General features: G+C 41.1%; 14 protein-coding genes across 20 annotated transcripts in view; 7 read left to right on the top strand and 7 right to left on the bottom strand.

Moving 5' to 3' along the window:
• Positions 1 to 3,923, top strand: part of LOC139199025 (voltage-dependent calcium channel gamma-4 subunit-like) — an 8,302-nt gene extending 4,379 nt beyond the window's left edge. The window contains exons 2-4 of the mRNA XM_070828030.1: positions 1,020 to 1,103; positions 2,677 to 2,817; positions 3,364 to 3,923. Of these exons, the coding sequence (XP_070684131.1) occupies positions 1,020 to 1,103; positions 2,677 to 2,817; positions 3,364 to 3,923 (785 nt within the window). The remainder of the gene's footprint in view (positions 1 to 1,019; positions 1,104 to 2,676; positions 2,818 to 3,363) is intronic.
• Positions 3,924 to 13,597: 9,674 nt separating this feature from the next.
• Positions 13,598 to 26,587, top strand: cacng1a (calcium channel, voltage-dependent, gamma subunit 1a). Its single transcript, XM_070828348.1, has 4 exons — positions 13,598 to 14,120; positions 19,968 to 20,042; positions 23,945 to 24,091; positions 24,209 to 26,587. The coding sequence occupies exons 1-4, from the start codon at positions 13,883 to 13,885 to the stop codon at positions 24,439 to 24,441; spliced, it is 693 nt and encodes a 230-aa protein (XP_070684449.1). The 5' UTR covers positions 13,598 to 13,882; the 3' UTR covers positions 24,442 to 26,587.
• A 545-nt stretch (positions 26,588 to 27,132) lies between these two features.
• Positions 27,133 to 83,190, bottom strand: helz (helicase with zinc finger). Of its 4 annotated transcripts, none has more exons than XM_070856161.1 (33): positions 83,148 to 83,190; positions 75,822 to 76,067; positions 75,208 to 75,244; positions 74,673 to 74,797; positions 72,338 to 72,394; positions 71,953 to 72,001; positions 71,644 to 71,719; positions 70,663 to 70,861; positions 69,683 to 69,790; positions 69,376 to 69,517; positions 68,964 to 69,119; positions 68,365 to 68,635; positions 64,824 to 64,950; positions 64,470 to 64,682; positions 62,943 to 63,073; positions 60,120 to 60,299; positions 57,614 to 57,715; positions 55,972 to 56,150; positions 51,265 to 51,383; positions 49,447 to 49,592; positions 48,393 to 48,540; positions 45,502 to 45,685; positions 44,263 to 44,491; positions 42,905 to 43,193; positions 38,314 to 38,359; positions 36,978 to 37,165; positions 35,986 to 36,190; positions 35,742 to 35,824; positions 35,087 to 35,600; positions 33,825 to 34,086; positions 32,817 to 33,603; positions 31,578 to 31,869; positions 27,133 to 31,416 (listed from the first exon to the last, which is right to left on the bottom strand). In XM_070856161.1, the coding sequence occupies exons 2-33, from the start codon at positions 76,047 to 76,049 to the stop codon at positions 31,007 to 31,009; spliced, it is 6,282 nt and encodes a 2,093-aa protein (XP_070712262.1). In that variant the 5' UTR covers positions 76,050 to 76,067; positions 83,148 to 83,190; the 3' UTR covers positions 27,133 to 31,006. The 4 variants fall into 4 exon arrangements, with proteins under 4 accessions (XP_070712262.1, XP_070712260.1, XP_070712261.1 ...); XM_070856159.1 differs by having other exon boundaries at positions 27,133 to 31,419; XM_070856160.1 differs by having other exon boundaries at positions 27,133 to 31,419; positions 35,087 to 35,596; positions 35,738 to 35,824.
• A 3,001-nt stretch (positions 83,191 to 86,191) lies between these two features.
• psmd12 (proteasome 26S subunit, non-ATPase 12) lies at positions 86,192 to 91,662 on the bottom strand. Its single transcript, XM_070856550.1, has 11 exons — positions 91,464 to 91,662; positions 91,027 to 91,086; positions 90,382 to 90,510; positions 90,077 to 90,184; positions 89,531 to 89,635; positions 89,138 to 89,287; positions 88,809 to 88,943; positions 88,437 to 88,549; positions 87,971 to 88,145; positions 87,154 to 87,231; positions 86,192 to 86,796 (listed from the first exon to the last, which is right to left on the bottom strand). Exons 1-11 carry the CDS (start codon positions 91,569 to 91,571, stop codon positions 86,587 to 86,589), a joined length of 1,371 nt encoding a protein of 456 aa, XP_070712651.1. The 5' UTR covers positions 91,572 to 91,662; the 3' UTR covers positions 86,192 to 86,586.
• Positions 91,663 to 100,500: 8,838 nt separating this feature from the next.
• LOC139198696 (cytoplasmic phosphatidylinositol transfer protein 1-like) lies at positions 100,501 to 173,733 on the top strand. The gene is made up of 9 exons (XM_070827620.1): positions 100,501 to 100,735; positions 151,414 to 151,562; positions 154,715 to 154,803; positions 156,138 to 156,145; positions 161,895 to 161,966; positions 166,581 to 166,676; positions 167,373 to 167,528; positions 168,051 to 168,114; positions 169,858 to 173,733. The coding sequence occupies exons 1-9, from the start codon at positions 100,688 to 100,690 to the stop codon at positions 170,208 to 170,210; spliced, it is 1,035 nt and encodes a 344-aa protein (XP_070683721.1). The 5' UTR covers positions 100,501 to 100,687; the 3' UTR covers positions 170,211 to 173,733.
• Positions 173,734 to 174,351: 618 nt separating this feature from the next.
• LOC139199382 (uncharacterized) lies at positions 174,352 to 182,107 on the bottom strand. The gene is made up of 10 exons (XM_070828446.1): positions 182,100 to 182,107; positions 180,386 to 180,509; positions 179,941 to 180,148; positions 179,757 to 179,842; positions 179,543 to 179,636; positions 179,063 to 179,191; positions 176,771 to 176,973; positions 175,068 to 175,367; positions 174,585 to 174,904; positions 174,352 to 174,545 (listed from the first exon to the last, which is right to left on the bottom strand). The coding sequence occupies exons 1-10, from the start codon at positions 182,105 to 182,107 to the stop codon at positions 174,413 to 174,415; spliced, it is 1,605 nt and encodes a 534-aa protein (XP_070684547.1). The 3' UTR covers positions 174,352 to 174,412.
• A 164-nt stretch (positions 182,108 to 182,271) lies between these two features.
• On the bottom strand, positions 182,272 to 193,509 carry LOC139198824 (von Willebrand factor A domain-containing protein 7-like). Its single transcript, XM_070827782.1, has 17 exons — positions 193,309 to 193,509; positions 191,866 to 192,073; positions 191,208 to 191,293; positions 190,983 to 191,076; positions 190,268 to 190,396; positions 189,987 to 190,173; positions 189,509 to 189,678; positions 189,195 to 189,307; positions 188,803 to 188,919; positions 188,451 to 188,654; positions 188,223 to 188,358; positions 187,974 to 188,126; positions 187,713 to 187,805; positions 187,460 to 187,573; positions 186,825 to 186,985; positions 185,488 to 185,811; positions 182,272 to 183,471 (listed from the first exon to the last, which is right to left on the bottom strand). The coding sequence occupies exons 1-17, from the start codon at positions 193,507 to 193,509 to the stop codon at positions 183,028 to 183,030; spliced, it is 2,934 nt and encodes a 977-aa protein (XP_070683883.1). The 3' UTR covers positions 182,272 to 183,027.
• Positions 193,510 to 198,977: 5,468 nt separating this feature from the next.
• LOC139199383 (ecto-ADP-ribosyltransferase 4-like) lies at positions 198,978 to 202,825 on the bottom strand. The gene is made up of 3 exons (XM_070828447.1): positions 202,805 to 202,825; positions 202,310 to 202,454; positions 198,978 to 199,820 (listed from the first exon to the last, which is right to left on the bottom strand). The coding sequence occupies exons 2-3, from the start codon at positions 202,445 to 202,447 to the stop codon at positions 198,978 to 198,980; spliced, it is 981 nt and encodes a 326-aa protein (XP_070684548.1). The 5' UTR covers positions 202,448 to 202,454; positions 202,805 to 202,825.
• A 349-nt stretch (positions 202,826 to 203,174) lies between these two features.
• LOC139199001 (ecto-ADP-ribosyltransferase 4-like) lies at positions 203,175 to 204,940 on the top strand. Of its 2 annotated transcripts, XM_070828004.1 has the most exons (3): positions 203,175 to 203,330; positions 203,581 to 203,720; positions 203,889 to 204,940. In XM_070828004.1, exons 2-3 carry the CDS (start codon positions 203,583 to 203,585, stop codon positions 204,783 to 204,785), a joined length of 1,035 nt encoding a protein of 344 aa, XP_070684105.1. In that variant the 5' UTR covers positions 203,175 to 203,330; positions 203,581 to 203,582; the 3' UTR covers positions 204,786 to 204,940. The 2 variants fall into 2 exon arrangements, with proteins under 2 accessions (XP_070684105.1, XP_070684103.1); XM_070828002.1 differs by having other exon boundaries at positions 203,175 to 203,720.
• A 1,095-nt stretch (positions 204,941 to 206,035) lies between these two features.
• On the top strand, positions 206,036 to 207,394 carry LOC139199280 (NAD(P)(+)--arginine ADP-ribosyltransferase 1-like). The gene is made up of 3 exons (XM_070828328.1): positions 206,036 to 206,121; positions 206,360 to 206,444; positions 206,536 to 207,394. The coding sequence occupies exons 2-3, from the start codon at positions 206,379 to 206,381 to the stop codon at positions 207,295 to 207,297; spliced, it is 828 nt and encodes a 275-aa protein (XP_070684429.1). The 5' UTR covers positions 206,036 to 206,121; positions 206,360 to 206,378; the 3' UTR covers positions 207,298 to 207,394.
• Positions 207,395 to 212,935: 5,541 nt separating this feature from the next.
• On the bottom strand, positions 212,936 to 215,786 carry ftr84 (finTRIM family, member 84). Of its 3 annotated transcripts, none has more exons than XM_070828146.1 (7): positions 215,214 to 215,786; positions 215,006 to 215,101; positions 214,613 to 214,846; positions 214,312 to 214,468; positions 214,159 to 214,215; positions 213,905 to 213,958; positions 212,936 to 213,716 (listed from the first exon to the last, which is right to left on the bottom strand). In XM_070828146.1, the coding sequence occupies exons 1-7, from the start codon at positions 215,784 to 215,786 to the stop codon at positions 213,175 to 213,177; spliced, it is 1,713 nt and encodes a 570-aa protein (XP_070684247.1). In that variant the 3' UTR covers positions 212,936 to 213,174. The 3 variants fall into 3 exon arrangements, with proteins under 3 accessions (XP_070684247.1, XP_070684249.1, XP_070684250.1); XM_070828148.1 differs by having other exon boundaries at positions 214,153 to 214,215; XM_070828149.1 differs by having other exon boundaries at positions 213,905 to 213,948; positions 214,149 to 214,215.
• Positions 215,787 to 218,856: 3,070 nt separating this feature from the next.
• tppp2 (tubulin polymerization-promoting protein family member 2) lies at positions 218,857 to 222,502 on the top strand. The gene is made up of 4 exons (XM_070828041.1): positions 218,857 to 218,958; positions 220,005 to 220,196; positions 220,845 to 220,998; positions 221,730 to 222,502. Exons 2-4 carry the CDS (start codon positions 220,006 to 220,008, stop codon positions 221,919 to 221,921), a joined length of 537 nt encoding a protein of 178 aa, XP_070684142.1. The 5' UTR covers positions 218,857 to 218,958; position 220,005; the 3' UTR covers positions 221,922 to 222,502.
• A 3,108-nt stretch (positions 222,503 to 225,610) lies between these two features.
• Positions 225,611 to 227,433, top strand: LOC139199386 (complement C1q-like protein 4). Its single transcript, XM_070828450.1, has 4 exons — positions 225,611 to 225,704; positions 226,149 to 226,328; positions 226,738 to 226,869; positions 227,135 to 227,433. The coding sequence occupies exons 1-4, from the start codon at positions 225,611 to 225,613 to the stop codon at positions 227,431 to 227,433; spliced, it is 705 nt and encodes a 234-aa protein (XP_070684551.1).
• A 4,753-nt stretch (positions 227,434 to 232,186) lies between these two features.
• On the bottom strand, positions 232,187 to 233,936 carry LOC139199318 (ecto-ADP-ribosyltransferase 5-like). The gene is made up of 3 exons (XM_070828366.1): positions 233,907 to 233,936; positions 233,682 to 233,794; positions 232,187 to 233,100 (listed from the first exon to the last, which is right to left on the bottom strand). Exons 2-3 carry the CDS (start codon positions 233,754 to 233,756, stop codon positions 232,351 to 232,353), a joined length of 825 nt encoding a protein of 274 aa, XP_070684467.1. The 5' UTR covers positions 233,757 to 233,794; positions 233,907 to 233,936; the 3' UTR covers positions 232,187 to 232,350.
• Positions 233,937 to 264,689: the final 30,753 nt, after the last annotated feature.

The following is a 264,689-nucleotide window of genomic DNA, read 5'->3' on the forward strand; positions in this document are numbered from 1 at the left end:
ATATTACGTTTATAAGCCTGACAAATTTGTTTAATGCATTTCACTTCTCACAGATAATTTGCAAAACAGTTTTATGAACTTGCAATCTTCTTCTTCCCTACCTTCTCTGGCACATTGCTTGTGTTTCTTGGTGAGTTACTGCCACCAGTTGTCAAGTAGGCGTATTGTGCACAAGATCCAAACAAAAAGCTGACCAGCTCAAACAACAAAATTGCTCCATAGCACTTTGAGTGGTCAAAACCCTCTCAGGCACTGTTTGGTTTCTGTGGTTGTCAACTGTACAGTATTCCTATGATATCGTGCCTCTGGAAGGAGGATGACCTCACCTTAATATCCAAAGCATGAAATTGCAACATGTAGTTGTGAAACTATTCTTCTGTTGCAAGAATAACAAAAAGCTCATGCTGCTGTTACATGTTCACAGTTTATTTAGAGAATCCAATGTTGATCTCATACAGATGATGCATGCCCATTGGTACATTTGCAGGTGTCTAGCTTAGCTCCGGAGCAACTGACACAGTAGCAAAAGCAGAAATGACAGGATGCAGCAGCAAAATCGGGTGTCAGACTTTTAATTCAAAGTCTAACCTTTCAATATTCATAGTGCTCTAATGTTTTATTCTCTTAAAAGTGGAGGGATTTTCTCAGTGAAAAGCCTTGGTCTTTGAATACAAGGTGCCTGAGGGTTGGACAACTTAAGAACGGCAGATCAACAGCAGCCCATCCTCAAATGTCTCTGACGTGGTTAGAGGTGAAAATAAGACAGTTCAGCACTAGTTTAGATATTCTCTTTCTCTTTTATCTTTTCTATGACTTATTTGTCTCAGGATCATAAAAGCTGCATGTTGATTCGGTGGATGGTCAACATGCTGTTCCTTCTGCCTTAATCGGAGCTCCTCATGTCCAGCTCCATCATAGAAAGACAGTATTTCTCTCTAACTGTTGTCATTTCGTCTCTGCACAGGCTGTTAGTTCCATCAGTCAGATTCACACTAGGTGTGCTTTTGGCTTTTCCGCAGGTATCAACAAAGGGAGCTGTTTTCGGATCAATCATTTTCCAGAGGATAACGACTACGATACAGACAGCTCAGAGTACATCTTACGTAAGTCACTGCAACCCCTTCATCTTCAAACACTTCAACCCTTAATCCTCTTTTTTTCTTCGAGTGGTGATGGAGTTATCACAAGGGTACTTAATGTGTCATGACATCTCTATCCCACCCCCATAAAAGCCTGATGTCATGACAGTAATTGGAGCTATGGAGATGATGAATTGTGTTTTGTGTTGATGAGTAATCGGACTTGTCTCGTACATGACTTTACCCGCATAAGAGCACATCTCACATTTGACCAAGGTAATTTGAGCAGTTAAAAAAACAAGCACTATGGGTAGTCCAGGTTATCACAGCTCCATCGATCTCCCCATTTTGCTCAAGGCTTCAGATCAGCTTCACTCTGCATGTCACATTCGATTTCTAGTTTGATGCTCCCATTTTAAATGTTGTCTGTACTGATGAATTTCAATAAAGTCAAGGAAATTAAATCCTGCACTCACTTTGTTAGTGTCATGGAAAGGCAGGAACGTCTGCTAATCAGACCTCAGTATCTGTGGAAGTATTCATCTGTTGAAACTGAGTTTTCTCTTTTCTTTCACTTCCTTTACTTCCACACTCATGTCAGCCAGGCATGCTGTGCATTGTTATTTTTAGGACACCTTAGGCTACTCAGAGATGCCAACAATTAGCATGAGAGTAGTACCATGGATGAATAGTCGGATACTTGGTATAAAAAGAATTTGGCATAGCTTGCATCTGCAGGATTTAAGGACTCAGAAAACCTGTATGAACTTCATTCTATATTTTATCATCTTTTTGAAAGAACCTTTGTGATAGTCACATAATTCTTATACTGAGGGACAGTGTATTTTTTAAAGGGTGTCCTGTGGAGTTCTCTCCACAACAAATGTTCTGTTTTGCTCATTGAAATGCATTGTGTGAGGTCTATCAAATGTGAGGCCTTGAGGTCTGTCAAATGTGTTGAATACATGTCCTCCCTCAGAAAACATTTGCAATGATGATTTTCTAAGTAGTTTAAATCCTGCATTGATTATATCTATGGTTGTTTGCTAGTAGTCTCCTTCTAACCTGTCTTTGTTGATGCGTTGCTGCACACGTTTGCCATAGTGCCATGCAGTATGAAACCATTGGTGGGAGTGTGCATTGAATCACCTGCCTGAGTGCACTCATGTGTAAACTAAATGGGGGCCCACTCATAGAAAAACAGCTACATAGCACTACCAGAGGCCAAAAACTCCACAGGGAACCTTTAATATATGATTAAAGCAGCTAATATAGTAACTGTATGCACATTTGGAATATTAACTTCATAAGGCGATAATATGTCAGTGTCAATATGTCAAGTGGCCAAAAATATCTGAAAACCTCATAAATGACAATTATAATAGCAATACATGGTGAAAGAATGGGAAAAACTTACTAATTACTAATTACTAATTCTTCTATTATTGATACTCCCAAGACACAAAGTGATTATCTCCTAATGATTACTTCTACAATTAACATTACTTTATTGGCACTATGTCATTATGAATTAATCACATGCTTCATTTGTATTGACAAGAAGGCTCCGCCGTCTCTCCCTATCTTGTATGAACAGGTATTGTGCGTGCATCAAGCCTATTCCCCATTCTCAGCACCATTCTGCTGATGTTTGGTGGCCTGTGTGTCGGGGTTGGCCGTATCTACAGCAGCAAGAACAACATCCTGCTCAGTGCTGGCATCCTGTTTGTGGCGGCAGGTAGGACGAGACTGACAGCGCACTACAGATGAACACACAAACTGGTGCGAAAACAAATAGGCTCTGTGCAGTGCCACAGACAGAAAGAATGAGAACGACATAAGCAGACAAAAGGAGAGAACAGACACGATCCAAGAGGGATTCCTTTTGGTGTCTGTCTCTTTCTTTTATAGTTACAATAGCTTATATTTCAACAAAAATGCAATGCATGCACCTTTGTTTATTGTTTTTACGTTGATATTTTACTGATATCTTACACACTGATATGGCCGCTTCCCTTTCCCTCGAATCCATTTTTTTCTTTCTGAGTGCCAAAGGTTTTTTGTGAATTTACAAAGATGAATGTCAGAAGGTGAAAATCTGAAGGTGTGAATATTCAAGCTCCTTTTTTGTGATACTTCTTTGTTTTATTAAGAGGATTCTACTCAATGCATAAGGAATCGACCTAACTCAGGCATACAGGCGAGATATTTTGTTGCCATGTCGTTTTCTTTCATCTTTCTTTTTGATTCTCTTCATCCTTCTCTCCATCACTTCTCTCTTCAGGCCTGAGCAACATCATCGGCATCATCGTCTACATCTCCAGCAACGCCGGGGATCCCAGTGACAAGAAAGACGAGGACAAGAAGAACCATTACAACTATGGCTGGTCCTTTTACTTCGGCGCCCTCTCCTTCATCGTGGCTGAATCAGTTGGTGTTCTCGCAGTCAACATATATATCGAGAAGAACAAAGAGACACGCTTCCGAGCCCGGCGCGACTTCATCAAAACCACCTCCTCCTCTTCGCCATACTCTCGCATCCCAAGTTACCGCTACCGGAGAAGGCGCTCACGCTCCAGTTCGAGGTCGACTGACCCATCCCGCGAGACCTCCCCCGTGGGGTTGAAGATCAGTGGAGCAAGTGGCGCAGCTGGAGGCGGGCTGGGGATGGGTTTGCCAATGGGAGATATATCCCTGTACGCCCTCAGTAGGGACCCTCTAAAGGGTGGAAGTGGGACTGCAGGGCCCTACAGTCCAGAGAGGGACTCTGGGTTTTTACAAGTCCACAACTGCTTCCAGAAGGATCTGAAAGATGGAGCGAACAGGAGGACCACGCCAGTATGAGGTCAGGAGTTTATTGCTGTGTAAAACAATAAGCTTGATGGAACACATTAGATATTGTACAGTTGATGAGAAAGGACAATTCCTCCCCGGGGCTGTTCAGACAGCAGCGATGCTGAAAGGTCAGAGCTCAAAATTGTTTTCCTTGCGTCCCTCTGTGACAGAAAAGTGCCAATCTGTGTATCATTTAGAGGAAGAGAAAAAAAGTGCGAACGAAGACATTTTGTAGCAATATTTGAAGCGAATTCCATAATCTGACTGGCCTCTACTGTTACAGAAAGGCTGAGAGATGGCTGCTCAAGACTTTGCCTGATAAAATAATTAACGTTTTATAAACTTGATGCTCAATATATTAAAGATTCTGAATATTGAACTTCAGGTAATGATGTTTTCCTTCTTGAATAGCTGTGTAAAGTTTTGGAAATGAACTTCTTTTTATCATTCTAAGAGAAAAATATGTTTGTCTCCAAACTTGTACGCTAAAATTAAGTGATTCATGTGATTGTTTGAGTATCATTGTATTGTGTTTGTTTGTAACCTAACACAACTGGTGCTAACTTAATCTGTACAACTTTGATAGTCTCAAGGCTTCTCAACTGCCATTTAGATAATTTAACTGTATCTCAATAACCTCTCTCAAGCTTGTATGTGAGTCATGTGATAGATATGTGTGTTTTAGTATGTGAAATGTGTGTTGCAGCTCTGAAACACTGCCAGTGTAGTGACATATTCATATTATGAATATGGATTTCTGTAGATATATATCAACAAAAGTGTCAAGGCACACAGTAATGTCAGTACACTCCATTATGCTGTGTGATGTATCATTATTTGTAAAGACTGTCTAGTTTGCTCTCCATTCGCTCAGGGACGACATGTGGAACAAATGAATCTACTTTTAGAGATGTAGAGCTCGAGAGAGAGAGAAAACTCTGTTTAAGTTGTGTTGGTTTTACTTAACTAAGCCAGACAGACTATTTGCAGTGTGTGCGTAAAAGCAGAGGTGAGATCACGCTCTATGTGTTGCTGTTAAGTAACATCACTCTTGTTTCTGCGCGCTGGTTTTTTTGTCTGGTACAGATTCATTTGATCATGCCACAAAAAAACTCCTGTTTAAGTTATTACTGCTTACTGCTCCATATCAATAACATGTTTTTGGAAAATGATCCTGTTGAAGAAATCGACAACAAGAAACAGTTTTGTGTCATGATGTTGTTTTGTGACTTCCTGAATTTAGCAACAGCACTATCGAATGACAGATATTGAAAAACTACACATTTATGGCAGTGGTTGGCTACATCTGTATGCAGATCCAGTTATTATATTTTTTGGTCCAGGTGTTGATGCCCTAAATAATATAATAACAATACAGTACATTGAACAAGATCAACATAACACAGAAAATGAATTTAGTCACATGTAAAAGCAATTGCACTACAGAGCAAAAAAAGAAGACACAAGGGGGGAAGAGGGCAGATGACAGCCATTTTAAAAGCAGCAAGCACATTGTGTTGTGGAGATGGATCATCCAGTAAGATTGCTTTGAATCTGTCTGGAGCGTTCTGTTAACAAACTGAGCCAGGGGTATTCATTGATACAAAAGAGAGGTCACCTAGACACAAATGGACACCTAGGTCAAGTATCTGGGATAGCATGGCCAAGACCTCTGAGCAGAAGGACTGAAGCCAGAAGGTGTGAAAATAATCACCTTTTCAATGTAGACAGCAGAAGTCCTTTGCTGTCATCACAGAATCCCATATGGAAGAGGTTGTGAGTTGTTTGTATGAGCTCCATGAAAAACTTTGTATTGTATTCATCAGGAATTAAAAAAAAGTTGTGGAAAGTATGTTGCTGCATATGCTGTGTCAATTTAACAAACAAGACTTTGTTTGTTAAGAGCTGATATCTATGTAACCGTTGGTACTAATACATGTTTTTGTGAAATTATGTAGGTAGTATATATAAGGTAAACAAATCCTTGGTCAGGACTCTCTACATTCAGACAAATACTTTTTATTTCATCAGAATTAAAGAACAGCTATCCGATACAGTGATTGGGGATCCAAAGTCTTCAAAACACAACTTTCTAATTAAGGTTAACTTTACATTTACACTTGTTTGTGGCTTAATGCAAAATATGAACTGAGAATTTCTCCACAGCATTTGCTTTCCTTCATGGAGGAAGTATTTATCTAATGATGCGGGTTTGATGGGCCTGTTATGCTCTGCTATGAAACTGCGCGACAGACAGTCGGGCAACCGCAGGGTGTTAAAGGAAACCAGCATCAGCCAGCTTAATGCTTGACTGAACTAACAGGCTCCCGAATGCTTCAAAAAGCTCGTCTCCTCCGACAAGAGCTGGAGCAAAGTGGGTGTTGTATGTGTGTGGAGGGCTTGTGGAAGTTCAAATTACTCATTCTTGGGATAGTACATGCTCGACTGGGTTCCCTTGTCAGCTTCATGGTTTGTTTCCCAGTTGAATATTGAAACAGCGGTTGGAATTGGTTTAATTTGGTTGTTGGTTCGTGAATCAGTGTCATGGCGGTTGCCATGAGTATTTAAACACACAGTGCCATGAGAGGCTGTGTAGTCTGTGCACTGCAAGCTATAGTTGTCATTCAAGTCACTGAGGTGGAGAAGGGGCAGACTTGAATTAGAATAGACTTATTTTCATTCTGCATGTGTGTGATGTATGTTTGCTATGCCAAACTGGTCTGATGACCTTGTTTCCCATTCTAGCACTGAATTTGAGCAGTTTTTCTTCACCCCCTCCCCTGTCCACCACCCAGGCTGCTAAGCCCTTTGAATTTGAATGCTATGGACCCTCACTGATATTTTTATCCACAATAAAGCCGCAACCCCCTCCCCGCTCCCTCCTGTTGTGCACCAGAGAAAAATCTCCTCCAATAATTGGGAGTAAAATGGCAGGGTCACCTCTCCATGCAGTCACAGAACCTGCCAACATGGTTGTTAGCGTCCCTACCTTGCTGTGAAGAACGGATGGAATAATGCGGTAAAAGTCAAAACTGTGAATAAACTGTAAACTGTGGTTATGTCTTTGTAAACTGTCCTGATTTGTTGGCATGACAAATGGTTCAGCAGCAGTTCATACCTCGGCCACCTTTATACTAAACCTGACACACCCCATGCCATAGACACAAACTCATTTATTTAAAGAGCATTTAATCAGCTATAATCTTAGTAAGTAAAAGCTCCTCAAGCTCCATTTGAATGTTATAATAAATCACACGATTCCTCTTGTTGGACTAACAATATACATTTATTAAGAAATACAATTGGCAATAGAAATTGGAATATTTGGGAATTTGGGAAAATGAAATCATGTTAAGTAATGACTTAATTTTAAGGCTTTGTAAAGAAACACAGAAATGATCATTTGTGTCATCAGAAATGAAAAATCTATCATATTTATACTCGTTTTTCTTTTCTAAATCTGCAAATGTTTGTTATTGCATCACCAGTTGCATCACATCACATCATATCACATCACCTGGAGTGAGAGGAACACCATACACCACGCTGATCCTTGGAGAGCCATTTTATTCATCTAGATGATGGAATCACTGTTTCATCAGCAGTATGTATTAGTTTAAAATTGTGCCATCTTCATACTATTTATTAGCACTACATGCACACAGAGTCTGTAGGATGAATGTAAAAGCCAGATGTGATTTCCTCCTGGGATCCCATCTCCACAGGCTCGCTCTTCTCTTTGAAAATTTAAAATGGCTGAGATTTCTCTCAGCAGGGAGGCTTGATTCCACGCTCCCTGTTGATATCTGTGCCATACTGTCGATCCAGGAACCACAGGCATCCATTAAATGACATCTGTCACTGCACTAAGACTGGATCTAGCCATCAGCAGTTGGAGCTTAGCCCTTATCATCTGCTTTGACACATGAAAAATGACAGATAATCATGGTGTATCTAATTATTTTACAACCTCGACAGAAATGTCATTACTCACTGTAAACTTGTGACTGTAATCTAATTACGCCTTTAAACATGCCAGGCACGGATAACTGAGAGACATTTCCTTCCTTAAACATAAACACAGTTAATTTCTAAAATATATTAAAATGATAAAGGCAACTGTAGGCAACATGTTTTGATGTTCAACCACTGCTGTTGAAAGAAAGTTTTTGGTAAAGTGTGTATGATGTGATGGTGACCAGATGTATAAAATATAAAGATTCAAAATGGTAAGTTGGTACAGTCGAGAACTGATGGCCTGTGACACAATTTTTCAGTGTAGTCTTTCAAGTCAAAAGGTCAGAATTTTATCATAATTAACGTTGTACTTGTGAGATTGGGGCCGGGAAATTGATTTGGAATTCTTTCGAGCCATTTTATCTGTAAATGTGCTCCATGAAACCTCCGCCCTCTACGGTCTGCGTGAACTTCTTTCATTGTCTGTTTCAGGTGAGGACTTTTATATTTTGTGTGAAATAACATATATCAATAAGGTATATTATATGGTACTACTGAGCCTGTAAATACAAAGTGTCTTTAATTATTTCCATGAGGTTTGTAATGTATCCTTTGCTCTGAAATAAAAAAAGAGTGAACGGAAATTGAACATCTGCTTGATTTGATTTGGGTGCATATTGTTTGCTCACTATCATTCATCAAGTCCATGATTAGTTTTTAATGATCTACAGTCCCGCGTATGATCGCGTAAGTATGTGTAAAGATTACTTTTACTTTGAATATTGATATGTTTGTCTCATCCCCGTGATAACTGATTAGGCAGGTTTTTTTTGTATTGTAATTGTTTGGTTCTTATCCCAGCAATAAATCTCTAAGAAGAAACTGAAAAACTGAATAAACATGTAATAGTTTTAGCCTTCTGTCTTGTTCATGCACACCCAATCAGTAATTAAAAAAAGAATTTTGTACATTTTCTCTACTGCACTTCAAATTCAAATAAACTGTTATTAAATGAGGTTGTCACGCACCCGCAGCCTCAGTCATGGATTAATAATACACAAGAAAAAAAGCCACATGACCCAGCAACAGGCTGAGGCTTCTCTACATTATGTTACGTCTTCAAAAGAGCCAGAAAACAAAATCCCACAAGCAGCCACCTGCTAATCTCATTTATGAAGATGTGTACGGAAATCACAGAATGTCCCAAATCCTTTACCAAACAAAGTTATTGATCTGAGGAGCCACAATCAGCTTCATTTGATATTGATTCGCGCACTTGAAAGCACTATCGAAATAGGCTTGTAATGTATGCCTCCATAGATTAATTAATTAATGTTGAAATATATGTTTTGTTTGCGTGCAGTGTTCAGAAATTAGATCCCACCAGTATACGAGAGGTTTAGGGCAACTAAGACCAAAGATGATCTAAACCAACAAGCAGTCACGAAGGCCAGTGCAGCCTTGTGTCCTCTGTGATTACAATCAATATGGTTTAGTGATTCAGGTTCTGTCCACACCATTAGTCCACAGGATGAGGTTATTTCCCTCCCCGAGGACTTCCACTTCCACCTACAGCTGCTGTGCGGCTGTCTCACAGGTCAGAGGCTGGAGCGGCCAATGTCCGTGAGGTCAGGGGTTGTTGCTCCTTTGGTAGACATTATGTCAGCATCATCTTTCAAACTAATGGTGAGTTGAGTTAAGAACTGGATAAAGTGTTCAGTATGTATTGTTTATCTGGTAAGTCATCCAGAGCAGCACACACTGTGTGACAGAGACAAGTATAAACACACTTTGTGCAAACACTGAGACTGGAGCACTAAAGGATCGTTAAATGTTATCCCCTGACTCTTGTAGTCACTGTGTCAGAGCTCCTAATGTTTATCATCCAACAACTGATGGTACTCATCAATACTGACTGCAAATACCAATTAAAGGATAATCAATTAACAGCGTTTCTCTGTTAAGGAAAACAAATTATATGTTCTTGAATTTATGTAACATTCAATCTTTTGTTTTCCACATACGATCCCCAACTTGAAGAAATGTAGGGATGTAAAAATTATTGTTTGATACACATTTACTGAGGCTGCAACTAACATATATTCTCATTATTGATTAATCCGTCTCTGACACCTTTCTTACAAGAGAGGGTCAAGCTCACCTGGTCCATATGTTCACTGTCCCTGCATCAATGTCTTTTGGTTTGTTTTACCTTTAGTCTCAATTAATCACTCTTGTTTTATGTAAAATCTCTTGCGTGTACTCCCTTCCTGTGTCATTCCCTGAGCCCGTTTGTGACAAGCCTAATTCAAGCCTGTTTTGGTAAAGGTAAAAATGTAGCCTTAGTGTAACTAATGAGGAATTGTTAACTGTTATTTTTGATGAAATTATTTACATGTTTGAGCCACATGCAATGATTTCAGATTGCTTGTTTTGTCCACCAAACTCAAACGATAATTAATCTAGAAGTGTCGAGTTTGGTACTTACCTTACCCAACTTGAACTCATCACCCGCTCTGTAACACAGCCGCTATAAATCAGGCTTGCGAAGCATTTAGGAGGCATGACTCTTAAAACTAAAATAGATTGCCATGGGAGTAGGACAGATATTTTGATCGTGTACAAAGCAAAGGTTTCATGATGGTGTCTTATATCCCAGTAATAGTTCAAAGGAAGTGAAGAGTTATTCTAACCTCTTCCAAGTCATATTGGCTGAGAGGTAGAAGTCGTTGTCTATCCAGGGTCTATAACACATATAGGGACAGTTGTCATACAGGCTTCCTATGGTAGGTGAGAACACCTGTGCAGATCCGTGTAGCCTGGTAATCCGACCGAATTTGATTTCACATTTCATTTGACTGTATAAATCCCTGAACAAAATCAAATTTGTGAGAGGCGATTCAGAGGTCTGCAGCAAGACTGTGGCAGATGTAGTAAGAACATGCAAACTCAGCCTGTCAGATTTTAAACCAGGACCGTTTTGCTGTGGGGTGACTGTCCTAACCACTGCACCACCGTACCACGCTCTGTAAAACCACAGCCTCCAGTTGTTTTCAGATTTGCAATTTGTCCAATGACCTTCTTTGATGTCAGTTCATCAGCATTAATCGGAAATATGAGCTTTATTTCCACAGTTCTGGTTGTTATTCCAATATGTTATGATTATATTTTACTGGCTGGCCAAATTACATATATATGGTATAGCACAGTGAGTTCAAATAATTTTGAACATTTCTTTCTTTTATTATTTAATCTATCTGTTTGGAAGTGAAAACAAAAGTGAAAAACTGCGGAAATTATCATCCAACTGTCCATTAGATTCGGAGCGCTGCTGCCTGGTTGGATGGATGGATGGATGGATGGATGGATGGATGGATGGATGGATGGATGGATGGATGGATGGATGGATGGATGGATGGTTATAATGGACACTTTAGGTGCATACGCTTTCCACTGTCATGTCAAAATACTGTTGATTCTTTATATAAGTAGGAAAAACTGGACCTGTTTAAAAGTCTGTCTAAATCTAATATAAATATGCTGCAAGTGGAGTCCTCATGTTGCCCCATCCCCTTTGGTAAATGGTGAGTGAAAAGGTATCATTGCCCATAGTGGTCCGAGCTACAAAAATAGGAGAGCAGATGATGTTTAAAATAGTATTGTTATGGGTTCTTATTGTGGATTTGATGAGGGATCTGTGAAGAGAAACTACTATACTATGTTCTAGGTGGGTATAGTTGGTGGCTGATCCCTGAGCTGGAGAAAGACTTAGACTTAGACTTTTCTTTATTTGATCCCCCATAGGGGGAAATTCTCATGTTACAGCAGCAACAATAGTACAGGGAGAGTGGAAAGAAACAATAGTAAAAGAAAAAATAGCAATAGCAAAATAAATATAAATATAAATATAAATATATGGCTGTGAAAGATGACACTAATATATACACAGGGTGTTAGCTTGTTGTGTGCACAGGTTCCCCGTGATTACTCAAGTTCTACTTTGTTGTCACGAGAACTTTTTGACTTTCACTGGCGCCTGTGTTCACGCCGGGGGGAAGTGGGTCATGATTCTCATAAAGAAACTCAAAGTGGGCCAAGGCTTAAAAAAGATAAACAGAGACGTACCACCGTGATTTACTGCAGGGGAGTTATCAAAGGGATTAGCACACCTATTGGGGTTTTCTTATAGTCTAAAGTGTGTCTTATGTCACCTTTTTGTCTCTTTTTTTCCTCCACTTATTTTACAGACCTGTTTCCTTTGTGCAGTAGTACTTTTACAATGACAGTATACAGAGAACATTTTTAAGCATCAAAGAAAAAATCCAAGCTCTTTAAATCTGTGTAACTTTTGGGGATTTTGTTCTATGAAGACTTTGTTGTTTAGTGAATTTTGGCATGTGTTTCTTTCAGCTGGCCACATTTTGGTTACACTGAGACATGTCCAGCACTCCTATGATGTAGCAGGTAGACACATTGTCACCTGTCTAACACATCTTCGGTAAGCACCAGAGTGCGGTCAAAGTGCCACTGAATCAGCAGGTTGAGGGCTTGTTTCTCAACTCACCATTTTACACCAACTGTGAACACTGTGGTCTGCTATTGCCATCACAATCAAAGCTGTTATCTGCTCTGCAAAGAACTTTGTTTGGACAATTGCTGAAGCAGCAGTAGGAGGTAAGAAGGCACAGAACCTTGCAGAAAGATGTGTTATAATAATACCATCACAACACATTTGTATTATCATTACTGATTCCTCTACGCAGTGGGATAACAGTGAAGCAGCAGTGCATTCGAAAGCTGTCACTTTTTTAAAGGTCACCACTGGGCCTGTCTGTAACTTACACGCTACATGCAGCCTCATTTTCACAAAATTTGGTGAACTTAACATAGCATAACACTTGCTCATGTTTTCTTTTTTCGAGGAATAGTTTCTGTTATTTCTAGGGTGACTTACAGTATGTACTCATATTCACTTGTACAGCAAAACACTTTTGCAGAGAAAGAGTGTTTCTAAACAGAAGGAAAAGGGACAGGAGATGAAAGCCTTCTCTGGTTTTAGCACTTAAAGCAACCTCTGAGACATTTACACAAGTGAGCAGAAAAGTTAAAGAAACACAGTAGAGATGACACATTGGTCATCTAAATAAAGAAACACTTAAGATCATTTTAAACTTTATCTGGACTGTATGACATAGCATTTAGTGGGCATCCTGACAGGGATTACAAAAACAGTTCTACTGTGGTGGAGCCTTGCTGATGCTCTTTGTAAACACATCCACTTTCTCTTTATAAATAGTTTACAGAATCAAATCCACACAGAGGCGGTGTTGCAGTGAGGCAGAGAGTGAAGACACAGCCAGTGTGGAGGGATGGAAACTAGAAATAAGGAAAACTATCGTCACAGTGGTCAAACGTCCATTTTGAAAGTTTGGACGTAAATTTGGATGAGAGAAAAGGTTTACGTGAGTCCACTTAATCATAGCATGCCACACATCTCCATCCTCTGGCACTGTAACCGGATAAGCAAACAGCCTGACAACTTGACTCACCAGTCACATTTATAGCACCCCATACCCCCACACCGCAGCAAAAAACACCTACCAACACATGCAGCCCCCACACCCATTGCCCACCATGGCAGACAGTTGGTTTGGTCATCAACTTTCCTGATCTACCTCAACAGCTGTAAGTCTAAACTTGCAGCCCCACAGTTGTACAGCAACTCACAGTGAGAAGGGAAAAGCGACTTGTAACTAGGACAGAGCAGTCTGGCCCCTTTCCCTTCGAACCAGAGGCACAGATTTGCAGCAGCAGAGAGAAGACACTAGTCTTAGACGGAGTGAGAAAAAGAGAAGAGACTTTGTGGGAAGCTTGCTGCAACCACTGAGGGAAGAACCCCCCGGGACACAGACCAGTGTGTCCACATTGCAGAACATCCAGTTTTATAGATTTTTTTTTTGTTGTATCAGGGGAAGAATATTCACTGAGCTGACATCTAACCACCTGGAAACATGCACAAGCGCACAAAGATAAAGATTGCCATCTTCGTGCTGCTGGTGGGTATGGCTTGCATGTTCACAGCGGTGGTGACGGACCACTGGGCAGTGCTCAGCCCGCAGATGGATAAAATCAATGAGACCTGTGAGGCAGCCCACTTTGGCCTGTGGAGGCTGTGCAAGAAGCACATCTACATCAGCTCAGAAAACTACGTGGAGGGGCATGGCTGCGGACCCATCAGCCTGCCTGGAGGTAAGAGAACACTTGAGCAAAAAGCCCTCTGTAACTGGCAGATAAAATTAAATCAAAGCCGAGAGGGATATTTCCCTTTTTGTTTCTGTTGCTGCACCATTTAGACCAAAGGCGTGGTTCTATACTGTATGAATATTGTTTGTCTGTGACTGTGAGGTGCCTCTATGCAATCCAGCCCAGAGCTCTGAGGTATGAAGCTTCTAAGAATAGAGGTAGAGCAGGGTCAGTAGACATATAGACAAGTTTCAATAAACTTCCTTGTGAAACCGAAGAAAGATCCTATTCTGAGAGGCGTGTATGTAAACAGCCTTCCATAATGTAATAAACATTTTCCGACTGTGAGAACATAGTTCATTTCTCATCTGAAACATGCTTGAAGAAAATAACTAGATTAGTCAGTAGTTGACAGATGTCAGTGGTATTGAAATGCCTCGGCCCAGCACATGCATTAGTCCCTGAGCTAAGGCCATGTTTAGGCTATCTTATGCTACTGAGCCTCAGTCAGCTCTGTGATGATCCCCAGTGCCTCTTCCTTGAATACACTAGAGGGTGAGGGTGGAAACAGCATCCAGGAGGACCAGGCCGCATGACAAGGCCTTGAGAGGATGCCTTAGCTATCAGTTAGCTTAGAAGACTTACCCAGATCACAGGATATTTGAGATAGATATTTGACATCAACCTGAGATGGCCAAGCATGAGCCATGGAGTCCCAGCAGGCTGCAGGCGCTCACCGAGCAAACACCATAACAACAGCTGATTCCACTGATGTGGGATGTCCTTTTGTTTAGAGAGGTGTATATAGCGTAGAGCCTGCAGGCAACTGATCCATAAAACATGGGTGCCCGTACCTAATTTATACCCTCTATGGAACATCCTCAGGGAATCCACTGTCCAAATCATCTCTGGGTAAATAAACTGAAATGTCAGTATAGGTTAATCAGAACCATGTAATTGGACACTAGCTAGAAGGACACAATTTGCAGTTATTTATATTTCAATCAACTCCAATTGATTTTTAGTGTAAACCAGCATACAAGTCAACAAATATGAAGAATAAAATTTGCAGAATCTTACTCCCTCTAGAAGTCAACAACAGCTTATTAACTCAACCCAACTGCTTTTCATTAAAAACTGCAATCACCGAATGGGCTCTGTCACAGAATATTGTCTCTATTTCTTTACATTAGTGCCAGATTACACAGCTCTTTGCAGAACACTTCCAAGTAAAATGGGTCCCTGAAGCAATTTAACAGAGTGCTACCCTTCCATTTTTTACTCTACAGCACGTCAGATGGAACAATATTAGAGTTCATTCCTCTTTTTACTCCACTACTTAAGGTACTTCATAGCAATATTCAGTTGTTTGCATGGTTGTTGATTGCCGTGGACCACCCAACAGTACACAAAGTAACGTTAAAATGCTCTTTAAATACACACAGCACAATGATTTAATGTAAGATATAGGGTATAATACAAGGGGCCATTCTACTGCTGATGACAGCAGGATAGGAACATTTTTACTTAAAATGGAGTGTGTTCACACTGTGTGTATTAATACTTGCACTAAAGTAAAGCAGACTATAACTGACTAAAATGGGTACAAACAGTGTTGAGCAGTTGACTTGTGGTGAGTGTCAATTATCTGTAGAACCACGGCAACCCTGCTGGCACGTTATCTGTGACATTCATTATCTGACTGTTGATCATGATCTGTTCACTTAATGTAAATAAGCCTTCAGATTAATGCAATTCATAAAAACTGAAACATACTTCCAAAGTATGTCAGAGCTGATGGTGTCTGTTAGACTTTTGGGAATCCCAGACACTGACTGCACTACAGGGCCAGTCCAACAGCAGATGAAATGCCTGAGGATGGTTCATTGGTGTAGGCATGACAGGAATGTGCTGAATATCAAATCAGCTCTGCCCACTTAGACTTTCAGGGAATTCATCGGATGTATCAGTGGCAACTGTTTCTCTGGTTTCGCTGGTAATTTTTTTTAATTAGCACACACATACTGACATACACACATACTGATCCATAAATACTTGGAAAGGGAGTTCATTATATCACATTACATTACATTATAGTATATGTATTCCAAAGAGCCAGTTGTTTTTCACTAGCCACTTGTTCTTAGCACATGGCCACCGTGGCAGCCTTTATTGAAGGTGCAAGTAAATCTGGTAGATGCTCCATCAGTCTCCAGCGGTTTCTCAAAGCTGTATTTGGACAGGAACGCTTTTGTTTATCATAGCCACACGTCCTCAAAATGGCGTCAACCTCTGATCCAAAGCAGGACTTAAACACTGTGTGGGGAGGTCCTGTTCAAGACACTCATGTGGAAAATATGTGCTGAGTTGCCATTTGAGTCACTGCTGAAAAAAGTGTAGACGATGAGATGAGAAAAACTATTACACAGAGTTGCATTTTATGTTACTTAAGCTCAAAGACATACAGTTTCATCCAAGCCAAAGCTCACGTGAGGGCTATTTTAGTTGGCGCTATACTCTAAAATTAGTTGTCCTGCTTTTTATACTGGCTTTTCAAGATGCTGTGAGCTGTAAATAAGCAACACCCTGCTCACCCTGTTTGATTATAAGAGCTGCAAATGCTCGTTATTTTGTGCTCTAGTGACATTTTCAGTGGCAGTTTCAACGGCCACGGCATACAAAGACAGAAAATGAATATGATGTATCCACCATGATTTCAATTACAGACAAAGTGTGATTTAAAATGTGTGTTTTATTGTGTGTATTATATGTATTATCTATTATGTGAATAATATTGTGCAAACTGCTCAGTAGGCAGTCGTTGTGGTTATAAATATAAGCTACGTAAATGCTCAGCTGTCTTGGGTGGAAGCCACGAGGGTCAAGTGTTCACGCCAAGTGCGGCGTTAATCTGAGTGACGGGACCGCCTGGAAGAGTCAGGCATAGCTCTGTCCCACCAAACTGTTCCCACGAGACCCGCAGCTTCACCTCTCTGTGTAGCACACACACTCAGCCACTCAGATTACTTTACACGCCCTCGGATGGGATGCATAGTCCAAAAAGCAAATGGAACTGCTGGTATTTTGCCTTTATAGGTACTCAAAAGACATACCAATCCAGGGATAGGCATCACATATGGGCAAGGAGAATTGCCAGTGATGTCTTTAATTCTTATATAGACATATGCTTCTCGCCCATATGTGGGTTTATAGCTGAATCGTATGCTCGAATTTAAAGAGCCAAATCAATATCAAAAGTAAAATGTAGAGTCAATATAAATGTGATACCCTTGAAATAATCTATTTTGCACAAGTCATTAAAAAAGTGTGGTAGTAAAACCTGCCACACCCTATAGCAAAAGGCACTAATGTATATACAGTAATTGTAATGTACACTGAGGTTGACCTTGCAACAACATAATTGAAGTTATCTTCACTTGTGTAACGACAGCCAAATACAGCCGACAAAACAACAACATAGGCTCAGATATCTGGGCCAATCTTGGCTCCCACTGCAGACATCAAAGCTATAAAAGGTTCTGCTGTGATGTGACAGTGTGCGGGGACAATGCTTCACTGATGTCCTCACCTGATCTTTGACGATGATGATGATGATGGATTGCCCTTTTAGGAAGAAGAAATACTTGACAGAGCTTGTCAGCAGAGACTAGCAGGATAAAGACCAACAAGTGGTGCAGCACTGTGTCTGTGTGTGTCCGGGTGTGTTTGCCATGTTTCTTCCTATTGAAAAAGTTGTCTGGTGTTAGAGCAAAGTGATAAAGTTCACTAAGGGGTGGATTTGCATTTTCTTAAAAACATGACTATTTGAGGGAAAGTTCAGAGATAGTTTTCAGCTTCCCTTTTGAATGCAAGATATACAGACTCAGATATACAACTAGTTGACGAGTCTCTATCACTCCCACATATGTTCCTTCTACAGTGAAAACAGTGGAGCTTGTTGCTTAGTAACAACAGTTTTTTTTTTCTGATGGACAATCCATGTCCTCATTCATAAAAACATCTTTTTTATATGTGGGCCAACACAAATGACACACAGCTTTAAAAGCTTGTAATTTCAAAAGTGGCTTTGGTAGATTTTGTAAAAATTGCAATGTTGAAAAATATGATTGAGAGATAATGTTTGTGCCTGCCGCATCAAATTACCCATGTTTCCGTTTTGTGCCACCTGACATCCCCTTTAGCTTATTTTCACGGTTTCCAGGGTTTCCAGGGTTTCCAGGGAAGATTATCTACCATCCCAGCATGGGTCATCGAGCTCAAATCGTAAGATGACACCATGCAGAACTACATATTTTCACATGAAAGCATTTCACTGATGTCCCATGGTGAGACTGTATGGAAAAGGAGATTAGGAGCATGCATGTGAGTGGAGACCTCATAGAATAACCAAGATCATTGATGTGCACTTGACTTGGCACGAGATCAAGTTACATAGTGGTCTGGTGCTGCACACATACATTTTCACTCTGTGAAAACAATCATCCATATCTAAGTGTATTTCTTTTTATTGCCAATACACTGAGATGTTAAGTTTGATCCACCTGTCTACACTTGTTCAACGACTTTTCACCACATATGCGTGTTTAAACCCCAACAGGAAGTCTGTAGCATGTGATAAGTCAGAAGTTATCAAAAGGAAACCAGGAAACCAAGTCTGTCTCTGAACTGGAATGATTTTATTTGTTTTATTGCCACTTGGCACAGCATCAAAGAACATTTACTCCACCAAACCACCCCGTGGTCACATAAAGGGCCTGGCTTCATTTGTACAAATCCCCAAGGTTTAACACCTCATCTGCTCGAAAAATTGAATTGGATGTTTGCTGTAACCACTTTCACTTTGACATTCAAAGCACACAAAGCAGACGAGGCTCTGCACAGCATCACACGGCCATTTTAGTGGTAATATTATCCTGATGGTGTCAATCTGTGAGATGCTTTTGGAATAAACAAAGTGAGATTGATCTGAGACCATGTGATGTGTTCAGCAAAAGCATTGTATTCACACAGTTTGTTACAGCACATGGAGTACAGCCAATGGGGCAACAGTCTGTGGGGCAAAGCTTGACGTTCAATGATGTAAGATTTTATTTTGTGAAATAAAAATGAATTCTGAAACGCAGACACAGCAAAAATCCTCCACATAACAGACTGTGGACATCAGCATTGAAAGCAGTTGAAGGCTTCCACTGTGATGCCATTCTAATTAACAAATTAATTATCACACTCATGTTTCTACTATATGACCCTCTCTTGATGGTTTCCTTGCTTTTTATGCATGAAGTGTGTGTTTGCATAGGGTGACATTAAAATGTCATGATATTTCATGAGACAAGGCTGAACGTTTTCTAAAAAATACATAAAGAACAGGTAAATCAAATCCAGTGAGGTTTTAATTATCAAATCATTGTTGTGTGTGAGTTGTGAATTCATAACATATGATAAGAAAAGACTCTGTGTAGCTTTTTTCATACCATATCTACGTGCTCAACATGAACGGCAGACAAACAAAGTCAGCGGCTAGCTGGTCATGGTAGTGGAGTTTATAGAGCCAGATAGTTTCATCAAGAGTTGGTGTAGACCAAAGCAAAGCTAAAATAGAGTGAATGTTTGTTTTAAACTCCAAATAAATGAAAATGTTAATCCGTGTCTGCTTGATGTTAGAGTGGGAAGTAGTTTGCTATCACTACAGATGGTATGATCTTTACAGTATGTCAATATTGTCACAATATATGTTGTGTTTACAGCTTGTTGTGCTGCCCCCAAGTGGCCAAAACATCAGTGAATGCTGGTTTAACTCTGAACTAACTGTTAATTTCTTTCTTTTCACAGAGGAAAACTGCACTTACTTCAGACACTTCACTCCAGGGCAGGATACTGAAATATTTGAATATAAAACACAAAAAGGTAGGTTTCTGTCATTGGCCCTGCGTGGGCGTAACTTTATTTCCATTCTGTCAAAAAATGAAAAAAGAAAATGTAATTCATTTTCTAATCATGTTCCTCGGGACATTAGAGCATCTCGGTCTGTGTGAAGTTGAACATCAAACTGGCGGCATCACAGTTGGCCAAGTGACCTCACGTGCTGCTGCTCCTCTCGCTGCTCTCTGTGGGTTTAGAGTTTCATTCATGTTCCACTTCTGACTGCAGCACAGGCATCATTGTCACAGCAGGTGTATTTGACTCTCAGTGACAAAACCTTTCACAGGACATGAAAAGATCCTGAGCGACAGTCAGATTTTCAGTCTTTTCATAAGCCTTTGTCCAACTAGCTAAAGGTCAATGTGTCGACATAGGTCATAACTGGCAATACTTTATGTCCCTCACCGTCTCCTTGCTTTGTATGTGATATATGTTCATTTCTGTAGTGTGCCTCAGACGTTTTTGTCACATATCATGATGGAAGATTTTGGTGCATATACTGATGCTTTTTGAAAATGTAAGATTTTTCTTGGAGTTTGTTTCCCCTATGATGGTCGTCACTATAGTCTACTCACTGAGCCACAGAATGTGTACTGACGTGAGGCTGACAGTGTTTCATATATGATGCCTTCAGAGGAGTGCGAGACGTGTACTGTACGTACAGAACAGGCACCATTTCATAGCCGTGTGTGTTTGCTCCAACCCCCATTCCCTGCATCTTCCATTCCTTCCATCCACTCTCCAGTGACCCTGTTACAGCTAATGTGTAATGTGTATTAGGGTGCAGAACATGTGGTGAACTGTCAGACTCAATTATTGGGGTGTAAATGTGAATAGCCTTGTGCATGACATCGCACACACTCCCACACCCTAAACTCAGAGATGCTAATGAAAGCATTCGTGGTTACCCCTCCCCCATCCTGCCAAACACACACACACACACACACACACATGTGCAGCATCCCAGTGCTGATGGTTAGCCCTTGAGAGACACACTGCAACTTCTGGAATGATTGCAGCACTGACTTAAGTTCCCTATAGTGTTATTCACTCTTGACTGAGCCATTTGGCTATACCATAATGGCACATAAGGTTGAACGAACATAGTACTGAAGATGTATGTCACCAGAGGCACATCTATTCAGACAGGAGGACTCTTTTCTGTCAGAGGGGGTTCACCAGTAAAAACTAAATGAAGTGTACTCAAAATTTTGCAAGCCGAGAATAGTGAAGGATGCTGTAGGAATGGATCTGGGCTTTTTGAGGTTCTTCGTATCTTTTACAAACATGAGTTGATTATGTAAAATGTCTACATAAACCTGTCTTCCTCCTCAGGGCACAAAGAATATAAAACCTCACAGCCCAAATTCATACCGAGGCCTGACATACAGTTTCACCCCATAGGTTTCTTCCATAGGAATAAATTGCAGTTAAAGGCAAGAAAAAAAGGAATGTGATCATCAATTTTCTGAATTTGATCTATGTAGTTTTTTCCCTTTGTTTATGACTTAAAAACAGTGAAAAAAAATGCACATTTCATTTCTTCTGCTTTTTTGCAGAAAAAAAAAATGTGGTTAATTCTAAATGAATTCTTTACCGGTTTTCACAGAAAAATAACAAAATTATAAAGATTATCCTGGCAAAATCTTTTATCATCTGTTCTTGAGTCATAAACAGGAGACAAAACTTTGAAGATCAGACTTCGATAATAGATCACCAGATTTTTTGTCTCACTTGCATCCTGGGGCTTCTGTACATTTCCATTTAAACCCCTTATATTACCACTTTGTTGTCTGCAGACATGCTCAAAGATTGAATTATGCTGCAGGCACCAGCTGCTTTGACTATACTTAGAAAATCCATCTTTTCTCACCTGAAATAACATGCAAACCAATCAAAATCTTACCTCATTTTTATCCAAGGGGCAGTTTATATTTTTAATCATATCTCACTTCCCAGCTGTTCTTGTTTTAGTTGATTGATCCTCTTTAAATTTTCATCGCTTTATTTATTTCTAAGATTTTATTTTTCTCTAATCTAGGTCTACTATTTTGGCTTTCCATTATTTTTACTTTTTATCGCCATTTTTTAGGCTTCCTATTGTGTTCCTTGGTGTCGAGGATCTTTTGTCCATCCAAGGTTGCATGAATTTAATGGATAGAGGGAGAAACTACATATGCAAATGTCTATAAACACACAAATAATCCCACCAACCAACATGCAAATGAACACCACAGCATACAGCTGCACAGAAAAGTATTAAACCCCCTTTGTAAATTAGGTGTATTGGGAAAATATACAAACTTTCTGATGTGTTCAATGAACAACTCAACCAAGAGCAACTGAAATAGCTCAACACAACTAATATTACAAGGGGGTTCTCCAAATTCAACACAATATAACACTTTTAATGACTAATGCAGTCTCAAATTATATGGCCACATCTATAGTGCTGTATAACACGGTCTCACAGACATGGTGACTCACATAGAAGTCAAACCATGTTCTTCAATAGTGTGACTACAGTGACCATTAACTGCTGGGTTGACCTTAAAATATGTCAATCTCAGGTTTCTGAGAAATCCTTCCAGTGATTAAGCTGTGTGTGACTGAAACACTGGGATCTTTTAAAATCTGTGTTGCCCTTGGTGTTGAGAAAGTTTGGTGTTTCAGACTGAGCTAGCCAACGAGTGCTCAGGGTGCGGCCCATTCTCCCCAGCCAGCAGGAGATGAAGGCTCTTTCCCCCAAAGGAGCGCCTCTCCTCTGGGGATAGTTCACAGGGGAACAGGGGAACAGGGGAACAGGGGAACAGGGGAAGAGGCGAACAGGCGGCAGATCAAAGGCCCTGCATCCTATCCACCTCTCAGAAAACCGCTCAGAAAAACAAGCCAGCCGCTGTTCCTATTACACACACACACACGCACACACACTGTATCTGTAAATGCAAGTGCCAGATTAGATTCAAATAGTTTATTTGTGTGTTGAATGTAAAGATCATTGCTTTCATAGCACAAAGCAATAAAGAATAAATCTAGTCATATTCTACAATTTTCCAATTGCCCACAAATCCTGTATGAAGGCCTTTGATCCTACTGATACTATCACGAACAAAGGCACTCTAGTTTACTCCAACACTCCACCCTGCTGTTGTAAAAAACAGTGTCAAATGTGTATTATTCCCCCGCTGAAAATAGTCCCAGACAAAGGCGCTATTTAAACCTGTTTGAGTAATATTTTCTAAAAACTACAATGCCCATACTATTTTAAGAGATAACTGAAAATCAGCCTGTTGAAAAGCTGTCATGTCAGGCCCTTTAAGCCTTTACTCATACTAAACATTCTCCAAAAACATATATTAATAGCAAATTATTCCACATGCAAACCCAGCTAATCTCTAAAAGATAAAACACTGGCTCAAAATTTAAACCAAGTTAGGGTGTGACTGTCAAACAAACTGAATGTTGTCACCAACTAGTCACACAATGCTTTAATTAAAAAAAAAAGCAACTAGAGCCTTTATTTAAATGACAGTCTAATCTACAGTAGAAATCCCACACTGCTATAACTAAGTTTGAAATGGAAGATTGTAGCTTTTTTTTCTGTTTACACTGTTTTTAAAAGCAGAGAATGTGGTGCGTCTCATGGGCCACTCTAACAGAAAAGTTGACTTGTTTGTATTTATGAATCAAAAGAAATACATCAAATGGTGGATTCAGACCTTGTTTGCCTAATTAGGGAATTCCTAATGGGAGGATCTGTTGACTTACTGAAATATTCACAAAAAAAAATGGAAATGTAATACTGACAATGTGAAATTAAATAATATGATCACAAAGGACATTTACAAACCTCATCATGTCAAAACTTTTGCTCTCTATGTTTCCAGAGTACAACATCTCCGCTGCAGCCATCTCCATCTTCAGTCTAGCCTTCATGATCCTGGGGTCTCTGTGTTTAGCGGGGTCGTGTACCGGTAAAGGCAAAGGACGAGACTACCTCCTCAAACCCGCTGGCATGTTTTTTGCATTTGCAGGTTGGTTCAGTTCACCAAGAAAATACATATATCCCTGCAGCATTAACATTACTGAGGGAAAAAACCTCACTTTGCCTTTATGGTCACATCATGTTTACACATCTGTCTCCATCCCAGGTCTCTGTTCCTTCATCTCACTGGAGGTGATGCGCCAATCAGTCAAACGCATGATCGAGAGCGAGGACACAATCTGGATCGAATACCACTACGCCTGGTCCTTCGCTTGTGCCTGCACTGGCTTTATCCTCCTCTTTCTCACTGGTATAGCCCTCCTGATCCTCTCCATGCCCCAGATGCCCAGGAACCCATGGGAGACTTGCATGGACGCCGAGCCGGATCAAGTGGAGTGATAGATTTATGAATTCAGGATGAGAGCAACTGTGTCTGTTTGTTTCGAGTACAGATGTTAGATTAATTTCAAGAATAAGAGCTGCCTATTCAGGGTAAGGTCATGATGGTATAAAATGGTTTGGGTGTGGATGGACTATAGCCATGATGGGAAATTTACCTCCCTACAATTAAACAGCAACTTGAATATAGGCATTTTGTCAGAAGGTTTGCCTTATCCTGTATATCCACCCAGAGAGTAAAATGTGGCAGTCCTCTCCAGCATGTCTCTAGATAACAGTTCATGTTGGAGGCCAGAGCTCAAATCTGTCCTGAGGCCTAAAAAAACACCATAATTCTCAGTAGTTATGCATAATTTACATTAAGATTTTAGATTAATTTAGATTATGAGAATATAGTGCATACAGTTATGGTCTTACATCTACCGTAGGTGACTTTATGTGACTTTATGCACTGCATTATGTATGATATCTTGTACATATCTGATGTTAGTCTGTTGACTTTTGTATGGGGATCACTCAAGGAATCACTTTCAAGAAATATCAATCAAGTAAGACGAGTCAAGACATGTACTCAAATGATAAGTTGTACATTTCTAAGATTTATGAAGAACCTTTAAGGATGACGAATGTCCCATTAAAATAAGAACCTCGTGAATAAATGACTTAAGCAAAGCAGTAGCACAGAGCAGGTTTGTGTGTGTGTGTGTGTGTGTGTGTGTGTGTGTGTGTGTGTGTGTGTGTGTGTGGCAGGCTGAATACTAAGCACCCACACAGTCTGCAACGCTGATCATGTTGGAAAAGGTTCAGTTCTAGCAGGTGCACATACAAGGCCTTTTACTTTTTGTTGACAGCTTCCAAACAAAACTGATACAAAAAATTCTCTGTTCATTTTCATGTGTCACTGTGACCCATCCAAAATAGCACCTTGTGTTTACCATTTTGTCAGCGTACAACAAATGTAAAGAGATCATAAAAATGGGTTCATGATCATTAACCCCTGTGAGCAGACTGGCTGTTATTAAATCAACCAAATCCCATGAGCATAACAAAGAGAAAATGTTGCAAGGCCAAGTTCACACTGCTTCTATCCAGCTGGGTTTGAGAAACAGAAAAACCTCTATAAGCTGCTAACTTTATATATACTATGCAATGCCATGCGATGCGATGCCATGCCATGCCATGCCATACCATGGTATGCTGATATTTTACTTAAGCAAACAAATTTGAAGCAAACTCAACAAAACTCCATTCAAAATTTTAGAAATAAAAAATACAAAAGTATCAAGATTGAAATACACTTAAGTACCAAAATCAAAAGCAGTGGTTGATCTGCGGTGGGATGATGGGAAACACCATCCCCCTTGTTAGCAAAATGACCAAAACGTGTCTTGCCACTATTGTTGGATTATAATTATGAATAATGAATATGTTAATGTATACATCACTTTAATGTTGCTGCTGGTAAAGTTGGGGTTCATTTTAATTACTCTGTGTGCCGCTGGGTAGCTTGTAAATTTTCCCCGAGGATCAATAAAGTCTCATGTTAACCTATCATAGTACACCCAAATTTATTTGTTGATCATATTTTTTTATAATTGATCTGAATCTGGAAAGTAACTAAAGCTATTACATGAATATAGTGGACTAAAATGTACTGCTGGTGGCGCAGAGGTATAAAGTACGACATGGAAATACTCTGGTAAAGTACCTCAAGTATCTCAGAATAGTGCTGTCGAAACAGACAATAGTTCTTACTTTGCGTGGCATCATGAAATAGCTGCAGTCCTGTGTGCATCGAGGTGAGCAGCTTAGCAGTTAATGTATCTGAATGTTCTGTGTCTGCTGTCTGTGAGAGCTGCAACCATCCATGTTATGAGCTACATTTCTTCTGACTTGACTTTAATGTTTTTTTGACCGACTGTAACTTGTCTGATATGTTTGACTAAGAAACAAGTGAAAAGAAAAAGAAAGAAATCAAACAGGAATACTGATGAGTGGCACTGCTGGTATGAATTTCTATATTGTTTGTCTTTTTCATTGAATATGGCATGCAGTTTAACAAGGTTTTGAATGCAATAGATCATGTGTGTGTTCACGTGCTATATCTTTGTAATGAAAAATAAAGCTTTAGCTTTGGAAAACTTTTGCCAGAGATCGCTTTGTGCTTTTTGTGTTCTTTGCTTTTGTGTACCAAAGACAACGGTGTGAAGACGACTAGATTTTGATGAGAGGTGTGGCGGCCTTCTGGCTCTGCATGTAGCGTGTTGTATCTCCTTTCAGGTCCTGGGACTCTATTAGTCCAACTGGGTGCAGCTGACAGGTCCATCCAAAATGGATTTAGGACTAGCGGTCCCCACTGCTGACATTGTGACCATTGTCTGGATGGACACATTACGCTGCGTATCCACTGAAGAACCAACTGACTCATTGTCCCAATGTTTATGTGTGCTTTTTAATTCAGGTATTCTTTCTCACTGCAAGTGCTGAGAAACCCCAGATGGTAAATTTTGGAGCATTGCTGAGTCTTTAAATGACTCCAGTTACCACTTTAAATACGGCAAATCTCTGCCCCTAGTGATTCCTATAGACAGTGGCCCAGATAATATAGTCAATTTAGGTAGAAAAGCTTCTCTATAGTACTGCAGTGCAACGTAGAGGATGATCAAAAACAAAAGGACAGAACTCGAGCAGTTTCAATAAAAACACTTTAATAGAGAAACAAATAAAAAAGAAAATAAACCTTTGAAACACAGTCTAAATCCTTTATTATAACCACCACCAATTGAAATGAAGAAGAGTAAAACAGATCTATTCATTATTTTGTACCCACGAGGGAGGAACCAATGGGACTGGGAGGCTGGGAGAACATGTGTGCCATTGATTCACTGCAGCGAGGGAAGAACAGAGGAGAGCAAACAGATAACAGGAAGAGATGTGGCATTTCTAGAAGGCTGAACACAGTGCTCTCTACTGGCTGGGCAAAAGGTTGCTCCCTTTCCATGTGCCACGCACACAAGTTGGTTTCACGTTGTTTTCTTAAAAAAGGCAACGCAGACTGTTTTTGAGAAAAGGATTCATAGGGTGATATATGGTGCAATATTGGGTGGCGAAAACCTTTCAAATCCAACTTCGTTACAAGAGTGAAGATCCTTTGTTTCATAGCAAAGATCCCATCAAACTGATTTTGGACACAAAGATTCTTGACAAGACAAAAAAATTTTAAATGATGAAAATTTGTGAATAAAATCCCTTTAAAATGTCTTTGGCGCAATCTCTTCTGCTTTAAAAATAAATAACAGTGTAGTTGAAGAAGCGGTGAAATATTAGTATTGCACAACTTCAGAGATTAGCCAATGACTGCTTTGTGGAAGAATGATTCCCCCGAACAAACATGTCCAAAGCTTCGTAGATTCGACACACACCAGGGAGCAACCTCAGCTTTAGCCCTGCTAGGTAACTGCAGAAAAAAAGAACTTACATGACCATTACATATATTTGATTGACATGTTAGTAAAATATTATAATAGTTTTGTTGATAATGTCACAAGTTATTGTACACATCAAATAATATACCAAAATTTGACTCTGTAGGTTGAACAAAAGCTTTTTTTTTTTCCTTTTTTTTATCCACAAATCAATACAAACTGATAAAAACAGGGAGAAAAACCAGCCAGGTCATCTCAACATGCATGAAAAAAAAAAAAGTCTTCACATTAAAAATAAAAATAAAATCCATGTTGATTGTTGTACAGCTGTGAAGTGGTGAGAAAATGTGACAAATCCAGCAACATATACTTAAAAATATGTATTGTACAGTGAAATAAGTTGTCTTTTACCAGCTGAAACATAAATTCTCCTCTTTGTCAAATCAGCCAGACACCTTCTTAAAAAAAAAAAAAAATTAAATAAAAAAAAAAAATCTAAAAAGTCACAACAAGATGTTGCAACTGCCAACTGGTTTGTTGTTGTCCATTTCTAGAATCATAATTATTTTTTGTGAATTTGCATAATTAAAAAGGGCATACCTCTTCTTTGAACAGCTTCTACAAAATTGAGGCGCTCCCAAAGTTCTTGTTTGTAAATACCTAGAAAATGCATATTTACAAGTGTGTTGTTCTCTGCCATGTCAAAAAATCTGGACCTTTGAATCACAATGTCAAAACTTAAAAATTAAACCATAGCTTCACGAAGCATCTCCGCTGACTGTTCAGAACACATCAGTTATTAGCTGTATTAGCTTTCTGAGGAAGTGACACTTACAAGAGATTTAACAGGGACTAACTGCTGTGTGAAAGCCATGAAACAGCAGGACGACCTCAGTAAAGTTTCACCAATTTGCAGATGGGGCAGTGGTGTTTTAACAACTTGTGAATTACATTTAACAGGACCAAGCACTGGATGACTGTTTCCAGTATTGCTTTACTCACAAAGGGAAAAACCATGGCAGATACAGTGTACAAGCATTTCTTTTATATTCTACCTGCGAGGGGACTTAAATCATCAGGGCGTGTGTGTGTGTTAGCTGTGAAATTCTCGCACATGTAGCTGTGTGGCCTCCGGAAACCAGCAACTCACTAGCTGAACGTGGATGCTCCTGCACTAGGTGTGTTTAAGGTTGTCAGGTCAATTAAATTAAAGGGAGTGAGATCCACCTGCCCTAATGTTAATATACTAATCAGATCAGACTGAAAAGGTGAATAATGTAAATCTCTGAGTGACCAGGAACAACTTCCACGACATTACAAATTCATTCTCATTACGCACAGCCTAAAAACGGAGTCGTTAACAGTCATGCGTCTTTGAACAGCTCGCTATCTATGGTTACCTTCACTAAGTTACTTTTTTTTGGTTAAATCTCAAGCAGAGTTCTGAAAGCGGTGGGGGACGGTTTGCTTTGAATGTCCTGAAATGAGAAAATATAATTTCGGGCAGGAAAATGCTTTTGACTTGTTATGGTCAATGATCAATGCAAAGCAAATATCAGCTTACGAGAGAGATGAGTGACTGCTGTTTATCATTAAGGGTCATATTACTGAGGATTGTCTTGGAAAGAAAATAGTACCAGATATTTGGGTTGACACTATGAAAGGGCATCTGGAAACCAACAGTGAGAACAACAGTATGTTAAAAGCACAGACACCATCACTGATCCCAGTAATACACTTCACGTTATTTGCTACAGCGACCGAGATCAAGGCCATTTCCAATAAGATAAAAACCACAAATGTTTGTATATTGTTAATGTGCATTTTCAAATTTCAGGGTATATATTATAAATCTACAGCTTCAATATACTTCAGATTTAACCAAAAAGCTTAACATTTAGTGTGTTCAAAAACAGTCTAACTGGCAGTGTTGATCACACCCTCAGTTTCAACTTACCCATCATGACAAACCACTCTGACCTGACCACTCTCTTCACTTTCACAAACCCTCAGAGTACTGCAACCTTTCAACGAAAAACAACAACAAAAAAAAAACTCGATGTCCATTAGCGACACAAACACATTTCATATCCCCAGCAGTTGTTGAAACAGTTTCCCAAGTGAAGATTTTGTTGACACAAATAAAAGAGATAAAATAAAATGAGCATCGGCCACAAGCGAAGCGGTTTGAGATAATCTTATCACAGAAAGCGACGTCCGGTGTTCTCTGATCCTTAAAACAAACAAACGAGGAATGACATGGTTGTTGCTATTGTGACATTTTCACACTGTAACTATTGTTGCTGATGGGACATGGGTGAAAAATAAAATGCACAATCAATAATTGTAGTTATTTTTCAGTAAATAATCACATTTACTACTAAATCACTGAGGATGATTCCCAGGTTAAGATGTCTAAGAATTAAGGATCAGAAGCCAACAAACAGAGAAAAAAAAAAAAATTCATAATGCAAATGCTAACATGATACAGGAATTTAAGGACATGTCTGTGGCATACAATTCAGTCTTTTATTTTCTTTATATGTACAGATTAGAGGAAAATTTATCTACTTCTATACACTGTTCCATGTAGTTTCTGTGTCAGTTGACCACTTAGCTTTTGTCCGTTACCACAACTACAGTAGTATGTAACTCAAGACGCAACGTCCACTCAAAACTGAGGAATACAAAATGATAAAAACTTCAACATACTTATTTAGTAACCAACAAAACCAACTTCAATAAGGAAAAATATGCAGGTAGCTAAGTGGTCAACCAAATCTCTCCTTTTTTATTATTATTTTTTTTTTATAACTTTTTTTAGCATTACGTACATATACAAGTGTAGATAATATAAGTATATATTCATATATACATAATGAGTATGTATATATACCAGTAATGCATTCATTATATATACTTATTTTCTTCACAGATATGTGAAACAGGAGAAAAGATGACTGTTACAAATAAAAAGTTAAAATGAAAACAAAATGCAGAAAACAAACCTACTGATAGAAACAAACAATTTGTAAATGCACTTTGCACTATTTTTTGTGTTTTTAGAAACAGTTTTGCCTTTTTTTTTTTTGTTTAGTTTTAAATTTCATCACTTATTCATCGTGTGGGAGAGGTGACACTCATTTAAAATAGGAATAGTACCCATTGCTACCATTTGAACTTCCTATACTCAGCTCTTGTAGGAGGGACAGAGGGTCGCTGTTCTTTTTGACCTGTTCAGGACGAACAGCTCGCGGTTTGGGGGGCGCGCGGAGAGCGCTAGCATAGGACATGGTGGGTGGTTTGCTTAAATTTGGAGGCCCCTGGCTGGCCTCTGTGGGAGCCTGTGGCGGTGGTGGCGGCTGCTGCTGCTGCGGCGGCGGCGGCGGTGGTGGCGGCTGCTGCTGCTGCTGCTGCTGCTTGTTATTAGGCATGAGAGGAGGAAACTGTCCAAGGTGGTGAAGGGAGTTGAGGGAGTGTGGGTGGGCCTGCTGTGCTGCTGTGGCCTCGGCCTTCACCTGCTCCTCCGTCTGACGAAGGGCCTTGGAAGCTGCTGGTCCCAGGGAGAAGACACAAGCAGAGGTTTGGAAAGGTTACTTAGACTTGGACATAACAATAGAAATGGTTGTCCTGCTTTGACTTTAAAACTAACATAACAGCTCTGTGTAAAAGAGCATAACGCCTCACGACAGCGTATTTGGCGACACCTACCCAGAAGGTCTCGGTGCTGGGCGAGTGTGCCGGCTCCGTTACATGGAATGTTCTGAAACGGACCGGGACCCCCACCATTACTGGGCCAGAGGTCGTGTGAGGGGTAACCGTAGGGGGCGTGTGGGTGCTGATGATGCTGTATGTGTGGATGAGGGTGGTCCTGGGGGTCTGATGTACAAGGCTGGGATTGCTGGGACAGGGCATTGTGGGTGTTGGCTGGAGACGATTCATCTGGGTAGCTGGAGGAGATGCGGCGCTGATAGAGAGGCCGGCCTGGACCTCTGGGTTCATACTGTGCAGACAAAGATACATGAGGAAGAGAAAAGAGGGAAAACAAGAAATTGAGTCAGACAGAAATGTGGGCAATATAACCTTAAAAGATAAAAGTGATTTGCAGCCTTTAAGAAGAGGAGTTCACCTTTTCACAGCACAGACTGATTCAGTTACAGAGACAGGGGTGAGGGAAAACCACTGCTGAACAAAGTATTTGTCAAATAACTGTTCTACCCTTGTGTAAACTGCACCATTGCTGTACACACACAACACTTTGATCTTTCCACAATATTGAAGTATGACACAACCAGTCACTTAAGAGCAGGTCTTACTCATCTATCAGATTATACTTACCACTAATAAAAAAAAAAGACTGAGATGATGATATTAATTCTGCATGTCTGTATCTCAGATTTGGGTGACTTCAGCATCTAATTATCCACATTTGCCTGTCAGCACAGATCATTTAAGATTTTGCTGGGAACTTTGAAATCTCTACTTCATGCAACATTTAGGGCTGAATTTTTGAGAAAAGGCTGACTAGGTTAATCACCATATAATGCTTCCAACTGTCCCAGTGCTGAGACAAATTAAACCATCTATGGTATCTGGGACGGCTGATGCCAGACTTCCTTTTCATACCAACAGGTAGACAGGTAGAAAGTGGGAAAGAGTGATAGAACAAGTTCTTTCACTGGTGCACTGTGAAGCGGATATTTGCATGTAAAAATGCAGACGGTCCACACTCACTTTTGCAGTGAATTCTACAAGCGACTTTAAGTATTTGTGGAATACGCTGATGTAGTTGTAGCCTGTATGAAGCCTTTGTCCCTTTAACTCCTCCACTTCAGACATTTTATTCTAGTATACAGAGATTTTAGATAGCATGATAAGGCTCATAGCTCATTTCGTTGATTTATTAAAACACAGATAATAATAATGATGAAAATCTTGGAAAACCCTTACCTCATCTACATTATGAAGGGCTGTGGCTGCTGATGTTCTGGGGGACAGTGGGTGGTAGGACTCCTGGTCTGGACCTTGAACTTGTTGATGTTGTTGCTGCTGCTGCTGCTGCTGTTGTTGTTGTTGTTGTAGTTGCTGCTGCTGTTGTTGTTGTTGTTGTTGCTGCTGCTGCTGTTGTTGTTGTTGTTGTTGTTGCTGTTGTTGTTGCTGTTGCTGCTGCTGCTGCTGCTGTTGTTGTTGTTGTTGTTGCTGCTGCTGGTGCTGATGGTGAAGTTGCATCAGGTGGACTTGCTCCTGCCTGCTGGGGTGAGCCATGATGGGTAGTCCATAAGGAAGGCCGTGGCCCTGGTTCCCCAACAGGTGGTTTTGCTGTGGTGGGCTTACTGATGCAGCTCCACCATGGGGCCACTGGGCTTCTTGCAGAAGGTATTTGACCTGGGAGGGAGGGGGGCTGGCAGAGTGGGCTGGTGGCTGATGTGGGTAGCTACCAGCATTATACAGGGGGTTCACCGGGTGCTGCTGCTGCTGCTGCTGCTGCTGCAGAGCTGAGTTGTTAAGAAGGTTTTCATTAAGGAGATCACGACCTGTGTCATGTGAGTAAGGTCCTGATGGGAAAGGGCCAGCATGATTGGAGGTGGCGGCTAAAGAGGATGAAGGGTCACCTGAGGCACGGGACTGGGACTGGCGGTACTGGAGGAGACGAGATTGAGGTGGGGGCTGCATCTCAGCTGCTTCCCTGGGTTCGGGCTGTTCTTGTGGGGGCATCTCTCTCAAGAGGCCTGGGTACCTAGGAATTGAAAAAGTATTTCTTTTCACTTGAACTTGGCATCATGTTTGTAAGCAACCAACAAAAAGTACACACAACAACATCTCATTTTATCAGGATCCTTCTTAAAACACAATTATTTAGTTTAACTGTAAAACTGTAACATTACTTTAGTATCAAGTTACAAGGCCATTAAAAAACAAAAATTGATACAAACTGGTGAAACTGGTGCTTGGTCTCACCTGGTGAAATGTGGCCCAGTGGAGGCAGAGGGAACAGTTTCGTCCTCCATATTGGCACTAAGGCCCCAACTAGCTGCCCGGAGCAGCTGATGGGGGAAGCGAGCTATGCCTGGCTGAGCGAGGTGTGCGAGCTGTTGGGGTAGAGGGAAGGCGACACTGCCCTGGAGAAAAGGGCCTGCTGCCTCCCCCCACTGGCCCAGCCGGGCTGCCTGCTGCTGCTGCTGCTGGCTCAGGGCCTCGAGAGTCAAGGGACCCTGGAGGTCTGGAGGTGAAACGACAGGATCAGTTTTAGAGTCACTGGTGTTTGTTCTCATGACTAATAGGGTTAATATACAGTACACTGGTACAATTAAGATCTATTTAAACTGATACATTACAAATTAATATCTAGTGAATGTTTGTATAGAAAAAACGACACGCAGAGAATTAACAGCCTATAAAGATGGCATGAGATGGCTTCTTAAACTTCCACAATGGAGTAGTGCCAACCAAATGTTCGTAAATGTCTGTGCTCCTACCTGTTCTGCCATAATACAAATTTTTAAGCAAAGATGTGTGTGCGGGCTGTCTGACTCAGAAAATGGCATCATTCTGACAACGGCAAAGCCTGAGCTGAGCTCGGTGAGCTTTTCATACAGACTGTAGAGCCACTGGCGCTCCCGTTTGTATGTGGGTTGAGTTTGGTGATTTTGAATGACGCTGAATATTTCTTGCTATGTATTGCAGGAAGTCTCCTGATTAGATCATTGGTCATTTGTCTTTCAAATTCTTTCAAAATCCAATAAATAGGTCACCTGTGCGATTTTACGCTTTAGTTTGTGTTTTAGTTCAGTGTTTGGTTCCAGATACTGTTCATTACTCAGCTTGAATCAACTACTTGAATCCTTTGTAAGCCTATTGGCAATATCACAATAGTAGCAATTTAATTCAGCAAGTGATTATATGAGCAGGTGAACATGAAAGTGACAAGGCTGGAGCTACTTTTAAGACTGGGCGAGGCTGCTACTGTGACAGAAAACAAAGGATCTTGCAAAGTAAGTCAGATTAACAGGATATAATCCTTCCATTACTTTGTTCAATTCTTGGATAAACAGCAAAGACTAGAAAATGCTGGTAAAACAACCAGCAGGAGACATAATGCATCTTCCCTCATTTTCCTCTGTTGGAACACTTAATGCTGAAATTTCCGGTGATTCATCGATTAGGGGAACATTTGTAAGAATGAATAGATAAATAAAAAATAAAATTGATGCTACACTCACCCAGACCATCTCCCAGGCTTCCATCCTGTCCATCCTCCCCAAAGCTGTTGACCCTGTTATGCTGTGACAGGCCAGTGTGGTGGGCCCCTGGGTGGCCCATTGGAGTCCTAATGGTGCTACTAATGTCCTCCACCCCTCCAGACTCAGGCCCATCCAAAGTGGGAGACTGGACAGCTCTGTGAGGGGCAATGGGGCCACTGAAGAAGGAAGCGTTGTGACTACCTCCAGTGTAGGCAGGGCTGAGCTGTTGCTGCTGCTGTTGACTCTGTTGGGCCATTCCTGGGTGTTGAGGTTGGCCAACCCGATAAGGAAGCCTGGAGACTGGATACTGTGGGGGGAAGGCTCTTCCACTGGCAGGGTGTGGAGGAAAAGCTTGGTTGGGTGGTGCCAGGTGGTAGTTAACGGGTCTTTGGGCAGTTGAGGGATCTTTTCGATGGAGAAGAGCATTGGGAAATCCAACTAGGCCATCGGACTGAGAGTCTAGACTTCGACTTTGGCCTGTGTCCAAATCTCCCTGGATCCAAAAACATAAACACCAATTCAAAGACCATAAGCAAACACTTAGCAGCTTTGGTAATGTGGGTCTACATAAAATGGACAAGTTACTACTGGTTAAAAACTAGAAAAATAAAACACAGAAATATCAACAACTTGCCTGTTTTTCCTTCATGTCAGCTGTTTTCCTTTCTGGTGTCTGAAGACGGTTCTGCTCTGACTTTGGACATCCTTCTAATTTACCTAAGAAATCAAAACCAAAGACAAACTTATTTCAATATGTTTGGCTATTCTATACAGATAGTTCTTTCTATTTGATTGCATAACATTACTTTAATTTTGGATTTGGGGTGTTTGCTTGATCTGGTAAAGAAAAAAAAAAGAAAAAAGAAATCAAGGCACACCATTTCTGATGGGGTCTGCCTGCTGCTCCTTGTCAGGGCTGGGCTGCCCCATTCCAAGAGGAGAGGGGTGGGCCACTCCACTGTAAGGGATTGGGGAGCCTCGATTCTGGGCTTGCAACAAATTAAAGTTGTAGGCCATGGCTGCCGGGTGGCTCATGATGCGAGGGTCCACAGCAAAGCGATTCTGGTAACCTGGCCAAGGCAACTGAAGAGAATACAAACACAGATTGATAAATTATTGATCAATACACCGTACCAGTAACAGTGAGTATTAACAGTAACATATGAAAACCAAATACCTAAGTGTTCTTCATTTCAATCATGATCACATACGCCTAAACCAGTATGACTTAATGGTCAAATGATAATTGGTTTTATTTGTACTAGAAATTATGCGGAGCTTCACTGTCCATATAATAGGGAATACCACAAAAACAACAGATTTAACGCCGAACTGGGCTAACAGACCAATCTACAGTGATCCTCAATGTATTTAGCTGAAGGAAATGTTATATTGACAAATGATTTCCTATGGTAATAAAAACGAACCACCAGCGAGCAGAATAGCTATTAAAATATTTAAATTGTCCAGTGAGAGCAAACTATGAGATATTATTTTGTTCATTGCTTTGTACAGTACACTAGCTGGTAAATAAAGGCTTTTGTTTCCACAGATAATGGTACAGTATATCAACAATAAATTTGAAGCCGAAACACTAATTTCTTAATCTGATGCTGGTATTTTTGTAGAAGAAAAAAAAAAAACTGATGAACTCATATTGTGAAATGTGTTTTGGCAAAATATGCACCTATTTTACAAGCATTCCTAAACTTTACACGCAATCTTACACTTCTGACATTTTTCGTTCTCTAAAAGAACAATGCGACTGAATCCTTGTAGTAGATGGCATACAGGACTTGTAGCTCTTTGGCTAAGTTTACATGGCCACATATGTCTCTGCGAGGTTTGTTACCAGAAGCAGCACACTTACAGGCAGGGGCATGGACATGACCATGTTTCCACTGTACACCGCTGGAACGTAGAGGATACTGGCGCCTGTGTGAGGATCTATCCTCTGAACAGGACTGGGTGACTTGCCCATGCCAGCTGGTGTGCCACCCAAGGGTGGTGTGAAGGCTCGAATAGGGTTTCCCATCAGCATTGCTGGGTTGGGTTGGACTGCAATGAGAGAAGGCATGATTATACAAGTAAATGCAAATGGTTCTTAACCACTACGTGATGACACGTAACATAAGATACACGCAAGCCGAAAGCATATCCAATTATTTTTAGCTTGGAAACTGTTAGGTAATGCACTGTATTAATCTTGACGTGGGTGGTGGAAAAAATTGATTTGCACAAATTCGATTTTTTTCAGTTTAGGCTAAGGAGGCTGGTGACAATCTGCAGTTGTAAGCAACTGAAACAAACTGATTGTCTTCTCCAAGAAAGCATCAAATTAACAACTACTTGCTGTGTTGTTCAAGGCTGCATCGCTCTGATGGCTTCAATAGCCTCAGGCCTTTATGCATCCATCTGGGCTGTGGCATTAGACTGGCTCATATCAAGCTGTCGAGATGTGTGCTTAGATGTGTGTGTGTGTGTGTGTGTGTGTGTGTGTGTGTGTGTGTAGGAAGATGAAGTAAGAAGAAACAATGGAAACTCTTCTGCTGTTACTCTTGTGTAAAACCTGACCATAATATGCAAAACATATAGGGTTAAGGGCAGAGATACTATGTGGATGGACTATTTCTATACATGCTTGTATGTATAAACATAATAATTTAAACTGTTTCAGAATACTGCTAGAAGGACACTGACCTTAAATGCAGAGTTTATCAACTCTGGATTTTAGTGGATCATACCTTAGTAATCTATACCTTTCTGGGAATCTTTTTTTTCTTTAAATTTCTGTTTAAGGGAAATTAGGTACTGATATTTTTTCTAATCAATGCCACCAGTTGGGTACTGTATTGTGTTTGCACACTATTATTACTACATTACTTACACCTTTTGCCTTCTTCCCTGAAATCCAGGCGGGTGAAATTTTTCAGCAAAATGAGCTGTAATGTATAAATCTAAAAAGGTCCCATGAAATTGCTTTGGAGTCATTTTCTATGGTTCTACCTCTGCATATACCCCAGAGTGCAGGATGAATTACTTCCAAAAAAAATTGAAAGCTAGTGAAGTCTGGACTTCAAACGACAACAGACAGATTTTACCAGGAGGACAAGGTAACAGTAAAGGAAAGGAATTTTTCATAACATGGCACCCTTTAATATTTAGAAATAAACAGGGGTGAACATGGGCAGTAAAGGTATACTCACCATATCCTTCAGGTGGAAGGTGCTCTGTGTGGTTTGTATGTTTCCCCTGCAAGACAAAAGAATCATTTAAAAGTCATGAAGCATGGGAAAGAGTCCATAGAGACCAAATGGAGAAAAAAAAGTTAGCAAGTGGATGAAGGTCGAGTAAATACATTAAGTCTAGCAACTGTTATGCAGTATGAGAACTAGGCATGCAGCAGCTGCAGCATGGTCCTCCGCGTCCTACATCTGTCACAACAGACAGAATCGGTTTCTGCAGGGGGCTTCACAATACCGCTTCCTCAACTGCAAGTGCACGCAGAGAGTTTGAACTGAATACTGATCAGTGTTGACACACATGTATGAATGCAAGTACATTTAAGCACATTTCACATGTGGGGGTGAGTGCACACACAACTCTATACATATATGTGGGCACACACACAGACACACAGACACACACACACAGGGCTCATGAGATCTCCCCTTACGTGAGTTTAGGTGGACCCTATCTGGTATATTATTTATCATTACAGGCAAGCATACACAACAATCTACTCTGAGCTCCTTCATCGGCTGGTTTTGTAGCATGCAGTTTCTCCCAGCTGATTGTGGTGTTAACTGATAGTCATTGACAGTCCTTCCATGAGGGCAGAAATTACTGCCGTCCTCTGTTCCATGTGATCCACTATGTTGCTATGCTGACATAACATAAATGTAAGTAAAGCTGGTATTATTTGCCTTTCATATTACTAAGAAAACATTAATTCTGCTGAATTATTGTCCATAAATCCATAAATTACACTTGTATTTTCATTCTTTAGGCTACTACTACAGCAGTTGCTGGCAGTACGATGACATTTTCAAGTATTTTAACAAGTAGTTGTGAAAAAAGGATGGAAAACAATTAACTTGAACACAGCAACACAATCCAGCAAACACCAACACAGACTGAATATGACAGAGCATAGTCAGACTTGTTTCTAGCAAGGCGGTGTTGCCCATAAACCCAGACAGAACATGTTTCAAAGTAAAGGCAAAGGCCATTTGCTGAGCTAAATGAATCCAATTCTGCAAATTAGACACTTGGAGATACGGCTGGAAATGCAACAACTTAGACAACTAAGTATCCTGAAAGTCAGCCTAACTGTGCTGAAAACACTTTGTGAGACAAAGTCCAAGTGCCAACGAAAATGTAAGTTCAGTCAAATCTGACCGGGGCCTCCTTTCCTGACAGCCCACCACACAGCATAGCCAATGTTTATTGGTCCTTGCTGCACGGCATTTTTGCATACTCGATTCTGATCAATTTATGTCATTCTACAGTCTGTTATTTCTGTATAGTAGATCGTTGCTATGGGTACAATTCTGAGAGCGGATGCAATAAAATCACTTCTAAATCAATACGATCGTTTTTAACTCAGTATTTTGTGTCAAATTGTTGACCGATCTTCAGGATGATTCAAGACCTGCATCACTCTGTCAGGGTTTGTTTTACAATAATGACCGACTTGCTGTACATTATCCCTTACTTAAAATATGGTTATACATGTGAGGCAGCATGTTCCCGAAGTTGAGCTGAGGCGCAGCCAAACTGCAATGTCATAAACAACAATAGAGATATCAAGTCTTTTTGCTCCACTTGTAAAAAGGTCTAATTTAACATGGCATCATAGTGCTGACCTGCAAGACAACCATTTATAAAATGGCCCAAAGAAAAGGTCAGTCTCTGCAGAATGTAATGATTTTTAATAAATACACCAAATGTGCCATTGTGTAATGTGTTTTGGTGTGAGTAGGGGCCTCTATCTAAAATTAACTGAGGTCTGAGATATTATCACAGAGGCAGCTTCGCCTGGCTGCTATTTTAGGGTGCAACATTAATGGAGTAATGCCAGACACACTAGACTGAAAATGGTGCTCATAGTCTGGCACCGTAGTAATTTGATCTAGTCAAAGATGCATTGCAGCAAAATTTCCTTTGCCACTATTCAGCTCATACTTGGCAAAGGCCAACCAGGATGTTGAATATTTTCCCCCATGTGATCAATTTTCTCAAACAGCAGGGGTTTGCTGAGAATGGACAACTGTGCTTTATGGATCTTAGAAATACCAGATGACAGCATACTAGCTGTCATACAAAGGTCTTGGTTGCTTGTAATGCTGCATTATTCACCCGAACTGTTCTTCCAGATGAGCTAAAAGGCAAACAAAAAGAAAAAGGAGAAATGGCTCCAGATTCTCTGTGTACAACTCCTTTGAGTATCAAAGAGCAGCCATAATAGTTTGGTTCTCAATAGCACAATCCATCTGTCTGCAGTTGTGATTTGTTGCACTGTGCTAGGGAATCAATGACAAGAGGTTGTAGGTTTTTGGAGAAAAAAATACAGATACAAGAAAGACTGTAATAGAGAGCCACACTCAAGAATATGTGCTACGAGTAATGAATGATTGTTTTTAAAAAGTGGTAATTGTGCTTGTAAATCCTTTTATCGCAATTAAAATGACACAAATTGTGCTAGAGCTGAACCTACAAAAAGCTTTTTAATGTGAGACATATTTTACCACAAGTGTCACAGTCTTGCATACTTGCACCAAAACACCATCTGTGTTAGAAAACAGCAATTCTGGTAAAATGGATGTCCAACAATGAACATGCTGAATGCTTTGTGTTTAAATTAATGTGTTTTACAGGTAATTGCAGCTAGTGTATCATTATCATCATCACCACTACCATTATTATTATTATTATTATTATCATTATCATTATTAGCAGTAGTAGTAGTGTTGTAGTAGGTAAAATGTCTAAAAATTGTTTTCTTGACCAATTATTTTGTGCAGATATGCTGTGAAACACTACAATGACTTGGACGACTAAACTTGATTATCTGTGACATTCACAAAGTGGGGTATTTATGCATTATTGATCATCAGCAGTGGATGTTGAAAAGTTGCACTAAAGCAACCACATTTGACCCAACGACACAGGTTTCATCAGAAGTTAGGGTGAAATATTTGAAAGTCTGATTTATGAATTAATCTATTACTAAAGTGTATTTTGTATGGATAAATTTGGCAGTAACTTGCCGTGGGTATATCAACCCACGTACAGACGCTCCAAGAAAGGTCTGACCTTTAAATTAACAACATGCCGTATATGCTGAAGGAAACACTATATTAAATACTGCATACAGGTAGTGTTGTGTCTGTGAATGTTGTGCGGTTGTCAGCTACAAAGTATAACTGTGGAGAGAGAGAGAGAGAGAGAGAGAGGAAGTGTGTGTGTTGTGTGTTGTGTGTTGTGTGTGTGTGTGTGTGTCTCTCTAAAGCCGGCTAATGCTGCGGAGCTGCAGCTCATTAGGCCCAGTGGGTGATGGCAGCAGGTTGGCAGCTGTGGTGATTTCGTTAACCTTTACCTCGAGGCAGGCGGGGAGGACAGACACACAGACACATTTCAACCTGAGCTAAACAATCAAACAACACATCCTTCCACAGAACCTGCCATGCTAATTTCCTATCTGTGTTGTTTTACTAGGGCTAAAATGAACGACCATAAATTAATTTCCTGTGGTGAAAATTAAAGTGAATCATTTTAATAGATATGTGCTTTGTGCCCGCATATACAAAGCTTTTATCATTCTTCCCCTCTAAAAACAAGAAGCACTCAGTCTATTCCTGATAATTTGTTTACCATTTCCACAAACTAATAAATGGTTACCTAACGTATTACATTAACACAGGAAAGCCTACAACATTTGAGCTTTTCAAAACATCCTCTACCCCACCTCTTTTCTTGCATTTCTGCCTCCCCACTCTGTCTTTCTAGCTTTCTTCTTTGTCTCTTCACTTCTCTACATGTAAAACTCTAAATTGTTATTTTCAGTATTTCCAGAGGAAAAATACCAGACATATATCCAGTTATGTCACTTGTTGAAAGGATCTGTACAGATCAGTATCAGGATTTTTATTGGCAATATTGAAAATGCCACAGTGCCCTCTCTTATCCTGGGTATCAAAACCTGGTATTAAACGGGAGTAGTGATAAGCTCCAACATTACTGATTCTTTATGGGTACATATTTCTGCGTTTTAACGAGTAAAAAGCCAATACTTTATCAACACATATGTTAAAAAGTATAACCATGTAGAAAAGCGATATATGAATCTGCTCTGCCTGCAGTCTCTCATCCACCGCCGCTGTGTTTTATACAAGCACAGCACGCCAGCTCAGCTAATAGCGAATTGTTACAAACAAGCTAAAACTAAAGCTTTCTCTAAGCTGTTACATTTACTGACCAGGCAAATTCTTGATAACTTAGTTACTAACTGAGACAAACCAGCCCGGGCAGAGGACAGGAGGATACTATTGAGATTATACAGGGACTAAACATGACTGTTGCTTCTCTAGACACATTTAGTTATATCTAATATATAAATAAATCCTAATCCTGTTATGAATTTATTCTTTTTAAGAATAATAGATTTACAAAACAATTACCTAGTAATGAGAAATAGCCAATAAGACTATAAATAAAGAACCAAACTGATAAGGAGTATCAATGAGAATAGAGTAGTATCACAAAATCCAAGCGATATCCATCCCTAGTCCTTACTTTAGGGGGTGACTGCTGCTGTTGCTGCTGCTGTTGCTGTGGACCCTGCTTGTTGGCGGGCTGAGTGTGCTGAGGATGAGGATGATGGTGGGGGTGGAGGGCCTGTGAAGAAGAGTGGTGGCCTTGCATGGGCCTGAGGGCACGGGGGATGAACTCTGGAGCCAGCGGGTTCAGGACGTAGGTCTTCTTGAGCTCCAGGGCCTCCAACTGAGCCTTGATCTGCTCAAAGGTGATACCATGTAGACTCGTGTTTTCGTGGCAGATGGAGACAAAGTGCTCCCAGAATTTTCTGGAAAAAAAGAGGAAACAACAAATAGAGAGATGTTTTACTTCTATTCTCCTTTATCCCTCCTCTCTCCCTCTCTCTCTCCCTCTCTGTGTTTCATGGATCATCTTGTTGATTTTTTCCTGCTGGCAGCGTGACAAATTACTCTTTGGAGGCTGAATATAAAAGATCAAGTCTGTTTAAAACAAACATTGAAAAGGCATGTGTAAAGCAGGTGTAAAGAGAACAGACAAAATTAAAATGAAAATCAGTGAAAAGATGAGGCCCACTAACAGGAAAGAAAATTACAGCTCCAAGGCAAAATAGGAGCTGCAAGAATAAAAGAGTGAAAGGAACAAAGAGCACAATAATGATCTCTCAGCTGATTGACGACACAAAATAATCTTCAGCAAAACTAGATACATATAGTATAATAAATACATGTTTTTAGATGTAAACCATAAATCATTTACATGTGGAGGTATAGGTCTATTGCCTTTCAATGGCACACTGTTCAGGGTATTTGCTGTTTCAATATTATGGTAAAGTTGTAACTGCAGCAGATCCACAACACAAAAAATAGCAAAAATTGAAAAAAAAAAAAATAGATTTAGCCATTAAGCTTTAGTTACAATCTAACTCACTTAAGATATCTTTAACTTTACACTTCCTACAGCGGCTTCACTGACCTTCACTGTGTTCAATTCCTGTCTATGTAGGCCAACATTTGCAAACAACCACACAGCAAAAGACCTGACATGTTAGGACAACTAGCAGAGGCTAAACATACAGTTTCTATGGAGATGGATAGTAGGGAAATGGGTTTGAGAGTGAATGAGCTTAAGAGATTCGAATGGAGGTAAGAGGTGGCAGCCAATGGTATTTCATGTCATCTCATGCCACCCAGTTGATTATAGGATAGCAAAGTGATACATATGGCTAAAATAAGGATCATTAGTGATGTTTGATGTTCCTTTTGGGTGATTTCCTACATTACAAGAATAGTCACTCACTGTAATTGAACAGATTCGTTCATATAAAGCTTGGCTATGTTACAGTATCGAAGGATTTAGTCAAAAATGTCTACATTTACCTGCAGCGCCCAACAGAGCACAGTGCTATGGGGTCACCCACAACTGCAACCAGGGACTGGGCTCTGGTGATGGCCGTGTTGAGCAGCTTGTAGTTGGACAGGAATCCATAGTCAAGGTCCTCTGTTGAGTCCTCAACTAGTTGCTCTTTACGCTTGATGGCCGTCTGCTTGTGCTTGCAGGTATGCCGCGTCCGCACCGTGCTGAGGAACAGCACCCGGAACTGTTTACCTGCAAACATTTTTTATTATGAAGTTTCTGAGTGCATTAAGAGGAGTTACACAAGTAAAACATAGAGCTTTGGGAAGCAAAGACCATCTTATAAACTTTCTGAATGAGTGAAGCAGAAAAGCTAAATAGAAACACTAGAAAAACAGGGGTTGGCTAATCGATTACTTACTTTGACGCAAATGACTCTTATTAAGAAATAAGCTATACAAGTGCAATGAATGAAATCTAAACTCTTGGACAAACTCAATATGTCCATTAATTTCTATGACATTTGATGTCAGTGGAAAGTGAAAACATTTGCATGCTGTTTTCTTAAGCTAATTGTTGTACTTTTTTTTACATGTTACAAATTAAGAGGGGAGCCAACTCACTAGAACCTACTGAATAGAAAAAATTAGGCCTAGTAATTCAATCTTCACACGACTCCAGAGACTGTTGATATAACACATAAACACTACGTGTGTGTGTTAAATTCAAATTCTGTGTGTGCATGTCCACACATTTCATGTCATTAATGAGGAAGTTAATGACCTGGTGAAGGCAGCTGGATTCAATACAAGAAGCATGAAGCATGCATGAGACTGATGCCGACGGGAGATTTGGGGCCAAAACCTCACTTATGTTCCTCTTATAAAGGGACTGGATGGTAGGGAGGACAATATGAACACTAATAACTGAGTGGAAGCTAGTGGAGTCGACTTCACACCCAAAAATGTGAGAGACAAGCTTCATGGAGAAATATTAATGAGACACATTGGGATTTAAAATTTGTTGACTTGTTTGTCTGTAACTGTGTCTTTGATTTCCTTTTTTTATCTAGTTCCTATTTTTTGAAAATTGAATGAACACCATCAAATTAACTGAAAAACCCCAAATACTAAGGCCTTAAGTAAATCAATCGTACATGCAGGTCACCAACAAAGCATTTTAAATTTCAATATATTAGTGTACTGGTACACGTGCAAACCTCCTTACTGAGTGTCAGCATGTTGGCTAATACTTTTTCTCACCTTGGACATTGAGCACCCTTTCCACGCTGACCTCGTGCATCCTTTTCTTTCGGAGCTCAGCACGAATGCGGAACACTTGGTCAGCATATGGAGACACCACTCCAATGCTGCCCTCATCCAGCTTGCCCCAGGCCACTGGCCACTTCTTGCGCAGCTCCTCCACCCGCTCCACAATCTCAAATACCTGTGAGGATGAAGGAGGGCAAATGAGAGATGTGACAACAACGCTCGACTCCATGCTCTCTTCACACTTTCCATACACACACACCTGACTGGAAAAGAATGGTGGGAAGCCAGGGGCAAAGGGATATTTTGCACTGAGGTAATAAGGCAACAGTGGGGGACAAAATATTTGAAGGAGGCTTTAAGTGTTGTTGTTTAAGTTTGGCTCTGAGGCTACATCCACACTAATATGTGAACTCTATCTCCGTGCACATGAGCATTTTACCACCATTTTAGCACTATTCTCTCTCTGTACAAATACAAAACACTGACTACACATATTACATGACCTTTGTAAACCAGTGCCAGTGTAAACAGGAAGCAGATTGTCAACTCTGGTTGGATGCTTGGATAGTAAAGCCAGAGATTGCTTTGCTTGGACTGACGGCAAGGTGGAACCGTTAGTGAAAGCAGTATAGGGAAGGACTGATAAAAACTAATCAGGAGGTGAACCTGGGGATTTGTGTCAGTTTCCAATTGTCTCGGTTTCCGCTCATCCAGACTGAAACAGTTTTCTCAATTAGAACGGAGTCAGCAGCCTTCTTCATTTTAGAGGTTTGAAAATTAGTATTGCTGACGTTAGGCATACATTTTGCAAAAGTTATGAGTTTTACAATGAAAACTCATTATGGTGTAGCATGGGATATCAAAATCCACTGATAACATAGGAAGGTATGGCTTAATGAAAGAGGACGTGTTGTGAAACCACTGAGAGAAAAAGTTTTGGTTTGCTGATAAATAGACTTAATATCACACCTGTACATGATTCTAAAAGACCTGCCAGGCTGGCTCTCTGGGTCGACTAACTGAAACATCTAGAGATTTATAATCTGTGATAGAGTTGAATTGACAAATTGAACCGTATGAGCTTCTGTGCAAGTGATGACTTTGTACCCTATTCAATAGCTTCTTTGAAATTGAACAAATATAACAAAAATAGTACATCAGCTCCACCTAGTTACTAATGTTATCACTTCTATTTAAGAACAAATGTGGCACAATCACACTGTCACTTAATTTCAAGACCTTCCTACGGGGCTTCACAGGGGGTATTTTGAATACCTATTGTTATTTTGTTTTGTGAGCAGTTCCTCAATTCCTGCCCTGCTCAGATCTTCGGCATACCGCCAGAGGCTTTGAACTGTCATGAAAATATTGTCTTCCACTTGAAACTAAGCCCTTCAAAGACACTTGCAGAAAAACAAACAGGCGTGCTTTTTTAAAACATTTTGATTTGGGAAGATTATGATAATGTTGTTAATGGTTTGACATGGGTGCTGTATCAAAGAGACAGGAGGTAATTCACTTGGCATTGCTGACAGTTTGGGAGCAAAATTAAGAAGCATCCATGGTTTAATTGGATGGAACATGTCAGCGGTCAGACAGCAAATGACCACAGCTAAGTGAGTCTAGAGAGGAACTAATCAAAGGTTAGGGCTGTCAGTGAATCATGCATCATGGGTGTCAACTGTAGCTCTTAATTAAGTTTATGGGTTTCATCTTCAATTATGATTATTAAAACAGTGGGTGTTCCAATTTATGTGATGGGGCGAAATAAACAGCGCAGATCAGTCTTCATTCTGCTTTTACTTCAGTCAACAAAAGTCAACTGAATTACAAATTAAAGCCCATTATAATCAAATCCCTGAATTAGTTATATCAAACAGGAGTCTACAGCCGAACAACATTGCTTAATACAGAAGTTATAAAGCTTAAAAAAAAGAATCTATTTCACGCAAATATTCATTAAACTTACTAACCAGCATTAGGAATACGTGGTTGCTGGTGTTTGATTTGAGAAGTTTGAGAGCCCCAATATTTCACAAATCGAGGATGATACTTATTTACATGAAGGCCACCATAGCTTCTCCTAGGGGAGGAGTCAGGTGAGTGGGTTTTCAGTTGGCTGCAATGTGTAACCTCATTGCTAGATGCAAATAAATTCTACATTCTGCACCTTTAATACAGTTGCTGCAATTTGGCCCTTTTCATAACGTTATAGCCTGTGCTTATTTCAAAATAGATATATAGTCCATATATTGCCATCAATTATTTAAACAAAACCAAATCAATGTGCCAGAGCAGCACACGTTAATTTACCTCACATTGATCATGTTTAAGCTTTCGTAGCCTTCCCCTTCCCAGAGAGAGGGAGCACAACTATTTTGTATCATAGTTTAGTTCTTCACATTTAGGAGATCAGTAGTAACCACAGAGGATTGATTGATTTGATTAATTCTTTATAATATTAATGAGTTCACCGGTGCTATGGCACAGGACAGGAAAATGCTGTATTAAAGCAAAACGTGCTAAACTAAGATACTGGTGTTATCTAGCTGTGTTTCCGACTGTTTTACAATGCATGATGCTGGGGGCACAAGGGGGGGCAATGAGCGAGTGGGACGCGTCTCACAACATCTCTGTTTTAAATTGAAATCAGCCAATGTATGATGCTGGTAATTGGATTTTTATCAATTATGATTTTCTATTCATTTATTTCCAAATGTAACATTTACTTTCAAGCATGGTGAGTACAAAACTACCAATGGTGGTTACTTTTCTACCTTGTTTGCCCTCAAAAGATGTGTGTTTGTTTACCTTAGGAGAGCTAGGTAACAATCATACATAACTTCCTATGTGTACATTTGGAATATCATTCTAACCCATACCTCAGCATTGTTGTAGTAGGCAGTGCTATTCTTCTCCTGGACATCTTCTCCTCTGGCTGTGAAGAAGGTCAGAGGGTAGAAGTCCTTATGGGAGGGCTGCTTCCCACTTGCCATTAACTTCCCATCATAAAATAATTCTGATGTGTAGCTGTTGGAAAAAAGAGGAAGAAAGGGTAAGACAAAAGGAAAACAAAAAGAGAAGGAGACAAGTGCAAGATGCAGTATGTCAATGAGAATGGAGTATGTTTGTACAAGAATTTGTCAGAAATAAATTTAGGATTGTGTTTTAGGGCTCAGCAATTCTATGTCCTGTACACCATTTATACACACTCACCTGTAACACAACCTGTCATATTTGAGATTTTGGGAATGTCTGGTATCAAAATTTGAAGTGAAATTTTGTAGGTATGAACAGCCCTTGTCCACAAAGCATGGGTTTGTAATGACAGAGCTGTCAAAAGATCTGTGGTTTGAAGAGTGAATGTGCTGTGTCCAATGACAAAAACAGCATCAGCATGAGAACAAATTCAAATAGATGCTCTAAAAATGTAAAAATGTGCTGCTGTGGGTGTCGGTTTTTTTTATTTGTGTGTGTGTGTGTGTGTGTGTGTGTGTGTGTGTGTGTGTGTGTGTGTGTGTGTGCTCTTCTTTTGCTGCACCACAAAGAAATTCGGCCCAGCAATGCACTGTACTGATTAGTCAAATACAGTAAGTGCAGCTGCATCTGTTAACCTCATAAGTATCAAGATAGAGAAGAAAAGTGGCTTTTAAGAGTATAAATCTTCCATCATGTCTAATGGCCATTTAAAGTGAAGTTCTTAATTCATATTTAATCTTAAACCCGTACAGCCCCTCCTGTTGTTTTGTCAAAGAGCTATAATCAGTCCCACCACCGCCCAAGTGACTCCCATCTTTTCTCTGGACAACTAAAGTTTGTCAGTTATTCCCTTCCTGACCCTTTCGTCCCACCCCCTCTTCTCACACATTTCCTCCACCTCCTCAGCCTCTCCACCCACCACTTTGACACAAGGCAGTGTTGAGGGCTCACACCTACTTGATGATAGCTTCATGGGAGCGGTAGTTCTCGCACAGGAGGATGCGACAGGGGTATTCAGGGGGGTAATGCTCATACAGTCGGTCCAGCAGTGACACATGCAGGTTACGCTCCCGAGCAAACTCGCTGTACACAAACGGACTCAGCTGCAAGTCGAGGGGACACAGAATGAAGAGAGAGAGAGAGAGAGAGAGAGAGAAAAGGCCAGGGACGGAGAGGAGGAGAACAAAGTTAGTTTCAAAGCATGACAAAGGTAGTTTACCATATCTCTCATATCGTTGTTTTTCCTTTCTATAAATCAACTATGAATTTGAATTTGGTAAACTAAATCTGTTTTAAGTCTAACATAGCAGTGTCAAACCATGTACCATACATGGTTTAAGCACATGGCAAATTAGTCAATTACTTTTTTCTACTCTGGTTGAAGTCATGTTAATCAAATGAAATCACATTTAGTGCTTGAAATAAAAAGTCATTTGGCAGTCCATGGCATATTAAGGAGCTTGGCACGTCATGTCTACGGGAATGCCATGTGCTGGCAATCTCATATACTCTCCAAATCTATTTCCCAGACATGCCAGCCACTTTGACTGAATGGTAGAATACAACCCCTTCCTCAACTTGTGTACATCTTAATGCCTAATCTTTAAAAAATTTTTTACAGTTCTTCAGATGAGGTGGAAATGCACATAGGGGTGTATTAGATTTCAGTTTAGTTTCTGAGTTTGAGTCCTTTTGGCTCCATAGTTCCTTGAACGTTTTTTTAAAGGGCAATCAGGAAGACAGGATGTTATCACATCTGGCCTGGTTGCAATTTTGTCTTAAGAAGTGTTCTTGTTTTAAGGAGCTTCAGATACGCAAGTTCTTTCTCCCCTTGTGACTTGCAAGCTCTTCCTTCTGGCGTGTATTCATTTTCACTCCCCTTTGACCATGTGCAACTAACAGCAATCTATCTTAAAGTTTGAATCTTAATTTAAGTGTGACAGTGAAAGAGGATCAGCTAGCTTTAATAAGGCCCCACACAGCCAATAAGAAAACACTCAATAGAGGTCTTAGCCTTCATTGACTATTTAGCTGGCTCCTCCACTGCTGAATGGAGGAGGTAGAGCAGACGTGGGGGTGGGCTGAGAAATATATAAAGGGCAACATCCTTCCTTGTACTACGTTCCGTCCTTGGAGACTAAGCTGCTGTATAGGATAGAAGGGTGGAAGGAGAAAAGCATGAGGCAAAGTGATTGAGAAAGACAGATGTATACACAGGTGGACATTGTGTTTTAAATCTGTTTTTCTTGGCTCGGAGAAATAGCAGAGAGAGAGATCAAGTAATTACAGCAACTATTGCATGGTAGACTCCTGCCTTGTCTTCATCCACTGCAAACTGGTAATCCTATGCACTGTCTAACACCACAAGAGGAGAAAATAAGGCTTTAATTCCCTGTGTTGGCTTCGAAAGCTTGAATGATGTGAGTTTATATTTATGTTATCTTTGGCTGAAGTGGTCTCCCGAACCACAGCTCTACAGTCGCTGCTGTCTGGTCTTTTGTACTTGAAGTAGGGAGGAGTGGAGTCTAATCCACAGCAAAGTGCAAATGGAGTTATTACTTCTACTTGATGTCACAGCTACTTTCTGCAGCTGTTCTTAGTATTCTATTCATTTTAGGGTACAAAGAAAAGTCTTCAAACATGTGAGAGAATGAACTCAAGACCCTATGATGAGTATTCGTATTTATGAATTCAGTAATTCACGAATAAGCTGAACAAGTCAAAATTAAACCATATGTTTTCTAACTGCACTTATTGTTAAACTCTTGTTCTTACCTGCATATGGTCTCCAGCCAGCACGATGCGGGTGTTCTTGCTAGCTAGAGCAAAAGGCATGATGGTTTCACACTCCATGGCCTGGGCCGCTTCATCCAATAGGATATGGGTGAACAACCCTGCCAAAACAGATGGGACACGTCAATTTACTTAACTGTACCTACGCAATATATATTGTTGTACTGCACACTTCATAATCATAAATGGGAACCTTTTTTGTTTTATACCAAACTTTACTGAAGAATATTACAAAAATGCACCAAAAATAGGCCAAAAAGATCTATAACCCATCTCAAGTATTGGAACAGTACAGTATGTGATACTTGGCTGAATCAAAAGTAAAATACAGACACTACAAGCAATATGAGTTTTATAGTGTTTCTTCTAGAATGAATATAATTCAATATATGATTCGGCAATTTTGACATTGATGCTTGAAACAATGGTTCCCATAGTGAACAGATATGACTACGTGAGCTATTTATCATGGACCCACGCTGTGAGTATCTCACTTCATCATAGCTTTTCGTGGTAAAGACAACAGAGCCTCCCTATGATCCAAACTATATCTTCTTAGCAACAATGGTGCTTTCAGGTTCTGTAAGGGAAATGTTAGGGAGCATCTTGGATTCAAATCTATTAAAATCTGTGTCCCCTGTAACCAGCGATATTCTGTGTTGAAATCCAGCAGTAGCAAAACCTCAGAAACCATTTGACAGGGTACTGCTTATATGTACCTTATGCATGGCTAATTATGGTTATGATTTAGAAAGAAATTATTTAGCAATTCATATAGAAAATGTTTCTATGTTGAGTAGAAGTGTCAAAATTAATTACATCAGAGTCCAGAGAAGCTAGGTGAATCAGATGATCCTTACAAATGATCAGACTTTGTAATGTCGACATTTTTACCATTGTTATATTGGCACATTGATGAACTAAAATTTTGTTCATTAAAAGCATTAAAACCCTGTAACTGTCTCTAATGTGCCATCCTCTCAGACACTTTTTCTTCTCCTTCTTTTAACCAGCCCTGCAAACCAAATGCAGGGTTTTGTGGACGTTTGGAAAGGGATTGAACAGTAGCCTAACCCTGATTTAAAAAGCTCAAACGGTGCTCGGCAGTATGAGGGGAGGGGATGAAACGGCATGGCAAATGACTGCTGGAGCGGGGAGCGGGGAAGAGGGAGGCTGAATAACAACCAGCACACAGCCTCTGAAGCCCAAACACCATTTCCACAGGAAAGTATATACAGATATGAAATGTGACAGTTGAAAATAATAAAATAAAGTTGGGGACTGTCAAAAAGTAAACAAACAACAGAAACATGAGCCAGCAAGAAAAGAGGTGGAGCAGTTTGACTTGAGGCAACATTCATTCTGTATCTGCCTGTGAACAAATGCCTGCAAAACATATTGATTTTTCCCCCAACAACTATAAAGCCTCAAACCAGTGTTCTCTCTGAACTGTGTGTGCACCTCACTGAAAGAAATGTTAGCACTGCTCCCCCACTGTGGTGCTGATAAAAAGGCAAACGCTCTGTAATACAATGGCCCATGTTTCTGTGTGCAGATTTGCAGAATGTGCATAATTGGGTTCTATTAGAGCTTATGAAGTGAGAAATGGCCTTTAAGAGATGTAAAGTGACGTACCAAACAAGATCATTTTTTCCACCTGTGCATCTCCTGAGAGCCTGACAAGAACATGGAATAAGATAGGGAATCATTGTTAGATTCCTTTTCCTAATGTTATTATCGCTTCCAAAAGTATGATTTGTCAGATGATAGAGAGAGATTGCTAGATGTCACACTTATTCCAAAGGGGGGAGGGTGCATTATGCATAAAATTATGCACTCCAGTAATATCTGCAGGTTGAATGAACATCCAAAATGAACAGTGACTCACTATGTTAAAAGCAATAAAATATAGGTGGGAAAATCATTTCAAACAATACTGTTAAAGCCTGGTCTGCTCTATTTATTTGTTCCTCGTTTTTTCCATCACTGCATGGAATATTACTTGCTCAACAATGCAGCCAAAGGGACATGAAGTCATGTAGATGTGCTACCCTTTTATCACATAGTGAATTATTGAGGCCGGACACTTTTGTTGACCCCTCCCCTATAAATTGTAGTCAACAGGAGTCCTACTTGCTATTTCACTTCAATCCACATGAATACGCAAGAGAGCCAAATAATGCTCACAAATGATGTACATGGGTCATTACAAATGGGAATGTTTCCCCAGGCAGGGAAGTAGAGATAAGTAGGCAGGCAAGCAGGAGGCAGAGATGGTCTTTGAGTACCAAGTAGACAGAGAGGCAGACATGAAGGAACATTTTTAATGGTTTAATGTCTCACCTGGGGTATGGCTGCATGCCTTGGGGAACCTATCTCTAAACCAGAGGTCCAGATTACATTTATGTAGCTGCTATCGATCACTGGGCTAGTAATGGTGTCTGAATTTGGAAATAACTGTGGTAAAAGAAAGGGGGAAGGAGGGATAATAAGCAGAGGTGAAAGGGATCGGAGGCACTATGTTGCTGAAGTGATTTGGAGGAAAGATAGCTGTTTAATAATAAATGGCAGCTCCTTCACCTCTCACACCCAGTCTCTCACTTTCTCCCTTTCACACAGTCTCTTTCTACCCTTCTCACACTGTAAAAGTCACTTGAAAAATCTGTGATCTGGGAGTGAAAAAGGGCCAATGCAGATAACTCTACCCTGTAAAAGAAGCTAGTAAAGATCAGGTTTGAAAGCTTTGTCAGGGTCTTTTTATGTTGTCATACCCTCACAAAAATAATTTCCCAGCCCTACTCTGAGCAGCAGCAGAGTCTTTAAAATTGTTCTTGGATGTGTTCTGGTACCTGCCAACTTAATTTCAGATAACAATTCCCTTATTGACGCCAGTATGAGCTACAGTCTTGAACCTTTATCAGCAGGCTGCAAGACTCAGTAGCCTCAAAACAGATCAATATTCACCTGAGTCCCAGCACCCATCCGCTAAAAAGGAAAATACAGCATCATCTTTAGAAGTCCAAGTCTCTCCACCACCTTCAAGATGGCTCATTTACAGGAATTCCTTTCTAGGGTGGTAAATCAGAAAAGCTGACAACTTTAATTTCCTTGTGTGCTAAAGAAATATAATCAAATGAATAAATGCGACATTTATTATAGATAGTTGTACTATTGCCCTGCGACTGCCTTATTACAGGGATGCAGTTGATCCTGACCAGCAGCTGGCAGGGTAGTAGACCAACAGTTACACTCTAACTGTCCATATCTCCCTTAGAGCTGAACTTCATTCATGAATATAGAGTTTTCCCTGTGCTTTCGTCAGTTACGACAGAAGCATAAAATCAAGACTGCGACTAGAAAAATTATAAATGAATGACAGTTTTGCAGTTGGTGAGTAAACATCATGAACTGAGTGTGCGACTGCATTTGTTGTTGTTTTTTTACTTATGCGGTCTACAGGCAGTCCACCTAAAGCTGAAAGTACGCTGCGTGCATGACTACCAACAGCAAGCAAAAGAAACTTCATACACAGACACACCAAACTACACGTGGTAAGTTTTCACGTTAGATCCCATACATGAGCAACAAAGAAAGAGTAAAAATCAACAAACCAGGCATATAACAGATAATAGTGTAGCTATCTTTTTATGTGCTTCTCTGCTTTGGGCTGGGAGATTTGTTATCGCTACTTAGTAGACTCGCTGGCTCCCAATGGCCTCGTTTCCTGGCGCTTTTTCATCACCGTCGAACACCAGGAGAGCAGGAGAGATGGAACGTGGGGAGGAGGGCTAATGATGTAAAGTACATTAGAAACAGGCAGATGGTGTTCCCAAGCAACAGACAAAGCCCCCTCTGCTGACACATTAGAGACGGTTATTAGCCTGCAATGACAAACTGGTTTGTTTTCCGTGTCTTTTACACAACTTAAATGAGTTCCATCCGTCTCTAAATGGTGGGCTCCTGCCAACACCGGATATCTGAGTCACTGGGGATGACCAAAGAAGAGGAGACTGAATGCACTGAGCTGTGTCTGCATGTAGTTACAATCTTTTGAAAACCATGTATGTAAATCTACATACTTATATAGAGAAAACTTTAATGTTCAATAGTGTGATATTATAGACCTATATTAATACTACCGTAATTAAATTGTTCACCTGTTGTTGAGAATACTACTTTGGTTATGTATTGATAACAATAATAGTCGACTATCACTGTGTTGGACTATATTGTACTGAAAGGTGTATTTTGTCAACCGAATACACATAGAAGCAGAAATATGAGATTGCACATCAATCCCTCTCTGATACAAAAGAGTTATAAATGATAAGCTTTGCAATATTATTACAGACTTTTAGTCACTGGGGTACTCTGCGTGTGTGATTGATAAAGTATGGGTCTTTTGACAGGCCCTGTAAGCCTTTGTTCATTCTTCAAATGTCCTTTTAGGAATGCAAATGGTGTTCCAATTATCCCTCTCCCTTGATGATATTTAGATGATTCTGACCACTGACACCACAGACATTTAAAGAACCATCTGGTGTAAAATGTTTGATCCACCTGCACCTGCTAATGCACGCCAAGCCTGAACTCCGTGTATCATCAGGTTGAATTGGCAAAGAAAATGAAAGTTGCTGCTGACAATGGTTGTCCACCACAACATTATTTGAAACTTTTGACATGACTCACCGGGCTCCAAGTCAAGCTGGCAGAGGTACTGGGAGGTGCTGAGGGTGACCACCACCACGCGGTGCCTGAGGATGTCCTCCCTTGTGGGCATCTGGAAAGTGACCTGTGTGCCAGAGATGAGACAGTACTGCTGGACCACTGGATGAACTGTCTTCACCCAGCGGTTCCTGAAGTATACCCTGGAGAGAGAGAGAGAGACGAAAGGAGGAACATCAGGAGAGATACAACCCAATGTGTCTGATATTTGACCACCTTTGCATCTTGTTTGGGTGTATAAATCTTTATGATGAATGGAATAAACACTGAGTGCTAGTTTTGATTCACATACATTGTTAAATTCTTTCAATCCATTAGGTCATTGCGTGAAAGAATATTTGATCTGCAAAGCCTCCCAGAACCTGCTTTCTATGTTTCCTACATTTCCCAGAATTACTGTCATTTATTGAAGGTGCAACAGGACTTGTAGCTGCATGGTGCGGTGGTTTTAAAATATTTTTAAAACATATTCTCACATTTACATCTTGTATGCTTTTCTGTTTCACTTCTCACAAGGTAAGCTAGTAAGTATTTAACATTTTAGAGGGACAAGAAAAGCATCAAAAGCATTTCAGTATAATGAAAAGTTTCATTTTAACAAATAATTGCATGAACTATTTTACTAAAAGGTGGACTCTTTCTCCTTCAAGGTGTAAAGAGGAAAAATGTGCTTGGCTTCGTGAGAAGTTCTTACAGATTGCTTTCTGGAGATGTTGGTCAGTCCCTTTCTGTACTGAGGTCCTAAATATTCATAAAAGGTCTTTATTCTTGACTGAGTCCACTTATCCCGAAGGAGACAAGGGAAGATAAGAGAGGTTACTACAGTGATTATGTAGGAAATCACACTGGAATCCATTGAAATCAGACTGCCCACTCTTGTGAGACAAGTCATTTGATTGCCCATATGGTCCCTAGGCTTTTGCACGCACACGCACACACACACGCGCACACACACACACACACGGCCCTGGTTGCTCAAGGCAGACATTGCCTTCCTTCCTGTGTGACCTCTGGGGTTGCCGAAATGTGATTAGAAGTCACTGATGCAGTGTAAGGAAGCTATGTGTATACGTGAGAGTGTGTGTTTGTTGCCTCCAGGTGGAGTTCTAACAGCAGAAGAGTTCTCCAAAGTCTGCAAATGTCTGCCCATCGCTCCTGTGGGGCGAAAACAACCCAGCCACTCAACTATCTCTGTATAATATGGATGTATTATTTGGACTGCAGGCTTTCCAATAATGGTAATCCAGTTGATGTATAGATGAGTGAGTACCACACAGATGCTCTCAGGCTAGAATCATCTCAACCGTCACACACTCTACAGCCACTGAATACAAAAGACGTAACTGAATGGGAGTTAATGTGTAATACCAGCAATTGAGGAAGTAGAATATCTTTTTCGCATTCAAAGTCTGAGCCAAACACTGATACAAAATATGTTCTCTGGTATATCAATTCACTCAACTGACCTGTATAGGTGTAATGTTTCCTTTAGGACACTAATGCATATTTTAACTGTTGTGCACAGTATGCGTGCATACATAAAGCAGATGAAGCATGTTTCTGCCCTTAGCCATCACGGTTTCTTGAAGCAAGTGTGCTTCCATACCTGAGAGGTCTGGCATGTGGATTGCCTGCTTCAACATAAGGATGAAGGTAGTCCTTAATGTAAAGGTCAGCCGCACTGTTGGAGTGAGTGCAGATCAGGACCCTGTAGAGACAAAAGAGAAAAAAATGTCAGACACAAAGCGTGGAACACTGTTGCTGCAATCTTCAGTGGAAGAGATCACAAAACAATGGCACATAGAGGCAAAAGTGTGGACATTTGTTGTCGTTGTTTGGGGTGAACTGACCCTTGACATCCATTTCTTTCTATTTAATTTGTATGACTGGAATATAAATGGTTCTTTCAAATGTCAAGCTGTACTTCAGGGTTTTGATTTTTTATCATAAATGGCTTCTCTTCAGAGACAAAGCATTTGAACGATAAGGTCTATCATCCCATCAATCTATTTCATTTTGCTAAAAGCTTTGAACCAAATATTAATCTCTCATGAGGCTGATCAAAATGAATTCATAAAAAAATGCCCCGTTGCTCAACATACTTACACTTACGTATACATACACGTACATACTATCAAACATAATCTGTAAAGGAAACAAATTATATTTCTATTTATTCCACACCATGTAGATTAACAGTTATAACAGCAAATACAGTCAAAGTCTTCATCATTGCAATCCATCATTGTAACAGTGTGACGAGCAGGCAGCACGAGTCCAGAGGGGTCAGTTCCCCTTGTCTTAGCTTTTAAAATATCTATAATTCATCCTTAAGATGGAATATTAAATGTATTCAGAGTGAAATGAGTAATGAATATTACATTGCTACACATTTTTCAAAGGCCAATTTTTCTTTTACATTATATACAACCCTCTCTCCCTTATTAAAACACAAAATGTTAGCTTCTGTGCAGGGGACACTGTCCGAGGTATTGCATTCATTTTTCATAAAGACAGAGGAGCAATTTATGTACTTGTGCTACATTGCCTTGCTTCTACCACAACATATTGCAGAATTTCCTGGGGGTATCTGCACACAGTGAGGGAGCTAACTAATGATGAAAAATGCCAATGCAGGAAAATCTTGCCATGTTTTCTTGTTACAAAACACTGTGTGGCACACTGAAGTGACATAACTTGATTGACCAGATTATGGTTTGCATGAACATCCATTCCAGCTCAGGAAATGTGTTGATAATCAAACTAACCGTGTGCATGGACCACAAATGAAACAAATTCGTCCGAATGACCAGCACTCTTTGCCCTCAAGTGATGGAACATGAACATTCCTAAGTATACATGCACACAGTACAAGCACGCACGCGCACACACCCTAACCCTATCTCAGTCTTTTCTTCAACTTTTAATGTCAAACCCAAGGCTGTCACTGCCCTGGAGCTACGACCCAAGCCACTGCACAGCCCGGCACCCCCTGCCACCTCGAGCACGCCCTCTGACTGACTTTCCTTGCCATCTGAGGCTTTTTGACTGACGCCAGCTTTATGCACACAGACACACATACACCTGCTCATTGCCACACTCCCTTTGCTTCCCTAAAAACACTCCATCATTTCCGCTAACTAACACAAACGAAAGCACAACAACCGTTAGTGGCCTACAAGTTCAAAGAGGGAAGCTTGTCTGGTATCAAGGTTGTTAATGAATTCCCAAGATGGTGTAATGATTTTCAATATGAGGGCTATAAAAGCAGGAAAAAATGTTTTAGTTGTGTTTAAAACATGGAGGACTGTAGTGCTGCTGAGTTGTATAACATTATACTGAGTAGTGTTGGGTACCAAGCTCAGATACTTTTATGGTACAAACCCAATTGCTTTGATACGAGAGAGTGTGAAAAAAGGCTTTGTCATTCAGTACCAAATTTCATGTCTAAGGAGTAAATCTCCTCACAATCAGTGAGCCAATAAGAAGCTTCCAGCATGCTTGTAACTAGATCTAATAATGCTGGCAGTCTAACATTACTTGTTGTAGAGGCATGCAGGAAAAACCAGATTGTAGCTGCCACTCTGCCACTACCCTGGCCGGATGTGCGCTGGCGAGCGGTGATGCTGAATCAGAGGTTACTGCTGCCTGGTAATGTCTTTGCGGCAGCGTAGTGCCTACATACAAACTGCAAACAGTCTTTCTCCAACACCAATGCAAATGACAAAGCAACATTATTATAAACAGCTTTGAGATACATTACTGTACTGACCAAAATTTTAACATATCCCTGATAATAACAGAACCCCACCCTTTGCCACGCCTTGGATTGGATAAAGACTTTCTTATGATGAGAAACACAAAACAAGTAGGGTGATATACAATATTTGTTTAAAAGTATTATCCCGTTCTTGTAAAAATAGAGAAGATCAATGAATATCAACAAATGGCCAAGAAAAAAAAAGGAGAAATTAAAGAGAAAGGGGGTTTGGGGTTGTAAAGGAGGGTAAGGAACTGCCTCCCAGTAGTTCAGAGGTCAGGTCCTAACAGAGGTCAAAAATTCTACAACAGACCTTTGGAAACAAAAGACAAGAGATAACAAACAAACAGACCTGCTGTGGTCCTGGCGGAGGATGTGCTTGACAGCCTGTGCCAGGGTGAAGGTCTTGCCGGTGCCGTAGGGCCCAATGATGAGGATTGGGGGCAGTTGAATAGTGACGGGTGTGGTGATGGCCAGGATGGCCTCTTTCTGCTTGGCATTCAGACGGGGATCCAGCTGCTCGTCCCACTGCCTGAGGGCGGAGGGAGGACGTGAAAAATTATTAGAGGAAACACAAGACCAACTTTTAATGAACTCACAGAATTAGGTTGTGTTTCGTGTTATCTTACCGCGGCTTTTGGTAAAGAATTTAAACAAAATATTGTCTTACAAACATGTAATAGCTTTTAATATTCTGTTAATCTAATTGACTTCAGAGAAACAGAGCTAATGTGAGAAAGAAAAATTCTTGCACAGAATGACAAGAATTGTATTCACACTACAGACTGAAATTGATTAGGGCTGCTTTGCCAGGGAGAAGGTGTGGCGAGTGGGATATCTGGGAATAAAATGTGAGAGACTGAAAAAGCAAAGATTCTTAAAAGACATGGCATAGGAAGGAAAGGAAGTGCGAGAAAGAAAGGCAATAGGCTGGAGAGAGGGAGGTAGAACAAAATCACATTAATCAGTCACTTAGTCTTTGATATGTACATGTACTATACTTTAACTATACTCGTACTTTGAGGGTCCGTCGCACCTTTGTGGAAACGTTATTCTGTTCTCCTTCATATATGTGATTGTTTGTCATTGTCTCCGTTTTGTCATTGATTAAGGTATAGGTTGGACATAAACAAGTGGTAAGAGCAACTCGAGCGAAAATAATGAATAAGCCAAATTCCCTCTTTTTTTCATCAAACATCCATGGCGACAGGCATGGGTACCTTCCCCAACAACACTGGCAGCACAGAACAGACAAAAACATACTGTGAAGAGGAGCGGTCCATATAAATTAATGTCTGTTCCAACAACACAGATGGGTAGGAGAGAGGAATGCATATGTGCATATTTGATTTCATACACATACTTGTGACAGTGTGAGTAGTGATTGTGTGTGTCTGTTTGTCTACTTGCATCATTGTCTTCATTATGAAGACTGCATCCTCTAATGCTGTGAATCCACCAACACCAATTGATTGTGCTCCAACTGAGACATAGTTGGGGGCAGAGAGACAGCTCCATGTTCCTGTGTGTGTGTGTGTGTGTGTGTGTGTGTGTGTGTGTGTGTGTGTATGTGGCAAAGGTGGCTGGACGAAAAAATCAACCTTGTCTGTTAATATACTGCATTTTTGCATCTAAACTAAGAAAAAAAGACCTTTAAGGTGTCTAATTAGGACACTTTAGCTCTCAACCACGGACCGGAGTAAGAGACATGGCTCCTCATCTATTCCAGTAATGCTACCACAAAAAGTAAAAAAAACTCAACTTTTGAATGCAACTGCGAGCCTATTTACACATTTTGCCACCATACATGTTACTAGTGGTTGCTGCGATACTATAATATACCTACCAAATCTAATGATTTAACAGCTCAAAACAAGAAACTAGGGTATATTGTAAAATAGCCATTCCATGCCCATCTTGCCACCACCTGTTTTTAAGCAGGTATCCATAAAAGTTTTAATCACAGCATTTAATGTCCATTAAACATTTTTAGAGTTTGGAAAGAGTTTCAATGAACTTAGTTTATTGTTAAAATCAAAGACTGTCAGTATCAACAAAACGTCCGTAAACTGCACACTGAACTAGGAAGGTGACACTAGGCAATATGGTTACTCACAATTGTTTAGAAGGAGGTTTTACATGTCACTCCTCTTCTTCTGTTTGTGCCCAATCAGAACCAAAATAATGTGATGTTAATGTTATATAGTGCCTCATCCTATAGACTAACCTTAATCCACAAAAACAAGACGCAATGCTTTTATTCAATGGAATACTTCAAAATATTTTGTGGTGCCATATTTGTCTTAATGTGAAAACCTACAGCTTTACAGCACCACCACTTGGAGTGTATCCTCCTATGCAATAATGTTACCACCATAAAGAAAGTCTGTGCTTAAACTTCCACTAAATTCACTCCCTGGCCCACATTTAATGAAACACCCACACTTATCCAAATTCCAATTAAAACAAAAGTCTACATCAATCATGTTGTGTAGCCTAGATAAAGCAGCAGCCTTGAAAATCACAGGGGATTATATTTGGCTCTAGTCAATAAAGATTACTGCCTCGCTCCCCTTACCTGTCCAACTTCAGAGAGCGATATCTAAAGCTGTAAGCAGCTGCCAGCATTTCAGAATAGCTTCCAAGTCAGCAAGGCGAAGGATGTCTGGTCAACTCTCAAATTGATGTGGTGTCCCCCTATGTCAGGGTATTTGTCAAACTTATATGATGTGCAGGTATTAAGGGAATTTATGTATAATGACTGTGTTTAGGATTAACAGTATTTACTATGCATGAATGTGTGCAAACACCTTCCCTTCCTTTTAAAAAACTACAAATGAAAGTTGTAGCCTTTATTAATCAGATAATTGCCTATCATCACTGTTCATCTGTGATATGAAGGAAGGTTCCCTCCTTCTGCACAGGGCAACGTGAAACACTCTGACATGTGTGCAAAGATTTTTTCCCCTTTGTTTGTTTGCATTTGGCTTTTTCCAGCTTTTAAGGCATTGATGTATCCCAGAGTCCCCATTGAATCAACGAAGAAAGAGAGAGAGAGAGCATACCCGACGGAGGTGAAAACCATAAAATATTGATGGCTTCCTTCAATGCAATTTCTGAATCAACCTTCAACAGTAAAAAGTGTGTGTGATTGTGTACATGATAGAATACACACCTGTTGGGGCTCCATGGGATGGTGGGAACAAGGCCGACATCAGGAAAAAGGATGGTATTATCTTTGATGCGATCCAGAGCATAGTGCATCTCACAGAGTGGCAGTCTGTTCAGCTGGAACTGGAGCTCCACCTGATACAGAGCAGAGGCAACAACACCAAGAGCTTACTGGGCAGCCAGTCCAACAAAAAGTTTGTTCATCCACTCGTCTATCTCCATTCACAGGCAGAGGATATCATGCTATAAGCAATACAATGTAATTCAATCCAATTTTCTCAACCATCCAATCAAGACCACAATATTTCCAGCTGCTCTAAAGCTAAATCAATATTTAATGCAACCCTTGTTTTTTGGAGATGTCCTTGAATGAAGCCCAACTAAAGCAAATGTAATTCAGCAGGCGTGATTTAGAAGGGCATACATAAATACATGTATGCATCCACCTGTCAAAAACACAGAAATGAAAGAGCGTCTAGAAAAATTAGGAATAAAACTTTCATTTTTTTGGCCAATAGCATCGACACAGTGAATCATGCTGGTGTCAACGTGGATGGAGATTTTTCCCAGTGGGAGAGACTGGGACACTGGGCACCAGAAGTGACTCTAGCAATATGTTATACCATGTTTAGTCTAGCCACAGGTGAACAGGTTGAACAGTATTGTACTGGGGAGCTTTGAACCATTTATGTTTCTATTTAATCCCTTGGTTTAAACCAGTTTCATGTAATCACTAAGAGTTTGTTTCCACTGCTGGAGGGCCTCGTCATCATGCAGACACACACAGGCTCCTAACAGGTATACTGTAAAGTATGCAGTGCTATTAGGGAGCAAGTGTGAAAATCAGAAGGAGAGAAGTAAAACAGGGATAAAAAGAAGTGTGAACACAGCAAGGAGGAAAGTGGGAAAGAGAGACAAAGCAAGAAAGAGAAATAAACAACGAATACATGAGCAGGACGGTCTGAGATATGCCAGAGCGTGAAGAGCATGAAACTTCAAGGCTTTGTAGAATATTGTAAGCACTCACAGAGGAGATAGGAAAATGAAATTGTAGCAGGAACAGTGTATGCAAAAGAATAAGAAGATTATGCTCCCACAGTGATAGGATGAGGGTTGTTTTGTTAACTGTTAACACAGCGCCTTGCTTCATCTGCCGACGCTCAGGCTGGAGGGGAAGAATATCAAGCTGAGGCTGCTGAAGGCAGAGTCATTCAGTAGAGGGAGATTTCTCAGAACCTGAGACAATCGGTGTAGGCAATGCATTTAGTCACACAGATGCACAGGTTTTCCTGGAAAGATGGTCCTCTTCTTCCCTGTAACCCTTTGTTAAAATGCTAATCAATAGCTGAACCTTTAACCCTCAAAAGTTTTTCAAGGTCAAAACATCTGGGTGGAAAGAATTGTGATCTGAATGCTGACTAAAATCTCCTGATGTGTGTCAAAATTGCATGTATTTAGAAATCCTATCATATATCATGTCAATATGCTAGTACTATTTAGAACCAGCAGGACACCCTGGTGCAGCCCATACCTGTATTTCTCTGTCAGGCAGTAGTCCCAACTCATCACAGCAGTCCTTGCAGATCCTTAGGAAGATGTAGTCCTTGGTCTTCTCCTCGATCACAGCCTCGTGGACTCGCTCTTTGACCCCAGGAGGCGGCTGGCTGCTGAGCCCCTGACAGTTCAGAGGCAGCAGCAGGACTGAATTTACCTTGGTCATCACTAGCCGTCCAGCCAATGTGTCCTGAGGTGAGAAAAGAAAACTGTTCAGGAGAGCTACCAAGCGGGCAGGCACCTTAGGGCTCCAGGTGCCACACATAAGTAATTACAGTACTTAGGAGTGAAAAGGCAAAGACCAATGCCCCAATGCAACCAATCCATTTACCTCAGAAAGTGTTTCAGTGAGTTTGAAGCGTGCAAAGAGCTGTCCATTCTGGGCATACTTGGCTCCAACAGAAATGCCGGTCAGCATAAAGCTGGTGACTAGCTGGAGGTTCACTTTGATGTTAAACCTGGGGTTGACAAACATGGATATTTGGTTATGCTGTTGCAGACCTCTAGTTTGAGCATATCAATGAATGTCAAAAATGACAGCAATAGCGCTAATGTTTTTGAGGTATTATCGATAAACTAGCACAGTGTTGAGTGTAGTACCAATATCAAAATATGTTCTCTTGTGACTTCATGTGTATCCTTAACAGGCATTTTAACCCTGGAACTATTCTGCTTTCCAGCAGTTCAACCTTTTGCCACAAAACAGAAGCTGGTCTGTACTCTGCTGAGCACTGCTTTAAAATGGATAAGAGAAGTCCTCTTGCATCCCACATGCGCGCCTCAGGCATTTGAGCATTCTCTGAGCTTTGATCAACGACAGTAACCCACTAATGACCTGCATACCATTCACTGTTACTGACAATACATTAAATATCAGCTATACACTGTTTTAGTGAATGCAGATAAGTGATAGATAGTTGATCACTTGGCAGCAGGGCATTACTTGTTAGCATGTTTGTGCATTTGCCACTGTGAAGGCCAGCACAAGCATTTTTCGCAAGATCTGAAGTCAAATAAAACGAAAACAAACAAAACAAAATTGCAAAAAGTAAATGCTTGCTTAGCATTAACTTAGTTTGTAAAACGCCTTACAAATTCTTCAAAATGTAAGGTCACCTAAATTAAACATCACGGTAAGCTAAAAAGCAGCCAAATTATTTTCAATATAATGGTAATTCAGAGAAAACCGATCACTGGCACAAAGCGTATCTATGCACAAACTTAGTGGAAAATTGAAGCACTTTGGGGGAAAAAATATTCACTTCAGTTCCAGATTGCGCCTCTGTTCTCTGCTGGATTTGAAATGATGAAACAGGAAGAAATATTGGTGATAAACTCTGACAGATGATTGACATACGCAGATAAGATAACACATTTTGTATTTAGTTGAAAACCGCTGGTGTTACACAATCAAAGGCACTCTAGAGGTTACTTGTTATGGTTTTGCATCAGCCCTCCGGCAATACTCTCAGAGTGAGAAACATTTAGACAAAAACAGACAGCAAAGCAGTCTTGGTTCTACATGAGTCACTCCATGTTCACTTTAGATAATCAGGTGATGCCTCTTGACCTCCTGATACAAGTGGGACGATGTCACTCTCAATGCAAGAGAAGAGAGAAATCTTGTGTGAGAGAGAGATTTCCTTAAGTTATAGAGTGCATTTAAATGAATGAAGTAAGCTTTTAACAACTTTATGCCATTTGCAGATCCCATGGAGGGAATCCACAGTCAACCGGAAATCTCCTGTTGAAACTCAATCAGCCACGAAAAGTATTAGAGCCTGGCAGAACATAGAATTAATAGGTAGAGAGATTATTCATATGCACATGGGAAAGGCAGCAGATTGCTAAGAACATTTCATACTGCAGGTAACAGAGAGGAATCCATGATTTAATTCCTTACCGAGTCAAATGACAGTGAGTCACTAGACAAGATCAAACTAAGATCAAAGAGGAAAGCTGAGACATTTAAAGTGGGGGGAGGGCCTAGTGCACTGCTGTCACTGAATGTGGGATTAATCATTCACTGTGAATTCACCTGCAATTAGCATTACGCTTAGTTAAACCAGTGGCTGCCCTTTAACAAAAAAAATTGGCATCCATTCTAAGGGAGGGGAGCACTTATTGTCCTCAACTACCTCTCTGGTTCTCTCTCTCTCTCTCTCTCTCGCTCTCTCACAAAGCAGATTTACAATGAAGATCAAGCCTGACACCTTGTGGTAGGTTGAAAACTCACAACACATAGTATTTACACCTCTCAACCCCAGACAAGGGCTGTGTTTCTATGTATGCACTGTAACAATGGCTATTTATTCCAAAGAGTCCGATTACAAATGATTATTATGTAAAACATTTTCACATCATAAATATATTGTAAAACAAAACTGCATCAAAACCATCACCAACTGTTTAGTTGTTGTCCTGCCAAGTAAGGCGAGACTAGTACAACAAGCTTGAAACTATATTCTTGAGGATAATCTTTTTTATTTGTAGCTAAACTACTGACAAGACAGGGGCTCATTATCACCTTCTTGACTATTCATTCAGAAATGCAACTGTATAGTGCAACTTGACTTGCATTTCAATTTTGACAACTTCATTAAAAAGCACCAAGAAAGGCTTGTAAGTGAACCTTGAGTTAAGATATGTCCGTCCGCTCTGTCAGAGTCAGGTTGTACCTAACATTAGTTCTTGCTGTCAACGCTTCAGAGTGGTAAGACAGCAAGGCTAGGGTTTTAAATTAGCATCATATGTAGGACATGTGCAGTTATACATGTATCAGATGTGACCACACACTTATCCCCGTAAAAACGTCTGCGTCACGTTCTGGCTGCGGTCCGGCTTTGCTCCGTCCTCAGCACGGTTGTAAAACCCACCAGGAGTGTTTCAGAAGCATGTCAGGCACAGGGCGTTTTGTCTGGCTGATTAGTTGACTTGCTCAGATTTTATTGATTTGGTCATTTTATTGTGATTTTTGTGCTTCTAATGTGTTCAAACAACTTACGTTTCGTATTTTGTTTGTTTTAAATGTGTTTCTTGTGTGTATTTCCTGCTTTGTTGTGCTGTAGCCTACAGACAGCAACTAAAGTGAAATTGTTTTTCCACATCCAAGACGAACCTCTCGTCGAATGTGGTGTTGAAAACCCCTCTGACCAGTTCATGTCTGGGCTGGTGCCAGCTCCGAAAATAGAACTGGCGTGTACCTTTAGTGGAGTGTAGCACCGAGCCGCCTCTGGGACGCGCCGCGGTGGGTTTTAAAGCATTAACCAGAGTGGGTGCGATCAGCTCTGACAACCACAGCGCAGCTGGAACGCGACACAGATGCCCCCAGTGGATTTTAGCCTTTAGAATTCTTCTTGAGGCACAGTACAATCAATTTTACAATATTGCTAAAAAGGACAAAAACATACTAACATAGTTTTTCAGGGTTGGAACAAATAAGCCCTGACTTGTTTCCGTCAATGGAGAATTAGGATTTGTAGCATGCGGTTTGCAAAAACCATAGGCAAAACAAATCCTACAACGCTGTGATAAATCTTTTATACCACTTTTTACCTCACACTTCCTCACATGAAGGCACTCCAAATCAGAAATTTGCAATATATTCATTATGTTATACAAGGCACATTATGTAAAGCCTGCATTTGTATATATTAATGTTTTAAACATAAAAGTTTAAAACATTGTTTCCTTTGTGTTTTATTTAGTCTATATTATTTTCTAGTTCAATTTTATGTTCAAATATTGCTACTACATTGTTAGTATATGTTTGAAATATCAATCAATGTTGTCAAACTCAGAATCTAAGTACAGTTATGAAAAAAACATTTTTATTATTCCAGAGGAAACCATGAAAACTTATTTATACTTACTTGCTAACTTCCTTGTATTGTGCAATCTCTTCTATGTAGAGTAGATCGTGTAGTCGGGCCTGGTAATTGTCTTTGGTCAGAGTCTTGTCCAGGACTGACTGGGTGAAGAGCTGGTCGGCCGACAGTGGGATCTGATAGCGGGAAAGGAGGCTGCGCTCCAGGTCAGCCATAGTTTCATTAGGAACGAACTCTACGATGGTCTTACAGGAAGAGTCCCAGCGCTTTGCAGTCATCAAAAGCTGCTGCCTGGCTGCCATCAGGTGTTCTAGGTCTGAGAACAAAGGACAAGAGGGTGGTTGAAAACACTGAAGTGCTTATTTACCAATTGTGATCTACGCATAAAATAAGCATCTTCAAAGATTTATTCTACTTCAAACACCATAAAAATAGGGGAAAAAAACACATACGTTTCCGGGCATATTAGAAAACAATCACACGGATGTAAAACTGTGTTTGATACGCAGTATAATAGATGCCTCAATACATAATATTTTCTTTAAAACATTCATGTCCCTTCTCAATATCATTTTATATAGAATAACAAAAAGACCTCTTGATGACGATGATGATGATGATGATGAGGATTGCTTTTAACATACCTTCAATAGAGGCAGCATCCACCATGATCCGTTGCATCAGCACAGGCTCTGAACCAAAGTCAAAGACAACGGTCTGTCTGAAGGTACCGAAGATTTCTGTGCTGAAGCCCACTGCGACCTTGTAGACACAGTGGTCCAGGCCATTGTCTGCTGCCACTGTCAGAACAGCAAAGTTTCATGTAAACACATTTAAATCTACTGTAGACAAAACAAGAGAGAGATGTAACTCCAACATTAGTTCGGATAAAGGGAAACTAAGGAAGAAGACAGACTGCTATTTACACAAATTTAATTTAAATGCTGTTGACCAATGCAAGATAGAGTCATCACTGAATGAAAAACAAAGACAAAAAAGTTAAATCCCCAAATATCCCATTTCTGGTCATGAAATTGGAATATATATATGACATACCTGCTGTCTCCTCTCCTGGAGTCCACTCTTGGCAGCCGTTGGGAACAGCTTGTAGCCGCTCCCCAGCTGACACACCAGTGATTACGAAGTGTGGTCGGTGAGCATCGTAGAGCAAAGCGATGCGGTACAGCTTTCTAGCCGGCTAGTCGGAGAGACGGAGATAGGATAATCATTCACATGATCAAAAGATGATTAGGACCAACTAGCATTGGCATATGTACAGTGCAGAATACTGCCTTATTTTCCCGTTAAACAAAGAATGCATTTGAATAAGTAACCATGCTCGGTATTCAACACTTCATCCTACCTTGCACAACAAGGAGAAGGTCCAGGAGTGGGAGGATTTTTTGGTGGTGACGGTAACAGAGAGGCTGGAGCTGGTTTCTACATTCACTCCTTCTAAATACTCACTTAGCTGGAAAAAACAAAAACAAAGAACACGAGCTTAGACAGAATCTATCACTACATATTTATTCAGAGACCAAAGTTCATCTGTATCACATACTGTGCAGTAATTAAATGATTTAATTTGTAATTAAATGAGACTGTGCTGAATGGGGGGGCAGCATGGTGGTTCTGTGGTTAGCGCAGGTGCCTGACAGCACAGATCCTCTGGCCTGCAGGTTTATGCTTTGAACCTTGAACCTTTCTGTGAGGAGTTTGCATCTGTTCTCTCCAGGTACTATGGCTTCCTCCCCCCCTAAATTGTGAATGTGAGTGTGAATGACTGTCAGTCTCTATGTGTCAGCCCTGTGATTGACTGGTGACCAGTAACCAGTCCAGGGTGTACCCCACCTCTTGCCCAGTGTCAACTGGGATTGTCTCGAGCCACCCCGCGACCCTTAAAGCTAAGCGATATAGACAGTGGATGGATAGATGGATGCGCTGAGTTAGTTTGCTACTACTGTGTGAATATGGTGTAAAATTCAGGTGTCTCCTTACTTTAAGTTATAAAATGACAGTGTGCCAGCAGGTGTGTATCTATATGCAACCTTGACTGGGGAGCAGATAAACTACTGAACTGATATATCTAAAAAATCACTTCTGTGCTGGGGTAGTTTGTGTGTTTGTACAAAAGCTGTTTGCTGAGTGGTACAAGTATGCTGGTACTGCACCTACTATATTTACAAGGAGGGGGTTAGGAAAGTTTGGAGAGGCTTTTAATAAAAAACAACATAGTACCGTACATACGTTTGTGACCTCTTCTAGGGAGTGAACCCTGACCTCGGCAAAGTATTTTGACAGTTTTCTATTCACTGAGTAACTTAGGGGCTTGTATGTGCTCACCACTCTCTCTGGGGAGAGGGAGTTCATCCACTTCTCTATCAGGGTCTCCATGTAGTTCTCGGTGAAGTGTTTGCTCTCCTGTTGCTGCTTGAGGCGGATGAGGCGTGACGCATAGCGCTTCTGCCATTCCATCAGCTCCTCCTGCGAGTGGGCTGACGTACACTGGGCCCCGTACCGACACAGCCCCTGCTCCAAGTACCTTCAGCAAAGACAAACTGTGTGCTGAACTGGTGCTAAAACAAGTAAGCAATTAATCAACTAAACAAATAGTGTGTGACAATTTGAGCTAATACCAAACATTTGCTAATTACAGCTTCCACAGTGTGAGACTTTGCTGCATTGCTTTGTTTCATAGAATGGTAAATTCTGACTGTCAGACAAAATAAGAAAAATGAAGATGAATGTACACATGGATCACTTGTGTCAGGCATTAGTCACAATTATATATTTACAGAAAAAAAAAATGTTATGCCAAAACTGTATTTGTTTTGTTTTTTTAATCCAAAAATTAGGTGTCTCAACATGGCCAGAAATCTTTAGAAATAGCATCTGACACAATCAGGAACAAAATGTCTCTTGCGGACATACAACATTTAATAAAAATCAAAGCTTGACACAGCAGCAGGAGCAGCAAATTACGCTTGTGGCGCTGCAGTGGGACAGATCAGAGGACCATGTCAGACAACTCAAAATCAAAGAAAAACTAAAAATCAGAGAAACTTCACAGGATGAAGTCTAAGGCTCAGCAGATTCATGGGCATCCTTCTATACAAAGATAAAGGATGTCTACTAATGTTTTTACAAGAATTCCTTCAGTGTGAAGAGATGAAATTGAAACTTAAAGCAGTTATATATCAGTCACATAACAACATAATGCCTGTCTTCCACATCTAGAACATTTTTCTTCCACAATATTCTGGATGAGACATAAATTCTCCATTATTCACACCTGTGTGCAAATCCCCAAACAGTGTGCATTACCTTTTACACAGGGTGTACTCCTCACTGCTGGTGACTCCTCGGGGAGGAGGCCGGAACTGCCAGCCATCTTGGACTTCTGTCAATACACACAGCCAAGTGGTCAATACGACACTGACAAACGGCTTCAAAAACATTAGAAGACGGGCTTCGGCCAGCTTGCAACCTGCTGTGCTCCAGCTGCCAACTGGCAGCGTGAAGACTTTCTAAAGATAAATCATGTCTACTGTACTTTAATATATATGGATGCTTGGCACCGAGAACCAACTTGAAAGAAGTATTAAAAACCAGTCATGCAACAGATTTGCTCACCTTCTTCCTGGTCATCTGTGTACTCTGGTGCCATCTCCCTATTTATAGCCTACAGAGACAAAGATTGAGTGGGGTGGGTAGAGTTGGGAGGGAGAAAGATTATTACTATTATGTCAGCTACTAACATAGCCATACAGTACAAGCAGTTGGACCACGGGACTTATTACAGACAAATGAGTAATAAATCCACAACAGCTACAAGCTAGGTAGAGGAGCACAAAATAATTAAGTTAGTGTTGGAATCAGGCCATTAGTCATCTTTACGACCTTCGCCTGCCTGCATTAAATCGTCAACTGTAAAACCAACAAGCACCAAAAGGCCCGAACAAAAGACAGCAGAAAGCACATGAGCAAGGTTTGCAGTCCTGCAACCAGAGGCGCTTACCTCGATTTCTGAGAAGAGCATTTTTAATCTGGTAAGGTCTTTCGCAACAATGCCATTCTATGAACGAGGAGAAAAAAGGATCATTACAACAACGTACTGTAATTAGTGCTTTCAGGACAACATAAAACCCCCACTTTGGAATAAACTGACAGATTTCGCTTGCTGTAATAATGTTTGCCATTTCAAGATATTTAAAGGCAAGACACAAATCAATCACCATCCCAGTATTTAATAGCTACACCACACGAATCTGAATATTTGCGGCTCTGCCGTGAAACTGCTATGCATCAAAAAATGCCCATGCATTATCTAGATAGAGAGACTGCAGTTTATATGTTGCTCTTTCAATTTGTCACTTCAGTGGGTGGATTTCCTGCCACTAACGACACCAGAAATTAATTTACGGTGAAATGCGGTGAATCTTCAGGGTCTCAGTGGTGATTAGGAAGGCATGTTCTGGTTCAGATGCATTTTGTGATTAAAAACGTGCAAAACTGGTGTATTGTTTCTCTAAAAGCTCACGGCTATAATCAAGAAAAGGCCATGATAAAGATGTTCATCTGTCCTCTGACCCTTCTGAACCTGGAGCAAACACTGTTCTAATGCATAGTGTAAGCATGCAAATTCAACTGAATGTTTTTGACTTTTACACTTGTGAATTTTTTTAAGTAACAAGGAATCTCAAATATATATTACTGATCATTTTCTGATCCAACTCCAATGAGCACCCGTGTCAACTTGCAATGCAAATCCCAGCGGAGCTTCTATAGCATGGTTTTTAAATGCACTTATGGGTACACGATTTGTGTCGCCTGATTGCTGTGAAGTACGTTTAGAACACGCTTGAAGTGTGAATGAAGTGTCGCTCACTGATTGAAAAAAAAAAAAAACAAACAAAAAAATCTGTTGGCAGTTGGCTTCATCCTAACAGCTGTGTATCAAATGAAGACACACTTGCAGGATACTACCAGGGGACAGCTAAACTACACTGAGTGAGGTGTGCCAGCACCAACCTCAGCCAAGATGAGGTGTCAAATAAATAGGAAAAAATGGTTTTCTGCCTCGTCTAGTGTTTCCATTTTGATTCTCCCTCCTGTGTGATGTAATGCTTTTGCTGAGCAGTTTTATCTACTTTTAGAATGAAAACATCAAATTTGAGAGTGAGCAAAATTTGAGTCCACGCAAGTTTAGTTTTACAACACCTGGGTCGACATTAAAATACCGGAAAAGGGAAGACAAGAAGAAATTGAGGGCACACTAAGAATGGGAAGCTTAAAATGTATGGAAAAGTATCCGTAAAAAAAGGGGCAGACAGAAGAGCGAATATAATCATCCCAAACTGTCAGAATAATGTTTGTGTGTGTCTCTAAAAGGGACAGAGAGAGAGGGGGAGGGGCAGCCTGCCAAGCAAACAGAATTGTCCCCACTTGCATACAATTTTGGATGACCTTGGGGCCAAGCTCAGCCTTTGAATATGTGCTTGTGACTTTGAGTCAGTGTGTGCTTGTGTGTTGCAGAGGGCAGGAAGAGGTTGCAAACAGGACAGGAGTGGAGTTGGAGGGGGCACCTTGGCAGCAAAAATGGATGGTGACGTATGAAGACAGCAGTTAGGATTAACAAAAGGACGGGGCAAGTCAGACAGGGGGAAAAGTAGAACAACATATAACCTGCAAAGAGTCACCTCCTGTCTGTCTTTAACATCAAGGATGTAACACAAAGTTATAGGTGGGGCACGACACCTCACGTGTTTGTCGACATTAATTTTCATGTGGCCCATTTTCAATCCAGACTTAAGCCTTGTAGAATATCATCCCATCATCGTGTTGGGACTTTTCATCAGTACTAATTTACTCCACTGTTGTGGCACACTTTTTGAATGAGCCTGAAACTGTTTTTAATTTGTTTTTGATAGGCCATATATGTGTGGCCTACATGACAAAAATCACCATAGCTTTGCAAGGACAGGACAAGTATGCACATCTACTGCAAAGGCTCTTCCAAAACTTGATGCTATTATATATATGGCAGTGAGCAACATGATTGTATTTACCATTCAGTAAACTGTATCAGATATTACTCGAACATCCCAGATCACTGTGAATGTCAGACATGTTTATTAATATCTATTTTATTCATTCTATTTATTTATTTAATGTTTAATATCTAAACCCTTCTCATGCCCTGAGAATCTCCTGTGAGCTTTACTGTCTTTTTGGGAAAGAAAACCTGACCTCAGCAGGCATAACAGCTAAGCCATATATGCACTTTAGCATAACACAGACAATGTGTAGGCGGTCTGCGTGCATATACTGTATACATGGTTATTCAGTCATACCATTGGCTCTCCATACAAGGCTTTGGAGAGGATGCTGACCACCTCCTGCAGGCTGCCATCCAACAGCATAGAGCGCAAGCTGGCCTGTAGCGAACCATCTCCCCTGGCCATCTCTTCTGCCAGGACTGGGACAGGATGAAGAATAGAGGGAACAGGTACGCAGGGAATGAATTCAGCACATTCAGTTCGGTGTCTTCCACTATATGTACCAAGTTGTTTTGAAGTCTGCTCTCGAGAACATTGCAGCTTACGATCATGTGAATTCAATGAAAATGTCAACTTCTATGTATCTTATCAGGATGAAAGTCAGTATATTGACTTATATTTATTTCTGACTTGACGTAATTATATTAACCCAAATGCCACAAAGTAAAAAGCTTTGATTCTGGAATAAAATGATCAAAAACATTCTATTTCGTCTGCTTCACTGACCCCAGTGGCATATTTGGTCTGTCGCTGGTTTAAAAAAAAAAAAAAAAAAAAAAAAAACTGTATACAGTATCATCAGATGGTTCCAATTTGAATTCCTACTCACCATGTTTGCAGTCTTCATCTGCTTCATCATAGTTTTTCTGTTGGCAGAGGGAAAAAAAAAGTAGAAAAGCAGAGGCCATAACAAATGGGAATACTGTGTGTTAGAGGGTCAGAGTTTCATGAGTTCCAAGAATGGCTCTTTGCCTCGCAGCGGAGTTCCTCACACTATCATTATGGAACTTAAGTAGTTTCATAATCTTAGGGCTTAAGTAACTGGTGTAATTTTAGTGCTCTGAGAAGATAGCATACCAGTACCATGGAGGAGGAAAGTAGCGTTTATTGTTCTCATTTCCAACCTTTTCTTCATGGCAATTTACCCAGTGATTAGAAGTACAACAGGGGATTTAAAACACAATTATCAGCCTATGTCATTTCAGCGACATGTACTCGTTTAGGGATAGAACAGAATGATTTTCCATTTAATGTCAAAATTCTGACTTTTATAGTTCTCAAAGAAAGGAATCCCTCCCTCACCCTGGCATAACTATGATTGGTATAATGACGCATGGAAAGAATTTAAGGGCCGCAAGGCAAGAGGGGAGGAGAGAAAACAGTGATCATCTCAGAATATAGGTTGCATGCTTGCTCTGTGCTTTTAACAGCCATCATCCTCACCAGCTGTAGGAAGGCCGCAATCCGGTAGAGCAGGACACGGTTGCGGAGGGGTCCGGCGGTGGCGGCAAGGGATGGAGGGCTCGGCGGGACAGGGGCACCGGAAGATTGGGCTTGGGGTGCAAGGACCACAAGGGCGTCCGTGCTGTGGCTGACTGCTGCCTCGTAGTCCCGCCTGGCTAACGATCTGCTGGCTTCTTCACATGACTTCTCCGCTCTCCTGTCCGCCATGACTCAGGGACAAAACGTCTGGATGCCGAAAAAGACAGAAGAGAAGCCATCATATGAGCATCACCTTTTCTGAGAGGGGTTGGGCAGTAGGAGAAAAGCATCCTCATCTTTGTCTATAAGCTGCTGTCACCCCTGATTAAAGTGAGTAAGTTTGCAGTGAGACCTAGTTGATTATATGGTTAAAACCATAAAGGGCACATGTTGGAGTCCAGACCTTCACTTATTTCTAGCATGCAGTGGTGCAAGAAAGTGGCGACACAAAAAATAGTTTTAACTAGTAAGGTAAAAGATATGAACTCTGATACAGAGATGCTGTGTGTTAAAAAACACTGTCTGTCATTTTACCTCCACTTCAGCAATACCACTGGTGAAAAACAAAAAAACATTCTCTCTATTGTTGCTCATACTGAAAATGAAGACACGCTTTCCAAACTCCCTGCTACAGTTCAAGGCTGACACTACTCTCACCGTGGATTACACACCAAAATCTGTGCACTACAGAAACATAACGGCAGCCTACAAGGATTATTCTTCTTTCCACAGGGACTGACATGTAACAGAAAAAGTATTATACTGTTATCATCAATGTTTACATCTAAAACTGGGATATTTACACCTTTTCTCCATTTCTGTATCCATGGCTGTGGGCAGTTTGTATCAAGGCAGTTTGTTTCTTGTTACCTCGAGCATGATAGCTGGCTGTATGGTATGTAGGCTAAGAGTAGATGAGCAAATAGGTCACACTTAACATCATAGTGACTATTTCTACGTATCAGGTTATACAATGTGAGAAAATAAAACCAACAGTACTCCCACACACATCTATCAGTCAAACACATCCTTATTTTTTGCTTTATTTTCCAACTCAACATTGACATGTAATGATTCTTGTTGAAACTTAATTGTGGAATACAATGCGTCATTTTTAAGAACTTTAATGAGTGTATAAGAGACATGTAAATACCTAAAATGCTTTAAGGTTTTCAGACATCTTGGCACAAGCACACTCAGAACAAAACCTTTCATAAATGCTTCACGGTAGAATTGGCAAGAAATTCATAATAACTTATATTTCCCCAAAACAGGGATTAATAAAGCAATTTTTATTATTGCTATTTCCACATTTTTCTGCAGCAGAGAGAGTGTGTAAAATGTTGAGACAAAGGGAGACCAGACAAATAGACAGAGAGCACTCCTCTCTATTTCTACAGTGGCAATATCAAAACATTACAAAGCTGTAATCCTCACAGCCAGAAAATAATACAAATTCACTGATGGACATAAGTCAGTCATTTGTGGAATATGTCAGGGCCATGAAGGGACAACCTGACGCCCTTTCATCCTTGCAAGGGTAAGAAATTACTTGGACCCCACATGCAAAGGAAGTCAAAATGGAAACATTTATGAGATAAATAGTGTAATCATCATTCCAGGGCATTAAAACCAAAGTGTCCAAGTGAGTCAGCGTTCGAGTCAAATAGGAGTTGTTCTTTGAGACCATTAAGGAACAAGATGAGCAGAATCTGCCACACAAAAAATGACTGAATACATGATCAGTTGCTGACTAAATTCTTAATGTGGAAAGGGTCTCCCTCCCTGCTGGACTCATGGAGTACGGGTACTTTGAATTCTGCACTGGTACCCAACAGTATCCTTTTTCCGTACTTAACTTTCTCTGTGATAACACAAATGTAATTTCAGTAGTAAGATATAATTCCAACAACATTTATTTAGAACATTTTTTACACCTCACACAATAAAAACCCTCATTGCAGCAAGCACTGACTGCATCAACATTTTGAAAAGTGGAACAATTGATCTAACGTGAATCAGTACTCGGAAGTTAAGACGTAATTCAGATTGTACAGTTACAAGTACTGGGTTCAGTAACAAACCTTTGTAGTGACTTACTAGTTATCACTTGTGACTACGGCTGGGTTTTTTATTGACTTTTTACAGTATATCACAATGTTTTCAAAGGAAATATAGGATGAGACCATATTGTCTATATTAATATAGCTTTACGTTGCGTTAAAACACATAATCCTATCCTCCTGTAACACTGTGCCAGTATTTGCATCTGTCCTCTCTCTCTCAGCCTCTGTGCAACCCCGCCCCCACTCTCCTCTAACGGCGCCTCAGATGTAGAGTAGTACGAGCAGTAAGCACGTTGCTAACAACAACACTGGCTATCAGAGGGGGTGTGTACCATAGTCAGACTGCGAGGTTTGTGACAGTGAATGAGAGCCAGCTGAGAGAGCCAGGGATGTGTTCAAGTGCAGCGGCGTTTTAAAAAGGGCACAGCTGTTTTCACGCGTTTGAAATATACAGCTGCAGATATTAATAAAATAGTTTGATGGAAAAGTATTTTCTGAGTCCACGCAGGTGCAGCAACGTTTAAACATTTAATTACGCAAATCGCTATTAAACACAGGTGACCTGCCTCTTTCAATAAAAAATAAATACATAAAAGAAACCATGAATTTCATATGACAGAACGTGGCATGGGTGACAACTGCATCACTCTGGCCAACTTCTCTGTGGAAGAGAACAGACAGCAGCTTCTCTTCTGTTTTAATAAACATGCTTGTGACATCTCTCATGTGACTTTGACTTACAACTGAACGCTTTGCTCACTTTGTATAAGAAGATGTGACCCTTTGAGACATATTTCAAAGAATAAAAAATCTGATGTAATTTTTTTCCCTTGCATTTCCTGTAGTCTTTTCTTTGCGTAACATCTCAAAACTTGAACGCCATCCAATGTTATGCTATTAATAACTTACTATCTAAAACCAAGCATGTATGCATATGAGGTATGGGTTTTAGACTGGGACAAAACCAGTAATTTGAAGAATTCATCATGAGTTCTGAAAAACATCCAACTCTTTTCTGGCCTAAAGAAAAGGCGTTTTGTGGGTCAAAGTAAGCAATGTGGATGTCTGCCTATCAACATTGAATGGGGCTCCTCAGAGTGGTTCCTCTCACAATGTTCATCAAAACACATACCCTATCCAACTGGCTCCAAAATCAGCGGTCATGTGAGATGCCCAAAGTACTGTATGAGATATGTGTGTCTATCATCTCAGGCTCCAAACGCCAACAACAGTGGAGTCAACAGTCTGGCCTCATCTGACTGCTTCGACCAAAAGCATTATCAGGACTGATAATCCAGAATATAAGGGCTTTGTTGAGACTAGACACAGTATGGCATGCTGGACAGTACACAGAAGGAAATGGGTAGCCACAGAGCCAAACGGTCAACATCAACTATGTGCCAGTGGGAACAAATGCCAATATACTGAATCTCTACTTTGGACTGTAATTCAGAGCATCCACTCTAGGCACTACACTGCCCCTATGGTTTAGATAATACACTGACGGGACACACTGTATTGGGTATATTATAGGTCAATACCTTGTGTGTCACCTAATGAAATAGACTGGCTGAAATTCTTATTAAGTATGTGGATCCACTCAAATGTGTGTATGTGTCAGTGGTATGATTTCTTAGTGCTTTCCTCTTAAAATGTCTGCTGAGTTTTATGTATCTGACACAATGCACACAATTTAAAAGAATAAATGTGGAGTTTATCCACACTTCACAGGGAGTCATGTCATAACATACATTAAACTACTGTCAAACAATAGAGCTAAGACTGGACTTTTAAAGTCTTTGCTAAAGACACCATACACACATCATTTCCAGCTTAGTGGGTAGTCTATCACAAATTTGGACAATGTCTGCAGAGCCAACAACAGGCCATAATGGACCACCAGCATCCTCTGAAGTACACCCGCTGTCATCTCCTTTAAATTACAATTGTGTGCCTTTTTAAAGAAGTGTGTGTCACTAATAAATTTGCGTCTAAACACGATCATCATAAGTGTAAGAAGGAACAGTCTCTCGTCCTGTGTGGAGGAGGAGGCTGTGTGTGGTTGTGGGTGGTGGTGTAGCTTTTCACCAACACGCAGTCAACAGAGGCAAACCTCCACTGAAAATCAACTCAAAGTCAACAATTGGAACGTGTGGGAATTAGCATCCAATAACCTGAATTACGTCTAAGCCATGAAAGGGCCACCGCTTAACCACTTATTTGGACGTTTACATTTTAGGATGCAAATTAACGGTACCATAGCGATCAAATCACATGCAAAGAAAAACTATATTTGCCTTCTTCATCTGGTCAAGTCCTGAAGCAACCCTCAATAGGTGCACAGAAGAATCTAGCCAACCACACACTGTACACTGTACTCTATGATCTCTGGTTCAAACGTTACTGCAGCAACCCTTGTTGGACGAAGGCTCATATAGCTTGGTCAGATGTTTGTTAACCAAAAATCAGGTTTATCCCAGGTCAATGGATTGATTGAAAGGGGATGAGTCCCCTTTACTAAATACTGAGCCTGAAAATGTGTTAACCTGTAGCTGATGGAGGATAATTATAACTGCATTATGCTGGATAATGCCCACCAGGGTCTCTGGGCCCCAGCTTCATTTCATGAATGCCTAGCCAAGCAACAAAAAAGCAGCAGGGCTACAGCCTGAGAATCTAAACCTCAGTCAGACATTCCAAGAACCAGCATGTCCTCCTTCACGCCAGCCAGCACAGATCGGGAACAGGGATACACCATGACCTGATGGGAACACCAGAGCAACAAATGCTCAACCTTGACCAATAGTCTAGTAACTGTTGGTTTCATCTTTTGGACTGTAGCCCATCTACAGAGATGGCTGAGATCTGATTTTATCATGAAAATACTGCCCCCCAAAAAAGATTATAGTTATTATGTGCAAATATGGCTTGCAAAACAAACTTTTGGCTGCTAATCTAAATTCCACAACAATTAGCTGATGTTGAATTCCCATCCTAGCCCTCACCACAGCCTGAAATTCAGCTTTTGATTATGACTGGCTCAAAAAGAACAGTGAAGCCGTGGCCTGTGGGCAAGTCGTTTGGGAATATTTGTGACAGCTAGTCCTTGAAGGTGAGACATCCGACAGCTACTGTGTGTTAAAGCTGCATCAACAGTATGAAGAAAACATCAAACAGCAGATAATGTCACATCCTGGTAGAAAAGTGGATTTTCATGAAGAAAGAAAAAAAAAAACACATTCATCGGGGGATTTTATGCATCATAACTGACTATGCAAGAAGAGGGGAAACTTTAATTTTGCAATAAAGAACATTAACCCTACAGTTAGCGTTTGAAATAGATAGTTCTTGAATATCCAGCAACAGGCATCTATGCTTGTAACAGCTGCTCCAGCCCAACTGGCAGTGTCTCTCAGCCTGATCTCATCTCTTAGGACCATAACATACGGACAAATTGTCCAGCTCATGTACAGTACATGTTGGATGCACACATAACAAAGACTAAATTTGAAAATTAGTGATGTATAGCATAAATCATAGACTTTAAATTCTTTGATTCCACCCAATATTTTTTGCGCTCCAATCTACTGATGTACTGCTACTTCTATTACTGTACTGCTGATTACACACCTATCTCCATCTCCTCAGACTGACACTACATGAGTCTGTGCAAACTGAGCATGAAAAAAAAAAAAACTGGTGCATTTCCTCAGTAGGTATTTCATGTATAGTACCTGAAAAAATATTACAGCCAGCCATGTTGTACTCCATGATCCCATCGTTTTCCCCAAGAAAAAAAGTGAAGTGCTTGGGGGTTTACTTCCTCTAAAAATTCATATGAGGAACAATACTATGCCTCATGTGTGGGCTATATGACAATGAATGCTCACATGGCAACTAGCCCTAACATTAGAAATAATGTTGCAACATGTGTGGCACCCTTCTGCCACCTATAGCTTCTCTGGAGCTTTTCCACACTGGTGCAGCTCCTGTTCCCACATGACAAGTTTATGTGCATTAAGTGTATTTAGACCAGGATTTACGACACTACAGCCATGATGGCAACTGAGACATACTCTATACTTTACAGCATGAAGGGACAGCATAAAATCATAATAATCCAGTTAGCAGATATATTATGGTGTGTGTGCGCGCATGTGTGCGTGTGTGTGTGTGTGTGTGTGTGTGTTGCGTGCAGAATAAGGGTTGCTTGGGCTGACAGACAGATGGAAAAATGAAATGGAAAATACTGTGGAAACCAAACATGGGACTGATCTTAATGCAGCACTTATTCCAAATGAGAAAAGGTTACTTCAACAGCTAAACACCGTTTAACACTCTGTTTTGTGGGAGCAGTAGGAATAGCTGTTACCTAATGTTAGTGCTTGCAAGCCAGCCACTTCACAGGGACAACAACACCAGTTTGGCGGGATAAAGTGGGTGGATACCTGCCTTGTTTTCAGTGTCCAGTCGTGGGGTCCTACAACAGAGGCTACCGCTTCGTCTGCTGCAGTACAGTGGAGGAGAAAGCTAATTTTTTAGCTGAGGATCGCTGTAAAAAGATCACCGCTTCTGCTTTCATCCTGACACAACGTTATTTGGCTTGACAGTATCGTTAGCAGGAATGTGTAGAAAACACGGCCACAAAACTTGCAAAAATCGCTAAACCCCATTAATAGATATCAAGAGTGCACACGCTAATAAACACGATGCTTGGAAATGACTTGTTTCGCCTTTTCGCTGGTACTTACAGCTGTTGTTTGTCTGGTAAACTTGTCATGACTGTTGCAAGTCAGAGCGATGACGGCAGCGTTACAAAGCCCTGAAAAATGTCCCCTCGGTGTTGGTTAACTTACCGTTCAGGTTTGCACAGGGTAAACAGTGTTGCCACAAACCAGAGTATGCGTAGCTAGCAGTTAGCTCGCTAGCCAAAACACGGCCTTTCTTGGCACCAAACTGGCGAGCTCACAACAAGAATAGCTGGCTGGTTTGTTCATGTTAGCACGCTAGCTAGCTAGGTTCGCCGAAACAAAACGGGTTCGGGCCTGTAATTTTGCCACGGTGTTTAGGCGCATATTATTGATATGACATTGTGCTGTTACACATGCATGAACCCAACGCATTCGTCATTACCCAGATGATTTATGGAGGGGAATCGTGTGAGTGGCTTTGCGATTAAAAAGACAACTGAGAGGGCTGAAAATGGGAAGTCAACACTTACCTAGCTTTACTTTCTACGCCATCTTGGATCCACTTGTCAGACCATCGCAAAGCATAGTGGGATGTACTGATCTGAAGGTTGAGAGGACTGGAGAGTGTGTGTGTGTGTGTGTGTGTGTGTGTGTGTGTGTGTGTGTGTGTGTGTGGCTTCTGATGGCAGGGATCTTCCTTGTCAAAAAGCATTTGTCATAAATGATGTTGATTTTGTTCCTTTCAGTTATGTAACTGGGAAGGAATAAAATTGAAAAACATAAAAAAATATTTTAGGATAAATGAATAAAAACAGAAATAAATCAATAAATAATCAAATAAATAAAAGTGACCTAATTTGTACTTAATAACTTGGTTTGTATAAAAGGCATTTTTTTAAAAAAGCCCAAATGTGACATTTTGCTCTGAACGCACCGTTGCTGCACAGCTACTTTGGCTTATGTTGTCCAGAGAACAAAAGCAATGAGGCAGTATGTCCTGAGGCCAAACCTTGTTTTCAATTCCGTTTCAAAACATACTAAACAACCAAAGGGAGCAATACAATTAAATGTCTTTGCTTTTGCTATCATGGGATTCTCATCCATACCAGCGTATTAAACTCTGTGTGGGGATTTCATCAGCAGTATTTCCATTCATAGGGAACAGCTAAAAAGCCAAAGCACACAGCTTACCAGCTAACAGAGAGTGAGAGAAGTGACAGAATTAAGAATAACTTCAAGACATTTTTTAAGCACCAAGATATTCTAATGATAACTACCTGAAATAGTAAGAGAAAGAAATATCAATACGACTGAAAGAAACTTTATGCCTGCTGTCAATTAAACTAAAATATCTCAGTAAGCATGAATAATACAATGTTGTGTGAGGTACGTGTGTTTGTGGTTAAACACTGTGAGCAATTAGAATTAGTCAAAATGATGAAGATTCAAGTTGTATGTTACACTGACACATAATCATTGTGTGTCAGATGGCCATTTGATTGTGTATGTGTATGAATAACGGAAATAGCAAGTGATGGCAGTTTAAATAGGTTTATCAGTCTGTTACAGTTCAGGAGAGCTTACCGTGAGAATGACGTTCTAACTTTTCTCAGGTAAGCTCCACCATAGGCCTGTTTCACAGCATATCAGGAAAAAGCCAAGGTGCAACTGAAACCACTGACGATTGCTCTGATGCTGTTCCAGAAGTAACACACACCTCACAAACAGCTCTGAAAACCAGGCTCTGAAACTGTCCACCCAATCAGACTACAGGCATCATTCAAGTTGTTGATGTTCAAGCAGTCAAAATGCCCATTCTGAAAAAAAATCTATAAAACCTGAGAAAAATCTATCAGAAGTAATTTTAAACACCTTTCCAGCTAAAAGTATGTGGTGGTGGCTGAGTCCACAAAGCTTATTCATTTTTCATTTTATCATTTTTATAGCAAGAGATGGTGTTGGCATGATTCTAGGAGATTATATGCATTGTTGAGATCTGAAAAGAAATGAAAGAGGTAACAATCTCACCAACAAAACTTGCTGCCTCATGGTCGTGTGCTTCAGCCAACCCATTAGGTTGCAGAGAAAACGTGTTGTCTTCACTTAGAAAGTATCTTTACAGAGGACTAATAGGGAGCTTCATCACACGGTGCATATGACGAAGATGATGCTGAGTGTCAGCAAAGCCATTGAGCTTGTAGTGAACTTTTTTTTCAGTTCAGTCGGCTTTATTAGCATGAATGTTATAGGAACAATGTTGCCAAAGCATAAAACAGTAAGCACAGTTTGCTGCCCAATAAATTGGACAGTATACGATGATATGAACATTAATAATAGTCTCTGTCTCACCCTCACTTGTTCAAAAGTGACCACATAGTCAGTTTTGTTTTTGGTTGCCATGATTTTTGTGTTGTTCTTTTCCATGTTTGAAAAAGAGGTATTCTGCCGTTCCTCTGCCATCCGAGGAACAGGAGGCCACTGTCCTGGTTGTCATCCTGTGAGAGGAAGTGAACAGGGTGGACTCATACAAGTACCTTGGCATCCAAATCAATAAAAAACTGTTCATCACAGTGGTGTGCTGAGGTGGTGGCATCAGGGCTTGGAGCTCAGCTGTCTCAACATGCTGCATGGTGTGAAGGCAGAGGCGGAGAGAGAGAGAGAGATACTGGACAAAATCAAAGCCACCCCTCTTACCCTGTACAAGCAGCTGTGGCACATAGGCAGCTCATTCAGACACCGGATTATCTCATCCATGTGTAAAACAGGGTTCTTCAGGCGCTCATTTGTGCTCATGGCAATCAGACTGTACAACAGCAGTGGAGACCACTGACTATAAGATGGATGCTTCACACACATCTTGTATCTGAAATGAGACTTCATATTTCCACATTTTGTTATGGGAAAACACGTTCACTCAGGCACGGACACATCAAACTAATGATGGAATTTCCTGACTGATCGCTGTCCTCCTCTTCCATGTAATGGTCAAGTGAACGGCTCTATACTGTACTTCCTCTCCCAGCGCATGCTGCTGCCACATTTGCAGATGCTGCTTCTTGCCAGATGATGAATAAGAGGCGCAGTTTGAGCGTGGTAGATCTAGGCCTCACCAGCCAAAAAAACTCCTCCAGCGAAGAAGAGGAAGCATTAGAACATCTGGTGAAAGAGTCTAATATGGTGTTCGAACCATTAGACAAGTGGGGACCTACAGTGGTTCAGGACTATGACAAATACAAGGAAGAACTTTTGCGACAAATGGGCAAAGAAAAATTCTACAGAAAACACAGCAGAGTTTTCAGGACCAGATTTTAGTGTATCTTGAGAATGCCCATTGGAGTTCAATTATTTCTAAGCAAGAATTTTAGTGAAAGTGTGTCCACCCCATACACAACCCCATCCAAACCCCGTCTAAAACTGATCAGAAGAACTATCCTGGTAGACCAGCGATGGCTCTAATGCACTGAGTGACACCACATTAGTACCAGTTCTTCTTCTGCAGTCATATTTACAGCAACTTTAATACTTGTCATATCAGAATGTCTGCCAGGTTAAATACTGTATACATACACCACTGTTATCCAAATGTGAGTTTATTGTTTACACTGCTAAGTATACATTTAAAAGGGTTTTTAAATCAGGTTTTCATACAGCAATAAAGGCCTAACTACTGTGTATAAACCATTAAATATGGTAAACATACTCGGAGACCCAGTTTTTCATGACAGAGGGATGCAGAGAGGGGAGGTGCTCTTGAGTTTATTGGCAATGTTTTACTGGATAGTAAAAAAATGAACAACGTTGGGGTGCTGCTTATGTGCTGCAGATTTTTTTTCTCCAATTATATGACATTGGAATAACCCTGCCTCCACAGTCCGCCATTATACTGTATAGTCAAAAACATTCCCACAGAGGGGAAAAAAGACAAACAAATATGAACCAAAACGCAAAATAATGCACTATGTTTTTGTTTCACTGCAGGTTGTGGATCATCTCCTCCTTGGCAATGAGATGCGTGGTTTTGTTGACCAGAGACATGAGGGAGTTGAGTTTGTGCGACCAGTCGTTGAGCAGGTCGTTGGGGTCTTTAGGCCTCTGGAAGTTGATGATGCCGGCCAGCCGATCGACCTTGGCATAGATGGTCTTGTTTACAACTAGGCTGGAGAGGAACTCCTCGGATTCCTGACAAAGTATTTGAGCAGATGGACATCATTACTTCTTGAAAAACTTTCTTCAGTGAAACCAAACCAGCATCATCAATCGGTAATATACGAGTTACCTTATTATATGTATTTTGGGGATATCTAGATATCCTCTGACTGCTTCAATTACTGCAGATAAATTAGTGATTTCATACATTTGTGATGCACATTTAATTAAATATACTGACTTATATCAGAACTGATCTCTCTCTGTACAACTTGAACTCAAAATGTCGACATTGCTGGAAATACCAGGGCTCATAAATCATTTGATCCAACAGCAAATGTTTCTTTTCTGTTCTGTTAACATGAGCTAATGGGTAAAACTGTTGCTTACGTCGATGGAGAGGTCAAGGAGTCCAGCCATCCTCTTCATTGTGATTCTGGTGTAATATTTGGCCATTATTCTAATGTTCTGGGGGAACAGGGACAATTTCATCAACATACATATCGGCAGTGGAATATTTGCATGCATTATTTAAGGTTATGACAGGGAAGCTACATAAATATACATACTGTATATATAAAATATATTCATGAGTGACATCCAGCCATCCATTACCAAGTCAGCTTAAGTGTTAATATTGCACATAACAGTCCGCCAGTCTAGCCTCCGAATTATCACAGAGCTTCAATATCACCTCCACCATTTTCCTCATGTTGCCTGCATTGGATTTTTTACTGTTCACTGTTACTTAAATTTTATTCAAATCTACTTAAATTGATAAGAATCACTCTTCTAGGTCTTTAAAATAGCAATATTTACTGCATGGTCTTTGCATATATACCAACATCTACAAATGATATGTTGGATAAATCTAACAACAACAACAACAACAACAATAATCTAATTGACACGGTTATACGTTGATTAGCAATCCATGAACCAAATATATAAAAAAAAAAAACACTATTTCATAACATCTAGTGCAACTTTCACGGCCAATACGTGCCACCATAAGATGCTTCTTTATTATTAATTATTGGTATAAATGAGCCAGCCTGGTTTGGGGCAGCTAAAAGGCAGATGAGACGCTGTTAGAAAATGTATGAGAAAATGGCCTCCCTGCTGTCAAGCATCAACAAACTCTCATTAAATCCACATCAATATGTATGCATCATTTCCAAATGAGCAGAGCCTACACTTGACTTACATGCTCCACCACTCTGTTCTTCAGGTCCTTCCACCGTTTCTCCGCCTCTTCTGAGTAAGAGAAGACATCTGTGGCAGGGCTATCAGGGGAGCCCTCTCTCAGCTCCTTCCCATAATCCTCCACCAGGGAGGCCCAGCGCATCAGCTCCATAGTGGTGAACTGTTTCAGAAGGTCCCTGGGAAAGGAGGAGCAATAGAGTGAAAATGCCTGTGTTCACACCTTACAGTGGAGTGGGCACATGGTGTCAGTATATCTGAAAGTTGCTATGATCATTCCCGCAAACACACAACAGCCTCTGCCATCTTGCGTTCCCATTGGAAAAACATGTTGTACAGTTGTTTCTTGATCCATGTAGCCTTTGTTTTCCTCCTGCTATCACACCTCTGCCCATTCACATCAGCACTGTGCTCTTGCGTAATAGGTGCTGTGATTACATGTTATATTCTGAGCACAAAATATGACTTACTTGTATTTAGGGATTTCTTCCAGTTTCTTGTCTGCGCTGATTCTGTGCACGAGGTCTGACTGCTCGTTGTCGTAAGGGGCAAGAATCACGTACAGCACCACACTCTTCAGGGCCTGAAATACAAACACCAGTTACAACATCTTCCAATTACCTTCTCATCAACTAAAAGGAAATCTTTTTATAGGTTAAATAAACCAGTGAGAATGCTACATCTGCTGTGTCCAAAGCTTGTATGCAAAATAACTTTCATGTACAGCAGTGAATTTAAGGGATTTAACAGTTAGCTGTCAAGATCTTCTATGTGCTCTAACTGTATTCTGCATTCATGATGTGTTAAAAATATACTGTTGCCTTGAGAGGAAGTCTGTGTACCTGTTGCCACTTGCTGCTGTCCTCCAAGATGCAAGGGGTGTCATAGATGGCCCGGTAGTGTTTGCAGATAGACAGGTAGGAGCCCTCGTGCTGGTCTACCTGAATCATTAGGTTGTAGTACTTCAGCTTTGACTCCTGATGATTTTGATTACACAAAAAAAAGAAAAGACAGTTAGGCCAACCTATTAAGTTCAGAATGCCACAACAGCTTCCAAAACCGTGCTGTAAGAGCAAACACACAGGCCCGTCATCACGAGTGGTTGTAAAGCCAACTCCAGGAAACAATACAGTATTTCAATGAGGCTCTACTCCAGGCCTCTTTCTCTTACCTCAGTGCCGTCCTCTTGGAAGAATTTTGTGTTTATCTTCTTGCTGATGATCTGGGTGCGAATGTAATCCTTGACAGCAATGCAAAGCCTCATCTGTTCCAAGATGAATTCCACTTTCTCCTTTTTCTCCATGGAGCCGTATGTCTCCACCTGAGCAGGAAAAAAAAAAAAAACAACAACATATATTCTAAGCACTTGCCAAACAGCAGGCCATGAAACTTCTCCATCCAGTTAGTTTGCACATGTTACGAATGTGGGGGCTGACAAATATCAGCATGGCTAAATCTGGCTCCCCTGCCAATTTAATTCTATCAAACCTCTTAAAACATAGATGTGTCCCCATTAGTGTTCACTTTCATCAGAAAAAAAGAATAAAGACAGTCAGTCTCTTACCTGCAGCTCCTGAAGAATGGATGCAGCCTCTTTGACCTCTCCGTTCTGCTCCTTGATATTGGCTAATGTCTTCGTCAGCCTGGCGCGCTCAATCTCTACGTAGATCTGTGAGGAGGACATGTGTAGTGTATCAGCGAGGAGGAAGGGGCTCGTGTATTGAGTGGAATGTTCTACCTGCCATTGCCTTCATATACCTGACTACATTTACATCTGCTCCTCAGAGGAAGCGAACATCTCATGTACATCAGACCCTCACAAATTGCATAAAATCATAGTAAATGTCAGTCTTTCCTTTAATAAATATGCACAAAGGAGGATGCCTCAATGCAATGCCTCAGTTATAAAATATAAAGACTACCTCAGATAAATAAACTATGCCTCTGCCTGATAAGACACAAATCTCTGGGTGCCTATTTCATGATTAAAAATCCCCCCCCCCCAACGTAGGGCGTGCAGTGCTTAATGTGAAAGCTGTTCAAATCTGCACAATTTTCCTTTTGTATCTAGAGTAACGGCTCAGTTACACACAAAAAACACATTCCAGACCTTGCCAGCAGTAACAGTGCGAAGTGTGTCGATGAGTCTCAGCTTGATGGTCAGGTCAGTCATAGCATCCACATACTTGTAACATTCTTGCACCATCTTGGCTACAGCCTGATAAGAGAGAGTAAAACAAAAAAATAGAATCAGGTCTCATCAATAAGAGCTTGACAGAGAATGGACGCAAAGTATTAGTATTTAGTTGCCTGTCTAATTGTAACGCTGGCTAAATTACTTTTGGGCGGAAAAGGTGAATAAGAATATGCTTTGATACAGCTGGTGGAAAAGAGACATCAGGGAAAGTATCTGACCTGTTTCAGCTGACTCCTCCTCTTGGTGAGCAACATGATGTTTTCATTCAGGGCATCCCAGTCTTTGGCTTCATAACACATCTGGACCACAGCCACCAGGATTCTGGAGGTGGACACCATGTCTGATGCCTGAGAGGGGGTTGAAGGCAGATATGTAAAACAAGGACTAAAATATACTCCATCATACACATAAATCAATACATTCATTACACAGCTATTCCATTACATTTGCCCTATTTGTAGATCTTTCATGATGAGGAACCACCCACCTTAATCCAGGGAAACTCTACTATTGTAGGTTGCAATTCATTGACGTTCTAGGAAAACTTGTTTCTATGACATTTTGATTATTTTGGTCCTTTGGTTCGCGACAGGAAAGCAGAGTTACAGACTTTCTTAGGGTGCTGCTTTGGGTGACTGTGTGCCCTTGTTGTTCAGATTTAAGATCATCTACGCTGCTTAGATCAGTTCCAACAGGCACCACAGTTTAAGATCTGCCCTGAAATGGCCATTATTGACCAGATTATGCATCCGTGAGACAGGTTTTGAAATGTTCTGTTTTTTGGAGTCTGCTGAGAAACAGTGCCAAGTTATATCTTAATTCTTCACTGTGTTTATGACATTGACACGAAGGGCTCAACTTACCGTCCTGGTTTGCTTCTCCAGTGACAACATGCTCTCAATGGCCTCTTGCAGCTTTCCCTCCTGCAGCACAAAAACACGGAAGCTTAACGTTAGTTACACTTAACGCTCCTTTTTTTTAGATAACCGACAAACGTCAACTTCAACCATTCGATTAACAAAATATTCCAGACACTTTGCCTGGCTAGCCAGGTAGCGAAATGTGTGGCCAGTGGCAACGCTGTTCGCAAGCTAGCGAGCTTAATAGCAAACACAACCGTGTATGTGAAAATAAAAGTATAACAGAAATGCAGGCATGTTCAAAACGACGTTAATATCTATGCCTATTATATTGGTTATATGAGGTTTCCGGGTGGTGCTAAAGCAAGTGTTAGCTTGGATGCTAACACACTTATGCACCATGACTCAGCCGGCGCTGGCCTCTTTCTCGCTCCGCTTACTTTTGCCATTTTTTCGCACTCCGGGAGACGCTGGTCTACAGTTGCACTGTAGTCGACCTCCATCTTCACAATCCTCCCATCGGATCTTTCAGATCGCTCCTCAGACATCTTTGCGGCGTTCAGGTCAAGATAATGGACGGTGCTTTTCTTTTCTTGAGACCAAACTCAGCCTAGCACTATTTTGCTTGTCAAATGAACGAAACAGGAAGTTAACCAATCAGAGGAGAGACACGAACAGCTGTCCGAGGCGCCTGAAGGACCCAGTGAGGACCCCACGGAAAATTTCAGGCAGGTGTTATGAAAGTCAACTTCTCATTGTGACTCTACGAGACTGTCCGCTTGAATGTGCATTTAAATCAAATACTTCTTGTATCCATAGAGCTACACAAACAAAACCACTGAAAATCACATGACTGCTGTCGTTTTTTAAAAGCTGTGCAATGAGTAAAAACATACACTCGAAAAGTATTCTGTAATGATAATACGGGAATAATAGAGATACAGTATACATTCTTTTATTGAGAGCCCAGGTAATCAAAGTGACCTTTTTTTCTATGGAGAAGAATAATGATATCTACCATAGTTATTTATCAAATGTATGAAATGAATGCCATATAATGTTGACACATTTTACAAATGGCTGGTTGAAGATATTACACAGTTGGAATTAGTTTAAACAAGCAAATTTCTATTTCTTGTCAAAGGCTACAGTTTCATTTGATCTCTAAGTTGTCACAACTGGACTCAATAATGATTGGCACTCCTCCCCAAGGAGCTGCTTTAATTCATTGATTTAGACAGTCGTTTTAATGTGTGAGGAGGTGCTGTCTTAAAATCAGGCGTTTGTAATTTCAGTGCCAAACTCTATATTTAGCTATGATTAGCTGAAATGACAAGAGATACCTTTTTTATACTCCAAGAGGGAAACACTATTCTCCTCTCTATTCACTATGACATAACTGCCATGTTTGCAATCATGTGAAATGACAAAAGTGGAGAAAGGTTTGGATGAATGAAGAGAAACACAAAAGATGGCAACAAAAAAAACTGACAGATTTAAGAGGACTGCATGCACTAACATAGGGGGCTGTGGTACCAGCTAAGGAAAAGGAATTAAAACTACACAGATTTACGTTCCATTTTAATTTAACTTAAGTGATGAAGCGGATGATTATGATGACTAATCGGAGGATGATCTTCATAATATGAGCATGCTTTCTGTCAAACTGATTTGAGAGCTTTCACCTTTGACTCCAGTGGAATCAAAACCCAAATATTGGAGTCACACGGCCATAATCACGGTGATGATGATGACAATAAAAATAGGTTGATGGCAATAATTACACAAACACATTTTCAGTAGCATGCGCTCATAAATCAGATGGTCAGGGTGAATGAAAAACTTTGTGAATGGGCAAAATCACATGAATGGACACAGAGTGCAGTGACCGTAGTCCACCAGTAGGTGTCCCTTTAATATCTGCATTCTGCATCTCTGTCCTCACACAGTTCACTGCTTTGAAAGGCTCCAGTGCCCCCTTAAATGAAGCTAATGTGGGTCAGTGATTTTCCTGCTCGGGGCAGAGAAAGCCCCTAAGCCCTGAGCTAAAATCAGTTTGATCCCTGCGCACGCTCATCATAGACCTTGGAGGCCTGAAAAACTGAAAATGACTCGGATCCGCTGAGAGGACGATCCAATAGTGAACATGAACTCTGAATACAGTGGCATGAAGATATTCCCAGTGCTTTGAGCACACTTTTCAGCCTTCAGGAAGAGATCAGCTGAAGGGACTCATTGAAGCCTTAAAATGATCCCCATCATAATCACCAGTATTATTTTCCTCCATTGGCCAGGGCCAAGATCTAACACTTGTTTGAGAATCTGATTAAGTCTTAATTTACAAGCTCTCTTGATGTAGATGGAGCATCATTACCAGCACAGTTCGTTTTGAGGGAAAATAAAAACTGAATGTTTCCCCTGCTGATGTTTCACCCATTTAAATGAAGTGGTTCTCTGCTAGAAAGTGGGGCAGAGGCAGGCCTATCTGGCTATTTTGGAGCTTAGAGATTTGTATGGTATTATTGGCGCAACGCAGCGGTTTGGACGACATCAGGCTCTAATCTCCTTTTCTAATAAACGCAGACCTTGTTGAATAGTTAGGTCAGCATAAGGTCATGGCTAGTTGGTTCTGAGACACAGCACACATGAAAGCCCCTCACTGTCCCATCAAGACATCTTAGGACATGTCTCGAGACGCCTCCTATCAACATCAAGGCGTGCTGAGGAACGCATTTATCTAAGACGTGTCTCCAACACTTAAAGCCACTTGCAAGATATACATTGGACATAGGACGTCTTTGTAATAGTGATGACGTCCAAAGACCTCGCGGCTGCAGAGGGTTTTTGCTTTTTGTCCCTTTGATGAACTTGTTTACTTGCTACTTTAAAAACCTGCAATGTAGTTCAGCCCTGAAAGAAACGGATCATTGACAGAAAGACAGTATTAAGTGCTGATTTTATCATTAAATGAATTAGAAAAAACGCATGCACGTGCCACACAAATGTCACTTAAAGGCACCGTGTGATGTCAGTGTTTCGAAGCCAAATGCATGAATCCATTTGAATGAATGATTATTTTTCTTATTTCTGTTAACCTTTGCTCTTACTTTTTTTCTTGCAGCTCGCTGTGGTCTGTAATATTCGGCACTTGCTGCATTACTGTGTTAATGAGGACAGTTTTCTTTATGTAAATCCATTGTGAATGTGACTAATTTAATTTATGATGCAAATTTAATGGACACTGCTTGACCATTTAACACAAATGGGGAAACCTTAATGTAGGACTGGTGTGCTGTTCATGGGATTAATCAATCAGGGCTTTAAAGCAGTCTGCCTGATGGAATACATGAAGACACACCCAGAACATCCGCCTTCAATCTCAAAATTAACTCATAACTTATTCATATCATGAATTAACTTATTACTTATTGTCTCTTCCTTTAGAAACGACATACACTTACAAATCAGATTATGGTATTCAATCAAATTTATTAATCATATAGTCTTGTGGATCACCACTAATATTAACAAGGTTACAGAGAATCCTGTAACTCTACTCATATTTTATTTCTGATGGATATTCTATTCATTTAATTACTAAATAATTTCTATGTGTCAAGGCAATAATATATCCCATAATCTAAGTGCATTATGTTGGTGACCCTGCTTCAAGGAGCTGCTCACACATTAGTCTGGGGATTAGATGGAGAGTTTCAGAGGGTTTGCCATTCCGCATGAATATACAGTATTTCTGGAGGAAACGCTGAATGTCTGCTGACAGCGCACAATGCTGTTTGTCAGCATCTTCAACACAGAATTATGAGCGGGAATTTTGCTGAGTTAGACCCAAATATATCACAGGGGTCAGTGAAGCCAGCAGCACAACTCCTACCGTAATTAAAAGTGACTGTTTATCAATGTGTTTACAGTTTACATCGCTTTTGTCAAGACATGCAGGGCTCAAAAGTGTGACCAATTTTATTCATAAGAGTGCTGCCGTCGCAGGTTATCTCGCTTGTCACTCTGCTGGACTTTTAACCACTTTTAAAATGCATGGGAAAATATAAGATAAGACTCGTGTCCGCCTGTGTAAGCTGCTGAAAAGTGAAAAATGTCACAGTTTTCATTTGTCTACTGCTGTATGTAAATCATATCAAAATTCACCTTGAAGTGAATGATTACCAGTGGCAAATGATAGAATTACATACTTGCAGTGCCTCTGTACTCCACACTGCACGGCTTGTTCGGTTTGAAATGGAACACATGACATTAAAGTGCATCTTAAGCCTAAAACCTCCACAACAATTAATCCCTGAATGTTCACCCTACCTATTTTAAAGGACTGGTTATGACGCAAAAGTGGTTACATTTGATATTGCAGATCTTTTGCACTGGATGAGGAGCTGAAGGCTACAGACCAGCAGACACATTTAGCCTACTGTGGCCCTTGTTGTGGCTGTGGAAGGCCTGTGCAGGTTTCATCTGTACTCGCTGCTTGTTTTGAGAGGCTTTCTGAATTTTCTTCACTTGTGTGAAATGCTTAACTGGACTGAGATCAGGTTACTGGCCTGGCTAGAAACATTTCATAGCTGGTACATTAATACTTTGTACGTTTGGGATGCTGAGCTGCTCTAAAACAGGAGGACTACCATATTGAATGTGCACCCAGCACGCATGAAAGCTGAAAGTGAGCACTTTAAGCTCATTTCACATCCAGTGTGCTGGAGTGTGAGTGTCACTGCTGCACTGCCTGCTCTTTGCCTCCACAGCAAGCGCCCTGCCATGAACCCTGCAGCCTATGTGTGTGTGTGTGTGTGTGAGAGAGAGAGTGTGAGAGAGTGTGAGGGTGAGACAGACAGAGGGGCGGGACGGATGCAGGGGGAGAGTGCAGTGCAGCAGTGAACTGATGTTTCCTGGGCTGTGGTTGAGTCAGCCGATGTTTCCACCAAGCAGCGCGTCGTATTTCAGCGGGTCAAGCAGAGAGAGGAGAGGGGGGAGAGGGGGGAGAAGGAGGGGGGGGTAGGGCTGCTGTTAACCGCTCACATTTTCCGATGCCGCTGCAAGCAGCTTTCACACGCAGAAGAAGAAGCGGAGAGCCTCGCTTTTCTTCCGACTCATCGGCTGGTTCCGGACTGTGAAGACAACAGCTTTTGAATGTGTGTGTGTGTGTGTGTGAGTGCTGATGCTCTGAAAAGCACGTATTTCCCTCAGCAGTAATTTAGACATTTACTTCTAGCGCTGTCCAGAGGAGACTTGATTGCAGCCAGCCGACACGAGCCAATTTCACATCCGGTCAAACATTTTTCAAAATATAGGTCGCATTGAGGAATGGCTGAAAAAAAATGATTAACCTATTCAAGCGGAAATACACTTGAATAATTATCATTATGAATAATTATACGCAATAGTTAAAGTGGCATCACTCGCCTGCATATCATTTTACAGATTTCAGACTAGTGAGGCCACTTTGTCATTATTATGTCCCATATAGCTGTGCCTTAAAAGCAGTGTTTAAAAAAAAAATCATTCATTTTATTTTCATGTTTCTAGGCACTAAGGATAATCACATCATAAGATATAAAGACTAATAAGATATACAGGCCAGCGTTTGACTAATTTTATCTTAGCCATAGCGTTATAAATGAGATCATGTAGATCAGATGTGATTGAAATAGAAAGTTCTGTATGCTTGTTTAGTTAAGACGCCTGAGAAGATGTCATTTAGAAACGGATGTGAAATTCATTGAGGTGTCTGATTACAGAAAATGCATTTATATATTTCACCATCTACTCTAGAAATACTCTGCATGAAGTGAGTCCTTTTGTCTCTTGCTCAGTCCTACAAAAAAACATTTCAACAAGGAAAGACTGTTTCCAATAGCAATCATTTATTTCATTTTGCCTGTATCTTGAAACATGACTAAATAAGGGCAGTATAATAAAGAAAAATCACACTTGATTAAAACAATGGCTGGGTTAACCTTATTTACTGCTGAGCTCCAACACGGCACCCTAAATGCCAGCAGTAATCCTGTACTTACATAATACTTTATTTTCCTAATGAGGTTGTTTAGTTTGGCACATTTATCAGTTAGGATCATACATGAGAACAATAGAAACCAAAATCATAAAGCTCCTGAAACTAGGTCTTGACACAGGGCTCCAAAAGCTAATTAAAGCTGCAAGCAGCGTTGGAGGGCCCTCGCACCTCCGTGCACGTCGTGGCGTGCGGCGGCTCCGTCCTGTTGCTGGACTCCGACCCTTCCACGCAATAAAACAGGGATTTTACCAAACAGAACATCAGTGCTTCTCTTCTACAGCTGACTCAATCAGTGAGTTTGTTTATGTCATTGTGTTACTTCGATGCTTTTAATGGTTAGTTTGGATCCAAAGAAATATTTATATAGCACACAACAACACAAACATACTAACCGAATGAGGCAGCAGCAGAGCAGCAGCTTCCTGTGTTCTGTGTGGTAAAATCCCTGTTTTAGTGAATGTAGTCTGGTGTGTGTGCAGAGAGCGATATAACGGCTGTTTGTGGTTAAACCAAAAGGATCTTCCAGGTCTCTCTCTGTAGGGATCCTTTCCATGATGCTGTCACACACTTAGAATAACACTCTGAGCCTGTCAGTGGATCAAACAAGCACTTTTAGTGGACCTACTGTGATCAGGTGCAGTTGGCAGTCGACTGAGGCAAACTGGACCAATTTTTTTTTTTTTTAAAGTTCCACTTTAATGTCTGACTGAGCTGCAGTGAAACGAGAAAAGCTTCAGTGTGACTGCAGGATTAGTTGGTTCTGTCATGAGGAAACCAGCTGGAGGTTCCTGCAGGGAGACTCTGACCCATGTGACGACGTGACACCTCATCGCTTCACACCGTCGCATACTAAGAGCAGAAGATGGGCCGCATGTGTTGTACATCCAGATCACACACCTGAACACAACACAAGCTGATTTGTAACGCTGCAGTAGGAAATATTACATTATAGTTCTGGTTGAAATAACCCATTTTGTCACAACAATATTTATTTGAAGGTTTCCTTTAAAAACAAATGTGTCTGAGTGCTGTTCCCTTTGTGTTTAGATTTTTTTGGGCCTGTAAATGCACCAGTGATAATATCTAATTATATGAAAACACACTTTGTCCGTGACTACTCAATTTAAAAGAAGAGCTGGAGCTGGAGGCAGGACGTGGTTAGCCTAGCTTAGCATAAAAAGTGGAAGCAGGGGGAAATAGCCAGCCTGGATCTGTCCAGAGTTCAAAAACACACCTGTGAACACCTCTAAAACTCATAGACGAAAACACTGTCTGGGTTGAGTGTGAACACAAACAGAAATGTAAAAATAACACAGTGGTTTCAGGGTGAGTTACGTGCTGGAGTGACCTCATCTCACTCTTGGAGAGAAAGCTAAATAGCACATTTCTGAAAATGTTGAACTGTTTCTTCGTGCTACAATTAGACAATTAAATTAAAATGACACATATTATAATATTATAATATTATTTTTATGTGCAACATTAAATCAGATCAGATCAGCTGATACTCAGTAAACAGTCCTTGATTGTATCCCAGTATGATATGAACAGTAAGACACCAGTCTGAAGAGTTCTGAACGATGCTCTACAGAGGAACAACTACACAGGAAATCAATATTTAATTTCTAATTTAAGTTTTTATTTCAAATTATTTCAGATTTTTTGTTTGTTTGCTTTTTGTATGTTGGATAAACCGGAGCACCCGGAGAAAACCAGTTTAAACACAGAGGAACAGATCAGATCCTGACAGACGGATCGCTCCCGTCTGTCAGGACATGAAACTGAACCTCCGTGTCTTGTTTCACGCCGCCTTATTTTTCTGCTTCTTGTTCTTGTACTGGCGGCGGTGTTTCGGTGTTAGAGCTTTCTTGAAGCGCCTCCACAAAGATGGCTGGCCGGTGACTTGGGCCTCCCCCTGTGGGGCGACCTCATCAGGGACCTGGGCCTCTTCAAGTGGGAAAACCTCCTTGTTGACTTGGGTCACCTCCAGTGGGGCGACCTCCTTGTGTATATGTCAATGGTTGCAGGAGTCCTTTGGAGTTTCTGAGAGCTCTGGAAGTGGCTCTGCTATGACTTTTCATATCCGAAACTTTAAAAATGTCCGATTTATTTATTTCCTCATAGAAATGAATGTGAAAAATTTTCAACATTTCCATTTCTTCACCCGACTTCTAGCCCTCACAGCTCCTTCATGCTTTTAGCTAGAAACTCCATTGAAGCTTTAAAACGTTCATCATCTCTCCCTCTTTCAGCACATACCTCTACCTCCTTTGTGCCATTCACCACTTCATCACAGTCTTCTTTTAAAATTTTTTAAACTTTTTCTCATTTTACATGAGTGTGTATGTGGCCGCGCTAGAGTGGGTGACGTCATCGCTAGAGTGTGGAGGAGCGGAAAAATCACATGAAACTTTTGTCTTTAACTCGCTGGTTTGGCCGAACCGTTTCACCCACAGTCACAGTTTATCACTCAAAATGTAGCTTAAGTCTTTGGACACGCAGTCATGTGACTCACAACACACAGAAACGCACGCAGCATGTCCCACGAGCCTCGGAGCGACGGGAGCACCGACCGAACGCCTCATTGACTGCCATGTTAAAGTGACAGAGGAGGGAGAGAGAAACACTTCTCTTGCGCTCATTTCACCAGATAGAGACCTCAGATTACATCTACGTGTTCAGGAGACTCTCTTATGTCCACTGGTCTGCACTTTATGGCTGTGACATGGACTGTTTTCAGTAAAACCTGCATTTTCAGGACAATGCAATAAAAAAAAAAAAAAAATCAGGGCATTATGGAATTTTTCACCACGACTGAATTTTCTGCAAACTTTCATGAGTTTTCATGCATGTTTAGGCCCCCAAAAATGCAATTCATTTGCCTAAAAAAGAAGAAGAAGAAGAATTCCTTGCATTTCAACTATGTTTTCGGCCCCCTGGTCTCCTGGTTTTTATAATTTCACGTATACCGTACACCTCTTGGTTCTTGGGTACTGGCCCGTTTCCTCCCTTGCACATTTTTCCCCCACGCAGTTTGGTGCTCGGGCCCTAATAATGCAGGGCCTGCACTAGTTGATGTGATAACTGACTGGTGCAAATTCACTGACAAATTTGCAATTAATGACAGATCAAAAACAACTGACATGCAAGTTTAAGGGCCGCCTCAGCTGGCAATCCAGCCTTGGATATAGCAACAGACAAAAGGAATACACAACAGGGAAAATAGGGATATCTGGAGTGTATGTTTTTTCCCCCACCAAACACGACAAATTTCAGACTCTTATTTTGAAGGCCCAGATCCTGAGGGTTCCGGTCCCGTCTGGCGCTGTTTGCCGGCAGCTTGACTCCTCCTCAGTGTGATAGGAGGGGACAACCCTGCGCCCAGCTCATTTCTCCCCTCACGTCCCCCACCGGAGAGAGAGAGAGAGAGAGAAAGAGGGAGAGAGTCCTGTGGTTCCGATGAACGAAGTCAGCCGTAAGTCGGGGTGCATTTCCTAACCATCGTCCCACATGCGCTGACACGTCTCCAGATATTACACACAGCCCGTCGGTCGGCGGAGGGAACATTTACTTGGCTGGTTTGACACGTTGCGAGCACGTACGAGAGACACGCGGAGGGGGAAGATGTTGCTGAAGGAGTACAGGATATGCATGCCCCTCACGGTGGAGGAGGTGAGTTTTCTACTCATTCTTAGACGTCTTTACACTTGTTTGTGCCTGTTTTTTTTCTCCCTCCCTCATCTGCAACTGAGGGTCTGCGTTGCTCAGAGAACTGTCTCACTTTAAAGCCGCTGGGTTTGCTGTCCCAGACATGTGGGAGAAACACATTTAACACAGTCCGGATGAACCTGAAGCACCTCACCGAAGAATAGACTGTCCCCTCCTGTCTGTCTCTCTGTCTGTCCGTCTGTCTGTCTGTCTGTCCCTCTTCACCTTCCAAGTCCAACACTTTTGAGCTGCCTTTTTCTGACCAGGCCGGAGTGGATGCGTAACCACCGCTGTTTGTTGGATCGCACAGGAAAAAGGACTTCAGCAGTCCCAGATATAACCTCTGTTAGACTCCACACACACACACACACACACACACACACACACACACACACACACACACACACACACACATACACATACACATACACACACACACACACACTGTGACCTCATGACCCCTTTGAATCAAATAAACATCTGTTAAAGATTTGATCAACTGACTGATAACATGAAATAGTGCCACTGTTGCCACAGTGACCCCAGAGGTCACACTGTAACACCGCCGGGCTTTCAGCACTGTTCCTCACACATCCTCCCTTCCCCTCCCTCTCTCTTTCTCTCTCTCTCTCTCTCACACATGTACAATTACATTTAAATTACATTACATCACATTATAGTTTTTTTTTTTTTTAATACCTAGACTTAAGACACCTGTTCTAAACTCTTCCAGCAACACATCTAAATCACATAATCAGCAGTAAACAGTTGGCACAAAACCATATTTTGTTCGTTCAATATCAACTCTCCACTTCAAAATGCCAGCAAACGTCGTCTAACTCTGTAAAAGCAAAGCGAGCCAAACTCACCACGACATCAGTCTCTGAAAACAGGGGCACAGTCGGTCATGGTCAGCAGGCGATGGCATTGCAAAAACTGCATCACTTGAAATGTTTCGGTTCCACCTGCGTATAAAAGACGATGTGAAATGAAATTATAATTCAGTCTCCTTTACCGCTCTACCGCTTTGGTTGCGTGTTGAATGTGTGCATTTTTGGCTACATATTATTTAAAGGTGAATGGGCCATTTTTACCTTTTATGGGATGCACATTAGAAATAAACAGCGAGTGACAGATGTGCTGCAGTCAAAGCTTTATTAGCTCTGTGTTCTGCATCCACAATAAACAAAACCAATCCAAAACTGCGACTCCTGGCTATGTCTCAGATTCAGGTTGGAATCAGCTTGGAATCAACTATTTTACACAACTTAAATCAGCTATTTCTCAATGTCTCAATGATCTGTTCATTCAAGAATGCTCGCAGAAGTAGAGGCTTTCTACTATGTATGCTTAAGGTTCTGAATATTAGGTTTTCATTTGTGTCGTGCTGTGTGCAAGCATTTGCAGTAAGGCAGGAAAGAGGCAAAACTTTGGGACTGAGTTAGCTTGTATGTCAAGAAAACTGAAGCATTTAAGCAACTAATGCTAATTCACTGCATGTTCTGTGAGAACAACACGAGTTGTGTTAATGGCATGGTCAACCACCGATGGATGTTGTGCTGATTGTGTTGAGTTTTGAAAATGTGATGACAGATTGGAAAAAAAGGATGTTGTATAGCGATTTCTGAAAAAAAAAAAAAAAAAAAGAAAAACCCTTTAAATCCATGCCGTCCTATTTGTACATGATGGCCCTGAGAACGTGCAGAGCAGGGGTCTCTGCACTTGGTCGTGACACATGTGCTGCATTGATTGATACCAGAAAGAAAGGGCCAGTCTGTCTCACGACTCAGTCTAAAATTAGAAACGGGAGATAATTGCTCTCTTGTCTTGGTATGCGTGCCATACAGCATGACAGCACCTTTTTCAATTATCACCCGTTGTCCTTGTTTTCTTACTCATCCCCGTCGCCTGTGCAGTTGTGCTGGTTGTGCGTGGGGGTTGTTGTTGGTTTTCGACGTAGAGCCGAGGGCTGGCAGTCAGGTGGAATAATGGCCTGACTGCAGCGCAGTGTCTCCACTGACATGTTGTCAGTTCAGCTGTTGGGATGAAAACCCCGATGAGATTTGGTCCTCTCTGAAGATGCATCATAAAGCATAAACAAGCAGTGTCTCGGCCAAATAATTTGTTTTTATGGTTTATTTGAATAAAATAATTTTTAGGAAAGGAAGGGACAGATGAATGCAGATAAGAGACTGCTTTTACATATGAATCTCTTTCTGTTATGATGCTCTGGCTATTTGTCTCCACCAACATGTGTAACCTGCAGCGAACAGCATCAAGTTTCTGCCCATTTTAGCCTAAGGGCTCTTAAACTGCTATGGATCGCTTTGGAATGATGTTGAATGCGATGCGTCAGTGCTTTGTGCTGCACATTTACTCAAAAATCTTTCCAAGAGCAGGTTTAAAAAAGAAAAACAAGTTTGTTTTTCCTTCTGGCCATCACGGGGCTGCCAAGGCTGTAATCTCTAAGCAGCGTAAAAGGTGCTTCACCACTGATTCATGCAGATACCTGTGGTCAACAGGGAAATGTCATCTTCTCATGCCAGGGCATGGAGGTCTTCTTCTACGTGTTCTTTAATACCTTTGCTGTGTGTGTGTGACATTGCATGTATACCTTATGTGGGCGTCTGCATTCAGAACTGCGTTCAGTAAATCAATCTTGAGCCTGTAGCCGTGTGTGTGTGTGTGTGTGTTTGAAGCCCAGAGAAATAGCCAGAGCTGTCTTATCACGTCCGTCAAACCTGTGAACAGATGGTTGTTATGAGCAAGAACAGTGTATTTAAATGTTCAATCTGTGATCAAATCTGAACAAAAAGGTTATGTCGGCACCAAAATCCACAATACAGGATTGGGTTCCAATGTCACTCTTAAAGTGACAGGATATTTAGGGGCTAGACAATAACTGAAGTTGTTATACTTACTGATGATAACATTACATACAATGTACTTCTAAAATGGTCTGCCTTACCACCACCTGCTGTATGTAAGCAACTTCCTGTCACTATAAATTGCTACAGGAAAACAGACTTCCCTCACAGTGCAGTCCAAATGTAAACAGCGACGTGCACGGCCAACTCACGATTAAGTTAAACAACCAGTTCTAGCTGCTGATGATTCACCATTCTAGGTGGTGAAGGAATACAATAGAATAAGAAGTTAATCTGTGGGATTATTAAAAAATGGGTGCAGCAGATCACAATTTGAATAACAACCGTAAGCTTTTGCTACTGTACTCATTTAACACTCAAAAAGGTGACTGATGCATTAGTTTTACACATTATAGCAGACAAGAAGGAGAGTGGACATCTATGGCTGCTCGGAGACGCACTGTACTTTGCCTTCAGCTGTATTTTTGCAGAGATAACTTTGGATGAATCCCAGGATGCAGGGCGTCACTGTCCGTTGACAGTCCTAAACTTAGAGAAGAGGCTTCCTCACTGCTCTGTTTGTTCTTATCATGGCTGGGCACATTTAGCCGAGTGTCAAACCCGGTCTCCTAAAAGTTGAGTCAAAGTTTCCTGACCGTTTAAAGAGAGATGAGGAATGGAAGGAAATATGGAAGGGTGGATTGGACGGATGGTGAGCGAGGATAAAGGACTCTGTGCCGACTGCTGGGGGGTTTTGAGGAAGGGCCAGAGGGAGGAAAAGGATGGCGGGCAGGACGGAAAGAGTAGAGGGGAAGAGTGGGGTGGGGTGAGGTGGGGGGGTAATGAGGGAGTTTCTGGGACTTTTTTTTTTCTTTGAAATTCCCCAGGGTCATGCACTGTGTGTGTGTGTGTGTGTGTGTGTGTGTGTGTGTGTGTGTGTGTGTGTGTGTGTGTGTGTGTGTGTGTGTGTGTGTGTGTGTGTGTGTGTGTGTGTGTGTGTGTGTGTGTGTGTGTGTGTGTGTGTGTGTGTGTGTGTGTGTGTGTGTGTGTGCGCACTTAGATTTGGAGTCATAGGGACATGCAAGGTCACGTCTCTCTGTGTATTGTCTCTGGGAAGAGATTACTGTCTGCCGCTTGGCTGTGTTGCGTCATCACAGTGACGCTCACTGATGCAGATGTTGGACCATCTGTCTGTACAGTGTTTATACAAGTTTAACAAACACCATGCACTCTGAAGAAATCATTTAGCAATACCAGAACGCACTAGTTGTTCCATGAGCCTCGACTCTTTTGTCCTCTTAATCATCTCTTGCCTTTCTGGGTTTGTGCCCAGCATGTTAGGCCTCCATTTTCCATTTTCTTCATTTATACTTCAAATAAAGAATTAGAAGTAATGACTTTCTCTCTAAGGAGCCTTTTAGTGAATCCTTAAAAATAATCAATAGTTTCTTTATGTTAAAGGAATAGTTAGACATCTTGCTTAACTTAAAATAAAGACTGGAATCAGGGTAAAAAAAAAACAGATTTTCAGATATCTGCTTCTGAGATTTGTACTCCAACCACAAAACAATTGAGGTGAGTATAACAGCTCACAGATATTTTTATTTTTGGTTGACCTTGCCGGTTATTTTCTTTCTCTTTATGAAAACAATCAGAAAATAATGAAAAATGCACGTCACAATTTCCCAAAAGCCCATTTTGACATATTTAAATTGCTTATTTTCCAGCAGATATTCACATTTAAGAGGCAGATACCAACAAATATTTGGTATATTTGGTTTAAAAAACGACTTAAATTTGTCCCAGTGAAAACTGCAGCGTGATGTCTGTGGATACCATGCATGGACATCATTATAGTGGTAAATACAGGAATTGTTTTGTGTTATTTGGGCGAACTGACCCTTTAAACCCATGCATTTAAAGGTAAAGTGGAAAATTATCTACAAATTTCAAGCCACAGACTGTACATTGGCCATTGCATCATCTAAAATACAGAAAAATGGGCATCCTGTGGTCTAGGTAGGTTTAGAAATGGCAAAAACAATTGGACACATCACACATGGAAACATTTGCTGCTATTACGTAATGATGTTCTTGATATAATAACAAGGGCCAAGATGATTCAGTAGAACCAAAGCAAGAAATTCAGGTTTGGATAAAGTCTATAACTTTGTAGGAGTTCAGTCCATGTGGAGCTTCTGTGTTTAAGTGTTAGTTTCAAGTTCCATCTCAGACATGATTTAGATGTAACTCTAACCAGAAGCACTTAGCCAAGAAATAATCATTTTCCCTCCTCAGTCCCTTGGGGCTGACTCCGCTCTGTTCTTCTCCCGTGAGTGGGGGCCATTCATCAGCCACCGTGCCCATTTTTTTTCCTGGAAAGGATAGAGAAGTGATGCATCACACAAGACACAGACAGATGAGCTCCTTCTCCTGTTCTGTATGTCTGTCTACCATTATGTCTTTCTCCGCTGCAGTAGCTCTCGCTTGTGCCTCGCTGTCTCTGGCTGACATCACCTTTTTCAAACTCACGAGAAAAATGCTGACATCGCCCAACCTTCGGCCGACCTGAGTCACCGTGTGTCTCCTGCTTTCAGAGTCTGTACTCACCATTTCATGTGGAAGGTTTCATCACAACTTTGACTTCACACTCTAATAGCTTCTTCTGCGGGGTGAAAAGAGCAACAGAGAGCTGAGAATTGTGCTCAGACTTACAAAGACAGGGTTAGGTATCGGCTAAATAAGGTTTACACATGGATATTTTCTGTTGAGAACAAAACTGAAATAGAACTTCATCGCAGACCTTCTTCACCTTCTTTTTTTTTTTTTTCTCTCTCCTTTAACTGTGCTGACCCAGAGCTGAATGACATTCGACCTTCGACGTTCGAAGGCTAGTGAAAAAGATGCTGAATTAAGTGAACATCCATGTGTTTTGAGTTTGATGCGGTGAACCCCCTGAGCTGAATGGCTATGTGATTAGAGCGTTGGCGGGAACATCTTTTCTGAGCGTAGGTTGTCAAATGGACAGTAAACCCAAAACTGGAACAATTTTTGACCATTGTGCCAATTATTCAAATCAATGAAATACCTGCAAATTTTAGCAGACCTCAGAACAGCTGGTTAAACCCCAGAATTTGCATAATTATGAACGCGCATGTAGTTTTTGAATGAATGTTAAACAGGTACATGTAAAGCTGGTTTGACTGTGGGATGGATCACTCTATAAATGGGAGGATGTCGGGCTGGCTGCTTGAATGAATGGCCGCATGAATGGCTCGAGGGACACCTGGATTGCTGGCTCACGCTGGCATTTTTCGAGGCATAAGCATCTCTGCAAGTAGCAGTATTGCCAGAATTCATTACAGCGAATAAATATCTTATAATGCAGTGCGCCCTGCATTTGCCAAAAACCACATACAATTTATTCACTTTACTAAATCCTCATTTACGCTCACTCTGCAGTGCAAGTACTGCACCTGCATCTGCGCAGCTGGGGGTGGTGAGATATTAAAACACACACGCCACAGAGACCCATTTGTCTGAAAGCAGCTGGTACACAGAAGTGCAGTCAACACCTGATGTAGTAGTATTGTATTATAGTGGACCAGTGACGTACTGTAACAGGATTAGAACTGCTGTGTCATATTGTACTTTTGCTCACAAGGGATTATCTGTCTTAGATGAACACAGAAGTGTATGTGTTTGTTTATGCAGGTGTCATGTCAACGATCAAGCATGACAATTTGAAGCAATTCATGCAACATGGCTTGATGCATCAAGTGTGTGAAAACATGTAAAACATTTTTTTTTTTTTTTTTATCTGAGAGGAAATTTTCACTGAAGGCAGTAGAAGGTTTCGCCAGCGTTGGCAATGTCTCTTCCCCCTGGCTACTTCATTCATGTTGGAGAGAAAAAAAACTTCTCAGCTATTGCTGGTTTGTTAAAGCCCCCTTTTTAATAAGGGCTCTTTAACAAGATTGGTTGCCATTGTTCAATCCTGGAGCATGTTTCCATGACGCCAGCAGTTAATTTCATGTATCCACAGGCTGCGTGAGCTGAAAGGCAGCGAGAACAAACGTGCTTTAGCTCAGCGAGGACAGCAAGGCTGCTTTCTAGACAAATCTAACTGTGTGTGTGTGTGTGTGTGTGTGTGTGTGTGTGTTTTTTTTCTTAGGCAAGGTAATTAAAGAAGACATTGTCCTAGGGCGGCTGGGTGTTCCTGCATTTAGAATGGATGATGTCATGAAATGTAATAGAAAAAGTTGTGTAATGTGAGACTTTGTTCTTTATTGATCCCCCGTAGGGAAATTCTCCTGTCTTGCCCGTTCACAGAGGAAGGTCAGGGGTTGTGGTCATTTAGGGGGATGTTTGCCAACATGGGGGCTTCACTCTCATAGCACATCAACCAATTCTAAATATGACATTAAAGCTCTCAGGCACACAATGTCCGTATTATTGTTCACAAGCAATGCTACCCATTCATTCAGAATATTGTTTTCTCTCTTTATGGTTAGATCCCTCCCATCCACTCCAGGGTTTATTTAGAAAATGGGGCCTGATAGACGCTGTTTGTTTCTTTGGTGTCATGGGTAAGGTGCAAGGCCTTTTTGCCATCTGGTATACATGACAATGCTGTGATTCAATCAACATCCCATTTACTGCCATTTACTCTTCTAGAGGAAACCATCACGGGGTGTGATGGACCATTATCCACGGATGAGGCCCATTCTCATTTCCTAGATGGCTCTGTGTGCGTTTATGTGTGTGTGTGCGTGTGTGTTGTATCACCAGAAAGGCTGTGTCATAAGACAAAAGCTACATGAGATCGTCATGCCTCTCTGACTGTCACACTATGGAGAGGGGCTGTTTCACTTATCTGTGGAACAAATTCTGTTTGTCTCTCTCTTGTACACTCCCACTCTTTGAGTAGAAGTGTGCTTCTTTCTATTATTTAACAATGACACGCATACACACATCACAGGGGCACATCATCATCGTCTCTATTGTGTAAGCTGTGCAGCATCCTGCACTCAGCAGCAGCATCCACCACTCCAGTCCTGAGATGCTCCGATGAGGCCACTGATGAGCTCACTGTGCTGGTGAAGTGTAACACTGTTTCCTGACATACAGAACGAGAATAAAAGCTGGATGATGGCTTTTTGGGAAAATAACATGAAATGAGAACGAGTCAGGCTTCATTGGGAGTGTTGCTTGATTGTTTCTCCTGAATAAAACATTAATTTGCTAGAGGCGTATGCATTATTATATCACTCTGTCATATTTAGCATATTACTTTAAAAATAACATATCTACTCTGACAGCTCTAGCAGGTATAACCTTATTTGCGACATTAATGGTTCAGGGACATTGGCGTTTGCTCCACTGCAGCAACAATTCACAGAGGCGATAAGAGCCATTCTCAGCAGCCTCACTCTAAAGGCGGCTGCTAAATCTGTAACGTGTAGCTGAAAATAGAGACAAAGCTGCTGATTCTGTAGACCAAAGACACTCTTATTGCTGTTTAATGTGGACGTCTTCACTCAAACTGCTTACTGTTGTTCTCATTTGCTTGAGGAATGGCTGAAACAGCACGCTGAGATTAGGATGAAACGTTAACTTTGCACTTTACTGTTTGTTGGCCATCAACACGGCAGAGGAATTTGAAGGACAGGGCTCATATTTGGTCTTCAGTATAATTGTGAAAGAACCTTTTGCATGAAAGTAATGTTACCCAAATATGTACGAATATGGTAAAGGACTGAGAGGCTGGATGGACAACAAGGGTGACGTAATGGAATTATGTGAGTGATGAAGCTTCAGAGCCTCTTTACAGTACTTGACATTACAAGCATTCATTTGCAGCACTCAGCCAAGCACCCACAGTACAAGTCGATCTGAGCACACTGTTTATCAGAGGAAATGTCACAGGCTGTGGCTGAGCAACTCTGACAGGAGAGGTGACGGGCATTACACGTAGTAGTTTACTTTATAGTCTGCATGTGTTTTCTTTGGTGACGTGTGGACTGATACGTCTGTGCCAATGGCAGCAAGTTGTATTTGTTTTCCCAGGGAAGTAATACAGCGGTAGAAATTATTATGGATAAGTTCATGTTCAACGTTCATGTTTTCTGTGAATAATACGGATAATGTAGACTTGTCTGGGAAAAACAAATCTAATCATATGGGACATTACGTGTACAATTATCATTATTGTGAGGCTTTCCCCCCAGAGGAGACTGACTGTCTGGTTGAGCAGGACACAGCCAATGACACTATAGATTCACACATAGGAGATGATTATTGTGAACAAAATTTTTTCTTATGGCCAGTAAGAACTCAACAGTCCATAGATGTGTTTGTTGAAAGTCATTAATGTGGATCATTGGTATTGTAAATGATACTAATAAATTGACCGATTTAGTTTATTGAACTAAGCTAATTTGCAAAAAGCTAAGTATTAGCTTGTTAACTTGTGAACAGGGAGCGTTTAAACTTGCAAATGTTATCATGCTAACATGCCAAAATGAGCATTCATCTTAATGGCTTAGTGTCAGCATTAAGCTTAGCATAAGTAGGCCACAGCTCAGGCTTAAAACCTAAAGTTTAGACAGATAATAAGTTTATCTAATTTTGACAATGTAAAGCTCAGGCCTCATGATGGCGACCATATGGCTTTTATTATGGTGCTCTCCTCAGGCCAAACTGTACGTTTTGTCCCACTAGTGGTGAGGGTTCAAGATGCGAGGCTGTCTTCATCTCATGTGATATGAGCGTCCGCTTCATAGAGCCGTGGTTGTATAGACTTAGATTAGGCTTAACATGAGACCTCAGTATTGATGGTTGAAGGGATGATTTGAAAATAGTTTTTTCCTATGCTGATAACTAACCTACTATCAGAACTAAGATATTATAAGAGTAATCTCTAGAAGCTGCACCCTATTGTACATTAAGAGATGTTTCTGGTGGTCCACTCTGCCCTTTTAATCAGCATGAACACTTCAGCGTCTCCGCTCTTTTGAAAATACCTTTTAAGGAAGTTGTGGTCTTGGTCTTGTTGTGCGAACCAGCAAAGAGCAGACGAGTCAGGTACGGAGTCAGACATAGAAACAGTATAAAGAATCCGACCAATTTTCAGAATAAAACACCCCATGCAGACTGCCCATCGTACATCCCATCTATATATCAATATCAGTTCATAACTGATGGTACCAGGCCAGATGTAAGCCAGTCAAAGAGTTTTTTTTTTTTTTTTTATGCTACACTCATGTGCTTCCACAGTTCATGAACTGAAGCCTTCTTTTACCATTTACATTCTGTGAATGTGAGCCATCAGCTATGTTGCTTACAGGGTTTGCTGAATGTATGAATGAATGACTGACTGAAATAAGTTAATGTAATAGTAGTGTTACACTGTTGGAGTCACGTTGCTCACAAATGAACTATCTCTAAATTGGGGGGGTTCAGCTCTCCACAAAAACCCCTACACTTCCCAGTGATGGCTTTAACTGGCTCATACACTCAGGCCATCCCATTATTATTTGTCCTGCCTCAACCTAATTTCAGCAGCCCCTTTGTGTTTTATGAATTATTGAACAGTTTCCTGCCAAAAGCAGAGTGGGGTTTTAACACTATAAACAGAGTAAACACATTACTTTACTGTCAGAATAAAGTGTTGGAAATTGCAATACAACAAACATCATAGTAAGTGAATTTGGATTCTAGCTATGAAGCAGAGGAATGGTTTAGAAAGGGGGATTATGAGCACTATTATGATTTCTTTTCTTTTCCTCTGTACGTAGTCCCTGAATGTAATTTTAGTGTTGTATGGCATTAAACACTGTTTATATGTTGCCATAAAGCCTTGTGTGTTTCTCATGTGTTGATGGATCAGCAATCCATCCAAAATTGATACAACTTACTGTCTTCTACTTTCTGACTAATGCTGCCTGAGTGAACACAATGCATCTATCTTTCAGAGCCTCATACTAAGCCAGGTCAGTCTTTCTGAAGTGCTCCAATTTTGATTGCTTAAAATATGATAATATATAATATATGCGGGAAGATTAGCCAGGCCTCCACTCTTGGCTTTTGTTCAAGGTCACCGGTAGATAAAAATGCACCTGACACCACAAAGTGTCATTTTTCATCACTTCCTGTTGGACTGTAATCCTCCTCCCTCTGTGACCTTCGTTTGAAGAGGCTGAGGAGAAGCATTATCACAAGGTCCACATAAACGCACTGTGGTGCTCAAAGCATGATTTAGGCTTGTAATATCTCCATTACTTCAGCAAATGTTGCATTGATAATGCTATCACTTGAGCGTGAAAAAGGCTTCGTGTTTATTTGGCTGTGCTATCAGCAGCCAGCCATGCACTGTATGCTCTGTACACTGATCAGGACTTAGGCGGTACTGTTAACTGTTTGCCTTTATTTCTGATGAGCTTTTACCACTGGAGGCTATGAAGCGTGAGTTGTCATCTGATCAAATTTCTCACCCACTGTAGTTTCACTTGCTTCGTGTGTGTGTATCCATATATGTGTACGTGTTCACAGGCACAGAGCTAGCTGATGTGTTTTTTTACAACCTGTACTTGTACAGTAGCTGCTAGTGCCGGCTTTAACTTCACAGAGAGACTCGGAGACGGTACAAGCGCGTCAAAGGAGGCAGAGCAGATAAACAGAAAAGGAAAAAAGAGCTGCCTTTTCTCCCTCCCTGTCCTGCTAGTCTGTAGAGAGATGAGAAGCAAAGATTTACTCGAGATCTAACATGACAGGATGAGGACAGACAGATGGAGATGGTGAGAGGAGGTTTCGGCGGATGCTTTGTTGTAAAATGCATGCAGATGGAAAGAGGGAGAGAAAGAAAAGAGGTGGAGAGAAGCTTGAGTGGTTGCATGAAATATGAAGAAGGGTTGAAGAGTTGAGAAAGAAGTTATCTATGGTTTAATGCAGCCATTGGTTTCTGAGCAGCTCTGTTACATTGAGTGAGGAGGGATCTGGCTCGCTTACAGATGCATTAAAATTATGTTATGAGTTGCCATTGCAATTCCAACAGCTTTAAGTAATCTTATGAGTATAAATGTATATGTGGGGGTTAGCAGTTCAAATTGCTCGGGCACTTAAATGAAAGCAGATCAGGCTGAAGTTTGCTGTGCCCACGTGTGCCCAAAACACAGTTGGTGGTAGTGATTCATAAGTGCATCTCTTTTGCACTCGCTGTTGGGAAGTTTTGAAAGGGTTGTTTCCACTCGGTGTCAACGATAAGTCTCACGATAAGAATACACTCGCGCACACTGGTCATCATGCTGTTCTGCTATGCCTCCAGCCCACACACAGGTGCAACGCATCTTTGGACCAACTCTCAGTTCAGCCCACACACAGGCACACTTGCGCACACTCACATACACATGCACACAAATTAGACAGGCTATAGATAGCTATATGCTGACACACTTCATTATCATCTCTCGTTTCTATGGCAACCAGTGCCATCCATCCCTACCATTACCCCCATAGAGAGGGAGTGAATTATAGTGATTATAGTGTAAGACCATCTCTAGGATAACTGTCAAATAATGAGGCAGATGATGGAGTCTTACCTTCCTGCGAGCCTCAGATTCAGCACCAAGCTCTTCCCCGTAATGTGTTTCAGCTTACACACAATAACGTGTGGGTAAACAGTGCTGATATTCCAGGTCGTCGAATGTTGGTTGGAGAATTTTTTTGAGTTTACAAGAGAGTAAGAAATTAGAATGGCCCATGCTGATGAAATGTCACTGATGGTCTTTGCTTCTTTTTTTAATTCACCACTTTAACAGACTAAATAGAATACTATGGTGCCACAATGCAGAAAGAAATTAGTGTTTCAGCAATATAGTGATTATGCTTGGTGTAGTTTACAGGGCTCTAAGCTGAAATACATGGGGCACAGACACAAGGTACCATGTAGGTGTGACTTTTTCCTGCGACAAAAACTCTGTGTCTGAAGGTGTGGTTGCATGCAAGCCATGTTTTACAAGGCAATTAAAAGTAGGCTACATTAACTGAATTACTGAGTGAAAACTGGTACTAAATAAATTAACTGCATCCTCTTAACCACAGGATCATGGGCACTCATTGATCTGATTGATCTATTTTAATGTGCAATGTGAAAACATCCATAAGGTTCCTCTGCTGCGCGGCATTGCCTCTGATGGTAGTAGATGTAGTTCCATGTAGTTTTCACCTGTTGGATGGTTGCATAGAGGGGAAAATGTGTTATACGGCGTCCATGAACCCGGTATTTTAGCCGTGAGATTGTACTTGGTCACAGCAGTGCTCTGAGCTTAATGGAATCACTATAGTTATTAATACAGTTAATCCTGAGGGGAACAGGCATGTCTGCACCAGATTTCATGACAACCCATCCAACACTTGGAGAGACATTTCACTCAAAACCACAAATATCAACCTCATGGTGGCGCTAGAGGAAACTTTGAGGGTCACTAAAGTCATTTTGATTCATCATCTGGGATCCATGTATGTCTGTACAAAATATCATGCGTATACACCCCATAGGTGTTGATCTATGGACCAAAGTGGTAGACAGACTGACATTGTCACCTCTACAGCCACAGCATGATTAAAGATGTTCCCAATGACTAATCCATTTTTAAGACATTTGGACTTACAATCATCTAATAGATGTAGAGAATAGAACAGTCATCATCTAATCATGATAAATAATAATCACATATATAAACAATCAATAATAATAAATCCTCATAAAGAACTATAGCTGCCTATACCAGTGTCCATGTAAAAGTTGTGTAAAATAGTACCGCATGTTTTTTTCTCCCAACATTCCCAAGAGGCAAGGAAAAATCATGTATTTAATTCCTGATGGCCCTCACTCACCCCACTGTGTGGCAATTAGTCTCCCAGCAGCCGCAAATGTATTTAAGTCAAAGAACAAAGACATCAACGGGCTGCGCTGCACACATTTGACATTTGAACAAGGCTTTTTTTTTTTCATTTGAAATATTTCAGCGGCTAGATATTCTGAACTCAGAAGCCATGAAGGTTTATAGATGTAGATGTTGCTTCATCAAACTGGCAAGCATGATCCTACATCACTAAAGCTGCAGTAAATTATCGCCTTAGTCACTGTTCTGTTACTCAGACATTTCATCTGGATTGGACATCAAAGACATTGGTTTCAAGTGATAATACGATGACATGTTTGATATTTAGTGCGGTGCGTTGCTGTCCATGTGCTAAAAGTAGCAGCTCCCGTGCAGTTTGTTTTTGAGGTAGGACTATGTACCACACAAATACTGAAGAACTCCCATGACGGCCATTCTAGGGCAATTGTACAGTTTCAGAACTGTGCTGGTGTCAGCTGGAAAATGAGCCAGTTTGTCTCAGTTCCCAGTAGGCTGAGTTCTTCGCAGGTACAAGGTTTTCAAGGGACAGCAATGTTCTACAAGGCTGTAGAAGGATGAAGGGTCAATATTTCCTCCGTCACTTCCACACGAGGGAACTGTGGTGAAGGAACACAGAGATCATCAACTGCAGCTAATAAACTCCACGTCTTATCTTAATGGTTTCACACAGTGAAGGCTGATGTTCAGTCAGTCTCGGCCGCTGGCAGTAGAGCGATAGGACAGGGGAGAGGGAGGGAGACAGAGAGAAAGAGAGAGGAAGGACGGACGGACATCAGGCTAGAGTTACTGCCTATCACATAATTGTAAAGTAAAGGTAGGTCATATTCTCAACCTTTCTCCAAAAAATATGAGTAAGGATTTATTTTCTACCTCGATGATGCACTTGAGTTAGTGTGTGTGTGTGTGTGTGTGTGTGTATATTTTCTCCTACTTTAGTGCCCTCTTCAACTGAGTCAGCCCTGACCATGGCTGATTTCTGGCGTGATTTAGAGGATTAGAGAGAGAGAGAGACTGAGAGAGACTGACTGACTGACTGACTGACTGACTGACTGACTGACTGACTGACTGACTGACTGTTTGGAGGAACAAGCAGAGAGATGTTCTTATCTATTCATTGAGATAACGGTAGCGTTAATCACACTCAAGGTTCCCGGCAGTTGGTTTATGTGAAAGGATTAAAAGAAAATTCAGTTGTAATCAGGTAATTAACCCAATGCCTCTGAGTGCAGCCGTATAAAAATAAGCAACAATAATGACTTTTTATTTGCTAAGTTTTGCGGTGTCTCCACAACTCACTCTTAGTATCTTCTCGTTTCTGTCATTCTGAATGTATTTGACACGGTTTGTGTTCCACTTTTATGGCTCACTACCCGTCTGTATGACAATGGTGAGACTTTGCTGAAACTATTATCAAAATTTCCCTCCCCAGTTAAATTAGAATTTGTGTGTGTGTGTTTATATATCAAATCAGAGACAACAGTCCTCCAATAGGGATTGTATTTCACAAGGGGCAGGAGCCTGCGAAGAAGTTATGGCCACTTTAGGACAGGCTTGTGACATGCTGTAATGGTAAAATCACCTGACTATGTAGCAAGGATTGCACATGACATAGTTGTTGCCAGCTGACCCAACCAGACCCTCTTCAGTACCAGAGGTTCAATTTAAAGACATAGTCCTCTGTTGAATTTTAGAAGGGTTTTACAGAAATAAAACAAATCTGGTTCATGAAAGTTTTGTTCATTAAAGGAGGAGATCTCATAAGTAGTCTTCTCTTTCTTTTTAGTTTTAGCTCTTTGTCATTTTATCATCACAAAGTCCAGTTTCGACGGCCCATATTTTTGTTTTTTTTTCAGGGTTCATTTAGACATCATCCAGGTCCTTATTTCCATAATACTGATTTTCACTTTGAATAATCTAAAATGCTGCTGCTGGCGAGAGAGTTACGCTTTTGACATCAGGGCACTCGTTGACCTCCTGAGGGCAGCAGCCAGTCTACTAGAGAGACACCGCAGAGCATTTGAGTCTCGATTAGCAAAGCCACAACCTTGGGATTTGAGGCAGTACAAAACGCGGTATTAAAAGTTAACAAGGAGTGGAACTTCCTTTAAGCAGCAGCTGCGATATGTGATATGAGGCAACAAGAATTTTAATTGTCGTTACAAAGTGGAGCACTGTGTTGATGACACTGCCAAAGCCAGAGGGATTCTTGTTTGTTGTGGTGGAGTTATTAGTTCCTGGCTGCCTCTCATTACAGTAACTATGAGGGCCCCAGACCAGAAACGGAGTATATATGCTACACCATGCTCTTACTCAGATTATGTCAAAAACTGTAACTAGGATTTTAGCAGGAGCTAAAATCAGTAAGCAGCAACACACAACAAACATGATGAGGTGGTTTCAATTGAGCAGTTACAGTTAATGTTGCAGACCAACTTCATGGTGTAGATCTATTTTTTTTTTTTCTATCAGATCAAAAAGTCACATTTTGTGTGCTGCTTTCAAAGAAATGTGTAGGTATCAAGCTCAGTGAAAAGAAGGCATTCCCATATTTTGTAGGGTTTTTTTTTTTTTTTTTTTTACACATGAGCGTGCCCTGGCCAGTTGACTCATGTTGTGTTAAGAAGATTTCTCAAATTTCAAATAGATGCTATTTGGGGACGCCAACCCAATTGCATAATACAGGTGCTCACTTCAGTTTCATAGAGTTTTCATAACAACAGTGCAATGTGTCTTGACAGCCATCTTAAGTATACCAGCAAGTGGACAGGAAAAACAAAAAACACTTGAAGGTTGATTTGTATGTACAAGTCCCATTCTGTTCATTTAAAGTCTGCGGTGCAAACAATCTAAGTGTTCATCTCATAAAGACCATCTCCTCTCACTGTCATTACGGTCCACCTTCCTTTCACTTCCCAGGTTTTACAGCCTTGGAAAGGCAAACAGGGGGCAGATGTGCCTGATCTTTAAATAGACCTAAAGAGGTCTTAACAAGCAGCCTGTCCTGCTCCGGCTGCCCCTCACAACCCCTCAGAAATTCCAGAAATCACATTATTAGTAAAGTTCACTCTCTTATTTTACTTTCCCTTTTTATTTTAGGTTATTTCTGCTTCACCTGTTATCCAACTACTGTAGAACAGCTGCTGCCGTTTTACAAGAGGAAACCTTTTTTCACAAGAACAGAGAGGGGTGCAGGATCTGAAGCTATTAAGTTTCAGATCCTGCAAATAAAAACAATAATACAAACAGCTACATGCAAATCTTTGTTTACTATGCACTTAAAACAGGTGGGAGGGAGATCAAATATCTGATTAAACTGGTACTGAAGCAGAATCAGGATTATTGGTTAGGGTTCACATCGCCTGAGCTGTAGCACCTGTCTCTTGTAACATTTCTTGGTGATTAAACCGCTTTCCATAGCCTCTACAGGCTGCATGGAGTCACTGACATGATTCATCCCATTTTGGTAACCCTATGCTTATTTTTTTTTTTTACTCTTGTTTTTTTGCTTTCTGACCCAGAATGTGCTACTTGCTTGGTGCAAACACACTGCCGATCACTTCCCACACATATTTCTTTTCTCGGTGTGCGTGCTCGTGTGTTTTTGTGTGCGTGTGAATCACTTTCATCCCACATCCTCCTTTCATGAGGACGACCCTTTTCTGTGCCACAATCTGAGAATTCATTGGGGGAAGGCGGTGTTCAGTTTGTTTCTGGTGTGTATAATGCCTTTATGAAAAGTGTTGCATAGAAATTACACAACAATGGAGAACCACAAACTGTAAAATACGTGCACAAATACAGGTATACTCTGTAAATGGATATTACACACATGTAGACATTTAACCAGAGACTCATACACACAGACCAGTAGAAAAATAGAACCTTTAGCGGCACAATATTTGGCTTTTCCACTCATTTTGACCTGTTGCATAAGCCTTCCTCACTGTGTGTTTGTGTGGGCAGATGTATGTACACACAGACTCTGCATGATAAAGATACAGATGTTCCAGAAGAAAATACTTGACGGAGTGAGAGCTGAGTCAAAAAAATCCTGAAACAAAGCTTATGATGGTTGCTTTTAGGGTCATATACTGGCATGTTGCTGATGATGCTTGCTTTGCCATTTCTTCTGGTTTTCCTCAGTGATCCTCACCAGCATCTGTTCAGTTTTTGCTCAGCTAAGACCCTCAAAGACCAGCAAACAGCTTATGTTGGTTATGGCTTTTTTTTTTTCTTTCGCACTGAAGGTTTTGAGTCTCTATTTGGAATTCAAAAAGGCTCATTAACAGGCGAGACACAGCAAACGTCATGCGGGCTAACGGACAGATAGAAAAGCAGCAGCACTGGCTGACTACAGATGGGGTGACAGAAACCCAAACGAATGCTATTAGACTTTCTTTGAGCGTCGTTTTAGTGAGATGGAGAACTACAGACGCTGATGCATTTTAGGTTGAACAAGTACTCTCGAGCAAGTACTACGGTGGCCAATTAGTTTTGAAACCCGCTCACATAAAAACCAGGCACGTGTGCTTGATACGAGCACAAAGAACAGTATCTGCGAGCAAAAACCATTCTGGTGAGGAAGCTTTTCTGCTCTCAGTGCACAAATCCAGTGAGCACGGCTCGACTCTAACAACGCTGGCTTGTAAAGTTGACTCTCACATCACGCAGTATACATAGGTACTAAGCACTTGTACATACATGCATATTCTCATGCGTATACACTCTCATGCAAACATACACACACACTTGTATATGAGTGTGAGAATGTGTGCGTGTGTGTTATTCTTGCTTTCCAAACAAAAAGTTGAATTTGTAATTGATAAAATGAACTCAACTCCGTATACTCTGAGGTTTTCCTGCTACACCCTTACTTGATCTGCTCTGACTATAGCTGATGGTAGCTAATGTATGAGTGCACTAATGTTTCATAGCTCCAGTGCCAAGTAGTAACAACAGGCAGAAACTTAGCAAGTAGTGCTTCACTAACTGATGGGCTGAGGGTAAAAAACTTTTAAAACTAAAACTTAAAAAAAGTAAACTTAATAAGCTGAAAGGAAAGCTTGTGGTATGTATATAAGCAGACATTCTGCCATAATATATGCCAGCAAAGTCAAAAGAGCTCAATAGCACATATTTTTGTGCGTCACAAACGTTGATCTGGATTTTAATCGACTTCGTTTGCAGGATCGAATCCACTGATCGTGACAACGGCAGACGCATACATTCCATTTAATGTCAACTCTAGCTGTCATGGCTGTAACTGGGGCCTTATCGTTGTTAAAGAGGTAGACAGACCAGCCCTGTCTCGTGCTCCCTGCCGTCTGTAGTTTTCCCGAAGGGGACGAACAAGGCTTTTCCCCTGCTCTGTCATCTCTAATAGTGAGCAGCTTGTTTTGGCTGTGTTTGTACTAGAACTGCCTTTTCCCTTTTGTTGCCATATAGCAACTTAACTTGTGGAGTGCTGATGATAATGCAGTTGATTTCACTGGACTGCAGTGTTAAATGTTCCATACCTCATGGGCTGCTAATCATCAAAGTGATGATCCCTTGTTTAGGGTAAGGGCACTGAGGTCAAATGAATACATGTACAGTAGGGCCTTTATGAGTTTTGACAGAGAGATGGAAAAAATAGAACGAGGCGAGTAAAACTGAGCCCAGCCAGCATTCAACTTTTCTCTCCGAGACAGGAATGTTTTGCTGGGTAATTAATAAGATATGGCTCTGTCCTGCCTCTGTCTGACTCCAAACATTTTCTCCTTCCAACTTCCTTCCCCTCTGCACCCCTAGTGATGTCATCACACACACAGACGTACGTCCCGACCGACACGCTCGCACTCCCTTGCCAAGAATCAACAGTGCAGATATTTTGGAAAAAGCAGAACAATTTCCTTGGAAAAAAAGGGGGAAGAGAGGCATTGCTGCTGGGCTGATTTGGCCTTAATAGGGCTTTGACGTCAGTGGGACGAGGTGCATATTTCTGAAAGCTTCACTCAAGAGGCCTTAATAGAGGACCTTTTGCATTCCCTCGTCTGCTGTTAGTGTGAAGTTGATCACACTTGGCACTCCATCTGGGGCTCAGGTTTGTGCTTGACAAATATTGTTATCAGTGCATTATGCAGTGAGCCAAAAGTGTAAAAACATTCAGGGATTCAACGCTAACTGTCAAATTAATGGCATCAGTGAAATTTATCTGATGGAGTTTGATGGCGTAATAAAACCGCAGCATTATTTATTTTTCGCATCTGTTGAAAAACCTCATTGATTTATCATGATCATTTATTTCCAAAGAGAGGAAGTTGAGTGCCGTTATGCAGTATAATGATTTCCTGTTTTTCTGTGCTTTGTGTGTATATTGCACTCAGAGCAGTAGGAGGTTTCTGACCGACTTGCATGTCTAGATAACATTTCGTTGTCAGCCAGCATTAACCCTGTGGCTGTCGCTGTGCATAAATTTGCTATATCTGTTTCTAGGATTGACCCTAGTCATGGGTGCGTGTGTGAAAAGCACATTTGCAGCCTGTTTGCAGATGGGTGACGCAAGCAGCTGCTTAGGGAAGTGGGAACCGGTCCAGAGGGCTGAACCGTATGCTGAGGCTGAACGTTCCCCTCTCTGTTTGTTTACCTTCCCCCCCTTCTTCACTGCTCCAAGTGAAGACATGTGGAGAAAGACAGACAGAAAGAAGGAAGACCAGACGAAGAGAGGAATTCAGGAGGAGGAATTAAGGGGGGGACGGAGAAAGATATGAGTTACAGTTGTTCTGACAACATTGACAGCTGGAAGGAAGTCATTTGTGGAAAGGAGAGGTGGTGTCAAACAGAAAGTTGACCTCAAATAGAGTATGTACGTGGGATTTCTATCCTGGAATGCACAAAAGCTGGAAAAACAATATCCCTTTTTTTACTGTTTTTTTTGTAATCACAAAGTAATTACCATATGTAGGACGCAAATACAAAGTTACATATCAAACAAAAAGAAAACATTTGTTTGTATTAATCATATAACCAAGTTCTTCCTTTTTACAACCACCTTGCAACATTTCACTTGACATATATGATTAAAGACTGATCCAAACTAAAGTGTAGCCTTAGATTCCTACTATAAGCTTAAAAACGAGTAAAATTGCCAATTCATGCTATTCTTGCCCTGTTTTGTCCCTTAAACATGTCTGTTGTCGGATTGCTAAATCCAGACAACTGGTATGCTGGAATGTCTCCTCCTAATATACTTTTTTTTACACAACATTTGCAACGCACCCTCACAGATGAGGCAGTTTTGTGTATGTCTGAGTTGTGGGCTTTGAGAAGTGATTCTGGGAAGTTCAGAACAACAAGATTAAGCAGTAGCCATAATAATGTATGTGTTTGAGTTTGCTAAGAGACTTGAGAGGTTTTATTGACCACATCAGTAGCCCCTCCCCTGTCCATTAGACAAAAAACAAATGAAGGAATGACATACATGCCTTCAAAGGCTTGTTTTGTGGTTATCGTGCTGCAATCGTGCACTAAAGCAGTAGCTGCGGGGCTTTGATGCTCTGCTTTTAAATTCAAGATCAGATTTGCGAAGCCAAAGATTGATTCAGTATCTTGGAGAATCAGTCATGGGTGCACATACAGCTATGGGCATGGGTACATACATGTAAAGCCTTTTGTGTGTGTGTGTGTGTGTGTGTGTGTGTGTGTGTGTGTGTGTGTGTGTGTGTGTGTGTGTGTGTGTGTGTGTGTGTGTGTGTGTGTGTGTGTGTGTGTGTGTGTGTGTGTGTGTGTGTGTGTGTGTGTGTGTGTGTGTGTGTGTGTGTGTGTGTGTGTGTGAGAGAGAGAAATGAAGCATCACTTTGTTTTTATTTATTCACTTTAAACACTTGGATATTATCAACTATAGATAAATAGTCTGAGACCAAATATGATTGGATAAGTTACTTTAGGATAACAATCTTAACTTGAATTTGTTTTTTCACAGTCCTTCGCAGATGAAATCTCTCCAGATCAAAGTGCTCTCTGATTGTAGACCTCATGATGACGTCACTAAATCTCGAAATATACATTTCTAAATTTGGCCGTGAAACAGTTTTGTTCAAAATCACATATACACCATTCTCTGGTTCCCGCCTCAAATCACAAAAAAGCTCTCCTGTCTCATTTATGTATACACACTGGAGTCTTTGTGTCTGTTTACTGGCCAGAAAAGTTGAGGCGAAATGTGGGAAATTGCACTCTGTTTGTGGTAAAAATTCTTTCCTTTCACTGTTTGTGATGTTTTAGCCCAGTTGGAGGTGACGCACCATGCCCATATTTTGCCGTGTGTTTGTAGATATCCAGCCAGGTTTGTGTGTGTAAGTGGCCTGCGTAGGTCACAGTTAATACATTTGGTTTGAAACCGCAAGCTTGGCTGTGAGAAGCACCACCAGGTGTTTTGAAAGCTCAACATTGTCTCTGCTAAGTGTGTGTATCCCTGAATGTCCATATTCCATCTGCTCTGTCTCCTTTCTAATACTGTTTTGACTACTCACCTGTCTGGTCCTTATGTTCGGCCTCCTGTTTGGCCCCGTATCAATGGCCCCCGTCAGCGACACTGTTGTGAAAACATGGTTAGTTTTCTTTTAGCCACAGAAACGGACCGACAGAAGGTCAAGGACATTCAGACAGAAGCCTTTTTAGCTAATCAACATAATGTACCAGCCACAGTCTATGGTACCAGCTGCTGTTTGTTTGACATTTTGGTTGCTGAAGAGTCCGAGTGGCTTGATGTGTCAGCTTCTTTATGCTTGTTGACCAAACAAAAGAGAGACGGTTGAAAATTTCAAGATACTGGCTGATGCAGGTAGTTTCCTTAGGTTTTTACAAGTAACTGCGAATGTAGCCTGGAAAGATTCTTTTTTTTTAACCTCTATTGTCCTTGCTTCTGAGGGGAAAAAACAAATTTGTTCGAGCTGTTCAAATTAGGAGCCAGCATAACATCTGGGCTAGCTGCTGGTTTAGCAGTCTAATAATGGAATCTCATTGAGATTCTCGCTACAAACACAAAGCTTCACTTCTCCAAAGATATAGCTCACCTGGGATTAGCTAAGATGATGTTTCCTTGTGTGGAAGGGGTGTGCCGCTAGTGCTGGCTTTGAACACAGAGCCAGACATTAAGTAATTAATGTCTCTCAAGTAATTTACAAAGACTGAAATGTCTTGTCTTGGCTGCATTTCTGGCCACACTTCTTGCTGCCATCTTTTTTTTTTCTCTCTCTGACAAACGCAAACAAACGGTTCACAGGCACCAACCTACACTCCTTAAGGGGAAAAAAACAACCTCTGCAAACCTTTAATGCAGTTCTGTTTAGCTGCGTAAGTCCATTGCAGTCCGTTTTAATCCATTTATTCCGGTGCTCGGTGGCACTGCCCCTCGCCTGTCCCTCTCTCTCTCTTTCAGCCTCTATATGGGCCACATCACAGCAGGACTGTTGGCGATTCATTCCTTCAATGGATGAAATGTCACTCTTTGTGGTGGTTTACACTAGAGATGTACATTTCAAGCAAAAATACTATTCCATGGTCACTGTGAACTATTGGAAGATTATTTGAATAATTCACTCCCCGGACCCCTGCGCATAACATGGAGACACACACTTAAGTTGGCTATGAGGCCACAAACAATGCGCCCAGTCAGAACTGAGATGTCTGGAAAACGGGAAAATGAGAGAAGGGGTGAGTTAACATGAGGGAATTACGTTGTTATGTTGTTCTCAACATTCCTGACATACTATAACCCTGCTGATCGTCATTAATTTGGTTGCTGAAGGTCTTTGTATGTATGTGTGCATACTTTTGTTTTTCACTGTTTATCAGACATTTTTTCCCCCAAACACTGTCTGTTATCCTATTTGTGTGCGTCCTCACTCTGATGTACAGACATGCTTTGTGGCACCTCTCCCAACCTCTGACCTTTACCCATCACCATCACCATCAACGTCCAATTAGCCAGTTCCTGGAAAATCAAGTTCATTCTTTGCTTTCCCAGAAAGAACTGTGGTGTTCCAAAAGAAAGAAAGGGGTGATTTGGAAAAGCTTTGCTTCACATGTTGACACAGTGCCAACTTAGCTCATTTCTATGCTTCCACTGTTCCTGGGTTTTCAGGCCTTTTTATTTCTTACGCTTTGTTGAGTTGTTTGTGCTGTCTAATGGGTTTGTGGCTCCGTTACCCACGCAGCGGGTCAGAGGGTTTGTAGCTGAAAACTGTAGCGTTGGAGAAATATACAACTGTTCCAGAAAGAGCACTTGAGTTGGCTCTTTTTTTTTTTTTACTCTGCTCCTTTCTGTGTGGTCTGCCGCTCTCACTTAGTCATGGTGAGAAGAAAAGTGATTTTATCCGCATTTTTCATTTTCACGTTGTCGAGCATTTTATTTATGTAAGTATTTTATTTTACATTTGTCATCAGCGGCTGGAATATTAGTAACCATCCTGAGCGCAATACTGATTCTTTCATTTGACTGATTTGGGTAAGAGTGCGCTTCACTTGTAATTGCAGATTTGAATGGATAGAAAGTGCTTTCTTATTTAGGCTTTCTTATTTCCTATTCAGGATTGGGTTTATTTTGCCTTGTATATCAAATGGCTTCAGCTTCTAGTTTAATAATGGTGGAGATTGGCATTGGTTGTCATTTATAGTTTATTTAAAGCTAAAACGGCTTTAATTTTTGTTTTTTTATTTTGTCTTAATTAACAGTTTCCTTAGGTACATATAAAAACCTAGGTTTAAGCATTTCGATAATGCAGTCCTGGGATAACACTAGATCTGTCTGGTTGTTGTTGTTCCTGTGTTAATCCATTGTAAACTCTTCACAGGAAGGAAGTAATGATTTTGATTAAGTCACCTTCAGTGGTTCAATAAAATATATGTCTGTTTGAGCATTCCTGCGTGCGTCCATACCGTGCTGCCGTGCGCTAGAGCTTGACCTCCTTGTTCTGTGTGTTACTGTCTGCGTGAACTTTATCTCCATTTGACCCACTGCCTCGATGAGACCCCACCTGTCTCATCTATTTCAAAGACACTTTTTTTTCCTCTCTCTCAGTGGCGATGACTGCTGACATTTCCTTGTTAGATTCCACGGTGAAGATCTAAGCGTCGCAGCGTGTAGCTAAAGAAAGATGGCCTGTGTTATCGTACATACAGACCTATTTTTAAACCTCCTGCTCTTTACACACAAAGCAGATTCTGTGCCTGCACTCACAAAGACGCACAGGATGGAACCGTGTGCCGTAATCATTTCAAGTATTTTTTCGCATTCCCACAGATACTCTTACACCTTCAAAGACCATCAGTTTGTGCTGCTTGGTGTATTCCTGGACTTGGTTTGCGATGAAGGTTTTTTTTAATGTGCTTTAGAGAGCTGATGAATAATGGATGATTATTTGCACTGATGAATAAATAGTCCATTATTTTTTTGATTAATAAAGTGCGTAGCCTGAAAAATATCAACAAATTGGGATATTGTGACGGCATCTCAAAATGGTGAAAAAACATTGTGCGATCAGCAGACTAAAATAATTAACCAATTCAGCACACATCTCCTGATATGGATACTTTATGTAGATGGAAGGAGAAATAACAGTAACTTAAAACAAGAGGGAGGGTTTTACAAGTAAAGTGAGACCACAATTAGTCTTATGGCTGCATTACGTACTGGGTTCTTCAGGATACACAACTTCGATAAATGTAATGGGGAACACAAGATATCCTTTTATGCATGCTTATATTCTTACTCACTTAATCTGTTATTCAAATTGCATTACTACACTTCACCCAGCACATGTGCCATCATTGTGCAGCCGGAGGATTCACGTTTCTCCTTTTTTTTTTTTTTTTTTTTTTTCTTTGCCCGCAGCTGTTTATCTGCACTCTGTGCCTATCAGAGACTGTCAGGCTCGAGTCCAGTTTAAACAGGATTAAATTCACAGTGGCTGGCTCTGTAACTCTAATTATTATCAATCCATCCACAGTTGTAATCCACTGTGCATTTGCCATGTCAAATCTACAGCAAATTACCTGCTGGTTCTCAGTGAACTCGGAGGTCGTCTGATAATAGCACTGCAATCAAACCGACATCTCTGTAATTCAGAAATGTGTTGTATTAATGTTGGGCTGCATATTGCGCCGCCTCTATGTGTGCATACATGAAAGTGTGGCTCTATTGTTTTGAGATTTAGGCACAATGGAACACTTTAGATTTGTCATAATGAATAATTGTTGGTAATGTGCAGGTTTTGCAGTTACTCAGTGAATCTGGCAAAGCACACAAAGCATTTCAATGAGAAAAACTGATTGGGTTTGGAGAGTGCTGCAGTATGCGAATAGTGATTCGTTTACAGGTGAGGAGAAGTTAATGTGGTGTCAACACAGGTTATAAATGACTGCACCCACTTTCCCTCTGAGAGGAAACTGTAGCTGTCCAAGGTACTGAAGTGTGTTTACAACCCAAGTGGTTGGCCTTGGCGCACACACACACACACACACACACACACACACACACACACACACACACACACACACACACACACACACACACACACACACACACACACACACACACTTCCTTGTAGGAAATGCTGACAACTACCTTTTTAGCCTCTAGCTAACCAGCTATGTCATGTGAAGTGCGTCATTCCTTTTTTTTCCCCCTCACAGATGATTTTTTTTTTCTTACTGCAGCCAGAGGTTAATGGTGTGTGTGCGTGGGTCTGAGAGAGCGAGAGGGAGAGAGACGGTGTGCAGTTTGATTGTACCTGCATGTGTGCATTTTATTTATGGAATTACTTATGCTAACAGGAATATCTACCAGCATGCACTGGTATCAAGAAACACTGAAATGTAGACTAAATGTAGACATAAACATCTGCTTAAAGAATACAAAAGGTGAGATTCTGCCTACCATCAGTCATATCTACAAAAAGTCTTAAACCTTAACCCTTTAAAGTGTCAGCACCTGTCTCGCTATGATCTAGCAGGTGTCTCCACTGCAGAATAATAGAAAATGTCTGAACAGGTTTTTTCGCTCTATCCAGGCAAATCCTGTTTACCCACAGCTCATACTATAATATGCTAATTTAAATAAGAGATACAAATGAGAATACACTGCAGGCTGTTAATCTGTGTCTGGCTCTGATATAACTGTATGTGTACATCAATTAATCAATCGATCTTTATTTATATAGCGCCAGTTCATAAAAATCTTATCTCAAGATGCTTTCCATAAAGAGCAGGTCTAGACCAAACTCTTTAATCAAGAGAGAGACCCAACAATTCAAGAATTCAAAATTAAGGATTCAAGAATCCCCACAAGAGCATGTATGTGTGTGTGATGGAAATGTGAGTGCACGTGGTCTTTTAGTGATGTTGGAGATGGGAATCACAGTTTGGCAGCGTTCCCCTTTAGCCTGTTCATTGCCGCTGATCTATAGTGGCCAGTTAACACAGCCTCAGGCTAGACACTGTTTCAAGGCAGTCGATTTATCAAGATAAGTGACAAATACTGGGTACATACCTGACCAACTGAGGCAGAGGAGTAAAAACAGTAAACACCCTGCCCGCAGGCAATAAAGTTCCATGTTTATCTTTAGGGTGAAGTGGAAAGGAGCTGTTTTACAGTGCATGTCACTGCTCAGGGTTTAAAGAGCGTTAAAAGGAAGAATTCCTGAAGATATTAAGGGATGGAAGTAGATTAATCACAAGTTGAAAAGGGTACCCAGAGAAGGTCAATCTATGGATTTAGATTTTAGAGAGATGAGATAAAGACATTGAGAAAGAGATGCAGTAGCAGATATATACATGTAAGCAAATGTTCATCTTCTAATAGGCCAGCTCTACTGAAGCAGAATCCAGGAATTTGCAGCTGATTGCTTTTTTGCAACAGAATGGCTAATTATATATTTAATTGCTGCTTTCAGCTTCTTTTCCGTCCTCCCTTTTCTGTGGCGAGCTTCAGACCACAAACCACAGAGCAGTGTAATTGTTGGTGCAGCACCCAAGGGAATATGTCTACAGCAGCCTGACTATTGAAATATTTTCTGGCCCGTTGTAAGATACTGAGAGTACTGTTTGTTCTGTCACTAAGGCGGTTTAGTGTGTGTTGTATATCCTCCAGCATATTCTGACATCAGCCTCGACCATATGTTTTCATCTTTCAGTATTTTGTGGTGTTTTTGTAACAAATTGGGTTTACACACTTTGATTCCTTGACAGGAAAATACATTTGTTTATTAAAACTGCAATTAATTATTTTTAACCTGAATTCACGTCATCAGTGTGCTCTTAATGAAAAGATAGAATGCCTCCAATATAGCAGTGATGGTTCATAATTCAGTTTTAGTGACGCGTTTCATGAATTGTTAGTATGCACATACTATTAGTTTGTATTCTTAAGATAGACAGACATCTTTTAACACATAATGACTGCACAATTTTGCTGATAGCTCACAACTAACAGTTATTACTCGAGTTCTCATTTCATCTTATTCATAGAACATGCTTTCATGAAAATGGAGAAAAACAGTATTTACATGTCTGTGTGCTGTTTGCACCACAGCAGCTTGACACTCTGGGAGGAATTGGAGTTTTGGTAGAGTGAGTGTTAGTATTTGAAACTATCTAATTATCAGCACTTGTCCCGATTGGACCTGTGTCACGATGGAAACAGATCAGGATTGTTAGTAAAAAAAACAAAGACATACGGGGAGGCGTACTCTCTGACCTTCATACATACAGCCAGTAAAATCTCCCCCAACACTCACACACACACACACCTGTACATAGCATCAGATTGAGCAGGTGGGTTAATTTTTACCTAAGCGTGATGTTCATTGAGATAAAAACCCGTAAGGATATGGATTAATTGACAGCTCACTGCAGATAAATTGCCTGACTGCTCAGTGTGTTTGTCTATGTGAGTGTGCCTGAGTATGAGTCTACAGCTATGACTATAATTAGCTCTTGTGTTTTGGTTGCCTTGGTAGCGCCACAAAGTCCATGTGACTGTGGCTGTGTGTGTGTGTGAGTGAATTTGCCTTAACAAGTGTGCAGTGGCATTTTTCCCTTATTGGGCATAGCTACATAGATGTGGCATCAGGGACACATTTGGACAAAGTTGCACAAGCAAGCAAAACCAAAGCAAGCAAATGCACAAATGCTACACTCTTAGATCTGCACACACACCTTTGAACAACAGTAGGAGCACAAAATTAGATTGAATATATCCGAGGAGATTTTTTTTTTTCCAGCAGTTGTTTCCAATAGCTAAATCAGCTCCAGTAAAACTGACAGTGTGTGTTTGCATCAGTAATCCGAACTCTGGAGCAGTGAGTGCTGTAGCTCACTGGGAAAAGCGGGTGCTGTTTAAACTCAGGTGGCATTTCATAGCAACACGGCACATAAAAATGTAACTCCCCGTCCTCAGTGCATTCATTTAGAGTAAAACCTAATCCAGTCTGAAAGCAGGGTTTTATGGGTGTTAAAGGCAAATGTTGAAGCTTGAGCAGCAGCCAGCAGTTTCTGAGCACAATAAAATCGAGGGCAAACTGTACTCTGGAATAATGTTCAGCTATTTCTTTGTGTTCCTACCTGGTATGAACCTCTTGAAAATATAAATAACAGAGTGCAGACAAGACAGACCATTGTGCTAGTTAAGGTTGGAACAACTTGAGCAGATTTGTTTTGATCCAGGCAGGATGTGAAGTTGCCAAATCTCTGTCCTATAAATTTTCTGCATGTGAGTTTGAGACATTAACTAGTCAGTGTGACTGTAAAATGAACGGGATACATAAAATGTTCCACCAGTGCAAATCAAGGTAAACTAAAATGTACTGCACGTGACCAAACCCTCAGGAAACAGTTACATGTTGTTTAAGGCACTTGAGAGCAATTAATATTTTTGATTGAATCGATCTGTTTGGTGTAATGGACAGTTAAATTGATTCCATTAAAGGGTTTCAGCCACTCAAGATCTCTCTCTCTCTTGCTCTCTCAGAGCCTTAGTCAAAGAACCAGGTCATGTGTGTAAGGTCAGTGAAAGTGCATCCAAGCATACCTCCTCCTTTCCCTTACAGAAATACATCACTATATGCATCAAGGGTCAGGTAAAGTGGACCTTAAACTGGAAGGGTGAGGTGATTAATAGTCATCTTCTTGTCTAATACCTTTTTAAACATCTGTGCCAGTTGAAGTGCGTTCCAGCCTCAAGAACAGAGACATTAGTTGCTGCGGTTGCATCTCAATCATCTCCATGTGTCCTCGCATCTTATGTGTGACAGTGTTTCAGCACAGCTGTGTCCGTCTACTGCTGTCCTGTTGTATAAAAAAGCGCCTGTCATGGAGAGCAGCTGAATTAATTTAGACTTGGCTGCATGTGCTGCTTGCTGTGATAAGGATGCATTATCAGCTGGGTGATTCTCTTGTCTATAGAGATAAGTCGTTATGGCTCGTTTCTGGTTTTTCTTTACGTCTGTAATCCTTTTGGGTTCATAAAGTTCACAACTGCAAATAATTCAGATATGTTATTGAATATCAATACAGCATTATGCAAGTGCCGTTCAGTGTTTACATGGTTTGTTTTTGTTCTAAAGCGCTTCATTCAATTCAAGAGGACCACTTGAAAAAGGTCTTTTCCTTATTCTCACTCTGAACTAATTCTAAAATAACACTAAAATGAATGTGCTTGATCCAGAAGAGTGATGGTGAGCACGGCTGGAGAGAAACCAACCTCAGTTGACTGGCGACTGCTGTCATGTTACATTGAGAATCATTGGTGTGTTTAGAATTACACCAGCGTGGACAGTAACACTATCTGTCATTATGCAACAGCCCACCACGCTGCTCAGACGTACATTGCATCAGTAATGCACAGGTCATGAGAGGGTGACACTGACGTCAAGGGATATGAGATGGAGGAGAGGCAAAGATGGGGAGGGGAAGGAGGGAACATGGCAGAACATAATGGGAAGAGACAAATATAAGCCTAGTCAGCAGACCTGTGAGTTTCTTATTGAGTAAGCCACGGGGGTCGGAGGAGAGAGGTGAAGTAAGGTCGGGAGAAGTGGAGGGAAAGCTTTGGCTTTCCACAGCTAATGTTGTGTTCACATCTTATGTAAGCTGTACTAATTATACTCGATCCGTCTTGAGTTGTCTGTAGACATTAACTGAAGTTGGATGGGTATCTACCCCATCGCTATTTTCTATCCAGCAGAATATAAATTCAATAGTTTGACTTTTTTTTATTTACCTCTTTGGGACTGAAAGTGGCCAGTTCTAAAATATCCCTGTCCTGCAGGTGTTTGCACAGCTGGTCCAATTAGGTACTGCCACGGGTGCGTCTCAAGTGGGTCTTTAGCTGGTGTAGTAGGCAATTAATCGCTACCCTCTGATTTGGATTTTGGTTAATGAACACTGATGGACCTTTGGCACGATTCCGAGGTGTGACATGTCATGAAAATCTCATTAAAAATTTAAGGATTCACTGTACTGTGAAGGAAAATAAAAGCTTAAACTGTGCAAACATAACTGTACAGCTTTTGCCCAAAACGGACTTGTCATGGCACGGATCGCACATCTGCTGCAAATAAAAATGCTTTATTAATCAAGATAATCATTATTATCAATAATGATAGTAAAAATGACTAAATCAGTTTCAGCTGTGTTCACCCTGCTGTTATATTTTACTCTTATGTGGAGGAGCCTGTGTAGAGGGCAGGTGTAAAAACTGTAAAGATACAAGGTAACTGCAAAGAGCAGAAATGATTCAGGTGTAGTGAACAACATTAAAAATGGCTGCATTCCATTTATGTTAACCAGTTTCAGGGCTCAGGTGTTGTGCATGCAGCCTCACTGGCATGGCTTACTGGGACACCTAAATGGAACACATCCACCATCACTGTTATTAATTACACCTTTGTTGTTGTTGTCCATGTAAAGCCATTGATCGACTCGATTTCATTCATAAATATCAAAGTAATCATATCAGGTTCAGCTGGCGATAAGACAGAGGCATGAGTATGAGACGGAGGGAGGGAATAGAGAGAGGTGTTTTTAAAAAAGAACAAGGACATGAAGAGAAGACACATGGAGGGTGGAGGAAGGCGAAGAGAGGAGGAGGCAGGGAAATTGACTGTCCTTTGTCCCTGATGATGAAGTCAAACTTCAACCATCATGGCTAAAAATAGTGCAGTTGTGGCCCTGCTGCTTCCGCTGACAAGCACACACGCACACTCTTCCCCAGTGGGGATTCCCATCAAAGCTGCCTTCACCCATCCTGACCTTTTCATGTAAGTTATGTTCACTCACTCTCTCACTCCGCCATTCACAACCTCCCAGTGCGATATAAACCATTCACCTGCACTCCTGCACGGAGCTGTTAGATTCATAAACATTAACACACACACACACACACACACATATCTATTACTTTTTTAATCATCTCTTCCTACAACATTCAGTACAGATCAGACAGAACCTGTTTTATACCGCTTTGATTTACTCATTAATTCCCTCAACATGCATTACACGGCAAGAACAACTGAGCTGTTAAGTGAAGAAAAAGCGCAGCAGCAAAGGACACATAAATTGAATTGTGTGAGCACACAGCACACTGAGTGATGTGCAGCCAAGGAAACAACAGAGAAACATGCAGGCATACCGAGGTTCATTGGCAATTTTTGAGTTTGTTTGTTATTGATTGTAAACTCAATGCTTGGCTTCAGCAAGAGCAAAAAACACACACACACACATGTAAAATGATGGTCATTAGTGAGATTTAAAAACTCATTCTTGACAAACCGTTATCAACCAAACAATCTCTCCTCAAGGTCCATATAGTGGCGGCTTTGGACCTTTTGATCATATCACATGGTCTTGTGGATTCAACATTTTTTAAATTGTAAAATATTCTACAGTATTTAGACATTAAATAGGTGACAGTGTCTCAAACTGAACTTTTTGTTATCATTTTAGGCCTAAAACCTGTGTATCTGTGTACTGTGTCATTGTGTACGTGTTTTGAGACCTTGAAGCTCATAAGTGGGTTTACATGCAATGCATAATGGGTAAACATTTTGGGAAAGGTGTATAGGATTTCTTGCGAGAGAGTTCGATGAAATGATGTTCTCGTGTTGTCACTGTGAGGATGCTAGCCAACCTGAGGAGACCCCAGGAAGCCCACACATAACCCCTGTAAAACCAAACGTTGATTTTTGTATGGATTAATAAGAGATATACAACTAACACATGTTACTTACTGCGTTGCTAGGTGGATATTGTTAACTTTAGATAGAGCCACACAAATCGTTTCCCTGTTTTCAGCCTCAATGCGAAGCTAAACTGACTTACTGCTGGTGGTTGCTACACCAACACTGCTTAAGCTTTGAAGCTTCACTCATAACAGCTTTTTTCTTGGTATGTCTATTCATTATAACCAATAAGAATGATCCTTGCACACATTTGATTGATGTTGAATTGGCCCGGGGCTCATTGTACGATGCAGGGTGTTACAGTGCTCCTGTTGCGTCTGTGTTTTCAGACATGCCTCCGTTCCATCTCCATCTGTGATGCTTTGATGTTTCATGTTGCCATATTTCTGAAGTGGATTGTTGCTACTTGAGCCATTGATAATCCAACTCTGTGTGATTGTAGTTAACACAACATCAGCCATTTCTTATCTGCCAGCAGTTGTGGTCACACTGCACTAACACTGCCTGAGTGTGCATTGTGTACACGTGTGTGTGAGCACCTATGAGCAGCCAGATAAAGGTGATAGGAATGCTTAAACTGACCACATGTATCCCCTCATGCGACATACCATCCGTCTTGAGTTCTAATCTCCTACCAGAGCTGCGTGAAAAAAATCATTTAGTCCAAATGAATAGTAAAAATGAAATACTCTATAATTACTTTGACACATTCTCCTTATTCACTACACGATTCACAACTCCAAGAAATCTCACCATCTGCGGTCACAGTGACAGTGGGAAGAGAAAATTTAAGTGATTTGGCATGAAAAGGTGTCAAAATGAAAGACAGATTGAAAGTCCAAGAGCATTGCATGGAAGTGAAAGGAAAATGATAAGAAAAAAAGAGGGTGAAAGCGAAAGTATATGTTTGAGGAGTGAATAAAGTGACAGACGGCAGAAGACACAATTATAGTTAGGAGAGAGAATGCGATGTAGACAGATAGAACTGAGCAGAGTGTGGTGAGTGGTGTCTGCTAGTATAAAAGCAGGGAAGAACTTAATGACACCGAAGGCACTTCGTTCAGTTGCTTCTCCTCCTTAATCCTCTTCACCGGGCTTTATGGCTCTTTAATGGGACTCGGTGTCCACTAGTTGCCGCTTTTGCTGCCATCCTGTAAGTCACAGGTTTCGGAGTTCTGCTAGTCATTGGGTTGAGTGACATTTCTTTTCCATTTGCACAAAGGACACATTTCAACATTGGTGTTTGCAGTGCTTAATATGTGACTATTAACACAGCTTGAAATCAGTTAGGCTGGAATATACCGTTCTTGGAGTGATCCAAGTTGGGGGGGGGGGGAGTAGTTTATACATTTCTCCTCATATATTAAACCCTAAAGCTCTTTCAACACTTAATCCACACAAGCAGTGCTAGTTTTACTCATCGATAAGTGATTTAGGCGAGTGACATACTCGCCTAAAGTCGAAACAGAATCATTTTGTGAGTGTACTAATGTGTATCAAATGTCATATTTAACATCCTCTTTTTGTGCATTTCTTAGTGTATATGTCAGCATGTGACCCAGTTTTTGTGTTGTCTAATTGAACTAAATATTCCAGTCATGGTAGAAAATCATTGAAAACATGTGATTTTTCACAGTTAACCGAAGAAGATACAGTGCAGTGTATATTGCAACGTTTCTCCACCAAACAACGCTAAAAACTGTAACTGTAAAAAAATATCGCACTTGCTGACAATTCTTGTAGAAGCTTTCTTTAGCAAATGTTATATTGTTATTTGATGATTATGGGAACCCTCAAATATCAGTGTCATCTGCCTCAAAAATTGAGGATCTTCAACTTTTCATCATCATAAGGAAACAAACTGAATGTGTGAAGTGACGTCACCTTCACAATGACACATAAGCTACAGAAAAGAAAGGATCCAAAGTTAAAGCTGAACTCTTTGCTTTTAAACACCAGGCGATCCTCACTCTGTGTCTCAAGACTGAAAAATACAAAAAGGAGAAAAGTGCAAAGTGACTCGAGTAGAACTCAGTTGGAAACAGGGAAGCAGGGAACGATGTGCTCAGAGTGTGTATTGCTGATTGGCGGACACACTGTGTGTTCTGATCTGGTGCCTCATTTCACCCATAGAGGTGGATGGACAATGTTTTATAATGAGGACAAGGTCTCTGTCCTATTTACAAAAAGGGGAGAGTAGCAATGAAGTAAAAGTCAATGTATTCAGAGTCTGTGCATTAGCATTGTCCTTGGTGTGTGTGTGTGTGTGTGTGTGTGTGTGTATGTATGTATGTACTGTATGTTCTGTTTCTCTCAGGCATGCACGCTGGTTTGTATGTGTGTACCACCAAGGTGAGCATGTCTGCACATTCACACCTGTGTGTGTGTGTGTGTGTGTGTGTGTGTGTTTGTGTGTGTGTGTGTGTGTGTGTGTGTGTGTGTAGCAGGGCTAATGGTGTGTTTACGTCCTCTCAAGTTTCGGGGGGGATTTACAGTCCCTGTGTTGGTGAGCAGGGACAAGGCAGGGAGGATCGACTGAGTCAGGGGCCATCCTCTTCCTCCTTCTTGGTTCAGTTCTCTCTTTTTTTACATCACCCTTGTGCTTTATTCAGCCTTTCCCCCTTTCTCTCTGTCTTTTCCCATGTCCTTGTTTCGGCTCTAATCATCCTCTTCTTCACTGTCTCATTCTCCTCCGACTTACTTTCTTACCTCTCATTATTCTCTTTCTTTCTTACCATGTGTCTTTTAAGTTCCCTTTCTCTCCATCACTAATAGGCCTTTTCATCACTTATTCTCTCTTCCATCATCTCCCTCTCTCCTTGTCTCTGTTCTCTCTTCTCTCTGCTCCCTCCTTCTTTTTATTACGTTCTGCCTCCCCCTGTCCTCGTATCCATTTTTATTTTTAATGTGCTCGGGGCTCTGCTCCCCCTCTGCTTTTCTTTCCTCTTTTCACGTCTCCCTATGATATTAAAAATCAAACACCTTCCCAAATTGGAGCCATGTATAAAAGTTTTTAGGCTATTCTCCATTTACACATTCCTCTTGAATCATAATTCACCAGCACCCATGCCTAAATCATAACCAGGAATTATCGTCGTCGCCCCTTCAATTAAAGATTTCAATTAAAAATGTTTTCATGAAGGTGAGTCATTGTGAGAGCGCTCATCATGAGATGATTTCCAGTAACAACCTCTGAGTTTGTGCTGTCCCAGAGCGACGGCTTCACTTAACTCCTGTAGGGAAGGTTGTAATATAGAAAATATGGTATGTCTAATGTTGTCATGTCAACGTGTTCAGTATAAAACTGTTCTATAATGTAGTACAATTGGAATATACAGGATTAACATGACATGAAAAGATTAACTTGACATTGTGCAGCAGTTTTCAACTTCACCCACCTGTTATCTTACATTTCGCATCTTGTGACCCTCTCACATTTATCTGTATTTATCTTATGGGGGTCCCAACCCTCTTGTTGGGAACCACTGACACATACAGAGCATGTAACGAATATAAGGGCGGCAGTTTTAAAACGACAGCGGGGAAATCATGTTTGAGTGTGTTCATTTGAGTTTATAGTGGCGCTTTTGATGATAATGAGTCTTTGCACTTGGTATATTGTTTCATGGTCATGAGAGAATTCATTAATTAATCACTTAAAACATTTCCCATTTTCTCCCGAATTATTTAACTTTCACTGATGAGCTTGCTTTGGATTTCAGATCCACTCTGACCTTCCCTTCGGTTGCATCTGTCCCTTTCATGCAGAGCTTGTTAGGTGCTCCTGAAGGTAAAATGTTGTGGGACTGCTGTTAAAAACTCACAGTATAATATTAACTCTGTAAAAGTCCACCATAAGATATTTACAAAAGTGCACTAAGTGGAGTGCATATCTCTGCCAGGTGATGTCTGCTACCCCTAACCATAACCTATAACCACTGTAAGCTTTATTTTTTATTACAACCTTTGGTCCACGTGGCATGTTTGTAATTGTGGACTGTAGCTGTCTTAAATTAGCTGTCTTATGTAACTGTTTCAATAAAGAAATTCAATTTAAATCATAATAGAAGTCCAACACTTTCACCATATGCTTATGTCTGAGTATGTCTGCATATTGGCAGTGATAAACACTTTTATAGCATCACTTATTACTTTGGCACACTGAATGTGCAGCGAGAGGCTGTCTGATTGCTGTGGGGAGAAGGTCTTGCTGTACGTATTTGCTGTTTTAAACGATGTGTTTCTACAGACATACCCAACTTCATTTTAACAGCGTTGGCATACAGTCCGATACTAAGCGTTGTCCATATACAGCCGTCAGGCACTGGCAAAACTTTCCAGGTAAAAGCTGTGCAGTGGAATTTGTTTACCATGCATGTAATCATGTAATACTTGATACTGTGATAGATGTCACAGTCCCACAACAGCATCTAGACATTTTTGTATCACGATATCATCGTGATGTGTCTTTACAATGCTAGTTTTAAAGCAAAATAAAAATCCAGAAGCCACGTGGAAGCCAACAGTGTCAGCAGGATGTCTTTTTTTCAGCATCAAGCTGACTGACTGACTTTCTGCATTTGAAAAAGCAAAACTGTTAAATAAAATGTATCTTTTGACAAATGCGATATTATATTCTTTTCAGCAATGACATTGAATCCCACATGCAGTTTGATAGCAGCAGGCTATTAATTACGCTGCTTTGACCTACCGCTTACCTCATTCATGTCTTTCCCAAAGGCCTTCCACATCCGTCTTTTTTTAGCAGACGTGGGTTGGCATGAATTAATTGTTCTGATTGCAGACTCAATTTTCGGTTAATGAATACAGTTAATTAAATAATCACTCAAACTGTGAAAATGTGCCAAATTCTGTGTCATTAAGGGCTGGTGGAGACAAAACTACAATGTAGTGTGGAGGATGTGCCGGAGATAAGTGATAAGTGACAGTGCTGCTGCTGCTGCTGCTGCTGCTGCTGCTGTTGTGTAAAGGTGGGTGAGGGGAAAAAGGTGTTGAGTGTTTTAGTCGGTGTTTAAGGACAGCAGGAGAAAAGACAAAGCCAATGACACACGGAACATTGAGCATATGTTCTGCCCCCCTTCACCCCGCTCCAAACACCACACACACACACACACACAGACACAACATGATGGCATGTTACTGAGTGCTCTTCACACCACTCTCTTGTGACACACACACACACACACACGCACACAGGCTGCAGCAGCTGTGAGCGCCGATCTGCAATTCATAGCACACTACCATGACCTTCACCTCAATGCCAACAGCTAACTGGGTTTCAGCCCAGCTTCATACAGACTGGGGATTTGACTCGACTTCCTCTACTGTTACAAGCATTTTTCACTACAGACAAGAGTAACATCATCCTGACAAGCCGGCATTTGAATTCGGTGTTGAGGGAAATTGTAATGTGGAAGTATCAACCAAGTAGTCTGGCAGGTCTTTAATGCCTCGTCTTGTGCTCCCAGTGCTTCCAGTAATAGATTACTTGTTGTCTATGTAGCATTACCAACCTGCATCCACATGCCTGTGCATGACAATTCAGAGTGATGATCTGGATACTACGTCAGAGCAGTGCAATTATCTGAAAATAATCCACACTTGAATCAGAATCAAACACTTTCCATGACCACAGTATAATTATGACTAATGAGACCTCTCAGTCTTTTATTTTCACGTTTTAATAACTGACTGATCTTACTCACACACTTAGTCAAGAATTGATTTCTCTTTCCAGCACTTTCTTTTCCTCACGTTGTCGTGATCATCTTAGACACAGGAAAACATCCATTGAAGTGTCTCTGGCATTGGATTTGTGTATATAAATGTGCACTGAGCGTCATCTGCGTGTGCACAGGCCTGTCTGCATGTGTGATGATATGATGAATAATAATAGTTCAGGTGAGGAGGCGTGCGTCCCGGGTGTATGCCTCAGCTGGCCAGCACTTTATCCCACATTAGCAGGAACTTGAAGCTGACAGGTATCAGGTTGAGTCACAGGTGGACACCTCAGCACCGTTTGTTTCACTTAAAGGTCAAGGGAGCAGCCATCAGAATCAATATACAACAATTGACATCAGCTTTTCTTTTGTATATTTCCCATTTAAATGTGGTATTTCAGTGGTTGTTTGGCCTTAAAAATCTTGTTGGGCACGTTTGTATTAATATTAACAAGGAACAATTATCTGTGGGATCAAACTGGATTCAGTATTTTCTATTTGTGAGGAGCATTACTATATTTGCCCTTTCACTTCAGGTAATGTGTGGATATTTAGTCACATTAAGATATTAGACAATATTTAGCCTGAATCCAATACAAAGACAATGGTGGAACATGCTAACATTTTTAACAAATTGGATTTGTCTGTGCTGTGGATGTCAGGATGGCTGTGGGTCCACCGCTATGGTCCAAAAAAAAAAAATCTATATATACGGTCAGATTCCATATTGCTGTATAAAAAGTAGTGCATTTCTTTGTTATATGTTATCGGCCTGTACGAAACGCACAGTCGCGACAGTCCAAAACAAAACTATGTGTCTTATTAAACACATGCCGAATACTGTAATGTGAAAATTCACACTTGACTTCCTGTGCATGAGATTAGTCACCACAATTAAAGCGCCAAAGTTTTGACATTCATTTGTGAGTCGACGACTTCGTAGCTCCTATCTCCTAGCTTCCAGCAGTGATGACCCTCCCAGTTAAATCTCATTTTAAATTTAAATTTTAAATTCCCCCTCAGGCAACTCATTGGACCCACAGAAAAGACAACAGGGAAGGTGAGAGAGCTTCTTGTGGAGGATCGGACGGAGATGTACTGCTGATGTTTCTCTGCCTCGCACGTCACTTTCTTGTGTTTATGGAGCTCAGATTGGACAGGCTGGGCAACACCGATAGCTTGTCTTTTCTTCTCTCACTCACTCAATCTTTATCTTTACCATCTTTTTTGCTGTCTTTTTCATTTGGCCTTTCTCTCCACTCTGTCTTGCCTTCATACATGCATGCACTAATTACACCCCTAGTCCACCTATTGACTGTCAAGCCTACAGCTGAAGGATAATCTTATCTGGAGAGAGCAGCCCAGTGCTCTGCAAACGGCTGCCCAGTTGATTAAATGTGCACAGAACTCTGTGTGTGTGTGTGTGTGTGTGTATGTATACATTTAGGTGTGTGTGTAGGAAAGACTGCGTTCCAAACATGCATTATCAAGGAGTATATTCTCTTCCTCAAATTTAATGATTTAAAATTTTTCAGATAAACTGAAGGGTTAGGTGTCCCTTCATAGGTTGAAAGACTCATACTACTTAAGATAAATAAACCATTTAAACTCATTATCTGAAATGTGCATTGTCACACCTGCTTTTATTGAGAAAGAGAAAAGGTTATTTTTTTCTTTTCAGAGTGAGAAGCAGTGGAAGATTAGTGTGCTGTTGGAATAGAAACTGACAGCGTTAAGCAATACATGATTAGGATGTTTGAAGCAATTACCATTTTATCAAGGTCACCCAGTCTACTCTCCATTTACTCAGGAATCACCTGCTAGTGCCAGTTTGTCACATGGGGAAAAATCAGCTAGTGAATAAAGCATTCACTGCCATTATCTTTTTAAAGGGATTTCTCTGCTACTTATGTGTCCGAATTACAAGATGAAGGAATAAACAGTCACTTAACTCCAACATACATTATAATAATTAGAATTTTTACAAACTGGAAACCTATGTTTGAATGCAAGAAAATAAACTATAATCATTAGGAACTGTTGGTGGTTTCTAACAGTGAAAGAGGCATTATTCTTCTCACGTTTCCTCCCCGTTGTTTCCTGATATTGGTCAACTCAGCCTGGTCCAATATTGCACCTCTGTCCACATTCCCATCACCAGCCTCCATTACTCACGCCACTATCGCTTTGCTAATGCAGCCATCCATCAGTATGAAGGGCAGAGTGTTTGTGGAGGTGAGAGGGGGGGAGAGAAGTAATAAAATACCAGGATTTTCCTAGTATGTGATGTTTAGGATTTCCCTAGAACTTTATTTAATCATTTGCACAAGTATCAATCGTGGCCCCATGACGTATTTTGGAGAGAGATCAAGCCCCAGTTGGTATCTCATCAACTGATTGTTATCTTAGCACTTTGTAGTAATAATATCGCCAGGCAGAAAAGTGGAGGTGGTCCACATTCACTGGGTGGGTACTTTTTAGGTGATAGATACCAACTGGAGGTGGGCATCCTTATTCCTTATTATTAATAAACACTATGAGCAAGAAGCTCCTCAGGTAATGGTTTTTCAATAGCCATTAATAAAAGAATAGCCCTCCTTTCTGCTTGTGCTACCACAGGTCCTCAGTGTGTGACCATAATAGCACTATGTACATACATGCTGCCCACACAGATTCATTCACTTGGTAACCAAGGAAAGCACACCAAGCTCATTTATACAAACTGTGAGCCGAGGATTATTTTTATACTTTTGCTGTCATCTCCATAGCCATTTCACTCTTTCAGACAGAAATAGAGCAATTAAAATCACATGAGCTCTGGGCCCAGAAAGCTCCCCCCCCCCCCCCCCCCCAAAGTTGTCAGTGTTTCAGTACCTGCAAAACACAAAGTGGTCTCCCTGTTGAGCTGCCTTTGTTCTCCCAGAGTTAGCCTGCAGAGTGTTGGTGTAGCTATTGCTTCACATTGACATTCAAATAGTGAGGTATGCTGACCTGGCTGCTGAGGGGCAGTGCTGTTTGACTGAAGGTCAATTATGTCCTGACTGATCCTTCTGTTGTTCATAAGAGTCTTTGGCTGATGTCAACGACCTCTCGGTGCCAAGGTTATGTTGAAAGGTGATAGAAGCTGAATAGAGATGAGTGATCTTGTGTAGAGGAACATTGTCATCTTTCTTTATTTGGCAAAATCTAGCCAGTTCCTTGGGGCTTCATTGTCTCCTTCTGGTGGGAACTTTAACATTAGCTAGTCTTAATACATGCCCTACTTAATACAGCCTATGATGGATCACAGTGTATCTCATTTGTGATTGGAAATGTAATTGCCACCTATAAAACAAATTTGCCCTCAGTTTAATTAACCCATTAGCTGTATTTGATAAAGCAAAGTGTATTTTGAGCGAGTAAAACAAATCTAATAATTTAATGGCTTTTAGGTTGTATAAAAGATGATGTTTATCTTTACTTACACGTACCTGTTTCCTCCAAGATTCCTGACTGAACCTAAGTTTTTCTTGCTGAACTGATTCATTGGTTGCAAATGAGGCTAAGTGTTTGCCTCCCCTCCAAGGTCACATTTCCACATCCAATCAAAAGCCAAACTGAAACACTTCCATCAGCAGGAGTCTGTCAGTGGAGCACGTAAGGCCTCCAAATCTTTCTTGCACAGAATAACGAGCAAGATCATCTCTCAATGGACAGAAAATTATTCTACTCTTTCCTCTATCCATTCTTGCCTGTCTTGCTTTATTGCTCTCATTCATTTCAGTTCCCTCTCCCCAGCATCTGTGCACTGAGGCCTGGAAATGCGGTGATATAGAGCGATGTGCATCCTGCTAATCATAACTCCTCCTCTCCCTTTCTGCTGTTTCTTTCCTTCCTGCTGTCTTCCTCCTGTGTTCTCCTCTCTGTCTGCTGATTATTCATTTCTTTACATATACACACACACACACACACACACACACACACACACACACCATTCTTGTCCCCCTCCTTCGCCCCCTACTCCACTTTCTTGATGGTGGTGCTGTAGCATTATCGACTGCACAGAAATGCTGATGGAGTCCAGATAGACCACATATTGATTTGATACAGCTTAATGCTGCAATGTTGTTTATTCATATTGTGTTACTCCAGTCCAACAGTACGTCTGACTCTCAGGCAACTAGTGTAGACCTTTTTAGGCCTTTGGAAGTGTGAGCAGCTGTACAAAGTTTTTTTTTTTCTTTCTTTTCTGTTAATGAATGGGACTGTTTGTGGGGAGGGTTCTGTTGTGATTGCAGGGAATTAACCAATGGTTATGGCAATAATATAAGGAATAAGATAAAAGCACTTTAGGTTGGCAAAAGTTAATTGGATGAAAATGAACTGGATTGAAAAATCGAAAAAATGATTGAGGTGTGATCTTTTTTCTAATAAAAGTCCCAGACATGCTGAGTGCAAGTTAGTATTAGAAGGTTTTTGAATCCAAAGATCAACTGTTTTTATGCTTAAAAATGCGCATAGATGATCTCTTTTTAAATCAGTTTTGATTTATTTTACTGAAAACCATCCAGAGACACTGCAGTTTTACCCAATCCAGGCATACTGTCATATTTTACTGTGGGTGGTGTATTTGAAATCTGGAACATTTCTTTATTCAACAATCTGGGCTGCTCAGAACAGCGTGCCTCATGCAAGAGCCACTTGTAGGAACAGATTTGTTCTTTAAGCTGGAGTAGGCAGCTAATTCTTGGTGTCACTGAGCAAAAAAGAATCCACAATAACCTTTAAGCATATTGTAATTCAAATGCTCGAAGAGAAAACTAGACTTTTGTTTTATATTTTAGCTATTTTAGATGTCCAGGATCAACCTCCATCATACTTAAGAACATGAATTACGCCTGACAGTGTAACGGACACTCATCTAAGTCATCAACCACCTTGTTCTTTAAAGTTTTTTTTTAATCAAACTTAATGTTGCATATTTCTGTCACAGTATGGCACTGCTCTGATGACACAGTGGCAGCAATGCTAATATTATATAGTTGCATTTTAATTTTCAGGTCCTCTAATACCATGACCAACAGTGCTAAATTTGTTGCTTTTTTATTTGCTTACATCAGCACAGTTTGAAATTCTTACTTTTTTCTTGTTTGGCATTTTTGTGAAACTTCACAATGTGTTCACAAATGGGGCAGGATATTTAGCCTTGTATAGCAATTTAGAGGCGTCTATTGTGCTAATGATGAATTTAAGAGATTTGAGGCATGGAAACATTTATGCATGAGGCCCTGTGTCATTTGAATAATATCATCTGAGTTGCGCTCACCTAGCAGGATTACAGGCTGTCTAAGCAGCAACTAGTGAGTCTCTGTGCCACCTGTTGTATCTGCGCAGTGTAAAAACACCAAGGGCAATGATGTGTTTGAGTGCGTGAGATTACACACACCAAGATCTTAAAATCAATGGCTCACACAGTATTACATATGGTGTTTCGAAATGTGGAAAAGGCAAATTGTTCAGGGGCTGCTTGTGGGTAGCAGGAATTGGTTATAATTTGTGAACCGGCTTTCAATGCGTGTGGATTTGGGTTTCAGTGACCTCGTCCGGAACCTTGTAACAGGGGTTGATGATGACAACACACTGTAGTTCATTGACATTGATTAATGAGCAACAACAAACCAGAGTGCCTTGTCATCAGACAAATCGAATAAAGACGAGGCAAATACTGGCCTCTTTGTGCTGGCTGCGTCATGAAGCTAAATGATCGATCACGCTGTGAAGATTCCAGACAAGAGACAGAGTGAGTACTACTTCAGTGCTGCAGCGTTCTCTGAAGTGATTGCCTGTTTTGCTTCAAGAGGGGAAAATAACAGGGCTATTCAAGCAGCCAGTACAAGCTTTTATTTGTTGTGCAAACCTTCCCTAATATGGTGCGGTTTGTTTTGGCCTATTCACGGTCAAGCATGTTCATCATGGTGTCCTCAAACATTTCAGATAATCGCAACTGGCCCTCATAAGAGGCCTAGATTATTTACGCATGTCCTTGATATTTTTAGAAGTTGATGACCACTGCAGCTCATTAATACAAAGCAAAGGGAAAAGGACATCTCTTGTCTAAACGGACATTATATTAGGCTGATGTCACACTTTACTGCCTCTGTAACCCTGTTCCACAACTCTTTGTCTTTCCGTCTGTACCTCCCTCTCATTTCCTGAAACTTTGTCCTTACTCACGAGCAAAGGACTCAAAAAAAACACCCTTGTCCTCCTCAGCTTGTCCTCTGCCTCAGTGTCTTTCATTCCACACCACTCATCTCCCTCATTTTGTGTGTGGCATGAAGACGAGGGATGGAGAGCGTCTGCATTATTTACTGTAGCTCTTAACCTGGGAGGCTCTCACTCACCACAGCCCGGAGCTGTTTTTAGAAACGCCGTCTTTGCTTTCGAGACTTCATTGAAAAGGTGAATTTTTATTAATGTGGCTGCAGTTTAGAAAGGACTGAATCAACAGAACGTGGTGCAAAAAGAACATGTCATGTGATTTTGTTCTGGCTGTTGCTCTGTACAGGATAAGAGGGGTAATGTAATAACCTCAGCTCATGCATGCTGCATTAATAAATGAACACACAAATGGGCAGAGGGCTTTTTCCATTTTAAACACAGAATTACATAAAGCTCTCCTAATACAGCTCTATCATGTTTGGATTCGTGCATATTTTACTTCGCATACATTTTCAGTGCTGATCTTCTCGACATTTCATGTGATTAATTTATTGTGACTGACTCAACTCTCACAGAAGTGAACACATTACTTTGACTATCAATTAATTAATTAACTAAAGCTGGGCTCACACTACAGGAGTCAGGAGGGCCGATTTATCCCCAATTCACCCCTCCCGACAGTCAGAGGAGAAATCTGGTCAATACTTATGTTCGGCCCAGATTTTCTGGTAATGTGAGTTATGTTCACAGAGCCAATTCGAAGCCTCCCAGATCTGCTCACAGACTCATTGGGAGATCATTTCAAACATGTTTGATATTTAGGATTTAAGAGATAAGACTACAAGGAGCAGCTGATGGTATCACCAAGCAGCGGTGAACATCCCAGGGGTAACGGTAGCTAGCATACTAGTTTTGACGGATGTTAAAACTGTTAAAACACAACCCCAGTTCTCGCTGAAGTACAGACAACCCGTGTTGAGCGCGCCTCCCCAGCCATCTTTTCGCCCAGACTCCTTTAGTCTCCTAGCTTTTGTTTTTTCTCATTGCAAAGCACCAACAAAAGCAAGTTGCACCACATCAGTCTATTGTATTTACATCTGCTTCCACGTTGAGATCACGCGAGGTGAAGCATTGCTCCCTCTGGCACGATAATCTTAATAATATCCTGTAGTGTGTGGAACAACATTATTTTCAAATTTGTAGTAGGATAGAACATCTGTGAGGAGTCTTTTGTTTGATGCATCCAGGTTTCAAAATCAGTTAGGATTTTAAAACTTGCGTAATGTGAGCACAGCCTAAGGCACACAAGTCTGATCAGCAAAACACGGGGCTGTTCCTGTATCAGTGTTGGATAACGCATGAAGATTGGACTTTCATTTCAGTACTGCAGTACTGGCTGTGCTGTACAGAGCCTTACACTGTGTTTGGGTCATTTCAGGATCCTGCTAATGCTCAAAATGTCCTTTAGGTGTACTGTAAGTCCTTAAAATGCTCTTTTGCTTGATGCATTTCATAATCTTGCAGCATGACAGCACTGCACTTACCAACTTTTACTGAACTTTTTTAGTGGCTGGTTGGTTCTGCTCCACTGCTGCTCAAGTTGATTTAGGAAATTCCAACAGCAAGTGGCTGTTAAAGCTTCTATAATTAATAATTTGCTATTAACAATGGATGACGTGGCTACTTGTATGTGAAAGGGTCGCTTGCTGTTATGAATGAATCCACAGAGAATTATAGCCTGACTTAGCAATTGCCCTACGAAACTTTATAGTTTCTCTCAGCTAATTTTTTCAGTTTTCTATGCTGTTTTCAGGGAAAACATGCCAAAAGCCCTTTGCATGCTTTTTGCTGGGCATCAAATTGGTAACGGACGAAGCTAGAAATTAGCTGCATTAACACTGCAGAGCATTTAGCAGGTAAAGAGTGAGATGTGGCCAATCCAGCTGCCATTGAGATCAGAGCACATGGAGACAGACAACCATTCTAACTAACCAAGTTAGTCAGATCACAGACATGACAGTGGTAGATGTCTCCTAATCTGACTATCAGAAAGAAAGTATGTTTTCCAAAATATTGGACTATTTCTTAGGATTTCATAGGTCAATTAGATAAAAATAGTTGCAGTTGAATTTACTGTTGTTTGACTAATCAATTAACCTATTAGTTGTTTTGCCTGCAATTCAAAGCCAAAACACCTGTAAAACATGCTGCACAGTGGGGGGAAAAAATGCCGAAAAAAGAAAACAATTTTTATAACATCTTCACTGTGGCAGAGGTCAGCCAAACCTTCTAATAACTGTTCATCTCTGATCTTAACCAGCTTCTGTGTCTGGCTCTCTGACAGCTTTCTTTAGGCCTGATGTTCTGTGTGTTTGTGTGTGTTTATTTGTCTTTAAGTGTGTGTTCTTTTCTAACACCGCAATCTTGCACATATACTATTGTCTGGAGTGGGGGGGCTTTGAGCGAACAGATACAGAGGAAGTGAGTCATTGCTGCCCTTTCACAGTGAAACTAGTCTGCAGTACTACAGAGGATGCGGAGAGAGCCAAGGTGCTGCAGCTGGGCTTGTGACCTTTTAATGCATAAATTGCGCGCATAATGACGTAGATGTTTGTAGATGTATAGCTCTGGAATGTGTGTGTAGGTTTTATCAGGTGGTTGGTGGTATTTTATGCAGCATTCATTGCTTGCTGACTTTAATGTTCAAGGGCATTACATTGATGAGTAGTTCCTATGTTGCGAGAGAGTAAATTCCAAATACTCTCAGACCCGGGTTTGAATAGAGTCGTCTCCTTGATTAACTGCTTGTTTTAGATTCCAACAAAACACCAAGCTGTGGAATCTTCCTTTTATTGGCAAGACTTAAACCGACAGGGAAAGGGTATATGAAATGCTTTTCATTTCAAATGATTTTCATTTCCTGCGCCATACTTAAATTAATCCGGATAAATCAAAAGCTATTCTAATTCATTGCCCTTGTCCCACAGCATATTAAAGCCATTTTATTGTGGCGGTCTATTCTTCAAATGATTACACTGCCATGTCTGAAGCTATGACTGTCACCACCAACAACAGAACACTGTTGTCACAGACTATATTTGATACAGGGAATGTACCCGTATGGTAAATATCTAAGAAAGATAACTGGAAATGTTCGTTTGTTTCCACTGGAATATTAGTTAATTGGACAAATGGATAGTATTAAACGTAGTATCCACATTCCATTGCTCAGAAAAGATCATAACATAGTAATGTCTGCACATTTAACCTTCATGCATCCACTCTGACATAATTATGGTGAAGTGGTCATATACTGTATCAGACCAAATATGTTGATTTTACTGCTTTGCTTTGTTAATGTAGCTGGAAGTTGTGATCTTTGAATTATTCAGCTAGATTAAACTGGAATACGCTGTTTTAACTTTATTTTCCTCTATTTTGGATGCTTATTCCTCTGCAAGCATTAAAACTGGCTTTCTGGAAGCTGCAGATGCCCCCACTATGCAAATCCCCCATGAAAGTATCTGTTACAGCTGCTTGGTTTTGCATCCGTCCATCAGGCTAGATCTAATGACTTGAGGGGCTGTACATAATTGTTTCATTTTTTTAAAGGCATACCTGTAAAATGTGTGTATCCATGAGAGATTTGCAATATCATCTAGGTGCTGACCCCATTTTGAGCTCCCCCACCCCCCCTTAGAGCTACTTTGGGTGGGCACCTTACATTTTACCCTGACGGCATTTCACAGCTCAGCCAACAGCCGTGACAGGTAAAGGTCAGGGAGAGAGGAAGTGTTGAATCCAGGGGAATACAGTTGATATATCTCTCCTTCATTACAGTATTCTCACTTCTGAGATTTCATTTTAAACTGAGGAGAGGAGCACAGAGAGAAGAAGTCATCTTTTTCTTGGCGTCAGTGCCTTATTTTTCCTCTGTTACTTGCAATCTGTCGTCAGAAATTTCCAGTCATGTTCCTTTTCGCTGTCTTTGATTTAATTTTGGCCCCTCCTTCTCATTAAAACTCCTCAACTTGCCCTCCTTTGATGCTCCTCAGTCTCTCCCTCTCAAGTCAGCTCTTTTTCTCCCTCTTTGAAATCATTCAGTCATTTCCATATCTTTCCAGCTCCTTTCTGGGTCTTTTGTCACCAACAGAAGCTTTGGATTTAGAATATGAAGATTAAAGATCAAAAGCAGATACAAGTGCTGCCTTCAGTCAGTCAAGCCACAGTTTACTGCTAGAACAGAGTGAACATGTGAGCATGGCCAGAGTATTTAATTAACTGAACACGGTTCAGCGTGTACAAATTCCACAGAGTCATGGTCATTAAAACAAAAGCAGCTTAGCCAGGAACCAACTGTTAGTCTGGCCTTTTATTGAAGATGCATTATTGCTGCAGAAGCCGACATGACTTTACTTTGTTTTCTGACCTTTTTCTCAACTAAGTCTGGAAAGTAAGGCAATAAATAAAGAATGAGTGTTGACTCAGGGCCAAGCAGACAGACAAGTCATGGTGAAACTCACCCAAACATCTGCTATTTACCTTGTAGAGGAGTACAGTCTCCCCACTTTCTTTTAGCCTCAGGGCAGAAATAAAGAAGCAACCAATGTAGAATTAGATTAAACATTGTTACTGAGCCCTGAAGTTTTATCCATGATTAAAGACAGTCTGACCTTGTCATTTATATTCTCAAACAGTGAAGGTATCTCATTGCTTATTATTGAACCAGAGGAATTGCTTCATAGTATAAAACGCTGCTTTCACAAATGCTAAAAGATGACACATTGAGCACAGTGTGAATAACATCACATTATGTGTAAGGTTTGCTTTTCAGTTCATGGTGAGCCGGTGTTTGAAGGCTGCACACGGTAGTGACACTTAGATATTCTACGATTGTGAGTCTTTTACTGTTATCAATGTTTGTATTGTTAGTCCTGTCCTGACCTCCTGTTCCCGTCAGCATTGTTGTGTGATAACAAACAAGCCAATATTGGTCTGAAGAATGAGAGGATGCAGGTGGGATATGTTTTATGATGATTAGACAGGGTGTTATTTTTTTCTGCTGAAACTATCGCATGGAAATGTATTTCAGAGTCGTTAGTAACTTGTGAAAATTAATATGTATACACGAATGGCTTTGTTGCACTGCCTAAAATAACCATGTTTTTCTTTTTAGAATAATTAGGACTTTCATGTATCTAAATGTCACACATGCACAGTTTACACAATATAATGTGTACATTTATTGATTGTAACTAAACTAAACCAAACTTAAAAAAAGGAGACTGTAGGTTTACTGTGGTGCAAAATTTGTGTTACAATTCTACCTCGATTTGTGGACTGCTGTAACTCAATATTTGACACTGTAAACACCTCAAAAACTGAGGTTAGGGGTTCATTTTTGACTTTGGAAACAGCAGTTTGAGAAACAAAGTCACCACAAGGTCCATTTAGTAGATTAGTAGTTGTGGAGCTTTATGAAAACATATGATATGATTGAAAGCTCTAAAATAGCCACTAAATAGACCTTGTGGTGAGTGACACTTAATTTCACCTGATCTATAAACATTGTGGCTCTCAACATATCTATAAATCTTCCATGTGCTAAAGTTTTGAGGTTATATCCTGAAGTGGTTGCTGTCAGACAATATAATGGGAACTTATCCTGTCTGTGTCTGTTTTATCTTCCAGTACCGGATTGGGCAGCTGTACATGATCAGTAAACACAGCCATGAGCAGAGTGATCGAGGGGAAGGGGTGGAGGTGGTCCAGAATGAGCCGTATGAAGACCCGGAGCACGGCCAAGGGCAGTTCACAGAGAAACGAGTCTACCTCAACAGGTCAGTGAAACACATCGTTTCTTGTTTAGCGTCAAACATGTGAGCCATTTGTGTGTGGACTGGAATACTCAAACACTCTACTGGCAGTTCAGTTAACACATTTGTGGTTCAGCCTGTTGGCAGTTCATGGAAGTTTCTATATTTGAGGTTTTCTGGGGCAGAATTTTCTTTCCCACAGGACATATTTTGTTAGAAAACAGAAGAAGGACTGAGGAGTTGGGGAGAGCAACATTTGCCCCCATGGTTGAAAACAAAGGGCAACCTGTGGAAACTCAGAAACTTTGTCAACAGTAGATTTGAGATAAAATGCATCACAAAACCATAGAGCACAATATCTCGTCTATCGTGCAAACGTTAAACACAACAGCAATAAGCACAACAACAATTGGTATTTTTAAATTATGTATATATATACTTTTTATACATTTCTATTTGGCTCATGGTCTTAAAGGCTTGCTCACCACCTGGGACTAAATCTCCTGTTTCTGAACTCTCTTACTTAAAGAACAGCTCAGCTCAAATTTGATCCTCAGACATGACTTTCCCCAAAGCTGGAAAAAAAACTGGAGTAGAATAACACATTGTAGTGCATATCATCATATCAACTGGCTAAGATGACATTTAGCCATTTGATAAAGCTGCCAAGGTTTACACACACACACACACACACACACACACACTTTAATACACACTTCTCGACCACTGCACAAGCAAGTTACTTATCCGTCACAGTTACATGTCACCCCATACTGATTCATCTCACTGCATGGGCCTCTGTGTGGACTGCGTGTGCATGTGTGACCCATCCATACACACAGTTTTACTAGAACCACATGAGTTAAAGAGAGGTGACAGAGAGTATGATGCAGAATATGTGAAGAAAAGAAAGTGACAGAGAAAGGAGACAAAGGCGGAGAGAGGAAGATCAGAGATGCTGTAGGCTATTTGTTTGAGCACAAATACCTGTGTCAGCATTCGCTATGCCGGGGAACTAATTATGTTGAGTCAGCACAGCTCTGCTCTTTCAGAAGAGAGGAGAGGAAGAAGGCAGAGGGAGCGAACACAGATAAGCTGGGCTCCCTTTCAGGTGTTTTTGTAAATGATTTGCTCTGTATTGAATAAGAAAAACAAAAGTAGCCTTGAGCATCATTAAAAACACTTTATTAACTTGTCTTTACTGATGCTCAAGGCTGTGTTTTTGCTGCACAAAAATGTTTTTGAATTGGTGAAAAAGACAAAACACTGACCTTTCTAGAATAGCTGGCATTTTGATAAGATAAAATGTTCATTTCTTTTAATGTGTGTGAGCGAGAGAACTGCATTTTTCCATGTAACATATCAGTCCTGTCATAAAAAGTGAAGAAACGACGTGTTATTTCGTGGTTTGGTCCCCAGACTGCAAAAACATTAATGAAGATAAACACACCAACAGGACAGCCCATACAGCCTGTGTTATTTGCAGTGTAAAGGCAGAAAATAATTAGATTTCCGGTGGAACAAATTCAGTAAATTAACCTAATATATGTGACATTACACCAAGTAAAGTAAAACGAAATTTAATCATGTTATATTAAGGATTTTGCCATAGCTCACTGTTCTGTCCCATTCAACTTGCTATCCATCTGGCTTTGCAACAGCTAAACATTTAGCTCTGATTCACCAGCAGGGAAGTCAATCTGGACTCGCTCTGTCATGCTTCAACCACCCCATTAGCCCTCACAATCTGCCTCGCGCTGTACTTCACTATTTGGCCTGATCCCATCCGACCTGAACATCGATTCCATGCTTTTTCTGTCAATAACCTTCATTAGGATCGGAGAGGGGACGGTTGATTTTATGATTGAATAAAGAGTTGCCTTTGTTTGAATGTGTTTAGCTAAACTAGGGTGTTTTTCTAAATGCAAACACTGCGCTTGGCACGAAAACTCAGAGCAGCCACCCACCACGCTTGCACGCTTGGCAACGTGGGCCCGTTCGCAGCAGCTACTGGCAAAGATCTTTAAAAGAACAAGGAGGGAATGGGAGAAATCAACAGATGGGGGTGTAGGAAGAGTGTCAGTCTCTTTTGTTGGGAGGGAGGGGGAGAGAGGGAGGGTGAACGAGCCTGCCAACATTCACACAATGTGACCGTCGAAGGCTGTTTTTATTCACAGTTGTCACGATGCAGTGGGCGCCATTTTTGTCCTCCTTAAGAAATTGCATTCCATGTCAATCAAAGGAAGTGGAGATGAAAGCAGTCTACAAGAAAGCCCGTGCACTACCGTGTTTGACATGTTTCATGAATAAGGTCTCAATGCAGCCTCAATTATAGTCTTGCCAGAGTTCAGGATTCAAATCAGAGGATGTCAAGCATGCACACTCACACACAAAGTCCCATGAGTGTGCGTATTGGCAGTATACTGTATCTCTACAAGCAGTGAACACATGGTCGATAATACAGGTCCAAGGTGCCAGAAGGGCCTTAGATAGAGGTCAGAGAACTCTTGCGTCTAGGGCTGCAACTAAAGGAATAGTTCGACATGTTGGGAAATACGCTTTTTTCCTCTCGTGCCTACCAGCACCAGCTTTCACGTTCACTAATTGGCACATTATGCCATATATGGCAAGGCTAGGACTCTTGTCCAGCATAAACTCAAAGAACAAACTGCGCTCATCCAATAAGTAGTCCAGTACACAACCCCCAGAGAACTACAGTGTGTTGTTTTTCCACAAGGTGTAATATGTTGATGAGAGAGCTTTGAGAGGTGCGGCATAAAATGGATTACATTACAGCCATTGTAGCCCATTCACACACCCCATGATCTACCGGACCAATTCCAAAAGTTTTTGTACCCATCAGTTATTTTGAACCCAAAATGTGTACAAAAAAAAATAGGGCCCAGATTTAATCCTTTAATACGAAGACACACCAATCCCAGGACTACAAGGTCTGTGTTTTCACATTGGTCTTGCATCTCCCCAGAATTAAAGCATTTGAAATGTTCTTTTCACGCCATTCCTCAGTTTCAGTGTCTCTGCTGGGAGCAGATTTTCCTTGTGGTGGAGCAGGTTTGTGATGATTGCTGCAATAACGGAAGCCATTTACCCCACATGCTATATGCTCACAGTTTCTGTCCTCATGTGTCTCTGTCTGTCTCAATGTCTCTCTGCAGTAAATTACCTAGCTGGGCTCGAGCAGTGGTTCCTAAAATCTTCTATGTGACTGAAAAAGCATGGAACTACTACCCTTACACCATAACAGGTGAGTTAATGTCCAGCTAATCAATCTGATGCAGCCTTTTTTGTATGGCCAGTATCACACAAAGACCTACACACTCATGTCAAAACTAGTTAGCGGCTGTAACAAAATAAAAGCCTGTAACACTACACCTCTCTTGAATAGAGGCTACAATAACTCAGGCAGAAATACTCTAGCACTGTAGTCACACACAGCACCTTTTCAGCGTCTCGACTGGTTTTCAATCGGTTGTTTTTCTGTGAAAACACAGTTAACTTACCACTCATCACTTTGTACAAACACTTTATTGGGTGTTTTTAGGGAGTTGGAGTTGTGTGTGAGAAAAGACCTTTCAAGATGCACAGAGAAGAGCACATGCTCAAAGATGTTCTAAAACACGCCTCCAAGAAAAAGTCCCTGTGCAACTTTAGACATGTTCCATAATTCAGTAGGCTGAGACGCTCAGTTTACAGCCACTCTGTGAATAAGTTCTGAAGGAAGTGAGGGTTATATTGCATGGATCCTGAGCTGCATGCAGAAACACTGGAAATCAGTGGTTTTATAGCATTCTAAGCAAAATGTAAATGAAAAGTGAAACATCAGTGACCCCTGAAGACAAAAGCGGAAGGAGGATTTAGCAAGATGGATCAATAAAGTGTTACGTTAAACTCTAAAAGCAGATGGTATTGACAAGGGACAGCAGCTCTAGACAAAAAACAGACAAGGGCCCCTGATGCTGACACATGAACATACATATGTGATGATGACACACTGATCGTCCCCATAGCAGCTTTCTGTCTGTCACTGTGTCACTGCCAGGAAGACATAGTGTGAGAAAGCATGAACATGTCATTGACATATAAACATGTTAAAGCTTACACGTATTTGCATGTTTACCATTTCTCTCCAGAGCAAATGTTTTCTATCCACACTGACTTATAATGAGTGCAGCAGTGGAATAAGCTTTGCTTCATAAATAACCGACATCACAAGCAACCAGTAGTCAGAAGTGCAACGATTAGAGACGCTGTTCCCTAAACAGATTTCTGTGGCTCTTTCATGATCCTGATCTGAAGGAGAAGTGTTACAAGCTGAGGAATATAGATAAAAGGAAATTTCTTTTTGATGAGAGCAAATTAGAGAAAGTAGTGTAACTGAGGAGGGGATGGTGTGAGGTATCAGTTATGTGTCACTATGCAGTACCTGTGTGTCTCACACTTTTTTTTTCCTACATTGCAGCCCTCTCATTTCCTTTCATGCTGTGGAAAATGCAAGCAGGCTTAATAAATAACTGTTTCTCTTGTGCTCTGTCTCTGCTCTGACCTGATGCTTGTGTTACTCCAAACCACGGTCTGTAGAATATACAGTAAGTACCCTCTATGTGTATTTCACTATCTAATGCTGTATTTATGTTTATTTTTTGAGAATACATGCATCACAACAGAAGACGATAAACATTATGGTGCACCAGTGGCCACAATGAGTACGAAACTCCATCCATCTATTGTCTATACTGCTTATCCTTAATGGTCACGGGGGGGGGGCTGAAGCCAATCCCAGCTGACTTTGGGCAGGAGGCGGGGTACAGCCTGGACTGGTCACCAGTCAATCACAGGGGCGACACATAGAGACAACCATTCACGCTCACATTCACACCTTTACAATTTAGAGTCACCAATTAACCTGCATGTCTTTGGACTATGGAAGGAAGCCAGAGTTCCCAGGGAAAACCCACACAAGCATGGGGTGAACATGCAAACTCCACACAGAAAGGTTCAAGGCTAATACTGCAAACCTGCCAGCCAACCTGGAGCCTTCTTGCTGTGAGGCAGCAGTGCTAACCACTGCACCACCGTGCTGCAAAAAATAACACATGCACAGGCTATGCATGCTATTTTGTTCTCTTTCATTGTGGAAAATTGTGAGGACATTGTATTTACATTTGTCGGAGTTGGAGTCCGACATTCAAATGAAACAACAGGATGTAAAACAAGTGCACTAATTAAGTGTGTGTGAGTTTGGACACAGTCTAACTATTTAATGTAGTGGCGTGGGGAAATTATTTTAAGAGTGTTAAAGTGGAATCAGTATTGTATTAATTTATTGTTGGCCACTTAGGGGCAGCAGTATAAGCTATGGCTGCAATATTTCCAATTATCACCTTTTAAGTCATTATGGTCAATGTGCTACCAATGTACCATTTGCATATCCAGCAGACACATTAATACATAAATTTGAGGTTGTTTTTTGTGGCAACCTAGCAAATATAAGAAGCATATTCACTCTCCTTTTAGCTCTTCTTTTGGTCTCCAACAAATCCTGAAAACAGCTGCGTACTGTCACTCAAAACAAGGTTGGGAGCAGTGAAGGTGAATCAAAACAGTAAAGTTGTAAAACCAAAGCAATTAGCTAAAGGACAAAGTAAAGTGTATATATACACATATTATGTTTGTGTTAGAGAGCTGTCATATTTAGAGCCCCATGCACAAATATTTTAAGGTAAACTGAAAGCTCATAACATGTCAGATGATACAAATGCTGACATTTACATATTAATACATACATTTTGTGATTCACTCTTTTGAGGAGCTATAATGTCTGCATGTAGACGTGAATTATGGAGTCTTCTGCTGTTTGAAGTGAAGCCCTGGTACTTTTTTCACATTAGATTAGAATTGTCAGTTCTAACACCTACAGCTTCCATCTTCTGTCTGTGGAAATCAAAACAACCCTGTTTACCTCTCCAACACACACACACACCAATGGGCAGGTATTTGCTAATAAGCAGAGCTGCCTATGTGACCCATGATTAACCCTTGAAAACACACAAAGCTTTGGCAGAATAATCTGACACATTTTTTTAGGACACATGCAGAAGGTTAAGCGTGGCTATGTGGCTTCTGTTGAACAGAGTGAGAAATGTCACCAGCATGAGTCACGTCACTTTAGGGTGCAGGCATAAGAGGGGAAAGACAACAATGTTGTGATGACAGAATACAGGATATTGCCTCTGTCTATGTGTGGGGGTGTTTGTGTTCATGTAGGAGTCAGTGTAAACACACCCATGCTTAGATTAGTTTTAGGCAAATGCCTGAAGAATTGTCTTGGCTTTTGTCGATTTTGAGGAGACAGAAAGTGAAAGACTGTAGTGCCACAACCTGAGTTTTGTTTTGAATCATACAGTGAAGAAAGATCTAGAGAGGCTGAGAGTTCCAACATCAGCTTTCAGTGTTAATAAAGTAAAATTACTTTAAATATCCACTTTTACATGGCACCGTTGAAAGAAGCAAAGCGTATTACGACAACTGTGTAGCAAGTATAGGTGCTTCACAACGCAGGCACCAAAAGATGTAGCAAGTATAGGTGGGTATCACAACGGGACTCTCACTTGGTGGCACCAATATATGTAGCAGGTTGACTACCATATAATTAATTAATTAAAAGCTCTCGTATCGATAGGGGGCACCACCTGTCGTTGGACGGGAAATTCAACTTATTATTTTATTGGCACAGATGGCTTCAGGTCTTTAACCTTAAGAATTAAGCACATTAAACATTAAACAGTCTCAGTTCTAAATGTATACGTTCTCAGTGGCATTGATCCTCTTAGACCTTGTTATGAAGAAATATCCAGGCAGCGAAGTGGCGGTTAATACACCTTTTTATTAATAAATGCTAAATATCAACATAAAACACTAATGATTATAAAGGCGTATAAGACAGAAATGACACTAGACAGACAACAATCAAGACATAAGACTAACATTGCTGATAAAACTTTGGATTTGACGATAGTGAATTGAAACTGAATACGTATTTTACCGGAGGACAAGGGAAAATTATAGTTAGAATCACAGAGGATTCAATGACTACTCTTCCTGCAGACTTACAGTGGGCACAGAAAGTATTCAGACCCCTTCACTTTTTCCACATTTTGTTATGTTACAGCCTTATTCCAAAATGGATTAAATTCTTTTTTTTCCTCATCAATCTACACACAATACCCCATAATGACAAAGTGAAAAAGTTTTTTAGAAATTTTTGCAAATGTATTAAAAATAAAAAACTGAAATATCACATGTACATAAGTATTCACACCCGTTGCTATGACACTCAAAACTGAGCTCAGGTACATCCTGTTTCCACTGATCGTCCTTGAGATGTTTCTACAACTTGACTGGAGTCAAGGCACACACCTGTCTATATAAGGTCCCACAGCTGACAGTGCATGTCAGAGCAGAAAACAAGCCATGAAGTCAACGGAATTGTCTGTAGACCTCCGAGACAGGATTGTATCGAGGCACAGATCTGGGGAAGGGTACAGAAAAATTTCTGCAGCATTGAAGGTCCCGAAGAGCACACTGGCCTCCATCATTCGTAAATGGAAGAAGTTCAGAACCACCAGGACTCTTCCTAGAGCTGGCCGCCCGTCCAAACTGAGCAATCGGGGGAGAAGGGCCTTGGTCAGGGAGGTGACCAAGAACCCGATGGTCACTCTGACAGAGGTCCAGCGTTACTCTGAGGAAATGGGAGAACCTTCCAGAAGAACAACTATCTCTGCAGCACTCCACCAATCAGGCCTTTATGGTAGAGTGGCCAGACGGAAGCTTCTCCTCAGTAAAAGGCACATGACAGCCCGCTTGGAGTTTGCCAAAAGGCACCTAAACGACTCTCAGACCATGAGAAACAAGATTCTCTGGTCTGATGAAACCAAGATAGAACTATTTGGCCTGAATGCCAAGCGTCACGTCTGGAAGAAACCAGGCACCGCTCATCACCTGGCAAATACCATCCCTACGGTGAAGCATGGTGGTGGCAGTATCATGCTGTGGGGATGTTTTTCAGCGGCAGGAACTGGGAGACTAGTCAGGATAGAGGGAAAGATGAATGCAGCAAAGTACAGAGACATCCTGGATGAAAACCTGCTCTAGAGCGCTCAGGATCTCAGACTGGGGCGACGGTTCACCTTCCAACAGGACAACGACCCGAAGCACACAGCCAAGATAACGAAGGAGTGACTTCGGGACAAGTCTGTGAATGTCCTTGAGTGGCCCAGCCAGAGCCCAGACTTGAACCCCATTGAACATCTCTGGAAAGACCTGAAAATAGCTGTGCAGCAACGCTCCCCATCTAACCTGACAGAGCTTGAGAGGATCTGCAGAGAAGAATGGGAAAAACACCCCAAATGCAGGTGTGCCAAGCTTGTAGCATCATACCCAAGAAGACTTGAAGCTGTAATCACTGCCAAAGGTGCCTCAACAAAGTACTGAATAAAGGGTGTGAATACTTATGTACATGATATTTCAGTTTTTTATTTTTAATACATTTGCAAAAATTTCTAAAAAACTTTTTTCACTTTGTCATTATGGGGTATTGTGTGTAGATTGATGAGGGGAAAAAAGAATTTAATCCATTTTGGAATAAGGCTGTAACATAACAAAATGTGAAAAAAGTGAAGGGGTCTGAATACTTTCCGTACCCACTGTAGATAGATCTCAGAGCTACACTGACACCAACTTGTGAACTAACACCAGCTGTTATACTTCACGTGGGCCGTTGGTCCAGCAGCGTTGCATCCAGCGGTGGTCTGCAGTCACACAGGCAGGGTCAGCTGTCAGCGTCCCTGGCAGGTTTCAAGGGGAGGAGGAGAGAGAGGACCTCTCTCTGGAGGCTGAGACAGGAGGCTGGAGGGCCTTGGCGATGTCACAAAGATTATAAGTAACAAAAGAAAAACTTAAAAATAAAATTAAAAAAGGCAGAGCTGAAAGAAGGGCTAAGCAATGACAGGAGGGAAGACAGAGGTTTTATCCTCTGCATCTTAGGGGGCGTGTTCTCATCTGACAGAGGGACGCCTGTGTCATCACTTAAAAAATGTAGTCGTACTAAATTAGATTTCTGTTTCATATTCACTATGTTCCAAATCCATTTTCATTCCTAACATTGCATGGTATACAGAATCAAGATATTTCATTTCCAATACATATATTCATTAGGTCTTTACCAAATAACTTCCTAAATGGCACGACACACAATGACCTAATCTTTAACATTCTCAAATTTGCATTAACTTCCATTACTCTAATTATCACGTTGCACAGATTAAACAGACCTGGATTGAATATACTGTTGGTTAGTTTCTAACTTATTAGACACAGATTATTAATTATATGGACTTCCTGAGTCTTTTCACTCATTGGTGAGTTACAGTGTTATCACAGGATTTGAAGCAGCATCCTCAAAAGTGTAATTAGTTAGTTGGTCATCCTTGGATATTCATGAACATGTGGGTTACACCATTGGACAAAAGAACACGTCAATTAGCATTAACTGATCTGTGGGCACTTTGGACAGTTTCTTTAACCACATTTAAACTTATAGCAGAAATGAAAGAATGTTGATACAGACTTCCCTCATTCCTCTCCCTGATCAGTCTGGCCTGGGCCTCAGGGGTCCACGGGTGAAGGAGAGACCCCGGGGTTGCTCGGACAGGATTCTTCTGTCCTAATCACTGGTTCATAGAGGGTTCAGAGCGTATATGTCGATAGAAGCCCTTTGTTAACTTTGTGGCAGTCACTGTGAGGCCTTTAACACAACACCTACCCAGAGGCAAGCTTTGGGTTCCATCACTTCATCATTTGTCACTTATCAGTCTTTTTATACTGTTCATCACGTTATCATCCAGAACTCTTATACAATGGCTTCCTGTTTTGGATAAGTCAGTTCAGGGTTAATTCACAGCCAGTTCACTATTAAAGCATGGGTTCGTGGCGACCCCCCCCCTTTTCCTCTGTCACAGGACAGTCCAGGAGGTCATAGGGCAAGTGAGGCAGCCACAAACTACTGGTTCGACGACTACAACTGTATGCTATAAACTTGAGCTAAGACAGAAATCCAAACCAAGTAACCATACCTGCATTATCACCAACAGTAAGCAGTGTTAGCTTTCTGCAGGATAGACTGTTTATCCCTGTTGTATTTACTCTTTAAATGATTTAAAATGCAATGAAACATCAATGACACCAAACACCAATGATATGCAGGGCGAGTGTTCAGCACATAGGCTGCTTTTTATCTGATCTTTGGTTTCACTTTTTTTTTTCTTTCTTTAACCACAGTGCTCATTCCTGCCCAAGTTCTCCATCCACATAGAGACAAAATACGAGGACAACAAAGGATGCAATGACAATGTGAGTATAACTGTGTGTGTTTATCAGTGGTACAGTGTTCAGTATAATGTGAGCATTCTGAACAGGTACCGTCCAGGAGGAGGTTAATTCTTTATAATATATAGCTTTGCAGCTTCTCATCCACACAGATACTGTTGTTTCTGCTATAAGCGTATACTGTATTAGCCCATAGGCACAATCAATGAATTAGTCAGGTTCTAACTCCCATACACATCTCTCCATTTTGTAAAACTCTGCCTGTTTTCTGTCCGTCCTATACAGAAATCTGTGCAGCAAAAATAGGCCAAATGAATACACACACACATATGGTGGAAAACAAGACCTCTGCGAAAGCTACATGAGTAAAACCATCCGGGCAGATTTGGCATGTCCAAACCCTCCCGAGCAATTCAGTCGTAAAACAATGCCAACTATACAATGCGCCTTGAGAGTCTGCCAAAAAACTGCTCCACTTGTTGGACAGTTAATTTCATTTGGGCTGTTGGCCTACTCATTTTCTTTCTCTCTATATTTTCCTCCACTCTCCACTTTATAGGGGCATTAGTCATCAAATGAAATTCTGCCACTGCTTGGACAGGGAGGGATAAGGATGGTAGGGTAGTGTGCAACAGACAAATTCCTGGCAATACATCAATGTGGGCACCAGCAGGTTCATTTTTCTGTGTCTACATATTTTTCTTCAAATTGCCAGTGATTTGGCGATTGTATAAGGGAGGAATGGCTCCAAACTTTGCTAAAGTGTCTCGGTGATGTGTCTCAGAGTAGTTTAGTACTCATGAAGCGAAGAGACAGACTGTCAGTGCGCATTAAACATGTAGTGATGTTTTAGATTGATGCTTGTTTGGCTTAACAAGACAAGGCAACAGATCAGAGACTTTTTTTTTTATTAAATCTAACAGAAATCGCCTACAGCAAATGCACTTCATGAGTAAAATACTGAGACAAATCACAGTTCTGTTGCATAAATATGTGTTTTGTGTGTGTGTTGAGACGCCAGACAGTTTGAGATGCCTGCGCATATGAGCAGAGATACAAGAGTGGCACATAGATCTCACCATCCATACCCGTGCACACACACACACACACACACACACACACACACACACACAAAGACACACAACCACTCAAGACAATGATTCAACGGCACAGCTGCACAGCTTTGTGTGACATCTTCAGGGCAAACAAACAAGACACATGTTTTATGACACTGTATTACCATTTTATGAGTGTTTGTGAGGTGGCTTTACTAAGAAGGATGCCGTGAAATTATATGAACGTAGCTGTGCGCTGCTTTGTTTTGAACATTTTATATAACAACATTCTCTCTAAACAAGTTATCCCTTGTGTGGACTCTGATGGCATAACATTCATCTGTCCACTCGGGGTGTCTAAACACTGTTTGAGTCTCAAAGAAAGCACAACTGGAAGAACAAGAACTTACTGAGAAGAAAAGATTCAGAGAGAGGAAGGAAGGACGGATGGAAGGGTGCAAGTGAAGGGGAAAATCGTGGATATGTGGACAGGAAATGAGTGGGTGTGTGAGTGGACATCATGCACCATTTGAAGGGAAGCTGCAGTAACAGTATATGACATGCAGAATTCCACAGTGCTATTTAATGTCAGACACACATACATATGCACTCACACTAGCTCACGCTCACACTCACACATTAAGCTTTAACATGTATCCCGAGGCTCATGTTGCTCTTGTCATCTCTCCAAGGACCCCTGAACTACCCAGCAGGCAGAATGAGAAAACACATCTGTTTCACTCGTTCTCTCTCTCTCTCTCTCTCTTTTTTTTTTTTTACCACATTCTGCTCAACCTTTTGCACCATTTACTTTTTTCATCGCTCCTTTTTTGGATTGAGACACGGTTATGAGCCGTTATTACAAGAAGTGGTCATTTGCAAGCACTACAACCGCACAGGTGCCACTTCAGTGAAATCAGTGAAATTGGACATGCATTGATGTCCGTATGACCATCCTTGGATTTTACCTGCGGAGGAAACACGTTCTTCGCTATGCTAGATGTTGCATAAGGGTGCTTTTGGGACTGCAATCTCCAAAAGAGTCATTTGTTGTAATGAAACATTTTAACGAATGAGAAGAGCATACTCGACATCTTATCCTGCATTCCTTCTGTTGGACAGAACATGTATAATTGTCCTAAATAACTTTCCTTTTCATTTTCAGTGCCCCTAACATTTTGCATATGCTTATACTTTTGAAAATAATGTAATTTAATCCAAGTAGTGATTGTCTCCTATGTAAGCCATGAATAAGGTCTTTTTTGGGTTTATTTTCTCTTTTGAGGATAATGAAGTGCAGTCCAATAGATTTTTTATTTAGTCAGTGGTTACTGTCAGCCTCCAAACGCCCTAGCTGTAGAGCATTTTAGGACAAATTAGTGGTGTGTTGACACGGGTAAACTGACAAAAAATGACCAAAGAATTCTGGTATACACACTAGAGTAGTGCGTAGTCTTTGCATATAGCATTGCCATCTTAGCAGTAATGCTATGAGAGGTAGAGGTTGGAGAGGTAGGAACAAACCGTAGCTATGGTTCGTGTAAGGGAAGTGTAGGAGTCTCTTTTTTTGTGTCTTGTCATTGTGACTTTTTCAAAATGACTCTGAATGGCCTTAAGAGGTGCTACATTTACAGGTCAGAACAAGGTGACGTGTTAGCTACTGGCACTGAGGAACACTGTTATCATTCATGGGGTGCCAGTGTGGTGTCTCCTCCTTGTCTAACTTGTTTTTTCCTACTCTTTTTTTCTTCTCATCTCTTTTTTTTTTTCACCGTCTCGCTCAATGATCACCCCCCTTATGTTTGCTCCCTCCTTGTCTTGGTATCACATTAGTGTGCCTAAAGGCTATTATAATATATATAAAGGCTATTCTATTCTAAAAGTTACTGGAAAATTGCTCTTACTTACTATATGTCTATTAAAGTTATTTTTGCATTAAAGAGCAACTTTCCAAGTTGCAGTCAATAATGATTGTTTGTTTAAACCTCTCATGATTTACATCAAATTTAATTTATTTGAAAATGCTTTAATAAACACTCTTCCACACATGCTCATTGCAGATATTTTTCCATTCATTCTTGCATCTGATTACACAGCCATGCTTCCTCTCGCATTTTATCTCCTTTCCTCCCAGTCATTCCCTCCTTCTCTTCCTCGCTCCCTCCTTCCATCCTCCTCCACGTCAGTCTCTGCACACATGTCCACTGTTCCCCCTCCGTTCCTCTACTCTATTTTACTCTCCCTCCCTGCGACTCCATCCCTCTCCTCTTATTACATAGTGTCTTGCTCCTGCCTTTCCCTCCACCACCCCACCATCTCGTTTTCACCGCTCTTTCTCTCTCTCTTTCTCTCTCTTCAGCCCAGTCTCCATTTCTGTTGCTTGGCTGCGCTCATGCATGCTGACATATCACCCTTATTGTGCCAGCAGTGCTCATCCACACTTTAAATGACTGAATGCACCCTTGGAAAAGAAGGGAAAAAGAGCAAGAAATGGAGGAAGAAGGAGGGGGGAGAGGGCAAGAGCTGCATGTGTCTGCAGAGAAGTTCATGTTCCAAAAGCTGGGAAGGCGTGACTGATATTGTACCAAACAATAAAGGAAGCTGCATACGCCAAGATGTGCATGTAAAATACTTGTAGTTCTAAAATCTACTTTAATTATAATACACAGTATATCGGTATTGCGACATAAAATTACTTTTATTGTTATACAGGATTTTATCCATATCATCTACCCCTAATAATATGATTCAATGATGTGTTAAAGTAGAATAGACTTACGCTCACAGCCAGTTCTTAACGTACGCTGAAATGTGTGAGATTAATGTGTATCTTTTATCTGTTTCTCCAGGTTTTTTTTCAGATCAATTTTAGATATTCCCACAGCCTGCTTTTAGTTAAATTAATGATAAATAATCCTGTAAATGAAGCCCGTGGCCTCTAACCTCACTTTAAACGCACACACACACACACACACACAGATTTGCCCTTGGGGCAATACGGCAGGTACTGTAATGAGAGTGCTTTTCAAGAAGCACATCTGAAATGGTGTGTCTGTGTGTGTGTCTACAGATGGATTGATAGATAATATAAACAATTATACATGAATTCTTGATCCGTCAGTAAGAAGTTCCATATAATCAACAGCATAAGAACTAATGAAGAATGATAATAAGAATAATAAAAACTAAGAAAGCAATAAGAATGTTGCACTTTTTGTTCAATCAGCTGACAGTCTGCCTTAAAACATGGCACAATAATTGCCATGTGTCAGTTTGCATAGTAGCTAATTGAAGATGTGGGCATCGAGCACCACCTAATGGTTGTGTAAGCAAGTACAGTGTGTGTTTCTAGTGTTTGGCTGAGTGATGAGGGGACGGAGAGTGACAAGATACACGTTGCCAACAGTGTGAATAATTCCCAACCTTTGAGTTGAGCAGTAAGGCAGGTCTGCCAGCCACATATCTAATGATGTAACCTGGAAAGGACGGATTTCTGAGATGTATTTTTATTTGCGAGGAGGCTGTTCTGATTGGCAGGCAGAGGCTGTGTGAGCGTTGGCTAACCGATCTGTTCTGTTTTCAGATATTTGACACCGAGCTGAAGGAGCAGGAGAGGGAGGTGTGTTTCATCGACATCGCCTACGATGAGATCCCTGAGCGCTACTATAAAGACTCTGAGGTGAGCTTGTGTAGGGGTGTGTGTGTAGATGCTCACAGCTATTATTTAACATCACTGGAGAGATGTAAGTGTGGTGTTGTATTGCAGTAGTAAAACAATGTGCTTAAACAGCCTGATTTCAATTTCTGTCAGGTTGTGATCTTACTCAGATGGTTCTCTCTGTGTCTAAATTACTTTTATATCCAATATTCACTCTTATCCCTAATAGTATGTTCACAAGAAAGATAATAACATTCTTGATATTATTATTGTTATCTGTTAAATTTGTTATTGAAGCCCGAACACACGTTCTAATACAAACTTTGGTGACTTGAGACCTCAATCACTTGTCTAGCAGCTGCACTTGCTGCTTTATATGCCTTTCCCATCTCACACAGCATTCATCTGTAGTCTTGGAAGCCTTTCATACTTCAGAGTCTGTGAAGTGTGAGAGCTGGTAATTGTCTTTAGAGCCATTTGATAACCAATTGCCTGAGCTCTAATGAGCCTGTATAGAGATTCTCCAAAGACCAGAAGGGTTAATGCGGATGGTATTTAATACTGGTATTCAGTCATGCATCTAATTTTCAGCTCTCCCTTATGTCTCTCCACTGGGGTGTTGTTTTTCCCCTGGGGTGCAGAAACAAGAATGCCTGAAGGCTTGGGTTAATTATTGTAATACTAAACCTGTCTGTGTTAATTTTCCTCCCATCGCAGGACTTGCGATACTTCAAGTCAGAGAAGACTTCACGGGGGCTTCTTCAGGAGGGCTGGAGGGACACCCAGAATCCCATCATGTGCTCGTACAAACTGGTCACCGTCAAGTTTGAGGTTTGGGGTCTGCAGACACGTGTGGAGCAGTTCGTTCACAAGGTGAGAGGCCGTCCATGGGGTCAATGTTAGATCTTTCATTTCAGTCATAGTTGAACCTTGGTTTGATTTAAGTTGCAGTAATAAACTGATCCTTCTTTTCTTGGCTAAGTGAATTTCTTTTGGTCCAGTCCCACAAATTATTTGGCCATAAAAATGACCAAAAATAAAAATTTATTTTCTATGCTGTTTAGTGGGGAAGATCATAATCAACAGAGGGTGATAATAAAAACAGAAAATGGGATTCACAATCTTTTGGTTGGATAGATTACTGAAACATCCAAAGTTTCACATCTTATTTCACGTCATGTCACAGTCAGTTGTATGTAGTCAGTCAGGCTGTGTGCCTCTTTATGGTTTTGTTCAAAGCTGGCTAAAGCACTAAGCTTGGATTGTAATTTAAAACTAGAGGATTAGGTGTCCTAATGCATGCCTGCACTTCTACATCCAGATTCTTGAATATTTTAAACAGAATAACACTGACTGGTGTTAATATTTTCTTTCTGTCTTTGTGTTGTGTAATAGGTGGTTCGGGATGTGCTGCTGCTGGGACATAGACAGGCATTTGCCTGGGTGGATGAGTGGATTGGTAGGTCTACCAGTCGTTTTCTACAGTCCTGCTGTCTATACATTCTAGCTTATTTTCAGGCTTTGCCTACTTAGATTTACAATCTTCCATGAAGTGTTATGTTACTATAACTGATTATTCTATAACCGATTCCTGTTTTTTTTACAAGTAAGTTTGCATGAAAAATCACTCCTGCATCTAACCCCACCACTGCCAGTCCTGCCTCTAAACCCCACTCTTTCATGTTTCATGTTAGAGGAATATATTGCAGCTTATTCAGAGTTAAGAGTAGACATTGTACATGTATACATACTGCAATCCTGTTGCACTGAATTTAACTCTTTGCGGTTATTTTTCATATTAAACATCCAAACATAAAATAGCAAGAAAAGATGGCTGTTTATGTTTTCCAAAGCTATGTGTATGGGTATAAACCTTGCCAACAAATTGGCTGCAGTTTCATTAAGGAATAATTGGAAATGTACATCACTGAAGAATGATGCACTCACTGAAACATGAAAGCTGCCTCTGTCTGTTTCTCTGAGAGTGTGGTTGCACAAGAGGAGAGACAGTCCTGTCTGCAACACATTCGCTCACTATCAGCTGGTGAGCTTTTTTCCATGGCTGCAGGGCATAAAGATAACAGGCTCATTGTCTTTGCCATGAAACATGTTACTCTCCTCTCCTCTCCTCTCCTCTCCTCTCTATAACCACTAACCACTAACCACTATATTTCCTACAACCTGAATGCTTGAAATACTCTCTAAATCTGTCTACATGTAGAATGGTTTTGTCCCAGAAAATAAGTGAACCCTTCCAAGTGTTGCTTTCTTGTGCTTGCAATGATCCAGCCTCTTCTTTGGGTGTTGATTGTTCATGCTCCACCTTAATCTTGAAAACGTCCTTGACCTCACACTACCTTTCCTCCCTGCTTCCTGGTGTGGCTCGGATTTGTCTAGCTATCCTGTAAACTCTGGTTCATGGGAAGCTAGCACTATAGACCCCTAAAGCTTTAACTTTATAAAGCTGTGATCATCCCTCAAAAACTCTATACTCATCCATGGAATGCATCTCCGCCGCCTAACCCTCTCCTTCCCCACCTGTTCGTCAACTGGAGTGCCATCATAGAGGAGTTACCAATATTTCGACCCTCGTTCCACCCCTCCCCCCTCTTCCAGATATGACTTTGGATGATGTGCGGGATTACGAGAGACAAATGCATGAGAAAACCAACATTAAAGTTTGCCTTGAGCAGCAAGAGCATTCCACAACAAACCCATCACCACTGGATGACATAGAGATCCATGACAAAGCAAGCGTATGTGTCTTTTTCATTGTTTCTTTACTCCATTGGCCCTCCTCTGGCTCATATTTGAACCACTCGTGACTGTGAATGAAGTTGTCACAATTGCATATAGATGTGTACATACCTCCACTCGTTCTGTCCTACATTGAATCAAACCATGTATACATGAACTGTTGACTATGTAAATATCATAATAACTGAAGTCTGGCAAAGTTCCACAAAGGTTTGTAAAGGTACTTAAGAAACACAAGGTAACACATGAACGCTAGAAACATATTGGTTATTAAAATACCACAATGTAACAACCAAAAATATTACTTGTTTTTGGTTATTGAATCTTTTTTAGCACTCTACTGACTTTAACCTTTGCTACTCTGAAACTGTCTACAAAGACTAAAATAAGTCTACTTTCCCAATTCTTCCTCTCATTGGTCTCAATTGTTCTTTTTCCAATCCAGACATGACAATGGATGAGGTGAGAGAGTTTGAGCGCACCATCCAGGAGGCCACCAACCAGAAGATCGGGATTTTCCCTCCATCGATCTCCATCAGTGAGACGCCCCTGTCCTCCTGTGCCCTCACCGGCCCTGCCAGCGCCCCCTCAACCCCCATGTGCACTGACGCGCCCGAGTCCCTCTCTGTCCCTAAGGACCGACCCCGTAAAAAGTCTGCTCCAGAAACACTGACCCTCCCTGACCCAAGTGGCACCCCACAGGGCTCTACCCCGAATCCCCTACCCGTTTCAAACCACCTCCAATCATCCACACCACCCTCTTCCAACTCTGATCTTGCTGAGATGGATGAGCAGTAGAGGGACCTTGGGATGTCTCCCCCCCCACTCCTTGCTTTACTTATTCCCCCAACCCCGTTGTCTTAGTAGCCCAATGAGACTAGCCTAACCTCCAAACACCAGTGCCCAGATGTTCAAGTTCTCTTGCCATATCCAATGATTTGCCATAACCCTGGACATACAACAATCATCCTAGAAGTCTTCATCAGCATCACTAATACCATCCAGGCAGCTGTATGCTCAGCCACCCTAAAGTGGCTGACTTCCTCTTCCTGTGAGTCTAGCCAGTCACATGTCTCATCTATTGCAACAACCACCCGTGATGTCTAATCAAAACAAATAGCATCCGTTATTTTTTTGAGTGGTGGTTCCTTATGTTATATGAATAAATTATTCTTAGTATTTCTTTAGTTATGTTTTCTTCAATCAGACGGGCTGATTGCTTTCAAGCTGTTGAGTAATGAAGTAGTTGCCTTAGCACCGCGGAGCCAGTGGTGTTTATTAGTTTTGACTATGTGCGCAAATTAATGCCTGACAACCTCTGTCCTTTTTCAGTCTGTAAAATGGCTGTATGTTTAAAATTAGAAATTAAATCATTGACACAAACTAGAGTAGCACAGTAGACCTAATATATCAGAGTAACACACGCCAAGTACCCCCATAACAGAACCTCTTAGCTTAACTGTTTCCTTAGCCGTCCAAACTGGCCTGCGGATCAGATTACATCCATCCTTTCCATCCAAAACTCCAATTATATAACAGATGCAAGATCAGTACAATCATAGAGAGTTTACACCTCAGGTCTCCCCGACTCTACCTAGATCACACTCCAAAGGCAGGGATATTACTGTACCTTTCTCTCCCTACTTATTGCCAAACAGCCGCATTTTATACCTCCACAAATATTACAATACAACACTTGTATGTATTATACCAGTCTACTTGACCCTTGTAATGTTTACACATCGAAAACCTTGGCGGAGCATTTGCATATTAGTGTTAAACCTGCAGTTTTAGCATGACAGTTTAATGATTCTAAAATTGAATTTGTTGAAGTTTATTACTGCATATATCTTACTCAAGTTGACTGAGAGGTCAGTACAACAAAATAACCTTAGTGAAAAGTTGCCTGAAACTAATGCTGGACATCTCTTGTGACATAAACGTGATCCAATTTTATCAAATCAGCAAATCACTTTAATGTCATATGTAGGAACAAGGCCATTTTGGGGAGTTTTTAAACATTGCCTGATCTTTGTGCACAGTGGAGGTAATGAAAACTCAAAGCTTACTTTGAGTAGAGGGGCACGTGCATCAAGCTGACTTGAGTATGTGCTTCGTTAGCTGCATAGTGTTTGCAGCAGTGCTGACACCTTTGATTTTCTAGTGCCGGTTGATAACACTGAGCCAGTACTTTGGTGGGTGTGCAAAATGATTTAGAAACGGGAACATCCTTTGCAGTGACCCATAATTTGTGCTGGGCTTGTAGTGCTAGTTATCATTTAAAACCTTAAAGGAGAAACAAATACATGAGGACAGCAAGTTATTCTTTGAACCCCCTTTTTCCAAATGATGATATTCAAGGAGGGTTTTATATGCTGCATGGAATGTTCACAACATGCATACATATTATGTGAAGTATATATGTATATACTGTAAATGAATGGATTGGTACAGTATATTTGGTGATGCAACTGTATGAAAAAAGTGAATGCCAACTTTGGAGGATCTGTACTAATTTTGTATAGTAGAAAAAGCAGATTTTGAGTGAAATGTAAGCATGTCCAGAGAATATAGGCCTACAAACTCTTTCAGCTCAGTGCCTCTGCATGCAATTATTGTATCATCGCCTAAATGTGTGTAAACCAAATTCTCTTATACCGTATTTCATCTATAGAAACAAAACAACATTTCATTGCATTTCTTTGCCTGTCTTCTATCTCAAGTGTTGCATTTAACCAAGAATGAAAATGGACTACAACTCCATAATACAGTAGCTGATCTTCAACATAATCAGATACAATCAATCATATCAAACCACATTATCGGACTCTCAAGTGACAGGGCTAACATGTTATTATAGTTTAGGAAATTAGTATTTTTTTGTTCGCCCTATTCATACTAATCACATCTAACATTACAGCGGAAATGCATTTTGCACTTTCCAGTGTTTGACACCTTTGACAATGAAGAAATGTTACATTACAGTCTTGTTGGGATTGTTGGACCAAAGTCCTGTAATACAGCATAGTGGCTTCGAAGAGAGTAGGTTGAGGAGAGAGTCCTCAGTGGTCTTGCCATAAAATACTCTTAATATTATGTACAGTTTCTCACTCGCTTTTGTTAAAATACAAAACAACTGTAGCTATTTATCTGTAACTGTAGCTTTTGTCTTTGCCTTTTGAGGATAAAAATCTTATATACCAGTTATTGGCCCTGTGTATTGATCTATTATGTATAGACTATACATATTTACAACTCTGGTATTGACCATCTCTCTTGTCAGGAACACAAAGATCCAGGGATATGTTTGATCTACCACGGGCTATTAAAAATAATGCAAAAGATCCAATTGTGTAACATTAAGCACTGCTCTGTTTAAAAGAGTAACGTATTAGGTATTGTAAATACCATTGTTAATTACTCATATCGTAGGTTTCTTACAATGAATCTGTTCCAAGTTGCATCACTGATGTGACATGAATGTGCTCAAATAGACAGAGAAGGATATTCTTTAGTGTTTGTGCGATAAGGATGACCTTTCCACAGACATTAATTCGAGGTTTGCTTTAATCTAGAAGTAATATGTGTCTGTGACTATGACGTCATTGTCATCTATTGAGGATACTGAATTCAGATAAATTTACTCTTCTCAATCGAGTATGAAGATTCCTCATTGTAGTGGTGCACTTTTGACTCTCCAGTTGCTTTTGGGTGGCCATGCAGGGCTAAAATTGTTCGTACAAGTTGTAAAACAAAATGAAGCTTTTCTTTTTAGTGGGTTGGCTGCTTTGACGTTTACTTGCCATGCTAATTGAGAGGTGATTCGCTTTTCTTTCTTCTTTTTTTGTAGTAAATCTGCTGTACTTTGATTTTGTGATTGCTGTATTGTTGGAAGGAAAATCTTAAATAGTTTATCATTATTTCTTTGGATAAAAGGACCAAGCTTTTCACTCCCTCCTCCTGACGCAGTTTGCATTCGGCCATGCTGTTGTGCTGTCTCCCGATAACCGGGACCTGTCTCACCAACCGGGATCTCTGGGTTAGCTGTAGACCTGCACTGAGGGAAACCAGGAGCAGCTGAGTCTACTTCAGTCTTCGGGTGTGGCTCTGGCTAATCCAGCTTTCTACAATAATCCTGCTGTGTGAAACAGGCCCCAGAGGTGCCATTCGTGTTCAGCTGCTGGAAGTCGCTCTTAGTTCTTCCACTTTAACTATTATTGTATTTGTTATATTTTTACTGCCCTTTGAGGTTCATTTGGTTCTTTGTTGTAAGTATTGTTTTACTTTTTCTGAAACAGACAAATAAACTTTACTAGCTATTGCAATGTCTTATTATTTACTCCACTCACTGTGCATGTTTCACATAACCTCTTACGTTCTATCCTTAAAACCATACTGCAAGTTAACGGGAAGTTACTACTGTAGGGGCCCTGGTTAAACCTTATCTTTGTCCTCTTTACTGCCAACTGATGCCGATCTTCACTCAACATGCATCTGCAACCATTTAAGAAAAAATCCACCCTAAACACACAGCCACTAGGGATGCATTTTGGGACTCATTTTTGTTTTCTAATTTTATCTAGAAGTAGAAGTAGTGGATGTAGTTTAAATACCAAAAGTAGAAGTAGTCATTAAGCGGCAGAATGGGGCCTTTTGGAGTGCAATATTATATTTTTGGATTTTTTTAATGTTTTGCAGCTGGCCAGGTGGAGCTAATCTGAATCTGTAAAGTAACTACAGATAAATGTGGAGGAGTAAAAAGTACAATATTTTCTCACAAACTTTAATCAGGTAGTCAAGACAGTTGGAAAGAAACTAAGCACAGCTGTATTCCTAATGCTAGAATCTTTTCTATCTTGTTACTACCTTAAGTACCAGGAATGGTGATTACAGTCAAACACAATAGATGAAAAAGAAGGAAAAAGCTGTAATGATTAATCTTTAACACCCTATTCATTCTGTACCATTTTCATGTTCAGTGTAATTTGCATTTGTCGCTTTCACTGCCAAAGGAGAGGAACCCCAACACAGATCCAGAGACGGTGTGATAGGGTGAAAGTGTGCCCTCCACTGGATGTTGTCTTAACTACAGCCATAGTGGTGGGAGCAGTTGTAGTCACGTGGGCAGTTGTGCTACCAAGGGGAGCTGTAGTCCCAGGCGTAGGGGCAGGCATAGTGAGCCCTCTAGCCCGTGCCACACATCTCCCCACATTTCCTACTCTGTCCACAGCAGCCAGCTGTACACTCTGTGAACAACAGGAGGCGCTGTAGGTAGCCACTGTAATGTTCTCACCCCCAGCTCCAGCCACCATGCTGGTATTGAGGGTACCGTTCCCTTGGTGGACGTTGATGGTGACAATACCAGTCCCATTGATGCCATCGGTGAAGTTCGCAATTAACTCCCACCGGGAGGAAACACAGAGCGATGAAGAGGCCAGACAAATACCTGATATGTTTATGATTTGACACACTGGACCAGCCAAATCTGTTGACTGAAAAGTGAGAGGATGTTAAGACATGAGTGTGGTCTTACATAAACAAAACCTGGATAGTTCACCTAAGTAGTATTTTTACATCCGTAATCCTTAAAACTGTACAGTACATACAGCAGTAAGTATATATATATATATACATATATTGTATTTTTTGTCTCACCCTGGCAGTCACAGAAAACCTGAGGACTGCATAGTTGATGTCGGCAGCAGCTGCATCTTCTACCTCAATAATAAGGGTCACATCTGTTCCTGATGCAGCGCTGTCTGATGCTGTTAAGGTTACAGTGCCATTGACTTTGCCTCCACTTCCTGCCACTATGTCGACAGTGCTGGGTGAAGTGAAGGAAAAGCTTCGGTCATTGCTGACTCGCACTGTGAACGTCCCAGTTGTGTCTGAGGACACAGTGAAAGGGATGGAAATGGTGGAACCTGGTTCAATGTTGATGTCGTCGGCTTGGGCCTGGAAAAGTGGAGGGAGAGGAAGAGAGAAAGTAAAGGAAAGAAGAAGAAACACAATGTAGGAAGATAAATTAGATTTCTGTATTTTATTTAACAATATGGTTATGAGAGTTGATTTTGGCCAGGAGAGCAGTCATGTACAGAAGGCAATAACAGCAGTGTTTATCTGATTTAAAAGAAATACTACCAATTAAGCTGTCTAAATGTCATTAGCAACTGATCTATTTGCACAGTTTTGCTCAGATCTCTGATCTAGAATAACAGATGTGTCTTTTACGAAGACAACCATTGTTTTTGTGATTAGGTGGACGCAGGTATTTGGTCTCTTTAATATTTAATGGATTCAAGAGGGAATCTTCTCGAGCATAATGAATTCACTGATAAGTTGTTGGGAAAAACAATACCATTAAAAAGGAAAAATCTATTAAAAGATTATTCTTAAAAGAGATTGACAGAATCACCACAGGCAGCGTAAGGTTGTGCCCAACTGAGAGAGAAAACAACTTATTATTTACTTACGTGTTTTATTTTTCATCATCTGATTTCATTTTACAAATATCAGCACACACACAGTGGCCAGAAGAACTGTGGATTTAGTGAGCAGTTACTATGAGGTAAAGGTTAGGTTTGTTTGTGTTTATATGATTGTTGCATTCAGCAGAGTTCTTTACTTGACCTACTGAAAAGCTAAGAGAGGTTATCAGTCAGCGGCTGTGTACAGAATGAAAAAGAGACCTAGTGGTGGAGGCGGCTGGTCTTCTCACTACTATCAACATGAGGGAACGCATATTCATGTACTTTGGGGAGTGGCTTTGGAGGGAAGGTTGAAGGAAGGGTGTTTTAATGTATTGTGTGAGTATAGGCAGTGTGTATGATGTCAATGACAGAGGTTGTAGAAAAGAAACAAGGGATAAAAACACAATATGTTCAGTCTGCAGTCCTGTCTTCATTAATGTAAGATGGTGTCAGAATAAATCACAGATTATAAAGAGAAGAAAAGTGAAAAATGTCACAGGCACAGCTACCATCAAGTTTGGTATGTAGGAAACTGGTAATTATGGATCGAGAGGTTTGAGCTGTTTTGCACCGCTAGCAATATTGCCAAAGTGCAGTGTGCTATGTTTCTGCAAGTGGCAGGAGAAGGAGCCATAAAAATTTGTCTCCTGAAAAAATGGAAAAGATGTGTGTACTGTTGCCTGCGTGCTGCACAACAGCCTCCTCTGTGGGGAGGAGCTTCAGAGGCAGAACTGAAGCACAGCGGAGGCGGAGAGGGAGGGGGAGGGGGAGGGAGCTACAGTTTTGATCTTTAAAGTCCACTCTCTTCTCAATCCAACCAACTGCTGCTTTAACGGGGAGGGAGGGACTGCTTCGCTGAGAGAGAAAACCAAAGGTGGTTGAACTCACAGTAACAGAGATGGTGGAGGTCTTGATCTGTGTGGAGCCCTGTCTCTGGAATCTGCCTGGTGTTGACCTGGAGGTGGAGCTGACGTCCTGACCTCTAAGGTGAACCACAAAGTCACCTGCTGGAACTCCACTGAATTTTACAAGGAAGTTCCCACTTTCGAGAGACTTTGGAGGAGCGAAAAACTGATTACTCACCTTGCTTACTTCAGTCACAATCAATAATGTGAGTCCACTGGACTAATGTCATGTAGGCCCATTGGTATCCCCATTCTTCTGTGTTATGTGAGCTGTTTTTCATACAATACTGTAACTGCACAGAATTTACGTTAAAATTTATGCAGAACTGTCTCTGTTTCAGTTCTATCTTGTATTAAAAAAAATCTGGTATTATTTAAGAGGAAAGTCTTTCCCATTGCATTAATATGTCATGCTTGAGTTTAAAAGACTGCATTGCAGGTTTTGTATGTTTTACTCCATTAACTACAAGTTATGGATACTTGACCTTATTGTCAACCATTCAGACAGTAACACCAGTCTGTGTATATTGTACAGTCTTTGGTTTATTACGTGGAATAGATGACATGCCTGCAATGATCCGTTAATTTCTTGTGACCCTGAGCTCAGGACACGAGATGAGGAATCTTGAAGATCACTGCGGTGCCGTTGTCTAGCAGTGACATCTGTCAACATCAAAGTTACCTAAAAGTCAAAGTACAGACAAAAAAATATATAGTGTTATAAGTACAGCCTATACAATTAATTATAAGAGTGAACAAATTAATTACACTATTGACAAACAAACCAATATTGGGCTCATGCTCAGAATAACTCATTTTCCATCCTCTCTGATGTGTGTCATATATGTAATTTCAACTGATGATTGATTTGTTGATGACATTGTAATCATGGAAGCATTGTTAAGCTAAAAGTTCCCACATTGTATGCATGAAGTGATTTTAATCAAGTGGCTGTGTGATCCTATTTGGTTAAAATACATTCAAATACTTGTGGGTTTCTCTTTAATTAACTCTAATTAACTCTCTAATTAACCAACAAGTGTGCAGTTATTTAGTAAGTCACAGATTGAACAATGTTTCTATCAAGTCATACATTCTGGAGTTGCCAATGTTAATTCATTCATACTGAGTTTTTACAACAACCCAACAAGAACTGCTGATGTTGGTCTGGATGCTCTGCAGCCCTTTTTCAGAAGCCAAGTGGTTAAACAGACATCTTGGAGGTGACAAATGTGGTTCAGTTGTTTACAAAAGCCCACATACATTATGTACATTTTATTTTATTGTTTCTTTATGGGCTGCATTGACATCTGAAGTGCAAGAACGGAAAAAAACTTTGACTCATACACTGATTTACCTTGGACTTGGTGCTTTCTATGAGGGCAGTGACAGCGCTTTTCAGATAGAAATCTTTGGCTGGAGCGTCAGTGAAAACGAAGATCTCAGATGAGGAAGGAGCTGATGTCAGTGCCAGCTTTGAGACATGTGCAGGACAGGAAAAATAAGAGTAACATATATAAATACAGTTCTGTGAATTCTGGATGACTGCCAGAGGTTGACTTAAGATTGTGGAGCAACTCTTTAATCTCAGCACACTCCAAGGTTAGTATGCTGACTTTAGTTACCAAACAGTTTCCACTTTCATGGTCCTCTTATTGGGTAGGACACCCTCATCTTTCTTGATGATGTGGGCTTATATACGCCACATCATCCCAGGTCTTTATTGATAGTAAATCCTTGACCTACATGTGTGTGAAACATCCAGTGTTGTGCACTGCCTCTGGCTGTCAGGAAGAATAAAATAGGACTATTATTCATTTGATTTGCTCTGATTAGACTACAAACCTAGTGGGCTTTGTGGAGCCATGAGATGGATGTCATCATGACATGATCACATAAGTGTTAATTGCTTTGCAAAAAAAATCTCACTGTCCAAATTAATAACAATTACAATTACAGTACTCACAAAATTATGTATTAAATCTTTATTCATATACACAACAACAACACACACACACACACACACACACCTGCAGTCCAGACAGACTCAACTCTGGGTTGTCCCCTCCTCCATTTGCAGTGAGCATGAAAATGATACTTCATTTATGATGAATTACAACAGGTGTAGAGAGATTTCAGGTAGGACAATACATCTTTTGTTTGACATATTACATGGACATCACTTATTCTACTAGTTTTTAGTTTTGTGGTTATTATATTTAGCTCTTGAGGCATGAGTACTGTTGCACAAATTTAGAAGACAAATAAAAGTCACCTGCAGGTTTTGCTGAAGAGTGTTTGTTGAAGTAGCCTGAGGTGAGAAGCCCCTGCTGCAACACTTCAGGCAGAATGTTGTCAGTGCAAATGTTTCCTGTACAGCTCTTGCAGGTTGGAGTATCTAGGCCTAGAGCAAATTAAGACAGAAGTTACTAAATGACAGCAACATATGACTAGAATGTATCGTAAAGTAATACATCTGGAAATAGTGTATAACATATTTTGAATGTTTGGTTCCAGAACAGATGTCTACTTAATATTTTGTTGGTAATCCAGCCTTGGTTTGTGCTTTGGTGGGTGCTAATTTGTGTATGTGTGTTAGGTAACAATGTTCTGATTGTTATCTGTGGCTTGGTGTGTGTGTGTGGTTAATAGACAGGTGATGATGCATGACAGGCGGTGGACAATGTGCCTCTGCACTCTGTGGGTCAAGATGTTGCTGTTTAACATACACCCCACTCAGGCTGCAGCGCCCTACCTGCCAGGTTCTCCAGAGGTTGGTCTGGTCTGATCAGAGTGCTGTAAGGAGTGGCTTTCCCCAGCTCCACCCAGTTACTGTGACTGTAGAAGTCCTTAGTATACACAACATCATTTGCCAAACCATAATTGCCTCTTCCATCCAAAATGGTACCACTATCCAATAGAAACAACAACAAAAAAAGCTGCAGTAACAAAATAATCATCAGCCTCACCTGTAGGGTGTGACAGACCTGTCCAAGAGTCTGCCTCCCTGCTTCAAAGTTGTCCAGCTTCACATTAGCTTTCAAAGAAGCAACACCTCAACAGTGGAAAAATGGAAAATAGGATCCAGTCAATAGGAGGTTTCAATGTTGTAATGTTTTTTTGTGCAATGGATATCTTATGTCGGAAGTGAACCTGCTGTAATGATATTCCGTCCTTTCTGGAAAGTCTCATCGTGAAAATGATACTCCGCTATCAGTGCAAGTGAGAAATCCACCTTCTCATTGCTGAAGTAGAGGTCATTGAGGGCAGTTTGAAACATGTCAGCGGGGAGAGGAGAAGTGGAGGCGGTTGTGGAGGAACAGGCATTTTGCACCTTGGTAACTGACAAATTGTCATCAATCTGCAGACATAGACATGTCAAGTGACTGATTACATGATGGAGAAATAAGGGCATTTTATTAAACACACTCTACTTTGCTCTTGCCTCATTCTGTCTTTGTATTTAATGTTGTTTAATTGGACAAAACATCAGACATGAGAACTTCTCCATCAATATATTAACTAACTTTGTGAAAGAAAAAATTACACAGAGCACTTGGGCACAAAAAGCGGCCCTTGCAGTTCAATAAGATCTCACCTTTAAGTTGAAGTCCCGTCCCTCAGAGGCAGCAATGTCTCTGCAGACTTCAGCTGTCTTTCTGAGAACCGACCTTTGGGTGATGACACGATGAGCCCAGGCCTCTGTTGGCCAGCACAGGTAGCTGGAAGGTGGAAACTGTAAACATAACATCACAGAAAAACAAAAAAAAAATTTTTTTTTTAACAATTTGGCATAAAAGGATCAGGGCAGCATGATGGTGTGGTGGTTAGCACTGTTGCCTCACCAATTACTAGCACTTTGAGATCTGCACTGTCAGATATAAAGTGCATTATAAATAAAATGCATTATTATTATCAATTACAGAGGTAATGAAAATGTTTTTAAAAGGAAAACTCACTTACAATAGATGCTAATTAATTCAGCACACTCTTACCTTTGAGTCTTCAGCTTTTAGCCAGCAGCTCAGCCTCATTCACAGCTTGAACCTTTCTGTCAGCTTTTGATGTTCACATTAAGCTATATCACTGTGTGTAGAGTTACGTTTCCACATTAACTAGACTTTCAGGTAACTGCGTTTGATTGTCTGTGGTGGTGTATTTTAGAGTGAGCGAGTTCACATCCTCATTCCTTTGTTTTGTATCAGCTTAACGCGTCCTGTAGTAATGAGCAATGCAATAACGTTGCGTTTGTAATTTTTTAACCGATGATATTTGCTGTACATTTAGAGGATTTAAGATGCTTCTGTTAAAATGTTGTCATGAAAGCAACTCAGTGATGAAGGAATTTATGTAATCAAAAACCAAGAAGTATTAAGAATTGTGAATATTAGACATCACCAGTTACCATTGCTCTCTCTTACTAACATTGTACTACATAATAAATGGCAGTCAGCTGACATTCAAACTGAACTCCAATAACACCTTATGTTCTGGCATTATCAGCACAGTGTGTAAGGTGAGTGTCTGAAAGTACAAATTGCATTGAATGCACCACCATATGTGTGTGTAGTTTATCAAGTGATCAAGTTTGTCAGCTTTTGTTGATGACACGTTTCTTGAAACTGGTCACATGCATTCACGAGTATCCTCCTGCTAAACTGGTCACATGCATTCACGAGTATCCTCCTGCTCAACAGAAAAACAACAGAAAAACTGTTACTTGCTTTTCATCTGAGAAAAAAACAGAGAAGAATTTTTATTAAATATATGTTCCACTTTTCAGGAACTCATTTATGAGAAAGATGGAGAAAAACAAAACAAAACTGGAGTATTGAAAAGATGATTGAATCAATGGAGTTGAACTCATCCTTGTATAAAGAGCACTGTCCATTACTGCTGTAGGGTTATAGCATAATACACAAAAGTTCACAGGTCACACAGAGGGGTTGTGTGTCTCCTTAAGCATGTGATGTTTGATCTCTTTTTAATCCTCTGGGCAGTGCAAATGTAGTTACTAGAAACAAGGTTCACAAATTTAAGAATGTTTCTTTAGTTTAAAATCCACAAAACATGTAACCTGTGCACCCTCTGACCAATATCTTCAACTCCACACCTCCACAGCTGCAGTGCTGTCTTCTTCATACTCCTGATGTCACACAGTGGTCACTGACAAGCAAGTATATCTTCTCTCTGCTAACCAGGTTTAACTCACAAATTCAATTGGCCTCCCTGATCAAAAGGTACTCTGAATTTAGCATCACCATTAGCTGCTAGTTCTGTAGAGTGCCAAGTATTTCTTGGCACATTCTTACCTTGTCATGTGTACATATAACTAAAAATTTTATTATGTCCTTGTGTCCTCGCTAAGAAACTGAGCAGATACTGGAAACGTTTATTGCATTGTCTGGCACCATCATACAACTAGTGAAACCACGTTTTTGGTTCTCCACCCAGTGTGAGTGTAGTAACACTGTCAACAAGACATCGATTGGTAATAATCAACTGCCACTCCAAGGAATCTGAACTTTCAACAAACATCAAATTGTTTTGAGAACAGAGTCTGATTCAAATGTTGCCCACCGTTGATCACCACCTCAAACCTGCATTACTGGTAGAGGCTCAAAATACAGGAATCTCTCAGATATAATAACCAAAACTGCCACTAGTCACAAATAATACTAATAACACGAAGTTGATTGAGAAAAAAGCTTTTCATTGCCTTTAATGGAAGTAGACAGGGAAGACTGAGAGAAGCTACTGTAAGTATAGCCTCCCAGCAATAATGCAAGACTGATGTCAGGCTTTGGTTTATATGAGGAAGTTGTCAAGAAATCAGAGCTGAGTTTATTGCTCATCACCATCAAAAAACACATTTCTATTCAAATGGAATATCCCCTTAATACAAAATGTTTCATGCCACCAAGATACACATTGGAAGAAATTGGAAGAACAATGAATTGAAACCCCTAAAACTTATTGTGGAAAAATATTCATTATTACTTGTAAGAGAGAAGTTGGAGTACTTTGATCTTTCCATTGAGTTTTGTCTAACATCTTGCAGTCATAGCAGCAACGGCAGCTTCTGGGCACTCCTACATTAGCGTTACCATCACTGCTATGTTATACTGCTTGAAGAAAATATTCTTCTTTCTTCAAGCAGTGATAATTAACACCAGATATAATAAATCAAACACACTTGATTCATGTGCTACAATTCCACATTTATAGTGGAATTTTGATTTATCCCTTTTGCTTCCAAATGAGAGAAACCACAACACTGATCCAGAAGCAGTGCGATATGCTCAAAGTGTGTCCTCCACTGGATGTTGTGTTGACTGCAGCTGTAGTCACAGGGCGAATTGTAGTGACGAGCGCTCTAGCCTGTCCCTCACATGTCCCCACATTTCCTACTTTGTCCACAGCAGCCAGCTGTACATTCTGTGAACAGCAGGAGGCGCTATAGGTGGCCACTGTAATGTTCTCACCCCCAGCTCCAGCAACTGTGCTGGTATTGAGGGTGCCGTTCCCTTGGCGGATGGTGACACTCTCAATGCCAGTTCCATTGATGCCATCGGTGAGATTAACAATGAATTTCCACTGAGAGGAAGAACAGAGCAATGAAGAGGTGAAGCAGTTGGTTGATGTACTAACTACCTGGCACACTGGGCGGGTAACATCTGTCACCTGGAGACACAGAAACAGATGTGGGAGGGGTAAAATAAGGCAGGAATAGAGGCATCACACAAAGTATTTGTATAAGTAATTGTTATGTTATTGATATGACACATTAGTATACATGTTATAACCAAAAGGCACCACTACAGCAATCGTCATCTCTCCTTTGTTTGCAGTCAGCATACATTACATAATTGACCATTACTTCAATATATATCAATAAACCAATATGATGCCTGCATTCTGTTGTGTTGACGTCTTTCTCTCCTGCATCCTCAAAGAAATCCTGCCACTTGTTTTCCCTTTTACTTCAATCACTGTCAATTCCTAATCTCACATCTAGCATTGTACCAAATCATTTTAAGTTTGCAATGGTCCAACCACTTTTCAAAAATTCCTTACTATACTGATCATCTTTTGCCCCATGTCCAAACTTTTACTCTTGGCCAAGGCTCTGGAAAGAAAATAGTTGCAGAGCAGGCCATTTCATGTGTAGTCATTTCATGACTAGAAATGGTGTCTTTAAAAATTTCAGTCAGGCTTTAGAATGGGCTATAGCACAGAGATTGCATTTCTGAAAGTGCACACTTCACCTCTTAAAGCACCTCTGCCTTTGATACCATAGATCATTCAACTTTAATTAAGCGTCTTAAGAAATGGGTTAGCCTCTCTGGTAATGTGTTTGACTGGTTTTCTTTGTGTCTCTGAGATAGGACTTTTGGTTGTGGTGTTTGCCATTGTAGATCTTCCACACAGTCTTTGTTTTGTGAGTACCTCAGGGGCATGGGCGTGGTAGTGGGGGGAAAAGTGGACCTGATTACCCAGGGCCCGAGTAGGGAGAGGGGCCCATGAAAATCCTGATATATATATATATTTTTTGTGATGTTTTCATTTCGAATGAATTGGGCCCTCCAATTAATTGATGTCATAATTTATTTCAAATATATTGATAACATCAACTGAGAGAATGAACTTTATGTCAAAGTCCTCCCAACATATTGGACATTCTGGGGGCCCCCTCTTGGAGGCACAAAATGGTTTAGTCCGCCCGACAGCGACCGGCGACAAGTATAACGTCAGTGAGTCCAGATTGAATGACCTGGGGGCTAGACATCATGCTGCCCAAGAAGCACAAGTCGGGGTATCAGAAGAGGAAAGAAAAAGAAAGAAGGCAGAATGAGGGGAGGCAGTGGCAGCTGCTGACTGCTTTCTTTCCCAAAGGTGAACCGAGTTTGCTTGTTATGCAAAGTCCAATTAACTTACGTTGGTATGTTGGTTCGTGAGGGAGAGAGAGAGAGAGAGAGAGAGAGAGAGAGAGAAACCATCACAACACTTGACACATTATAAATCAATATCTGATTTTTTTATTTTTAGATTATTTTTTCTCTTTATCTTTAGTTGTCATAATAATAGGCTCCACTGGGATGGGGCCCACTGACATTGAGAGTGTACAGGGCCCAGAATTTGGTGCTACGCTCCTGCTCAGGGGTCAATCCTCGGCCCCTTGCATTGTACCCAATAGTCATTCAAGCATTCATCTCAATCCATCTAGACTACTTAACCTACTCACTCATGCTCAGCAAAAGAAGCCACTGCCACGCTTCTCACAAATTCTAACAATAGAGTACATATAACCCCAATTTCATCTTCTTTACACAGGCTACCTATTTGTTTAAGATTCATTGTAACTTGTGTGTCTCGTAATCATTTCAGTTGTTTGAATATTATCATATCTTATTTCATTCTTTAGTTTATTTTTACTTTTATGTTCTTTCTATAATACACTTGTTTGTCATTTTATTAGATTGCTGTTGTGAAGCACTTTCTAACTATGTTTTGAAAGGTGTTATACAAAGACAGTGTATTCTTATTCTTACAACTAATTTGACAGTGATTTATTTATGTTGAAAAATACAGTACATACAGTGCTGCTTGCCACAAAACTCTTATCTGACTCTTCATTTTCACCAAATCAACACCGTATCCTGCTTCCACAGCCAACTGAGTAAAATTAGTTTATCTTACCTTGGGAGTCACAGAAAACCTGAGGACAGCATAGTTGATGTCAGTGGCAGCTGCATTTTCTGCCTCAATGGTAAGGGTCACGTCTGTTCCTGATGCAGCGCTGGCTGGTGGTGTCAAGGTTACAGTGCCATTGGCTTTGCCTCCACTGCCCGCTGCTATAGTAACGGTGCTAGGTGAAGTTGAAGTATAGTCGCGGTCATTGTTGGCACGCACTGTGAATGTCCCAGTTGCAGAGTCATTAACTACTCCATTGGTGGTTGTGGCGACTGTGAAAGGAATGGAGATGCTGGAGCCTGGTTCTATGCTGGTGTTGTTGACTTGGGCCTGTGACGGGAAAGTAGGAAGGCACACGATTATACATATATTTTTGTACTATATGTAATTATATGTTGATGAGGGGTTGGACTGTATCATAGTCGCCTTGAGTGGAAAGAGGCACATATGAAAGGATGTTAGAAATACAAGTAACATTATAAAGATGATTTACAATAGAGAAACAAGTTACTTTGGTAAAGATTGTCTTCATACATCCAATCAACCAGCTACAATCTAAAAGTGTTCCATTATTAGATGCGATTGCCAATGGCTGAAGCCATGAAAGAGGGAAGACAAAGACAAGGACAAAAACTTTCAGCCTTTTCTTATTGTAAATATGATATTACCAAGGCAAATGGCATGTCAGTTGGTCGGTCTATCACTTTGGACCAGACTGAAATATCTAAGAAACAGTTTGATGGATTTCCATTAAATGTTGTGAAGGCAATCATGGTCCCCTGAGGATGAAGACAAGTGACTCTGGTGATACCCTGACTTGGGGACCACCATGGGAATGACATTTGTGGCTTTAAGTGTAAATGTCTCAACAATCATTGGATGAATTTCCATGACATTTGGCCCAGATGTTTGTTACCATAAGGATTAATTAATACCTTTGGTGATCCCCCACTGTCACTTTCATCTAGATCAAAAATTTCATTTGTCCAATATCTTTGCTTCCATCAGCCCTATTATTTGTCTGTATTTAGTTCTAATTAGCAAATTTTTTGCCTTCCAGCACACTTAGTGAACACAGTAAATGTTATATTTGCTAAATAGCATAACACTATTATTGTGTTGGCATACTGTTACCATTTAGCTCAATACACCATTGTGCCTAAGCATAGCCTCACAGAGACACTAGCATTGCTGTAGAGTATCAGTCTTGGCTAACTATGATAATATTACAATTTATAATAGTAATATAATAAACTAAGATAGCTGTCATGCAGACCTGTCATGATTATTTACTTTATACGTGCTAAAGAACTGCATGTAAGAAAACAAATGGTTGAACTCACAGTAACTAAGAGACTTGAGGTCTTGATCTGTGTGGAGGCCTGTCTCTGGAAACTGCGTGGTGTTGACCTGGAGGTGGAACTACTGTCTTCCCCCCTCAGGCGAACCACAAAGTCACCAGCTGGGACTTCACTGAATGTAACCAGGAAGTCACCAATTGACACTGCCTGTGGAGGACAAAAAAAGAGAGAGACAATTGTTGTCACAACATAGACAGTATCATGAGAGTGTTATTGTACATTGTCAAATGTGCATATAATACAGTCAATATGTAATGGAAACTTGTCCAAATACATGTAGCAGAGGGTTTTGTCTGCAATCTTCGATAACAAGCTCTCGTTGTGACCTTGCTTCCTTGTGATCATTGCCTCCTGGTGGCTTGCTGCAGTACAGGTCACAAACCAGCCTTCTCCATGGTAGCAGATGAGATGTGGGCTAAAACTACAAAATTTTTCCGAAAGATCGTTTCTGTCATTTTAGGTCATTTTTATCACACGGACAAATGTTTGAGCTATAAAAGGGGTTATGATGATTGACGAAAAATTTTTTCAAAAGGTTTAATTTGGAAAGTTGTAGGTAGCAATTTGAAGTGTACACTCTAAATACTCCTTTAAGTTGTTCAAGTGTAATATGTAACATGCCTTCAATGATCCATTGACTTCTGTAGGACCTGAGCTGTCAAACAGAGTGACCTCTGTAATCTTTACTGTGTTGCTTCCTGTTACAGACACCAAGAGGCTTGCATTACCACCTGAAAGTTGTGACAAGAGAGAAAGGGAAAATAGTTGAATATCATTGTGACATATCCTTCAAAAATAATCTAGTTTCCTTAAAGGCTGGAATAGACAAGAAAATATAATGATAGGAATATTTTGAGAAAATGGTCTGACCTGAAAGAGGACGTCCCTCCTTTAGACTAAAGTCCCCGTGGGCTCCTTCATGAGGTTCAACAAGGTTATAAATGAAGTTCACAGAACTTTGGGCTGATGCACGCGCGCACACACACACACACACACACACACACACACACACACACACAAAAGGTCAGTAGAGCTTCCATTAACAACGGCAAACCCAATTGTAGACAAAGGAAGATGTAAAAATATTTTGAAAATTTCTCTCATGTAGGTGAACTCTATCCTACTACTGACCTGTGACCTTAACAGAATAGGGGTCATTAGAGTTCACACTGATTTCCCATGATGCTGTTTGATTGTCTGTGGTGAGGCTTAAACGACGTAGGTTTCCTGCGGTGGTGATGGATGCCAGAGGACCACTGGGCTGACTGGAACTCTGAGAAACACCTGGAAGAGAAGGAAATATGTTACAACAGTGTCTACCAGCGCAAACAAACCTCTAATGGCAGGAGTATTGGGCTGAGACAATAGCAGCAACAACACCTGTGGAACTGGTGAGACTGAAGGTGAGAGATGAGGCTCCTGTGATGTAGGCAGTCACGTTCCTCATAGAACCGTCGACTGTAAATGTAAAATTATGTGGTGTCCCAGGATTCCTCACTACTTGAAAAACTGTCACCTGAAAGGAGAAGGATCGGAAGCAGTGCATTTATTTACATACTGAAGGGTACCAGCTTCAGTCATGTATGATTTTTATGTTAAGTGTCTTACCACAGCGCTGGCTGATGAATCCTCTATTACACTTGTAGCCAGAGAGAGGTCTGATTTGGTGACCTCAATGGCTTGACCTCCAGAGGCCCGCGCTAGGTCACGGTACAACTGGGCATCTGATTGGCTCATTGCACGTGACATCATACCCTGAGAGCTACTGCGGCGCCGTCGACTGGCCAGGACATCTGTCAACATGAAAGTGACCTAAAAGTATAAGGATGGAAAACAAATACATGTAATGGTTATTTTAGAAGTGGACACCTGTCCACATTTGTTCGCATAGTATTTTATCATGTCTTTACGGAATGTATTGACATTTAGAGAGCGAGGATGGTAAAAAGTCAACTCTGACCACAGACTTGGTGCTCTCTATGAGGGCAGTGATGGTGCTTTTCAGATGATGATCTTTTGCTGGAGCATCAGTGAAGACGAAGATCTCAGAGGAGGGTGGAGCAGCAGTCAGAGCAAGCTGGCAATTGTTTGTGAACCAGGAACAAATGGTGTGAAAAATGGATTACAATTTTTAGAATAAAAGCTTGACAAAATGTGATTTGAATGAAAGTTGATCTTTTGATTTACATTTTGGGACAAATTTTGTATTCATTTATTTAGCAGTAAGCATAGCTAGACAATAATTCGATTTTATCTTTCTGTGACTTTAAGTGGAATCATTGCTGTACAAAATTCGTTGTCTAAATGACTGATTCTAAGAGAATAATAGTGGAAAACAAAAAACAAAAACACCTGCAGTCCAGACAAGCACAACTCCGGGATGTCTCCTCCACCACTTGCGGACAGCTTGTTGATGTTAGCTTTGAAGACATCTGCATCGGTTGTCATAACCAAAGGTCCAAAACCTGGACATAGAACAGCCATCCCCCATTTAATCATTTTACTTTATCAACTGAGGTGAGGCTACGGTACATATGCACAGTTAACAGTAAAATTTTCTTAATGTTCACCAGGCCTACTATATTTGGCAGCTGTCAGAGGCAGCATATGCCGGTAAATTCAACTCAATCACAGTCTTCACCCATGAACTACAAACATGTCTGTACCTGGGTCATTGAAAGGAACCAGTATGTAGGCAGAGGGCTCCTGCTGGGTTCCCCTCTTACTGTCAATGATGTCAAAGGAAACTCTCTTGGCCTCAGCTATGTCATCGCTCATACTGCCCGTGGTGTCAATGACAAAACACAGCACTGAGGACTGGGAGAGGCCCATCAATCTGCGGGAACACGAGAGAGACAAAACATATTTACCATACCATTTGACTTAAAACGACTAAATCATCGAAATATGTGGGTTGTGCACTGCATACCAGAGCAACATGTTAGTATAGATTCTATATTAGACTGTGTTTGATAGGATCATGGTATTGCTTAGCACAGAAATTGTGTCTTTAAAGGCAGCCCACTAAGCATGGATTTTGGGCTCTCCTAGACAAAATAGCTGTTGGCTGTTATAAAAGGGAATCTCGCCATCATTTGGTGTTACAGCTCAATCCAAAATGGCTCAACTGAAGGTGGTCCATACCGCAGGAAGTTCTTGTCTCCGACAGCTACTCTGATGTCCTCCAGAAGCTCCATAGTGGCATTCGCGGCCAAATCAGCTGCTTTGTGGTGAAGTGAGCCATGACTGGACCTAACATCGTCCTTACTGATGCCCCCCACTGGGTCCTGTTTGCTTGTTAGGTCAAACAAACCACCGTGGCTGCATTTACCTTGGTGCAGAGAGAATAAGTTTGTTATGTTACCTACATCTGTTCACAAAATACTAATAGTGGAACACAAATGTAAATGATTCCTCGGGGTTACCTGCAGGTTTAGCTGAGGAGAAGATGTTGAAGTAACCTGAGGTGAGAAGCCCTTGCTGCAGCAGTTCAGGCAGAAGGTTGTTTGCACAATTCCCTCCTGTACAGTTTCTACAAGTTGGAGTGCTTGGGCCTGCAACAATTTCAAAGACAAAATCAAACCTAGAATGGCTATTTCATCTAAAAGTATGGGATATCATATTTACAAACACATTAAATCACTTTGAACCCCAGAGAAGTATCTATATGTTGTATCTATGTTAACAATCGTAAATATCGTTTAATGGTCTCTATTACAGAATAAATTATGACCATTGCAGTTTCTAACTAATGATAGATTGTTTATGTAGAAATTCCTCTTCAGCGGGCTACACAATGGTGAACAATGGACTTTTTGTGAATGTAAAATAATGGGTTGTCCAATACTGTTTGTATTGTGTAGGTACAAAACCCTAGACTTCAGTGTTTAGTGAAATATGACAAAAAAAACATTGAGTAAATGTGTGGCTTGGTATGTATGTATGTATGGATGTACTGTAAAGCTTTACGAGCCTCAGCAGGGTGGATATTTGTTAACTGACAGGTGATATGTAAACTGACAATGTGCCCAGTGTGGTTTCTCACTGAAGCGTACACAGTCAATGTGACCAAACAGCAATTTTTGAGGACAACAGTGTGTGAAATCACACACTCTACATGCAAAGACAGCAGCACCCTACCTGCCAGGTTCTCCAGAGGTTGGTCTGGTCTGATCAGGGCGCTGTAAGGAGTGGTTTTCCCCAGCTCCACCCAGTTACTGTGACTGTAGAAGTCCTGGGAATAGAAAATATGAAACATTATTTACCACACCACCATAGCCTGCTTGTTGTTTTGATCATGCCTCTCACATCCTGGAAAAAATGACCATCTCCACAAAAATCAGTGACTCTAATCATGAGTCTCACCTGCAGAGTATGACAGACTCGTCCAAGTGTCCACCTCCCTGCGACAAAATTCTCCAGTTTGACACTGGCCTTCACAGCAGACACGCCTCAACAGTGGAGTAGAGAATAGTCACTGAGTTACCGTAGGTGCACTTTGCAAGATGTACATATACACCTGCTATACTTGAATCACGACATGCAGCTGATGAATGCCCCATTGTGACTTGAAAAACAAACTGAAATGGATGGATTCTCTCTAACTGACCAAATGTATTCTGGCGCCTGTGGTGACTGGTGTGTTTACCAGTGGGAAAGATAATAAAAAAATGAAAGAGTAAAATGCAAATTGTCCTCTCAATTGCAATGGGGGACTGCTACATTCATAGAAGTATTATATATGACTATATGTCTTCACCATTGCCGCTATAGTTGGTACTAAGGAGGGAATATGAATCTCTATTCCTGTGTGTTTCCTAAGGTTACAAACCAGTACAGTATTATATTTCTGTTTGCCATTTGTCTTGAGCTGGTGTCATTATTTAATGGAAACTCTGTATTTTGGTTGAGAAACTGACCACATTGCATTTGAAGCTCTATATTCAAAAGACTGAAATATAGATATATACGTGCTTATTATTTCATGGATGCCTTATGTAGGAAAACAATGTATAATGAGTACCTGCTGTGAGGATGTCCCGTCCTCCCTGGAAGGTCTCATCATCAAAATGGTGTTCCTCACTTAGCGCATAAACCACGTCCACTTTAGCATTGCTGAAGTAGATATTGGCAATGGAAGTTTGGAACATGACAGTTGAGAGGAGAGAAGTGGAGGTACCCGTGGAGGAGCAGGCCCTTTGCACCTCCTCAGCTGACAGGCTGTTACCAATCTGATGACAAATACATAACAAACAACTGATCTCATGTTTGGAGCACAAATACAAATACAAGTGTGATTTATTAGAGAACTAAAACAATTCTTAGGATCACCAATAGAGATTCACATGTACATCTTTTTCTAGTTTTTCTGGGGAAAAACTATGTGAGTGATCTGGGCACAGAGGACAATGTGGGAGCCAGAGCTCAAGAGCACCTACCGCTGGTGGAATACGTCCGAGAATGTACTGGTGTAGCAAAATAAATTTACTCAAGTACTTAAGTACCAATTTGAGATTCTTGTACTTTTCTTGAGTCTTTTTATGCTATTTTCCTCTTGTACTCCACAATATTGAACTTTGCTTCATTCACTACTTACTTTAGATCTTTATATACAAACCATACTAAGAGATTAGAAAGTGTGATGTTTTGTTATAAATTAAACTACCCATCAGTACATATTAGTACAACTGAAACAATTAGTTGATCAATCAATTTTTAGATTGATGGGAATTCAATCGGCAACTATTTCAATAATCAATAATAATGAGTCATTCAATAATCAAGTCATTTTTCATGCAAAACATTTCATGGTTCCAGCTTCATAATTGTGATGTTTTGCTGCTTTTTCTTCAATTTATAATTTAATGTATCTTTAACAATGTTGTGGTTTAGACTGTTTGTATGGACAAAACAAGCGTAGTAAAGATGTCACTTTGAGCTCTGGTTAATTATTTTTCAGTGTTTTCACAAAATTTTTAGAAACTAAAGATCATTCGCTTAATGCACAAATTACCAGCAGATTAACACATAATGAAAATAATCATTAGTTGCTGTCCTATATAAAAATGGTTAAACATTTGGTCCACCACAACCAATTACTGCAAAAAAAACACGTGACATGAATGCATCAATAATAATCCAATGACATAATATTCAGTATAATAATATAACAGTCATAGGGGACATTTTTCTGCTTTAAGTGCATTTTTGTCGTTACACTTACAAATGTTTACTTCAGTAACATTTTCAATGCAGGGACGGTTAATCTATTTATTTATAAATTTGCCATCATCATCCATAAGAAGTTGACCCTGCATATCATCATCATGCATAAAACTGCATGATTGGGATGTGGAAAATTTGGCCCCATATCACATAGCAGACATATGTTTTAAAAAAGGCATGTTATTAATAATCCAGACATGCACCACAGTTCACCCAGTTTTAGCGTGGCTTTCCAACTCACAGTCAGGCTGAAGTCCCGTCCCTCAGAGGTTGCAATGTCTCGGCAGACCTCCGCTGTCTTCCTGAGGACTGCCCTTTGTGTGATGTCCCGATGAGTGGTGGAATTGCCATCAAATGAGAAGAGTGGTTGGAAGCTGTTAATGAGTCCAGGCAGGCAGAGGACCACCACCACCAGGACCATGAATGTCTGTCTGGCAGCCATTATGGAGGACGAGGATGATGAAGTAAAAAGAAGAAATCTGGATAGATACTGTCTCTACACCTTTCTCAACTGTCCCAGATGTTGCAATCACTTCTGCCCAAAAATCAACTGAACACAGAGGATTTTGGTATCTCCCCTACTGAGTGCAGTAGGTTGCAACGTACTCAAGCACAGAGAGGTTACTAGCAGTGGACCAGGAGGCAGTAAATGCCAACTGAACACCTGAGGAAGAGAGACATCAACATAGAAAGCAGGAAGTTAGAAGGTAGATCTGACAACACATACAGTAATAACACACAAAAAGATAACATCAGTGCTACATGATATCAGGCGATCACACTAAAATTTAGATTTTTGAAGAGAATATGATTGTAATGTAGGATATTCAAATGCTTGTACACTAATCCTAAAGTTTCAACGTAAGAAAATAAGGTCAACAGCATCTCATGTTTTTTTAAAGGTCAATGTTTGATGTAACCTGAAAGACAGTAATCTCTTAATTCATATCGAAGCATTTGCGATATTTCCAAAAACAGTATGTCACTGATCATTTTAACATAATTAAAACAATTAAATATGGTACAATAAGCTTAATATCACTGCTGATACAGTTAACAATATAAAGAAGATGCAAATACACTTTACACAGTCTTACCTGTGGGTACTTTGCTTTTCTGCAGTCCAGCCTTATGTCAGTATAATTCCATGTTTGCACCCAGGTAGATTATACTGTGTGTAGACCTGTGTGTTTCCTGTGTTATCTGAAAGGTTTAGGTGTGTGTGTGTGTGAGTGTGCCCTCAACCTTTTCCCTTATAGTCTGTCTGTCTGTCTTGAGTGACTGAGCTTATGAGTAGATTTCCAGAAAAACTTCTACACACCTGCATACACACTGCATTTTTGCTGCATGTGTGCAACAATGAGAGTGCACGCCTTTCATTATACACAGGTTCTTTTCTTGGCAAACATCTTGACTTGAAGTAAAAGCACAGGGGTTAACACAGGGGATAACATTAATGATGGCTCCATTCCCTCAAGTGTCCCAGTAAGTGGACACCTATATGGATTCATCCATCATTAAAAGTGAAAATATCTGCTCTGAAAATGGTCTATTACAAATTAGATTTTTTTTTATCAACCCCAGATCCATTAGACTCCCTCCCTCCCTCCATCCATCCATCCATCCATCCATCCATCGCGTTCTCCAATATTTGAAAAACACATCTACCAACACCTGTAAAGCTCACAAATTAAATTATTGTACCTGGTTTGCTTAATCAGATAGTTAAATAGTGAGCTTTAAGTCACTGTATGTGTTGGAAGACACTTATTGAAAATCTTAGACAGAACCAGGTTACTTGTATCTACCTGTTTCCAGTCCTGAGCAAGGCTATTGAGCAATGAATCAATGTGTAATTGCAACGATCAAATACAGTACGTGTACTAATTTACCATGAAAAACCTTACTCACAAAAAATGCACACACACATTTTGAAATCTATTACACAACCAGACATTCCCAGAAATTATACAGTGCCAACTGTCCCATGGCACTGATGTGACCTGTGTTTGTGAAGGTAACAAGATGATATTCATTTTCAGCAGCTCGAGAGTGATGAACATGAGGATAAAGCCTTTAAAAAATGAGATATCTATGTTTCACTTGTTTTTTGTTACTATACAACAAATGGCAGCCATGTTGACCTCACACTGAAATGTCAGTCCTGCGTTCATCTGATTGGGATATAACTAATCACTGTAAAACCCTGACAATAATTCCACACTTGAATAGGAACCCATTTGTGTGCACAGCAGCACCTTTGGAGGGTGGCAGATAAGAATCTTGTCTGCATCAATCTCAAAAATCCTGCTCAACAGCATATTCTTTGTCCAAATTTGTATGATGTTCAGCATGTGTGAGTCACTGTGCACAAACCAAGCAACAGATTCAAGAAGATAAACTCTTCCCTGTTCACAACTAAGGCGCTGAAGTGATATGCTTTCACCTTGTCACTCCCTCAGTAAAGTTGTTGACAGTATGAAGGGGCTGAATTGTTCAACCTTGTCCTACTACATCAAGTGATTGTGAAATTTTAGAGAAGAATGTGTGTGTATTGTGACAAAGATTACATTGTAAAGAAACATTCCTCAGTTATTTATACAAAATCAAAAGTGCCAAGAGCTGGGTGAGCACTCCTATAGAAGGCCAGTATTCATGTTAACGGATGTTTTGACTCATCATTATGCCCTGCAGTGGCTATCAGGCTGTCACCATGAACACACTTAGCGCTCCACTTAACTTACTTTTAAATTGTACTCAAACAAAGAGCAGATATTTGGCTTGCTGAATATCATAGGTCTCATTTGTGCCTGCTTAGAATAATCTACCGTGCCTGGCTCAGCTGGCTTGGTGGGAAATTTGATCCACAGTTCAGCCGCCATTCCTGCTAGCTCAACTAGTCTTCTAATAATTGTTTATTTATTTATATCAGAAAACGTTTTGCTGCTTCAGTTTTAGGGTCCTGGTACCATACATGCTGGCGTGTTGTCACTCTATCATGGCTTACTGGGACACTTTCTTACTGTGATAAGATGTTATGTAAATACACTTTTAAGGTTTGTGCAGCTAGCATGTTTGCAACAGTTTAATTGCAGTCTTTAAACCTTTTCATAGATCTGAGATGGATAGATTTGTTCAGACAGAAGCCTGGACTTGGGTGACACCAGTAACTGACGTACCTGTTCGTTCAGATGCTGCTCTTTAAAGCCAGGTGTATAAATGGCCATGGCTAAAAGCAGCTCTGAACCATGAAGTGACATCAAACCCAACAAACTCCACCCCCGTGAATATGTGTGAATCACATACTGGCCCATCCTCAATTCAAAACACCAAATTTTGCCTTTGTGACTTTAGAGCAGCACATTGACTGATGCTAGTAACTGTCAATAAATGGGTGCCAAAAACATATTTTTGTACGACTGCATTTTTCTTTTCAAGACTTTCTGTGAAGCTTATGGTCTAAACTAAATGACTGTGATTGTTACCACTTGATGAAATCACATGTAGGATGACTCAAACAACAATCAGTTCAGATAAAAAAGTCTTTACTTGCAATGGTCAGTACACAGGTAGGCAGTCAGAGACCAGGCAAACAATCCAGTGAGGGTGAGGCAGGGACCAAACTAACCAGGAACAAAGGAACGCATGTCACAGGGAATGAAGTCTAATGAGCACAGAAGGTAAGGAAGATACAGACTAAGTACACTAGGGCATGCAGGTAGTGAGACACAGGTGCAACAAATTAAGGGTGGACAGGGGTAACAATCAACATTGGAGGGAAAAAACTCATGGGAGGAGGTGAAGACTCTGAAGTGAGGGGAGAGTTTAGCAAGAAAATAAAACAGGAAACGAATACGTGAAAAGACTGGTGCTTGGTCTGTTCAGCCACCAGCCTTTTAGGCACTCTGGAAATGCATGAATGTGCCAATCTCATTGTTATATTAGCATTAAGAAAGGTCAAGAAAAAGGTCATAAGTGCTGCTTGGGCAAAAAATAAGGAATACGTATAGCAGTCTTACAAAAGTTCGTGAAATACAAAATTGAATCTAGTAATTTGTGTCTGTGGACATGAATATATATATATATATATATATATATATATATATATATATATATATATATATATATATATATGTATATATATGATGTTCATATCAGTCTGTGGACAGTCTGGCCACTATCCATTTCTCTCTTCACAAAAACGTGTCCTCTATAAGTCATAATTAATGCTATGACCATCCATTATAATTTATTTCCCCTTCTATCCTGAAAAATCATGTTTTTTGTCAGTTTTTAACTGGAAACCTGGAAATAGTTGCTGGACAGGCCAACAAGAGGCCCTCACCTACACATGGGAGTGCCTGCTGTCACTGCGCCCACATGTTGGGTCCTCATATGTAAACCTGCCTGCGGACTGTCATGAAATCATGTACAATGTACAAAAGATCACAGAAGAGGCGAGAGAAAGAGGTGAAAAAGCGGGGCTCTGGAGGAGGCGTGAGACACCATAACAGATTCTCAGTGCCTGTCATCACCTTGTGCACTCGGCAAGCAACAAACTGGATGAACTTTTGTTAAGAGCTGAACATGACTATGAATTCAGACAGGGCAGTCTTGTTTGCTCTACAGAAATATGGCTATTTACAATAAGAGCAGACAAAGAGCAGAGCTCATTTAAATCTGTTGGTGGAGCGCTGTGAGTATTTGATGACAACAGCTGAGCCACACATTACTGTAGACTGGATCAAGTGCGTACACTGGACTTTGATATTTAATCTCTTGTAAAGACCAAGTCAAGGACTGCTTTGAGCAGAACAACTGGGAAATTTTTCTTTCAATCCTGCCTGGATGCCGATGAACCCACTGACACTATTACATCATGTATCAAATTCTGTGAATACACTGTTGGAGTATAAAACCATGAAAAAATTCCCAAATAATACGTCCTGGGTATCAAAACAACTGTAACTTAAGATAACTTAAGTTAAATTATGATGTTTGAATATAAGTTGGGATAAGACTTTCTAGCACATGTTATGTACTGTAAATGCAACTGTTTTAGGAATGTTTCACTTTTTTTTTTTCATGTTTTCACTTTAAGAATAATAGGAAAAAAGGAAAGAAAAATATACCTTCAGATCCATTTCTTCTCTACGGAAGTATAGTAATTTTTTTTTTTTATCTTAGTCAATACCAAGAGCGCGTTGGCCTCTATATTTTGCATGTATCATGGATGAATAAACAAGATGCTGTCTGCATAATGTGTTTATCATTTGCCTAATCCCTCAAGAAACAGGAAAACAAGGGAGCTGAAAAAGAATGAGCTAGTGAGAGATAAATAGTTCTGAAGTCTTGTATCAACTGAATGGTGGTAAAGGAGAAAAAGTTTTTTTACCCATCTAACAGTGTTATTGATTGATGCTTCCAGGTGTGATTTGGAACTGTCTGACACTCACACTTCGCTCTGAATGCAATACGTTCTCTTACATTTCCAGTGAAAATCATACTGTATATATTTGTACCTTTGTGGAATCCCTTTCTAATCTTTTGATTGGTGTTGCATTCCTCAGACCCACCCAACATGGCTGCTACGTGTGTTGGAATAGGCTTAAAACTTGAACCTTGAAACAGTTATGAAAAGAGCACTTCATCACAGCATGGTAAGTAAATCTGGAACGTGGCCATCAGTAATAAGATAATGATCAACACCAACATCACAGAATTATGAGAATTCCTAAATGGCAAGTATGCAACATGTTAGTAGGGTAGATAAATGCTATAGCCATGTTTTCCTCTTTTCCTTTGCATAGATTTTTAAACATATTAAATGTCAGCGTATGTGACGCCACAATGTGATATCTGCTGATTGTACAGCTCATAGGATATTTTATTAAAATGGAACTTTGCTCCTTACATGACAACTCTAACAGGAAAGTAAGTGCTGTTGTGTACAGATGAACCATTGCATTCAACAGTTTTCTTATGCTTTTCTAACACCTTCACAATGACAAAGGGTAGCAAAAGAGACACCGTAATCATACAACTGATGGTAAAAATGAGCCAAAATCGATCTACTGGTAATGCAGATATTGGATGCAATGTATTGCTCTCTTTATCATAAACGCAGTTCAAGTTGCTCTTCAGTCTGTAGACAACTTTACACCCCTTTGTATCCGTCTCAGTGTCAGTGACTTTGAAAACCTCATAGGGAGGAATGAGCACCTGGCTGTTTTGTTTCAAGGCTGAGTAATGCGTTATGTCAGCACCAAAACAAGTGTATACATCAAAACATGAAGCGTTCCTTGTGAAGTTCCAACCATCAGCACCTAATATAAAGGTGCTGAAGCGAATCTGTTTGTTTGAGATGCTCAGATTTAAAAGTGTGTCTGTTCTGTAATTTGTACTGAGACATGTCACCTGACTGTGCTTCAGAATCTGAATGGCTTCACTCAGGGAAAAATAAAGGGAATGGGACTCAAATGTCTCCTTTACTTGTTTCCCACTTCTTTCTGCACTCTGAAGGTCTCGCTTGACAGGTTGCAGAATAGCATTTGTGTACATGTATATGGCAACTGAGTGATACTTCTCCATGTGCTTGTGTGCAGGCTCTCTAGCTTTTTGCTGTGCATTGCTCCAGGCCTGACTGAAGTTTGTAGTGGTGTCCCATGTCTGCATCATGGCTTCATCAGCCACAACTGTAGCTTTGGACCCGCAGTCGTCATACATGTTGTCATTCAGGTCATGGGTCAGATTCTGATCAGATTGCTGAAATGAGACATATGTTGTTCAGTATTTACCCACTAGATGGAAACGTAAATAAGAAGTTGGAAACATTCCACATTTTTCCTTAAAAACAAGTACAGATAACGGGTTTTAGAATTCATTTAAAGCACCATTATGCAACTTCTTTATTTATTTTGGTACACTGACTTGTAATAGGGAGAATGGCACTTTTCCATTCCCAAACTGCACCCTGAAAGCCTGTTCTTGCACTGTGCAACTCGCATTGAGCAGGTACGATCTCCTGAGGGAAGTGCATAATGCTTAACAGCACTACATCACACACCACCAACTATGGGTCTATGGGATCTAACTGCTGTGGATGCAGCTGTTTTTGGTTTCCCTTTGTTGTCTGTCCTGGTCTTGTGTCTTGTGTCTGCTCTCCTTCGATTATTTTTGCTCTTGTTAAAATAAAATAGTGCTGATCGCTCAGGTACTGTCATGATCCTGCTGTCTCTCTCCCTCTTGTGTGTTTTGTCTCCCCCTGTCTGTCGCTGGAGTGGAGTCCGGCCCTGTTCCCTCTTCTCCAGCCAGCTTCCCTCGGTCTCCACCACGGTCCAGTCCCTCACTCCAGCCAGCCTGTTCTTCCCGGCTACTACCTCCTGCCCTATTGCTAATAAATTTACCAGTCTCCTAACCAGTGTCTCAGTGTCGGTCTGTATTGTGGGTTCAGCCAGTCCCGTTCTGCACAACAGGTACAAACGCAATTAAAGCTGCAAGCAGCGTTGGAGGGCCCTCGCACCTCCGTGCGCATCGGGGGGTGCGGCGGCTCAGTCCCGTTGGCGGACTCCGACCCTTCCACGCGGCTCAGAATTTTTGTGTATTTTGGACAGTGTGTGAAGAAGTTACATGTCACTTCCTGTGTCCCCTATGTGGTGCCAGAGAACAGCCACTAATGATGTCCTATATTCCAGTATATGAAGTGTTGACTACACTGTGAAACAGTTTGAAACAGATTGGATAATGTACACTGAAGTTATAGCAATTTCCTGTTTCATGGTGAACAGCGTTGCCATGGTGACAGCGTCTGATGAAACGCCAACAGCTTCATAACTTTGCATCATCCACGTCTTGAGAATGTTTGGTTCAAATTTGAGATGGCTGTGATTAACCTGCTGAGAGAGAGACGTCCGAGGAAAAAACATGCCCTTTCTCCCGCCACTAGGTGGCGCTATGACAATTGTTCAAAATTGGCATGTACATGTCTTCAGAGCCGGACAGTCATCAAACTGTAAATTTGGTGAAGATAGGATCTTGTATAGTGGAGTTACAGCACTTTTAATGTGCATGGTGAAGGAAAATTTATCGAAATTCGCCGTGTCGTCATGGCAACAGCTTTTGACAGAGACTCACAGTTTACACTACAGACCAACAACAACATCTTGAGGCTTTCCTGACCAAATTTGAAGTGGATCTGATCCACTGGCTGGTCTTGAGCCATCATAATATAAAACATAGCATTTCCTGGCGCTATGACTGTGAATGAATATTGACATGTAGACGTCTTCAGGGCGGGACTCTCATCAAACATGTCAAGTTTGGTGCTGATTGGATCATGTACAGTCAAGTTATTAACTTCCTGTTTGACCGTGTCATGGCGATACACTGAAGTTTGACAGCTCGTCACGCCCAAACCGTTAAAGTTTTGTAGAGACCTTTAATAACTTTTCATTGTTGATGCCTTCTCTACCAGCTGACCAAGTTTGAAGCTGATCACTTGAACCCCCTCAGACTTGTTCATTTACGTCCCCTGTAAATGGCAAAAAATGTGTGAAGAATCCAATATGGCCGACTTCCTGTTGGGTTTAGGTCATTGCTCCAAGAGACTTTTTTGTTAGTCTTGAAGAGATACATGAACCCTCCGAATTTCATACATGTACATGAAACGCAGTTCCGGAGCTTGAAATTAGGGGGCGCTATGGAGCCATTTTGCCACGCCCATTTGCGAAACCTTTAAAATACGTAATTTTTCACCACGACTGGTGCATGTGCAAATTTTCGTGAGTTTTCGTGCATGTTCAGGCCCCCAAATTAGCAACTCTTTTCGGGGAAGAAAAAGAAGAAGAATTCCTTGCATTTCAACTATGTTTTCGGCCCCCTGGTTGCATGCATTTTGTGTGCATTTCACGTATTTTTTCAACCCCTTCCTGCTCGGGGCCTATGGGGTCCTTACACCTCTTGGTTCTTGGGTACTGGCACGTTTCCTCCCTTGCACGTCTTGCATCTATGAATTTCAATAGGGTCCTCGCACCACTTGGTGCTCGGGCCCTAATTAAATGTTCCAGCATGCTGTAATTACCATTCGTGGCAGGAGAGGCCGCTGTTGCCACTGCTCACCAAAAAAGTCACATTGTCTTGCTGTAATATTGCATACTTACAATAAACATGAGAATAGTATGCTTTTTATTTAAGCACAATATGAGGTACTCCTTTCATATTTTAAATGATGAATTGTTAAATACCTGTGTGACAATATCGTGCCAGCTGAGTGTTAGATATATGACAACAAATGTCAGCAGTACCGCTGAAAGAACAAGTGAAGTAATGGCACATGCAGAAAAAGTTTTTCTGTCACATGCTGGCCTCTCCCAGGAAGGCATGGTGCATCTGAAAAAGAGGAAGTCAGTCATTTAACCAGAGGAACTGAGGTCGGGGTGGATTTGCTTCCAAAATGTTTTTCATATTGTCTATCCTTGAATCAAGGAAACCCCTACGATGAATGGATGAGGACAAGAATATATCTGTAATGTGAGGCTGCACAGGTAGGTCACTATAGGTGTGTGGTACCTGTAAACTCATTATGAAATGTGAAGTACAATGTAAGTTTGCTTACTATAATTGTCAATTCATAATGGTTCTCTCTTCTTGTTGGCCATGCACCACATTTCATCACTAGGAGGCTCACGAATGGGAAACACATTTAGGGAAAATGAATCAAGCACCAGTTGGTGACTTACCACGTCTGCAGCACTATGTTGAAGTTATATCTTTTAATCTGAGAAGAGGAACTGTCATTATGCAACCAGTGAAAAATGTCTTCTGTTTTAGTCTGTGCTTTTTGTGTTTCGCCACCCACTGACTCACCTTTGTTTGTTTTAACCATGGCAAGCTACTTGACTGGATTTGCTAGTATTACCACATGTAGAACCTCCCTCTCGTAATGCAAATAGTGAAATAACAGAGCCACTGTGCTACAAGAATTTCATTTACATTTGATACTAACATGCTCCTAACTAGGAGCCAAAAGTAAGAACTATTTCAATTTTTATGTAGGTTCTCACCAAACACTAAATGCTGTGTAAACATGACACAGTAGCTCTGGTGCCTTCGATCAAAGGTGTAGATGAATGTCTGTGCTGTGTGGTTTTACCTGTAATTCCTGTGAGCTGGAACTTTGCTAGCTGACAACACTGCATCTGCACTGCCACTTTTTTCCCACAAAGGAATACCATGCTGCTGTTGAAATCACTTGGCAGGGGAAAGGTAAGATTCAGATTCAGATTTCACACATTGTTGGTGGAGAATATTAGGATTTTTATAGATGGATCAGACTATATGGGAATACTGTGTGTGTCCAGACTACAGCCTATTGCAGCCACCAGGCTGGTACTTCTACCTTTACTTAAGCACAAAAAACAACATCTAAATAAAATAATAATACAAAGTGTGGTGCATAGTGATGATGTTGAATAAGCTTTAAATTTTAAGAAGTATCTTCTTTCTTTTCATTTAGGTATGAAGTTTGCCAGAGGACCAGTATGTGCACTGAAGTCACTGAGAAACTGGCCAACCTTTTGTGTGTTTTTGGCGGTGGCGCTCCTCCTGTATCATGACCCATTTCTACTCCTCTGGTGGCCTCAGCAACCTGCTGAGGTAGGATGACAGTTCTTTGTTTTGTATGCACCGGAAACACAGTTTGTGCCAGGAAGAGCAGAAAATCAGTCATCACAATTCCATTGTTTTTTACAATTCACTCCGAATATTCTCATTCTGCAGCTAAATGTTTTGCTCACTGGAGTTGTTTGTTGTTTGTCACTGCAGAAAACTACGACTGGTGGTTTACCCCTGGATATGGCGACAGATTCCATTGATGACATGTTTGACGGCTGCCGATCTGAAACAGCCTCTATAATCGACCTCTTTGGTGTGTTTGAGTGGCACTTCAACAGAAACTTCAGTTTTGCCTGGGCTTTAGCTGAAAGTAACGCAAAGACACCTGTGCACAAGCACCTGAAAGAGGACCATGCTATAGTCATGTACATGTACACAAAAGTGAAAAATATCCAACAGGATTTCAACAACGCAGTGAAAACAGGGAAACACAAGTACGGCACGTACGGATTTATGTTCCACTATTTCTACTTCTACCTGACCGATGCAGTTCAAGTTCTGCGCCACAATGAGACATCTTGCAAAACCACCTATCACAGGACACGGAAACAGTTCAGCCACAATGTCATCAACACAAACATGCGTTTTGGTGCTTTCACCTTGGTGGCCTCAAGCATGCAGTCATTTGATTTTAATGGAAATATGTCTTGTTTCGAGATCCATTCATGCTTCGGTGCTGATATAACATATTACTCTGCTGCAAACCAAATGGGACAGGTGCTGATTCCACCCTATGAGGTCTTCAAAATCACTGATGTCCTGACAAATGACCCATGGTGCAGCGTGGTCTACAAGCTACAGAGCACCAAAATACCACGGAGAGATTTAAATTGTAAATTAAATCAAAGGCAAATAAAAACATATTATGGAGCAGTTTCAACACAGTGGCAAGCAAGCAGTGTTGAGATGATGTCAGTGTGCATAACACTGTTGATTATAATTTCTTTAGTCCTTGTAAAACGCGGGCAGAAGTGTTTTGTGGTTGCAGTGATGGGTGCTCTGCTGGTGCTGACGATTATTCTGATGATGTTGAGAGTTTATCACTGATCAAAGAGGGGTGACAGTGTGTTGATGGGATGCTTTATTTTGTTGTGTTTGTCATTGAGAGAATTCAGACCTGATGTTTTGGAGAGTTAAAACCAGTGAACCAGTGTTCACCAGCTCAGTTTTCACTGACCATGCTATGCACAATAAATGCAAAACAACAAGTTCCTATTTTGTTGATTATTGTTGATCAAATTTCCCTGGAGACAATTCAAATTTAGTGGTTACTTGATGGTACAAATTGGGGTACATAAAAATCCCAACAGTGGATTTTTGATCAATCTTTGCTTGACTGTTTCAGTTTGCAGCTCAATTAATTTCAAAGAGACACAAGTTGGCTACAAAGCAAGACATTTGTTTTTACAATGTATATGGTCTAATATAGAATTTCTTTAAAGGACTCTGCTGAACCAGGGTCAAATATAGTCATTCAACTAGACATGGGTCCAAACTCTGTTGATGACGTGTGTGATGGCTGCAAAAACAAAACAAAGAAATAATGAAGAAAAAAAATGATGAAAACAAAGAGCCAAATTTCTCTTTTCTGAAATAAGCAGTCTTACAAAAAATTGGTAAAATAAAATTTTTGGATGCAGCATATTAAGTATTATAAATTATCTTTGATAGAAACTCATTTGAATGTTTATTTGTTGTACACACAAGAAACTTGTTCAACAACTTTACAGTATAAAATTTGATTTAATTTGTATTGCACAACAAGCGGTAAGTAAAAGATCCACTAGATTTATTAAATCTATTTAAATCTTATTTGATTAAAAAATATATTTAAATTGTTATAATGAATCTGTATTCTTTAGGTCACTTTTTAGCCCAAAATAGAAATAGTGCATTTTAACAAAAGGTGGACATCACATTACAGTTGAAGGCAGTCACTGTAAACAATTATAGTTATAGATGATAATGTTTTATTCACAAAAAGGAGGATATATGTTTGTTCATGCACAGCCAACATAACAGAAATGGGATAATCTGTACCAGATTCACTTGGTTGTGGATTGTGATGCAGGACGTTACTGTTCTAAATTTCTGTGAGTCATACATTTCCTAATAACTCCCTAACTCCCACAATGGTAATTTAAGAGTTACTCATAAAATTGAAACATCCTTCTCAGCTGTCTTCTTAGGTACAATTGTTCAATACCCGATGCTCAGGCCCATAAGGCCTTGTGATCAAAAAGGAATAACTTGACTGTGTAGTCCTTATGAAGGTCCCACCCTTGATTGGAATGGACTGCAGCTGGTGAAAGACCAGCAGGAGCTCAGCGTAACAGAGCACACAAGTCACTGAAGTAGTGGTAGATCGTGTAACTTAACTTTGGTAAGTGAACAGTAGTCTTAATTTTTCCTCTGTTTGATATAGATTTGAAATAAATATTAAGCAGCTCACTTCACCCATTTTGATCCAACTGAACATGTTTTACAGTCAACAAATTGACTGATTACTCAGCAAGGACGGCAGGGTGGCAACAGATTCTAATAAGATGAATGAAAATTTAACGATTTATACAGAAAAAAGCAAATGTTGTGTTTACTAGAAGAAGTATTTTTATGTGCAGGTTTTTGTGCTGGTGGAAGATGGCAATGATGTCATTTTGGGCAGCAATGCTGATGACATATGGAGCCTCTGTAGCAATTACTAAGGTAGTGTATAAGCTGATTGGCAGCCTGTTGAAGTGTGACTGCTGTGTAATGACCAACAAGTGAGTAAGTTTTTATTCCTCTTATTCTTCAGAACTCTGCAGATCCTGGGTTAAACAATCAAATTCCACTGGATTTGGCTCCAAACGCCATTGATGATATGTACACTGGCTGCAACGACAAAATGGAGTACAGAGTGAAGAAGGAGTACCTGCCGAATGAGAGAAACAAAGACAAAAATTTCACCGTGGCCTGGAGTGAAGCAGAAAAATATTACAACAAAAAATGGAAGCGTAAAATGGGAAAGCAACCTTCGACCTCGTTGGGGAAAGAAAAGATCATGGCTATTTATGTTTATTCTCTTGACACACCAGCAGTCTATCTTGATTTTAATAATGCAGTTAGAACCCAGAAATCCAAATACAAGACCACGTTCAGGTATCATTCACTTCACTTCTTTCTAACTGATGCCCTTCAAAAACTGAACGCTCGCAAACCCGAAGCAGAAAGATGTCTCACTGGTTATCGTCGAGTCAACAGCTACTTTCGCCAAGATGTTCTCAACAAGATGATCCGCTTTGGTTCTTTTACCTCCACCTCAATGGGTTGGTACCCCAGCACTGCAAGATTTGGAGACAAGTCATGCTTTGAGATAGTCACATGCTCTGGAGCAGACATCTCACTGTACTCTAAGCTTGGGGAGTCAGAGAGAGAAGCCCTGATTCCTCCTTATGAAGTCTTTAAAGTCACAAAGATTGAGAAGAGATCTGACCAGAGGAGTCTTCCATGTGAGGTGGTCTATAAACTGAAAAGCACAGGAAAAGATCTTTCCACTTTGAATTGTGTTCTTCTTTGAAATAAGCAGTCTCGCACATTCAATGCACTATTTGATGTTAACAAAAAATACAAAATCATGGCTAAAATTTTAAAAGCCCGATAGTCAGAAAGTGATGTCTAGAAAATGTATTCAGAATTGTATAATAAATTATGAAGCTCAGTTTTGTATTATGTGGTGTCTACAACTGGCTGCATGAAAGAAAACAATTGTCTTAAAATCTGGTCAAACTATTAAAAAAGTGATTAAATCCCCTGTTTTTCAGTCTGTGCCCATTTTTCTGAAGGTGTTAAATTTTCTCGACATGCATAATTCATGGATGTGTAAACTCAATTAATAGCAAAGTAAGCAATTACCACTTGCTGAACCAGGGTCAAATATAGTCACTCAACTAGACATGGGTCCAAACTCTGTTGATGACGTGTGTGATGGCTGCAAAAGCAAAACAAAGAAATAATGAAGAAAAAATTACGAAAACGAAGAGCCAAATTTCTCTTTTCTGAAATAAGCAGTCTTACATGTTTTACATACAGTTAGCAAAAAAATTGGTAAAATGACATTTTTGGATGCAGCATATTAAGTATTTTAATTTGTAAGAAGAAACCCCTCGAAAGAAACAAATCTTACAGTATAAAATTAGATTTAATTTGTACTGCACAAGTGGTAAGTAAAAGATCCACTAGATTTATTAAATCTATTTAAATCTTATTTAATTTAAAAAATATTTAAATCGTTATAATGAATCTGTATTCTTTAGGACTTTGTCACTTTTTAGCCTAAAATAGAAATAGTGCATTTTAACAAAAGGTGGACATCACATTACAGTTCACATGAATATCAAGAATTTTGAAGGCAGTCACTGTAAACAATTATAGATGATAATTGTTTATTCACAAAAAAGGAGGATATATGTTTGTTCATGCACAGCCAACATAACAGAAATGGGATAATCTGTACCAGATTCACTAGGTTGTGGATTGTGATGCAGGACGTTACTGTTCAGCCCAACGTAGTGACAATACTGCCAATACATCTGAATAAAACTGCTTTTCTTACTGTGATACAGAGGTTCAGGTATCAGTCTGACCTGATGTTTAAATTAAACAAACAGACAAAGAAGGGAAACACTGCCACCCAGTGGGAAATAACATGCAGTGAAGCTGAGCAGCACTGAGTGAGCCTCCATTCAGAGAAAGCTCAACATCACACTGTTTACCTCTCTGATCTCTTTAAGTCATTTTGAACGTTTTTATCATAGATTCAATTATCATTCCACTCAACAGCTTGAAATAAACCATTAAGCTAGGAGGTATTGTGAAGTACTTTTAACATTGCTCAGATTTTGGCCACTTTGTATGTGACTGAAAAATAATTGGAGAGCACTTTTTGGATTTGTTTAAGGCCTTCTAACAGTACAATACTGTGACTAGAACTCACTCAAAAAAGCGTGGCTTTGATTCTTACCTGTGATTTCTTACAGGTAATAATTGGGGAATGCAACTTGTGACTTGTTTGGCATTTTTTCACTCAGTGTTTAGCTTCATCCTCTGTACTATAAAGTCTAAAACTTAGAAAACTTTTTGTTACCGTTGGCTAAGCTAGTTACACAAGAGATAAGATTCTCTTATACATATATTTTTAAAACCACCATCTTTCTCTAATCTTGATGATAACAACAAAGACATTTTTAAAAACAAATAAAAGAAATGTACAAGATTTATTGTACTGCATTTGGCACAAACAATAAGAAAATATGTCACCATCAAAAATCAAATAGAATCAAAGCAGAATTCAAGCAGACATCTGTCTGCATTATTTCCTCCACTATTTTCCCCCATGCTGATTGTGAGCCATGGGTATTGACTGGTATTACAGCAATTTTAATCCTAAACCAAAAGAAGAGTATGATATTCTTGCAAATGTGTGGTTTGTAATGTTAGTATAAACCAAAACCACCAGAAAACATGTTGAATTATACTACAGTATACAGTGCATACATGTACATAGGCATATTGACAGTGATAATCAGACCTCTGTGAAGCAGAGAAGTCTTTGGGCCCTGTGGAGGTAGAGGAGGGGCTGTATAAATCCAATTGTTAAAGCTAAGCTTATGCAAATGGTGAGGGCACTGGTAAACTCCATAGACGTCAAGCAACATTGCAGTGGAATAGCAGCCACAAACAAAGAGAAATTAATGGCCATGGAAATCATGACAAGAAAAATAATTTTAAAGGCTCTTCTCTTCACTGTATTGCTCCTCTTGTTCTCTGTGTCTTTATCTCCTGGCCCAGGGCGTTTCAGAGCCCTGAGAACTAAGAGACAGCAGAAAAGCATTACAGCGAAAAAGAGTAAATTCTGGACAAAAAACACATAAAAATACAGAGGATTTGAAATTATATGCTTAGAGAAGATGCAGGAAACCAAGGCAGTTAACCAGCCAACACAACAACAGGCCACTCTGTACCTCAGAGGTTTAAACCGAAGAAATAACACAGGGTGGACAACCCCAACATAGCGCTCGACACAAATGCAACATTGGAAGAGAGGACGGGCTGTAAAAATGAGGCCAATTGAGAACATAAAGGCCTCAAAACAGATGAACGATCCCAAAAATAAATAAGCAAAATAGAATACGCTGAGCAAAGAGAACAAGAGCTCAGACATAGCCAGGTTGAGAGAAAAAAAATCTGTAGCCAAAGTCTCACTGGTGCCTGCCAATATCAGCCAAATGACATAACCATTCAAAGGAAGACTCAGGATGTTGTTGACTGAAACTGAAGTGGTGACTAAAGTCACTTGATAAAATGTAACAATGGAGGTGGAGTTCATTTTGTGTCTGTTATGAAGAAGAGGACACAGCTTCGGAAGGTCCAACCTGAAATGTAATGTTCATTTGATCATTTTGGTGTCGTTAATACAACATAAAGAATGCACAGCAACCTTTGTCATCGCAAACCTTCACAATAATTTGTGAGGCAGTTCATGGCCATGACAGACTCTACACAATTCAACAAACGTCGTTTCAAACCTGGTAAAGAGTTGCGCAGTTTCTGAGTCAGAGTTCTGGTCAAGCAGCATTGAGGTGCAGGTTTGAAGTGATGCACAAATATCCCTGCAGGCTCCTATTACTTGGTTTACTGTTGGCATAATCAAATGGACTACAAAAACAACCATCAGCACTCAGGCTGCAAATGGAAATTTTGTTAATAGTAATAACAACAGACGTTCTGAAAATAGGGCTCACTGGCTTTGAAACCAGGTTGTGTGAATTATGCTTTTTATTTCATTACATTCATTTGAAACTTTGGTAACTAGTTATTTTCCAGAACATATAATCAACAAATAAATTATGACATTATTATATCAATAAGACTTTATTGATCCCTGAGGGAGAAAAAAAAGCTATTCTGTTATTTTCAAATGGGCCTTTCTGCATAACATCCTACTTTTGACTACTTGTCATACTTAAAGTATATTTTGACTTTGACTATTTCTAGACTGTAGTATTGCTATTTTACTGAAGTAAAAGATCAGAGTACTTCAACAACCACTGACCCCCAGTGATGTCTGGGATATTTTTCAGTTTTATATTGACATTACTATTCTCTGATATAAATCTTGAAATCTTTTTTCTATTTAGTTGAACTATTTAAAGTGATTTTAAAGTACTTTTTTTCCCTCTAAAGCCTTCTATCTGTCCATATATGTTTTTTTTTCTAAATACATACATACATGTATGTATTGTCATTGTTGTGCTGTTTAAGATGTACTGCATCTTTTCACTTATTTGTAGATCATAATGTCTTGATGATGTCGAAAAGGTTCCCTGTGCATTTTTTGATTCTCTACATGGAGTTGCAGTTATTTTTTATGAATGGCCCCACATTGTGTGTAAGGAGGCACATGCAAGTGCACATGCATGCAAGCTTGTACAGATATTATTATTCTACTCTTTGTAGAGGATAGAATAGAATAATGATATTTATTTATAGCCTTTTTAACACATGGATTGCTGCAGTCGAAATGTATGTAGGCTGATTTTACACAACAATTATGATTGTTGAAATATACGCTAATACTGCTACACTCAATTTGAACAATATAGAAGTCACCAACATTTCTCTAGTAGTTTGCTGGTTGACTTCCTCTAATACCTGTATGTTTGCACTTTGTTCTTTGTGTCTACAACGTGGCAAACATGCAAATCAGTGTTGTACCTTTGCATCATTTCTCTTGCAAATGTGAGCTAGTGAGACTAATTTTCCTCCTATGAGTCACTGTGAAAGTTCCAGATAAGGTACAAATTTCATAACAATAGCATGGAAGACACCATATACATTTAAAATGTAAAATGAAATATAATATTATGTGATCCTAAGCTTCTATCCTGTATTAACAGCTGTTTGCCTTAATACCTAATGGCTGTGAAGTAAAAGTGGCAGGAGCAGCGCTCTGAGATTTTGCCATTTCCTGATATGATGTGTGAGGTGTGTATTAAAACATCTTTTTGCCAGGAGAGGTCACTGAATTTCAGTCAACTGTCCGTTTATTGGGTGGTATAACAATGTGTTGTGTACACTGGATCTTATAAATATGAGATGAATGTGCATGGTGCAGAAGGAATATTGTCTTACAAATGAACAAAAATTGGATGAAATTAAATTTGAGTGAAGTAAAGAAATTAAAAATAAGTCTAGTGTAAATAAACAATAAGATGATGATTAATTAATATATATAAATAAGATTTACAAATGATCACATAGACATTTACAGTATGGCAGTCTGTGCATCATTAAACATGCATCCACAACATGAATATGCTCAGCAGCCCACTGTTGATTAATGTGTTTATCATCAAGAAGAAAATGCGCATTTATTGGTTGTATAAATGATACAGAAAAATAACTCATATAACTCCACTGTGTGCATCACCTGAAAAAAATACCAATACCAATACCAATACCCTGGTGGGAGTTGCATACGCAGCAAACCTTGTCTTTGTGCCCCCTACCCATGGCGACAAGAAATAGCTTCTGATTTCATCCCCCTCAAACAGATTGTGGATAAAGCCATCCGCTGTGTCTTGAGCATTTGGTATTTCCTGGATCACTATATCACTCTGTCTATTCAGAAAATTTCCCCTGATGCAGAGCTATGTCGATAAATTGCAACCATCCATCCTGTGATACTCCTCAGGTGTAAATCTTTGTGGTACATGGTGGCCAGCGGCTGTCGACTGTTGCTACGGCTTTCGATTTACAAAGCGGGATTTGCTTAAACTCCTAAAGGCAGTTGTTACATCTTTTGTTTGGAGAAATACCAAAACCCCAGGGCGGTGAAACTGTACAGTAAATGCATGTGTATTTGTGAAATGTCTACAAAGTTGCTCTCTATAAGAGAATGCAATCTTGAGCAGCAGCATGTAGATCTTTGTTTCTTACTGTACATAAACATAGCACATAGATATACTGCATGAATATATTTGTCATCTGCAGATTATGTCAGCTACGACATGTTAATGCTCATAAGACTTTACAGTTAAATATAGGACTTCTGTTGTAAGCGTTAGAGGATTGCTTTGTTACTTGCAGTGTCAGTATTACATGAATATCTCTTCAAACAGGAACTCGGAGAGATGTTGGTACAAATACATTGGCAGATTTAAATCAACAGCCCTGAAATTACAATTCAGGGAAATTTAGTGTGACAGTATCATCGTATATTATAGGAACATACAGAGTGTCATCACAACAACATGAAAATCTGTGCAAGAGAGGGATTTAGAATTACAGCATTACATTGTACTGCAAAGTCAGTATTTAAAACGTATACAGCACCTGTGAGTTCTGTACCCTTCACTATGAACTTTGGGACACAATGGACCCACAACTTCCCCGTTCAGTAAGGTACAGTATTCTGCTTCAGCTGGCAGAGGGTAACAGAGGAGCCCACTCCAAAACCAGCAAACAAAGGCTCACTGAACTGAGCTTTGAATCTGTGGATAAGCTCCATAGTCTCAGTTATTGAGTAAAAGGCCACAGTGTTGCCTGCATAATCCAGATACACACCAATTCGTGTGGCCCTGGGAGCATCAGGGAGGTCTCGGTCTACCCTATTGTGCCAAGCAGAGTAGCCTGAGTCTGAGCAGAGGAGACTCCAAGACTTGTCATTGTAGCCCAGCAGGCTGTGCGAATTCTTCCCCTTGCGACTGATGCTCTTATAGGCCACCCCGATGGAAAACTCTCCGCTCCACTCAGCCTCCCAGTAAAATCTGAAACCAGTCAGAGGCTCCCTGCACAGCACCTGGGAGAAGCCATCAAAGCGGTCTGGATGATCTGAATAAAACTGGACTGTTTTCTTCCGTGTGACCCTCTGGTTCCCGTCTGACAGGACCAGCTCTTTGTATACTGTGTTCGGATCGAAGGACATCTTACAGGAGTCTGAGCAAAGACAGCCAAAAACAATGCACATTTGTTCATGTTTAGATGTGTCAACAACTAAATACTATATTAATAAATATAAATCCATATTGCTGTTGTCGAGGAAAAACAAATATGTCGAAGTAGTCACTTTGCTTCTGTCAACAGTGATCGGCACTGGATGCACCGAACACAAACACTTTACTCACATCTTAAGAAGTCTGTCCTGATTTTAGGTTCCTGAAAATCAACTCTGGAAGGAACTGTTTGGATAGAAAAGCATGGGAACATATTATTTTGTGATACATTTTATGTTATTGTTTATTTTAAATAAATCTACGGTGAATCACATAATTACAATCATCAAGTGAGAGAACTTTGAAACACTTTCTGTCTTCATTTCCTTGTTCTCTTCCCTCTTTCAAATGTAAAGATGCATATATTTCAGTTGACAGACACATACCTTTGAGTCGTTTGTCTCCATTTCTTGGCAAAAGTATGTACACTGGGGTTTCACTAACTGTGAGGAGCATACAGCAATAGGTTAGTCTGTCACTGGTCCACTTTATGGTTTCACACTATGCGGATACTTTGTCAGTATTGCCTGGACACAAACCTGTCTTGGAGATTTTGCTCAGTTCCTTCTTACAGATGTCATCCAGATGTTCCTTCATCTCTGTGGCTGTCTTGCTCATCTCTCCAAAGGAGAACTGAGGGTTGATGAGCACTTTGGGCACCATGGCCTCAGGAGGAACACACAGGGTAGGAAAATTCTATTCAACAAGAAAGAAATCAATACATATGATCTCTATGATTCAGAAAACAAGCTCAAAACACTGCAGTTATACTAAATGACAGGTATTAAGACATGAATGCCAGTCCAATATTTCTTGCAGCTCTGTATGATTTTTCAGCACCTGCAAAAAATGAATGTTGTCCTCTGTTTCGAGGATCTGCCGTAGCTCTGCATCTCTGCGCTGCAGCTCCAGTATCTCCTGCCCCAGACGGTCCACGTAGCCCTCAGCCTGCGACATCGCTGACTGCATGTTGGCTGTTATCATCTGATTGATTTCAGCCTTCCAGCGCTCCACCGCCTGCAGCATCTCGTGGAATGTCTTGTCGCTTTCTGCCTGTGCTCGCTGGGCACAACTCTAAGAAAAGGGTGGGGTGTGACATTTGCTTCCATCACATGATGCCAAATGTTTTCAAATTCTATATATAGTGGCTTTAACATGGATGTTTTTGCAAAGTAGCTCAGGTCATATCTTAAAATGTACAGACATGTTTGATTAGGCAATGCCTGATCTTACTTTGAGAACATCCACATTATGTTTGAGCTCCTGCAGCTCCTTCATCCTCTCCTGAATGATGTGCTGGACTTCAGACTGGGTTACCACCAAGACTTTCTGTTGGAAAAACGAGACAATAAGAGGACAGGCTTTTTTAAGGGGGCACTTTGAATCATGTTGGATGTAGCTTCAGTTGGAGTGAGTGCCTCTCCGCTTTATACCAACTAACTTGTTTTTCAATGCGTTCTTCTTCTGCTGAGGTAATATTGTGGCTGCGGTGCTCTCTGACAGTACACAGCACACAGATACACATCTGGTCAGAGCGACAGAACAGCTCCAGGCCTTTCTCATGCTGGGGGCAGATCTTCCTGTCCAGGTGCCCCGTCTCATCTACCAGCTTGTGCCTCTTGAAGGTGGACGACTCATAGTGTGGCTTGACGTGCGTTTCGCAATAGTAGGCAAGGCACATAAGGCACGACTTAACGGCCTTGTTGCGACGGCCAACACAGAAATCGCAGAAAGATTCCCGATGCAAGTAGGGGAAAGGAGTGAGCTCTGGAAGCTGGCGCCGTGGCTCATGGTTTACGTCAGGCAGATTGCGTCTTAGCACTGGCCGTGGGGTGAAGGTTGCGCGACACTGTGGACAGCTGTACACACCCATGTGGTCAAACTGGTCCCAGTAGATCTTGATGCACTCTAGGCAGTAGGTGTCACCACAGGGGATGGTAACCGGGTCCCTCAGTCCATCCACACACAATGGACAGTAAGCCTCTGGTGGTAAAGGGAAACTAGAATCAGCCATGATGATGTCGGATGAGACAAACTCTGGATCAGAAAAGTTTTTAGTCAGATTGTGTCATGGGTGAATCCTCAAACGGTTTATACGAGTAAGTCCACCAGATGAAGAGCTCCTTTTCAAACCAGAGAGAAAGCTGTTCACTGGTGATATTTAAAGGGAAGGGTTTGTTTGTACTATAAGCAGACATGTGTTGTCTTCCCACAGAACCCTTTTTTCCACCATCTGAGTGAAAGTACTGAGGTCTGCAACCATGACGGCATCTGCTTAGCAAGCACAAATTTCTGGTAAACTCACACAGCAAGGTTAAGTTGTCAGCAAAATAAAAGCTAACATAGTCTACCCAGAACATGAATGAATAAACATCATATAAAAAAGCATCAACGGGTTTCGTCATTGGTATATCTGTGTTAGCCTTGACATTTTGTATATTTACAAAATAAGGTTCATTGTGACACGAAACATACGCACAGTTACCATACACACTTATTTGATTTGTTCAGGAAGGAGCTCCACTGTCTACTGTTGTTTTAATTTGGGTGGCTGTAGAGGTAGAGCAGATTGTTCACTGATTGGAAGATCTGCGGTGCCATTCATGTCTTCCCCAGGCCGCATGTAGCAGTGTGCTCGGGCAAGATACTGAATGCCAAATTGTGGATTATGTGTGTGAATGTGATGAGCAGGCTGGCACCTTGCATTGTACTCTCTGCCATCTGTGTATGAATTGTGTGATTGTAGTGTAAAAGTGCTTTCAGTGGTTGAAGAGACTAGAATGATGCTATACAAGTACCATCCATTTACCATTTAATTTTCCATTAAAACTATTATTTACCATGGGTGAAAATCTAACTGTACTGGTTAGTATTTCCAAGCAGGAACACTTAGTTCTTCTCACCCTTCTGCTTTCCATTTGGCTGAGCAGTGAGTTTCATGGTGGTGCATGATGTCAAAACAGCTTGTTCTGTTTATCCTCTGAACAAAACAAAGGGCATCAGTATCAGTATGTGGGTATCCACAGGAACATGTTGAAAACCTAAAAACAATGCAAGGTATGAGGACGACGCTGAAAGCACTACATTTACGTCTTTAATTAAAGCTTCATTTACAGGCATAATCTGTTATTTGCAAGTGGGTGCTAAAGTACTAAAACTAGAAGGAAAGGATTTGCATGCTCCCACATTGATTGTCTATTACACAGACTAACAATACGCCACAACTAAAGCCTTTCAGTATTCTTTCATGCTTTTGCAGTAAAACATGTATCAATAATGTTGTAAATCCGGGAGTAAAAAGTCTATATTTGTAAGACTAATTAATTGAAAAATATCAAATTTTCATCTACTTCCAGCGGTTAAAATATAAATGTTTATCTATACATACATAACTTCAAGTACAGGAGCAAGATATGTCTGAATAGGACCTTGACTAAAATGGCTTTGAAAATTAGTTGGTTTCATTAATATAAATGTAAAGTCGGAGCTCTATTTACACTGTCTCAAAGCCAGCTCCTGGCTCAGCCAATATAAAGGGTTCCAGGAAAAGAGAGAAAGGTTGAGTCAGGTTAGAGTTAAATCTACCCATGAAATCACACATCACATTTTAGATGCTGTATACTAATAATTGGGTACCAGAGAGGAATTTCCACCAAAGGATGTAATTGCTTATTATTTGAGCTCACCCCAGTAATACTAATTTCCTCTCATTTTCAATAATTCATAATTAATTTTGTTCTAACCCACTCAGAAATAATAACATTACGGATGACACTGATATTAGACAGTCAAGTCACTGATATGAAAATTCACTGATCTCTGTGTGATCTGCTAACAAATGAGGCAAGATCAGATCAGCATCAGTCACCTACTAGAGGCTGTGCTTGCTCCTGTGAACATTATACCTTTAATCAACTAAACTTATGGTTTAATTTGTTTACCCTAAAAGAGGTCGCTGAGGACTTTCTTATGTTGCTGATAAGCAGCATCCTAGTCAGTGTTAGTATCTAGTTGAGATTTTGAGTCTAGTCAGGTTAGTTTTTGTAGTAAATATTTCGATTGTGTCTGTTTGTTGGTGCCTTGTATTCAGTGATCTTGTACAACAATAAACTTTATCTTTTTACCATCTGTTTGCCTCGCATCAAGCATTTGAGTCCGTCTTCTTGAGTGTGCTTCTGGTCGTAACAATAACTTGACTTATTCAACTTCAATGATGACCATTTTCTGATGGGATTAATCAGGTTGGGATTGGGCCATGTGGTCATTATTGAAGTTGAATAATCTTTGGACTAGTAGTCCAAAGTAAATACTGTATGTAATTTGTTAAGGTTGAATCAGATAAAAATAAAATAATACCAATGTGAATATTACATTATTAATACAGGATTATCCACAAATCAGATCCCGCTCTCATCAGTGTGTAAAGAGGCCTGCTGTGTATCCCAGGTCTGATATTCAGTTTGATTGATATGAAGTGTGAGATAATGATGATGATGAGATGGGATAATCCTTCCTGTAATGTGTCAGCTTTACGTTGTCAGCGCTCTTTGTTCTTTGTTCTTTGAAGGGCCACTCTCATCTTTGTTCAAACAAGGGGGCTCTTGTGACAATGACGGTAAAAGAGAAGAAGAGAGAAGGCAGGAGGGTGGGAGAGCATGGAGAGTGGGTGTGGGTGTTGACCTTAATGTTATAGAGCGGAGAAAGGGGGGAGAACAGCAAATTCTGTAAAGAATGGAGGAATAAAACACTTTTTTTATACATCACCTCCCCCAAAAACATTGGTTGCAAAAGAAATATCAGATGACATATAACAAAAATGAAAAGAATAATGAATTGAAATTTAAAAAAATAAACAAAATCTGAAATCTTCCCACAATAGCAAGTCTGTGCACAGAGGCGAGGAGCTAATGAGATTGAATAGACACAAGAGAGGCCCATGATGTCATTGACTGTGCTAGCTGGTACTCTCTCCCCCCACCCTTCCCCTTCCCTCTCTCCTCCAGCCTCTCTGTATCTCTCCATTTCTGTCGTCATTGCGCGAAAGCCTGGGAGTGGCAGGAAGGAGGAGAGGCAGAAGAGAACGAAGAAGAAAGAGGAGGAGGAGGACAACAAGGAGGTCGAGCAGCTGTACGCGAATCAGAATTTTCCTGAATATTTTCCCAGCATCCTTTCATTTACGGCAGCAGGTACTTCACTCTCTTTTTCAGCATCACCGTGTCATGCAGTGGTACCTTATACAACAAAGGAGTAATGGAAACAGCAGCAGAAAACAAGTCTTAGGACTACATATTTGACAGTCGCCATAACTAGATGTCCTATTTCATGCTCCAGTGATGACAAATAATGTATAATATTTTTGTGGATATTTATTGATGCAACTGTATGTTTAGATATTAGATTTTCTTCATTTATTTAATATTATTGCCAAAAGTACATGTAGCCATGGCAGAAATGCAACATTTAATCTACAGTGTTATTTATGTACATGATTTTGTATAATATTTGTTTTTATGGTAAGACAGCTTACCCAACTTAACCAATAAAATGTTTCCATCCAAAGAATCTAAATTTAAATACAAGCTGCTACTTTAGGCATGCATGAAAAGTGTGTTTAGATGCACTTCAAGTACATTTCAAATATGGAATCAATGTCTTACTTTTAACTTTTTTTGTGTTGTTCCTATTTTGGCAAACGGCAGTCACAAGTGTAACAGTCAAGTGTGTGCCAGTGTGTGTTAGTGTGTATGAGAGAAATGGAGTAGAGGAGGAGAAGAGAAAGGGAAGACGCTTAGATTCACTATAGATTGAGCAGCAGTAATGTAATTTAGTTGGCCTCAGAGCAGCTTCAGTAATGCCAACATAATGATGGATGTGAATGTTTGCGCGTGTGCGTGTGTATGAGAGGGAGAGAGAAAATGCTCACTTAGACTGATCATGATGGCAGCCAATTCTTGGCAGCAGGAGTGCCAATCAGCTAATAGAGTCATTTCACAAATTGTCCTCTCAAGGGTTTAAAAGTAATTGATCATCAACCAGAGTGAGGATGTTTTGTCATCACATTTTGAAGGGATATTTCAAACTTTGGACAACACAATCATATGCTACTACAGTATTAAGCTGATATCTTGAACATTAGTTTACATCAGTTTGTGTTTGCGTGTGAACCTGTGCCAACATGAATCCCAATTTTTGTGTCAGAAATCTATATTTATTATGTGTGTGTGTCTGTCAGCATGGCTGAGAGCTCAGTGTCTGTAGCAGAAGTGGAGACCGCCTTCCAGAAGTTTGCCGTCCATGGAGACACTAAAGCCACTGGGAAGGAGATGAATGGCAAGAACTTTGTTAAGATCTGCAAGGACTGCCACGTCATTGACGGCAAGAACGTCACCACTACTGATGTTGACATAGTTTTCAGCAAAGTCAAGTAAGATTTTGTTCAGGCTCAACCCTCAACAGCTAAAACATTCACATGTAGAGTGAGCAGTCATCATTGTTTGGTTGTTGAAACAAAATTCATCTAATTAGCACTAAACATAAAGTACAGCCATTAGCTTTGCTGGTATTTGATCATAAACCAAAGCAATTAAAATTCTGACCTGATGCTAGATGAAAAGGTGGGGAACTGTCATTTCATCCTTTGGACACCATGGGCATGTGCACCAGATTTCATGGTTAACAATCCAGTATAAAGTATTAGGATTGATGCTCTCTGTAACACGTCTGTACAAAATGTCACAACAATGCATGTACAGTAATAGTTGTTGCCCTAATCACATTTCATGTCTGTCTTTCTGTTACTCGCACTTACATCCCATTGCTGTTTGGTACATCATTGCTTTCTCAGAAGTGTCTACGGAAGGATTAATGTTGTTTTCCTAGCTTTGTAGGAAAATTTGTAGTGCTTGCTCTTTAATACAAAGATTGCCTAATAATCACACAGTCATAGTCATAGCCTTCTCCCTTTGTTTGCCCCATGGCAGTACATTCATGTGCAAATAGGCACATGACATTATTTGGATAATTTTGTTAGTTTCCTGAAGAAAACATTTGGCAACACTGTGTGTTTCCTCAGGGCTAAGTCAGCTCGTGTAATCACATTTGAGCAGTTCATCCAGGCCATGACAGAGTTGGCTCCCAAACGTTTTAAAGGCAAAAGCAAAGAGGAAGCACTTCAGCAGCTCTATGGTCTCATTGGTGGTAAGGGGCCTGCCAACCTCGGAGTCACTGTGAGTATTTCATCAGTTCTAACAACACACACACACACACACACACACACACACACACACACACACACACACACACACACCTTTCAGCACGCAGCAGCCAGGGACTGGCATCATGAATCCCTCTCATGTTACATGTGATTGTGTTCTGAATGACCCTCCACCATATAACAGATGCCTTATCATGTTTACACCTCAAAATGGATCAGCTTAGTTATAATGGAGAGAATACTGACATTTATCTCAGAGAGGTTAGGTAAGGTTAGATATGTTTAAAGTTTGGGTAAGAACTTACAAGGACTTCAGTCTGTTTGAGTTTCATAACAATTTGTTCACATATTCTTTTTTTGTTTTATTGGCTAAATCTGGTGTATATGCCATTGCCATTGTGTAGCTCCATAATAATAATAATAATAATAATAAGGTTAGGGACGTGCATTATTGTCTGCTACAGAGTTATTCTTGATTATACGACTGGAAGTTGACAGAGAAAAATCCTATCCAATGTATTGGGGAGTTAAACAGACACTTTACATTACAAACCAATTCTTTTCTGGGATAATTCATTGACGTGTTGTAAAAATATAAATAACTGAGACTTGAGGAGAAAGGTAAGCATGGGGGATAAATGTATGTGTGTATACCATAAGTTCTCACTTGTATGAGCAAAGGAGTCAAATTATTGCCACTTTGTTATCAATAAAATTTTCACTTTAAATTTCAATTGTTTTTAGAAAGCGGCAAAGGCAGCAGCTGTGGACAGACTGACTGATACCACCAAGTACACCGGAGCTCACAAGGAGCGGTTTGACGAGTCAGGCAAAGGCAAAGGAAAAGCCGGGCGTGAGGACATCCCCGACACCAGCGGCTATGTGACAGCTTACAAGGGCAGCGGCACTTATGATGACAAAGTGAAAGAAGCATAATTCTGCTTGCAGATCATGATAACTTTCTTTCCTCAACAACTTAAATTAGTTTAAACAAAAACATAAATTCACTGGTTAATCTATTTTTGAAGACAAAACAAATATACTGTATATGTTCTGAGGGCCCAGCATAGTATGACAACACAAGTAAAGAAAAAAACATAATTAGAGTTTCAAAATGACGACCAGGATGGGAAACAAATTGGGTCATAGCATGAACACTGATAGTGCTCTGTATATTGTCAGTGATTTATCAGCAAACAAAAGATAAAACTCCACTTTATGCCAAGCATGCTTTAAAGAAACTAACCCCCGCTTTGCACTACAGCTTAACACTGTGCCTTAATATTGATGTAGCCGTTAGTGTAGATGCTCTGAAATACAGTGATGTGGTGCAATCTTCTGTTACTCTGATGCAATGGATTAGAATTTAGCTGGTTTCAAGAAATGACACTATATTAGTAGTCACTGCTTCACTTGCTAAGCTTTTATTTTAATATTTCAGTGCCTTTCAGTGCCTGCTACATGACCAATCAGCCCATTATTATTCCTATCATAGAACATATTCATATCATTAAAGGAAATGTATATAAGTACAATATACAGAAAAATCTAACAAGCAGTGAAGAACAGAGAATTATACAGTACTGATTAAGCCACAGTACGGGCCACTCTTACGTTGTCTTTGTTCTTTATGTATTTCTTACTGACAACATTATGCTGTGATTCTTAACGCTCATATAATATAACCTTTCGCGCTGTTTTGCTCCAGGTTGAATCAATTACGAATGTCCATTTTCTTCAAGAATTAAAGGCTGAAAAATGAATTTTAAGAGACGTGAATGTAATAATCTAAATAAATAATAAATAAATAGAAAATGCATTAACATGACAGTTTTACATGTGTATTATGATGTATATTATCACATCATACTTCATCTATTTTACTGTTCTGTAACCTGGGTGGGATACTGTGATGTAACATCATAAGAGAAGACCTATATGGTGCTTTTTTTTTCATCATTTGAGTAAATAGTAACATATAGTAAATACTAAGAAATTGTGTAGTTTTCAGAAGTAAGATCTTTTTTTTTTAATACATAACAGTTTGGATCCTGACCTCACCTAAATTTACAGTCTGAATTACAGTACAGTTTACAGAAAACAATTTCTCTATAGGTTCTCTGGGGATAAGGACTACTTAAGGACTATGAAGAGTAAGATTAGCTGATTTCCAGAAATAGCTGGGATACAATTTCACAACATAAAGAGTCTTTGTAGAACTATAAACACTGAAGATACACTAATTGTTCTACCTGGATCCTCCTTGTAATGTGACACTGATGCCATTTATGGAGGATTCATAGGAAGCATTTTAACAATGCTTATCCTATGGTGTTCATGTTTAACAATAGCTTTCCTCCTCTATATCTCACACTATAGGCCAAAGCTGATAAGCATCACTTGGGTTTAGTGTTTGTACTCCCATTGAATTTCATAATACAAAGCCTGTATTCTCTACTTTGCCATGTTCAACTCTTGATTGATTATAAATACTGAGATTTCAATTTCATTCATAATGAAGAAAAATAATCCTAGAAATTGATGTGTGTGCATGTGTTTTATCATTTTCATCCATTCAAATTCACTGTTGGTTATTTATGGTGAAATGTCTTGTCATTCTTTAAAGATATTTAAAAATGCAACTGCTTTTGTGGTCACTTGAAATGCACTGTGAACACAACATTGACATAATATCACTTTGTAAAATTTATATGGTGAATTTGTTAGTTACACATCCAGCATATTTTTGAGAAACAATATCATTCAGTGGGAGCCGTATTTATGCTCAGAAGTCAAAAATTCATTCTCATTTTTGCTCTCTCTCCAACAGGTAGTCCACTTCCACTACAGAAAGACAAACTATTGTGAGTCTACTATAACACAATGATGTTCAAAGTTACAGTGATCAACTACTGCAGTACATATTTTGTTTAAATAATTTGCTAGCAGTATTCAAATAGTCTGCTTAAAGTGTTCATTTTAAGTCTTTTGAATTAAGGCAATTCTATTTTTCTTCTTCTTTTACTTTATTTCCATGATATTTACTTTGTCTCACGGTAGCCTGTCTGCCTCTGGCCTCTACCTGAGGCTGGTGCTGCGAGCACATTGAAATTATGACAGGAGTTTCACTGAAAGTCATTTTCTATCAATGAAAAACAAAGTCTGAGAACAAACTACCAAAAACAAACCAATGAGGTGCAGCAGCTAAACTTGTTGTCCTCAGGTGACCTTGTGTAGTCTACTCACAAGAAACAGTCATGAATGCTTGTAATGGTGACAGAAAACAAATGTGCACGAAAGGGGGAAAGCACCTGTGGTTGAAGGAGTCCACTTGTCAGGTGGACTGATATGTTCCGATAATGCAATGCCTAACATAATAAACGGCAAAACTGTCAGTTTCATTACTTTAAATTCATATAATGAATATATAAGTGGTAATAATAAATGGTTTCCACTGTACTTAACACAAATACATTTATTTTGGAGGAGTTTTATAGAAAACCCATTGAACCAACTATTGTGAGACAGGTGAGGTTACTGTGTGTAATTAATCTTGCTGTATTACAGAACTGTAAAGTATCAATTATGAGTAATGAGATACACAATAGACTATTCAACTCTTGTGACCTACAAAGTGTCCTTACTACTCATGAAAACTATGTAAAATGTTTTTAAAAAAAATAACACTAGTGTCAAAATACAATGTCAAACTGCATCCATGTGATCCAATGACTAAATAAAGATATGCACGATTGGAAACACCAGCCTAGACAAAACTAGGGCCTTCTTTGACCCAGTTTCATCAGTTTCCAACTGAGGGACAGGTACAGAGGAATAATGCAGCAGGCTTATCGTGAACAACAAAGTGAGCGATCCCATCAACCAATCTGACACCTCTGACCTAATAACCAATGTATACACTGGGGAGCTTATCAGGACAGTCCCTGGTGAAACCTGCTCTCACAGGTCACACCTATAGCCTGTGGAGCGCAGGGTTGAAAGTGTGCATGGGAGGGGATGAAGTTCACTGTTCACTGGAGAGCCAGTTGACTGGACACAGAGATCTCTCCTCCCACTTGGAAATAAAAGTGACCTGAAAAGCAACATCTCTTACAAGCCGTCATTGTGCATACTACTGCATGACTCCAGTGTTATTATTATTATTTTTTTTTAACCTATTTCTATTTATCAGGATCACTAGTGGTTTAAACGCTGGACTAAAAGATTTTACGTGGATACAGATTGAAGAGGAGCTTCACTGTTGGATTGCAGTGAGTGACCATTTTTAGTAAAATGATACAAATACAAAGTCACATCTGGACAAATAGTGTCCAGCAGTGTGATTAACGCTAAACTTAATTAAAGAACTGAAACATATATGCTAATTGGAACATTTTGGCCATCTTGACCAATGAGACCATTAATGAAATTGAACCTGTGAAATCATTTTGTCAGTTAACACAAATGTATTCAAAGAAACAAACTACAAAATACAAATCAATTCGGCTTATATGTTGATAAAATACATTTTTTCTACTGACTAAGAAGTTTGTCATTTAGTTACTGCTCTGTATAACTAAAGAACACAAACCTCTCTGTCTGCAGAGATTTCCTTGTGGTGTGAGATGAGAGCTATAACATGCACTCTGTTCATCTTTGCCCTGCTGGGGGACTGTGTGAGAGCTGAAGTCACTATCAGCGACCTACGAAAGGAAGCAGGTACACCAAACTGTTCAATTATTGAAAAGGTCCTTAAGAAAGAGGGCTAACGAGGCATGCCGGTAAGGTGGGTATGCTATGGATGGGTGACAAAGATTCTTGGCAGCCAGCGGTGCAGAGGAATAAAGAGAACAGGGTTTTGTGTGTGAACTCTCTATTTTGTCCCCATGATAACCTATACTGGATGTATTAATTCGTTCTGCCAGTCCTGCTCAGAGAAAATCAACCGCTGACATTTCCGTTGCATTTCACTATTGGGTGTTTGTCTTGAATTGTCACGGCAAAATAATCTGTAAAGGCTACATGTATGTATTACATATATTTGTTGCTATACACTCATGGTGTGTGAGTGTGCTAGTTTATTTTCCAACCCAACAAAGCAAAACAGCAGCTGATTTCAAAATCAATGACACCCTTTTCCTCTCTTTCTTTCCACATTTGTAGTGGCGTGGCAGGAGGAGCTGCCGTGCAGAAAGTGGGACTGTGAGTGCGCATTCAAGCACCAGCTGGGCTGCTGTTGTGCTGCCACGGAGCTCCAAGACGTGGAGGATCAAATCTTTGTGAGATTGATGGACCTGTCGACGAGCATGTCCCAGCTGGGTGACAGCATTCTTGAAGTTATAGGTACTATGGAAACTGGAAACTGGTGGAAATAGTCTATAGATTCAAAGCAAGACCATATTCATGTGATTATAACTGTTGTTGTAACTATATGTTGTTTTGAGTCTATTGTTTGCACATACTGAAGCAAAATTAGATGTTTACAAAACAATCTCACCTCTTGTTACTGTAGATGTTCAACTTTTCATTTTTTCGAGGAGCAGTTTAGATATATTTTGTTCATGTTTGCAAGGTTAATTTTTAAACTCTACAATCCCAAGTGAGCAAACTCCATTTGGTGATGAAGGTGATATTATCAAAAGCTCCATAATAGCTTGGACTTCAAGGTGAGATTGTTCTGCCCTGTGATGAAGACACATCTGACAACATGAGAGTGTGTTTTTCCTCTCCTGTTGACCTACCTCTGTCTCAGGAGGGATAAGGGTTGCGTTCACAGCCTCCATGAGCCGCAGAACAAACTGCTTTGGACCTTTCACCAGAAACAGGCCTGTCCCTTATGAAGTCGTCACCCTCAACCATGGAAGTGGATACAACCCCGCCCTGGGTAAATGCACACACGCAGCAATTTCAATACCATATAAAAGTGTTGTCCAACCATGATTCATGTGATTGCAGAACTTCTGAATGATAAACAACTTCAACCACAGATGAGTGGTGAACTAATCAGCTTTAATATTTTGTTAGTAGATTTAACTTTAATGCCTTTTTAAAAGTCATATTCATTTTATTGGAATTTCTTCTCTGTTTATCCATGGCAGTGCAAATGTGCCGGGTGTTAATTCAGTTTTGAAAAATGATCCTCATTCCAGGACTATTCACAGCTCCTCGTCCTGGTCTGTTCTCCTTCTCCTTCTCGGCCTATTCCAAAGTGAGCGGGGTAGGCGAGAGGATGTACTACAAGTTGCAGCTTGTGAAAAACATGGAGGTGGTGGCATCCACTTTGGAAAACAACAGAGACGACTCAGAAGACTGCAGCTCCCACACGGTATTGCTGTCGCTGCAGCAAGGAGACCAGGTCTATGTAGAGCTGCTGAATGGCAGGCAGCTATGTGGGAACATCGAGGGCGTAAACATCTTCTCTGGCCATCTGATTTACCCCGCTCTTTGAAGCATGCCAATGCCTTATATTCAACAGCACTGTGAGTGCTTTCCTAAACTGCAATGAAAAACATAAAGATAACTTTGATAAAAAATATAATCAAATGCATCTCTGAGATTGTATTTGTATTTCTGGTGAAATGGTGGGTGAAAGTAGAGGGTAGCGTCTTAAATATGGGATGACTGGCACCACACCAAACCATAGAAGTTGACATATAAGTAACTATTTACCTATCTGGTACTCCAATGACTCCAATGAATGTACTGTGTAACTAGGGGTCTGCATACAATTACTAATTAAACACCCTCCAAAAATCCTGAGTCAGTGCATATTTAGATAACTCAATAATTTTGTGTTGTGATACAAGCCCAAGGTACTTTGGGGCCAGGGCTAGGGCTGATGCACAGTCCCTGACAAAGACTCTCTACCCCATATCATGGTCCTGCATGGCATCGTGGTCCTGGAAAAATCCATCCCTTAAAGCTACTGGAGGGCTTTTGCAAATGGTAGAGCAGAGCATATAAATACTGTGTGTTATATTATTTTACAAAACAACAAAGTAAATTACAGGAACAGCAATTTCTAGATTAGTTTCTCCTACATAGCGAGGCACTGCAGACAAGAAGTTTTTTCCTGCACCAGTCAATTTTGATTTTGATTTAATAACATGTCTTTCTTTCAGACTGGTGGAAAGTCCAAAATACACGTTTAGGTGTTTAATTTACTACACTTTGTCTTTTCTAATTATATTAGTTATTTCAATATTTTGCAATTACTGGCCGTTTTCTCAAAATGAGTTTTTTTGATTTGATAAGATAATGCATTATTTATTAAACTGAATTTTATGGTGATATCTATTAGTCCCAAATTTTTTTTCATCCCGTGAACATAAATAATTGCTTACTAGGCATTTCCCAGACCTAAGGTAAAGGAGAGGATAGATAGCTCCAAGCAAAATCATTATACAGTAAGTCAACGGCTGCCAGATACACTTAATCTTAATCTATTTTCTTAATCATCAATGTACGCAGCGATCAGGGGTACGTAGCTGACAAAAGTAGACACCAAAAAGATCATGACTGCATTGAAAGCCCTTTTCTTGATCAAGTTGGAACCCTTCCTCTCTCCTTCCCCTGGCGAGGCTTGTTTCAGAGCCTTGAGAACTGATAAGCAGCAGAAAGAGTTGATGATAAGTAGCAGAAGAAAAAAAGGTTGTGTATATGTACACTGACCTCACATCTTCATTGTACAAGAGCATCAAAGCTGCTTTGCCCACTGATGTTGTCATTCTGTGCCCAGAGTCACCTTGTTCTGTGGCGCCCTCTACAGGTATGGACACTCTGTGTCTTGTAACTTTAAAGGAAATTGTAATACCACACCAGTTAGGAAGCCAAGTTGGTTGCCTATTACAGATTTTGATGATTTTAATGGTTATCAATATTTCAATTCCTATAATCTGCAAGTGAAAACAAATTTTGTACACTTGTAACACTTGCATTTTAAACCAAATGGTTCTCTTTTGAATAATCTAGTAAAGGTCAATACTCAGCCTCCCGAGAGGACAACCACCCCTTGCACAACCACTGCAACTTAAATGATAATTAATTTACATTATGGCAAAGCCATGGGTTATGGCAACTAAATGGATTTTGTCCATACTCTGGCTTACTCAGAGAGTCTAAGACTTGCAAGTAACTTTGAATGGTTATAATCTCTGTCGAACTGACAGATAATCAAAAGGAGGTGGAGTATGCTTATCAGCCTATTATGTTGCTGCTATCACACTTCCAAACTACTATGAACATATTGTTGTGGACATCTGCCCCAGAGGTAATGACTGTTTTACAGTTTCAGTAACACTCCCTCTGCAAATTTTGAGGCAGCCAAATTAAAATCTTCCCATGTTAATTTTTGATTATTTTGGGTGATATGAATTTGGATTGGCTCTCAAAAAACTTATATAGAGCTTAATCTACATAATTTCATTTTCAGTCCTACACAATCAAACAAATCAAACCCTATCTATCAAATCTATCAACCACAATAGATCTTATTTTAACATACGAGCCACTCAAGTACCCCACTAGTGCAATTTTTGCTCAAGATGTCAATGAACTCGCAATCCCAATCTGCCATATGTAAGAAATACTTGCATGGTAAAGAAAATAAATTTCAAACATTTTATTGAGCATTTTTTTTAAATATATAACTGCATCCTTGATAAAATTGAAAATGCACCTTATGAAAATGTAAAACATTACATGGGTAAAATATTTTTCTAATCCCTGTTTTTCCCAAAACATCTTCAAGGCTGTCTCTGTCAGAGATGCTGCTTGGAAGACAGCCAAAACCTCCTTTTAATCTTTTAACAGAAGATTAATCTTAAGCACCAATATAATTGTAGCAGACATATCAGAAAAGCCCAATCTAACTACTTCTTGTTCTCGCTTGCAAATACAAATGGGAATGCAAGTGAATTTTAGAATATTATTGAAACCTTGAAAGATAATTACCTCTCCTTTGCACCCATCTTAAATCTGCAATGAAAATCAAATTATAACTACAAAATGAAGTAGCAAAGCTTCTTCTTCAGTGATGCTTTGCAAAATGCTAAATGAATGTAGCTGAAAATACTGAGAAAAAAAGGAAGCAATATTCTGTACTTTATACCTGTTATGACCCAGGTCATAATGGTTTTGGGATGATGATTTCTGTTGTGTTTCATCAATGCCTGAGGGTGGTGCTTTTGCCTTGTTTGTCCAGTGTCTGGGTTGCAGGTGGTGGCTGCGGATTGGCTGAGGACCTGATGGCATTCACCTTAAAGACTGGCACCTGCTGAGACCAACTCCACTCCTTTTCCTTCTCAGCTCTCAACGGGACCCTGATGTGCCAATTTTCGAGTTGATATTAAATGTGCACTTAAATTAGTACAAGGTGGTTGTAGGGGTGAGAAGCCTTTCTTCTTTTTGATTCCTTTTTCTCTTGTTTTCTTGTTAGGGAAATAGGTAAGAGGCCTGTATTTTCTTTCATTTTATTTTCTTCGGTTAGGTAATTTAGTTAATGTATTTAATAAGATGTTTTGTTTATTGCTTTGGGCTGATCTCACCCTGAAGCTGAAGCTACTCACTAATAAAAACAACTCTTTGTATTGCATCTGCTGTGGCACGGGTCATCCTTGGGAGTGGGGAAAGAGAGGAGTTTCTGTTCCTGAGTTCCTGTGTTGCGTCCAGGCCAGGTGTAACAATACCACTTCACTGTTTACCAGTGGTGGAGTAGCAGCATAGTTGTAGCAGAAGCATTAACAGCAGTATTATTATCATTATTAGTTGTAGTGGTATTTAGATTTCAGTTAGCAGACAGATTTCATGGGGGTGTTCAGGGGAACTTGTTCTCAGGTAATTCAGGTATTTTATAGTTCTTCAGTTTACTGCAGTTTTGACTGTGTACCAGTGAAGTTGTTGCTCTCCTCAGTCGGTCTCTGTGACTCTGTCTAGTAGTAGTATGGATAACAGTAGTAATAGCTGTAGTACTATGAGTGGTAGTAGTAGTACTAGTAGTAGTACAGGTAACAGTAGTACTAGCTCTGTAGTACTATGTGTGGTAGCAGTACTAGTAATAGTAATACAAACTGCTGGGGGTCCAACCAGCCAATCAGCAGCAGCTGTGTTACTGTATCTGGGACCTAAACAGTGCTGACACTGTCACAGTTAAGTTGTGGGTAAAAAAAAAAAATCTCCCAGCATTATGACTTGCGTAAGCTGAATGTGTACACAGCATTCACTGTCAGCCTTTGTCACTTCTTAGAAATGACCATTGATGATCTTTATCTTACATGAAAATGCGTTGCTTAAAATTACATACTTACTAGTCAGTATATAATGATGCTGAAATCTCTGTAAATCTGTAAACAAAGACACACAATTTACAAATACATTCACATGCACATTCAAAAGCATGCAAGTGTGTAAGTTAACTGCATTTAATTTATGAAAGCAATAAGCGTCTGTTTGGGTGTGTTGGGTGTTTGTGTGCTGTATATACATGTGAATGTTAATATCAAGTTTGCAAACACGTGGCTAAGAAGGAGGGTGTTGCTCTGAGCTGCTAAGGGGAATATGACACATTTCCTGCCTTTAGTGGCTCTTTGTTTTAAACTGTTCAACTGCTCTTTGTCCAACTTTGTCTAACTGCATATAGACAAAGTTGGACAAAGAGCAGAAATTTGCACTTTTGTTCTATTATGTTTTAGTCAGTTTATTTGTTGAAGGCGCACCCACATAAACCTCTCTGACGTCACACGAACTCCCCTTGTCATGTTTTTCTTGTTGTGGCACTGACATCTTTCCATTTTTCAACCAGCTGACATGTGTTCACAGAATTCATTTTCATTTTTACCAGGTGAGCCTGGCCATGAAATGATCAAAAGTGCATTGACACACTTGACTGGGAATAAAGGCAGTAGTGTAGTGTGTCCCAATATTGTAAAATGTTACCCTAAATAAGAAAAATCACAGATCAAGAATTTTGCAGAAAAGGACTGTTAGACAGAATACTGCTATTTACATGTTTCTGTTTAAAATGTATTTATTTCATTTAAAAAATTTAATATCATAGAATACATTTGTTGCACAGAGAAAAGCTTATACATGTAAGAACACATCGCAAATGCCTTTTAGAAAAAGTTGTAACAAGTTGTCGCTCATGTTGTTGAGCAATATGCTGTACAATATTTTCATAAGAATCAAAATTTAAGCCTGTAATAATTAAAGAGCCCCTAAGCTTGATTTTTGCAGTTGAGGTGAATGTATGGATATATTGTAATGGGCTTGGATTTTAAAAAGATTAAGCGCACATAGTTTGCTGAACAAGACAAAACTCTCATCTCAATTTTCACTTTGCTGCACCAGTTGAACAAGGGTCACTGGTCTATGGAAAGTATGCAACATTGCAATTTAGATTAGTGTGACTTCCTGCACTCTCCAAGGTATAGACATCTTTACAATCATGCAGACCTTCTACATATCGACCCTTCTTTTTCCCGATAATTTTAAACATCTCATAGGGGGGGATGAGAACCTCTTCCTCGTGCTTCCCTAATGCTGAATATTTGTTTAGGAAAGCACCTAAACAGGTCTTGATTTTAAAGCAGGTCTTGTTACCAAACTGGTTCATGTCTGTTCTGTAAGAACTGGAGGCAAAGAAACCAAAGCGAATTAATTTGTTAACCTTACCAGTTAGCTTGACCTGGGTTCTGCGGTACGTAGTGCGACATCCTTTATTATTACTGAGGATCTGCACAGCGGATGTCATCCAGAAATGTAAGGAGTGAAATGGGAAAGAAGTGGCATAGATTTTTCTGCTGGTTCGTACTGCATGATTGTATGTTTTATAAAACTTTTCATAATCAGATGTATAAACACAGATCGCTTGCATGTGATCCTTAGTTAAAGCCTCATCCCCCTTGTCTTTATCTCTTAGATTTCTTATTGCACACTGTTCTGCATGGTTCCAGACGTTTGCAAATCCTTGTTCTTTGATCTCTTTTTTGAAGTATCTGTCTTTGACCAATTCTGTCATGCTTTCAATGCAGCCAAAGTACATGTCATCAACAGCATTTTCGACCATGCTCATTCGCAAGCCAAAGTCTGCTTTGGGTTGACTGGAGATGTAACTGATCTAGATGGGAAGAAAGAAAGAAATGTTAAGAAAGCTAAAGTGCTCCTTTAGCCTGCGGATAATATTTCTGGCTGCCTGAAAAGTTTGGACAAACTGTTGCTGTTTGGTTGATAAACTACTTTTAGTATTGCATTTTAGTATTAATAACTGCTTTCTTTGCTTAATGATACACAAAATAAATTATTATCACCAATCAATTTTCTTATTTATGCTATTCCCATTATACACCACACACAAAAAATTAAGTAGAAATAAATACAATTATCACTGTAAGAAACTAAGGCCATCATCTAAATATAGCATACACTATATATACTAAATAAGATATAATGAGTGATGAGCATACATTTCTTTACACCCACTAAATATTGGCACAACCTGTTAGCGTAACCTGCCCTGTTGTGAACAGGACATTTTCTCAATAACTTTTGTTTGTTAGGTTTGTAAACACATAATACACTTTGGCTTTTTTTAACGCCGTGTTTTCATGTCAGTTAACGAAAAATGTTTTTTAGTTTTTAGTATTAGAGTCAGTTTTCATTACTCTGTTAACAATAAGCTTGGCGACATGTACCACTCACCTTCTTCGAACTGACAGGCAGCATCCAGCAGAGGAGCAGACACAGTGGCACAAGAATCAGCCTGTTACCCCTCATCACTGCAGTTAGGCAAACAGCTTCTGGATTGACACACACTAGACACACAAAAGACATTTGACATCAGTAAGCATAATAAAGAAATGGCATGTTAAATCTGAAATCAAATCTCATATGTTTTTGACTCAAAAGGCAAAGAGATCAACTCACCGGTCCTTGAAGGTGATGAGTATCAGTCAGAGCAAAAGTTGTGACCAAACAAAAAGTTGTGAATTTTCTAGACTTATATATATACCTTGTCATGTACTGGACAGATCAGCAACCCTCCCCACCACCTCGCACCTCGCACACATGCACATTAGCACGTACTACATGTCAGTTTTCATTTTACCATACTGTGGCCTCTCAAAGGAAATGTGGTTTCTTTTTACCAGAACAATGACACGTTCAGTGTGTCATCTTCTCAAATGCAATTTATAACCAAGGATTTATAACCTGCAGCTCCATCTATGATACATGAACCATCTATGATTACACTTTGCACCTGCAGGCAGTTTATACAATAGATCAGTCAAACCGATTTACTGAGAGCCAAACAGACAGCCTGTATTCCATGCTAATTTCAATGCCAATTAGCAGTGTTTGTCCCTGTCTAGCAAGTAGTTCAAAGTTAAGATCAAGATACTGAACAGCAATCTACAGTATAGTGTAGAATTTGGTCCTTCGGTGCCAAAGCACCGGAATTGAGTTCACAGTTTTGTAATATAGTTTAAGCAAAATGTATGCATAATAAACACTGGTGTATGTCATAGTTATTCAAAACTCTCTTGTACCCAGCATCACAACGTTAGCTACTTTACAACTGAGATAATTATTACAAATAAATTGCACATTACAATTCACAATTCATTTGTATAAATGTGTACCTACTTTTACCATTACTTTTTCTTTTAGAGTTAATTGCAATAATGCATCTGGCAGTTTATTTCAGTTTCAACACTGCTCTTGCCAGTTTCTTCAAAAACTACTCCACCACTTGACTTGAAAGCTGTGTTGGTGAATTCATGGACATTTCCCTACAAATAACAGTTTATATAGTTTATGGTGAATGGGTTGAGCTGCATACCATATTAAGATTCAAGATGCCCTTTATTTATTTATTTGAGTGTACACGGGTGAATAGTGGAAAATTACAAAGTGAGCTATTGGATTATAAAACACTTTTACAATAGCAGTTCATATTACAGCACTTGTTGAACCCTTGTGTGAGAATGAAACGCAGTGTATTTTCTCGCAGCTGTGTCGTGTCATTTTTCCCCCACAGCATTTCCTGCTAGAGGCCACAAGCAACAAAACTAGCACATGAACTCTGTGGACTCATGGAAGTACATGAAAAGACTCTTTTTTAAAAAACAAGGAAACATTCACATTGTTATCTATCTGGTTCACTGCCAATGCAAGGTGGTCATAATGAATGTATCAGAAAAATCTAAATTCAAAACTTCAAAATATTTCATGTGTTTTCCCTACAATATCTGCTTCTTGCTACTTAAGTGTTATTACAGTAATGTTCTGATAATGCAACACCAGATGTGACTGTGTGGGCAGTACCACAGGCCAAACTACAATGGTTTATCAGATTATGTGATTACATGGTGTGTGCTTAGGCCACAGTGATGCACGATCCTTGGAAGTGTTAGCGAATGTTGTTCTTAAACCCCATTCAGCAACATTCGAATGAGACAAGAGAAGAGAGAAATTTACTGTATGCATTCATTGTTTTTTACAAGTTTGATGGCTCAATAAGTAAACTGTTACTGAGGATCATCAGTGTTTAAGACACACACTCACATGCACACACACTCATACACACCACACAAAGATAATACTGGTCAGGGGTCCTGCCAAGTGCACAGAGCATAAATATTAGATATGGACATGACAGATGTGACAGCTGCTGAAAAATTAAACATAGTGGAATAGTGCATAGCTGAAGAGGAGGGTGAATGTGCATGTTTGTATGTATGCGCTGCTGTTGTGTTTTGATTTAACAACACTTGTGAGGTCTACAGGCTTTAATGTGCATATATAAGATATTTTCTTGTTTCTGGTCAACTGAAATGGAGAGTGTATCAGGTTTGGTGGTTGGAATAAATTAGTGACTCTAACAGTGTTCTCATTTCTAATATTGTCGTATAATCTTTAGCTGTTGAACTCTTATGGAGGACAATACAACCACTCACCTTTTCAAAGCATTATACACCTTTTTTTTATCCTTTAACCTTCGATAGTCCTTTCTCACAGAAATTTTAACACGATGGAGAGAGTACAGGTGTCCTTAATTAACATTAACAATGACTGTTGTGTTCAATATCAGGACCCTGAAACTTGCACCTGTACTTTACCTACTTTGCCATATCAAAATGTCTTCTGTGAAAACAGCATTTTAACTGGTATTATGTTTGAGCATATTTCCAGCAGATGGCAGCATTGACCAACTATTTTACTATTTTACCTGACTTGCCAGATCCATTCTCAACACAGTGTTGGTGAGTGTGTATGTTTGCCTGCGTACAAAGCATGAGGTAGCATGGGTAGGCCTCAACCCTACTGCATTCTGATTATTTTTCAATTTAATCCTCAGTAGAGGCTACTCCGTGAGAAGGGGTTACAGGGGGGAAGTCAGGGCATGTTGGATAGATATGGAGAGGAGAGTGGGGGGAACAAATGGATTGCAAAAACAGAGGGAGGGAGAGGAGATACAAGATGTGCTGAGAGCCGATAAAGGCAAAGCCAGGGGTAAGGTAGGTTGGTTTTTTTAGGAAGAGGGGATAAAAAATAAATAGTGGAAGACAGGCTTCAATCTCCTGATACACTGCAGGCCCAGCAGAGAGAGGAGAGAGAAAGCAGCGGCAAGTATGGAGATAGTGAGAAGACAGGAGCATAGAGTGAAGTAAGAGTGCAAGCAAGCAGGGGATGTGTAGGTAGCAAGGAGATGGGAGGGATTGGTGGAGTAGATACTTGGTCTGTCTGTGGCATACCTAGGAGAATAGACTCAGTGGAAAATGAGCGCTGTACAAAACATACACAGTGTGTAAGAGTGTGTGTATAAGAGTATGGGTAGGGAAGGTGTAGTGTTCAGTGAATTATCTCCAGCACTTCCAGCTGAGAAAAAAAATGAATGCAACAAATATAGATGGAAGGGTTGCTATGGCTGGGGAGGTAGGTGCTCAAGAGTCAAAACGCATAGTACATACTGTATTAATGATAGCTCTGGCAGAGCAAAAGAGAGTGAGAGAGAGGTGAGAAGAGAAAGAAGACTAGACTCAACAGATAGGAACAGAAATTAAAATGTGAGAATGTAAGTGCATGAGCAAAAAGGGAGAGTCAAGAAGAAAAGAACACGTAAGGAAGGGAAAGTGTGGAGTGTATGGCGAGAGATGATGGAAAGGTAAAGTAAGGAGTGATATAGGACAGCAAGGTTTGAGGGCAATGAAGAAAGCAAGCGGGTAGGAGGGGAAGGAGGGAGACTGCAAAGGAGAGCAGAAAGGGAGAACAATGCAAGAAATCAAGGAGGGGTATGGGGCAAGGAATGATAACTGTAGCAGGATGAGAGGAAGGAAGAAATGCAGGATGCAACAGGGGGGAAAGCCAGGGGAAGTAAAGCAATGAGTGGAAATGATGAAGTAGGAAAATGAACAGGAGACAGGAATGATGGAAAAGAAGCAGGACAGAAAAGAGGACCAGGAGGTAAGGACTTGGGCTTGGGGAGGAGATACTAGGAAGAAGGAGAAGGAAAGATGTAGGGGCAGAAAGGAGGAAATGCAGAAAGAAGGATGGCAGGGAGAGTGTGTAAAGTAAGGAAACAACCAGAGAGAGAGTGGGAAATACAAAGTCTTGGTAAGTAAGTAGAAGAAAGCAAGGCTAGGTCAGTTTATTTGTATAGCACATTTCAACAACAAGGTAATTCAAAGTGCTTTGCATAAAATGTTAAAAACATTATGACAGAGTGCAAAATAAGCACATTGTTAACACATTATAAAAGACATTATAAAAGGATATTTAAATACAAAGCAGGAGCACAAGAAAATAAAAAAGAATAGTATAAGACAGTTATGAAATTACAAGAATAAAAGTTACAGTACACAGAAAGAAGTGCATAAAATGTTTGATTTAATGAAAGGCAGCAGTAAACAGAAAAATGTTCAGCCTTGGTTTAAAAGAACTGAGAGTGGACCTGCAGTAGGCCTACAGTTTTTCTGGGAGTTTGTTCCAGCTATGTGGTGCATAAAAACTGAATGATGCTGTCCCAGATGATCTGAGAAGTCTGGATAGTTTATAGCAAAGCACCAGGTCAGAAATGTATTTTGGCCCCAAACCATTCAGAGCTCTATATACCAACAGTAGTATTTTGAAATCACTTCTTTGACAGACAGGAAGCCAGCGTAAAGATCTGTGAACTGGAGTAATGTGGTCTAGTCTCTTGGTCTTAGTGATGGCTCGAGCAGCAGTGCTCTGAATTAACTGTAGCTGTCTGATTGACTTTTTAGGGAGGCCTATAAAGACACTGAGACATCATTAAAGCAGTTGAGCCTGCAGAAGATAAACACATTGAAAAGCTGTTGCGAATCCTGCTGAGGCTTTAAGTTTAGGTCTGAGTCCATGAACACCATGATTTCTGGCTTGGTTTGTAGACTTAACATTACAGTTAAAAGCTGTGAAGCTCACTTTTAATCCTTCCTACTTGTCTCCAAAAACAACATTTTCTGTTTACTGTTTGTTCAATTGAAGAAAGTTTGGTCATCCAATGATTGATTTGTTCAATGTACTTAGTGTTTGTTTTTGACAAAGGTTCCTTGGTGATATGGTCTGCATAATTATGCTAATATGTTTTGTTGTTATCCATGATCTGTGGGAGCATGTAGATGTTGAACTGAAGAGGCCCAAGCATGAAGCCTTGGAGAACTGCACATGCCATTTTTGTCCACTCAGAAATGGAAGATTTGATAATCTATAATGTTCATTAGTGAAGTGTCTAGATCAGTGGTCCCCAAACTACGGCCCGCGGGCCGTATTTGGCCCGGCCCCTGAACAATATCAGAGACGCATTATGATTTTTTTTTCAGTCTGGCCACGCCATCGAGACTAATACACGCATAGAACGTGATATTCTATTCCACCCTTCTGCAGTCTGTGCCCCTATCTGAACCCCCCCCCCCCCCCCAGAAAAAAAATCTTTGATTGAAATTTTATTGATTTCATAAATAGTGTAATTTTATTTCAGAAATAGTGTTGTTTATTTCCTGACTTTTTTTTCTGTGAAGATCCCGGAAAGGGTTATTAATATTTGGTTATGTGTGGCTTTCTGGAAAACAATAAATGTTTACATTTAGGCACCCCTGCGATCGTCTCACTTTTTGTGTTACAAACTGACCCCGGCCCCCCATCAGAGAAGGGAAAAGTTATGTGGCCCTCACAGGAAAAAGTTTGGGGACCCCTGGTCTAGATTGTTCTTTTTCTTGTTCTAGGTGTGGCTTGATAACAGCCATGTTCAGGGCCTGTGGGAGATCTGAAAGAAGAGATGTGTTTACAATTTGCAGAAGATCTGGGGTCATGCAGTGAGTGGACAGTGCATGCGGTTGAAAGCCATGAGCTGCGATACAACAATCTACTGAATCATTCGACTCCTCCTCTGACTGTTGGTAGAGGGCCACTGATGAACACCACAGTATTCAGACAGCTGACTGTGTTCAACAGATCAGTGAAGTCTTCTTTTAGTACTTCTGACTCACAACATCATTTGACCCTATGTGCAAATGTTTTTACATTTGGTTGTGCAGCTACAATATGCACGATGATTTCTTTCCCAGGAAGATGATTTACTCTTAGGCTTTGCACCAAGAGAGTTCTACAGAAGACTGCCACTTGTGGATTTATTGCCCTGCATATAACCCTTCTGTCTCTTGGCAGTTGTGTTGGCGCTTATTAGCTGTCTGTAAGCATGATCTCCACTGTTTTGAGTCCATGGTAAAGTGGTGTCATTCCCACGTAGTCCATTCACTTCCACGTACACGTCCAGCCAATGAATTTTGGTCTCCAGCACTGCAACCTTCTGTAGAAGTTTATAGTAGTCATCTCTAGAGAAGGGAGGCATCTAGCTGCTAATTAGCTTTAGTGAGTTGCCACGTCTCCAGTCACTGCAATACAGGCTTGTGCGATTGGTAGGCCACACTCATATAATAATGAGGAGGTCATAGAAATGTTGAAATATAGCAGTAGCTCACTATATATACAAAAAATATGGTCCCAGTGATTAATAGGTATCCAAGAGCCGCTGCTCATAATTTCTTCCAGAAAAAGGTTATCAGCAGAAAAAAGTAAGCAGAGACGAGAGTGAAGCTGTAAAGCGTCTGCACTGTAGAAAGCCGGCATAGCTTTTCGTCCTCTCTACCTTTTACAGAAAATGTAAATAGTAGGGAGATGAAGCTAAAAGTGCAATATTTACCTTTACTACTGGTTATTTGAGCAATGATAGAAGGCTACATTATAAAAGGGAGGGTGGTGCTACAGTACAGGGTATCATTTACACTGTATGAATTCAAGTGTATAATCAGAGGAAATTGGTTAAGTATATACTTGTGGCTGACAAGCAACCAGCCCATGGTGTATCAGGGCTCTTGACCAACGTATTCTGAGATAGGCTCCCCATTCTGTGTCAGGATAAGCAGGTATAGATTTTTTCCGGTTTGTTAAAAGTTTGGCATTTTTGCAATACTTGAATTCTACAATATAAACTTGAGCTGAATTCAAGGCAGAACTGTAAAAGATGTTTGATTGAATTAGGTCTGGTGGATAAAGCAGGAGTGAAAAAAATATTCTGTCCTCGAAAGTCAAAGTCAAGACCAGTCACACTCACAAAACAGTGGCCAGTAGGGAGACATAAACAATCATCATCATGATTGAAACAAAGGGTTTGTGCTTTGGCTTATAGTCCTGATGGTACACAGACTGAAAGGGATGACGTAAACGGATGGAAAGGCACATGGGAGGGGCAGCTGTGATTGAGGGGAGGATTTTAGTTTTAGTGAAGGGAAGCAAGGAGGAGGAATGGAGATAAAGTGGATGGAGTGCTGGATGGATAAAAATGAGTGAGAGGAGGCCAACATGTTACAGAGCAGAGGAGGTGTATATAAAAGCGATATCACTGAGTTACCACCAGTTGAGGATGGCTGGATGATGTATGAAGGTGGATGTTTTTAGTATATTTTTAGTGGATTTGCCCTGGCTGATAGCCATAAAGATGAAAGAAAGACAGGGCAAGGACTGCAAAAAGAAATATTAATTAGTAATAATGCAATGATAATGATAGTGTGGATGAGGGGTTGAAGTAAAAAAAAGGACATAAAAGAGACTACAGTGAGAATAGAGGGATGAGTAGGAGAAAGGACAAGTAAAGTGAAGGAAAAAGGCAACGAAAGAGGAGGTACTGTAGGAGTATATGTAATGTTTTGATGAGCTAGTGCCAGTAGACATAGTAGAAGGGATCCTCTTCAAGTGGGTCACAGAGGCTGCAGCAACAGACATTCATCATACATGGCAGCACAGCATTGTGTGTGTGTATATATGCATGTGAGTGTGTGCGCGCAAATCTCTCACATTGTTAACCTCTTTTAGATACAGTTTTGAAAGGAGTGCATGTGTGTGTCTGTGTGTGCATATCATAGTAAGTCAAGCACCTTTGACAGGCCACAGATGGGTGGGTGGGTGAGGAGAGACTGTTGTCTCCCTCTCATGCTTCTCACTCCATTTTTATTTGGTTTCTATTCAGTTTTACAATTTCCTGCCCTCTCCTCTTTCCTATCTAATTTTATCATTTTATCTTTCTCCTTAATCTTTTGAAATGTTCCTTATTTTTACCTTCCCACCCACTCTCTCTGTTTGAATAGGACATGTTTAGTGACTTTGTGAAATTGAGTTATACCAAATAAAAAGCGCATTATATTCACTGTTATAAATAAAATTTTTAGTTTTGTACCTGAAATACAAAATGAAAGGTAGCACCAGTAAATCTAATACATCACATATACATATTTGAGTTACACTTTTCTCCTTGCCAACTTTTTTTCCACACTAGGAGAAGCATACAATTACATTTGATATCACACATGAAATAGCTGTTGAGAGTGATGTTGGCTTTGTCCAAGTGCATTGTCAAATCTCAGCTGGTGATCATGTTGTTACACCCAAGAAGACAGAGTCAAACGCTCAACACGAGGCAATCAGAAGGTAAAAGGTGCAGTTGTACAAGAACAAAGACAAGGTACCAATAAACAGACACGATCAAAAACACTACAAATACTAACCTGACAAGACTCAAAAACTCTGATACTAACACTCACTTGCTGGAATGCTCGACACAAGGCACAAGATGATCTGGCACAGGACTGGGGAAAACACAGACTGTATCCACCAGGGAAGGGAGCATAGGTGGGGCAGACAATCACAGGAACAGGAAACACAGAAGGGCAGGCTGTCAAGGAGCTGGAAACGAGGGGTAAAAGATGAACGCCACAATAAAAGATGAATTACATACAGTAAAACACATGAACTAACTTTGACAAACTTGACAAGACTCAGCAATACCCCCCCCTACAGCCGGCTCTGGACTGCCCAGGTTCTTCAGGATTCCATCTGTAGAAGTCCCTGATGAATTGCTGGTCCATAATAAAACTGGATGGAATCCATGAGTGTTCCTCTGGCCCATATCCTTTCCAATCCACTAGGAACTGACGACCTCTGCCAATGGCCAATAAACTGAGGAGCCAGCTTCCTGGAAGCCACGTGTAGGGGAAGGTCTTGTGTGGGTAGCCAGGTTTGCTGACCTGGCCTGTAGGATGGTGCGGGTAGCCAATGTTGGTCGGCTGACCTCTTCATCCTGACTGCACTCCTCAGGAGGATCTGCCTGACTCCTGCCCACACCTTTTTGCAGTGGTGAATGTGTGCATGAGCAGATGGGTCTGAAATCTCTTTATGGAAACACTGGGGGTTGATAGTCACATGCACAATGAAACGGTGATAAACCAGTGGGAGAGGTAGGAAAGGTGTTCCTACCTCTACAGACGATGCAGGCGGAAACATACTCCTGGATCTGCTCCTCCCGTTTAGACCACCAGAAGCATTGCCTCACTATAAACAGAGTCCACTGTGACCTTACACTGTGTGTAAGGTGAGAAGTGTGGGCCCAGTGGATGACCTGTGAATGTAAAGTTTCTGGAGCAAACAGACTTGTCACTGGGAACAGAGATTTGTGCATTGGCTTGTTTCACTCCTTCCTCTATGGGACATGGCATGACTCCTATCACCTGGTCAGGTGGCAGGATGCTCTTTAAGAACAAAATCCTAACAGGACAGGGGACAACAAAGACCATATATACACCAGGGCAAGTGGAAACAATCAGGGTGAGGCAGACAATCACAGTAGCGGGAAACGCACAAGGGCAGAAAGTCAAGGGGTCTGAAACGAGAGGGAAAAGATGAACGCCACAATAAAACAGGAAATACATAAAACACATGAACTAACTTTAACAAACTTGACGAGACATAACAGTTGTCATGCTCCAATTACTGTCTTCACTTTAAAAATTATATGTTGAGCTCAGGGTACTTGATTTTTTCTTGAAAAGTTGCATGTAACCCAGGCAATGTTATTTCTGTATGAACATGGATTTTGTAGGATTTTGTATGTTGACTGGCCTCACGCATTCTTGATTTTTGTTATTTTTCGTATGTGCTGAATTCAGTGTGCAGCGCATTAAGAAAAGACAATGTGTGTTTTCACAGCAGGCAGAAAGGTAGAAGCTTTTTTCAATAATTAACAGCAAGCAATTTGGGTTTCAGTGTCTTGCCCAAGTAAACTTTGACATATGGACTGGAGGAGCCAGGTATCGGCTTGTATGTATTTGAGTGGCCACTGCATTACGTAGCTTGATAACAGTGCAGTAGGGTCCAGAAAAAGTTGAACCAGGTTCAACTTTTTTGCTGGGTGACCTTGCATTTTTTTTTACCTGAGCCCTCTTTGTTGGCATCTCTGCTGCACCACCAGACTGACTCCATTCAAATGAGTAAGGAGGCTACATTTTCTTCACACAGGGCTAAAGTCAGTGTGAGCATGGCATTATTCAAACTACCACATTGCTTTAAAGTTTGCATTGCATTACTGCTCACTCTCTTTCTTGCCTGTTTCTCGTCTGCTTTTTGACTTCTTTCCCTCTGTCTCCCTGCCCTTCTTTTCTTCTCTCACTTTACTATCAGGTAGCATACAGTGTCAGCAGTAGCGGCAGTAGTCCCCAGTGCCATGCTATCACTCTCACTTCCTGCTGTACTTCAAATGAACTGCTCTGAAGGTAACAGTGGTCGGGAGTCAGGAGTCATACTGAAGTTTCCAGAAATAATAATGGAGACACTGTGCACGCAAGTGTGTGTGTGTGCATGTGATTGCATGTGTGTTTGTGAGCCTGTGCACTTGTGTGCATGTTTATTTTTTCAAACCAGCTGGCACAGATTGATAGAACTGGAAGTGGAAACAGAGGCATACAGGCTTTGTAACTAATGGAAAAGGACAAGAGGACACATCACAGTCAGGTGGAGAAAACATGGATGACTATTTAAAAAACAGAACAGAGGGATAAGACCTGCTAACAGTCACTTTCAAATATACTACACTTTCATTTTCATACACTACATGCAACTGACGTAACATGCTACATGAGTGTAGCTCCAAAATATATAAGCTTTAGATGCTGAAAATGAAATAAATCATGGTTTTATGTGAAAATATCCGCTATAGCCAAAAAGTTGGGATTCAGCAGACAACAGCATTTCATCCCCACCAATGGAGACTCAGTAGATTTGCCCTATTTACCTAAATTAAATTTCTCTGCTGGGTATTGACTCTGTTGGGAAATGTTCTGAGCCAGCAGGAAGTGACAAATCGAAACGAAACAGTCCTGATTCCTAAAATGGTGTGTGAGCACTCTTTCCAAAGAAAGCTGGACCGGATAACCATGAAATATCAGTTCTCTCTTCCCATTGGTGTCCTTAAGTATTCAGTAGTTATGTGCCATTTTCAGTTTACTGACATCACCTCATAGGATTTGAGGAGTCATCAATTTTTCAAATTGCCAGGTGCCTCTTCAAAACTTACACACATCTATGAACATATATTGTGTTAAGTGTGCTTAATTGGATTGGTATGGATTTGTTTTGGAATGAAATCCAACTTTCTATCTCTCTTAATGGCAAACACAAACCTCAGAAGTAGACAGTGGCAAGGAAAGATGCAAGACAGAAAAAGAAAACGAAATAGTGGGCAAACCCCAAAAGTCCTTGACTCAGCAGATTACAGAGGAGCATGAGGAAAAAGGCAAGAAGCATCCTGGCAGACAGCTCTCATCCCCTCTTTGGCCAGTTTGAGTGTTTGAGCTCCAGGAGGCGCTATAGAGTCCCTCTAGCAACAAAAAATATTTTCAAGAAGTCTTTATCCCAAGTGCAATCCGTATCCTTAATTTAGCAGGCGACTGAGATCTATGTCACTGACATTGACATGAACTGTTGAATGTATAATTTGATTTGTCTATGTGTTTGTTTTCTTACTAATTGTTCACTTGCTTGTTGTTGTTGCTTGTGTTTTATCAAATCAAATTTTGCACGAAGTTACAGGTATTAAAACTGCATGGCTTGTCTCATATGTTTGCATGCATGCATGCATACATAATGTATGTAAATCTGTGTGTTCATATACTGTACCTATGTCACTCTGTGATCTTACTTGCTGTGAACAAGAGGCAGTCCTAGCACATTATCATCCTCTCAGGGGAGTGTGTTACAGGCTTGTGGCCAGCAGGGAGTAGATTCTGAACACGTACAACAACAGCAGAGCCAAAATATTTATGCTCTTCTTATTGATGTCTGTTTAAATCATTGAAGTTTTACTACTAAATTAGATTTTGGTTGTGACAACAGCAATAGACATATCTCAATAACAATAGATATGTTAATAGACATATCTCATTTAGAGCTTCAAGAAGTCATACCATATAAAAGCTTAATTTGATTTATAGAACTTCTTCTCACAGCCCGTTGGCTCCAAGCCAGTAGTTTGTAGTTAACAGCCTAGCAGGGGTGTTAAGATTTGGTTAGTTTAGAGGTTGTGCCCTACAGCATTACAGTTGTATTCTATTCTTCACATTGAATGCTACCAGGATTGTTTGTTTTGATTTTTGGGCAGTTATTCGGATTGTGTCATTCTATTACTATCAGGATAAGTGTGGCGTAGTAAGTGGTGTAGATGTCATATGGGAATAAATAAGTCATTCGAACATCAATTGATATTAAAAAAAAAAAAAGAAAAAAAAGCCTTTTTTGAAATTGAAATGGGTTGAAACTTCAACAAGGGAAAATAAGTCATATCATTGTATTTTACCAAACTGAAGCTTCTTTGGTCAGCACTTGGCACAGAGTCGGACGGAAGTCGTATTTAAATAATATAATTAAAAATGCATGGCACCAAATGCTAAACAAACAGTGAGACTACCTCATCTTGGCATGTCGGGTATGTGAAATGTATCTGCCTCGTGTGTATTTAACACTTTGTCTTTGGAAGCAAGCTCTACCTGTAATTAAGAGGGTTTGAAAGCCACTTAAAGGAAGTGTATGCTAATGCTGTAGTGACTGGTAGCACAGTAAACAATTGCAGAAAAGGTATGAATAATTAGGTAAATATAGTTGTGACAGATTGATAGCACCATTGTTTGACATCAATCCGTTCAGTAAATATATCTGTCATCTTCTGTTATCTGTCAGTTTTTCTGGAGGAGGTTGTAGCTGCATGTTTTGTCATCATACAACCTTAACTGAGGGTGAGTATGTTATAACAAATCTTTCACTTTTCTGTGTACTGTTCCTTTAACTGGACAACTGAAGTGAGGACCCTTTGCTGACTAGATATTTAATTTCTGTCCTGAATCCCCAACAGCTCAAGTGATGCTGTTCTGTTGCTGACATCTGGTCTCTTTGAGAGTAACCATGGTTCTCATTAAGGTTCAACAAAACCTCTTCACCTGGTTTGATATGAAATGTAATTTCTCTCGATTTTTAGAACTGTTTAGAGTGTATTGCAGTGTGGGAAACAGAGGAAAGGAATTCTACTTTAAGAGGTGAAGCGTTTTTTCGTCTGGCTGTATTGACTCGTTTTTAATTTAAAGTGTGTCCCACAGTCAGCACACTTTTCTCGACAGTGGCTTCCACTGGGATTTGCAGTTTCATTTAAAGAGTCCAGGGGATTTATCTTGGATTTGTGTTGAGTTTGAAGTGTGTTCCAAAGCCCATATTCTCAACTGGACTGTGCCAATACTACAGGGAATACTGGATTTGATTTGTAATCAGTGTTGTTGTTTGGCATGTGTCTGCCACTCCCCGCTGAGAGAATCTGATGGGAGAAAGAGAAACTGACTAAAGCGGGTCCAGGAACAAGTCCAAATAGAGTTGTGTGGTAAGCATATGGTGAAAATCAATGTGTTTTCATCTTTTCTTTTTTGAATATATTGTCTTTGACACTGCTAACATCCCTGAAGTGCAAGACTCATCTAGTTTCTAATTTACAAGTGGATGAAGGCTTATGTGTGTCTGTATGAGACAAACAGAGGACAGATTGTTAGCTTTGGCTAGCGGTTCAATATTTTGGATGCTGCAAAATTAACTCCACCACTTAAACATTAAAAACGTCACCAAGGTTATCTCTGCTTTGTCAAAATCTTAACTGAAAGCAAGCATCACAAAATGCTGGCATGATGTTTAAAAAAACGTTTGCCAGTCATGCAGCATCTCATAGAAATGGTCTTGAGGTATGTTATAAAAACTGCAGAATCCAGCATTTTAGAGCTTGACCGATATAGGAACAAAAAGTCAGAGGAAGTTAACTATATAGTCTGCAAATGTTATGTTTCCACAATTCGGATTATGTTTGTTTTGAAATTCATTCATTAAAAAAAGAGTGGTGAGAGGCGGGTTGCATCTGCTTGCTGTAGGAGTGGGACTTGTTTCAATGTGTTTAGGATTTATTATTCAGAGAATCTGCACTCTTTACCAATTTGGGATGTCTATTGGCATTTACATAGTCACTTAATTGAGAAAACATTATCTCCTGTGGTTTCTCTGTTTTGATGGTTATAAAAAAATCAAGTCTGTGCCAAAAAGAGTAAAGAATAAGCTAATGCATCTGTTGGATCCATGCAAGAGAAAGATTTATTATAGTCTACATCTCTACCATGTTGGAACATGATCTATAAAGTCTGTGGTGTCCTCCCCTTGGGAGAGTGTGATGCTTGGGTTGGAATGCGTCCCGGTGTGTGTAAAAATTTGCTGACTGACACTCTGTACAGTGCTGAGGTTTTCAGCAAAACCTCTAACATCACATCTCATCTCTCTCATCCAGCTCATCTCTTTACTTTTTCCACTGCATGTTCTGCCTGCTTCTCTTTTTCCCCATACATGTTTTTTCTACATTTTCATCTCTTTCTTAGTCTCTCTCTCTCTCTCTCTCTCTCTCTCTCTCACATGCACATGCACACTCACACACACGCACACGCACACGCACACGCACACGCACACGCACACGCACACGCACACGCACACGCAATTATACAATGCAGGGGTAATGTGCAAAAAAAGAAAATGCATGCGAGATGGCATGAGTAATGACAACCAAATTGCAAGGCATTTGATTTGACCAAAAACGCCACTGGAAATGGAGGACCAAAATATATCAGTATCTATACAAAAATGTACCTATTCTTGCATTTGTCAGTGCCAAATAGTTGGTATTGTCATACTAAAATCAGAAGCAAAAAAGTGCTGCTGAATCTGGCACTGCCTAATGAAGTTATGCGCTACATAACCCAATGTTTGGTGAGCCTCTCCACTTTTATTGGTTTAAGAGCATTCCTTTTTGAGAGCCACAAAACTGCCACAAAAATAGCCATATGTCATGACTTTTGTGCACTCATATCATATCTGGCTAAATCAAATATACTTCACTGAATGACCTGTCAATCACTCCTCAAATCTTATTATTCAACCCAGGAAATAATGATGATAATGGGAGATAATGCTAGGGAGAGATAGCCTGAATTCAGAAGCATAATGTACTTGAAGCAATTTGTACACACAATCTGGATCACTGATGTCCTACATGAGCATCATTTTTGCTCATCATTTCCTTTTTCTCCATTTTTTCCACTACTGTCTTGCTCCTCCCCTGAAATTAAAAGTGATCAATACCTGTTTTCCAACGGGTTTGGAGGCGGATCAGACCAAAAAGAGGCAGTTTGGTGTCGGCTCCAAAAACGGAAATTTCTTTGACCCCGCGGTCAAGCTTTTTTTCAAATCCCCCCTCCTCCACTGTTTTGGATGACAGCTGTTTGCTGGCCGATTTACCACATTAAAAGTGATCAATACCTGTTTTCCAACGGGTTTGGAGGTGGATCAGACCAAAAAGAGGCAGTTTGGTGTGGGCTCCAAAAGCAGAAATTTCCTTGACCCCGTGGTCAAGGTTTTTTCCAAATCCCCCCTCCTCCACTGTTTTGGCTGACAGCTGTTTGCTGGCCGATTTACCACATTAAAAGTGATCAATACCTGTTTTCCAACAGGTTTGGAGGTGGATCAGACCAAAAAGAGGCAGTTTGGTGTCGGCTCCAAATACGGAAATTTCCTTGACCCCGCGGTCAAGCTTTTTTTCAAATCCCCCCTCCTCCACTGTTTTGGCTGACAGCTGTTTGCTGGCCGATTTACCAAATTAAAAGTGATCAATACCTGTTTTCCAACGGGTTTGGAGGTGGATCAGACCAAAAAGAGGCAGTTTGGTGATGACTCCAAAAACGGAAATTTCCTTGACCCCGCGGTCAAGGAAATGGCCGTTTTGGGAGCGGACGCAAAACTGCCTCTTTTTTGCCTCATCCACCTCCAGACCTGCTGGGAAACAGTTACTGATCACTTTTAATGTGGTAAGTCGGCCAGAAAGCAAGTGGCAGCCAAAACAGTGGAGGAGGGGGGGATTGGCCAAAAACGCTGACCCCGGGGTCAAGGAAATGGCCGTTTTGGGAGCGGACGCAAAACTGCCTCTTTTTTGCCTCATCCACCTCCAGACCTGCTGGGAAACAGTTACTGATCACTTTTAATGTGGTAAGTCGGCCAGAAAGCAAGTGGCAGCCAAAACAGTGGAGGAGGGGGGATTGGCCAAAAACGCTGACCCCGGGGTCAAGGAAATGGCCGTTTTGGGAGCGGACGCAAAACTGCCTCTTTTTTGCCTCATCCACCTCCAGACCTGCTGGGAAACAGTTACTGATCACTTTTAATGTGGTAAGTCGGCCAGAAAGCAAGTGGCAGCCAAAACAGTGGAGGAGGGGGGATTGGCCAAAAACGCTGACCCCGGGGTCAAGGAAATGGCCGTTTTGGGCGGGGACGCAAAACTGCCTCTTTTTTGCCTCATCCACCTCCAGACCTGCTGGGAAACAGTTACTGATCACTTTTTAATGTGGTAAGTCGGCCAGTCAGCCAAAACAGTGGAGGAGGGGGGATTGGCCAAAAACGCTGACCCCGGGGTCAAGGAAATGGCCGTTTTGGGAGCGGACGCAAAACTGCCTCTTTTTTGCCTCATCCACCTCCAGACCTGCTGGGAAACAGTTACTGATCACTTTTAATGTGGTAAGTCGGCCAGAAAGCAAGTGGCAGCCAAAACAGTGGAGGAGGGGGGATTGGCCAAAAACGCTGACCCCGGGGTCAAGGAAATGGCCGTTTTGGGAGCGGACGCAAAACTGCCTCTTTTTTGCCTCATCCACCTCCAGACCTGCTGGGAAACAGTTACTGATCACTTTTAATGTGGTAAGTCGGCCAGAAAGCAAGTGGCAGCCAAAACAGTGGAGGAGGGGGGATTGGCCAAAAACGCTGACCCCGGGGTCAAGGAAATGGCCGTTTTGGGCGGGGACGCAAAACTGCCTCTTTTTTGCCTCATCCACCTCCAGACCTGCTGGGAAACAGTTACTGATCACTTTTAATGTGGTAAGTCGGCCAGTCAGCCAAAACAGTGGAGGAGGGGGGATTGGCCAAAAACGCTGACCCCGGGGTCAAGGAAATGGCCGTTTTGGGAGCGGACGCAAAACTGCCTCTTTTTTGCCTCATCCACCTCCAGACCTGCTGGGAAACAGTTACTGATCACTTTTAATGTGGTAAGTCGGCCAGTCAGCCAAAACAGTGGAGGAGGGGGGATTGGCCAAAAACGCTGACCCCGGGGTCAAGGAAATGGCCGTTTTGGGAGCGGACGCAAAACTGCCTCTTTTTTGCCTCATCCACCTCCAGACCTGCTGGGAAACAGTTACTGATCACTTTTAATGTGGTAAGTCGGCCAGAAAGCAAGTGGCAGCCAAAACAGTGGAGGAGGGGGGATTGGCCAAAAACGCTGACCCCGGGGTCAAGGAAATGGCCGTTTTGGGAGCGGACGCAAAACTGCCTCTTTTTTGCCTCATCCACCTCCAGACCTGCTGGGAAACAGTTACTGATCACTTTTAATGTGGTAAGTCGGCCAGAAAGCAAGTGGCAGCCAAAACAGTGGAGGAGGGGGGATTGGCCAAAAACGCTGACCCCGGGGTCAAGGAAATGGCCGTTTTGGGCGGGGACGCAAAACTGCCTCTTTTTTGCCTCATCCACCTCCAGACCTGCTGGGAAACAGTTACTGATCACTTTTTAATGTGGTAAGTCGGCCAGTCAGCCAAAACAGTGGAGGAGGGGGGATTGGCCAAAAACGCTGACCCCGGGGTCAAGGAAATGGCCGTTTTGGGAGCGGACGCAAAACTGCCTCTTTTTTGCCTCATCCACCTCCAGACCTGCTGGGAAACAGTTACTGATCACTTTTAATGTGGTAAGTCGGCCAGAAAGCAAGTGGCAGCCAAAACAGTGGAGGAGGGGGGATTGGCCAAAAACGCTGACCCCGGGGTCAAGGAAATGGCCGTTTTGGGAGCGGACGCAAAACTGCCTCTTTTTTGCCTCATCCACCTCCAGACCTGCTGGGAAACAGTTACTGATCACTTTTAATGTGGTAAGTCGGCCAGAAAGCAAGTGGCAGCCAAAACAGTGGAGGAGGGGGGATTGGCCAAAAACGCTGACCCCGGGGTCAAGGAAATGGCCGTTTTGGGCGGGGACGCAAAACTGCCTCTTTTTTGCCTCATCCACCTCCAGACCTGCTGGGAAACAGTTACTGATCACTTTTTAATGTGGTAAGTCGGCCAGTCAGCCAAAACAGTGGAGGAGGGGGGATTGGCCAAAAACGCTGACCCCGGGGTCAAGGAAATGGCCGTTTTGGGAGCGGACGCAAAACTGCCTCTTTTTTGCCTCATCCACCTCCAGACCTGCTGGGAAACAGTTACTGATCACTTTTAATGTGGTAAGTCGGCCAGAAAGCAAGTGGCAGCCAAAACAGTGGAGGAGGGGGGATTGGCCAAAAACGCTGACCCCGGGGTCAAGGAAATGGCCGTTTTGGGCGGGGACGCAAAACTGCCTCTTTTTTGCCTCATCCACCTCCAGACCTGCTGGGAAACAGTTACTGATCACTTTTAATGTGGTAAGTCGGCCAGAAAGCAAGTGGCAGCCAAAACAGTGGAGGAGGGGGGATTGGCCAAAAACGCTGACCCCGGGGTCAAGGAAATGGCCGTTTTGGGAGCGGACGCAAAACTGCCTCTTTTTTGCCTCATCCACCTCCAGACCTGCTGGGAAACAGTTACTGATCACTTTTAATGTGGTAAGTCGGCCAGAAAGCAAGTGGCAGCCAAAACAGTGGAGGAGGGGGGATTGGCCAAAAACGCTGACCCCGGGGTCAAGGAAATGGCCGTTTTGGGAGCGGACGCAAAACTGCCTCTTTTTTGCCTCATCCACCTCCAGACCTGCTGGGAAACAGTTACTGATCACTTTTAATGTGGTAAGTCGGCCAGAAAGCAAGTGGCAGCCAAAACAGTGGAGGAGGGGGGATTGGCCAAAAACGCTGACCCCGGGGTCAAGGAAATGGCCGTTTTGGGAGCGGACGCAAAACTGCCTCTTTTTTGCCTCATCCACCTCCAGACCTGCTGGGAAACAGTTACTGATCACTTTTAATGTGGTAAGTCGGCCAGAAAGCAAGTGGCAGCCAAAACAGTGGAGGAGGGGGGATTGGCCAAAAACGCTGACCCCGGGGTCAAGGAAATGGCCGTTTTGGGCGGGGACGCAAAACTGCCTCTTTTTTGCCTCATCCACCTCCAGACCTGCTGGGAAACAGTTACTGATCACTTTTTAATGTGGTAAGTCGGCCAGTCAGCCAAAACAGTGGAGGAGGGGGGATTGGCCAAAAACGCTGACCCCGGGGTCAAGGAAATGGCCGTTTTGGGAGCGGACGCAAAACTGCCTCTTTTTTGCCTCATCCACCTCCAGACCTGCTGGGAAACAGTTACTGATCACTTTTAATGTGGTAAGTCGGCCAGAAAGCAAGTGGCAGCCAAAACAGTGGAGGAGGGGGGATTGGCCAAAAACGCTGACCCCGGGGTCAAGGAAATGGCCGTTTTGGGAGCGGACGCAAAACTGCCTCTTTTTTGCCTCATCCACCTCCAGACCTGCTGGGAAACAGTTACTGATCACTTTTAATGTGGTAAGTCGGCCAGAAAGCAAGTGGCAGCCAAAACAGTGGAGGAGGGGGGATTGGCCAAAAACGCTGACCCCGGGGTCAAGGAAATGGCCGTTTTGGGAGCGGACGCAAAACTGCCTCTTTTTTGCCTCATCCACCTCCAGACCTGCTGGGAAACAGTTACTGATCACTTTTAATGTGGTAAGTCGGCCAGAAAGCAAGTGGCAGCCAAAACAGTGGAGGAGGGGGGATTGGCCAAAAACGCTGACCCCGGGGTCAAGGAAATGGCCGTTTTGGGAGCGGACGCAAAACTGCCTCTTTTTTGCCTCATCCACCTCCAGACCTGCTGGGAAACAGTTACTGATCACTTTTAATGTGGTAAGTCGGCCAGAAAGCAAGTGGCAGCCAAAACAGTGGAGGAGGGGGGATTGGCCAAAAACGCTGACCCCGGGGTCAAGGAAATGGCCGTTTTGGGCGGGGACGCAAAACTGCCTCTTTTTTGCCTCATCCACCTCCAGACCTGCTGGGAAACAGTTACTGATCACTTTTAATGTGGTAAGTCGGCCAGAAAGCAAGTGGCAGCCAAAACAGTGGAGGAGGGGGGATTGGCCAAAAACGCTGACCCCGGGGTCAAGGAAATGGCCGTTTTGGGAGCGGACGCAAAACTGCCTCTTTTTTGCCTCATCCACCTCCAGACCTGCTGGGAAACAGTTACTGATCACTTTTAATGTGGTAAGTCGGCCAGAAAGCAAGTGGCAGCCAAAACAGTGGAGGAGGGGGGATTGGCCAAAAACGCTGACCCCGGGGTCAAGGAAATGGCCGTTTTGGGAGCGGACGCAAAACTGCCTCTTTTTTGCCTCATCCACCTCCAGACCTGCTGGGAAACAGTTACTGATCACTTTTAATGTGGTAAGTCGGCCAGAAAGCAAGTGGCAGCCAAAACAGTGGAGGAGGGGGGATTGGCCAAAAACGCTGACCCCGGGGTCAAGGAAATGGCCGTTTTGGGCGGGGACGCAAAACTGCCTCTTTTTTGCCTCATCCACCTCCAGACCTGCTGGGAAACAGTTACTGATCACTTTTAATGTGGTAAGTCGGCCAGTCAGCCAAAACAGTGGAGGAGGGGGGATTGGCCAAAAACGCTGACCCCGGGGTCAAGGAAATGGCCGTTTTGGGAGCGGACGCAAAACTGCCTCTTTTTTGCCTCATCCACCTCCAGACCTGCTGGGAAACAGTTACTGATCACTTTTAATGTGGTAAGTCGGCCAGTCAGCCAAAACAGTGGAGGAGGGGGGATTGGCCAAAAACGCTGACCCCGGGGTCAAGGAAATGGCCGTTTTGGGAGCGGACGCAAAACTGCCTCTTTTTTGCCTCATCCACCTCCAGACCTGCTGGGAAACAGTTACTGATCACTTTTAATGTGGTAAGTCGGCCAGAAAGCAAGTGGCAGCCAAAACAGTGGAGGAGGGGGGATTGGCCAAAAACGCTGACCCCGGGGTCAAGGAAATGGCCGTTTTGGGAGCGGACGCAAAACTGCCTCTTTTTTGCCTCATCCACCTCCAGACCTGCTGGGAAACAGTTACTGATCACTTTTAATGTGGTAAGTCGGCCAGAAAGCAAGTGGCAGCCAAAACAGTGGAGGAGGGGGGATTGGCCAAAAACGCTGACCCCGGGGTCAAGGAAATGGCCGTTTTGGGCGGGGACGCAAAACTGCCTCTTTTTTGCCTCATCCACCTCCAGACCTGCTGGGAAACAGTTACTGATCACTTTTTAATGTGGTAAGTCGGCCAGTCAGCCAAAACAGTGGAGGAGGGGGGATTGGCCAAAAACGCTGACCCCGGGGTCAAGGAAATGGCCGTTTTGGGAGCGGACGCAAAACTGCCTCTTTTTTGCCTCATCCACCTCCAGACCTGCTGGGAAACAGTTACTGATCACTTTTAATGTGGTAAGTCGGCCAGAAAGCAAGTGGCAGCCAAAACAGTGGAGGAGGGGGGATTGGCCAAAAACGCTGACCCCGGGGTCAAGGAAATGGCCGTTTTGGGAGCGGACGCAAAACTGCCTCTTTTTTGCCTCATCCACCTCCAGACCTGCTGGGAAACAGTTACTGATCACTTTTAATGTGGTAAGTCGGCCAGAAAGCAAGTGGCAGCCAAAACAGTGGAGGAGGGGGGATTGGCCAAAAACGCTGACCCCGGGGTCAAGGAAATGGCCGTTTTGGGCGGGGACGCAAAACTGCCTCTTTTTTGCCTCATCCACCTCCAGACCTGCTGGGAAACAGTTACTGATCACTTTTTAATGTGGTAAGTCGGCCAGTCAGCCAAAACAGTGGAGGAGGGGGGATTGGCCAAAAACGCTGACCCCGGGGTCAAGGAAATGGCCGTTTTGGGAGCGGACGCAAAACTGCCTCTTTTTTGCCTCATCCACCTCCAGACCTGCTGGGAAACAGTTACTGATCACTTTTAATGTGGTAAGTCGGCCAGAAAGCAAGTGGCAGCCAAAACAGTGGAGGAGGGGGGATTGGCCAAAAACGCTGACCCCGGGGTCAAGGAAATGGCCGTTTTGGGCGGGGACGCAAAACTGCCTCTTTTTTGCCTCATCCACCTCCAGACCTGCTGGGAAACAGTTACTGATCACTTTTAATGTGGTAAGTCGGCCAGAAAGCAAGTGGCAGCCAAAACAGTGGAGGAGGGGGGATTGGCCAAAAACGCTGACCCCGGGGTCAAGGAAATGGCCGTTTTGGGAGCGGACGCAAAACTGCCTCTTTTTTGCCTCATCCACCTCCAGACCTGCTGGGAAACAGTTACTGATCACTTTTAATGTGGTAAGTCGGCCAGAAAGCAAGTGGCAGCCAAAACAGTGGAGGAGGGGGGATTGGCCAAAAACGCTGACCCCGGGGTCAAGGAAATGGCCGTTTTGGGAGCGGACGCAAAACTGCCTCTTTTTTGCCTCATCCACCTCCAGACCTGCTGGGAAACAGTTACTGATCACTTTTAATGTGGTAAGTCGGCCAGAAAGCAAGTGGCAGCCAAAACAGTGGAGGAGGGGGGATTGGCCAAAAACGCTGACCCCGGGGTCAAGGAAATGGCCGTTTTGGGAGCGGACGCAAAACTGCCTCTTTTTTGCCTCATCCACCTCCAGACCTGCTGGGAAACAGTTACTGATCACTTTTAATGTGGTAAGTCGGCCAGAAAGCAAGTGGCAGCCAAAACAGTGGAGGAGGGGGGATTGGCCAAAAACGCTGACCCCGGGGTCAAGGAAATGGCCGTTTTGGGAGCGGACGCAAAACTGCCTCTTTTTTGCCTCATCCACCTCCAGACCTGCTGGGAAACAGTTACTGATCACTTTTAATGTGGTAAGTCGGCCAGAAAGCAAGTGGCAGCCAAAACAGTGGAGGAGGGGGGATTGGCCAAAAACGCTGACCCCGGGGTCAAGGAAATGGCCGTTTTGGGAGCGGACGCAAAACTGCCTCTTTTTTGCCTCATCCACCTCCAGACCTGCTGGGAAACAGTTACTGATCACTTTTAATGTGGTAAGTCGGCCAGAAAGCAAGTGGCAGCCAAAACAGTGGAGGAGGGGGGATTGGCCAAAAACGCTGACCCCGGGGTCAAGGAAATGGCCGTTTTGGGAGCGGACGCAAAACTGCCTCTTTTTTGCCTCATCCACCTCCAGACCTGCTGGGAAACAGTTACTGATCACTTTTAATGTGGTAAGTCGGCCAGAAAGCAAGTGGCAGCCAAAACAGTGGAGGAGGGGGGATTGGCCAAAAACGCTGGACCCCGGGGTCAAGGAAATGGCCGTTTGGGGCGGGGACGCAAAACTGCCTCTTTTTTGCCTCATCCACCTCCAGACCTGCTGGGAAACAGTTACTGATCACTTTTAATGTGGTAAGTCGGCCAGTCAGCCAAAACAGTGGAGGAGGGGGGATTGGCCAAAAACGCTGACCCCGGGGTCAAGGAAATGGCCGTTTTGGGAGCGGACGCAAAACTGCCTCTTTTTTGCCTCATCCACCTCCAGACCTGCTGGGAAACAGTTACTGATCACTTTTAATGTGGTAAGTCGGCCAGAAAGCAAGTGGCAGCCAAACAGTGGAGGAGGGGGGATTGGCCAAAAACGCTGACCCCGGGGTCAAGGAAATGGCCGTTTTGGGGAGCGGACGCAAAACTGCCTCTTTTTTGCCTCATCCACCTCCAGACCTGCTGGGAAACAGTTACTGATCACTTTTAATGTGGTAAGTCGGCCAGTCAGCCAAAACAGTGGAGGAGGGGGGATTGGCCAAAAACGCTGACCCCGGGGTCAAGGAAATGGCCGTTTTGGGAGCGGACGCAAAACTGCCTCTTTTTTGCCTCATCCACCTCCAGACCTGCTGGGAAACAGTTACTGATCACTTTTAATGTGGTAAGTCGGCCAGAAAGCAAGTGGCAGCCAAAACAGTGGAGGAGGGGGGATTGGCCAAAAACGCTGACCCCGGGTCAAGGAAATGGCCGTTTTGGGAGCGGACGCAAAACTGCCTCTTTTTTGCCTCATCCACCTCCAGACCTGCTGGGAAACAGTTACTGATCACTTTTAATGTGGTAAGTCGGCCAGAAAGCAAGTGGCAGCCAAAACAGTGGAGGAGGGGGGATTGGCCAAAAACGCTGACCCTGGGGTCAAGGAAATGGCCGTTTTGGGAGCGGACGCAAAACTGCCTCTTTTTTGCCTCATCCACCTCCAGACCTGCTGGGAAACAGTTACTGATCACTTTTAATGTGGTAAGTCGGCCAGAAAGCAAGTGGCAGCCAAAACAGTGGAGGAGGGGGGATTGGCCAAAAACGCTGACCCCCGGGGTCAAGGAAATGGCCGTTTTGGGAGCGGACGCAAAAACTGCCTCTTTTTTGCCTCATCCACCTCCAGACCTGCTGGGAAACAGTTACTGATCACTTTTAATGTGGTAAGTCGGCCAGAAGCAAGTGGCAGCCAAAACAGTGGAGGAGGGGGGATTGGCCAAAAACGCTGACCCCGGGTCAAGGAAATGCCGTTTTGGGAGCGGACGCAAAACTGCCTCTTTTTTGCCTCATCCACCTCCAGACCTGCTGGGAAACAGTTACTGATCACTTTTAATGTGGTAAGTCGGCCAGAAAGCAAGTGGCAGCCAAAACAGTGGAGGAGGGGGGATTGGCCAAAAACGCTGACCCCGGGGTCAAGGAAATGGCCGTTTTGGGAGCGGACGCAAAACTGCCTCTTTTTTGCCTCATCCACCTCCAGACCTGCTGGGAAACAGTTACTGATCACTTTTAATGTGGTAAGTCGGCCAGAAAGCAAGTGGCAGCCAAAACAGTGGAGGAGGGGGGATTGGCCAAAAACGCTGACCCCGGGGTCAAGGAAATGGCCGTTTTGGGAGCGGACGCAAAACTGCCTCTTTTTTGCCTCATCCACCTCCAGACCTGCTGGGAAACAGTTACTGATCACTTTTAATGTGGTAAGTCGGCCAGAAAGCAAGTGGCAGCCAAAACAGTGGAGGAGGGGGGATTGGCCAAAAACGCTGACCCCGGGGTCAAGGAAATGGCCGTTTTGGGAGCGGACGCAAAACTGCCTCTTTTTTTGCCTCATCCACCTCCAGACCTGCTGGGAAACAGTTACTGATCACTTTTAATGTGGTAAGTCGGCCAGTCAGCCAAAACAGTGGAGGAGGGGGGATTGGCCAAAAACGCTGACCCCGGGGTCAAGGAAATGGCCGTTTTGGGAGCGGACGCAAAACTGCCTCTTTTTTGCCTCATCCACCTCCAGACCTGCTGGGAAACAGTTACTGATCACTTTTAATGTGGTAAGTCGGCCAGAAAGCAAGTGGCAGCCAAAACAGTGGAGGAGGGGGGATTGGCCAAAAACGCTGACCCCGGGGTCAAGGAAATGGCCGTTTTGGGAGCGGACGCAAAACTGCCTCTTTTTTGCCTCATCCACCTCCAGACCTGCTGGGAAACAGTTACTGATCACTTTTAATGTGGTAAGTCGGCCAGAAAGCAAGTGGCAGCCAAAACAGTGGAGGAGGGGGGATTGGCCAAAAACGCTGACCCCGGGGTCAAGGAAATGGCCGTTTTGGGAGCGGACGCAAAACTGCCTCTTTTTTGCCTCATCCACCTCCAGACCTGCTGGGAAACAGTTACTGATCACTTTTAATGTGGTAAGTCGGCCAGAAAGCAAGTGGCAGCCAAAACAGTGGAGGAGGGGGGATTGGCAAAAACGCTGACCCCGGGGTCAAGGAAATGGCCGTTTTGGGAGCGGACGCAAAACTGCCTCTTTTTTGCCTCATCCACCTCCAGACCTGCTGGGAAACAGTTACTGATCACTTTTAATGTGGTAAGTCGGCCAGAAAGCAAGTGGCAGCCAAAACAGTGGAGGAGGGGGGATTGGCCAAAAACGCTGACCCCGGGGTCAAGGAAATGGCCGTTTTGGGAGCGGACGCAAAACTGCCTCTTTTTTGCCTCATCCACCTCCAGACCTGCTGGGAAACAGTTACTGATCACTTTTAATGTGGTAAGTCGGCCAGTCAGCCAAAACAGTGGAGGAGGGGGGATTGGCCAAAAACGCTGACCCCGGGGTCAAGGAAATGGCCGTTTTGGGAGCGGACGCAAAACTGCCTCTTTTTTTGCCTCATCCACCTCCAGACCTGCTGGGAAACAGTTACTGATCACTTTTAATGTGGTAAGTCGGCCAGAAAGCAAGTGGCAGCCAAAACAGTGGAGGAGGGGGGATTGGCCAAAAACGCTGACCCCGGGGTCAAGGGAAATGGCCGTTTTGGGAGCGGACGCAAAACTGCCTCTTTTTTGCCTCATCCACCTCCAGACCTGCTGGGAAACAGTTACTGATCACTTTTAATGTGGTAAGTCGGCCAGAAAGCAAGTGGCAGCCAAAACAGTGGAGGAGGGGGGATTGGCCAAAAACGCTGACCCCCGGGGTCAAGGAAATGGCCGTTTTGGGAGCGGACGCAAAACTGCCTCTTTTTTGCCTCATCCACCTCCAGACCTGCTGGGAAACAGTTACTGATCACTTTTAATGTGGTAAGTCGGCCAGAAAGCAAGTGGCAGCCAAAACAGTGGAGGAGGGGGGATTGGCCAAAAAACGCTGACCCCGGGGTCAAGGAAATGGCCGTTTTGGGGCGGGGACGCAAAACTGCCTCTTTTTTGCCTCATCCACCTCCAGACCTGCTGGGAAACAGTTACTGATCACTTTTAATGTGGTAAGTCGGCCAGTCAGCCAAAACAGTGGAGGAGGGGGGGATTGGCCAAAAACGCTGACCCCCGGGGTCAAGGAAATGGCCGTTTTGGGAGCGGACGCAAAACTGCCTCTTTTTTGCCTCATCCACCTCCAGACCTGCTGGGAAACAGTTACTGATCACTTTTAATGTGGTAAGTCGGCCAGAAAGCAAGTGGCAGCCAAAACAGTGGAGGAGGGGGGATTGGCCAAAAACGCTGACCCCGGGGTCAAGGAAATGGCCGTTTTGGGAGCGGACGCAAAACTGCCTCTTTTTTGCCTCATCCACCTCCAGACCTGCTGGAAACAGTTACTGATCACTTTTAATGTGGTAAGTCGGCCAGAAAGCAAGTGGCAGCCAAAACAGTGGAGGAGGGGGGATTGGCCAAAAACGCTGACCCCGGGGTCAAGGAAATGGCCGTTTTGGGCGGGGACGCAAAACTGCCTCTTTTTTGCCTCATCCACCTCCAGACCTGCTGGGAAACAGTTACTGATCACTTTTAATGTGGTAAGTCGGCCAGAAAGCAAGTGGCAGCCAAACAGTGGAGGAGGGGGGATTGGCCAAAAACGCTGACCCCGGGGTCAAGGAAATGGCCGTTTTGGGAGCGGACGCAAAACTGCCTCTTTTTTTCCTCATCCACCTCCAGACCTGCTGGGAAACAGTTACTGATCACTTTAATGTGGTAAGTCGGCCAGTCAGCCAAAACAGTGGAGGAGGGGGGATTGGCCAAAAACGCTGACCCCGGGGTCAAGGAAATGGCCGTTTTGGGAGCGGACGCAAAACTGCCTCTTTTTTGCCTCATCCACCTCCAGACCTGCTGGGAAACAGTTACTGATCACTTTTAATGTGGTAAGTCGGCCAGAAAGCAAGTGGCAGCCAAAACAGTGGAGGAGGGGGGATTGGCCAAAAACGCTGACCCCGGGGTCAAGGAAATGGCCGTTTTGGGAGCGGACGCAAAACTGCCTCTTTTTTGCCTCATCCACCTCCAGACCTGCTGGGAAACAGTTACTGATCACTTTTAATGTGGTAAGTCGGCCAGAAAGCAAGTGGCAGCCAAAACAGTGGAGGAGGGGGGATTGGCCAAAAACGCTGACCCCGGGGTCAAGGAAATGGCCGTTTTGGGCGGGGACGCAAAACTGCCTCTTTTTTGCCTCATCCACCTCCAGACCTGCTGGGAAACAGTTACTGATCACTTTAATGTGGTAAGTCGGCCAGAAAGCAAGTGGCAGCCAAAACAGTGGAGGAGGGGGGATTGGCCAAAAACGCTGACCCCGGGGTCAAGGAAATGGCCGTTTTGGGAGCGGACGCAAAACTGCCTCTTTTTTTCCTCATCCACCTCCAGACCTGCTGGGAAACAGTTACTGATCACTTTTAATGTGGTAAGTCGGCCAGTCAGCCAAAACAGTGGAGGAGGGGGGATTGGCCAAAAACGCTGACCCCGGGGTCAAGGAAATGGCCGTTTTGGGAGCGGACGCAAAACTGCCTCTTTTTTGCCTCATCCACCTCCAGACCTGCTGGGAAACAGTTACTGATCACTTTTAATGTGGTAAGTCGGCCAGAAAGCAAGTGGCAGCCAAAACAGTGGAGGAGGGGGGATTGGCCAAAAACGCTGACCCCGGGGTCAAGGAAATGGCCGTTTTGGGAGCGGACGCAAAACTGCCTCTTTTTTGCCTCATCCACCTCCAGACCTGCTGGGAAACAGTTACTGATCACTTTTAATGTGGTAAGTCGGCCAGTCAGCCAAAACAGTGGAGGAGGGGGGATTGGCCAAAAACGCTGACCCCGGGGTCAAGGAAATGGCCGTTTTGGGAGCGGACGCAAAACTGCCTCTTTTTTGCCTCATCCACCTCCAGACCTGCTGGGAAACAGTTACTGATCACTTTTAATGTGGTAAGTCGGCCAGAAAGCAAGTGGCAGCCAAAACAGTGGAGGAGGGGGGATTGGCCAAAAACGCTGACCCCGGGGTCAAGGAAATGGCCGTTTTGGGAGCGGACGCAAAACTGCCTCTTTTTTGCCTCATCCACCTCCAGACCTGCTGGGAAACAGTTACTGATCACTTTTAATGTGGTAAGTCGGCCAGAAAGCAAGTGGCAGCCAAAACAGTGGAGGAGGGGGGATTGGCCAAAAACGCTGACCCCGGGGTCAAGGAAATGGCCGTTTTGGGAGCGGACGCAAAACTGCCTCTTTTTTGCCTCATCCACCTCCAGACCTGCTGGGAAACAGTTACTGATCACTTTTAATGTGGAAAAGTCGGCCAGTCAGCCAAAACAGTGGAGGAGGGGGGATTGCCAAAAAACGCTGACCCCGGGGTCAAGGAAATGGCCGTTTTGGGAGCGGACGCAAAACTGCCTCTTTTTTGCCTCATCCACCTCCAGACCTGCTGGGAAACAGTTACTGATCACTTTTAATGTGGTAAGTCGGCCAGAAAGCAAGTGGCAGCCAAAAACAGTGGAGGAGGGGGGATTGGCCAAAAACGCTGACCCCGGGGTCAAGGAAATGGCCGTTTTGGGAGCGGACGCAAACTGCCTCTTTTTTTGCCTCATCCACCTCCAGACCTGCTGGGAAACAGTTACTGATCACTTTTAATGTGGTAAGTCGGCCAGAAAGCAAGTGGCAGCCAAAACAGTGGAGGAGGGGGGATTGGCCAAAAAACGCTGACCCCGGGGTCCAAGGAAATGCCGTTTTGGGAGCGGACGCAAAACTGCCTCTTTTTTGCCTCATCCACCTCCAGACCTGCTGGGAAACAGTTACTGATCACTTTTAATGTGGTAAGTCGGCCCAGAAAGCAAGTGGCAGCCAAAACAGTGGAGGAGGGGGGATTGGCCAAAAACGCTGACCCCGGGGTCAAGGAAATGGCCGTTTTGGGAGCGGACGCAAAACTGCCTCTTTTTTGCCTCATCCACCTCCAGACCTGCTGGGAAACAGTTACTGATCACTTTTAATGTGGTAAGTCGGCCAGTCAGCCAAAACAGTGGAGGAGGGGGATTGGCCAAAAACGCTGACCCCGGGGTCAAGGGAAATGGCCGTTTTTGGAGCGGACGCAAAACTGCTCTCTTTTTGCCTCATCCACCTCCAGACCTGCTGGGAAAACAGTTACTGATCACTTTTAATGTGGTAAGTCGGCCAGAAAGCAAGTGGCAGCCAAAACAGTGGAGGAGGGGGGATTGGCCAAAAACGCTGACCCCGGGGTCAAGGAAATGGCCGTTTTGGGAGCGGACGCAAAACTGCCTCTTTTTTTGCCTCATCCACCTCCAGACCTGCTGGGAAACAGTTACTGATCACTTTTAATGTGGTAAGTCGGCCAGAAAGCAAGTGGCAGCCAAAACAGTGGAGGAGGGGGGATTGGCCAAAAACGCTGACACCCGGGGTCAAGGAAATGGCCGTTTTGGGAGCGGACGCAAAACTGCCTCTTTTTTGCCTCATCCACCTCCAGACCTGCTGGGAAACAGTTACTGATCACTTTTAATGTGTAAGTCGGCCAGAAAGCAAGTGGCAGCCAAAACAGTGGAGGGAGGGGGGATTGGCCAAAAACGCTGACCCCGGGGTCAAGGAAATGGGCCGTTTTGGGAGCGGACGCAAAACTGCCTCTTTTTTGCCTCATCCACCTCCAGACCTGCTGGGAAACAGTTACTGATCACTTTTAATGTGGTAAGTCGGCCAGAAAGCAAGTGGCAGCCAAACAGTGGAGGAGGGGGGATTGGCCAAAAACGCTGACCCCGGGGTCAAGGAAATGGCCGTTTTGGGAGCGGACGCAAAACTGCCTCTTTTTTGCCTCATCCACCTCCAGACCTGCTGGGAAACAGTTACTGATCACTTTTAATGTGGTAAGTCGGCCAGAAAGCAAGTGGCAGCCAAAACAGTGGAGGAGGGGGGATTGGCCAAAAACGCTGACCCCGGGGTCAAGGAAATGGCCGTTTTTGAGCGGACGCAAAACTGCCTCTCTTTTGCCTCATCCACCTCCAGACCTGCTGGGAAACAGTTACTGATCACTTTTAATGTGGTAAGTCGGCCAGAAAGCAGTGGCAGCCAAAACAGTGGAGGAGGGGGGATTGGCCAAAAACGCTGACCCCCGGGG

Source organism: Pempheris klunzingeri, chromosome 3 (assembly GCF_042242105.1).
Source record: "Pempheris klunzingeri isolate RE-2024b chromosome 3, fPemKlu1.hap1, whole genome shotgun sequence".
NCBI classification, from domain to species: Eukaryota; Metazoa; Chordata; class Actinopteri; order Acropomatiformes; family Pempheridae; genus Pempheris; species Pempheris klunzingeri.

Excerpts from the sequence above, each read along its gene's own strand:
- cacng1a (XM_070828348.1), top strand. The coding sequence starts at position 13,883 with ATGCACAAGCGCACAAAGATAAAGATTGCCATCTTCGTGCTGCTGGTG. Across the intron at positions 20,043-23,944 it reads TGAATATAAAACACAAAAAG|AGTACAACATCTCCGCTGCA; the intron begins GTAGGTTTCTGT and ends CTATGTTTCCAG. Across the intron at positions 24,092-24,208 it reads CATGTTTTTTGCATTTGCAG|GTCTCTGTTCCTTCATCTCA; the intron begins GTTGGTTCAGTT and ends TCTCCATCCCAG.
- helz (XM_070856159.1), bottom strand. The coding sequence starts at position 76,049 with ATGGCGGACAGGAGAGCGGAGAAGTCATGTGAAGAAGCCAGCAGATCG. Across the intron at positions 74,798-75,207 it reads AGATGAAGACTGCAAACATG|TCCTGGCAGAAGAGATGGCC; the intron begins GTGAGTAGGAAT and ends ATCCTGTCCCAG. Across the intron at positions 31,420-31,577 it reads CCAGCACCGAGACCTTCTGG|CAGCTTCCAAGGCCCTTCGT; the intron begins GTAGGTGTCGCC and ends CCCTGGGACCAG.
- psmd12 (XM_070856550.1), bottom strand. The coding sequence starts at position 91,571 with ATGTCTGAGGAGCGATCTGAAAGATCCGATGGGAGGATTGTGAAGATG. Across the intron at positions 89,288-89,530 it reads CCATTCTTCAGGAGCTGCAG|GTGGAGACATACGGCTCCAT; the intron begins GTAAGAGACTGA and ends TTTCCTGCTCAG. Across the intron at positions 88,550-88,808 it reads ACAGCAGCAAGTGGCAACAG|GCCCTGAAGAGTGTGGTGCT; the intron begins GTACACAGACTT and ends TTTGTATTTCAG.
- LOC139198696 (XM_070827620.1), top strand. The coding sequence starts at position 100,688 with ATGTTGCTGAAGGAGTACAGGATATGCATGCCCCTCACGGTGGAGGAG. Across the intron at positions 161,967-166,580 it reads ACAAAGGATGCAATGACAAT|ATATTTGACACCGAGCTGAA; the intron begins GTGAGTATAACT and ends TTCTGTTTTCAG. Across the intron at positions 166,677-167,372 it reads GCTACTATAAAGACTCTGAG|GACTTGCGATACTTCAAGTC; the intron begins GTGAGCTTGTGT and ends CTCCCATCGCAG.
- LOC139199382 (XM_070828446.1), bottom strand. Across the intron at positions 175,368-176,770 it reads CCTCCACCATCTCTGTTACT|GCCCAAGCCGACGACATCAA; the intron begins GTGAGTTCAACC and ends CCACTTTTCCAG. Across the intron at positions 174,546-174,584 it reads CGGGCTAGAGGGCTCACTAT|CACAACTGCCCACGTGACTA; the intron begins GCCTGCCCCTAC and ends TCCCCTTGGTAG.
- LOC139198824 (XM_070827782.1), bottom strand. The coding sequence starts at position 193,509 with ATGGCTGCCAGACAGACATTCATGGTCCTGGTGGTGGTGGTCCTCTGC. Across the intron at positions 188,655-188,802 it reads TAGAGAGCACCAAGTCTGTG|GTCACTTTCATGTTGACAGA; the intron begins GTCAGAGTTGAC and ends TTATACTTTTAG. Across the intron at positions 183,472-185,487 it reads GGTTTTCTGTGACTCCCAAG|GTGACAGATGTTACCCGCCC; the intron begins GTAAGATAAACT and ends CTGTGTCTCCAG.
- LOC139199383 (XM_070828447.1), bottom strand. The coding sequence starts at position 202,447 with ATGCCTTCCTGGGAGAGGCCAGCATGTGACAGAAAAACTTTTTCTGCA. Across the intron at positions 199,821-202,309 it reads GGCACGATATTGTCACACAG|AATCTGACCCATGACCTGAA; the intron begins GTATTTAACAAT and ends CAATCTGATCAG.
- LOC139199001 (XM_070828002.1), top strand. The coding sequence starts at position 203,583 with ATGAAGTTTGCCAGAGGACCAGTATGTGCACTGAAGTCACTGAGAAAC. Across the intron at positions 203,721-203,888 it reads GGCCTCAGCAACCTGCTGAG|AAAACTACGACTGGTGGTTT; the intron begins GTAGGATGACAG and ends TTGTCACTGCAG.
- LOC139199280 (XM_070828328.1), top strand. The coding sequence starts at position 206,379 with ATGGCAATGATGTCATTTTGGGCAGCAATGCTGATGACATATGGAGCC. Across the intron at positions 206,445-206,535 it reads CCTCTGTAGCAATTACTAAG|AACTCTGCAGATCCTGGGTT; the intron begins GTAGTGTATAAG and ends CTTATTCTTCAG.
- ftr84 (XM_070828148.1), bottom strand. The coding sequence starts at position 215,786 with ATGGCTGATTCTAGTTTCCCTTTACCACCAGAGGCTTACTGTCCATTG. Across the intron at positions 214,847-215,005 it reads ATAATGTGGATGTTCTCAAA|AGTTGTGCCCAGCGAGCACA; the intron begins GTAAGATCAGGC and ends CCCTTTTCTTAG. Across the intron at positions 213,959-214,152 it reads CAAACGACTCAAAGGTATGT|TTCCTTCCAGAGTTGATTTT; the intron begins GTCTGTCAACTG and ends CTATCCAAACAG.
- tppp2 (XM_070828041.1), top strand. The coding sequence starts at position 220,006 with ATGGCTGAGAGCTCAGTGTCTGTAGCAGAAGTGGAGACCGCCTTCCAG. Across the intron at positions 220,197-220,844 it reads ATAGTTTTCAGCAAAGTCAA|GGCTAAGTCAGCTCGTGTAA; the intron begins GTAAGATTTTGT and ends GTGTTTCCTCAG. Across the intron at positions 220,999-221,729 it reads CTGCCAACCTCGGAGTCACT|AAAGCGGCAAAGGCAGCAGC; the intron begins GTGAGTATTTCA and ends AATTGTTTTTAG.
- LOC139199386 (XM_070828450.1), top strand. The coding sequence starts at position 225,611 with ATGAGAGCTATAACATGCACTCTGTTCATCTTTGCCCTGCTGGGGGAC. Across the intron at positions 225,705-226,148 it reads CGACCTACGAAAGGAAGCAG|TGGCGTGGCAGGAGGAGCTG; the intron begins GTACACCAAACT and ends CCACATTTGTAG. Across the intron at positions 226,329-226,737 it reads CAGCATTCTTGAAGTTATAG|GAGGGATAAGGGTTGCGTTC; the intron begins GTACTATGGAAA and ends CCTCTGTCTCAG.
- LOC139199318 (XM_070828366.1), bottom strand. The coding sequence starts at position 233,756 with ATGAGGGGTAACAGGCTGATTCTTGTGCCACTGTGTCTGCTCCTCTGC. Across the intron at positions 233,101-233,681 it reads TGCCTGTCAGTTCGAAGAAG|ATCAGTTACATCTCCAGTCA; the intron begins GTGAGTGGTACA and ends CTTCCCATCTAG.